Source organism: Equus asinus, chromosome 4, assembly GCF_041296235.1.
Source record: "Equus asinus isolate D_3611 breed Donkey chromosome 4, EquAss-T2T_v2, whole genome shotgun sequence".
NCBI lineage: Eukaryota > Metazoa > Chordata > Mammalia > Perissodactyla > Equidae > Equus > Equus asinus.
Genome location: NC_091793.1, coordinates 45327105 through 45615462, shown reverse-complemented (window position 1 = coordinate 45615462; position 288358 = coordinate 45327105). Strand labels below are relative to the sequence as shown.

Here is a 288358-nt window from a genome sequence, read left to right as displayed (position 1 = left end):
CGTTTCAAAGGTCAGGAGGGATGTGGACACGGGCCTGCAGTGCCGTTGGCCAATGCCTTCTCACACCCCCACGGCAGGCCACAGATGCCGGATGTCTGGGGTGAGCCTGCAGCCCTGGTCATTCTGATCTAAAGGATTCCTGGTACTTGTTTGAAATCTGTACTGAGCGACCTTTCCACTCACAGTTCAATTCCAGGCTACCTCTCTGCTTAAAAAGTTCTTTAAACTGGTTCTGTTGAAATAGTTATTGCTGAAAATGGCCTGAGAATTAGCACTCTCCCAGCGTTCCAGTCATAAGGAGGCACAACATGGACCCAGGTGGTCAGGGTGAAGGTGAAGGAGAGGTGTGGGAGTCAGGCCGGCCAGAGTTGGATCTCACTTCCTGTGCGATGTTGGGTAACTAGCTTTCTAGACATGTCTCTAATATGAGATGTGATGAGGTTACACGACAGAACACACATAAAAAGCCCAGTGCATAGAAAGCACTAACCAGATGTTAGTTCTCTTCCCATTTGAACAATGAGGTCACTCATTCTCTGCCTGCAAATTTTCTCTTCAAAAACACAGCTTAGTGCCCAGCGCAGGGAAACTCAAAATGAAACAGAACTCACTGAAAGTAGAAGAGCACAGCTACTTAAACAGGACCGTCCAGTCACTCTGCATAAAGCTGGCGAGATGGTATTTCACTAAACATGTCTTCATTTAGGCAAGCTGACACTCATGCCAAAGCTATTTGATTGTAGAGATTATAAAAATACTTTAAAAATGCATTTATAGAATGAAGTAATAAAAATACTTAAATTCTTTTTTTCTAAACTTTTTTCACATAATCTAAAATTATGAAGCCAAGTTTCATTTCAGTTACTGTTAAGACATGGGTCACCCACAACTACTCCAACTATTTTGGATGAAAATCCTAAAATGTATTCTTCCTAGCCCTTTATAGAACATTCTGGATTAATTTATCTTTTTAGAGAAACTAAGAGTCATCATTATGAGAATTAGTCTATGGGCCATACTGTTATACAGATACTTTCTGGGTCAACTAGAGTGTCCTTTGGGAAACAGATCGTCCCAGATTTGTGATGTCTTGAGTAATTTTTTCATTCTTCTGCCTTTCTATGCGGTTTTCAGTTGGCCTTTGTTGCTTTCAGAAGGCCTGCCCTCTATCTAGCGGCCTCCTCCTTTGCCATTTTTTTTTTTTTGGTGGGCTTGAAAGCCAGATAAGAAAACATGTTAGAAATGTATGCAAATTTTAGTAAAGAGGCAAAAAGGGAGATGCTTTAGGAGCTCTCCTATCAGGAAATTGTAAGAAACTTTGACATCTCTTTTGGCAGCTCGAAGGCCTTTAACACTCAATTCCTGATCTGTTGTTTTGCCAGAAGTGACTTCTGGATAAATGGCATTTTCAGGAATACTCTCTGTACTTTACCTATCCTTAGAAAGGCTATTATGGTAAGTGAGATAATGGATGTAAAAGCACTTTAAAAAAGCATAAACGGTGAAATAGTATTGTTTGCCCCATGTATCTATAAAGAAACACACACAGATGGCTAAATTGAATCAACCCCAATGTTTTATTTAATTTAAAGTTTTAAAAGGCAGTGGTTAAGCACATTATTTATGTGTATATATATGTATGTATACATACATACATACATATACATAAAAGGAAACCAACCCCTTTTCAACTTTAGCCACTGATTAACTAGGCCCACTGTCTACTGCATGATTCAGTTTCTACTTCATAAGACCAATTCTAAAAGTAAAAATAAACAGCCTTAATCAGTTTAACAGTAACTATTTGTGTTTCTTTTTTTTTAAATAAATAAAGTTACCATTAAACTGATCACATATGGTAGAAAGGGAGAACTCACACACACAAGCACACACACAGTCCCCAAGTTAAAACATGTGACGTATGAATGACCTATATGTACAAATGGGTGCTGCCGACTCCCCCACCCCCAGCAGAGGCCACCAAAGAACCCCAGTACTCAGGGAGTCCCCATTCCCTCTGCTGGGTTGGGGGACATGTGTTCCTGGCACCCCGAGTTAGACCTCAGAATGCATGCTCCCCATGCAACGATACAGATGGGGGCTCAGTTCTACGGTACTAGTGTTCAGGTACATGAGGGAATAAATAGGCATTTGTAGCTGCCTCAGAACTAAACCATCATTTATAACTCTTTATAGGGAGAAATGTATTCTGAAGTTCTAGATAAGTGATATACAAACTTTTAGAGTGTAGTCAGTTTGCAAGTCTGGGGCTGTGTGTATGTGTGTGTTTGTGTGTGCATTTCTATCTATTTATACAAAATTGAAATGAAGTGAAGAGTGGGGCTAGGTTTAAGGAGCAGCTGCTTGGCTTCCATTTAGTCAGTCTTGATCTCACAAGTCGCTTGCCTCAGCCCTTATTTAGCAGCTCATCCTGCTTCTCACATGCTTCTGTCTGCTGGAGAGATTCAGACGGGGCAGCTCACACAAGTGAGAGGAGGGACACGGCCAAATCTTCTGCTAAGAATCTTGGCAAACAGAATGAAAGATTCAGCCAGGGCTGCTTTATAGAATGAAGTCCTTCAGTTCCATACTGATGAAATGGAATTCTTTTTTTTCTGCTTCTAGCCCCTGCAACTCCGTCTAACTGCAGCTCGGTATGAATGCCTCAATATCGCAAAAACACAGGATCACCTCTTAAATATACTGGATTCTCAATGAGTAAACCAGTTAATGTGTTTCTAGCCAAAGCAAGGGCATAAATGTTTTAGAGAAAAGATTCCCCTGGAGCTACAGAGAAAAGATGCTGATAAAAGCAATATTGAGAGTTGAGCAGGTGATGCTTTCAGTCTGTGTCGGAGCTGGTCTCTTCGATGACAGAGTACTGGTTGAGTGCTTCCTCCAAAGGCGTTATTGTCCCATCAGGTTTTAGTCCCATTGGTTTAAGCAACTCCTCTCTGGAAAAAGAGAGAAAAGAGGAAAAAAAGTATTCACCAGCGTCACACATACACCCCTCCTCCCACCCAAACCCACATCCTTTTAAAAAGAAAAGTCTTTAAAAACCAAAGTATTTTTCCTCAAGCTCTCTCTGTGTGTTTGTAACAGGAAAGATGAAAGGGGCATGGAAAGAAAAAGAGGGAGATAAAAGACTTCATTCACACAGGCCAAACCTACTAAGCCAATTAAAAGTATGAAAAGTCAAGGTCTAAACGGGCTCAGGACAAGGAGCAGGTCCTTCTGTTTTTAATGATTAACCTTTTTTTCCCTTCCTTTTGTGGATTCGTTTTGTTTTAGTGAAGCTGAAGCTGCCAAAATTTCATCTGTCCCAGTGGGCCAGGCATCCAATTAAATGGCTGATTTGATATATGTGGATTTCTTCAATGAAATAAATCTGTCAGATTTGATTTTGCCTCTCCAATCTCTAGTGATACATAAGTACTTATTGATTCATTTCAAATCAGTTGGCCTTCCCCAACTTTCTCCCTCCCTTTTCTTTCCTCCTCCTTTTTTTAAAAAAATACCATTGCTTTTGTTTGTGGCAGTTTAATTATGGGATTGACAGCCATTTTAATCTCTTCAAAGCTCCCCAACTGCCTCTTTTCAGCTAATCCAATTATATCTACTCCACAAGTTACAGCCTCATCTAAAGATGATTAATTATTGATTAAGCCAATCAAAAAGCATTAGGAAAGATTTATTTAATCTTTTCATAGGCTCTTATTTATTACAGGGAGATTATGGCAAATGTACCTGTTGAGCTGCTAACTCCAGTCCTCCTCCCACCCCGAGAAGGTTAGCAGTGTACTTTAGGAGTAGCCTTAAAGAGGCCCATGAGCTGCTTAAGATGCGTTTCTCATGGAAATGGGCATCACTCCCTGGAAACGTCTATAATCAAGAACCTACATGGCAGCAGCTGTGATACTGCTGGGATTCGGAGTGAAGGGGAATTATAAAAACTCTCCCTCTGCCTCCATGCTGTTGTCCCTTAGGCCGGCGCAAAGAAGGAGTCCCTCTTGGGAAAGGCTGGCCACACAGCAGTGTGACCGTGTTAGAGGCGCAGTGAAATATCCTGGGGAGGGGTAAGAACAGCTCAGTGGTCACTGGATAAGCCAGGAGGAGCCTAATCAAGCAGCTCTCACTGGCACCAGAAGACGGCTGCTGACAGTTTGAAAAATCTATTTGAGTAATGTGGATGGCTGACTGGCTAAGTTGAGGCTCCTGAATGTTATAAAGTAGGAAACGTGTTTCCTGATCTAAGAAAAGGGGTCAGAATCATCGAGCTTAAAGTTGAAGGGGCCTTAGAGATCATTTAGTCCAACCCCCTCATTTAATAAAGGAGACTGAGTGACTTACCCAAGGTCACATATCTAGTGGCAAAGGTGAACCTGGGACCCAGGTCTCCTGAATCCCAGTCCTGTGCTCTTTGTAGCGCACCACATCTGGATTAATAGCTCTAATTGCACTGGAGGAGCAAACTCTGAGTTCAACTGTTCCACATCTGCTCAATAACTATGTGTGCCAGGAACTAGGTAATATACTGGGGAGAAAAGGAAGACTGGGCACAGTAGCTGCCCTTGAGCAGTGGGTGAAACGTATATATGAAAAATAACTTAGAACAAATGGGGTAAATGCTGTAACAGAATCACGAACAAAGAACTGTGACAGCTCCCGAGATGAAGCACAGACCAAACTGCCGGGGGAAGGTAGGGACAGTACCACCAGTGAGGTGTCCCATGCCAGGCAAAGAAGGCACAGAGCATCCAGGCAAAGGAGACTGTGTAAAGGGCTCTGTATGGTTCCATCTACTTGTGTGATTTGGTAGACTTTTGGATTGTGTCAATTTCTTTTCATGAAGCTGTGAAAAAGGTCCCAGTGTTTAGAGAGTGGTGAGGGTCAATGAAGGTGCGGCAGGAGATATGGCTGCAAGGGTAGTTTGGGGTCTAGTAGTCAAGTGTCTTAAATGCCAAAGTAAGGGGCTAGGGTCTTACCCTGCAAGGAATGCCCGATCAGGTCTGTTTTAGAGGGAGGCATCTCTGGCAGCAGTGTGGTAGACACACTGGAATAGGAGGAAACTGGTGGCAGAGAGACAAGTCATTAGGATGTCATTGTAACAGTGTGTGTCAGAGGAGACAGAAAGCTGGATTATGGCTGTGGTTGTGGAAAGAAAAGGCAACATTTCTGAGGTAGATCTCTGACCCACTGGAAGGGCAGGGGGTTGGTGAAGGAGAGTAAGGAGTAGAGTGCCCTTTTGTCTTCTAGCTCAGATGACCAAGTGGATGGTGATACCATTCACTGGAGCAAGAACACAGCAGATGGAGTGGATTTGTTGGGGAGATGCTAACATCTTTTAGGACATGAAGAGTTTGAGGTCCTTGCATGACAACCAGGTAGAAATGTTTAGTTGGAGTCAGAAATAATCTGTTCCCATTAAAACTTCTCTCTAGCTCTGATATGCACTACATATCTATATTTTTATAACACAGTTTCCCAACTGATTGTGCAGGACTTTGTGATATTGGACACTATTTACTAATAATTGATGCAAAAGGAGAAGGGGACAATCTTCTGGGAATGAAACATTAAGAGATAAGAAAGTTCAAAGGTCTACCAGGATTGGTGGACTGAGGGACAGTAAGGTGGGGTAGGCTGAGGGTAGGGTTAGGTCGAAGTAGGATCAGCAGATGGGACTAAAGTAATTCTATCAAGATAGTGATGAATTGCTGGGTGGATATACCATCACCCTAACATTACTACCACGACTGCGTTTCCTTGATAACAGGATGATACTGGGGCTAGCTACCAACTTATACAAAGTAGCTAGCACTTTCTCATCCAAACCCAGGAAGAATATTTTCAAATCAAGTCCATTGGTTTCATCTCTACTCCCTAATCCAATTTTACAATGGAAATAATTAAGAACATGACAAAAATTTTATGGCCAAATTATGGGTATTCACCTACGGAATAAAGGGCCCCATATTTTAATTCTCACTTGTGAACTATCCTTCGTCAAGCATTTATTTTTTGGGTCCTTTGTATCACCCCTCTGCTAACAGGGAAGGTCCTCTGAAGGTATGAATTTTCTTTTTCACGTGGCTCCATGTTATGCTTAGATCTACTGACATTTCTGTGGGAGGAGGTGTCAGTGATAACTGGCCACATAATCATGCATTCAGGCAAATGAATTAAGGCAGTACTGTGATGCAGTGGAAAGAACAAAACGATCTGGAGTCAGGAAGTCTGTTTGAAGTCCTGGCTTATCCACTTACCAGTTGTGTGATCTTGGGCAAGCCTCTGAGTCTCAGTTTCCCCATCTGTGAAATGGGGGTAATGATAATACTAGCTCTACCCACTTCCTAATGATGATATAAAAAGTAATAGTACTAGTAGTGGTAGTAGTAATAGTAATAGTAGTAATGTAGATAAAGAGTTCTATGAACTGTGAAGGAGTACTAAATACTAGCTGTTATTACTGTGACAGTGAAAGGCACATCTAGGTTTTGGAATCAGACAGACCTAGCTTGTAATCCTGGATTCATCACTCATAACAGTATGACCTTGAACTCTCTGAACTTCAATTGCCTTATCTCTAGAATTGGATGGGAATACCCACGTCACTGAGCTGTCATGAGGGCAAAAGGTCATTGTACATATAAAGTGTGCAGTGTAATGGCTGGAATGTAGCTGGACCCCACGAATTGCATTTCCTGTCCTTTATGTGCTTATGGAAGGTTTCCCCAAGCTTATTAAGGCACTCTTTGGGAATAAGTGGGGGAAGAATATGCAGAAGCAAATAAAAGACATGGTCCCTGTCCTCAAGAAGCTTTTAGTCAGTTCAGAAGATAAAACACACACACATTACACAATATTAAAAGAATTACAGAACAGCAGATCAACAAGCTTGAGATGATTAACAGGCAGCCCTGCTTTCCCTAGCTTGACAGTTCACCCATATAGCCCTACTGTAATTGAAATTTGTTTAAAGGAGATTTCTTGTCCTGTTTGGGAGTGGAAGGAGAGAAGATCACTTATAGATATGTGACTGTCTTTTCCTTATGGGCCCCCCAGCTTACTTTTCAAATCCCCATCTTAATGTTTCTGATCTTCTTTCTCTCTATCATACAACTAGCAGCCCACAAATACTAAAATGAAATCTTTGATATAGAGACTCACACCTAAAAGGTCTGATAAAGGACCTGGTTATACTAGACTGTTTCATTTAATAAGATTTGTTGTATCTAGATCAGCAAGATGTGGACAGAGAATGGGCCGCATTAATGAATACCACAGAAATGTTACTCCACCAGTCATATGGGCTATGTACATGTGGGAGGGACACGGAAGAGATGCGGATGCTGATCACAGGCTCCTTGCAGGAGGTGGACTCAGGGCCAGACTGTAATGACAGTGATGGACATGGATTCATGGGGAGAAAGGCATCCCAGAAGCAGAAGAATCAGTCAAGCAAAGGCACAGAAGCAAGAGTTAGTTGTGTGCAGGGATCGGCAAGCAGGTTGGCTTGGCTGAGGTAAAGGAAAAAGAAAGCTCAAAACAGATATGGGGTACGAAAGAGGAATTGAATGGAGACTCTGAAATCCTAGGCTGACAAGTCTGGATTATAGTACAAAGGTATTTTTGTCTTCTATTATAAGGGCCCCACATTTAAGAATACTGATTAAAAATAATTCTCATTACAAAGTTTGAAAGCTATGAAACAATATTGCTCTGACATATTCAAAATAAAATGTTCTATGCTTTAATCATTCAATTTTCATATCCCTATGTGTCTAGCACAGTGCCTTGCAGATAGCAGATCCTCAATGAGTGTTTATTAACTAAATTTAGTTGCAGTTGATATTATCTTGCACTTTCACAGAAAGGAAAGGTATGGTGTTTTATGGGACTCCTAATAATAAACCACAACCAAGAGAAAAGCTGCATCTTTGGGTATAAGATTCACTTTCATCATCAAGATTTACAGAGTTAGGAAGGGTATTAGCATTATACAGGAAATTCTGCATAATGCTTTCCAGGATTTCTCGTTCTCTACTAGACTGTGAGCAACTTGAGGGCAGAGTCCATGTCTTACCTGGCTGTAATTTGCAGTATCTAGTACAGGATGGGGCACACAGTAGATGCTCAGTAAATGTTTATGGAAAGAATATAATACATGGGTCACAGCATAAATGGAGAATGGTAGAGAACCATTTGTCAGGAATCATTCTCATATTATTTTAATTGAAATTATTTCCCTGATGAGTCAATGTCATCAGACATTCTGACCGTCCAGCAGAAGTCAGGCCCTCTTTGTACCATACAGCCTGGATTCCCAACCACCAACTGGTATAACTCAGCTTTTTATATATGGGGCATCAGGAGGTCTACATTCTTGTCTCAGACCTTCTACTAACTTGCTGGGTGTCCTTGGGCAAGTCATTTCCTTCTCTGGGCTTGAGTCTCCTCAATATAAAATAAAGGGTTGGACAAGATGATCCCCAAGATTCTATTATAATTCTAAGAGTCTAAACATTAGGCTACTAAATAATTCTAATCTATTTAAAAAGCTGCTAGGTTTTTAAGACACTAAAACTCAATACTGCTAAGCCTTTAGTTTCTAATCAAGATATTCTAAGGCTGAGTCAAACAAAGCATCCTACCTAATTGTCACTGACATACACCAAGACCAGAAATCCTTTCTGCAAAACTACCAGCAGATGATTAGAATGATTACAAAAGTAAATCAAAGCAATGGCAAATGTTACAAGGAAGGATCTAAATTCAATCATGGCCCTCAATAAATAGGCCATTTCATGAAGAGTTACTGGTCCTAAATTATGAAGGTCCCACCTAAAAAGGATGGCTAGGTGTCAGATATATGTACATCATGGTTAAATGGAGATACTATATTGAAATGTGCATCAGGATTAAGATATTCACATAGCAACAACTCCTTCATACTTACCTTCAATGCTATATACAGGCCTTAACATAAGTTAAGACTGCCCTCGTTATCATCAAAAAGTACAGTGATGTCTACTGGATAAAGAGCCCATTCTAGGCACTGTGACAGTATCATGGCGGGCTTCTCATCTGATCAGGCATCTGGCCAGGGAAGAGATAAGCCTCCAAGAATGTTCAACTGGAACGAAACATCATTTAGAAATTTGATCTTACTAAACGATAAGGAATCATAATCTATAAGGGCTTGGCCAGGCACGAGGACACAGATAAAGCACGTCCAAGAAAGGAAATCCTATTTTGCCCCAGCCTAACCCTTAGGACTGCTAATGGAAACCAAAAAGTACTTTAAGATTCAGGGGTGGGAGATTATGGGATTTATACCATATTTTAAATTTTCTGGTCTGTTTTTTTTTGTTTTCCACATACATTTTAACATTTTCCTGAGCCACCATTTCCCTGTTAAGTATGGTCCTCTGGGATGCCTGGGCTTATATAACTTTTCAGAACCTTAGTGAAGAAGGTTCCACTTTTTAGGGCTTCTGGTTCCTATGTAACTCTTCCCCCCAGAAATGACAGTGCAATATTGGGGCTCAGATAGCAACATACCCAATCGCACATCATAGAATAGGCCAGATATGTATGTGTATAAAACACGTTACTTGACCTGGAAGCAAGAGAATACTCTTGCCCACAGCACATGTTTTTGTGCACTACAAACAAAGCATTCAATTCAAGGGTACTTGTTGAAAAACAGGACATAATTAAGCAGTTGGTAAAATGCATTCTTGTTTCCCACTTGCAGATCTCCCAAGAGTCCCTTCGAATTTACCTATACGAGTTTCAGCTTCCCGCTTGCCACTTAGCTTGATAACGACTCAAAAATCATTCCCTGTTTTCAAGGGCTCTTCTTTCTTGTCTGCTCTGTGTACTACAGGGCAGTATTGACACATGGAATTAATGACAGGGTCTGTAATGAAACAACAGTCATGCAAACACCAGTCTGCTCTTTTGATAAAACAGCATGTTAGAGACCTATTCACCTCCCTCTAATTGAGTACTGCATAATAGTTCCGAGCCTTTTCTGTAACATATTTTGTTCTATGATTAGAAAAGAAGAAAAGGGGGGAACCTATGAGACACTGCTTCCTTCAGTCACCCCTTGCTTCATTCTCTGTTTTTAATGAGGGTGGCTGCTATTTAGGCAGGCTCTGTTACATACTTGTTTTGTTGACTTCTGTACAATGTATAACAAAACCCAAGACGGGATAATTGGGAACCATTTCTTTGGCACAGGGATTCCTGCTCTTAATGTAGGGTTGGCTTGGAAAAAAGAACCCTGACATATTAAATTAGCCATTTCATATTTAATTCCTTTTCACATTTGAAAGATAGGATGAGAAATTGGTATATAAAGCATTTTAATTAACACAGAGCTTTTCCAAAAATGCCTGCTAGAATGGAGCCTGTGATAGTTCAGAGAAAGAAGCTCTGTAATCTTTGCTATAATTCCAAATCTGACAGTGCATCTTATTTCAAGATTTCAGCATCACTGGAACAGTCCATAATCCACTGAAGTACAATGGATTTGCCAATAACTTGTTATATTCTGTAAGTGTTTTGAACCCTTTATTCTTATAGAAATAATATGATAACCTTTGGCACTGGTTAACATGTTCAGTTACATACTGTGAAAGAGCGTTTTTTGGGCTTGAACCCTGATTCTTCATCTTTCATTATATCTTTCATCTAATGGCTTCTTAGTGCTGACTGGTTATACCGATCTTGCACTAAGCCACTAACCCAGTATGTAGAAGGGGTATAGTGGCTTATCTGTAGCAAATTTGAGGTTGTCAGGCTGCAACTTTCAAAAAATAATTCTGAGATTCTTCCTTCAGTCTCATCATTGTGCTTTAGGATTGGGTACAATTGGGAAGGTAAAGTATGTGGCTAAAGACATCGTTCCCAAGACAAATTGATATGGCATATTGTCCACACCATGTCCTTCCACTTTGTAAGGGTAATTGGGAGTTATTTACATAGTCCCATAGGGAAGCCTTTTTAAAGCTGGGCTTTCTTAATGTGATCACATTCCATGTAAGAATTTTTTAGAATACCTACAACCGTTCTCTTGTCAAAATAATTAAAAGACCTTATTATTAACATCAAATCATAGCAGTTTTACTGGTTTCCTTCATATAAAGCTGTTTTTGTTTTTGATGTAAGCTATTTATTTAGCACCTGACCTGATATTTGAGAAGGGCTCAATTATGGAATAAAAAAGCAGGAATGCATATCCTCCAAATCTTAATTCTCTCATTAGGTAAATATGCTTCCTGTCTTTGTGCTTTGCATTTATTTAAAATTTAGAATGTCTTATTAAAAATTATCAGACTGACACATTTTTGAGAGCTGTTAGTAATTTTCCAAGATAACAAAAGATCTGGAGTCTTGAAGACAGAGAACCGAGTCCTGGCTATGTCATTAACCAGATGCATAATCTTGGGTCAGTCACTTAATCATTGGTCCCATTTCCTCCTCAGTAAAATACCTCTTGCCCTATCTAATTAATTCACAGGGCTGTTTTAATGTTCAATGGAGATAATATATATGGGAGCACTTTTTAAACTTTAAAGCACTATATAAATATTAGTTTTTTATTATTGTTCTCATTTCTGTTAGAAGATCACATGCAAAGCTTCTAAAAGTATGCTACCCACCTCACATTAAAGAGCATGGTTAAGAAAATAATAGAGAAAGGGGTTAGGGATAGTGCTAGAAGAATAAAATTCAGTTTTATCCTTAGGCGAAGGTGTTCTTCAATATTTCTTGGTAATTCCTCTATAGAACTTTTCTATCCTGTTGTCCAAATTAGCAAAGTAAATACTAATAAGAGGTCAGCATGCCAAATGACACTGTTGAATAAGGCAGTAGAAACAGAAGTTCTTACATGCTCTTCCCAATTGGAAAGATTCAAAAGTTAAGGGAGGAGGCTAACTAAGAAAGCAAATAGCCAGTGGAGATTATTCTTACTTGATGTTTCTCTAACAGACAGAAGCCATTTCAGCTAGTGCTCAAACCAGGAGCTCAAAGTAGTCGTTCCTACTACAGAGTTAAAGGACAATGACTACCAATAGGCAATACAAAGGTAGTGTGACAACCTTCTTAGAGGTGTCTAGCCAGTGGAAGGGCCCTCTACAACATAAAGATATACACTATCAACTTTCTCAAATTAATCCTCTCTGGCCACTTTACGGGTATAATAATATAACTGGATCCAAGTTCCCTTAATTGAACTTCCAAGCAACCTTACAGTGTACTTTAATGATGTAGAACAGTGCTGTCTAATAAAAATACAATGTATGCTACAAAAGTAAGCCATATATGTAATCTGAAATGTTCTAGTAGCCACACTGAAAAAGTAAGAGAAGACAGGGAAAAGTAATTTTAACGTATTTTGTTTAACCCAATATATCAAAAATATTATTTTAACGTAAAATCCATATTAAACATTTGAGATATTTTACATTCTCTTTTTGTACTCAGTCTTTGAAAGTGTGAGTATTTAACACTTTTAGAACATCCTAATTCAGGCTAACCACATTTCAAGGGCTCAAGAGTCACATATGGCTGGTGGTTACCATACTGCACAGCACGTATCCAAAGGATTTTCTGATGTAAACAACATCTTTTTACTTTCATACCTACAATAGTTCTCACAATGCTTTAAAAATTGGATCATGTTTCTGAAATGTACCTGAAAAGCATTTCCTTGACTGATAATAAACATGAGTGTAATCACAGTTGGCAACATTTTTGTAAGCAGAGTAACTTATTTATGAGGAAAAAATTATGTATTTGTTACTTTTGAATCATAAATCATCTGTCCCAGCTTTAGTAAATTTAAAAACAATCTTTGGATTAAAGGGAACTATTCCTATATTTGGTACCTGCATTTATTAAGAAAGCCATGTCCCAAATACTACACAATGGCTGGCAAAAATAATAATAATAATAATTGGATAAGGAGTAGATAAGAAATAGGAAGACAACTATTATTTATTTAGTTACATAAATGTCAATTTTAGAAGATTCTGATAGTAGAATATATAAGCAAAAAGGCAATGCACCTTGTTAAACAGAGACAGGGTCAGGGTTGGGTAGAAGATTAATCAGTCTTGGTTCTAATTAAGGAACTAAAGGGAATTAGAAAAGTCAAAACAAAGCTGAAACTTGAAATATTATTTCCCTTGGTTAGTTTAAGCTTAGGTCAATTAATTCTGTCTTCCCTGTTCTAGAGGAGGCTGCATTATACTATATATGAGTTGTCTGCTGCAGCTCAGGTGAATGCAGTTGCATTAGCCACACTGGACTTGCTCAACCACACACAATCCCCATCCTAATCTCCCCCTTAAACTGCAGGGACTTACTTTTTTTCCAGTTCAGAGAAGGAAAGAGGAGGCGGAAAGGCAGGCAAATTTCATCCCCTTTACTACCTCTGCTTGCACATTAAAAATGTCAAAGGAAGCTTTCTATGATCTCATGCCTCAGGCCTTAATGCTTATGTTTGATAAATGTAATTATTATACTATATTAAAGGAATTATGCACCCCAATATTTAAATTAGCCAGTCATGGGCCAAAGTAGCTTTATGGAGTTCCTTTCTAGCCCTGAATTTTATGACATCTGGTCAAGAAAAAGAACTGACAAAAGTATATTTTAAAGTCTTAAACCATGTAGGCCATTTTATGGAGCAAAAAATTGATCTTCAGATTTGGGGATCAGCTGTGTTCATTATTTCATCATCACACACTGGGGAAACCAGAGGGTAACAAGGCACTGTACTAGCTAGACATGATGGGATGTATAGGGTTCAGATTATTCTTAAGAGAGACTTCCAAATCCACTGCCAATCTCCTTATCTACATCTGTCACAAATACAATCCTTATACGAAAAAAAATCACTTAGAATACTACTAAGTCAGTTGGTATTCAATGGGAAGAAAATGTTTGAGCACCAATCTCTCCAGTGTCCTTGGGAATCTAGCTGAGATACAGCTGCTAAGGTGGTGAGCTCCTTGAGGCAGTGCCTATGTCCAGCATGGAGGCAAAATGGAAATGTAATTTTAATTTTTGCATTGGTGGTTTTACAGTTTATGGTAGTGAATAACATCTATACCCTACACCAGGCTCAGTAACAGTACTCGGCATGACCAACCTTAGTCATCACTTTGGTAAGTGCTTTGGCACGGGCCACTGTTGCTAACCACCATCCTGGTACAGGTCCTTCACATCTGCTCTCCTATGGATGGAAAAAAGGAAGTGTCTAGTGTCCATTCACTGGCCACGTCACCTCCAACCCTATCCTTTACTCACATGCCTTTCAATTCAGGCCCAGGAGAAAATAATTTCATTCTTGAAAAGGAAAGTTTAATCAGACAAAGCTACAGTACACTCTTAACACAATAGAGACTTGGTGGGATGTAGAACGTCCTCAGAGTGACAGCTGAGGGAACTAACCAGTAGCACAATGCTGAAGAGGATGATTAGGAAGTGTTCTGGCAAACACTGACCCAGACAGACACAGTAGCACAGTGGACAGAGCAAAAGTCTTGAGGTCTGGAAAATGAAGTTCCTAGTCTCACTTTATTATGAAGCTAGAAAGAGAATGTATGTGAAAGTGTTCTGTAAACTGTTAAAGGAATGGATTATCACCAGTTATTAGCTTGGAAATGTTCAGGGCAAATCTTTGGGCCTTGCTCCAATGATAAATCTCATAACATTGTATTAATCAAATAATGATAAAACAACCTGAGCTCTTTGGAAGAAAGATGTAGTATGTGAATGCCAAAAATTTATCTTAATAAAGTAAATTTCCCTCTACCTGGAATGAATGGTCATTTTTCCATTTGTCTATTAAATACCTCTTAAACTTCAAGGATCAGCATAAATGCCACCTTCCCTATGAAACAGTCCCTGATTCATCCAGACAGAATGAACTGCTCCTTTTCCTGGGTGCTTACAGTTCAACATAGACCTTATTTTGTCATTATTTCCTTCTACCTTATATTCTAGAATAGATTACAGCCACTCCTCCACTAGAATGTGAGTTTTCCAAAAGCAGACTGTCACATTGACCTCTGAATTTCCTTTATCTTCCTAGCCTAGTGCCTTGCACAGAATAGCTGCTTAATAAATGTTCCCTGAATTGTACTGAATTTAGTTTACTTTGGTTTTATGGCACTTTTTTACCTCAAAAAAACAAAAACCAAAAACCAAAAAACAACAGTGAAAAGAGAGAAGAAACTTAAGACAAACATGTAAGATGCATAAAGAATGGCTTCATTCTTTGCATTCCTGCTTTGGAATGCCCACTGCTGATCTTCATAGAGTTTTGTCATTGTTATTAGTGAGAGCAAATGTTAGAAAGCATACAAAGGCAGACCATGTAAAAAACCCACCACACCATGCAAAAAGTCTATGTGATTTAGGACTGCTATCAAAGTTGTCTTTAGCTTCAATTTTAATAGCAAAATTGGTACCATCAAAGTTACCACAAGACATATTTGCTCTGCTTTATACATGTAAAAATCAGTATCACCTTCTTGATTGAGTTGGACATTTGTTGGGTAAGTACATATCTTCTTTGAGGCATAGATTAAATCAATTGGAAGCTTGGGTAGTTCCCACTTGACGCTTGTGTATTTATTTGTTGGCAGCTTTGAGAATATGTGGATTCCCCAGAGATTAAGAGGAGAAGGAGTGAGCACCGTTTTCTGACCCTGTTACATGGATGCCTTATGAAGTGGTCTTGTCTCTTTCAGTAAGTCAAGTACCTAGATTATGCCACATTACCGTAGGCAGTTCTTTCCCCCATCTCCTACTTTCCTGTCTTGGAGTTTATTTATCCAGGGTATATGAGCCAGTTGAATAGCATCTGTGGTATCTTCTAAGAACTCATATTATTGAAATGAAATTTATGAAAATGAAATTTATGCAACTGAACTGTTTTACTGTCCTAACACACTAATATGCTCCACTCAGGTCCTTGTTAACACTCCCTTTCCAGCTTCTACCAGCTTCTGTTGGTTCTCATCCTGTTATACTTATACCTGTTATACTTATACTGTGTTGTATTAGTTACATCAGATCCTTTTGGAAGTAGCCAAGCACAGATCTTATTTTTATATATTCATTCAGAACTTGCTATTTTGCCTCCTATAGGTTTGCCCTATCAGTATTTTCTCTTTTTGCAACTTCCTTCAGGGAAGGAACATGTCTGTTCTATACAAAGGTATGGAGAACGTCATTTGCAAACAGATAACAAATGTCTTTAGCATAATTAGTTAGCTGTAAATTCTAACCTTCTTGGGAAAGGATGAAAAGTTAAAAAGACTAGCTGGAAGTCATAAATTCTAGTCATACTAGCTTTGTAGATGATGAAGCTACTTACTTCTATATAACTTCTACCACATTACCAGCATCATTTGAAAAAAGTTCAGACTCTGCAAAGTGTCTAAATACCCATACTTGTCACACTGCCCATGTCAGCCTCTTGTTTTTGAACATTTCTACTCTAAGCTTCTTGCTGTGCTCTTAGCCTCTGCTTGTTTCTTTGTCACATCTTTCCCCTCAAGGGTTGGTTTCCTGGCTTTCCCATTCCAGTTGCTACTTCTCTTGACTGAGGGATGCTAGCCTATACATAGCTGTGAAAAAAGAGATGACCAGAAGAAATTCATCTTTAAGTGGCAGCTGCCACCAACACACAGAAGCACTCACTCAAGATGGCTTAAAGGAGATAGTGACTCAATGTATGACTGGAAAATAGAGCACTTCAGGCAAGTGTGAAAGGAATTAATATTTTCTAGTAACTCCTCCAAGATGACTAGTTGCTGATTAGTATATATTTAATTATTTTCAAAACTGGCTATTTTTGGAGGGGAAGGAAGTGTGAAATAAGAAGGGGAGGGGAAATTGTTTTTAGAACCCCTAATTAATACAAGCGCCTGCTTTCGGGAAATCCTTCATTTGAGCTATTCCTCTTCACTTTTTCCTGTTGGGTGCATGACATTTTAGAATTCTTGTTTTCAGCAGCAAACCAAAAAGACAGAATTGCAAACTTGCACACCAAAAATGAAGGGAAAAAAAGCATCATGATTTGGAACAAAAACCAAAACAGACTAAAACAAAAAATACAAGCAGCAGCAAAATCATTGAACCTAGCTCACAGCATCTTTTTGAAGACAGGGAGGTTAGTTGGTTAAATGTCACAGTGATCTAGTAGTTACTATCCTAGCCTTGAGAGTTTAAATGTTTAGGAATGCACATCCAGAAGCGGCACATCTAGAAAACCATGGGAGCCAACAGAGATCGGAACTACCGCTGCCTGAGCCACCCTGTTCCGAGCAACATGGATTTCCAGAGTTGCTGTTCTATGGTAACTCTCAGTGAGAGAGACAAAGAAATAGAACATTTTTGAAACCAAGCAAAAAATGGATGGGAATACAATACCTGGAAAGTTTATCAAGCATGTTGACAAGTTTCATGGCTTCATATTCTTTTTGTTCTTCTGTCATTTCATCTATGGGGTTTGGCATTGGTTCCTCTAAATGACCAGTGATAAGATTAATGCTACAAAAAGAAAAAAAAGTTATGCTGTATGTTTTAAAATTATGCTCTTTCTATACTTTTCTGGTCCAAGTTGTAAATTATAATAAGAAAGAGTATAATAGCCAAAAAATTGGCAATAATAGCAATTTTATGGTATAGAACTGCTATAGGAATTCTTTAAAAATTGACTTTTCCTATTAATTTGCTTTGGAAAATGAGTGATAGCTATTGTTTTTAAAAAAGTAAAACTAACTTGCCAACTTTTTTTTTAAATAAAAAAGGTGCTGCTTTTTAAAAATGTGAAATTTGATTGGTGCCGTTAGGATAAATATCCGTGGATGCACAGCTTATTCATTAATTAGAAGGGGGCAAATGATTTCAGAGAAGGAGAAATCCATTTTGTGATACAGCATAAAGCAAATATGTCAAAAAAATTGAAAAATGATGACAGAGAGGCTGGAGTCTGAAAATGAAAGCATGCCAATTTATAATTTCAGGAAATTAGTCCATTAGTGAGACCACAGAAGGCAATGAGTGTTTAAATAATAAAAGATAAAGCAGAGGAACAATTTTAATTTGATTTGATCTGACCTAGATAAAAGGAGGAATGAAATCTAGCCTACCAAGTGACAGGTGTATCATCTGGCTTTTTGGAAATAGATTTAATAAAGTACTTAAAATGAATACATTCCATAAACTTTGTATGAAGTTCTAATACCAAACAAGCTATCCCCTTAGAAAAAAAGCCACACTAATTTTTTTTTTTGAGGACGTGAAATAAAAGATAATTCTTTCAATAGCTGCTAAATATCTATAGTTAAACATCTTTCTGGAGAAGCAGACAGGAGGTTATAGCATTTTGTACCAGCCAAGTACAGACAGTTGGGTTTTCTTTTTTGCTTGGAACTAACATCTACTGCCAATCTTCCCTTTTTTTTTTTTTTTGCTGGAGGAGGATTAGCCCTGAGCTAATATCTGTGCCAATCTTCCTTTATTTTGTATGTGGGTCACCACCACAGCATGGCTGACGAGTGGAGTGGGTCCATGCCTGGGATCTGAACCTGTGATCCTGGGCTGCCAAAGTGGAGTACGCCAGACTTAACCACTACACCATGGGGCCGGCCCCTTGAAGTACAGTCAGTTTGTTTTTAATGATCAAATGAAATATCCCTGAAAACAGCAAATTGCTAATAAATTGCTTTCTAGGGTCTACAAACACAAATGCTTTCAGGGGCCAAGACTTCAGGATAAGCAAATGAATGAATTGGTCAAGTATAAACAATGAGGAGTGTTGGGGACTAGGGTAAACTGGAGAACAGTGCTAGAGAAAAATATCATGCCAGCCAAAACAAAGACAATGTGACCAATTAGGTCCTCTGGCAGCTAGCTTACAAGCCCTCCCTGCTTTAGACTTTTACTTGGGCAAGTTAACTTTCTTTAATGACCAGGGCTTTTCTCATTTGGAGTAAGAGCTTTGTCACTAGGTACTATTATCTATTATTAAAAGATTTCCTTTTCTTTTTTTACATTCCTCAGAGGCTACATGGCATATGGATTGTTGTGGAAGGACTCAGTGCTCACCATCCTCAAAAACCAGATCTAAAACATCTGTTTTCCCATTCTTGCGTTAAGACCTATGTCTAGAGCCATGGTTAAAAAACTTTTTTAAAGCAGAAGGACTCCCTTCCCCACTTTTTAAACAAATGAAATCTACACAGAAAGCTGATATATAAAATAGACAAAAGTGGAACTGCTTAGGCAGAAGAGGGGATAGGGATGGCCAAGGAGAGTTGGGGCCTAAACCCCTTCGATTTGTCCACACTCATTTGTTTCCTCTTAAGGTGGCCCTGAAGGCACTTTCAGGAACTCCGGGCAACAGCCTGAAAACCCTCAGGCTATCAGTGATTGTTAGCCTTGGCTGTACATTAGAAATACTTAGGAAACTTTAAAGAAAAGGCTTGGGCCTCACCTGAGGCCAACTAAATCTGTAAGTATTTTTTTGTTTTCCTGGTGATTCTGATACACCATGAGGTTAAAACCACTGGGCTAGAGTGCCTACTTCAGACACTCATTATGTGCTACTATTCCTTCTCCTTTTTTTCAGTACTCATAAAAAAAGAGAAAAGGCCTCTAGTTAGTGGCCATTAACAAAAATGCTGAATTGGGGTCATCATATTTCCCAAAAGTCACAAAAGAGGACCCAGACAAGGCTTCTGAGAACTACGGAGTTTTAAGATGTATCCAGATGCCATACTGAAAATGTAAGTCCACCGCTCATCTATTATTTGTTTAGGCATGTAACAATGGGACATGTTTTTACTAGTTTCTCTTCTGCCTGCTAAATTGGAAAAACAACTAGTCTTATAAATAAGTAAAGGTACTTATATTACAGGCACATACCACTCCCCAAGCAGACAAAGGAAATCAGGCCTCAGAGGAAAATATAAGGAAGGTAGATGTATTAATTATGTAGATCATGCTCATTTGCCTCTTGAGAAAAAACTGCTCTCTTCAAGTTCAATGAAGGGGTGATTTAAAAAATCAGATCCACAGACTGTTTTAGAATATAATGACACTAGCACAAGCCATCATGTGCCTTAAGGAAAGAAAAAAATGTGTCAGGAGGACACACTGGTGAGCTCTGTGATATTATGGATACCGCAGCATACAAAGTCAGGACATGAATTCCTGAATCAGGGCACATTTAATTCTTTTCTTGGTTCTTTATAAGGGCTTGGTGTAAATGATGTCCATCTTCCATAACTGACCTCAAGTCCTCTGCTACTAAAAATGACTTAACAGCTTGCTCTGAAATTAGCTATTAAAGTCACAAAATCCTTTGCTTACTGAGCATAAAAGCAGCAGCCAGAAATTCATTCGTACAGAGTAAGAACTTACCATCCATTGCCCATACAGGAAAACATTCCACCCCCCCAGTGTCACTCCAGGGATTCAGGTTTCATTTTTTTTTTTTCCTTTAAAAAGTCATCTCTCCCTCCCCCTGTACTCAGAATGTAAACACCACCACAGAAAACACAAATTGGGGCACTGAACTATGCCACTCTCTTATGGGAAAACGTTAATATGCTGGGGGCAGGAAGCAGACCTAGATGCTCTCTCCCCTCCTACTCCCCACTTCAAACCAGTCTCATGCAGTTTACTACTCAGAGAGGAAGAGAAAACAAATGATAGTCACCCTAACAAAATGATGTGAGGTTTCATAAAATTATTTTTGGTTGAACAAACACTTGCCACTTTTATAACCTCAAAAGGTATAGTCTGAGACTTAACCTTCCAGGTTTCATGGTCTTAACACTGAAATTCTGGGGTCAGTTTTATTTTTTCCAAGACTCTGAGTCTTAAGATGCTTTAAGTACACTAATTATGGTGGATATTTTATTGGGTAATTTTATATTTACTATGATTTTTCCTACCTTGTCTCTGTTCCCTTCCCACATCTTCCCCGCACTCCAATCTTGTCTTCCAATTAGGTGACAAGAAGTACCTAAACTCCTATCTGTGGTATTGCATCGAGAATTCTGTATTGCATAAGGCCATTATATGATCTGACAGCAGCTATGAGCCTGGAGATGAAGACATTGAGACATACTAAAAAGGTAGGAGCAAATGAATGCATAAAAGCTGAGAGAAATTTCCAGACTTTTGCTCTTTCTTCAAATTGTTACATCAGGCCAATGTCAACAGCACTAGGTCACTTAACAAAAAAGAGCCCTGAGCTATATGAAAGTTAACTTCAATCTCTAAAAGTGTAGATTAAATTTTACCCAAAGCATTCTGGTTAAAGAAGGCGCTACCGAGTCAAAGCCTGCAGGGGCGAGGCAGTAAGAAGAACGAAAAGGACATGCTGTCAAACCCAAGGAGCTTAGGCCTGGTATGAGGGGAACTATGACCACTCAACTCCATCCACTGGCTGCCATGTGAGACCGCAGGCCTAATGTTACCAGAACTTCCACTGTCTCAAAAGAAGTTAGAAATCCAAATTTTCTTTTGCGATAGCTGAATTCTAAATTTTGACAAGTAATTAAATTATTTTAAGCACTATGTAAAACAAAAAATAAAAACATAAAACCAAACAACCCAATGTAACATCAGGCAAGTCAAGCAGAACCTACTTGTGGGCTAAATCTAGCCTGTGGCTGACAATTTGCAACCTCTAGGAAAGGCATCAGGGTTTTCAGGACACGGTATTTGGTATTCCTGAGTCCAGACCAGGGAAGAAGAGGGCAGGTGAGGTGGGAAAGGAGACATTATATGTTAATGAAGCTAGAAATGTCTCTCCAGGAAAAACTCCCGAGAATATTTGCCCCCCAACAAAACAATAAAAAGAACAGAGTGGAAATTGGCCATATCCTGATGTTCTTGAACTCCATTCCCTGGCTCCCACTCCCCAACTAGATATAGAGCGTGATAAGGGCAGGAACCTCAATCGCCTTGGAAGCCTAACACTCAGAAAGGGCTGACTGACTCAAATTTATTCAACAACTCAAAAAATTAATTTATTCAACCAAAATTTACTGAGTGCCTACTGTGTGCCAGGCACTATTCTGGGGACATCTCAATGAATGAAAACACACAAAAATTTCTTGCCTTATGAAGCTTATCTTCTAGTGGGGAAAACAGACTAAATGAATTAGTAAATTATAGGGTATGTTAGAAGGCGATAAGTGCTAAGAAGAAAAGCAATATAAGGAAGTGCAAGGTGAAGGGGTGAAGGTAGGAGCACTGCTATTTTTAATAAGGGGACAGAACAGGCTTCCCTAAGAAGATGATATTCAACTTGAAGGAGGTGAGGGAGTAAGATGTAGCTGTTTGGAGAACAGGCATTCCAGGCAGAAGGAAGAGTCAATGCAAAGGCCCCAGGCAGGAGTGTGTTTGGAGCATGACAACCAGTGAAGAGACCAGTGTGATGAGAGCACAAGGAGAAAGGGTGCAAGTACATTCCTGTGAGGACTTGGTTTTTAGCCATTGCAGAGCTCCGAGCAGTGATATTGTCTGACTTATATTTTATAAGGATCATGCTGGCTGCTGTGTTGAGAACAGACTGAAGAGGGACAAAGGTAGAAGTAACAAGACCAGTTAGAAGGCTATTTAAAATGATCCTGGTGAGAGACAAAATTTTAGATTGGACTAGACTGGTAGCAGTGATGGCAGTAAGGAGTGACTAGATTCTGAATGTATTATGAAGGTAGAGACAGAATTACCTGACAGATTTATGTGAATTAAAATGAACTGAATAGAACTTTCATGCTTTCAGGGATGTTAGGGTTTATAAAAATACATTTTCTTTCTCTTATTTTCTATTTTGGTTACATGAAAGAAAGATAACAGATGCTCTAAGAACAGAGAAAACTACTTAAAGGGCATACATCTCTCCCTTTGACTGGCTTTGAGGAACAATATAGTAGCAGTCAAAACATAAGTGCTGACTTCACATCTGCTAGGATGGCTATTATATTAAAAAAAAAACACAGAAAATAAGTATTGACAAGGCTGTGGAGAAACTGAAACCTTGTGCAATGCTGGTGGCAATGTAAAATGGGATGGAGTTCCTAAAAAAATTAAACAAACTACCATATGATCCAGCAATTCCAATTCTGATTATATACCCAAAAGAAGTGAAAACAGAGACTTGAATAGATATTTGTATACCTATGTTCACAGCAGCATTATTCACAACTGCCAAAAGGTGGAAATAAACCTAAGTGTCAGTTGAGGAATGAGTGGATACACAAAATGTGGTATATACATACAAGGGAATATTATTCAGCCTTAAAAAGGAAGGCAATTTTGACATATGCTATAATATGGATGAATCTTAAAGACATTCTCCGTGAAATTAGCCAGGCACAAAAGAATACTGTATATGATTTTACTTATAGGAGGTACTTAAATTCCATTTATATGAGGTTCCTAGTCAAATTCATAGAGACACAAAGTAGAATGGTGGTTACCAAGGGCTGTGGGGAGAGGGGAATGAATACAGTTTCAGTGGGGGAAGATGAAAAAGTTCTGGAGAGGAATGGTGTGATGGTTGCTCAACAATGTAAATATATGTAATGCCACAGATCTGTACACTTAAAATTGTCTATTTTACGTTATAAATATTTTACCCCCAAAATAATAAGGCAAGGGAAAACCACAATAAAATTTGTTTTAGGCAAAGCAACAACAAAATTCTCAAAAAAAACAGGCTCTGGAGTCAGGCCACCTGACCGCTCATGAACTGTGTGCCCTGGACAAGTTACTTGATGTCACTGAGCTTTGGTTTCCTCGTCTGTAAGATGGGGATAACCCTATCCCAAAGGGTTGCCGTGAAGATTAAATGAGATAATATCAGGAAAGTTCTTAGAACAAGTACCTGGCACATATTAGACACTCAATAAATAGCAGCTATTATTATTTTTTTTTTCTGCTTTATCTCCCCAAACCCCCCCTGTACACAGTTGTATATCTTAGTTGCCAGTCCTTCTAGTTGTGGGATGTGGGACGCTGCCTCAACGTGGCCTGATGAGCGGTGCCATGTCCGCGCCCAGGATCCAAACCCTGGGCCGCCGCAGCGGAGCGCGCGAACTTAACCACTCGGCCCCAATAGCAGCTATTATTATTGGCATAAGTGAGCCACTTGCTAAGAAATAAGCCAGAAGGCCTTGGATGATTCAGTTAAATCATCGCTATGGAGCTGCATGTGTAATCTTCATTAACTAAAGAAGCCATGCAACAACTAGGTGTTTTCTGGAGTTTGCTATAGGTAAATTCAGATATAAGACGTTTTGAAGAGACACCAGTTAATGGAGACCGAGGCTGAAAATGCCTCAAGTAATTTGAGAATTATCATGTAAATGTAACACTGATTCTACATTAAAGAAAGAGGGTAAATTATGAAACATCTTAATCCAAGTTTTTACATTCTATTAGCAATGTAAAGAACTAGGATAATGTTGTAGTCATTTGTTTATTCATTTATCAAATCAAATATTTATTAAGTGTCTATCATGTATCAGCCATACAAATATACATACTGAATACACATACATACATGAATACCAAGTTGCACTTAGGCAATTTAAAAAGTTCCAAAATGCCTTTTTAAAATTATATTGCTTTTTAAATGTTTCCTGTTTCCTGTGTTAGGCTGTTGGATTAAGAGTGATATTCTTGACATAAATGATATAGAAAACTATGTTGTGAATCTATAGGAAGTGAAACCTGGAGAAAAGCTCAACACAGTAGATCAGCTAACAGATCTGGCCTTTTGCTAGCCGTTTACTCAAATTGTAATACAAAAGAAAAATTAGGAGACTCAGTTTTGAAAGGGCAAAACTGGTATGACTGCAAATATCACAAAGGCTGGTTAACTTTTGGAACCAGTGTACATGGCAGAAGTGGCAATGATTTCATGTTCGATTCTGGTCTTTGCAAGATCTGAATTTAGATTGTGTTTTATGACTGCTTATAGTAAATAAATTCCAGTTCCCAGTTGCTAGTTAAATCCTATTATACATAAATATAACAACAAAGCTCAAACTAGGCAAAGAGAAAAATCTTCAAGTTCTGGTTTCTGGTTCATTTACTTCAAGCAATATTAAAAACAAAGCTATCTTTTCATTTGTATAGCCCTGATATGTAAAGACAATTATAATGGGACTTAAAGCAGCATAACAAAACCTTGATAAAAGACAAAGTCCCTTGCCTTGTGCTAAAGCAACTATCTATACAGCTGCTGCCACAGCTACTGCTGAGAGAAATATAGTCCAGAAGGAAACTCCCCTGAGTTGCTTGGTACAAAGGTTTAAAGCTTCTGGATGTGATTATGAACTAGTGTGGGGTATTAGGAATCTAAGGAGGTATCCTAGAGTTCTGCCCACTTTGGCCATCCCCTCCTCTGCCCCTCTATACAGCAGCCCTTTACAGACACCTCTTTGGACCAGTAGGCTCCTATATATCCAGCGTAATGCTACTGATCTAAAAGGAGACAAATGTCATTAGGTACACATCTTTCAATTGATGTTTGGAATGATGTACAAATCGTATTAGTCAGTTGTATTATACCACCTAAACAGTCAAGGGGTCTCCGTGCTCAGAAGCATAAAACAAACGGGTATAAAATTTAGAATTTAGAGATTTGGTTTCTTTTTGATACAGGACCAAAGTTTATCTGAAAACTTTTAACAAACATGGCTAGATGTACACCAAAAACCTGTGTGGCATGTAATTCTATGAGTGTAGTTTGTCTAAGTTTGCTAATTGCAGAAAGCCATTTCCAGTCCATTAAATAAATTTATTTTGACACAAAAAGCATTGTTGTGATATTAACTGTCTCTCATAGCCCACGTGTAAGCTCCATACAATTCTTGGTTTCAGATTCCACTAAAGGATTACAGGTTACCTTGGTGCGTTATTCAAAGTCCACTTACATTTTTGACAATGGGACTAGGGCCAACTGGATCAAGGGCAATTTCTCTGCTTCTGCCAACACTAGCAACTGTTGTAAATAAATGCATCACAAAAAAAGCGGACTGTGATCTTGGGAACACTGATTGGTGAGGTAAGCAATCCTTTCAGAGGCTGACTTCACAAGCTTGACCAGATTGGTAAAAAGTTTTCATAACAATTTTTAGGGAAAAAGTTGTTCGAGCTCTGTGGATCACTCCCCAGAGCACAAAGGATTGTCTCGCTTCCAAAGTACTTTATTCACCACCACTTCTACAGGGACCATTTGAATCAGCATTTTAAATTAACAAATTAAACATCCCACTACACTGTTTCACTTGAAAGAGGGAAGATGTAAGAAAAAAAGATGCTAATCTATCTGAACGGGGAAAGTGTGATGCTACGTGAAGAACGCATGCTTATACCTGTAATGAGCAATGTTTAAGAAATACAACAAGATCTCATAATGGTCACTGTTCTGACCACACTCACACACCATTCCTATGAACAGTATAGGCCAGGTCCAAAGGCTGAAGAAGATTCCAGTTAGGAATGTTAAGGCCTCCATATAGAATCTTCCTATGACAGAGAGCCAAGACAATAACAATATCAACATCATAGTCCTTGATTTAAACAAAAGGTGCTCTCCTGAAATCTAACATCATTGCCATAATGTAACACATTTCTATTTCCCAAACTATTGAGAGAGGCTCAATGTTCTTGCATTTTCTCTGAGCTCTTTCTTGATATAGTAACATACTGGTGTTTGCTAGATAAGTGACTGTTACCTTTATAGAAGTCATCTACCAAAGAAAATCAACAATACACATTGGGATGCAACAATATCAACCATCCTCGAGTACCTAAGAGTTTTCTATCTTAGTTGACTGTGTCTACATACTCTGGGACACAATGAATGCCTAATATTATTTCTACCTTCATTTAAAAATAAGACTTCTCAAGTGGCATATTTTCAAGTCTCAAATGGAGAGATATAAAATATTAAACTGATATGGAAATATAGTTTATGGAATGGAAAAATCAAGAGCTAGCAAGACTAAGAATGATGATTTCTATAATTAGGGAAAGATTAAAGTATGAGTCCTCTAACTTAGCTTCAAATACTTGATAGAGATGCCCAATTTATAACATCTAAATGGTGACAGTCTTAAGAATTTACTGCTTAGAGTCACTGCTAGCTTTTTTCCCCAAAAGTCTTTTTTTCTAGGACATACTCTATAAAATCCTGCTGAGGCTGTAACACTGGGGATGCTGTAAGTAACACTACCTACTCGGACCTGATTTACCAAGAATACAGGCCATATAAGTCCTGTCTGATTACGGAATGATCTTTTCTTTTACTTTCTGACAAATCATTACTTCCATGTCCACAAGACACAATCTACACATAAAAAAAGAGGCCTAATTTTGCAGATAATGATTTTATTTTTTTGATCAACTACTACATGATTCACATCACACTCAGAAGACTGCCAGTAGGAGACAGCATGTCAACATCATTGATAAGCCACAAGGAAAGGGCGTGCTCTTTTAACATTCAGAAAACTGAGTTCAAATAACTCCTAATAAGTGGAAACTAAAAAATTTACTTAAAATGAGGGTTGAGAGGGGGACAAAAAGGATGGGGAGGGAATAGAAAGAAGTAGAGGTGGTTTGTTTTGGGATAAGAGAAGAATTAGTGTCTTTGATTTGTAAGCACTGACTCAGGGAAGACTTGCTAGAGTTTCTGGTTTGCCTGTTCAGTGCACTAATGCATCTGGGAAAAGATGATTCCCTAAGTGTCTGATTAAAATTTACTGTGGAGCCAGACTTCCTTCCTTTCGCTAGTGATGTGCCTCGCTGCTTTATTCTATTGAGTCCTCAGGGTTTCTGTGTAAGAGGGAAGATCAGAATGTATGGAACCTACATTTAGATTTCTGAGAAAGATATTTAAACACTTGGTCCTGTTATACCTTACAAATTTCAACCTATGGAAAAGAAAGCAAAAAGTAAGCAACAATACTTTTAAAGTATATGACAGTAGATCTCTAAAAACACCCTCTCTCTTAATGCTTGGGAGAGGATAATGAGCATGTTGAAAATATCACGCAGCAGAACACTTCTTGCGGTATTATCCTTCCTCAATCACTTGAAGTCACTCTCTAAGCCCACTAGCTATGAAACTGCCTCTAAAAACACTATTAAATGGAAAGCTTCCAAATCCACAAAAGAAAAGAAATGCTTGGAAGTGAAAGACAAACGAAGTGAAAGGGCAAATAACCAACTCAAAGGCAAAGACATAGTTAGGTGAAAAGAAACTTGATACTATACTTTGGTTTTGCATTTTTGTATTCTTCAGTGTCTGTGTCCTCGTCCTCTGAGTACCAATTATCTCCTCTTCCTCCAGCCAAGAGGCCCCTGGCCGCCAACAGTCCTGCAGCATTCCCATAGCCAGTGTATTTCAGCAGGCTATCCACTGCAAAAACAGAATAGGTTTTTAGACAGGAATCCTTGGGTGCGCAGTATTGTCACCAACTACTCACCAACACAGGGAGGTTGGAGATATACGCTGCGGCAGTAAATCATAAAACTTGAGAGGTTTCCAAAGCGTGGTAGTGGTTACACTGAATTACCTACAAATTCTCCTACATGCTTTGAGGGCCAAAAACCTTTTTTCAGGTATCAGAAATTCAAATGGAGCTGTTTTGAATATACTGTGTGGGAGGAGTGGGGCCTCTAACCACTGGGCCCTGGAAAGGGTGATGCTGTAAGTTTCTGTTCACAAATCTTATCTCTTTATCCAGTTTTAGAGAAATGATGATTAGAAGCTGGTGTTAATGAAAGCCAAATTGGGTTTTTACCAATATAGCACATAACATAAAATCTTTTTCATACCCTTTATAGGAATTGGAGAGAAAGAGTATAGGAAATAAGAAAACTTGAAGATATTAGCAAATAGGATAGGCTAAGTTACTGCTTTTTCAAAAAAGTCAGCAACAATATGTAAGTACATGACACCCACCGAGAAGGCAGGCCCAGGAATTAGACTGGCTGGAGGCTCTACCAATGCCTAGATGGTTGGCCTTGGGTAAGTTAGTTTTTAGGTCTGTACCCCAATTTTCTAATCTGGAGAATTGGAATAGTAATATCTACCTCACAGATAAATACATGCAAAGTGCTTAGAAAAGTATCTGGCACGAAGTAAACACTCATTCTTTTTTTTCCTTGGTAAAATGATCATTTTAGACTTATCTTAGTCAACCAAAAAAAAAAAAAAAAGCCCAGTGCAGAATTTGGTGCAGGTCCTCGGTAGGTATTACCTTGTCATCAGTGTAAGGTGATATCTCTAAGGTGAGCAGACACATAAACTTTTGCAGGGAAGCCCTGAATTGTAGAAATTATTTTTTTGTGATGATTTCTAAGCAACTTTAAGGAAGATACTAAGCAATTATTAGCAGCTTTATTTAGGAGCACTCTCTTTTCTTCAGGTACAATTTCAAAGTGAACACTAGAATATTCAATCAAAAGGTAAAAATTGGTAAAATTTATTTAAGGCTTTCAATAAAATGTCATCCTAAAGACAACTGTAGGAAACAAAACATAACACTGTCTCATCCATGTATAAAGCCCTAGTAAAATCTACATCTGAATTATAATTGTAATTCAGATCACTTACTCAAAGAAGACAAAATAAAGCTAGAGAAGTTTCAGAGGAGGGCAATTAAAATAACTTTGGGGAGCTGACAGGGGCAGTGGATAGGGAAATGCGTGGGTAAGGAAAAGGGAGATATAGGGTCAGAATCTGCTCCTGAAGGGCATGGAGAGGACAAACAGTCCAGGACAGAGTTGTCCATTAAATTTTCAAATACTTCAACAAGAGGGTACCTCCTCTGACATTGAAAATAGGTAGTTTGGGGACAAATAAAATGTAGTCTTGCTTTCAAAGGATACAGCACACTGGTGAAATTTGTGCAAAAGGAAACATGGATTAATAATATAAGTAGATTAAATAAAGTTTATACTTGTCGCTTTCAACCATTTTCTACCTTAAAACCTATTGGTAACTGTAGCCTCTTTGGTATTAATTCTAAGTGGATACTGGATAGAACCATATTAGAATTTAATGAGGGATGATGGTGGAATAATTTGAAAGCCCTCTGAATAAATCTGATATGCTCCCTCTTGCCATCAGTGCCTCTGCAAGATGCAGTGGTTTAGAGAAATAATGAATTCTTAATGGGTAGGAAGTGAATATCCAGTGTATACAGGTATCATTAATATTCATCGAATTCAGACATGACTTTAATGACATGGTCAGACACAAAGTCACTGAGGCTGAAGGATCTTCCCACATGGCACTGATACTCTCATTGTAAGCATTTTTGATGAGGTTTATTTTTTAACAAATAAGGATGTTTGGTGGTTCCAGAAAAGAAATATTCATTGAAATTGTTAAAATCTAAATTGAGATGATATGAATAAATGGTTTAAAAGAATATACTTAAAAACAAAAAATAATAAAAAAAGACATAAAATGTAAATAACCTACAATGGCTAAAGATTAAAACAGCTTAACAATGGAGAGTTTGGGGCTGGCCCAGTGGCATAGTGGTTAAGTTTGCATGCTCTGCTTTGGCAGCCCGGGGTTCACGGTTCGGATCCCAGATGCAAACCTATACACTGCTCATCAAGCCATGCTGTGGAGGTGTCCCACAAACAAAATAGAGGAAGACTGGCAACAGATGTTAGCTCAGGGCCAATCTTTCTCACAAAAAAAAAATTAAAAGAAAAAAGAATGCAGAATTCATGAAAGATCAAAACAGGTTAGAAAGAAGTAAATGGAACACTAAATAACCTGCTTTCTTATGCAGAAAATCCTCCTTGAAGCTAGTTAATAGCAAAATCCCTAACATTTTTATAAAAATAAAGTTTACTGGGGTTGGCCGGTGGCCGAGTGGTTAAGTTCGTGTGCTCCGCTTTGGCAGCCCAGAGTTTCGCTGGGTCGGATCCTGGGCGTAGACATGGAACCACACATCAGGCCATGCTGAGGCGGCATCCCACACAGCACAATCAGCAGGGTCACAACTGTAATATACAACTATGTACTGGGGGGCTTCGGTGAGAAGCAGAAGAAAAAAACCAAAGAAGATTGGCAACAGATGTTAGCTTAGGTGTGCCAAGCTAACATCTGTTGCCAATCTTTAAAATAAATAAGTAAATAAAGCTTACTGTTCATTTACTGGAAGAAACATTGTGTCAACTCTGTGACAGTTTGGGTTACAAAGATTAAGACACACCTTACCTTCTATAAGGCTATATAACCAGTAGTTCTAAAGTCAAATGAACTTCTATTAACACTAAAATACTTAAAATTGGGGCTTGGGGGAGCAGAGACAAACGGATTACAAAATTCTCACAGTGAGAAGCATTTTCTTTGTAAAGTTCTGATTGACATTACAGTAGTCCCTCAGTATCCCCAGGGGATTGGTTCCAGGAATGCGTGTGGATACCAAAATCCTATATAAGCTCAAGTCCCTTATATAAAATGGTGTAGTATTTGCATATAACCTATGTACATCCTCCCATATACTTTAAATCATCTCTAGATTACTAATACAATGCAAATGCTATGTACATAGTTGCTATATAGTTTAGGGAATAATGACAAGAAAAACAAGTCTGTATGTGCTCAAAACCATGACGCAACCATGTAGGCCTTTCACTCTGCAGTTGGTTGAATCTGCAGATGCAGAACCCAGGGATACCAGAGTGCACTGTATTTGGTAGAGTGTTTCTAGATCCTTTTTAGTTTATTTTCAAATACACCGTTTAACATCCTATTTGAATTGGGAAAGTAGTAAAAGAAAAATGGATTCGACTTGGATGTTAAGGTGAGCTGCAAAGATTCTTCAGTTGGTCCTCGGGGAAAAAAAAAGAGACAAATATATCTGTTTTTTGGTCATAGTAATCATCCATACAGTTAGGTGAAACTGCTGTAGAAATGAAACAAATCAGCATTCAGTCAGAAAGTTGCAAGAAATATTTTATTGCTGTTTTACCAAGATGCTAGAGGGCGCTATCAACAGAGGAACGCAGCCACCGCCGCACACCACGTGAGAACTGCACTAGGAGTAATGGTATTAACTGCTGACACAAATGGGGGTTTATCACACTCTACCATGAGAACAAAAAAGAGGTTTTGCTCTTTTACCAAAGAGAGAGAACAGCAGAGCCAGGTCTACCCAGAGACCATTCCCCCTTCTCTGTTACACAGAGAAGGATTTATAATTCTTTTCCTTCTAGTCAAATACTATTTAGAAATCCTATACTAGTAGCTTCTTCTAACTAGTCTCTCTATTTCCATTCTCACACTCCTTCATTCCTTGTTCCACACAACTGCCTATCTTTGAAAAGCAAAAATATGTTATCACCTTCCTGGATAAAACCTTTACTATCTCCCCTATAGGCTAAAGCTCAAGTTCTAAAGTAGGGCGTAAAGTGTTCTTCATTTTGTGGCCTCTGCCTTCTTTTCCAAAGTCATCTCCTATTACTCCTGCACACTGGGGATTCCTCATACCTTGAACTAGTTTCTTTTCTGTACATACCAAGGCTGTTTCCCATTTCTCTGTGAAGACTTTTTCTGACCTTTTCCACACCACCCAATCCTTCCCTCTTCCAGGTCACCAGACTACCTGGCACATTCCTCTCTTATGGTGTTACAACAGTGTACTGATATTATTACTTGATATGGAGAAATCCACAAGACAGTGTATTTACCACAGTGAACTCATAGCACAAATATTTGCTCTTTCATTAAACATTTATGGGGGCATCTACTATCTATAAGGTTCTTCGTTAAACACTGGGGATCCAAAGATGAAGAAGACACAATCTCTGATTTAATGAAAACTCAATGTCTATAATGCAAGTTTGACAAATAAAGAGTTACAACATAGCAAATGTCAGAAGTATTAAAAACAGAAATAAGTAAAAATGGTACAAGGCAGATAATGATTAACTCTGCCTTGGATGATCAGAGAAATCTTCACAGAGATGATGCTAAAGCTGATCTTCAAGGATAAATAAAGCTCACCATGCTAACAAAGATGGAGAAAGGCATTCTATGTAAGAGGAACAGCATCTGCCAAGCCATGGATATATGCCAAGAAACAGTAGAGTATAATCAGGCAAGAATAAAAAATTTAGTATGATTAAGTAGAGAGTGTATAGTGGATTTAGAATATACTACAGAGATAGGCCATGGAGGTAAATTTGGATTTTACCAAGCAGGTGACAGGGAGTCATATAAGGGAGAATGACAAGATTATATTTGTATTGTAGAGCAATCCTTCTGCTAGCCACGTGGAAGACAGAAGAAAACCTGGCCAGAAGCAGAGAGCTATAACTATTTTAATAGTTTGAGACATACACAGATTTGGGAAACCCCAGCAAACAGGCTGAAGCAGAAGCCAAGGAATAAGATGAGATCACCCAGGGAGCAATGTAAAGTGAGAACAGGGGCCAGAAGAGAGCTCTAGGGAACACCAGCAATTAAATGTGGACAAAGAGAGTAATTAGCAAAGGAGACTGAAAAGAACAGCTTAAAGGAAATCTAGGAGTGTGTGGAAGCACAGAAACAAAGAGAGTGCTCAACGGTGTCAACTGTTATGAGAAACATAGTAAGATAAAGGTTAAAAATATCCATTGCTTTTGAAAATTAATTTGTGACCTTACTGAGAGCATTTTCAGTGGAGTCTGAGGGGCAGGGAATGGTGTTAGAAAGCCTGACTTGCAGCAAGCTGAAGCCTGAGTGGGTAGTAAGGAGACTAAAGAGAAAAACATGTTAGTCTTTCAAGATGCTAAGATGTGAAGGACAGTGACATTAAGATGTATATAGGTTAAGGGAACCACATAGGGAGAGCTAAAAAACAAAGGAATAGAAGGTAACAAGGCTTCCTGAGAAGACAGGAAGAGAAAAGATCAACAGGAAAGGGAGACTTCAGCTCTGAGCTAAACAAACACCTATTCCTCTGAGACTGAAATAAAGGAGACAAAAGTAAGTTTATAGGTGTGGGGCTGGGGCTACGTGCTGAAGAAGTTCAAGCCTTATTTATCTCTGCAATTCAGTCCTTGTCATAATGCCTAGCATGTACTGGAAATTAATGAATGTGTTAAAAGGGGGGAAACCCCTCACAAAGGCAGCGGGTTGTTGTTTTTTTTTTTTTCCTTTTTTTTTTTAATTGAGTTATTGATAGGTTACAATCTTGTGAAATTTCAATTGTACATTAATGTTGTCAGTCATGTTGTAGGTGCACCACTTCACCCTTTGTGCCCACCCCCCACCCCACCTTTCCCCTGGTATCCACTAAACTGTTCTTGGTCCATAGTATTAAATTCCTCATATGAGTGGAGTCATACACAGATTATCTTTCTCTCGCTGGCTTATTTCACTTAACATAATTCTCTCAAGGTCCATCCATGTTATTGCAAATGGAATGATTTTGTTCTGTTTTGCAGCTGAGTAGTATTCCATTGTATATATGTACCACATCTTCTTTATCCATTCGTCTGTTGATGGGCACTTAGGTTGCTTCCACGTCTTGGCTATTGTAAACAGTGCTGGAATAAACATTGGGGTGCACAGGACTTTTGGGATTGCTAACTTCAGGCTCTTTGGATAAATACCCAGTAGTGGGATGGCTGGATCGTATGGTAGTTCTATTTTTAGTTTTTTGAGGAATCTCCATACTGTTTTCCATAGTGGCTGCACCAGTTTGCATTCCCACCAGCAGTGTATTAGGGTTCCTTTTTCTCCACAACCTCTCCAACATTTGTTGCTATTAGTTTTAGATATTTTTGTAATTCTAATGGGTGTAAGGTGATATCTTAGTGTAGTTTTGATTTGCATTTCCCTGATGATCAGCGATGATGAGCATCTTTTCATGTGCCTATTGGCCATCAGTATATCTTCTTTGGAGAAATGTCTGTCCATCTCTCCAGCCCATTTTTGACTGGGTTGTTTGATGTTTTGTGGTTGAGTTGCGAGAGTTCTTTATATATTAAGGATATTAAGCCTTTGTCAGATATATGACTTGCAAGTATTTTTTCCCAGTTAGTGGGTTGTTTTTTTGTTTCAATCCTGTTTTCATTTGCCTTGAAGAAGCTCTTTAATCTGATGAAGTCCCATTTGTTTATTCTTTCTGTTGTTTCCCTTCTCTGAGAAGAGATGGTGTCCGAAAAGATCCTTTTAATACTGATGTCAAAGAGTGTACTGCCTACGTTTTCTTCCAGAAGCCTTATGGTTTCAGGACTCACCTTTAGGTCTTTAATCCATTTTGAGTTTATTTTGGTGAATGGTGAAAAAGAATGGTCAATTTTCATTCTTTTACATGTGGCTTTCCAGTTTTCCCAGCACCATTTGTTGAAAAGACTTTCTTTTCTCCATTGTATGCCCTCAGCTCCTTTGTCAAAGATAAGCTGTCCATAGATGTGTGGTTTTATTTCTGGGCTTTCAATTTTGTTCCATTGATCTGTGCACCTGTTTTTGTACCAGTACCATGCTGTTTTGATTACTGTAGCTTTGTAGTATGTTTTGAAGTCAGGGATTGTGATGCCTCCCGTTTTGTTCTTTTTTCTCAGGATTGCTTTAGCAATTCGGGGTCTTTTGTTGTCCCATATGAATTTTAGGATTCTTTGTTCTAATTCTGTAAAGAATGTCATTGGGATTCTGATTGGGATGGCGTTGAATCTGTAGATTGCTTTAGGTAGAATGGACATTTTAACTATGTTTATTCTTCCAATCCACGTACATGGAATGTCTTTCCATCTCCTTATGTCGTCATCCAATTCTCTCAGAAAGGCCTTGTAATTTTCATTATCTAGGTCCTTCACTTCCTTAGTTAAGTTTACCCCAAGGTATTTTATTCTTTTTGTTGCGATTGTGAATGGTATTGTATTCTTGAGTTCTTTTTCTGTTGGCTCATTACTGGAGTATAGAAATGCTACTGATTTATGCAAATTGATTTTATACCCTGGCAGCGGGTTGTTTTACAAATTATTTTCTTTTATTAAACTATGTAAGGCCTATCTTTGGGCCCCCTGTAGAATGTACACAATTTGCAGAGCAGATAATAAGTTTAGTTTTGTCAGAGCTCAACAAAACAAGTTGGTGGCACAAGTTAACTTGTGAGGCACTATCAGCTGGAGATACCGTTTAGCCTGGCACAGATGGGTATTTAAGACACTTGGATGGCTCTTTCTGTGCCAAGTATTCCATAAAATTTTGCCCTTTGTATCTCGCCCCATTTTTAATTTTCCTTCTTAATCTAGTCTCTGTGGTCCTAACCCAAATTGATTGCTGCTTGCTGTCTCTACTTAGTGGTCTGACCTTTGATCAGGTACATTCAAACCTAGCTTTGAACATCCTTAAGAGAAAAGTTCAGCCACTCTGATAAATTATTTGAAATTTATTTGATTTTGATATAGTCTGCCTCGAAATCCAACCCAAACTCCAAAAATTGACTTACAAGTTGAATGTGGACTACAAATACTTTTTTTCTGCCAGAAGGTTTTAAATTAGAATTCGTTGACAGCGTTTAAAAACTGGGAGATTTTATGTGAAAATCCAGAGTCCTGGCTTTTCCTAAAAAATATGAAAGATTTGCTAACAGTGGCCACATATGCCTTTATAGTAACAATCAGCTAGAGCTAGATAGCAGCAATGTCCTCTTTCCAGTCCCCTTGCTCCTCCATTCCCAACCCACTGTCTCCCCAACAATGAGCCAAGTCTCAGTTTTCATTTATCATCTTATGTCCAGTGCATTTGACTTACTTTCATTACCTTCTTGGCACTTGTAGGCATTTGAGTTTGTGACCCCTGATAAGAAAGCAAATAATATGAGGGCAGAGATCTTGTTTATCTTGTATACCTCTGTATTCCTAGGGTCTAGCTCAAAAAGTATTTGATGAATGAGTAAATTTTTATCCAGAAGAATACATCTACTAAACTTAACATCAAATTGGAAGGAAAAGCAGATGAGTACATATAGAATTGTTACAGGTCAAATGAAAAAGATACAATTTTGTTAACATGAGTTGGCTTTGGGCTCAAAGTTAGGACTATGAAACCTCAAATAATGGGTCCAATAGAGATAAAGCTAACCGTTTCAAATGAAAAACAATTAACAAATTCATTTATAAATGTATATACCATATTTGCTATGACACTCACTAAACTTATTAGTAAGGTGGTTATATTTAGATACGTTAACTTATATACTTAGATATGAAATTATAGAAGAAATAAACTTTATTTTTCCTCTTTTAAACACTTTTTACAAAATACCCAAGAAATGCATACTCAGTGCAGAAAAATTATAAAATACAGAGAAACTAAAAACAAAATCACCAGTCATCCTACTACTCAGAGGTAACTGGATAATATTTTGGTAAATCTTTTTTAATGAATAGATACACATATGTGTGGTTTAGATTTATGTATATACATACATAATTACACTTTAAAAAAACAGCTAATTTCTGATTTCAGAAAAATTGATTCAATTCAGCCAGTATTTACAGATTACTATATACAAGACACTATACCAGTCACTTAATTCCAAGATGCTAAATCAATCTTTTTTAAAAGTCATGAAAGAATTGAAGTGTTTAAAAGAGCGGATGTTAAATAAACTAGTCTATGATAGTAGTCGAGATTATTATGAGAGGAAATCTGGCAGAATGGACAGACAGGCCTCAAATTTGGGCTTCAGCCTTAAGCAACAGTGCGACCTTGGATAAATTACTGAAAGGCTCTCAAGTGCCAGGTTGCCACATTTATGATACTAAAATAATAACAATAATATTTAGCTTACAGAGTCCTTATGAGAATTAAATGAAATTATGCATAAATGTCTGGCACATGATATCTCAATACATAATAGCTATGTTTATTATCATTGTTATGATATTGATCAAATTATGTTGCTAATATACCATCTTAGAAACTGAAGTGGTTAGATTAATCAGTCAGAAATGAAGTTTAAGAATTCAATGGATACAACTCAAGAGCAAAAAAGCAAATAATTCAATTAAAAAATGGGCAAAGGACCTGAATAGACATTTTTTCACAGAAGACATACAAATGGCTAGCAGATATAGGAAAAGGTGTCCAACACCACTAATCATCAGGGACATGCAAATCAAAACTACAATGAGAGATCACCTCACTCCTGTTAGGATGGCAAAAAGACAAGACATAATAAGTGTTAGCAAGGATGTGGTTAAAAGGGAAGCTTGGTACACTGTGGATGGGAATGTAAATTGGTGTAGCCACTACGGAAAACAGTTATGGAGGTTCCTCAAAAATTAAAAATAGAACTACCATATGATCCAGTAATCCCACTTCTGGGTATATCCCAAGGAAAAGAGATCAGTACCCCCAAAAGATGCTTGCACTCCCATGTTCATTGCAGCATTATTCACAATAGCCAAGATATGGAAACAAGCTAACTGTCCACTGACAGATGAAGGGATAAAGGAGATGTGGTATATAATGGAATATTATATATATATTTTATAATTTCAGCCATGACAAGAAGGAAATCCTGCTTTGCGACAACATGAATAAGCCAGACAAAGGCAAATACTGTATGATCTCACTTCTATGTGGAAGCCTCCCAAAAATTCAAATGCATAGAAACAGAGGGTAGAATGGTGCTTACCAGGGGTTAGGGGGTGGGGGAAATGGGGAGATGCTGGTCAAAGGATATAAGCCTTCAGCTATGAGATGACTAAGTTTTGGGGATCTAATGTACAGCATGGTGACTATAGTTAATAATACTGTAGTGTACACTTGAAATTTGCTGAGAGTAGATCTTAAGTATTCTCACTACAAAAAAAAGGGTAACTATGTGAGGTGGTGGATCTATTAATTAACCTGATTGTAGTAATCATTTCACAATGTATATGTATACAAAATCATCATTTTGTATACTTTAAATATATACAATTTTATTCATCAATTACACCTAAATAAAGCTGGGGGGAAAAAAGAATTCAACTGACTTAAGATTTTGAGGAAGTGAGTGAAGTTTTCTACCTCCAAATTATCTATTTCACAAAACTGGGGCACTTTAAAAAAGTAGAATATAAAATCTGCTTAGATGGGACTTTTATACTAGCACATTTATAAAGTAGGAGATGAAGAAAGAAATAGGTAGGAATATCTGAATAACTTAGTAAAAGTTCGTTGTTTGGAGAACTTGCCTTTTGCCAAGCAAAAATAACCCATACAATTTTAGGAAATATTTTTAATTGTTGGACGTATCTCAGAAGACAATCACTTTATATACTTACAGAGTATTATTTATTATATTGTAGTAGTTACTTTTTAATTTGTCACTATCTCTATCTTACCCTTATCTCAAGGGTAAGGGGTATTTCTTAGATATTTTTGTACTTCCATCCAATATATTATATAGCTCACATTCAATAACAATTGATTAAAGAACTTAATGAAAAAACCAAAACTCCTATAGCTTTAATTCTGAGAGGAATTAAAGGGGAACTAACCCGGGTCTTTGCATGGTTATCAAAATAGTAGCACTTGAATTACTTAGAGAGGTTTTTCATAATGGCTCCAGGTCCTGACTCATCAAGATTAAGAAGTCTGGGTTAAGGAAACAGAGGCAAAGTTTAAATGTGAGTGTGTTTGGTAATATTTCTGTCCCCATGTCTCAATGAATTCAGAAGCGTACAGAAAGCGTTTTTAAATTATTAATTTTTAATATCTCCTCAAGCCCTCTAATAGAACAGATAAAGAGAAAACTCTCTGAAAAGAGTAGAATGAGATGGGCACTACTAACAAAAAGATTTCTCAAATTCCCCCAGAAAGATAAAAAATTAGAGGGCAAAGAGAGTTTAACCTACCTCTCTCTTTGCAAAGGACAAAAAGGAATTCAGCAGCAATTTGCTTGACTCCAAGGTCAACATGTGTCATGAGGCGCACCAGCTTATTTCGCACAGTTGAGCCAACTTCAGGTCGATTTGTCACATCCCTCAATGGTGGTAAAACCTAATGGCACAAATGCAGAAACCATCATAAGTCATAAGTACTAGAGAAAGCAAGAGTGGTACCACACAACTGGTCAGTCTTGAATGTCAACTGAGCTCAGTTTTATGAGTGGAAAAAACATTTAAAAAAATAAATAGGTTTGCTTCCAAATAAAATAAAACTAACAACAAAAAACAAACCTCAAATAATTTCATGACTGTAATGAAATTTCATTTGAAGAGAAACATCTCTTCACTATACCACCATGATATATTCAAATCCATTTCTGAGTTTTCCCTCATCTCAGCAACCGGAATGCCTCCGCTTGCCTCTAGCAAAATTCATTTTAAAGTCTGGGTGAAGTTTCTCTTTCTTCCATGGAGACTTCCTTAATACCCTGACTCATATTGATTTTCTCCCTCTTTTAATTCCTGCAGCACTTTCAGTATTTACTAAAAAAATCTGTACTTATGTTGTCTAGTTGTTTTATTTTACAATAAAAAAATGGCTATTAATTATTGAGTACTTCCTATGCGCTAGCTGCTGTATACATACATTCTCTATAATCAGTCCTCACAGTGACCTTGCAAAGGAGGTAGTAACATCACCATCATCCCTATTTTATACATTGATCCTCAGAGGGCTTGGTTCTTCTGTTTGTTTGCTCACTTACTCACCCATCTATCGACCTAGACCCCTTCTCGTCTGGTTCTCCTCCTACCTCATGGGTTGCTTCATCTCAGCCTCTTTTGCCAATTCTCTTTTCTCTTCTTGTTTTCTAAGTGTTGGAATATTCAAAGGTTGAGCTCTTGCGCAACATTTCTTCACTATTTTCACTCATTCTATTGGTGATCTCATCCAGTTTTATGGCTTTATATGTTCTCTATCTACTGATAATGCCCTGAATTATATCTCCATCTTGATTTCTTCCCTGAGCTCAAGACTTTCATAGGCCTCTCAAATTTAGCATGTCCTAAATGGAACTCTTGATGCTCCCACCAAAGTTGTTCCTTCTGCAGTTTTCCATCTCACTAAATGGAAAGTCCATTCTTCCAACTGTTTAGTACAATAACCTTGGAAATATCTTTGACTCCTCTCTTTCATACCCCACATCCAATCCATCAGCAAATTACTTTGGCTCTACTTTTGAAATATATTCATAATCTAACGACTTCTCACTACCTCCTCTAGTATTACCAAAACCAAACTACAATATTTATCGCCTGGATTATTACCACAGCCTCCCAAGTGCTCCCTGATTCCATACTGGTCCTTCTATGATTTATTCTCTACATAGAAGCTAGGATAATCTTTTGACAGTCAGATGATGTCATTCCTGTTCTCAAAGTCCTCCAGTTCCCATGGCTTCTCAGCTTACTGACAGTAAAAGATGAAGTTCTTACAATTCCCTTAGGTTTCACATAATCCAGCTTCCTTCTACTTTTCTGACTTCATTTCTACTATACTCCTTGCTTACATCGCTACAGCCACACAGATCTCCATGGAGCTCCTTAAACACACCAAACACTTTCCTGCCTCACAGTCTTTGCATTTACTATTACTTCTGCCCAGAAACTTTTTCTAGAAACTGGCATGGCTCATTCCCTTACTTCCTTCAGGATTCTGTTCAAATGTCATTTATAGCAGGACATTTCCTGACCACTCTATATAACTAGCCTTTAGCATTCTCTTTCTTATCCCTCTTCCAACTCTGCTTTAATTTTCCTCAAAGCACTTATCACCACCTGACACAGTATATATTGATTTCTTTACTGTCTTTCTTCTTCCACAAGAGTCAGTTCCATGGGTGCAGGGATTTCTTTCTGTTTTGTTCATTGCTCTCACTGCCTGTCATAGTACAGGTGTTCAATAAACATTTGCTGATTAAAGAAGAATGAATTAATTCAAGTCACTTTTTTAAAGTGCTTTCTATAAGCTAGGCACTATGCTAGGAAATGAGGATAGACACAAAGTCAAATAATAATTTACAGTGCCAGGCCCTTTACATGTATACTATTTTATTGAATCCATTCAACTGACTTTCTTTCTTGCCTCTCTTTCTAGACTGAGTGCCTACCATGTATCAGGAGGTCCTGGAGGCACTGGAGACATGCTGTGAACAAAAGTGGAAACTAAATCTCAGAAAACTGAGGAGTCTAGCCGAGTGTTTACAGAATCCATATTTCAACACCTCTGGTGGGGAGAGTACAATGCTCTTTGTGCTCTATAGGCAAAGACTCATTATATGATAAATTCTGATTATTTGATTCAGCCAACCAGACTGAGTTTATCTCCTATTTTTAGAAGAATGAGGCATGTAACAAGTGACTTCATGTAGTATGTGCCTAAGTTCCAGAGTCAATAATCTATTAACCAAGGGTATCACACAAAAACTTTGTTAGCTATGTTTGGGATTCCTTAAAACAAGTTTTTTAAAGTGAAATTTTGTTGTTTTTATTGATATATATCACTCCCCGACAAACTGCATATGTACAGACCCTTTCTATTTCCCCCTAAATACTACCTTCCAACTAATTTCTTTTCTTTGACAAATCTTGTCCAGTTCCTCTTTCAAACCCACAGAATCCTCATCTCTTCTATAAGCCTCTCCAGACTAATCCAACCTGGGTCAGTAATTTCTACCATCTGTTCTCTTTCTACCTGCCCAAATATAGAATAGTCAAAACCAATTTTCTTTGGCATGCATGAATTGGATTTAATCAGGTATCAACTACAGGACATAATTAATTAGCCACGATTCCCTTTACATTATTATCAAAGCTAATCATTTGTTACTTTAAGTCCTGCTTTTCTTTTTTTTTTTTGAGGAAGATTAGCCCTGAGCTAACATCTGCTGCCAATCCTCCTCTTTTTGCTGAGGAAGACTGGCCCTGAGCTAAGATCTGTGCCCATCTTTGTCTACTTTATATGTGGGACACCTGCCACAGCATGGCTTGATAAGTGGTGCATAGATCTGCACCCAAGATCTGAACTGGTGAACCCTGGGCCACCAAAGTGGAATGTGCAAACTTAACCGCTGCACCACCGGGCTGGCCCCATAAGCTCTGCTTTTCTTGATCATCATGGTCTACAGCGCATCCTTCTCAGAAGGAAAGTTGATTTTTGAATTGTGTCTTGTATCTTTAGTTATGTTTTACTTGTTACGTCTCATCTCTTTATCTATACTATAGTGTTTCTTTGAGGATAAGGAGTGGGTCTCATAATCTTTTGAATATACATAATGAGTAGCCCAACGTCTTCATATAAAGAAGCTGTTTAACAAGTAAGTTTTTTTGGCTCTCCAGGTTAGAGATAGCAAAATCTAAACAGTTTAGTCGAAACTGGATCTTCTATGTGAAAAAGCTAAAATACAGAAAACAAAGTATTTTCATTTATTATTCTTCACCAAGTCTTCCTAGTCATGGTAGAATGTCTTAAAATAATCAAACTTGGAAATGACATTAATTCATTAATTAACTAGTTTATTTTGCTTAAATGATTGCTTATGCTTTCATGGTGCTTCTCTCTTCTTCCAATAGACTGTAAACTCCTCAAAGATAGAGTCCCTACTTTCTAATGTCCCCTTATCAGCATTATCTATTAATGTGCTCTACACATAGTGAAGTGCTTACTAAAGCTTGACCACAGAGGGGAAAAAAGAACCTGGTTCATTTATTAGAGGAAATTCTATATGGCAGTAAATAAACAACAGGGTCAATGGTAGTACCATGTATTGAAATGTGGAAAGAAGAGGAAGAAAGAGGGTGGGGGATGGGAAATCAAGAGATTAGTTTGAGATATGTTAAACTTAAGATACCTCCTACATCCCAGGAGAAGAGATGAGTATGCAGTTTGTTATGTGTCTGAAGCTTAGGGGACAGATCAGGGCTGGAGATAGAAATTTGGGAGTCATGTGCCTACAGATGATTTTCCAAACCATGACCGCTGAATGAGATCACCAAGGGAGTGGAAATGGAGACAAAGACAATATTGCCTTGGGGCACTGCAAAGAAGAGGTTCCCTATTGTGTCCTAGAAACCAAGTAAAGAAAATATTTCAAAAAGGAGGGAGTACTCAATTACATCAAAATGCTATTGGAGAATTAAAAAGAAAGATTTGAGAACTATTAGATTGGGCAATATTGGGTTGATGACTTTTGATAAACACCTTTGCAATGGGGTAGAAAGCATGAAAGCCTCATTTCAGTGGGTTCAGGAGAGAATCAAAGATGAGTAAAAAGAACAGAGAGGGTGAGTATAGGAAATTCTTCTGAGGAACAGTGCATAAAGAAGAGCAGAGAAATGGGGAGGCAGATTAAGAAGTGGGATTAAGGGAAGGTTTTTTTGTTTTTAAGATGGAAGATGTGTTTGGGTGTGGACAGAAATGATCCAATACGTTAAAAAAAAAAAAAAAGATTAACCTAAGAAGAAAGAGAGGAAATAAATGCAGGAGCAAAGTTCTTGGTGAGAGGGAAAGGGATCCAGGATACGAGTGCAGAGGCTGGCCACAGAAGGAAGCAGCAGGGACAATTCATCCATTGTGATAGAAAGGAGACAAAGCATATGGCGGTACGGATGCAGACGGACACTAGATGCAGTGGTGGAAAAATGATTTCTTACCATGAATTCTGTTACCATCCTGCTCCAAACTTCATCACCAGCTCTCTTTTGGGCTGGTCTCCTCACGTCTCCTCACACTCCTCTAGTCTATCCTACAAACAGCAGCCAGAGTATCTTTAAATATAGATGAGGTCCCATCTCTTCTCTTCTCAAAACTGTCCAATGCTTTCCAATCTCATTTAGAAGAGAATCAAAAGTCCGACACAACCTTCTGTTATTTGGTTCTAGCTTACATCTTTTACTCCATCCACCTCTCTGCCCTCTTGTGTATTGTTGTCTAGCCTTCTTGTTTTTCCTTAAGCATACCAAAGCATCCTCTCATCTCAGGGACTTTGAACTTATTCTCTCTGGTATTTTCCTGTTCCAGAATATTCTAAGAGAATATCCTCTTCCAGACATTCTCAGAGATCCTTTTTGTATTTATCCAAGTTTCTGCTCAAATGTCACTTCCTCAGAGAGGCCTTCCCGTATCACCCTAAGTCTCCTCTTCTTCTCCTGTATCTTTCTTCAGAACACTTACCACCACTTGCCATTACATCATATATTTGTTTACTTTTTGTCCCCCAACTATAAGGTAAACTCCACAAGGCAAAGACTTCATCTGCCTTTCAAAGCTTAGAACAATGCTTACAACACAGAACATCGTAGATCTCAATAAGCATTTGCTGAATTAATGAATGAATAACAAAAAAGTATACAGGATCCACTTATTTCTGGACTAGGAAGATTTCAAAGATTAAAACTAACTTTTCTGAGTTTCTGACAGAAAACCCTATGAAAGAATTCAACTGATTAATTCTATGTTAAAAAAACACATAAGAAGATTAACTTTAAGATGTAATAGACATTAAGCAGTTACCTGATCTTTGAGAAATTTTCTGATGTTTCGATGGGCTCGAGAACATTCTGTTAATAAGCTGAGAACTGGAGTTAGACCTTCTCTATAGCTGCTTCCCTATAAAGAAAATCATACATGCTACATTAGTTTAATTTCTAACAGTATTACTTTGTTCCATATAACTGAGCATAACTCCTTTTTTTAAGGGGGAGACAATATTTTGTTACCAAAACTTTACAAACTATTTTAAAAATTATTTCCCCAACAATAGTTCCATTTCATCAGTGAACTTTTCATGTTTACTAATGCCCATTTTTATCCTTCCTGGATTTTCCTAGATTTTGTAGGGTCCTCACTGGCTCAGCCAATGGGCTCAAATGAGGCAAAGGTTTTGATGACCCACCCATACTACCTTGCTGCCTTTTAATATAGTTATCTGACAAAGGAAGTGACAGATGAGAGAAGATAAGCATCTCACGACAAATGGAGAGTTGATGATTTTTTTTTAAAAAGATGTCTTTTAGGCATTATAGAATGTATTTATCATCAAGCTTTTTTAGGGGCATAATTTTTACTCCTAGGACTTAGAAAATACCTATGTGGAAAACTAATTAATTTTTCCTTGGCACCAGTCAGAATTTTGGTGTTGCATCAACACAATTTTCAGCTTTAAAAAATAAACTCACTTGGTTTCAGTAATTTATCATATATTGTAATAAAATGCATTCCAGAGAACAATTATGTAAGATGTCAGCTATAAAAAAAGCTTAGATTTAAAAATTATGTCCTGTGATGTCTGCATGTATGGCACATTTACGTTCTTTAGAAGCATTTTCCCAAGACCTCCATTTTATCAGCCTTACCTTGTCTATTCTCTTCTCCATAAAATTGAGTAAAACATGAATGGCCTCCATATTCATACCACTGTATACCATGGTATTGTTTTTCAAAACTGTTTCTTTCTCAGCTGTTTTATCACTGGGCAGTTCATCTAAAGTTGTTGCCTCTTGGGCTGTTTCTTCATGGGTTAATGGACAAATGAGAACATCCAAACAAGAGACTGGAACATTGCTTAAAAGGTTGACTGCATTGCTGAAAAGCAATTTAAAAATACAATATTTTAATTTGACTGAATAGTCCTTTAAAATGCGAACATAATTGTAAGTTGAGAAGTGACTTTTAGGAGTCAATTAAAATTTTTCTTTTTCAAAATGAGCCTTTAATATTACTTAGCATTTATTGACTAAGAAACAGAAAATAAAGAGAACTGTTTCAAATACATATATGATAAATTAGAAAGAACAGATGTTAAATGGACACACAATCACATGATGTCATGTCACTCTCTGAAATGCTAAAATAGGAATTAGTAAGCTTTAACATGAGCTCTTTAATTTTATTATGACACAATGCTAGCTTTGCATTTTTTCCTTGGGGTTTTAAATCCTTTTGTGAAGCCACTGGTGTTTTATTATTCCTTAGATTACAACATAAAGCATTTGAGAAGCTGTATATAAGCAGCTTATCACAGAGGCAACAATATTAAAAACCAAATATTGTAGGATTAAGTTTTGTTCTTTTTAGATGTAGAAAATACAATTTTTAGATCATCCCATTTTTTGTAAGACATTTGTAGAAAATGGGTAATGTGCTTTTTCTCCCTCTCTCATCATCAAGTATTTTTAAAAGAGGCCAACGTAGCAATTTCGAATCTCTATTCCCAAGGCCTTCTTGCTATGTATTAATGAATACACGAGCCGGGGATGCACACCAGCAGGGGGAACCCAAACCTTGTATTTCTGGTATTCTCTAAAAATCTGGTTCTGTTGCTCAGTGTATAAGAGATTAAAATGACACTAATCATTTAAAAATTAGACATGTTCTCAATTAATATATTTTCCTTCATGCATTATTTCATATTATTTCACCTAAAAGGAGAGGGGTGTTCTCTGCTAACTGGATCTTACAAGCCTGTGCCTCAGAACTTCCTGATAAACAACAATGGAAAGACAGGCATTACATTTCCTAGTGACAGAGAAGCAGATCTAAAAATAACCACATCCTGACTAAAAATAAACTCGTCCAAATGCAATTTAAAAGTCTAACCACTTGGGAACCAAGTTCAGGGCTTAATCTATCTGATGCTGTCTTAATTTAGACCATAGTAGTTCATTTTATTTTAGATTATAATGACACCCTAAAAGATAAAACAAAATAAACAACAACAAAACAGAAATAAAATACAAAATTTTTTCTTCCCTTTACCGTGAAGTATGGTTCCATTTCCCCAAGAATGAACATTTCCTTTCTTTCTTTTCATATTATGGGGAAAAAAATTCATAAGAAATCAGTGTAAAAATGAGACAGTGCAGAACGAGTGGTACTGTAAAGGGTATCAAAAAATCTGAACCAAGAACAAAAGTAATTTAACAAGTCCTATAAATGAATGGTTCCTCGTAAAATACAAGCTATCTGGTTGTCCCCACTAAAAATCTACTACTGCTACTGCTGCTGCTGTAACTACTATTACTGTTGAACAAGCTTCCTAATTTTGGTTATTTGTAAATAGTCACAATTGGTCCAAATATAATGCTTTTCCCACAAACTTTCGTTTTAAAATTTTTGCAAACATCTGTAGTTCCTTATCCAGAGTTAAAAATGTTCTGCTTCTGACTTAAGCATTTGGAAACTTTTATCAAATATCATAGATTCACTGGGGTTAAAAGAAAAAAAAACTAAAGAATTCTACCTTAGAATTACTTTCTAAAACTGTATAAGCCATTGTGAAACGTTAGGACTTTTTTTCAACACACAGGGCAATAGGCTCTGGAGTCCATTGATAGTCTGATTCTCAGAATCTACCAGAGAGACCACACTGAAAAGTTTAAGACAATGCATTTCATTACAAAGGAATGTTTCCCTTTAAATTCATTTAAAATAAGCAGTTTCAAGGAATTCAGTAAATTTAAGAAACCAAATGTAGAGTTTGATTCAACAAATATTTGGAGGTTTTAGGCTTTTCAGGAAAAGTTCCCATTTTCTCGTTTCTTATTAAACAACTGGGTTCCCAAACAACTACAAAATTAATTTTCTGGCTCACTGTGTTTGAGCTATTCTTTTTAAGTAAGGAAGGCCAGCTTTTTGAGCTCTGTCACTTCTCTGACAGTTTTATTTGTGGTAGAAGAGTGTATGAAATTCTCCAGCTACCAGGAAGTCAGTGACTATGCACAGATCCGCACAATGGTGTTTGCATTCCTACTCCAGGGGGTAGAAATACTGTGTATATTACTCTCCCCTTTTCAGCTTCCTAGAGATCATTAATCACTGGGACATGACATCCTCCTACTCATGCTCCCAGCCCCCTCCTGATATGCAGATTCAAAAACAAGGCCTATTTAGAGCTCCTTAATGCCCTGATTAAAGCCTTGTTGGTTGTGGGAGAGGGAAGGCAATCTAAAACCCACTCCTGTATCAATCACTGGACTAAACATAATTTAATACCAAATGACATTGAGGAGCATGATAATAGTACATGCAGACCTACAACTGTTAACAAATCTTCCAGGTCAAATGTATTTTCTGTATATTTGGGGTTCACATATCTTTTTTCATGGCTGGAAAATCTACTTAAATGAACCTTTACACCTCCAAAAGATTTTCAGATGTAAATACCTAACTTTAACTCAGTTCAGTAATTATTTATTAATTACTTATCCCAGGCATTGTTTTAGGAAGGTATTATGAAGAAAACAGAGACAAATCCCTGCCTTTATAGAGCTTATTTTCCAGCATGGAGAGAACAGTCAGTGAAAAGTAAACAAAACAAAAAGTTAATTGAATAGCATGCTAGAAGGTGATAAGGAGTCTGGAGGGAAAACCCAGGAGGGTAAGATAGTACATTTGGCTTGGGATTTTGAATAGGGAGGTTAGGGCAGACCTCACTGAGATGCTGTCATTTAAGCAAAAACTCGAAGGAAGTTAGAGTGAACCATGTGACTATCTGGGGAAAGAGCATTCCAGGAAGAAGAGCAAAGGCCCCAGGGCAGGAGCAGTGGCATGTTTGAAGACATGCAAAGAGGCTGGTGTGGCTGAACCACCATACACAGGGAGAGGAGTAGGATAGGAGATCATACAGGTATGGGGAGGCCAGAGTAGTCTTGCAGGCTATTACAGCTTTAGTTTTGTTCTGAGTGAAATGGGGAGCCATTGCAGAATTTTGCATGGTGATAAATACTCTATCTTAAAAGGGTCACTCTGGCTACTGCAGTGAGAACAGTTGTTAGCACAACAAAGGAGGAGGATGAGTTAGGGTGTTACTATAATAATTCAGGTGAGGTGAACAGGGTGCTAACAGTGAACTGGTTAGATTTTGAAGGACTTCCTTACATGCTAATTGTAGAGTGTGAGAATCCAAGGTTCTAGCCTTAGCAAGTGGAAAGCTGGAGTTGCCATCAACTGAAATGGGAAACACAGCAGGTGAAGTAGCTTTTTAGAGGAAGATAAAGAGTTTAATTTTGGATATGTTAAGTTTGGGACGTCTATTAGATGTTAGTAGGACGTTAGTAAGAGTGTGGAGTTCAGGGAGGGAGATCTGGATTAGAGATATAAACTGAGGAGTCAGCAGCATGTAGGTGGTATTCAAAGACAGAAAACTGAATTAGATCAGTAAGAGAATGAGTGTGAACTGAAAGACTACGAGGGCTGAGCCTGGAGCACTCCATTGTCCAGAGGCCGCGGAGTAGAGGAAGAAATTATAACTAGTGAGGTGGGAGGAAAATTAAGATAGTATGGTATCTTTGAAGAAAATATATAAGTAAGAATGGAGTGATCGCTTTGTCAAATGAAGTGGACAGATCAAGTAAGATGACAACTGAGGATGTCCACTGGATTTAGCAACACAGAAGTCACTAGTGACCTTAATAATTGCCATTCTGGTGGAGTAGTGAGACTAAAACCTTAGTAGAGAGAATAGGAGAAGAATCAGTCAACACTGAGAGGAGTTTTGCTGCAAAAGGCGAGAGAGATTGGAGTAGAAGCAGGTAGGGAAGTGTCAAGAAAACTCTGGATAAGTTATGGATGGAAAGACCCCTGAATGCTACGCTCAGCAAAGTCTATCTTTTTAATCCACAGTGATCTGGTCATTGTTCTCTAAATGTGCCAGAGACATATTCTCATGTCTGTATTTGTCCATGTTTTTTCTTGCTTAGAACATTCTCATCAAGACTACCTCAAGGGGCCAGCCTGGTGGCACAGCAGTTAAGTGCGCACGTTTCGCTTTGATGGCCCAGGGTTCACCAGTTTGGATCCCAGGTGTGGACACCGCACCACTTGGCAAGCCATGCTGTGGTAGGCGTCCCACATAGAAAGCAGAGGAAGATGGGCACGGATGTTAGCTCAGGGCCAGCTTCCTCAGCAAAAAGAGGAGGACTGGCAGCAGTTAGCTCAGAGCTAATCTTCCTCAAAAAAAAAAAAAAAAAAACCTACCTCAAACCTCACTTCACTCTCAACAGATATTTACTATGCCCTCTGCTAGGCATTAAGTATACAAAAATAAATAAAATATACTCCTCAGGGCTGGCCTGATGGCACAGTGGTTAAGTTTGTGCACTCTACTTCGGTGACCTGGGGTTCGTGGGTTCAGATCCTGGGCCTGGACCTACACACTGCTCATCAAGCCATGCTGTGGTGGTGTCCCACATACAAAACAGAGGAAGACTGGCACAGATGTTAGCACGGGGACAATCTTCCTCAAGCAAAAGGAGGAAGATTGGCAACACATGTTAGCTCAGGGACAATCTTCCTCACCAAAAAAAATAAGTAAATAATAATAATACACACACACACACACACACACACACACTTCTTTTCCTAAGAGAAGGCAGCATAACATAACTTGTAGAGCAATGGTTTGAATTCTAGATTCTCTCAGTAAAAGAGTGCCATGGGCAAATTACAGGACCTCTTCTAGGCCCTGGTGTCCTTATCTCTAAAGTAAAGGGAAATAAATTTATCCCACTAGGTTGATGTGAGGATTAAAAGAAAAAACGCATGCAAAGTACTCTGCCCAGTACATAGTAAATGGCAACTATTAAGGAGCTTTTGAACAGTAGACATATTGCACTATAGGAGGGAATGGGAAAAATTTGGAGGAAGGAGAGAATATGCTATCTGTGGGGAACTGAAAACAGGTCCCTAAGTCTAAAGCAAAGGACAAGGCCTCTAAAGGAGGGGACTTAGTAGGCAACAAGACCAGAAAGGTGTGTGTATGTGTGTGTGGAGTCGAGTGGGGGAGATCGTAAGGGGACTGTCACAGTGAGATGGACATTATGGCCAGATAGGTTACTGATGACCTGAAACCAGAGTTGTCCTGGAAAAAGAGTAGGTGCAGAAGCCAGGGAAATATAGATTTCTCAGATGAAGCTGCAGATCATTAATAAATGCAGAGTGACAAAAGAAGATTGCTCTTAATCATAAAGACAGAGGGGAGCCATGGGAAGATTCTAAGCAGAGATTTGCTTACTGAGAAACGATTGCATGCAGTGGAGAGGATGGGCCAATCTGTCAAGTTAGGTAAAACTTTCCCACAGGACTGAGCAGCCTGAGTTTAGAAGTGGAGAAGGAAAGTGGTCTGACAGATCTGGGGTCAGGTGTTTGAAGACTGGCAGGACGTGACAATGAGGGTGTGGAGAGAGGCTGAAATGATGAATCAGTGCTTTAGAATAGAGAGGGAAGAAAGTAAACCTATAATGGGGCTTATCGATAGGAGAAAAAGGAATCGGGAGGGGACCAGAGGTCTGGACGAGGATGAAGAACAGGTATAGTATAAGTGAGGAAGACTTTCCTCGTCATGCTAGACCACAGTGAGCTTGTCCTTCAGATTCTATTAGCAATTAGTATTTGGATAATTAATTCACTGGGAAACTATTAAAAAACTATCTTGTGATATCTCTTCTATTCTTATCTTGAATTGTTATTTAACTTTTCATAATATTTATGTCTTGTCTCTCCAGTTAGACTCTATCTTCCTCCAGAGTATGTACCGTGGAGTCCTTCGTGGACTTAGCATGGTGCTTAGCTATACAAATCTTCCTTAACTTACGATAGGGTTATATCCCAAAGAAAGATGATGAAAATATTGTAGGTCAAAAATGCATTTAATACACCTAACCTACTGAACATCACAGCTTACCCTAGCCTGCCTTAAATGTGCTCAGAACAGTTACATCAACCTACAGTTGGGTAAAACCATCTAACAGAAAGCTCATTTTCTAATAAAGTATTGAATATCTTGTGTAGTTTATTGAATACTGTACTGAAAGTGAAAAACAGAATGGTTGTAAGTGTATCGGTTGTTCACCCTCATGATGGTGTGGCTGTGGCTCGCTGCCGCTGCCCAGCATCACCAGAGAATATCCCACCACAGATCGCTAGCTAGGAAAAGATCAAAATTCAAATTTCAAAGGATGGTTTCTAATGAGTGATTAGTGCTTTCCCACCATTGTAAAGTTGAAAAATCATAAGTTGAACCATCATAAATTGGGGACTATCTATAGTTCAGAAAATATCTGTTCACCTAGATAACTGCTATTCACAGTGAGAATCAGGTTAAAGAGCTAAGAGCTTTAATAATAACACAACAAAAAATAAACCCACCTTTCCCCAATCTCTCCAAAGTGAACTCTCCTTTTTCTGTCCACTATGTAAACTTGTTCATGTCTGACACAACACTCACTGAAACAACTGCACTTACTTACTTAGAAGTCTGTTTTATCCCCTAGTTGGTGAGCCCAGGAGAACACAGATCACATTGTATTCATCTTTGTTGCCTTATAGCTCAACACAGTGCCTAACACATAGTAAGTGCTCAGTTAACAGAAACCAAAATGAAATCATCCAATTTTCAAACATTAAGTCTGCCACATGTAAGACATTATGCTTAGCTAACACTATGGTGGTAATCATTTTTCAATGTGTAAGTGTATCAAATCAGCACGGTGTACACCTTAAACTTAAACAATGTTATATGTCAATTATGTCTCAATAAAGCTGAAAAAAAAGGCATTATGCTTAGAATTGTAATGAGGTATCATTAGATACTAAACTGTCCCCTTCAATATGTAAGAAAATGAATTGGTCTAAATAAAGAAACATCAACCAAAAAAATCAGAGAGGTAAGTACTTTTTAAAGACTCACTGGCTCTTTTGGATGCCAAAAAAAGGGGGGGAAGAGAAAAAAAAAAAGCTTTATAGATGCCAATGTGCTAAGTGAAAGAAATGAGATTGAGAGACTACAAGAAATTAAATAAGATTTATTCCTGCCCTCTCCTCTCCAGCGTATAGGCCATCCCCATCTTCACCCTTCTCCAAAATAAAACAAAGCCACAACCACATCCAGATGCAACTTTTGGCTAAGTGTTTACGCATAAGATTATTGATTATGGACAAGAGGGCTGAAAATACTTTCAGGCAGATAATAGAGACAAACAGAATTAGGATGTCCTTTACTGTAGCAAAAAAGGTGGATCATGCCAACAATTTACTTGTTACCATAAGAATAGACAAAAGGAAATGAAAGAGAACAAATAAATTTTTAAAACTATCTAAGATACTGATTAGTGGAAATAAAGGTCAAGGTCAGCTGTCTTTGTGAGCTAACTCATTTTATCTTTATGTCCATATCCGCTTGATTTCTCTGGGGGGGCAAAAAAAAGGCACTGTCTTACGGAGACAACATATGAGAAAAAGCTGCTGCCGGGCCAGTCTTATACTCACATGTCTCCTACAGCACTTTAATAGGCTCTCGACAAGCATGTATCCTAGAATCCATCTGGCTTGAGAAAAACTCAGATTAACAGAAAACAGATTTTGCTACACAATCATAGGATATACATAGAAATAAGTTCCTAAACAAATATCAAAATCAAGAAACAACTTTTAAAGAGAGATTTGGAACTAAATATTGGATCTAAAAGCCAATATGCTTATTATAATAGTAACAGAAGTAGCAGTGAGTGGCAGCTCCCCTGTTTACTGAGAGCTCACTCTGTGCCAGAGACAGAGTGCTGTATTCATTTTTCATTTAATCATGATTATAACCCTTTGAGTTTGATGATAATGCAAAACTGTACACTATACTATCTAGGTTCACCTATTTCATTACATTTTTCCTTAAAACAAATCAAAGTGTCCAAAAAAAAGGGCAAAAAAACAAACTTAGAAAACAACTTAAAAAAAATGGAATGGGATGTTACTATGAAACACTCTGCTTTTTTTTTAAACTTATACTTTAAACACACACACACAAACTGCTCAAGGTCACTACAAATGAGCAGAAATTAGTAGTTATTACAATTCTAGTAAGGTTCCTAAAATAGCCCTTTGAGGTTGGGGCAGTTTTCTCTGTATTTAAATGGATTAGCCTAGAGTCATGATTGCTCAAATGATACTAATCACTTTAATTCTGATTAAAGGGACATGCAAGGCCATTCCGGATAAACTGTCAAGTCAGCAGCAACCTCAATCTCCCAGGAAAGCCTTTGCGAAATACTCGTAAATCCTGGCTGGGGCACTAGGGATAGTCCTTATTTATGGTGTAGCTAACAGATATTTTATCAAAGTAACTTTTAAGATAAAAGCAAATTTAAAGAAAAATATCTTTAAAATTTATTTAAGAAAAATGAATATTTAAAGCAAATATCATCAGAAAGGAAAATAAATCTGATGACTTTTAAAAAAATCTTCTTTTTAAGGGGCCGGCTCAGTAGTGCAGCGGTTAAGTTCGCACAGGACACGGCACCGCTCAGCAAGCCATGCTGTGGTAGGCATCCGAGATAGAAAGTAGAGGAGGATGGGCACGGATGTTAGCTCAGGGCCAGCCTTCCTCAGCAAAAAGAGGAGGATTGGCACCAGATGTTAGCTCAGGGCTAATCTCCCTAAAAAAAAAAAAATCTTATTTTTAAAACATCTATATAGTTTTGCTCTCTTTTGACAAATGCTGGCTTAAAATATTACATTCATTCTTCACAGAAATCCTTAACAATGTTTTTGTGACTAGTGTAACAATTCCTGTCAAAACGCTTTCTCCTCACATTCTTATATGAATGCTATTTAACTTGTGATATCTGATTTCCAAAAAAAAAATATATGAATTTACTCCTAGGCTTATAAACCCATTTTCTTTTAGTTTTAGTACCTAGATTTCTACTGTCTCTTGATTATGAGAGAAATTACAGTACATCAAAATGCTTAATAAAATCTTTTTAGAGCATATGATTTATTGCAGTTACTCTGATTATTTTTTAAAGGCACAGTCTCAAGAAAATGAAAGGAACTTTTGATCTGTAGCTGCAGAAAAAAATCATACATTTTAATTGTGAAGAAAACAATCTTTTGAAGGCTTGTAGGTGAGAATACATAAAGGCAACCTACCAACAAACTCAGTGCAATATCAAATAATAAATAGCTGATCATAACTAAAATAACATGGATTTGATGGAAAAATAACAATTAAGGGTAAGTTTCATTTTACACTCTGTTTGTGCTTCTATAAAGTTTTATTTAAGCCATATTTTGGAAAACAGAATACTGTAAATGTCCTAAAGGTAATTTCTACTATTAAGAGAACCCAATTTTAAATTTATTTGTAAAGCAAAGTTAATGCCAGAGTTCTTTGCAGATTTGAACTGTTTAAAATACCATTTGTATTCTTACAGACTCAAGCACCCTAAGCAGTCTCATATTAAAGTCAAAAGTGTTGTTACTGCAAATCCGACACAGAATAAAAGTAAGAGAACTAGAAAAATGCATTAATACTTACTCAGTTCTCAGAGAATAGTAAATTTTAACAGCAGTCCATCAATAGCTCTAACAGGCAAGTCACAAAACTTGAACCATTTTTCATACGGTAATACTTGAGACTGTGACCCAACTCTTATAACTTAAAAAAATTTAATTTATAGTGCTTAAGATACACTTTTTGAGGGCTGGCCCAGTGGTGTAGTGGTTAGGTTCATTCGCTCTGTTTCGGCAGCCCAGAGTTTGCTGGGGATCCTGGGCGTGGACCTACACACCACTTATAAGGCCTTGTTGTGGCGGCATCCCACATACAAAACAGAGGAAGACTGGCACAGATGTTAGCTCAGCAACAATCATCCTCAAGCAAAAAGAGGAAGATTGGTAACAGATATTAGCTCAGGGACAATCTTCCTCACCAAAAAAAAAAAAAGAAAAAGATACACTTTTTGGTAAATACTCTTACAACGAAATTAGTGAGAGTATTAGTTTAAGTGTAGTAATTAAAAGCAGGGTTCAAATCCAAGCTCTTTCACTTATTAGGCCTATGTGACCTCTGAGAAATTGCTTGATCTTTCTATGCCTCAGTTTCATCATCTACTGAAAGGGAAAAATAGCGGTATTTACCTCCTAAGGTTGGTGTGATGATTAAAAGAAGTTAATCTTTATAAAGCACTTAGCATAATGTTACACACAGTATTTAATAACTGAGTGCTATTATTATTATTGTGTTCTGGGCTTTACTGCTGAATACAACAAATGCCAAATTTACTTGTCTTGTTGGGGCTCAATATAACAAAGTCAAGGGGACAGAATGAAAATTTCTCTTCAGGGTATAGTAATGATTTCTGATTTATCTGATTTACTGTAATACTTTCACTTTCTTACGCTTGTAACAATTAAAGTCAGATGCATAAAAACAATAAGAACTGATGATATCCTTCACTGAGATATCAATACAGAAGTTACCTACCTGTGCAGCTCCTCTGTTTTGTCTTCGGTTGGACCTACGATTAGTAAACAATGGCGAAGGACAGCTGCCATGACACGGAACTGATGAGAATCACTCTACGGCAAATAAAAAAGAGGAGAGGAAAAATTGGGGATTGAATACCTCAGTGAAGGAGTCTGGTGCATTACCACTTCCTGGGAGTCATCTCATGGCCCTTCTGCCTCCCCAAACAGTCATTCTTATCCCATGCATGGTAGAAGTCAGGATATTCTAGCAAGAATTCCCAAGGCAGTATTAAGCAACAGTCATTCTCTCATATGTACAGCTACGACCACCTCCGGAAACGGCTGAAACCAGACGTTGTGGATCCAGCCACTCCCTTACGGCACATCAGGCAAAGAGAGGCAGGATCAGCAGCCATGTGTCTAGACTCTGCTTCACCTTAAGCTGCGACTCAAACAGGGATCTTCTCCACTTTTACAAAGTCTAGACTCTTGTGTTTGATAGTATACTGTTCCAGTTTACTAACCACTATAAAAGTTCCAACAGATGTAATATTATCAGATATTTTAAGAGTGGGTTGCACATCCATAATAAAAATGCCTCATCTCTTAACTTTCAAAAGTAATGGATTAAAATCTATAATCTATCAACTTCATTTTAACCAATCTTCTTAATCTCCTAGTTCCCCCAGAGCTACCAGCAAGTGATAAAAACAACTGATCTGAGTTTAACCTCCTGTGTTTCCAGTGTTTACTCATTGGCAGTGGTATTAAAGACACAGAGAGAGTCAGAGTGGAAGAAGGCAAACAGTTGGAAATAAACTAAGCTCTGAACAATCATTTGCTTTGCCTCCTCATTTTTAGTGAGATCTTGGGCCACTACAATTTCTTTAATCATTTGCCTCAATAGCATCTCTCCTTCTAGATTTTTAGTAATTAAGAAGACATATGAAATTAGTGATAATTATGAGACCGTGGATATGCTACACTTGAGGAAGGCTCTATTTACTTCAAAAGCTAATAAAAATTTTAAAACTTTACTATATACACCATTTATTTCAAGTTGATATAAAGTGAAATATATTCACATATTATACATAGCCTATATTCATATATATAACTCAACCTTCTAGAAGATGTCTCTTATAAAATCTAACATAAAATCTAACAATAGGACACACTTTCATTACTCATAATGCAGATGACAATATTTTAAACATAACACCATCATGTGTAGATTTGGAAGAGATGAAGGCCTCAGTGGCATAATGGAAAAAGCACTGCTCTTGAAGTCAGGAGTCTAGGTTGTGACCTTAGACAAGTCATATAGCTTCTCTGAGCCAAAGTTTCCCCACATACATCTCCACAAACATGAAACTGTTAGGGTTATAAAAAGATTAAATTAAAGAAGAGGATACACATGAAAGTGTACTTTCAATGAAACATTTGAAGGTGAGGGAGAAGAATGAGGGAGGAAGAAATAAAAGGTAAGACTAATAGAGGTGAAATGAGTGATAAGGAAGTAACTGGGTGTTGGGGGGTCGGGGGAGAGGCAATGAAGAAGAGGGACCAGTGGAATGCCACAGACACTTAGAATGCTGTCCCACTTGCCATCCATCTTCAAATGGCTGAATCAAACTTCTCTAATATGTAAATGTGTTTTTCCTTACCTCAAATTACATGAAGCACACTGAAATGCATGTCTATCATGCGTTCTTAAGTAACCCTATCCATTACTCAACTCTTAATAAGATCATATTTTCCTTGGTTTTGAAAATTAACTGGGAATGCACTTCCTTTTAAACTAGATTTTCCTTTATTCTAGATATACAATCATTCTCTTCTCATGCTGATGTTGACAAGCCTCTTGCAAAACTATCCATTTTGGTCTTTCTATTACTTGCAACTGTAAACCAAAATCCTACTTCTTTACATCCATTTCCTCCTGTCCCAATTTTCATACCAATTCCCATGTTGGACTCCATGACTGCAATGCCCTCTTTCTACCGTAAATCCACTAAATTCTTTTTCTCTACCAAAGCAACTACTGAACTCCCTGGATTGTTTGTCTCCACTCTTGGCATCACTTATTCCTTTTCATCCTCCAGGTCTCAGCTAAAATATCTTCTCAGAGAAGCCCCTTCCTTGATCACCTTATCTAAGTAGATTCCTTCCTTCCTTATTCTCTATCACTGTATTTTATTATGATTTCTTTTATGAAATCATACTTTAGAATTCCACATTTCTTTACATACTTGCATATACATTGCTTTCTCCACTAATCTATATCCTTTACGAATTTAGAAGGCATGTGTTTAATAGGTGCTCAATAATTTTTAATGTAAATGGTAAGTAAAATATACATAAACAAAAAAGTGCCCAAATCATAGGTGTACAGCTAGATAAATTTTCATGGAACGAGCACATCCATATATAACCAACATGAAAATGATGCAATGCCAAGATTAAGAACCCCAGAATTCCAGGGCCAGCCTGGTTGCATAGTGGTTAAGTTCACACACTCCACTTCAGTGGCCCAGGGTTTCAAGGTTCAGATCCCAGGTGTACACCTACATACCACTCGTCAAACCATGCTGTGGCAGTGTCTCACATACAAAACAGAGGAAGATTGGCACAATTGTTAGCTCAGTCACAATCTTCCTCAAGCAAAAAGAGGAAGATTGGCAATGGATGTTAGCTCAGGGCCAATCTTCCTCACCAAAAAAACAAAAAGAAGCCCAGAATTCCCCTCATAGCCCTTTCGAATGACAACTTTCCACTCCTCAAGGGTAATCCTCATATCTAACATCACAGTTTAGTGATTTTTTTGCTGTCACTGGACTTTATATGAATGGAATAATAAAATATAGACCCTTTTGTGTCTACTTGTGAGATTCATCCATGTTGTTGTGTGTAGTTGCGGTTTGTTCATTTTCATTGCTTGAGAGCAGTGCTATTTGAAGTGCAGTTTGCGGACTACTGCTGGCCCACACCCTATTTGCCACTGATTCCCAATGCGATGATCACAGAAGGTGTGATTTAGAAACTTTTAGAGCAGTTTGACATTCTGTGTAATATTGTTATACAAGAGTTTCATTCTGACAGCTAGGGAAAAGAATCTGGTCCTTCACCACAGTTGGGTTAAGAAAGCACTGCTGAACACAATGAATACATTACAGTTTACTTATCCACCCTGCGCTTGATGGACACTTGGATTCTTTCCAGTTTGGGGCTATACTGAAGAGTGCTGCTATGAACATACTTTTTTACATGTCATTTGGCATGCTGGGTCACAGGGCATATAGATAAGTCAAGTTTTAGAAGGTACTACCAAACAGTTTCAAAGTATTTATATCAATTTATACTCCCATCAGTTGCTCTACATCCGTGCAAACACTTGATATTCAGCCTTTTTAATTTTAGTCATTCTGTGGGTGTGTGGTGGTCTGGTTTTATTATGAGTTTTCCTGACAACTAATAAAGTTGAACCCCTTTTCATATATCTATTGGTCATTTGGATAGCTCTTTTGTGAAGTGCTTGTTCAAGCCTTCTGCCTATTTTCCTATTGGGTTGACTGACTTTTTTTTTTTTTTGAGGAAGATTAGCCCTGAGCTAACTACTGCCAATCCTCCTCTTTTTTGCTGAGGAAGACTGGCCCTGAGCTAACATCCAAACTCATCTTCCTTTACTTTCTATGTGGGACGCCTACCACAGCATGGCTTGCCAAGTGGTGCCATGTCTGCACCCGGGATCCGAACCGGCGAACCCTGGGCCGCCGAGAAGCGAAGCATGTGAACTTAACTGCTGCGCCACCGGGCCGGCCCCGTGACTGACTTTATCTGTATGGATTTGTAGGATTTTTTAATGTATTCTGGATGGAGTCCTTTATTATATATATGCATTGCAAATATCTTCTCCCATTTGGTGGCCTACCTTTTTACTTTCTTCTCTCGATGAACTCATTTCAATGAAGACCAATTCGTCAATTTTTCCTTTATGGTTTGACCTTTATTTTGTCTTGTTTTAGAAATCTTTGCCTATTTAAGAAATATCTGATTTGTTTAAGATACGGTCATGAACCATATGTTGGGAAACAAGGCAAGCCTCTACAAATTTAAAAAAATTGAAATAATAACAAGCATCTTCTCAGATCATAGTGCTACAAGGCTAGAAATTAATTACAAGAAAAAAGCTGAGAAAGGCACAAAGATGTGGAGACTAAACAACACACTACTGAACAAGCAATGGATCATTGAAGAAATTAAAGAAGAAATAAAAAAATACCTGGAAACAAATGAAAATGATAGCATGCCATACCAACTCATATGGGATACAGCAAAAGCTGTATTAAGAGGAAAATTCATCGCAATACAGGCACATCTTAACAAACAAGAAAAATCCCAAATAAGCAACCTTAAAGCACACCTAACTGAACTAGAGAAAAAAGAACAAATGAAGCCCAAAGTCAGCAGAAGGAGAGAAATAATAAAAATCAGAGCAGAAATAAATACTATTGAAATGAAAAAGGCAGTAGAAAGGATCAATGAGACAAAGAGCTGGTTTTTTGAGAAGATAGATAAAATTGACAAACCACTAGCCAGACTTACAAAGAAAAAAAGGGAGAAAGCTCAAATAAACAAAATCAGAAATGAGCGAGGAGAAATAACAACAGACTCTGCAGAAATACAACAGATTATAAGAGAATACTACAAAAAACTATATGCCAACAGAATGGATAACCTAGAGGAAATGGATAAATTCTTGGACTCCTACAATCTCCCAAAGCTCACTCAAGAAGAGGCAGACAATTTGAACAGACCAATCACAAGGAAAGAGATTGAAATAGCAATCAAAAACATCCCAAAGAATAAAACCCCAGGACCAGATGGCTTTCCTGGAGAATTCTACCAAACTTTCAGAGAGGATTTAATACCTATCCTTTTCAAGCTATTCCAAAAAATTAGGGAAGATGGAACACTTCCTAACACATTCTATGAGGTTAACATCATGCTGATACCAAAACCTGACAAGGACACCACGAAAAAAGAGAACTACAGGCCAATATCACTGATGAACATAGATGCAAAAATTCTAAACAAAATTTTGGCAACCAGAATTCAGCAATTCATCAAAAGAATCATACATCAGGATCAGGTGGGATTCATACCAGGTACACAGGGATGGTTCAACATCCGCAAATCAATCAACGTGATACACCACATCAACAAACTGAGGAATAAAAACCACATGATCATCTCAATAGATGCAGAGAAGGCATTTGACAAGATCCAACAGCCATTTATGATAAAAACTCCGAACAAAATGGGCATAGAAGGAAACTACCTCAACATAATAAAGGCCATATACGACAAACCCATAGCCAACATCATACTCAATGGGCAAAAACTGAATCCCATCCCCCTGAAAACAGGAAGGAGACAAGGATGCTCTCTATCACCACTCTTATTTAACATAGTACTGGAGGTCCTGGCCAGAGCAATCAGGCAAGAAAAAGGAATAAAAGGAATCCAAATAGGGAGGGAAGAAGTGAAACTCTCGCTGTTTGCAGACGACATGTTCTTATATATAGAAAACCCCAAAGAATCCATTGGAAAACTGTTAGAAGTAATCAAAAACTACAGCAAAGTTGCAGGGTATAAAATCAATTTGCATAAATCAGTAGCATTTCTACACTCCACTAATGAACCAACAGAAAAAGAACTCAAGAATACAATACCATTCACAATCGCAACAAAAAGAATAAAATACCTTGGGGTAAATTTAACTAAGGAAGTGAAGGACCTAGATAATGAAAATTACAAGGCCTTTCTGAGAGAATTGGATGACGACATAAGGAGATGGAAAGACATTCCATGTACATGAATTGGAAGAATAAACATAGTTAAAATGTCCATTCTACCTAAAGCAATCTACAGATTCAATGCCATCCCAATCAGAATCCCAATGACATTCTTTACAGAATTAGAACAAAGAATCCTAAAATTCATATGGGGCAACAAAAGACCCCGAATTGCTAAAGCAATCCTGAGAAAAAAGAACAAAATGGGAGGCATCACAATCCCTGACTTCAAAACATACCACAAAGCTACAGTAATCAAAACAGCATGGTACTGGTACAAAAACAGGTGCACAGATCAATGGAACAGAATTGAAAGCCCAGAAATAAAACCACACATCTATGGACAGCTTATCTTTGACAAAGGAGCTGAGGGCATACAATGGAGAAAACAAAGTCTTTTCAACAAATGGTGCTGGGAAAACTGGAAAGCCACATGTAAAAGAATGAAAATTGACCATTCTTTTTCACCATTCACCAAAATAAACTCAAAATGGATTAAAGACCTAAAGGTGAGACCTGAAACCATAAGGCTTCTGGAAGAAAACGTAGGCAGTACACTCTTTGACATCAGTATTAAAAGGATCTTTTCGGACACCATGCCTTCTCAGAGAAGGGAAACAATAGAAAGAATAAACAAATGGGACTTCATCAGATTAAAGAGCTTCTTCAAGGCAAATGAAAACAGGATTGAAACAAAAAAACAAACCACTAACTGGGAAAAAATATTTGCAAGTCATATATCTGACAAAGGCTTAATATCCATAATATATAAAGAACTCTTGCAACTCAACCACAAAACATTAAACAACCCAATCAAAAAATGGGCTGGAGACATGAACAGACATTTCTCCAAAGAAGATATACTGATGGCCAATAGGCACATGAAAAGATGCTCATCATCGCTGATCATCAGGGAAATGCAAATCAAAACTACACTAAGATATCACCTTACACCCGTTAGAATGACAAAAATATCTAAAACTGATAGCAACAAATGTTGGAGAGGTTGCGGAGAAAAAGGAACCCTAATACACTGCTGGTGGGAATGCAAACTGGTGCAGCCACTATGGAAAACAGTATGGAGATTCCTCAAAAAACTAAAAATAGAACTACCATACGATCCAGCCATCCCACTACTGGGTATTTATCCAAAGAGCTTGAAGTCAGCAATCCCAAAAGTCCTGTGCACCCCAATGTTTATTGCAGCACTGTTTACAATAGCCAAGACATGGAAGCAACCTAAGTGCCCATCAACAGACGAATGGATAAAGAAGATGTGGTACATATATACAATGGAATACTACTCAGCTGCAAAACAGAACAAAATCATTCCATTTGCAATAACATGGATGGACCTTGAGAGAATTATGTTAAGTGAAATAAGCCAGCGAGAGAAGGATAATCTGTGTATGACTCCACTCATATGAGGAATTTAAAATTATGGACCAAGAACAGTTTAGTGGATACCAGGGGAAAGGTGGGGTGGGGGGTGGGCACAAAGGGTGAAGTGGTGCACCTACAACATGACTGACAACATTAATGTACAATTGAAATTTCACAAGATTGTAACCTATCTATAACTCAATAAAAAAAAAAGATACGGTCATGAAGATAACCTTCTGCTGTCGTCTAAAAGCTTTGTATTTTACCTTTTATGTTTAGGTCTCTTATCCATCTCAAATTAATTTTCTGTGTATGGTACAAGGTAGGGATTCAAATTCATTTTTTCCATACAGTCATACAATTGATCCTGAGTAATTTATTTAAAAAGCCCATCTTTCCCCCACTGCATGTCCATTTTACCTGTATCATAAATCATTTGACTGTGTATGTGTAGATTTATTTCTAGATTCTTTATTCTATTCCATTAGTCTAGGTCTCAATAAATATTTGCTGAATGAGCGGTATCATGTAAGAAGTCTTCACAAAGGTGAGAGTGGACACTACTTCCTAGTGTTGGTTATTCTGCTGGGTGATTTTCCATAAATAATTAAACTCTCTGAGCTTTAGAGTCCTTACTTGCCAATGGGTCAATGCTCCTGTCTCACAAGGATGCTGGAAGGATTAAACATAACTACTCTTTATAAAACATACAAACACGGTTTATACAACTGTCACTGACTTGCTTCATGATCTTAGTTTTGACATCTTTAGAGCATCAATATCCTCTCCTCTGATATCATACTATCTCCAAAAGGTGAGAAGGAAAAAAGTCCCTAAGGGCAAAGGGAGGAAGAAGAGAGAGAAAGCAGGCAGGCTTGTTGTGATAAAGGAAATCAAAATGAGATAACGCTAAGAGAGATAAAAACTTGGGAAATTCTTTGGGATCTCTTTATACTTCTTAATTACACGCCTTCACTTCTTAATTACAGATTCTACTACTGTACTGTTGCTTTTTCTTTTCCTGTGCAAACTGTGGAAGATTTCACTTTTGTTTGGTAGAGGTATCAATTTTCTCACACCTGTTCATTCAAAGCTTTAACTGATCTAATCAATGCCAGAGAGAGAGTCTGAAGGGAGAATACTTCACACCATTGAGTCCTAATATGGTTTTGTTATCCCAGCGTAGTCCTAATTACTTCAAGAAGGTTTAGGAAACTTGTCCTATGAAAATTCAATTTCAATTCTATAAAAAGTGAAACCTACACACAGACACCCATACACACACAAACGCATGCACGCTTACCTAGAAATACAGCTATACCTCACGTAGTATTTCACGCTGTTTTACCCGAGCCCTTTTGCTCACCTTTGCCATAGTTATTTGTCCTACTAAACTGCATATATTAAAAAATATCTGTCTCCTTACAGGCAAAGATTATGTGTTTAACCTCCAGATCTTTGCATCTAACATGGCAATGGGCATAAATAAATGCTTTTCTGAATTAATTTACGAAAGGAGATATAAATGTCATAAAACAGAGTGCTATAACTCCAAAAAGGCTAGAAATCTGCTGCTCTAACAATGTTGTTACATATTTTAGACTTCTAGAGAATTTTTTAATAGCTTTGAAAATTCAAAAGGTATCATAAACTTTCCTTCCTCCCTGTCAACTTTGGGCTATTTCTCCTATATGTTTCTGCTATAGAGATATCAAACTATATCACATTTTATTTTTCACTAAAAAAATATTTACTGAATGCCTACTCTGTGCTAGGTATGTTGCTTAGCAGAAAGACTATGCCATTGAGGTCAGACATACCCCCAAAGATCTAGAATATATGGCACTTGAAGCATCTGTGCATTGGTGAGGTATTCTTTTTTATTTTCAAACATATAGAAAATATTGTGAAGAACAGTAAATAATGTAACAAAGTTGTATATTCACCTGTGTTTATATGTCTGATACTCCTACTAGTCTGTTAGATGATGATGCTTTATCTTGCATCTTGTGTGCCTAACATGGAAGTTGGCAGATATTGGGTACTCAATAAACATTTGTTGAAAAAATGATTCAGCAAAAAAATATGGTACAGCTTGAAGCTTTATTTTTATTTAATTAATACCATGTACTTTTTTCACATTTCCTTCAGTCGCTAAAATAATCATGGAAGTAACTTCTGTTACAATGTGACATTCACAGTTAACTTCTATGGACACTCACTGTTCTATCTCATTCAAATAGCATTCTCTCACTACTTAGATATTGTACTACTTCTCTGTTTGAACTTAGTTTTCTGGCTCTAACATGTCTGTTGATCCTTGTATTTTCTCATTACACTGCGTTGATACCCAGGAAACACTGCAGAAGGGAATATGTGCTAAGCAAGGGATCTCTAGAATAACATGATTGCTCCATCAACAGAAAGATTTAGCAAAGTGTTAAAGCAGGAGAAAGACAAGCCCATTTCAATTAACTTTTCTAGAATTGACTTCAGATCCTGCTAAAGGAATCATCTGACCTTCTTAAACATTACTACCTTTAGGAAAGAGAGAGAAAGAAAGTGGGAGCGAGAGAGCAAGACAGACTGACAACACCTGTGGAAATAAGACCAGTTACATTTCCTACTGAATGGAAAGGAATCTCCAAATTAACCTCTCATGGCATCAGCAGGCAGGCAGGAATCTAACTCGAGGCACGGACCTAAAATGAGCAAATGGCACTAATTTGCTAAACCTCAAGAAAAACCTAGACATTAGTTTTCTGTTTTTAGTGAATTATAAATGAACAGTCATGAAAATACCTACTAAAACAGTTAAAACCAAAACCAAAGATCTGTATTTTCTGTAACGGTTGAACTGTGAAATAGGTAAAGATTTTAAAAGCAAAATGCCCAGGGTTTGAAAAGGTATAAACCAGCACTATTCTTCTGAAGGTCAATTTAACAATACATATCAAAAACCCTCAAGTTTTGAAAAACTTTTTGGCCCACCAATGATTTTACAAAGAGAAAATTCGCTGTATTACTATTTAAAATAGCAAACAACGGCAAACAATCTGAATGCCTACACACAGGGGATTTGTTAAAGACTGATAAATCCTTATTGAAGGAATACTCATAAGTATAAAAATACTTGAGAGGATTCCGTTATAAGGATTTATCAGTCTTTAACAAATAGAAGAAAGTGGTTGTCAAAATTTTCTTTGGGTTGCAGAACTTTTTTTATTCCCAAATCAAATCTAGTTATAACCTAAATTTAAAGAGAAGCAACAACAGTCAAAGGTGCTCTTTTTAAAGTGAGGGTGGGGAACCTGGAACACCGCCAACTCAGCCCCAGAGGCTACTCCTAGGAACTTCACGGCTTCAAGGAACACATTTTGAAAACCACTACTCTTCAAGAACAGTTATTGTGAAAAAAATATCAAGATTATAAAACCACTGCTTTTTTGTAAAAAAAAAAAAAATTATACATATGTTTATATTTATATATTATATAGTGAAGAACTGTTAGAAAGATATACGTCAAAATGTAATAGTGCTTATCTTTGAGTGATGGGTTTATAGGTAATTTGTATTGTTGCTTGTATGCCTTTTTCCCCTTGGATCTTCTACAATGAGCACGTATTATGTTCATAAGGAAAATAATATTATTTTTAAATTATATTTTAAAGTTAGATTCTTCTGTATGGTAAGTTTTCCATATTCCTTTCTTTCAGTTGGTATTTTAAAGTATAACAATTCTTTAAGTGCTTGCTTAATTGGAGAAAGACGTCTTTCGTCTGACAATCAAGGAGATACTAAATTCCAAGTAAATGGACTCTTAGTGGCAAGTTTCTCTGCACCCTTATTACAGATTTTCTTTATGCTAAGTTGTGAGTACCTCATTAAAAAGTACTCCATGCTCTAACTTCCATGCCTTTCACATGCTGCTCAATTTCCGGGACATGCTCATCCTCCCCTTCTTCAAATGGCTGAATCATTCTGTCTTCAGATCTCAGAAGGGACCATTAGAAGTCTTCTCTGACTATATTAAGTATTCTCAATCATTGCACTGTTTCTCATAGCACTTAACACAATTTGAATTACATAATTTGTTTACTGATTTATTCTTGTCTTACCAAAAAAACTGAAATTTCATGAAGACAGGGATTATGCCTATTATTTGCTAATATATTACACAACACCCAACATAATACCTAGCAGTTGTCCATAAATATTTGTTGACTGAATGAATAAATGTTTGCTAAAATTTGAATTTGGAGACTCATGGAAATTCAAGTGGTTTGAAATAACTTTTCCCACACTCTTGCCTAAATGGGTTGGCAAGATGCTGTTTTTAATACTGTTTAAATTTCTGACAACTTCAATAATAGCCCAGAGCCACATTAACTGGCCACATTTTATAAAGGCTGTATCAACTGATCCGTGATTGACAAGAGGCACTAGGTCTGTTAAGATGCCTACTTCAGGACTACTGATCCTTTCTCACATATCTTTTGGAGAATAAACATGCTAACACAGAATGAGTATTTGCCACTTTAACATTTTCTAAAGCTTCTTACAGCCCCACTATTACTTATAACTGAAGCACACTAATAAGGGCTCATTTCAATTTACTGATATTTATTACATGTCTTCTCATACATAAACTGATGTGCAGCCACTGAATTATAAACCCTTTTGTCAGGAATCTGAACAGTGTGAGCTACTATTTTGGACACAGTTTAAATAACAGGGGCTCCAACAATGGCAAACCAACAGTCTCAGAAGAGCTCTTGCAACTAAATGGAGAACTTAAAAACACCAAAACAAACAGTGTAAGAAAAATAACCATAGAAGGCACCAAATAAGCATAGAGACATAACATTTTAAATACTTCCAAATATTTGGTTTCAGAGCATAAATGGAGCATGTGGGCTTTCCACATCTTCTCCTGCCAAGTCCCAGGAAAAACTGACCATACTACAGTCATCTGAAACAGCTGTTAGGACTGATCTTCAAATATTTGGTTTCAAAATATAGACCTATTTGCACTTTAAAACTCAGATGCCTGCATACTCCCACTATAGCACTACACTGAGATAATCCTTTCAAAGTAGGCTGCTGGCAAAAACAGATCTTTATTCGTGGTAAGAACTGCTTCAAATGGACACAGCAAAATGTTAGCATAACTCGTAAAGTCAATTGTCAGAAAAGATAATTTGCTCTGGCACCAAAATACTTCTTTTCTTCCTTTTTTCTTTTTTAAAGCAGAAGCTGAATTTCACCAGCTATTTAAGGTTAAAGAGAGAGGGTAAATGTGAAATGTTAGGATTCTAGAAGCAAGGAAAACAGTTTACGTCCACTTCACTTAAAATTGTTGACTTCCTTAAACTAAATTTCTTGCTTAGCATATTGTTCTTGTGGGTACTTAAATATAAACTATCAAATCTGCCTCACTTTGGGTTGCTGGAAGGTCCAAGCCACAGAAAAGGATCTTGGTCTAGAAATAAGTCAAGTTGTTTAAATTACTCTTTTCCATACTCTGATGTAATTATGCTTATTTTCTAGGATTGTGTACAAGCATGGACATCTAGTTGTAGTCCAACACTTCTGATAATTATCTAACAATATACAGTAATACACTAGGAGGCTGGGATCATAGGTGACACACACAGCATGTTTTACTCTTCTGGGTAGACATCAACTCTGACTGATCAACTTCAACTGGCCTGATTTATCTTTTCTTTAAGATGGCAACCATTGAAAATGCCTATACCTTTATGAACCACATTGTTTTGTTTCCCTTCAAATCTTATCATTTAAACATTGTTCCTGAAAGAGGCACTCTTAAAAAAAAAGACACGGGATAGTACAACTCAGAAAAGGAATTCTATTTGACATCTTATAAAACAGTATTCCATCTTCACCCTATTCTTCTGATAAGTATTACACAAATGGAAAGAATAAGACTTACAATGGTTAAAGAAATGTATCTTGAGTCATACAACTGATTAATGGGGGAACTGGAAACTTAGCACTCCTTCCTCGCAGGCAGCTCTTGGGATGCCCCAGACCAATTAAATTCCAGGTAGATAAGAATACCTTCTCAGCCTTACCTCCTTATGCACCTTCCAACTGTCTACCGTCACATTGAAGAGAGCTTTGAGGGCCTCAATGGCACAGTCTGTCTCCTGAGGTGAGAGAGGAGGTCCATTATGGTCTATGGCCGATTCATACTCATCGGTCCACTTGATGCTAAAGGCACTTTCCAAGATCTGGGTTAGCAGCGGTAGTCCCTGGAGCTCATAGCGCAATTGTGACCTGATGTCGGTGTGCAAAAGTGACAAGAGGAAGAGCAAGCGCAAGTCAAAGCACTTAATGTCATTGATAAATTTTCGGTCCTTGCACTTTCTCAGGAGGTTACAGAGCTTTGCAGCAAGGTTAAGTTCCAGGCTGAGCTGCTGTGCCATCTGACTGTTGAACACTATGTTACACAGACATTTTAATGACTCCACAATAACTGGGAACTCTGACACCTTCTCCAAAGAATCATCCGACTCATTTAGCTTGGCTAGTCTCAGCAGTATCTGCATATTTTCCTTGGTTGTTACAGGAACTAAAACCTTTTTGTCTCTGGAGAGAATGCGGAGAACTTCCAGGCAGGACACTTGACATGTTGTTGGGATGTCCTTTACAAGGACTTTAAATATGCCTTCACAGAGTTTCTGAAAAATAAGAACGAGTATGCAAAAATCATTATTTGGCCTAAATGATTTAAAACAGAATGTTTCTCTACCAATGTATTTAATAGCAGTTCAGGATCTGGTTAGAAAAGATTTTTATTTTTTTAAAATCACAGAATGTTAGAACTGAAAGAGACCTTATATTTTGTGCACTGCTTTCACTTTACAGATAGGGAAATTGAGGTTAAGTTACTTGTCCTGGGCCAGAGCGAATTAGTGAGGTAGCAGGAGCTGCAGTATGGGTTTCCTAACTTCCAGCCCAACAGTCTTTCCATAAAATCACTTACTCTCTTTTAAATTGACTAGTTTCAAATATCTTATATAACTTCATTCTCAATGGTTTTTAACATCAGACTACACATAATATCAGGATGGAGGGCAATCAGTCTGAATCATAGCTGTTCCCTTCCCGGAAGTAAAGATTAAGGCCTCAAGAATTGGTTCACAATTGCCCACAAGTACAGGCTCTTGTAAAAAGACAAAGAAGTATGCACTTCTGCCGAGTTATAGCTGTGCTATATCTTCTGGATTTATAGTTCTATGGCAGTAGTCTCATATTTTATAAAGCTTAGAACTCTCTTTAGCTAACATGTAATAAGATTCAATCATCAAATGACCCCAGAGAATATCTTCTTTTGACAAAACTGCTAAAAATTATTTCAAGTGTAGGGTTCCAAAGAGGGCTCAGCTAGCATATATGATGCCTTTGAGCCAATCACAAGAAGTTACCCCTCTCTAGGCCTACTAACCGCAAAAAAGTGTTCCTACTGGGTGAACAAATGACAAAAAAGTACCATTTCCTCTGGGCAGCCCTATGCCAGGACACACGGCTTGGGAAGCTCAGAGTGTGGGCAGGATCTTATTAGTTCCTCTTTGTTCTCTTGGTGTAGGGCACAGATGATACAAATACATGTAGTAGTCCTGTTTCCAAATCTTGCTACCACTATCTCAGAAACAATTCTTTTAGGATGAACCCAAAGTGTACTCTATCTTGTATTTTTTGAATAAAACTTCTTTCTTTCTTTTTTTTTTTAAAGATTGGCACCTGAACTAACAACTGTTGCCAATCTTCTTTTTTTTTTCTGCTTTTTCTCCCCAAATCCCCCCAGTACATAGTTGTATATTTTAGTTGTGGGTCCTTCTAGTTGTGGTATGTAGGACACCGCCTTAACGTGGCCTAATGAGCAGTGCCATGTCCGCGCCCAGGATCCAAGCCGGCGAAACCCTGGGCCGTTGAAGCGGAGTGCGAGAACTTAACCACTCAGCCACAGGGCCGGCCCCCAAAACTTATTTCTATCATTGCCAAACTTAAGAACCACTGTTCATTCTCTCAAAATGCAATGTCCAGCTTTCTTCTCCATAAACTGCAGGTCTGGGTCCCTCAAGCTCACGCCTGAAATGTGGAGTAAGCCAGTATAACCGTTCCACTGCTGACCATTTCTGTACCTGTTATACTTTAGAAAAACAACAGCAACAACAACTATGACCAATAAGATTTTACGAAGTTTCTATTAACCTATCATCAGACTTTAACTCTTTAAAAAGAGGGCTGTGGGTCAAGCATTATGATCTTGGCAGGAATCCCAGGCTGTGTCTAGCTTCTCAGTACATCCTAGTTGTATGGCTATGGAAATGCCAATTTTAAATGTACTACGTTCTCTAGATGGAGGTGGGAAGGATTACCCTGACAAGCTAAAAAAATTTCATAATAATATCAACTCTATCCCTGCCATACCTGATAAGTGGAAGGGACTTTGATTTAATGTTTTAATATCATTGTTAAAGCATTTTTTTTAAATGAATGAAGTTTGGGGTAGGGGGAAAGTACAATGTGCCCAGAGGGAAAATTTTCTCCGGTTTCAGATCTTTCACATTCCAGACAAAAAAAAATACATTCTACATACTCCTATGTGGTATATTCCCAGGGATGGAGTCAGATAACCTTGCTCTCATATAATTTTGCTCAAGAGAGAAGTCATCTACATTTCTATTTAAATTAAGAAATATGTAACAAGGTATTATAAAATATTGTATGTGAATTTGGAGTTCTACATATCTAATAAAACAAAGACATCTTTAACTCCTTCCTCTCTAAGCCAAAAACAACAGCAACAACAAATTCCAAAAAAAATCCATGGGCAATATGGCTTCTTTCTTCCTCTACCTTCAGACTCAAGAAAGGAAATGAGCAAAGCATGAATGCAAATTGGAATAGCCAAGACTATAAACCAAATGGACTGTGAAACTTTGAGACATAAGAAGCCTACATGAAAGAGATTAGAGGTGCCCATAAAATTTATAGTTAAAAACTGCCTCATCTAAAGGCTTGGAGGAGATCCACTAGCAACCAAAGACAAGAGTTCTAGTTTTAAAGCACAGTTTTCAATCATAGCTGTCTTAAACATGCCATTTCTCATTACACAGTTGCCTCACATAATGAGTGTTAAGTAGCTTTTTGCCATAATGTCTCTTGAAAAGTAATACCACTTTTTGGACAATGACTCCTCCTTCCCCTTTTTCTGTATTACAACTTAAAAAGAAATTAAAGACATACTCAACACATAACAAAATAAGTGATATTTAATAGACATACTCATTGCTGTACTCAATACAATAATTTCTATTCAGAGAATATTATAAAGAACAAATTAATAAATCGTGTACCACATTTGGATGAATGAGAATAGTTTCGCTTTGCATACGTACACCAAGCAAGAGGACTGAAGATGCAGCATTCTTTATGATTCCTCCATCTGTTGAGTGTGTACATTGCTTCTATGTTTCAAAGGTGCTCTTGTATTTCATCTTTATTTTGTCCTAACAATATCTTTCTGTGCTATGACTATTTTTGCAGCTGATTTTACTCTAAAACATGCCCCGCTCATTTCCAACTCTTTCCATAGCTCCCTGTTGCCCACAGAATGTAGGTGAAAACAGCCCAATGTCCCCTTTCCTACTGCTGTCTCTGTCACAGATCCCCTCCTCTTTCTTTTCCAAGTGCTCCAAACTGAGTCCCAGTACCCTGACCCTAAGTTCTGAGCCTTTCCCCCACTGCTCCTTCAGAATGGCTTGGCCTGCCACCATATCCGACAGTCAGGACCTCACTCTTTTTCTAAGGTTTAGTTCAAGCACTGAGGGGTCTATAAGCCTCCCCAGCCAATCCCTCCTTTTCTCTCTTTCTGTCTGTGCCTTCAATAAGCACTTAGTTTTTGCCTTTTTATAATCCCAGTGGCTGGCCCAGGAGTGCTATAACTATTTTTAAGTTCAAGATAACCATGAACTCCCAAAGATTACCTGCCTTAAAATCTACCGCCTAACTCTCCAGCACCTTCCAAAGAATGACTCCGTTGTATTCCTCCTCCACCAGCCACTACCCACTATCAAGTGTACTCTTCCTTTTTTTTTTTTTTTTTGAGGAAGATTAGCCCTGAGCTAACTACTGCCAATCCTCTTCTTTTTTGCTGAGGAAGACTGGCCCTGAGCTAACATCTGTGCCCATCTTCCTCTACTTTATATGTGGGACGCCCACCACAGCATGGCTTTTGCCAAGCGGTGCCATGTCTGCACCTGGGATCTGAACTGGTGAATGCCAGGCCGCTGAGAAGCGGAACGTGCAAACTTAACCGCTGTGCCACCGGGCCGGCCCCTTCTCTTCCTCTTTTTACAAGTACAATAAACCATCCTTATATTACATTTACAAAGTGTTTTTATTTACTTTCAGAGTATTTATTTATACAAACTTGTTTTCATTGTTCAACTGACACATTTTTTAATCTGAAAATTATTTTGGTATCATAGATAATCACGGAATATATAATTTTTTCCATTAAGATTAATGGAAATATTTTCTGACTTACTAACTTTTTACTTAGAGGTCAGGTTTTCAGGGACAGTAAAGTCATAAAGCAAAGGTTAGGTATGCTTACAAAGTATAATTACAAGAATCAAAGAGTCTAAGAAAAAGCCCTTTTAAAATGCTCATTAGCTTAGTAAGCCATGGCTACTTCTATAAAGTTAGACTGCAAGACTCAGCAGCAGAGACTCAAGAGTAAGATCCCAATTGGTTCTCCAATGCTAATACCAGGTACTGCTAAAAAGTTTTTCAGTAGTTTGTTCCTATATTGAAACCCTAGGGTATTCTACAGCAGTGGTTCTCAAACTTCAGCATGCATCATAATCATGTAAAGGGATCGCTAAAACACAGATTGTTGCACCTCCCCTCCCCACCCAGAGTTTCTCATTCAGTGGGTCTGGAGTGAGGGTCCATAATTGGGACTTCTAACAAGTTCCCAGTTGATGCTGCTGCTGCTGGTTCAGGAGTCATACTCTGAGAACCACTGAACTATGGTTAACATTGAACTGACACAACTTGGATGTTAGGGTGTAGGGGTTAACTGAGAGTAATTGACCAGATGAGCATAGAAAAGCAGGCAGAGTTGAAAGCTATTAGTACAAATACCTTAACTTCTCCTTGACTGTCCTGAAGATGTATAAGGTGCCAGGCATAGGGATGGGATGTCATGGTCTGGTCACATTACCTTTCTTAACTTAAATGTTAAAAACGTCTAGAGGTACGAAGCATATTACTTGTTTAAGCTCAGTGGTCCTGAGCTTGAAACTTGTTCAACTTACCATAGACTCTAGAACCAGAACAGTGTTGTGATTAAGAGCAGGAGTTCTGGATTTAAATTACTTGTGTTCAAACCCTTGGCTCTTGTACCATCTTCTAATGGTGTGCCTTGGCAAGTTACTCAGCCTCTCTGGGCCTCATTTACTCTAAGAGTTAAATGACATCACACATGTATGGTACTTAGAACAGTGCCTAGTATGTGCACTAGTAAGTGTTCAGTATAGGTTATCTTTGATATATTATTATAAGACCATATCTCAAAGTCCTCCAGTTAGCATTTAACATCCTCCAACCTGCTTTTGAATCTTTTCTTTCCTACTATTCCCCTATCGAACTCTTCTCTCTAGATATATGCCTTTCCAAATTATCTCACATTGAGCTCTTCTGCTTTCTTACCACCTCCTCTCTACAAGCATCAGTCCTTTTCCCTCTTTGACTATTTAAGTTTTGAACAGTCTCCACAGCTAAGCTTAAAATTTACTTTTGATGTAAAGTTTTCTCCTTAACCACTTCAGTCCCCAACATTCTTTCTCTCCAAGGAATACCCAAAGTACAATTTGTAGCAATCATTTAGTGCTCAGCACGTTCTTCCTGTTAGTTTTCTTTTTATGAGTTTGCCTCAACTACTAAAAGCTCTCTGAAGGCAGAAAGGACATCTGTTTTTATGAGAGAAGAAAATGTACTGTAGTGGGTTTTGAATCAGAAGGACCTAGGTTCAATACCCGGCTTTGCTACTGTGTGATTCAGACATGTTATTTAACCTCTCTGAGCCTCACTTTCCCATTTGTAAAATGTGAATAATATCACCTATATCTCACAGACTCTGGAACATAATAAACACTTGTGAATGATGATGATGATTATATTGTATTTCTTCATAATCTTGTAGCCCTCAGCAGAGCAACTAGCACACAGTAAACACCCAAAATATAAATTGACTGGATTGAGAAGTTCCCCAAATCTAAAGCATTAGTAGAGGTCTATTAGTGTTGTCTTAACACTTCTCCTTTCTAAGAAGGAAAAAGAGAAGTAGTAAAGGCTATTCTTGTGATTATACTGGTTGGATGGTTTGCCCTATTGGGTAAAAGTCTTTTCATATGAGCAGCAGAAAGTATGTCTCTTCACTTAAAGTTCTTTTTCCTGAAGAGTTTAAATTACTTAAATATATATGTTTTTTAAAATGTAAAATGACTCAAACTATTAAAGAAAATAGCAAAAACATTCATAATTATACTAGCTAGTATATTTTATATGCCGTGGACAGAAGGGTTTATCCTTAGTCAATCTACTTGGTTATCAGTAACATACATATTACTTTTATATACAGAATTACAATCATCATGTGTATATAATTTTGTTTCCTGACTTTTAAATTTAATTTTTAATTTAATTATAAGCATTTTTCCACATTGCTACAGAGTCCTAATAAATACAATTTTAAATGAATTCAGTATTAAATATGACTCCGGTTCTCAACAAGTCTCCACCATGAAATACAGCAGAGTCCAGAAAGAGCATTGGACTTAGCATCAGAAGGGATGGCTTCATAATTTTAATAATTACAGTAATATTGTTTGCTTATGTGCTTTACAGTTTGCAAACACTTTCATATATGTTCCTCAATCCAAGAAATGCTTATTGAACCAACACTCACCATATGATTCTTTAAACGACTGCCTAAGGACACTTAACTAAGAAGCAGAAGGCCAGGATTCAATTCAGATGATCTGACTTCAATGTGATTTCCACTGTAAGTCAAGGATCATACCATAGCTGCCTCTCATTTATTAACTGTGATCTTGAGCATGTACTTTATTAGGCCCCTTTCTTCATCTATACCATGCATTAAGACTCTCTAAGGCAACCTTCTTCCAGCTCCAGAATGGTAGGCTTTTCACTATGAATGTGTAAAACTAGGATCAGCTTTGGCTTTAGCTATGAAACAAGTGAAACATGCTATGAGGTTTATGTGAGCAGTCAAATGATCTATCATGATTTATATACTGTCTTAAAAGGTGATTTCTAAAAACATTAAAAAATTAGAAGTCAGGTTTTATACATAAAGGAAATGTATTTGCTTAAAAGACAGACATCACAGTTAGGCTACTATATTCTGGCAACCCAAAAGAGGTTGCTAGAAAACACTTTTGAGACAAGTGTTACTCAAAAATGTCTGTGGACAGGTGCCAGTTCATGAACTGTTTGTTACAAGACCACATTGCAATAGGTACGTAAGTTGAGATAGGTATAAAAAATTGATAGTATGCATTTAGAAACCTTTGTAAGAATTTGAGTTTGCGATGATATACAAAGATGTAATCATTTCTTTTAAGGATTCATTTTTATTGTATTTTACAAAAGTACTGGCCTACCGCAAATTAGGGAAAAATTAACAAACAAAAACTTTGGTTGTTCAATCAAAAATAATTTGAGAAGCACTGTTCTAGAGAATGCATTTTATCCTGTATAAGTTTCCTTCAACTATACAACCCAAGGCGGTAAAACTAACTCAGATCCCAGGGTAATGAGGAAATAATATAAAGCCTCATAAATATGCTTATTTAAGACTTAGTTTAATTGTTAAGCATTGTGGTGAAAACTGAATAGTTGTCCACCAAAATCCATTCTCCCCTTCTTTATAGTAACAGAACTGTGGCAAGGCTGATGGCTACCTAGCTACATCACATTCCTCAGCTTTTCTTCATGGCCATATGACTGAGCTCTTGCCAATGGAATGCGTGTGGACACACTGTGTGCCATTTTCAGATTTGGGTCTTCAAGACAGTGGGCATGCCTTCCCCACTTTCTTGTGCCCTTCTGCAGCTCAGAACTTAGAAGTGGCAGCTCAGTATAAGCTAGGACAATGATCAGATGGTGAAGCATGAATTGATAACTTACAAAGAAACTGGGCCACTGAATAAATTTATAGAGCAGGGCCACCCACCAGCCTGGTTGATCATCTCAGAACTGTTACTTGAAAAGGTAATAAACACTTATATTCCTTAAATCACTTCTATCTTGGGGTCTCTCTGTTGCAACAACTTAGCTTTAAATTTAAATAGAATGCACCTTTGAAATATGGTGTCCAATCAATGCCCCATACAGACCCTCTTGTACTATCACTCCAAAAGTAACAGAAGCTACATTTCACCTCAATGACTAAGTAACTACTCTTTACATGTAATATCAAGAGTTAGACCAATATGGCCTGGTTGTGCCATGGATGGTTTGTATATTCATTTGTTCATCTATTCATCTATTTACCAAGAATTCATCAAGTATCTATTTCATAAATGGAAGGCAATGTCCTTGGTACTGGGGAGACAATGGTGAACTTTCAAGGAACTTAAAATTGAGTGGCAGAGAATTACAAAGAAACACAAATTATAGATTAACATGATAAATGCTCTAATAGATCTACGCCAGAGTTTCTCAGCCTTGGCACTGTTGACATTTTGGACCGGATAATTCTTTGTTGTAAGAGGTTATTCTGTGTACTACAGGATATTTAATAGCATCTCAAGCCCCCTCCACCCACTAAATGCCAGTAATACCCTCCCACCACCACCACCCAGTCATGGAAATAAAAAATGTCTCCAAAAATTTTCAAATGTCTCCTGGGGAGCAAAACTGCCCCTCCACCCCAAGAACAACTGATTTAAGTGTAAAAAACTACAACAATACAAATCTAAGGCACCTAATCCAATCTTACGGGAGGAAAATGGGCCAATTCAAGGAAAAAACTTCCTAAGGAAGTGGCATCTAAGATGACACTTGAAACATATGTTCAATTTCCATTCAGTCATTTAACAAATATTTGAGCGCCTACTATATTCAAGGCATTGTGCTATGTGGTAAGTGTACAGTGGTGAACAAAACAGACACATTTCTGTTATGTGTTACAGGGATCATAGTCTAGTGGGGAAGATAGATAATAAATAAAAAATAACTAAAATGTTATAAGGGAAATGAATAGGTTGCTATGACAGGAAATAACTGGAGAAAGAATCAATTTTAGGTAGAGTGACATTTACACCAAGTTTTGATGGTGAGAAGCTGCTAACTGTGTAAAGAGAAGAAAGAGCATCACAGGCAGAGCCTGGTGTGTTTAAGGTCCTGAAAACCAGTGTGGGTGATGTTAGTGGCAGAGTGCTGTGAGATGCAACTGGAGTAAGCTGGGACCAGACCATGTGGAGTGTTAAAGGCCATGATAGGAGATTAGGCTTTAAATGCTATGAAAAGTCACCAAAGGAGTTTAAGCAAAGGAGAAATACGACCCAATTAAGTTTTAAAAAATCACATTGGAAAATGTGGAAAATCACAGTGGAAAATGGATTGGAGGGGAACAAATGCAGCTTCAACTGAAGTATAAGCAGTGGAGAGGGAGAGAAGTAGATGGATTTGATATGCATTTTTGAGGAAAAATTGACAGGACTTGCTGTTTGTGGGGGAAAGGAAGGTTTCTGGCTTAAGCAACGTAGTGCCATTTATTTTTTATAAGAAAGTGAGAAATGATGGAGGTCTGACCTAAGGCAGAGAAGTGGAAAGCTAGAGATTTTAAGGAAGTGGAACTGACTGAATGAGTGGTGGAATGACTGGTTATCATGGGTGGAAAAGAAAGAGGAGGCAAGGAGCCTCTCAGGTTTCTGACTTGGACAACTTGGTTGATGGTGGTATCATTCATTCATGAGATAGGAGACTCATTTCCAAAAGTTGGCAGCAAAAAGAAAATGTTATGCCTGGTAGACATTTCTCTTTACCTGTCCCACAGTGGACACCTCAAATAAAATGCATCCAAACTCATCAACTAGGAAGGGGTCAGATTCTCCATAACTCACCTTTCCAAAACTCATACTCCACTTGTTGTCACAATAGCCTTGATCCAGGCCGAAAAACCTACTCTCTACTACCTAGGTGAACCTATGTGCCTTTTCTCATGTTATTTCCCATACTTAGAATGTCTTCTCAAAACACCCTGACCTTCCCAAATCATTTCTGTCTTCAAAGCCAGTGTCATCTCCTTTGCCATCTCCCAGGAGGAAGTAACCTTTTCCACCTCTAAATTCAGAGTACTTAATCTCTACCACTTTTATACACTTAACATCTCTGACCTTGAATTATATGTATGGCAACTTATCTCTCTCATCAGCTTTTAGGACGGGGAGCAGGATTTGTCTATTTCTTTTTCTTCCACAGGTACAAAGATGCTGTCAAATACACTGAATAAATACTTACACGCATATATACTAAGTATGACATCTTCAAAGCACCTTCTGCTATAAAGTACTATGGCCAGACATTCAACAGGTCATTAAAGCTCTGGGCTTAATTGCCAGGTGCCACATATTTGAATAACTTGGTCAACTTTTAAATTTCCTTATCTATAAAATGGGTATAACTGTACCTACTTCATAGGGTTGTTGGGGGAATTCAATGAGATAATGTGTATGTACTATCCTAGAATAAAATAAATACTCCATAAATGTTATTTAACATTATAACTATAATGCATGTACCACATTTGTATTACCACACATCTGAGTAAGAGGCTACACGGTATAATAGAGAATATGAGTAGCAGAGTCAGAGAGACTTCACTTTGCTATTTATTACCTGTGAGATCTGGGCAAGTTTTTCTGAGCTTTAGTTTCATTATGTGTAAAATGGGGATAATACTCTCTGTATTACAGTGTTGTTTCATTAAATTAGATGACAGTATATACTAAGAGCTAAAATTGTACATTTCCAAGAACAAGACTTATAATTAAAGATCTCAGTCAATAGCAGTATCTTGAAGGAGGCTTGTTTTTCTGATTGAAATAATAAGACCACATATAGATTTGACATCTAATTTTCTCTCCAACATCAGTGCTTATCAAAAGGATTTAATGAGCTGAGGTTTTCAAAAATCTTTACTATTAGTTGGTGAAATTCAGGTAAAGATTCACAGATTAATTTAGAATAAAAATGGAGCCAATGACTGAATAACCAAATCAAAATGAAACAACACTGAATAGAGAAAGTGATCACTGCAAAAGACAAGGACTAATGTCTGTTTTATTTATAAGAAACATGAAAATGCAATAACTTCCCAGTTCATCTGGAAAGAGGGGCAGGCTATAGACACAGCACAGGCACTGAGGTCAACTTGGCAGTAACTCTATGATAACTACAGACCAGAAAAGAGGTGAAGAGCCAAACAAAATGAGTGTAATTTCCAGAATCAGAATGTTACGAGTTAGAAGAGGCTTTAGTGACTTAATATTAACAAACAACAGTGCAAAGGTTCTATAAAAAAAGGGTTTTGTGGGAGAGTAAGTCTAGGAAACTTATAAGGCTTATTAAGATTCTCAGATGTACCATGGAAAAGAAACTTAATATTTTAAAACTGATATTTCCTTTATTTATTTGACCACAGAATCCTTTTAAAAAATAATACCTAATAACATACTCAGGACTAAGGAATATTTCTTTCATTTTAGATATGAAAACCGACTCCCAGAGAGGCTAAATGATTTGCTTACGGTGGCACAGAAAACAACAGTGGGAAAGGGGACTCAGATCCTTATTTGACTCTCAGTCCTACTCTCTCGTCATTCTACTGGTACCTGGTGATATATAAGAAATAAAGCAAAACTGGGTGTCCCAACATTAAAAGCAATTCTAGGTTAAGCTAGGCATGTAAAACAAATTACTGAGGATTTTCTTCCTCCTTAAATAAACAGACTAAGTCTGTAAACACGGTTGCACTTATTATTATTCTTCAATGTTTCTGTTCTTCTATTGTAGTGGTAGTGAAATACCTATCCTTGCAGTCTGCCATTTTCTCTTTAATAAGAATGGACTTCCCCTCCCCCCAACTTTTTTGCCCATTATGTCTACAACGTCAGCTGCATGACTGATTTATGCTCTCATTCCAATCAACCAGTACTCCTATAGTGATGCGATAGAACCCTGATCTTAAAATAAGCTATGCACATTCATCTGGGAGATGTGGCAGAGTGCCAGGGATACTTAAAGTCACAGGACAATCCTGGTACATCCTCTTTTTTTAAAAATTTTTTTTCCTCCTTCTCCCCAAAGCCCCCCCCTCCCCAGTACAGAGTTGTATATTTTAGTTGTAGGTCCTTCTAGTTGTGGGCGCACGTGGGACACTGCCTCAGTACGGCTTGATAAGTGGTGCTAGGTCCACGCCTAGGATCAGAACTAGTGAAACCCTGGGCTGCCAAAGCAGAGCATGCAAACAACCATTCGGCCACGGGGCCTGCTCCCTGGTGCATCCTCTTTAACCACTGTTTTACTAAACGATTTATTGGGGGTAGGGGTGGGGAAGAATTATTACATGAAAACAAATACATTATAAATCACAATACAAAAAGTCACAGGAATTTTTTTTTTTTTTTTGGTGAGGAAGATTGTCCCTGAACTAACATCTGCGCCAATCTTCTTCAATTCTGTATGTGGGACACTGCCACAGCATGGCTCGCTAAGTGGTATGTAAGTCTGTGCCTGGGATCCAAACCCACAAACCCTAGGCTGCCGAAGTAGAGCGCACAAACTTAACCACTATGCCACCAGGCCAGCCTCCAAAAGAATCACATGAATTTTTAAGATAGAAAATTTTTCAGACATCAAAGGAATTTCACAGTTAAGACAGGATCCCTTGAATGATGGTCCCAGGCCTCTCAAGGTTATGCCTACACACTCTTCTGATGGACGTCATTGGATATATATTCCACAGGGATCTAATTTTAGTTCTTAACTACAGCTGAAGGTCAGCCACCTAAATCTGATAGTTCTAAACTTTTGCCCTCTGTATACAGCACATGTGAGTGTGTGAGCATGTGTGTTTGCATGCAGGACAGAGACAGAGAGGTCTTAAATTCTAAAATAAGCTTACTATAATTAATAGTTGGAACAATGTTGTCAATTCCACTATTAAAAAATGGTATTTTACAAAATATTAAACAGTTAATGACTTACTGCCAGAATTCTAAAATGTGCTTTTCATAAAAGAGAGAGAGGATTCTGGAGGTCAAATTTGGAATTTCTTTATAAAAAACTAAAGAGATTTTCTAAATGAATATTCATGCAGCTGGGTCCATTTATTTAGCTTAATATTATGTCTATACACTTTAGGGTTTTTTCCTACTTGTAGTATGGCAGGCAATGGTAATTCTCACCTTTTATTTAACGGATACTGTCCTTGTGAATGAGCTTTTACCTCACTTCCTAAATTTCTCCTCTACTTCCCTTCTTGCACATGTACATTTTTCAGTAATGCAATCTTTCTGGCTATGTTCTATATCATGGTGATCCTGCCAGGAAGACTGAAAAGAGAGTTCAGAGTAACAACAATTATGTGAGTTTGGCTCAAGTTTCTTTCTAATTAGCAATCCTGAGAAAGACATGTTGCATCATGAAGAGTTCATTAACAGATGGGAAAGACAGCTTAGGTGTAAATGAAAGCTTACAAAACCAATCAACTGCCCTTCCTTTCTTGACTGAGGGCAGAAATTGGCATGCCAAAACTTTTTATTTCTCTTCAAATACAGTACCAGCCAACTCTGCTTCTCTTACTACTTAAGTAGGAGTCCTTATTTTTCAGAAAACCTTTCTCTCCACTATGTATATAGACCATATTTTAGTATTTTAATATACTGGCAAATACAGAAGTATCATCATTTGTCACATATTAGAATTTAGCAAATAAGGGATCATTACCTCATTTAATCTTTAGTGAGTTCTTAGCACAACTATAGTTTGATTATGTGGTATACTAGCAAAGCTGGAAGATGGATGCTCTGTCATAATGTACACCTCATATCTTGGTGGCTGACAGATAGATCCTGGTCCCATTGATCTCTATAGCCCCTTTGCCTTTTTCACTGTATCAAAGTCTTTCCTATACACAGTCTCTGTGGAATTTATTTTGTCTCCAATGTGATCTATCCCACATCACTCAACTATTTAGTCTGAACTAGTTATTCTCTTTCTGAATCCCAAGTTCTCAGCACTAGTAGCCCAGGAACGTATAGAGAATACTTAGGGGCTCTGATGATAAGCTGACCTTATGGACTGAATGTCTGTGTCCCCCTTAAATTCATATGTTGAAGCCCTAACCCACAATGTGATGATATCTGGAGAAGGGGCTTTGGGGAGGTAATTAGGGTTAGATGAGGTCATGAGGTTGGGGCCCTGGTCAGATGGGATTAGTGCCCTTATAAGAAGACATGCCACAGAGCTAACTCACTCACACTCTCCCCTCTCCTTTCTCTGCACAAAGAGGTCATGCGAGCACACAGTGAGATGGCATCCACCTACAAGCCAAGAGAAGAGGCCTCAGAATGAAAGCTACCTTGCCAACACCTTGATTTTGACTTTCCAGCCTCCAACCCTGTGAGGAACAAATTTCTGTTGTTTAAGCCACCCACTCTATGGTATTTCGTTCCGGAAGCCTGAGCAGACTAAGATAGCCAAGAACAGGGACAAGAAGAAATTCTCTCAATGAGACAGTTGTGAGATTTTAGAGGTCTTCACAAGAACAGGAACACACTACTGGTATAGCAGATAAAGCACAGAAACACACTATTTTGGGTCTTTCTAGTCCCTAGTTCTACTATTTTCTGAACTTGGATCTGGAGCAATTTTTAATCTATCTGAGGCTATATTTCCTCATGTGTAAGGCAGAAATATATGTATTTCACAGAGTTATTGTATTTATTTAATTTAGATAGCATCTGAGCAAACACATTGTAAGGTGTAAGACATCTTATATGTTACCTATTGGGAAACAGTACAATTGAAATAAAGAAAGCACCTGGGTTCTGGGGCAGGCCCGGTGGCGGAGTGGTTAAGTTCACACCTTCCGCTTCTCGGTGGCCTGGGGTTTGCTGGTTCAGATCCTGGGTGTGAACATGGCACCGCTGGCATGTCATGCTGTGGTAGGCGTCCCACATATAAAGTAGAGGACGATGGGCACAGATGTTAGCTCAGGGCCAGGCTTCCTCAGCAAAAAAGAGGAGGACTGGCAGCAGTTAGCTCAGGGCTAATCTTCCTCAAAAAAAAAAAAAAGAAGCACGCACCTGGGTTCAAACACTAGCTTTGTCCCTTGTGGCTATGTGATCTTGGGCAAATTTCTTACAATCACTTGTGGCTCATCTCCTCATCTCTAAAAATAGGGATAACATCTAGGGCTTATAAATATTAAATGAGATGATATATTTAAAAATCCCTACCATAGCGGTTGGGGTAGGATAGAGGCTAATGTACATTACATCATAAAGATGGCCAGATGAACAAACAGATCAAAAAACATTAACAGGCACACTCTACATAGGCACAATAGGGCTAGGAAGTTTTTATCTGTACAATATTTGCCTTCAATGGCAAAGCCACCTGAGAAAGGAAAGTACTGATATTATAACACTGCAATTTTGTATTAAATTTATAGATTCTATAGTGTCCATTCGGAATCTACAGAGTTCATAACTGAGTACTTGTGTACACAATCCTGATACAAGCACAAAACTCAAAATGCTCCAAATTTAAAATTCAAGTACATGCAAATTATTCAAGAGACATAAATTCCAACCAAGTGAAAAGAAGTCTATTTTGGGTTGGGGAGCTATAAAAGCACATGACTCAAGTTATTAATAATATTAGAGAGACTGAACATATGTAAAATAAATAAGGAATGTAAATATATAGCAATTTAGACCAAGTATGGAAAGACTGAAGGAAATTTAGCCAGAGAAAGCTTCTTGATAAATGTGAGTCTTGGGTACTAAGCGGGGAAAAAAAAATGAAAGAGACAGAGTGACAGAAAGGAGGTAGGAAGACAAGCCAAATGGTGGACAAAGGCAAAGGCAGAGAGGGATATGGGTAAGGTAGGAGGATCAACCAAAGCAGATTTGGAATTCATATAAGTAAAAGCTTTCTAACAATTAAAGTTATCCAACAGCAGAGTGGCTGCTGTGAGCTTCCCATTACTCAAAGTATTCAGTCAGTGTGATGACCCCTGGTGTGAGATAGCTTAGAAGAAACCACGGCACTGGAAGATATTGTGGGTCCCTTTCTACACTGGGAGTTCCCTGAGGAGGAGCCCTGCAAAGACGATCACTGAAGGCAGACAAGGAGACAGAGGCTGGTTTGAGTCCCAGCTCTTCCACTCATCCGTTGTAACCTTAGGCAAGTCAACCTCTCTAAACTTCTCTAACTTCTCTAAAGAAGTTTTTCTTCTATAAATGGGGAAGTTGGAAACACTGGAAATGTCTGGTTAGACATGAACTCTTTTAGGTGCCTAAGAGTTTTTAATTAGTCGAAGATGCACAAGTTCTCCACTTTCCTTAGTACATGATCAAACTTTTTAAGGAAGAAAAGAGGTAACTGCTGAGAAGAAGAAACCTTACATTTTCAGCAAAAAAATAAACTGAGGAATCTGAAAAAAAAAATCTGCAGCATGCCTAACTCCTATAGGTCAAGTACTATACTGCTTATGGGGAGAGCTGACACTAGATATCCTCCCGAGTTATTCTATCCAGTCATTTACACTGCAAAGCATGCTCTTCTGTTTCCTGTCAATGCCAATAATTAGTTCAATGTCAAAGCTTTGTTTATGCTCTGCATCAAACCTCAAATTTTGGATGCCTAAAATCAGAAAATGAATAGAATCGATTCATAAGCTATACAACAAGTCAATTCAATTATTAATGAGTAGCAATACAGTGTCGCAGATGGGCTGTGTAGCCAGAATGCCGAAGCTTGTATCATGGCATCCCACTTCATTAATTTAGGTAAGCAATTTCTCTGAGTGCCTTAGTTTCCTCATCTCTAAAATAAGCCAAATAATAGTACCTACTTTATAGCCTTGTTGTAAGGATTGAATGTGTTAATATTCATACAGTGCTTGAAAAGATGATGGCCATGTAGTGTATGTTATCTACTAGTATTTAATAACAGCTTTATGAAGATATAATTCACATATCATAAAGTTAACCCCTAAAGTATACAATTCATTTGTTTTTAGTATATTCACATTTGTGCAACCATTATCACTATCTAATTTTAAAACATTCTCATCACCCCAAAAAGAAACCCAATACCCATTAGCAGTAACTCCCTATTCCCCACTCCCCCTAGCTACTGGGCAACATTAATTTAATTTCTGCCACTACAGATCTGCCCATTTATAGACATTTCATATAAATGGAATCATAGACTATACAGCCTTTTGTGCCTGGCTTCTTTCACCTTGCATAATGTTTTCAAGATTCATCCATGTTGTAGCACTTATCAGTTACTTTTTTCTTTTTTATAGCCAAATAATATTCCATTGTATGGAGATAACACATTTTGTTTATCCTTACACAAGCTGATGGAAATTTGGGTTCTACCTTTTTGCTATTATGAATAATGCTGCTGTGAACATTCATGTACAAGTTTTTGTGTGAACATATATCTTCATTTCTTTGGGGTAGATACCTAGGAGTATAATTGCTGGGTCACATGGTAACTTTGTTTAACCTTGTGAGGAACTGCCAGACTGTTTTCTAAAGTGGCTGCACCATTTTACATTCCCACCAGTAACGTATGAGCGTTCTGATTTCTCCACATCCTTGCCAACACTTGTCATTATCTGACTTTTTTATTCTAGCCATACCAGTGAGTGTGAACTGATGTCTCATTGTGATTTTGATTTGTATTTCCCTGATGATTAATGATATTGAATACCTCTTCATGTGTTTATTGGCCATTTGTATATCTTCTTTGGAAAAATGTCTATTCAGATCTTTTATCCATTTTAAAACTGGGTTGCTTTTTATTACTGACCTCTTTATATGTTCTAGATACAAGTCTCTTATAAGATATATGATTTGCAAATATGTCTCCCATTCTGTCGGTTGTTTTTTTCACTTTCTTGATAGTGTGCTTTGAAGCACAAATGTTAACTTTGATGGAATCCAATTTATATATTTTTGTTGTTGTTGCTTGTGCTTTGGTTTCATATCTAAGAATCCACTGCTAAATCCTAGGTCACGAAAATTCATTCTTATGTTTTCTTCTAAGAGTTTTATGGTCTTAGCTCTTACATTTGGGTCTGATCCATTTTGAGTTAATTTTTGTATATGGTGTGAGGTAAAGGTTTAACTGCATTCTTTCATATGCGGTTATCCAGTTGTCGCAGCACCATTTGTTAAAAGACTATTCTTTCCCCATTGAATGGTCTTGGCACCCTTGTCAAAACTTTGTTGACCATGGACACATGGGTTTATTTCTGGACTATTCCACTGATCTACATCTATATACAGTCATGTGCCACGTAATGATGTATTGGTAAACAACAGACCACATATACAATGGTGATTCCATAAGATTAGCACCATTTAGCCTAGGTATATAGTAGGCTTAACTGTCTAGGTTTGTGTAAGTACACCCTATGATGTTTGCACAACAATGAAATCACCTAAGGATGCATTTCTCAGAATGTATCCCCATTGTTAAGCGATGACTGTATATATATTTATATTTACCTATCCTCATGCTTGTACTACACTGTTTTGATTATTGTTGCTTGGAAGTAAGTTTTGAAATCAGGAATTGTGAGTCCTCCAAGTTTGTTCTTTCCAAGATTGTTTGGCTATTCTGTATCTCATGCAATTCCATATGAATCTTAGAACTGCCTTGTCAATTTCTACAAAGAAGCTACCTGGGATTCTAAAAGGTATTGCATTAAATATGTAGATCATTGTGGGAATTACTGCCATCTTAGCAATAGTTACATCTTCCAATCCATGAATGTGAGCTATTGGCCCATTCATTTAAATTTTCTTTAACTTCTTTCAACGTCTTGTAGTTTTCTATAAAACTGAGTTATTTTCTGAGTCTGATGTATTTCCTTAGTTGTTGCTCTAGGGCTTACTTAGCATATACATCTTAACTTATCAGAATCAGCTCTAAATTTATATTAACTTCAGTGAAATATAAAAAACATTACTTTTATGATACTATTCCTTTCCCCTCTGTGGCATGATTGTTATATACATTATATCTATAAATGTTAAATCCAAGAATACATTATTACTTTATATAATTTTGTCTTTTAAAATGCTGAAAGAGAAAGGAGGGCAAGTATAGACTTACAGCTTTTGTTATATTAGCGTTCTTATCTATCATTTCTGGTTCTCTTGATTTGTTCTTGAGGATTCCAGTTACTATCTGGAGTCACTTCTTTAGTCCAATACAGCTTTCTTCTCATCCACCTTTGCGCTGTTTTTGGCATATATTACATTTCTATACGTTATTGGCTCAACAACACATTATATATATTGTTTTATACAAATGCTTTTAAGATCAGTTAAGAGAAGAAATATGTACTTATACTGTCTTTTGCACTTACATAATTACCTTTACCAGTGCTCTTTATTTCTTTGTGTGGATTCAAACTGCTGTTTTGTCATTTGCTTTCAGTCTGAAGAACATTTACTATTTCTTGTAAGGTGGTTCTGGAACAAATTCTTTTAGTTTTTCATTTATCTGGAACTGTCTTTGTTAAAAGATAGCTCTGCTGGATACAGGATTCTTGGTTGAGGTTTTTTCTTGAACTCTTTGAATATGTTGTCCCACTGTCTCTGACTTACAATTCTGATGAGAAGTCAGCTGCGTATTTTATTGAAGTTGCCTTGTAAGTGAGAAGTCATTTTTCTCTAGCTGCTTTCAAAATTTTCTCCTCATCTCTGCATTTTTACTATGACGTATCTATTTATGAATCTCTTTGAGTGTATCCTACTTGGATACTATCAGGCTTCCTGAATGTGTAGGCTGTTTTCCAAAAAATACGGGAAGTTTTTAGTATTCAATTTTTCAAATATTTTTTCTTCTTTCTCTCACTCCTCTCCTTTTGATATTCCCATTATGTATATGCTGGTACATTAATTTTGTCTCACATTTCTCTGATGCTTTCATTTTTGTTCCTTTTTCTGTCTGTTCTTCACCTTGTATACTCTCTACTGATTTATCTTCAAGTTTACTTATTCTTTCTTTTGCTAGTTCAAACCTAATGTTAAACCTTATTAGTACATTTTTATTTCAGTTACTGTAATTTTCAACTCCAAAATTTCCTTTGGTTCCTCTTCTTTTTCTTTTTAATAATCTCTGTCTTTGTATTGATATTCTTCATTTGGTGTGACATTGTCATCAAACCTTGAATTACTTCTTTAATCATGGTTTCTTTTAGTTCTCTGATTATATTTATAATGGCTACTTTGAGGTCTTTATCTGTTAAAACCAACATCTGGTCATTCTCACAGGCAGTTCCTGTTGCCTGATTTTTCCCCAGTGTATAGGTCATTCTCTCATGTTGCTTTGCATGTCTCATAATTTTCTTTGGAAATTGGGCATTCTAGAGAATATATTGTAGCAACACTGGATACTGCCCCTACCCTCTAAGACCTGCTATTGCTATTTACTTGTTTATTTGCTCAATGACCGGCTGAATTATTTTTAGTGAAGTATATTCTCTCCCTCCCTCCCTGCAGATGTTGCTCCTCAGGTGGCTCACCCATGGGTATGCCACAATCATCCAGAAGTAACAGTGGTTTTGGCAGGCCTCTCTTTCACTTTCTCTTTTCCTGAACACACCCAGCTGTTAAGCTCCACTAACTGCTAGCTGATTCATCTATTGTCTTTAACAATGTCCTGGGGTACAACTTCCTCCACAAACTAAACCAATCTATTAGAGCTTCTTGGAAGAGATAGTTCCTGAGGTCAGTATTTAACATTTGTTCTAATCACAGGAGGGTTCCTCCCAGCTGTCTTTTTCCCCCTTTCTCTCTAACAAGCTCACCAACTTTCTGGTTAGCCTTTATTTCCAACTCCAACTCTTTATTTCCAATCTTCTCCCAACTGCCTTTCACCACAACCTGCATCCTCAGGCATGAACTTTACACTCTGTGGCAAATGTAGTCAGTTCCTTTGGGGAGAGATTCAGAGCTCTCTGTTACAAAGTCTGCTTGTCCCTCTGGGCAAAATTTCTGAGCCCTGGTTATGATGCTGGGGTCAGAGACAATAGCAGGCTTCTCTCTGGTGACACCTCCAATTGAGAGCTCAATTGGAGAGCTCCTTGGAGCTCGAGCTGATCTCTTCAGCTTGCCTCTCCAGGTGGAACCTGTGTCCCACCAGCTGGGGAAAGGACAACTGGGGCCCCACTATTCTCAATGGTGCCATACCCAAGGGAGAGCCTCTTCTGTCCCATGAGCCGGGGGTAGGTGAAAGGAGGGAGACCTCACCTCTCAGCTGCACTCACCCAGAATTTAGTCAAAGCAATAGGTAGCGGGGCAGGATGAGAAATGCTGACCTCCCCCTGCACCTACTGGGAAGACAGCCTTCCACCTGAGAGCTGAGGGAAGAGGGAGTTCTGTGTTCTTGGCTCCATCAGTTTGGAGGAGAGTTTCCATCTCACTCAGCTGAGGAGGGGAGGTAGGGAGCAGGTCTCAGTTCGAATACTATACACTTTCACTTTTTTTTTTGAGTTTTAATAGATTTTTTTGAACAAGTGTTTCTCCATTGACTATATGCTCTTAGGATTATCTACAGAGACTTTAAATAGTTGTTTTTTAAAAAATAATTTTCATGAGTTTCATTGGGGAGCAGGTCCATAGAGCTCCTCACACTGTCATGGCTGGAAGTGGAACTTCTTGATGAGTTTTTTGTGTGAGAAAATGGATCTGAAATTCCAAAAGTACAAAACAGATACTATTCTCATCATTCCAAGGCAGAAATCCTAAAAAGTGATGCAAAGGGCATGTATGGGCTGCCACATCTGTGGCTTTCTAAGTCAGGAGAGCCGTTCTGTTCTTTCTCCCTCATTTCATCCTTCAATGCCTTGGCAAAGCAGCTAAAATAAAAAATGGAGTCTGACATAAAGTTTAAATTGTTTTATTTTGAACTACTATGAGGCATTCATCCTGGCCTACAATATACCTGAACCCTTCTAGTCATGTTTTATGCCAGATCCCTGCTGGACAGGAACTTTAAAAAGGAAGAGGTTTAGGTTGCTTTTGGTAGTATGTGTGTGTATATGTATGTATGTGTATGTGTGTTAAAGAAATTGACATATTGAAAATGATTATCTTTAAAAGTTATTGGTTTCTAAATGAGAACTGTACTTGTACCACGTATCAAAGTATTCACTAAGGTAAAGACATCAAATAAAATTTGAGTCAAATTTGCAAGGCACAAAAAAATCACTTTGCTTTAGTGAAAATTGGAGTTTAACAATTTCAAATGACTAAAATAAATGTAAAGGGCTTTCAGAACAAGCATCCATGCCTCAAGCTATTCCTAAGCATGGATTCATAGTGTAGGACTGGTGGTTCTATCTTGGCACATTTTCCTTCGGGGAATCTAATAAGGAAATTTACCCATTCATTTTCTACAGTTCACAATGGCAATCCTCAGTATGCATCTGTAGCTGAGAAAGTGCCAACCCCAACACCATAGGCAAATAGCCAACTTAGGAACCAAAGCCTAACACAAGATCTGGCACACAGAATTACTGAAAAAATATCTGTGGACTATAGAGATATCTACAAATATGCCAAGTACATCCAAGTCTGGGGGTAAAAAGTAAAAAGAAGAAATATTTCACATGGTAGAATGGCCTTTTGTGTTCATATAAATTTATTTCACTCCATAAACTGGCTCCACAAGTAATACTACCTCCAAACCTAATAATATTTTTTATGCTCCCCTAAAAGGAATATGTAGGATAATCAAGAATGCTCAATTTTAGAGAAAATTAATGATTTTTTTAAAAAGTATTGGTTTTTCTTATGCCTCCAATGACACTGTTATAAAAGTGTATAAAAATATATTTTTATATTATAAAAATATTTTATATTTATATTATAAAAATATATATTTATAAAATATATAAATATGCATAACATATATATTTATAACATATATATATTCTTATATCATTATAATCTACTATAATATAAAAGTTTAAAATATCAAAAAGGGGAAGAAAAATATCATCCACAGTAATAATATTCAGACAGCCATCATTTAGTGAATTTCCTTGTAGTCACTTTTATTTCTATAATTTTTATTAGTTGTACATTGTTGTGATCACACGGTATAAATACTTTTGTATCCTGTTTTTTCAGTAAACAACATATATGATGTGCTTGAGATTCTGCTGAATAGTTAAGAGAATATCAAACTCAAAACTAAATAACATGTACAAGTCATAGAAATTCTGGCTTCTACTCAATCTCCAAGTTTCCTTCATTCATTTAACAGATGTTTATTGTAGGTGCCTATTTTGTGCCACATGCAGTGCTGGGGGCTGAAAATACAAAGAAAAGTAAGCCAGAGTTCTTGTCCTCAAAAACTTCTCGACTCAGCAATTACCTTCTGCCTTCACAGAAATATGGGCTTACCTATGTGAGTTTGAAGGTAATGAAATAAATGCGTGAAATTTGGCTATTTTTAACTTCACTCTTTTGAGGAAAATTACTATATACACAAAGATTTATCTCAGACAACAACTGAAGTTTTCCACATTTGATATGGTTGTATTCTTATCTTCCAGGCAAAAGAGCTCCAATTCTTTTACTCATTTTATGATATGTACTTTTCAACATTTATTGCAATTAGTACTCTTTATTGGTCTTGAGATCAGATGTGTTTTAGAAGCCAATATAAGAGCTTTTATTTCCTCAAGATGTAAATTTTCAGATTAGTCATCGTATCTCTCCTCATCCTACATATTTGCATGATATATTTGTTTATGTGGTGGTAGATAATCGCAGTCTACCAATTTAGGTAGAGGATGTAAAGCAAATGTTTCAAAAAGCACAGGTGCTCATATCCAAATATCAATGACCCACATGTACTTGGAAGTATTTGCATTATATGTACAAACAGCAGTTGTATCTGACTTCAAACTTCTCTGGAAAAATTTAAGCACTCCTAGTTGGTAATTTCTTTCACTATCTTCTGATTTAAGTCTAGTTGACTAAATGGTCTTTCAAGGTATGAAATAAGAGGTAAAACATGATACTGCATCATAATAGCAAATCTTCTGAAATATACCTCAAGTGGTAATGAGTAGGGGCTATGGAGCACTGAGCAGTGAAGGAGCCACACATAATAGAAAATCTCTTCTCTATCTGAGGCTCCACCACTTACTAGTGGTCAGCAAGCTGTCATTACTGTGAGCCTCAGGTTTCTTATCCATAAAATAGGGATGGTGATATTCTCACCATATTCGCAACATTACTGCATTACTGTTGCAAAGCAAATCTTTGTAAAAATGCAAAACACTGCGTAATTGTTAGGAATTAGGTCTAAGGATCATTAATTTATAATCATTTCCTAAAAAGCTCAGTATCATCAAGTTTTATTTTTTTTAAGTTGTCACAAAAGTTTTAGATAAGAAAGGTGTTTTTTTCAGAGACAGCATCTGTGGTTTATTGAAAGGGGCACTGCAGTTACCAAGAAGCTGCTGGGAGAAGGCTCCAGAGACATGTTTAGGAAAGAGAAAAAGAGAACTAGAGCAGCAAAACAAATTGGACAGTAATCTGAGTTCCTCTTATTTTCCGATTGGGTTTAATGTGGAGACATGCCTACTACATTCTATGTCTCTCTACATTGAGAAGTTAAAAAGCTGTTAGGATGTAGATACTTCAGAGCAGTCCAATAGCTTTGATTTCAGTCGTTTTAGGGCCTTGGGCATAAAAAAGTCACTAATGGTTTTAACCCTTGGAGACTGATATGGTTTTGTTTGCCAATGTTTTCCCATTAACGAAGATTACCTAGCTAGGTCCCTAATGACATTTGTTTCTATCAGACCTCCCAGGGAGCAGAAATCTATACACTATACTGAAAATAACACCAGTGCTGAAGTTACTATCTCCAAAGATCTAAAAGGCAGTAAAAGATTACTTTAAAAATATTAGGTTTTGTTACTATCCTACAGGAAATAAACATGCTTTATTAATAACTGTATGGGAAATTTTTCTCTCTCAACTGAAACTTAAAAGGAGTGGGGGAATCTCTGTCTGAATGTACTTATTTTGACCAGTAAAAGCACTAGCAAAATTTCTAGTGTCAGATTCCCAAGGCACCATGAATCTACAGACGTGGTAGGGATTCTCCCAACTAAACTAAACAAACAGCAGCTGCCCTGCTAGTCTGAATACTTATCACGAGTATGTAAAAAATAATCTTCTTTTTCACATCTTTTTTTCCATTTAACTGTCTCCCATTTGCAAATAACAGTCTCTCTCCTTCTCCCTCTCCCTCTCTCTTTACCATAGTATTCCATTAGGTAGATGTACCATAGTTTCTTCAAAAACACCTTAATTGCTGGACACATGTTTGTTTCCAATCTCTTGCTATTATGTACAGTGCTTCAGTGAATAACTGTTTACTTGGGTTCAATCTATCTACAAGATAGGTTTCTAAAAGTGACACTGCTTGGTCAAAGGGCAAAATGCATCTGTAATTTTGGTAGATACTGCCAGTTTCTGTTCCATAGGGATTGTGTCATTTTGCACTCCCACCAATTGTGTGAGTACTTATTTCCTGAAGACCATTTATAAAAATACACATGTCTGGATTCCACGCCCCAAATTCTGACTCAGTAAATAAGAAGTTGGGCCTGAGCAGGCCTATCTTGAAAAAGCTCCCCAAACAGCACATTCCTGGTTGAGAATCCCTGTCTTAAAAGTATTCTAGTCTTGTTTACATTGTTCAAATCCAAAATAAAAGCAGAGTTAAATCTTCAACCTCCAAAGTTTATACTCCATGTCACTCATTTAGTAAATAATTTTTGAGTGCCTATTATGTGCTAGGTACTCTAGATGTCAAGGATATAAAGATACATAACAGTATCTGTCATCAGGGAGTTCCCAGGGTCTAACAATGAGACATAGATTTATAATTAAGAGACAATGTATAAGCATGGTGTTAGACATTTACATAGAATTTAGGGAATATTGAAGAGGGGTACTTCACCCTAACAGGAATGCCAGAGGAAGCTTCCTGAAGGAAGTGCTCCTGGAGCTGAGTAGGAATTAACCAGGTGAAAAGGAGAAGAGGTATATAAGAGGGAGAGGGCACTCTAGGTAGAAAACAATATATGCAAGGGTAGGACGTAAGAAAAAGAAGGGATGTATATGTGTATGTAACTGGAAACATTTCACATTGCTAGAGCATAAAGTACAAAGGAGAGAAATAAGTGATAGACTGCAAATGCAGGCAGAGATCAGATCACTGAGCATCTAGAATGTCATGTTAAGAAGCCTGAACTTTATTCTATAGGCAAAGAAAGTCACTCAAGGGTTTTAAGGCTGGGAGTGACACAATCAGATTGTTGTTTCAGATTTATGGACAATGGAGGCGAAGAGCACATGATCAGATTGTAGTTTTAGATTTATGGACAATGGATTGGAAGGGCACATAAGCAGAAAAAGAAAGAACAGTTAGGGAACTGGTACAGTAATCCAGATGAAGGCTTGAATTAGAAGGCTTGAACTGGAGCAAGGGTTAAGGAGAGAATGGACTGAAGAAATCTTAAGAGGTAAAATAAGCAGGACGTAGACATGAGATGGTCGGGGGAGGTGGAGGTGAATAGAGGGATGATTTGAAGCTATTCTCAAGCCACTACCAGCAAAGCACTAGATTTAAGCTATTTTTCCAGCAGCAGTGATAGTTTACACTGATTCAGTCATGCTCTCTTACCTGGTCTTGGCATTAGTGAGGCCAGGGATAGATGTACAGGGCCCAGCAAAATACTCAGGCAGAGCTGGTGAGCTTCTCCTTTAGCATCATGCTCTACTCAACTAAGTAAAGCAACCACAGGCAACCCCAACAGGCAAACATAACATCATGGTCGTATCTCTGATGCACCCTCTCTTACAGTAACTCCTCTCTTGGTGAGTCTCTTGACTCCATTTCCTCTATGCCTGTGAAGCCAGTCACAACTGCTGACAAGATAACTAACTGCCAGTATAGGGAATGATATGTGGTTGAGAGGCAGCAACATAAACAGCTACTTTCCTAAAACTTAACCCAAAGCCAAGCGTTATTGTAAAGCCAAGCTTTACAATATTAGCAATACATTTTGGGCAGCCTGCAGTCCTGCCACCAAACAAAGTCAACCTCTGGAAGTGAGAAGATATGGAGAGACAGTCCTCTCTGAACTCTTCCCATTCCCTTGATTTATACAAGTGTAATGGTCCTGTGAAGACAGAACAGGAGGGAGGTATGTGTAATCCATACTAAACCTGGCACTTGTCTCTCTCCTCAGAATTCTTAAAAAACAAACTGAAGGTAAACTGAAAACTTAACAATCTTCAGATGAAAACAAGCCCACTGCTTAGAAAGTCCATCAAAGAAATACACACACACAGATGCTCACACATACACATACCAAGGCTTACCTTTCTTTTATCTTCATCTGTTGATTCAAATTTGAAAGTAGCCCTATGCTGAAGGGGAAAAAAAGGGAAATAATGTCATTTTAAACACACAGATTTTTAATTTTGACTATGTTTAAATACACAAAATGTCTCAGTAAAAACGCTGCTTTCCCATATCACATCTCAGTATTCTTATTAAAGTAAGAGAGAGAGGCATATAAGCAAATAATTATAAAGCACTGTGAAAAGACTACAGCAGAAATATACACAAAGGAGCAGAGTACCAAGCCACTAACTCTGCCCAGGGAAATCTAGAACACTGTGCATAGAGTATAGAGCATCTGAGCTGGACCTTGAGGGATGAATAGGAGTTTGCCAGGAGGCAAAATGGAAAGCATTCTAGGGACAGAATCAAAGGCTCGTATGTGTGAAACGGTATGAGACATTTGTGAAATAAGGAGCTCTGTCAGAGTAAAACATAGGACACATGTTAGGGGATAAGGGGAGTGGAGAAAGATGAGACTGGAGAGAGATTCGGAAGGGTCTTCCAATGTTGCTGAGGAGTTTGTATTTTCTTTTTCATATGCAATAAAGAAATCATCAGAGAATTGTAGATAGGGAAGAGAGGTGATAGATTGGTATTTCAGAAAAGTAATTCTGTAAGAAAGAGGGTTTAAATCATGGCTTCTCCACTTACTACTTGAGCAAGTAACAAACTCTTTATAACTGGATTTCTCATGGGAAAAGAGAAGGCACCTACTTAGAGCTGCTGTGAGGGTTAAAACAGCTAAGGCATATAACGCACCATCTCAGTGCCTGGCAAATAGTAAACACTCAGTAACTAATAGGGTTATAATGATGATGATACCAATGATATTGAGGAAAAAATAACTGGAAGAGAAGACAGTGTCATGACTCTCCTGAAATGATTAGCAACACTATGTTTTCCACTCTGTAGCTGAAATAGAGGATGCAGTAAGTTGACTTACCCACTGTCATAGAGAGAGCAAAGGTACCCCCAAAATAGAGCACACAATTCCTCACTCTCTTCTCAAGTTTTATTCAGGAGAACCAAGTTCTCTTATGAATCCTAAGCTTTCCTTTAAAAAAGTCTCCAATGAACATCTCTCTGCCTTTCCTTTGTATTTCTCTCATGGCTACACTGACAAACATTTATTGGCAACATACCAGGAGTTAAGTACACTAAGTTCTAAAGCTATCATCATTACAGGTGGTTCTGCATTGACAGCTTGGTAGAAGAAGCAATTTTTGAAATAAAATGAGATGGAGAAATGTTGACCGAGAAGTAGTTCTGAATGTAAGAGATCGTCAGAGGGAAGACTTAGAGGTCAGACAGAAGGGTCATTTGAGGAAACCTAGGAGAGGCTGCCTCACATATGGCTTGTAAAAAAAATTAAAATGGATGATGTCAGGTGGTAAGGGCCTGGATTTAAAAATTTATACCTGAACCGGCAGATAGGTGACAAGAACCAGGGGAAGACTCTGAGGGAGGTGTGAAGAGGAGAGCATTCTGGAAGAATATTTTGAGCAGTAGTTTACAGGCCAGATCCAAGGAGAGCAAGACTGAGGACCTTAAGCCCTCTGAGAAACAGGCATCAGTAATCCAGGCATGATATTGCTGGCAGCAGTATAAATTGACACAAACTTTTAAAAGGGAAAGTGATTTGGCATTACATATTAAAAACCATGAAAATATACATCCGCTTTGACCCAGAACTTCTACTCCCAGGAATTTATCCTAATGAAATCATCCAGAAGGAGAGAAAAATTGTAGTACATGTAAGCATATTCACTGCAGTGTTATCTAACATTATGGGAGAAAAACAGAGACAACCTGAATATCCAACAACAGGAGACTGATGAAATAAATTGCTGCGTATCCACCTGATAGACTATTTATATTGCAATTTTTAAAAAAGATGGCTAAATAGCTCTGTAACTACATGGAAAATTACTTATGATGGCATCAAGTGGAAAAATAGTAAAACTTCAAATTATACGTCTTTGATGACAATACCTATATAAATGTAGGGATGCATTCGAACAAAGGCTCGAGTGTTACAACGCAAAAATAAAAGTAATTGCACAGAGTGGTGGAATTTCTGGTGATCTTTGATAAAATTCATTGTTAGTATATTATTTTTATAATTAATAGGGAAATTTTAAAAATAAAATACAAATGAATGAACAAGGAAAGAAAGAAAGAAGAAAAGGAAGGAAGAAAAAAGTTGTAAATCTGAAGGTTATAACTTAGGAATTTATAGACCTGAGGTTTAGTAAAAACCCTAGATAAAAGATAAAGAAGAACCAGACACCAGGCTAAGGTTGTAAACTGAGGCTTAAGAAAGGCCCCATACGAATGAAAATGAATAACTGCACTTAGAAACCAAGAAAGCTTATTTTTTGCCATTATATGTGAAATATTAATTCCATAAATTATCTGGAATAAATGTACCTAGTTGCCGATATAACAGTTCTCCTAAACTTTTTTTGGCATTTATGGTAAGGGAGCAGAAAAGAAATCACCTTTTGAAGAGACCCCCATTAAGTTATAAAAATATCTTTTAAACAGCTTCTATGGAGAATTAACCTTTTAAAGTGCTAATTTAGAATAGTACCAAGGAATAACTTTTCTGCTTTTTAAATGCAAGGCTGATGCTGTCAGAAAACCACAACATAAAAGAAAACAAGCAAGCAAGCAAGAAAAGCTGTCAAAAGCTCCATCTAACTAGCATGAGGGCCTAATTTAATTAGGACATATACTGGTATGTGAGGGAATACAAACTGAATTTTGAATGTGCCAATCTATTCAGAAGCTCAGCCCTCTAAGACTGTTTGCATCCAAAGATGCTGGCTTCTCTAAGGCTGGCTTCTTGTATCCAACTTAGATCATACCTAACCTATTCAGTTACTTTAACCCTTAATTCTCTCCCCTTTCTAAGGCTGATAGGGAGGGGAAGGGGAACTAGCATTTCTGGCTATAAATATCTTTCTAGAACTGCTAACCAACAGTCAACCATCTCACTTTCTTTAATTGCTTATTTCCAGATGAACAGGAGCAACAAATCAAATATAAAATAAAGAGTAAAACCACTGTTCAATTTAGAGACCACAGCTCAGTGACACACCACACTCATTATGAAGATTCCCTCCTGTATCCTATGTTTCTGTATCTTATGAATAGACTCTAAAAAGCTCAGGCTCAGGAGTCAGACAACATAAGGTTTGAGTTCAGTCCCGCTGCTTACTAAAAATGTGACCTTGGTTAAGTTACTCAACTGACCTACCTGTCAGAGTTTCCTTATCTTTATGTTTAGCACCCTGCACATAGCAGGTGTTCAAGAAGTGGCCACTGTTGTTATTACTGCATGGCCTATGATGTAGCATCTGGCCAAATACTGACCTACTAGAGAACTAGGAGTTATTTCATCAATTTCTAAAGATATACTCAAACAGTACCAATACAAAGGAATTAACCTAACTACAGTGATCTGTGTCTGTGTGTTGGGCTATGTCTCATAAATAGAGATCACTTCTAGAACTAAAAGCCAGTATCTGAGATTATATAACCCAATCTGGAAATTAGTAAAAGGTATAACAAAGGAACAGTTCACTAAACATGCTCCTCTGAAAAATCTGTGGAATGAACTCAGAGTCAGAACTCAACCTCAAAGTGGAAAGGAAAAAGTCCTCTTACATGGTCCGGGATATTTACATACCCTATTCAAATACGGAGGCTGTATTTCCAGAACTGTCCCAGTATCAGGTCCCTATCAATCAGGTCCTTCTAGCAGCACATAAATGAAGACCTCACTGCTAACAGTGTGGTTTTTCTCTCTTATGATGACTACCTTTGGAGACCTACCTACCTGCCTGTATCTTAACTAACTTTTACCTTTCATATGGCCATAAACACGACACACTTCCAAAAGGGAATCCTGTTGGAGCTTGCTATGGGGTAATCATATGCCCAGGTGGCCTCTATGACCACCAAGCCACCTCTCTGGTTATCATAGTTGACGACGCTAGGCCTCAGTTTCTGCACCTATTAACTGAGAGGATTGGACCCAATTATCTTTGAGGTTCCTTCTAGTCTAAATATCCTGTGATTCAAAGAACTAAGATACTACTGTGCACCTCGGAGCCCTTGATCACTGTTTATTGTTGATGATCATGATGAAGGCAACCAATCTCTCTACTAAATCTGTTATCAGAACAGGCCCTGAAGGAAGAGAAGGAGATTGTACAGCCTAGACTAGAACAATACATATTTTCCATAATTAATAGCTCATTCTATTACTGGAGTGAGGGTGATTAGGGCCCCAGTAGACCAGCCAACAGAACTGGTCCTGAAAAACCTTTCTCTTCTGTGCTCAAAAACACAGAATAGACAAAGAAAAGGCAACATGGCCTTGCAAAAAGAGCCCTGGATATGGAATCTGAAGATGAGGCTTGCCATTTCTAGCTATGTGCCCTTGAGCCCATAGATAGTCACTTTATCTTTCTGAACCCCAATTTCCTATTCCCTCAAAAAAAAGAATACTTCCATCTTCATCATAACTTTTAACATAAGAAGATCATATATGATGACGTGAAACCATTCAGGATAACAGATAGTACATAGCAGGCACTCAATAAACATTAGGTAAATTGAGAGGTAAATTGAGAGGAGTGAAAAAGAATTACACTCTTCCTATTTTTTTTTTTAATACTTTCCTATGCTGAGTCAACTTGCATTATGCCCTTGAGAAACAGACAAGTTTTGTTTTTTCTGGGATAAATAGGTCTTCCTTCTCCTCAAGATAACAAGGGTCAGTGAATGAAGCAAGAAGGCTTGGAAATGAGAGTCTCCGTAACAAAGTAGAAATTAAATGTTACCTGGAGCTAGACAGGTAACAGTTGCTCCAAACTTGGTACAAGGTATTTTGCTACTGATTAGAAAGTGCAAGGGTCAAGAAAAAAGAGAAAGAATGGTGCGTATTCTCCAATTTTTTTATCAGGCTATGTCAACTCAGTGTCATGTTTAGTAACTGCCTTTTTTGTTCAAAACTAACAGTTATGGGTTCTTCCTCAGTGCCAGGAACTGTTCTAAATGCTTTACACATATAACTTATTTAATCCTGACAACAAATCTAGGATGTGGGTACTATTATTATCCTTGTTTGGCAGATGAGGAAACTGAGGCACAGTGAATTTAAGTAACTTGCCCTAGGCCACACGGATGGTAAGTTAAGGATCAAAGGCTGGGCAGTCTGGCTCCAGAGCCTTGCTCTGGCCACAGGACCTTTTGAGTACCTTGATCGTTCAAACCAGAACTCAACTGAGTAAATGCCTCTTAGGTGCATTGTGCTCAGTGTGTGGCATTATATTTCAGTTAATTTAAGCCTAATAAAAACTTAGGTGATATTATCCCTATTTTACAGACAAGGAAACTGAGACTCAGGCTTAAAATAATTTATCCATAGTCATGAAGTTAATAAATAGCAGATTTTAACCAAGGTTTATCTGACTCAGAATTCCACCTTCTTTCCACTGTACTTGACTGCCTCCTTTTGAGGAATGGCTTTATTAGAGAAATAAGGTTCCCCAAACAATGAACCGATCATTCTCTCTCTACATCATTCATTTCCCTTCTTGGTTAGACTCCTCAATGCCCCATAATCACCTCTTATTCTAAACATGTCTCAAATCCATTTTTCCAAATAAGGAAAATGAAGCCAGGGTATCTAGCTACTTTTTCAAGGTTTCAGACTCCACATCCCATAGAGCTGGGCAATTTAATTTCACCTCCCCATTCTTATTGCCAGACCACTGCCATCATACTTCTTCTTCCTATTAATCTACCTCCAAGATCTCTCGCCTTGAGGGGCAAAGCCCCACTGCCAACAGGAAATTCAGCTATTTTCTTTGTACTCTGGCCCTGCTATAACCAGCATTAAACACGAGAGCTCTTCTCGGAAGGAGCTGACTGACCAAGTTCGCATTAAGTCAGAGCATTCTCACACTTGGCCAAAAAAGTGCAAGAGTTTGGGAGGATTCCCAAACACTTCAGGAACCACCTTAAACAACATACTTCGGGCATTATAACTTTAAAAACATTCCCAATGTGAAGGGGAGCTGGAGATGTCCAGAACTGAAGCTTTGACAGCACTTGGCCAGGAGTGGTAAGTGGAAACCAACCTGGAGGGAGATCAAGGAGAGGAAGAGATAAATTGGAGGAAGCAAATCTGGAGTTCTAATTAGTTTAGCTATGAAGGGAAGGAGAAATACTGAAGGAGGTGACAAGATCCAGTTGGAGGTTTTCCCTCCCTAGAGAAGAAAGTTCCTATTTATTGCTGGATATCTGGCATATCCAGATAAAGTGCTAAATACATACTAGTTGATTCAGCACAATGGGTAAGTTTTCTGTTGTGTTTCTTTTGAAAATCAGTTTCTGGCTTTCTCAAATCTTTTTGGAAAGTAGTTATAAATTAAGTTAAATGAATATAATCTCCACAATATGTATACCTATGCATTAAACTTCTCCTAAATTAGGCAAATACGCAACAGTAAAGCATATCAGAAAGAGAAGGAGCTGAGACAATAGTAGAATTGAATCCATGCATCCTCCCAAAGAAAGCAGCACAGTGCTGTAGAAAGAGCAGTCAGACAACCTAGATTCAGATCTCAGCCCCATCTCTCAATGGCTTTGTGAACTTGGGGCAACATTATCCTAAGTTTTATGATTTGTGAAGTGGGGCGTAGCACCATTTTCCTCACAGGGTTTTTGGGAAGATTAAAGGGGAATAAAAGTGTCTTATTTTGGAAACTTCTCCACCCAGGGCAGAAATGGCATCCTGGAAGCTCAATAATGCAAAGTGTATGAAAGTACAGTGGTGGGCATGTAGCAAACACAGAAGGGGAAATTATGAATGGAGGCAAGTGAAAGGAAGACAGATGTTGTATCTAGGGTGTGACTTGGGAGTTGGGTGTGTTTTCACAGGAGAGAGTAGTCGGTCATTCCCATAAAGTAGTCTTCCAAATGGAAGAATAAAGGTGTGGTATGCTACCTTTTGAAGTGAGCATGTAAAATTCCTGGAAGGAAAAGTAATGGAGAGCTAACGGTTCTTAAAGAGACACTCAGAGAAGTAACCAGGATTTACAACAAGATACCTTTTTACTGCAGTTATAAAGCGGAAAGAGCAATGAATGGTTTTAAGACCTAGGATGGAACTCCAGCTCAGAAGTATGACCTTGGGCAAGTTACTTAACCGATCTAGAATCTCAATCGCAAAACGCAGATAAAACCTCCCAGGATCGCTGTCAAGATTAAACGAGATGGGAAAGCTGTTAATGAGATATAAATAACAGGCATTACTAGGAATTAGTCTCCCCCCCTCCCCCCACTTACAACATAGCATGTCCATGACCTTGGCATGATTTCAGTTCTTAGCGCCTCGGTTTTCTCATCTATTAAATGGGGAGAATGATACCATCTACCCTATAAACACTCTGAGAATCAAGTTAGAGCATATATGAGACATCACGCCTTGAAAACGGTACAGTGCTGTAGGTATATAAAGAACTGCCATCGTGGCTGATAACGTTTTATGCATGTCAAGGGCCGTGTTTACGCACAGAAACACAGATTTTTATGCTACACAGGTGAGGAAGCTTCGCGTGCATTTATGCATCCAAGAGCGGGGCACAGGACGCAGGGGCACATCTAGGGATTCCGGGGGTGTGACTTGCACGCTTGGGAGGAGGACCGTAGGACAGGCTGCTGGGCCGGAATCGGAGGAGTGGGCGCCAGAGTGGGGGCGGGGGGATGCAGGATGCAGGGATGGGAAAGGCTGGGGGCACAAACACGCATGCCCGAGCCGGAAACGTTTTCGGGGGAGAGCAGTGCGCATCCCCGGAATGAGGGGGGTTGGGAGGGATGCGATGTGCAAGCCCGGAGGGCGGCCCGGGGGGTGCTCTACCGCACGCCGGGGGCCAGGGCTCTTTACCTTATCGCTGTAATCCCTCAGGACCCGCTCGATAGCCCCTGCCTCGCCGGCCCGGACGATGTAGAGGGCGCGCTCCTCATCCATGGCCGCAGGTGCGGGGGAGCCGCGGCCGCTCTGCGCGCCCAAGCCGCTGCCTCCAGGTAAACGCCTCGCGCCCCCGCTCGCTCGCTCCTTCCCAGCTTCCTTCCTTCCCTCCTTCCCTCCCTCCCTCCTGCCTCCAACCCGCCAGCCTCCGCCCGGGCAGGCCCGACGTCACCGCCCCTCAACTTTCACCCCGCTACGTCACCGGTCCCCCAGCAACCGGCGCCTCGCGGCCGCCCCCGACAAGGCCCAGGACTCGAGAGAGGCCTGGCGAGCGGCCTGAGGCGGGGTCAGGCCAGAAGTCCTGCTTGCTCTCCTGCCTCGCCCTCCCTCCGCGAGGAGTCCAGCCTTTTAAGTGGGCTTTCACAGACAGAATTGTTCTTCTCTCCTGACCCTCCTCTATGAATCATTCTCCTCAGCTGACGAGAGCGACCCGACTCTTCCCCGCCCCTCTAAGAGCTAGCAGCTATGTGGACTACAATTCCCTGCGTGCAATGGGGTCATTCCACGCTTCCATCTAATTTATTGGAGTGCCGAGTGGCATGCCGGGATTAGTAGTCATCCCGCGGGAAAGACTTCCCGCCAAAGGCATGCTGGGAACTGTGGTCCTCCGAGGGCCGGAAACCGGAGTCCGGCGGCTGCCGGAGGACAGCGGCCAAGAGACCGTTAAGGGGAGGGTCCAAGCATGGGCTCTGCCTCTTTTTTTGTTCCTTTCGGAGCTGACGGTCCTGCTGGAGCCTTGGCTGGTTGGACTGGTTGACAGTCGCGGAAACTGGCACCCCTTGGTGGGAACTGCCAAGCATCGGTTTAATTCTCTCTTTTCTCGTTTAGCGGTTTCGGTGTCTTTGAAATTCTTTCCTTCCTCCCTTGTTTGCGGTCATGCTGTGTATCCAGCCACAGTAGTGTGGGAACTTGCAGGCAGTTATCTAGATAAAAGGGGACTCGGTGACTTTGTGCCTTAATAATAATCGCTGCCCTGGATCCCGTGCCGCGGGGGCTCCAGACTCAGCGTTAGGGGGTTTCCATATAGATTCTCACGACACAGATTTTTGTGGAACCAAAGGAACTCGAATAGCTTAAATAATTTGTCTTAAGCCACGTAGCTAGTAAATGAGGAATTTGAGATTTGAATCCGGGTCTTTCCTCAAAGGCGGCTGCTCCACGACTGCCAGTAATGTAATAATACTAATATACAAGTAATAGTAGTGACGAGGGTGGAAGCTCGCGTTTCCTAGGTGTTTACCACGTGCATGCATTCTGTTACATACTTTACGTGTGTTATCTCAGTTTCTCACAAATTCAGTCTACAAATATTTGGAAACCTATGCCGTGCCAGGCACTGCTGAATGCAGTTCAGTACTGTTCAGCGTAGATACAATGGGCCCCAAATAAGTCCCTGCCCTTATGGAGCTTCCGTTCTGGTGCATGACCCGGTTAGGGAGGCACTATTCTCATTTTAAGAGGAGGAAACTGAGTCTTGGAGAGGTTAATAGATTCATTTATCAAGATTGCAGAATTTGGAAACTGAATTTGAACTCAGAGCCTATGCTCTTTCTGCTCTCCCAAGCTATTTGTTAGAGGGTGGGTAAATTCTCCAAGTAATTTCCAGTTTTCCGTTCCAAGCAACCTTTACCACAAATCATCTTTGATGCCTTCCCTGCTGGCCTCTTCCTCTTGAACTGTGCTGAAGAGGAACTAGAGGGGGCAAAAATGGATTCATCTAATAATTATTAGGTTTCCTTTGTGTGTCAGATACTGTGCTAGGCTCTGGGAATTTGGAGATAAAAACAAATATGGAATCTGACCTCGTAGAGCTTTTGGTCTTTCTGTGGATTGTGCTTTTCATGCAGCAAACATTTATTGAACATATGAACATATTTGTTGAGCCAGGCATTGGGGTACATGCTCTGTCCATAATAAATTAAGTCAGAAAGATACTAATCTATCTCTTGAAAAAGCACACTTCTTAGAAAGGTCATGGTATAGTAAGCTACATTCCTTAGGTAATAGTAATATCTTGCAATTGCTTTTAATATGTTCACAAAACATTTTGATATACACTATCTCAGTGGATCATTGAGGAAAGCATTGTTCCCATTTATAGATAAGAAAACAGGTTCAGATGAGTTAATTAACACCAACTGGGACTCAAACTGAGAGCTGTAATATAACAGTATTTGGTTGCCTTACTCTGTGTCCAGTACTGTATTATGTGCTTTTTGGGTAACAATATGTTTATTGTTGGAGCAAGGGCTCCTGGACAGAATACCAATAAGCATAAAGTATCTGAGTGGAGACGTTTCTTTTAAAGAAGGTCTTCCACATGTGTTTGAAATGTCTGTTTACCAGTAATAGGCTTATGCTTTTAGGCTCCAACCCTGTACTTCTAAAAAGAGATTTAAAAAATGTGAAACCGCATGAATTAATGGCTTGGGAGATTGCACTTTAGTAATTTTAATTAAGCACTAATATTCTGATTTTATAAATCAAAAGGATCTTTGACTCTAATTCAAGTCATCCTTTGACCACTGACGAGACTCTGGTCCCAGAAAAATTAAGTGACTTATCCAAAGTCAATAGTTAAAAAGCAGACTCTGGGACTAGAGCCTAGACTAGCTAAATCTTGGGTCACTACATCACTTTACCTCCCTCAATATTTAGTTATGTGATACTTTCAGTGACTAGGGTTTCTAGTCCAGCACTAACTCCAATTCCTGTTTATTCTTGGTACCAGGGAATTAGGATTTAGAGCCTGAGTAATCAATAAATATTTATTCACAAGTCATTGCTTTTAGAGATAGTAATATAATAATTCTGTACATATATATAGATAGATAGATAGTGCTTTACTATTCTGAAAGTATCCCCACATAGATCATCTGATTTAATCCTTATAATAGCTGAAAAATGCAAGGTCAATAGGACAGGCACTGTCTTCCTTTTTATAGAGAAAAGGGAAGTTCAGGGTGCTGATTAGCTTGCTCATATGTAATAAGTCTGCTACTAAGTGGTATAGTTAAGGGCCAGAAGTGCTCTGGGCTCTGATAACATAAAATGTTATGGACTTACATGTCAGGGCCAATGAAAAAGCCTGCAAATAGATGCTAGTCATTTATTTTGGACTTTGATATATCCTGCTGTGGCATTTCCTCTGCCACGGCAATGGGCTAGTTGGAACGTGCCAAACTGAAGATCTTTAAGGAGCACCTGGTGCTTTTAAAATCCAAATTTTCACATGCAATAATTTTTATACATTTTCTTTAGAAGAAAGCAGAAATTTAAAAACTAAAAGCTTGGTCTCGTTTCTACAGCTCCAGAGCTGGAGTTCAGAGAATTCCACCAACTCAGCTACTACCTGTCACTCAATAACCACCACACCACTGGGTGAGGCTACTCTCTCAATCTCTCTTAAACCACAGTGTCCTCAGCCATGAAATAAAGGGATTGATTCAGATATTATCTTAGTTCTCTCTCAGTTCTAAAATTTTGTGATTCTAAGAATAACTACAAAACCATATTTGAACATGCTCACTCTTTAGAAAAATCTATTAATGGGAGTGAGGTTGTACAAATCAATATGTACAAATCAAATATCAACATGATATTGCAAATTATTGCTTGGGCATACCTGCAAAGATTCTGATTCAGTTGATCTGTGGTGAGGCTTGGGTATTGGTAGTTTTAAAAGCTTCCCGGTTGATTTGAATGAGCAGCCAGGATTGAGAACCACTGGATGAATGTTTTGATAGAGTATCAACCCCTGAACTAATTTTTTGATAGACTACCAAACTCACGTGCATGTGATTCATTAGTCTTTGAGAAATAAAAATAACCTAGCAAAATAAGTTATTTTAATTTCATTTTTTACCAAGAATGAAGTCTCTCTTTTGTAGTAAGGTTAATTAACATGATTTGTGCCTTTAACAAATATTTGGTGCTTATTGGAGCATGGTATTGTCTTCGCACCATAAAAAATAAAAACAGATAGAAACAATTAATCTTGCCCTTGAGGATATAAGAAACATCCAGGCAATAAGCAAATCTTTTCTACCGATAGGAAGGGACAAATTGAACATAGGTATCATGCAAAGCAAAGGAACATAATTAACATTAATGGGAAGAAGAGTAATCAGAGAAGTCTTCTTGGAGGAGATGAACTATAGAGAATGGTAGACAGCTTGGAGGGCTAGCAGATTGGGGGAAATGTCATGAGAAAAGTTCAGAAGGCCAAAATTAACAAGACGCAAATTGAGAAATGATAGCAACTTCGTTGAACTGGAAGCCAGCAATGGAGATTTCTTAGAGCTCACTTGGTCAGTGGGATAAGGAAAGTTAAATCTGAGAGACATTTCATAATCAATGATGACTCTATAACCAGCCAATCCAACTTCAGCTTACAACATGGTACATTCTTGGAAACCTTCTCTCACAATGCCATATGACATAAAGTTAAATGGAACTGGGAGACAGGAGAGGGTCTGTTGTCGCCTGGCGTCAGATCCTTATGCATATTATTTTAACTTCTCAGGATTTCATTTATAAAATTAGAGTTGGACTAGACGACTTCAAAGTTTTTTTTTTTAAACTTTTAAAAATGTATGACTACGTGATCCAAACTTTCAGCACCTTTATGAGGTTCCTCAGTAATATTCCCAGTATTCTAATTGCTAAAATTGAGCCTATGCTATTAGTCCTTGGCAAATGCACCTATAGTTGTTTAATATTGATTGACTGTCCACCGTGGGACTTTCAAATTAAGCACACAAAATGGGCTCTGCCCTTTAGGAGTTTTTATTTATCCAAGAGCTGGAATGTGGGTCAGACCTATTTGCATCTCACTGGTTTGGAAGCCCATCCAAACACCTCTTGGGAAAACCCAGCGCTCTGGGTGGCAATGCTGTAATGTGGCGAAAGAACCTGGCCTGGGAATTGGAAAACCTGGTTTTTAGTCCCAGCTCACTATGTGAGTCTCAGAAGCAGATCATTTGTCAAATTCCTTAAAACTCTTCTGGCAACCTTTTTTTTTTTTTTTTGTATCTAGCAGGAAAACTTGAAAGCCAAAAGACTCTACTTTGAATTTTAACTCTATCTCTGGATGTTCAGGGCTGTCACTTGCCCTCTTTGAGCACTGATTTTTCTCAGCTGTAATGAGCATAATAATAATGATGTTGTAGGATGTTGTGAGGGGTAAAAGAGATGGCTGTCAGAGTGGCCAGCACAGCAGAACTGGCATGGAGTAGCCACTCAAATGTTAGCTGAACTGGAATGAAAAATGCAACCACCTTCACAATGATGTTGTGAAGATTTGGGGCTAAAGGTCCTGTTATTCCTATTGATGCACAAATGCATGAGTTTTGTTGTTACTGATGCTGTTTTTAACAACAGAAAATTGTTTTGGGATAGTGACTGTCATATATATGTGTGTGTAAATAAGGAGTCTAAAACACTCAACACACACACACACACACACACACACCATATCATCTCTTTGCAATTAAGCTTTTGAGATTCCCATGTCAGAGGGAATATATTCTCACAACCCTTCTTCCCACCACTTCCTTCTTAACTCTTTATGCAGTAAAGCATTAATTTACTTACCAACATTTGATTAAACTCTTAAGGTTCAACCCTAGGAGGAGGTGGCAGTGGACAAAGGATTATTGTCATTCATCATCAACACATTTTAGCCTACCCTCGAGTTGCCTATGAAGGATTAGCATTTCCCTGAAAAGAGGAGGACAGAATAAATTGCATCTACCGCCAAAGAACTGCCAGCTCCTTTCAGCTGGGGGCACATACCGGGAGCTTTTCCCATATTAGTCAGCTTTATCTCAACTTTTGGGCAGTGCCTACATCTGAATTTCATGGGTTTCAGGGTCAGTCAAAACAGAATTGTAGGGTTGTTGAGGTCAGAGGCCACCGCTGTCAAAGGGTAGTGACCTGAACAGCAAGAGGTAGCCAGTCCCCCCCTCCACCCCCCTCAAGTGACTTCATTCTAGTGAATACTTGGCTCATTGCACCTCCCCTGCAGAGCTTTTTTTCGACCTGGTAATAAAAATCCTCCTGTGACCTGGTATTTTTTTTTTTTTTTACATTATTATTGATTTTCTTTTGTTCCTGTTTCTCTATAGAATGACCAAATCTTGGTCCTTGATAATATATTGGTTTGTATGTACCCTGGGAAATGATAGAGGAAAAGCTAGTCTGCTGTTAGCTTACAGTGAATGGAATGCCACCTCGGGGGTGGGGTAAAGATCTGGTGCCCAGCTTAGAAACTGCCTTCATTTAGCGCACACAGAAATTTCCCAGAACTTCTGAAACTCTCTTCAACCCCAGTAGGTTCTTTTACCACGGTCAAGGTTGATTTAAAAACTGCAAAGCCGCTTAGGAGAGAGGAATGGGGGTGGGGTGAGGTGGAAACAAAAGTAGGAAGGAAGAAGAAGGCAGTTTCATAGTAAAAAGAGCACAGACTCCGTGGTAAGGCAGTTTTGTTTCAAATCCCAGCTCTGCCACTTACTGCGTGGGACTTTGGGCAAGGCACTAAATGGCTCACAGCCTTCGTTTCTTCACCTGTAAACAGAAGTGATTATACTACTGACATTGCAAGGAGGTTGTGAGAGTGGAGACGATGCCTCTGATGTGCCTGGTACTAGCAGACCCCAAGAAATGGGAACCTCTATAGATTAAGGCAGATCCGTTTCAGAAATGTGCCACATATCCCTCAGTGCGAGGTGAGGAAAGCGTGTTGCAGGCTCCTCCCTTAAAGATTCTCCTTCTTCCTTGACTACATTTCAGTTCTTAAGAAGACATTTTGCAGCTTACCGTTTCTGAGACTTGTGGCACGGGGCGGGGCATTTTGGATGCCATCTCTGGTTGGGGCACAGTTTGGCAGTTCCTTGAGAATTCACTGTTCTAAACTTCTCTGAGTGGCTTTTCCGTTCTCTCAGGAGACTATTATAAAAACCAAGTATCAGCACTGCACCTGATTCTGATTCTGATTCTCTCACCCCTGTTGTCATGGTCAGACCTCATTATTTTTTCATAATAGTTCTTAAACTGCTGGTTTTAGCTCTTGAGGCATTTTTTATTTCAAAAGGAGGAATAAAACTGGGGAGCCCTATTTCGCCCGCCCACCATCTCTCTTCACCCACACTCCTTTCCTAGCAACAGCTCTTTTCTCAACTCTTGGGACCCACGTCTTCCGTTCCACCTACACCAGTAGCAGCAAAATATGGGGGTGAGAAGGCTGGGGGCACGCGGGTTGAGGTGCAGGAGGAGGAATGGGGGAAGAGCTTCGGGGAGGAGGCTGATGAAGCACAAAAGGTCCTGACCTCCTTGGAAGAAGAGGAAGCCACAAGGGCTGTGTCCCAGCTGGCTTAGCCTGGGAGGCTGCCAAGGAACTGAAGCAGAGAAGGTCCGGGTTAGGGGCCGGCGGCAAAGTGGCAGGGAGCGGGCTGGACTGATGGGCAAACAGAACAGTGCGGTTAGGGAAAGGTGTGTCAGCTGCAGGGAAACTGTAACCAGCGTAGATTCTTGGGGGGTGCCACTCTTCTCCACTCTGGACAGACTGGAACCCTATAAAAAGGAAACTAAGGCTGCATGTTCAGGGAATAGCAGTCCCCGATCTTAGAACTCCAAAGTGGAAGGGGTCGGGTTTCTCAACTTTAGCTGCATATGACAATCACTTGGGGAGCTTAAAAAACTACTACTGATGCCCTAGTCACATTCCAGGTTAATTAATTACTGTGAGTGGGACCTATACATCAGTATTTTTTAAAAGTTGACAGGGTAACTCTAATGGGCACCAGGATTGAGAACCATTGAATTCCAGTCCTACCTAGAGCGAGAATGTCCCTTCTACAACATCTTTGGTGGAACCAAGATTGAATCTCAGTTCTACCTCAGTTTGAAGCCAGTAAGTATAGCCATTTTTTTCTTTTAAGCTTCCAGTGATGATGATTTGCATACTTCAGACTCTTGACTAAGTCTGAACTCTGTGCCTCAGGTCAGCTACAGCAACCCCTCCTCACATCCTTTCCCCTGTAATAAAGACAGTATTTATGCTATCCCTTCCCAGGATTTAATTTTTTAAAAATCTTGTGGTTTTGCCTTTAAGAGGTACAAGAAGTTGGGACAAACAGCCTGTTTGTTTTAGCTCTTTCCTTCTCCAGATTCACTTCAGACATTTTGATTGATGTTGCTTTAGAGCAAATATTGAGGACAAACCTGGAGGGAGGGGAAAGTAGCAGAAGATGACTACCTGGACTCGTGGCAGAGCGGGTGGGGTCGTGTATGAGGCAGGGGGTGGACGTTGCTTGGTGATGGTGGTGCAGGTAAATGGGCCGAGCTCACGGCATGAACCTCAGGCTGTTTTTGTAGCACCAGCTGGTGGAGCCATCGCCTCCTTTCTTGTGGCTGCCACCCTGAATCACTGCCCAGCTGCCAGTCCATTCTTTGTTTTCCCTGAGCTGTCCACCCTCCTCACCCAGAGCTGCCGGCCCTGGTCCATCAGCACACAGACTATAATTTGGGATGTCATAGTCATATAACATGCCTGCTTGAGGTCCAGAGTGGGGATGTGACCCCTCAAGGTCACATGGTGGTGAAGCTAAGGCTCCCTTTCAATTCTCTTTCCATGATTGCAATCCCCCTCCCCATTTAGGTTGGGCTTACTCAGTGGCAAACATTTTTGATTGGTCTGAGACTGGGTTGCAGTCTCAGAGGGGCCACAGATTCCCTTTCTTTCCAGACCTGGGATATACGAGAGGCCTGACAAAGGACACAGCAGGATGGATGCCGAGGACACCACAGGCCTGCGACGTGGGTGAGCCATCCTGGCTGCTGTTCATGACTTCAGCCAGTTTCAAGCTGGCAGAGTCCTTTTCAGAAAGAGTCCTAAAGAGGGGAGTGTCCCTTTATTGCCAAGACTCCTCTGTTCTTCCTCTGACAAGTGACTGGCCCCACTCCCAGCTGCCAACCTTGCCCGTTCCCATTCTGGTGACTGGCTAGGAACCATCAGAGAGAGAGAAGGTGCATTTGAGTCATGAGCTCACAGCATCTGTTGTCTTTTCCTAATCAGATCCTTCTCAGTTCTGAAGTTGAAGGTTTATTAGAACAATTGGGAACGTACGCAGTACTCTCAGCTCCCAAGAGATTGGTGCCTTGTGCTCTGGAGAGAATGCCCAGTGACCACTTGCCCTCATCTAAAGCTGCCTTCTTCCTGTGGCACTGATGACTCCCAGTTCCTGGCTGTGCTGTGAGAAGGCGGCACACATTCTCTCCTCTGCAAAGTTCTTGGAGTGACCACCCTATTCTCTGGGACTCAGGCCCTTGTTGATTGTGACTGTTTTTACCTCAAGATCTGTGCATTTAATGAGCTTGGCTGTTACTTGTACACGGTTGTTATGTGCTGCTGCTCCCTGGCTAGAAAATTTGACAATTGCTTAATTTTTTGTGCTTAGTAAGTAAAAAATCAGACTTTCTACACCCTTTCATTTATGGAGCACTAGCTTTGAACTGTAAGAGAGCGACAGGTCTGGTTATCCTCAGGTTTATTTTATACAGTGACTAAATCTGAAATTTCATTCTTCCTCTTCCCTTGCTTTCCTCATATAAAGCCAGCTAACGGATTGTGGCCGAAAGATCAAATTAATTGACTTTCAGAGAGTGAAATCCAACATCTAGTACTTTCCTTTGGTAGAACAACATAGCTAAATTTTTTTAGGGGGATGCTATGTAAAATATATCATTTTAATCTTAAAATCATTTTCAGGTATAAATAGGTTATATAATAGCAAGTAAGAGCTTGGCTTTAAAATTAAATCTTTCAAAATGCAAGTTGAGTTGTCTAATTCTCATGCCTTTTAGTTAAAATAGTCACTACTGCCATTTCTGGAAATCTGTGGCCCTGAATTTCTCATAAATCCTAGACTCTTAGCATTTGGACAAAACATTTAATCATTTTCCTTCTATATCCTCACTCCTCAGCCCTAGAATCAAAATGCAGTGCTGGAGAAGAATTTGTTGATACTTATTAAGTATTCAGTAATGTTACTGTTCTGTTCCAGGAGTTTATTAGCATTTAAAGCACTGCACTTGAAATATCTTTACACCTAGTGATCATTAAAGCATAATGAAGTACCAGGGGAACCTCTTAGTGATGCTGGTCCTGAAGAAGACTATTCCCTGTAAGAGCCGAAAGGCTCCTGCCCTTTGCTGATGCCAGCCATCATGCAACCTTAAGACAAATCCTCGTATGTGGAACTGGTCCGCTACAAACCTCAGTCAGGCCACAGGTACTAAATTGTTGTTTAAGGACTTCATGTGTGGCCTATCCAAATTTTAATGATTATGTTATGACAAGATGATGGGGAACTGAAGAAACACAACCGTACAAGACCACTTAGTTTTGTTTTGCCTACACACACACACACACACACACACACACACACACACACAGGTCATATCAAATGCAAAATGAAAATGAATAAAGCAGGTCATTTCAATACTTTTTATTTGAGTGTGAAACCATATCTTGCACAACTGTACAGATAAAACTATTTCCATTTTAGCTGTAGACATGATTATCACACTGAATGGTGTGATCAAAGATTTTATTTACAGAACAATTGCTAAAACATCCGATGTCATATTTCCATTTATTTCTTACCCATAGGGTAATAGGTCCACCATAATTGCTTGGTGCTTTTTATAATACAGAAAGAAAACCTATGTTAATCTCTAACAAACCTCACAAATTGCTACAAATCTGACAGAAAAATGCCTACGAAAAAATTTTCCGAAAGTACAATACATTTTTATTTCCACACATACACAGTATAGTATAGGCTCAAAGGCACAGCTTTGAATTTTTTTTTTTTCTATCAAAGTGTCGGAAATTGTTATAGTCTTATGGAGGAACTGCAAAAGTCATTTTCACACTTGGTGCTTGGTAAGCTAATGTTTGGTCCATCCAGTTTCACAAAGGTAATACAGCAGAGCTGAGTGTGATACTCAGTGCCATAAATCCACATTCTTACAGAACTTAAACCCCCCCCCCTGCCTTTTGCTGACACTAGCCATTGTGCAAACTTAGGACAAATACTTGTGTGTAGGAGAACCAGTCCCCTACAAACCTCAATCAACTTAAGGCATACAGAACCAGCCTCTTCCTTCCCTCTAGACAGTGCTTACATTCCAAGACAATGCAGATACTGTGACTGACATGAGTGTAACGGGGAATCTAGAGTTTCCAGAAACCTCCTTTTAGCCCTGGTGCTCCAGGAACCAGTAATGACACCACCAGGAAGAAAGGATGTGTAGAACATATCTGAGGGCTGTTCATTGTACAGTAAAATGACAGATAGATGGAAAGGTGAATGCTCTTGGTAAATTATGTGCCCATCCAAGAACACAAACCAGATCTGTCTCCAGTATCTATCCTTCAAGACTAAAGAGCTTTTGTCAACAGGAAAATAAGTAGCTTACTGGGAGTGGTTGCCAACACAAAGCAAAATCATGGAACAAAGGGAAAAGGCACAGATTGGCCTGCCCGAGATAGTGCTCTATAGAAACAGTCAGGTCTGGCTTGGCTACAGGAACCCAATCTCACTGACTTTTAGTGAGTCCTGTTTCTGAACTAAAGTTTATTTATCCCACACTGAATCCCAGTCTCACGCTCATTAGGAAAATGGACGCCTAGGAATAGTCCATGAGTTATGATGTATAGAGAGAAAGTCTTCTGGGGGTGGGTATGGGTTTATTATTATTATTATTAATTATTATTAATATTAAATATGAATTCCTATGATAGCAGTCATTTAGCCCATCCTGTGGAGGCCTCTCCGTTGATGTAAGCAAAACCAGGAAAGTGTTGCATGTGCTCATACTCAGAATTCCTGCGCGTGGTCAGGGGTGTGTACATGTCACTAGAGTTTCCATACCTCGTGGAATGCACAGACGGGCTTGTGTAGCAGGTGTTGGCTGTGGGCACCTCTGGCCATCGGGGGGTGACTGGGGTAGGATGCAGTCTGGGAGTACTGCTCATCAAACACGGTTCCATCCGGGAAGTGGGGCTATTAAAAGGGTACTTGTTGAGGGGAAAGAAATTCCACAAAGTTAAAATTAGCTTGAAGTTGCATATACACAATATCAGTCATGTTCACAGTTTGTTTTAAGTTAAGATGCTGTTAATGAAAGTTGGTGGGAAGGAATGAATGAACTTCTGAAAGACTGAACCTTGGTCTAGGAAGTATCCAATAGGAGAAATGAAAAGGATTTCATAGCCAGAGTTGGGCTGGTATTCAACCAGTAATACTGACTTCATGCTCCTAATCTGGAATGTCTTGGGAAGTTAAACCCAAAAGAAGGAATAGCCCCACTGGGAATACAGGAGAGAGGGAGAGGGAGGGAGAGAGAGAGAGTGTGTGTGTGTGTGTGTGTACACGAATAACAGCATGTCCAAATAGATATGGATGGTTAGGAGTTTTATCATTAGTTTGGGAGATGTGATAGTTCCCACTCCATCAACCAAGAGAACAATACTGCCAAGTAAAACACAATGACATTATTAAAAATAGCATTTTACAGTTGAATTCAATTATGAACTGCAGCCTAGAAGCAGGCTTTTGAAGAGGAAGCAAGTCAACAGCTTCGAAGGTTATTATTAGTGCCTATCATTTAGAGAACATCTCTCTTTTTGGTTCACATTCACTGAAGTCCTGGAAGATACACAAGCAGGAAATGGTAAATTATTGGGCTTGGTGTGAATGTGAAGGAAGAAGTGAAGATAAGCCAACTGAGAGGGGAGGAAAGGGGAGCTTTTGTGCTGGTCAGAACAGGTGTTAGTAGCTCCAGGAAGAGGGGAAGCAGTTGTAGAAAGAATTAGGAATAAGAGAAGCGCCTCTGAAGTGCTGCTTCTTTTACATTCTTTTCAGTTTCCAAGACAGCTATGCAAATAAGCCCCTTTTAGTACAATCAGAGGGAAGGAAGGGGAGGAGCTCTGGGCTCCCTTTGAGAGCTCTCAGTTTGCAGGCCAGTCAACACAAAAATTTCCTTGCTGTGCTAAAGGCCACCCCAACAAGGACAGGAGCCAGTCAACAAGGATGGCAAGGGCAGCGAGTAGGGAGAGAGTGTGCGTGTGAATGTACAAATTCTTCTGCTCCCCATCTGTCTTCCCTGACAGTTGGAGAGTGGAGCCCTGAGGGATTAGGTGGGAGGCTGCCTCCTGTGAGGGAGACAGACAGGCTGAAGCCTAGACAGCCGGGAGAAGGGGTTATGACAACAGTGGCTGCTCCCTGTAGTCAAGGGGGCCAAAGGAAGCCATTTTGCCTCTGAGTTGGGAGCATGAGGGGAGCAGGGGAAGGCAGTTAGGCCCAAAGCATGCGAAGAGAACCAGCTATCTGTAGGTCAAGAAAGAGGGCTCCAACTTCCCTTAGTAAGATTTTGTCCTGCATAGGACAGCATGCCTTACATAGCAACGTGTGATCACTTCACAGCCAAAAGAACAGGTAGGAAAGAAGAAGAAGGGCATAGCTCAAGGGAGAAGGCACCAAGGGCTCTTGCCAAGGAGACTATAGACAGCATACCAAGGCTTTCATAATCCCAAATCAGATCAGAAACACTTAAGTATACCCATGTACCCAGTATGGGAATCTCCAGGATGCTGTTTGTATGGCAGCCATGGTGGACTCTCAGCAGTGGGATTCCAGCCCAGGACCCAATCTAAATCCCAAAGAGACCATAGTAAGATTGGGCCCTGCCCAAGAAAACAAGATCCCAGATATTGAACAGGTAATATTGAAAAATATTACAGGGGCCGGCCCCACGGCCGAGTGGTTAAGTTTGCACACTCCACTTCAGCGGCCCAGGGTTTCACCAGTTCGAATCCTAGGCATGGACATGGCACCGCTCCTCAGGCCATACTGAGGCAGTGTCCCACATGCCACAACTAGAAGGACCCACAACACAAAAATACACAACTATGTACCGGGGCTCTTGAGGAGAAAAAGAAAAAATAAAATCTTAAAAAAAAAAGATGGTATTAAAGAAAAAAAGAAAAATATTACAAAATGGTCTTTAATTTTTTCCAAAAATTTGGATCCCTCTCCTGATATCCTCTCAAGTAAGCCTAAATGCATGAGGCCTCACCTCATGGTAGCCTCCCTGGCACAGAGGCCTCCTCTCAGGTCCTATGGCATGCCAAGCTGGTTCCCATCTCAGGGAATTTTGTCCTACCTGTTCCTTCGGTCTAGAACACTTCTTTAGCACCCCTACCCCCAAGCTCTTTGCATGGCTGCCTTTTTATCATTCTTCAGATCTCAGTTCAGATGTCACCTCTTCAGAGAGACTTTTCTGGCTATCTTATGTCAAGAAGCTACATGCTCCCCCCTCCGCCTCTCAGGTCAGGTCATGATCCTCAGGTCAGGATCTTACCATCCTGCTTCGAGCTGTCTCCACTGGCTTATATTCATAAGCTCCTGGAAGGGCTTTGTCATGTTCACTACCATATTCCAGACATCTGAAATGATGCCTGGCACCTAGCAGGTGCTAAGTAACTATTTGGTGAATGAACACTGGGATGTTACCACTGGAAAGAACCTTAGGGATCATATAATCCAACCCTGTGTTGTACACATGAGAAAACTAGGACCCATGAGGAGAAGCACCCTGCCCAAAGTCACATGGAAAGGTTGTGTAATAGCTGGCATAAAAACCCAGTCCTGGGGTAGAGCTTTTTCTCCACATCAATCTGACTGGCCCAAACAAGGCATGACCTACCACAACTGAATTCCGCAGGAGAGGAAGACACTCCTTTTTTGGAATGTAGCCCATTAAACTTTAATCTCTGTCACTCTTCCTTTAAGCTCCCTCCTCTCCTACAGACAACAAGGTCTTCCGATTCTGACCAGGCCTCAACTTGAAGACAGAGCCTTCACTTGCTTTGGCTTGTGTAGGTAAAATGTCACAGTATGGACTTGGAGCCTCCTTCCCACAGAACCCAAGAGAGTGTGGCTTTTGTGCCTAATCAAAGACCCTAGATGCAGCTGTGCCCAGGGGTTGTGTCATAGACTCAAAAGAGTAATTGCCTGGAAATGAGACTGGCTCAAAATATCTCCAAAGTGACAATAAAATTCTGTTACCACAGAATCCGGCATGGAAAATTCTGTCCTGTTAGGTCAGCTAATTGCAAATGAGTCAGTGACTCGCTTTCCCCGTGGTGAAGAGACCATTGAAAGATGAGAGGCTGAAGTGCCCACTGCCTCGGCTTGGTGATTAACGCCACCAATGAAGCTTCTATTTAGTCTGGCAGGAGTGGCCAAGGCTGGCCCGTGGCACCCGCCTCACCTTTCACACTTTACATCCGGTTTCATGCAGGGTCCTTAAGCATGCTGGGCACAAACCCTGGGGTCCGGAGAGCTCTTGCCCAGAATAAAGGCGCTTTTTGTTGAGGGCCCATAACAGGAAGTTACCATTTTCTAGGTCAAATCACACGCTGTCGCTACTGGTGTTAAAATGGAGATAAGTCACCAGTTCTCAGCCTTTGAGAGAGGTGTGTGAGGGGTGCTTGTGGGCACATATGTGTGTGAGAGTGTGTGTGTGTGTGTGTGTGTATGCATATATAGTCAAAGATTCCGTCAAATGGCTATGGTGTAAGTCTATCTCAGCTGTCATTGACTCTGGGCCTCTTTGGAACCATATTAGGAAGTTCTATTTTGAGAAACAACTCCCCACACCAAGGGCTGACTTTCCTGCACATGGAGAGGGAAGAATGAGCCCTTTATCCCTGACCCTTACCAAATGGGCTGCTACTTGAGCAAGGGGTGAAAGGTGGCCCAGTCAGGAGCACAAACTGTTTTCCTATGAAAGGCAGCTCTCACTGCTCCACAGTTCTGCCAGTGGGCCCACCCCAGGCAGGCTTCCTCTTAGCCTCTTCTGGAAGAGGACATAGCTCCCCAAAAATCTTTGCCAGACAGTCCACATATGCTGAGCTTTTAGGGTCAGGATTAATTGAGTGAATAAATGTGAAACAGAACTCCCATGTACTAAGTCTTCAAAACGGGTTAGCTAATATTAATATTCTTCTTCTTCAAATCAGGGGATCATCATCTATTAATGACAGGAAGAGACTTAGACTAACCATCTGGTCCTACCTCTCATTTTAAGGATGAAGGAATTGAAGTCAAGAGAGGGGAAATGATCTGTTTGAGGTCACACAGCAACGTAGTACCAGAATAAGGATCCATTCATTCATTCATTTCATTGACAAGTATTTACTGAGTACCCACTAAGGGCCAAGTCTGTTCTGGGTCCTGGGAATATAATGGTCAGAAAACAAAAGGACCTGGTCCCTGCCTTCACAGAGCTAGTATAGTGAGGGAAGCAGATGGTAATTCTATAATTACACAAAATATAATAACTCTGGTATTACAAAGGATAATAATAATAATAAACAAATAGTGTTAACTATGAGCCAGGCCCTATTCTAACCTTTATTAACTCACTTAACCCTCGCAACAATCGTATGAAATAGGTACTGTAATTATCTTGATTTTTCAAATGAGGAAATTGAGGCACAGAGTTAATCAGAGGCAGAGCTGAGACTGGAACCCAGGAAGCCTGCCTCTCCAGTCAGAGAGCTTACACCACTATGACGGACTGATTTTTATTCCTTTTGGCCCAGGATGCTATCCCAAAGTGGAGCACCCTAAGCAAACTTTGTAGCAGTCACTGGGCTCTGAGATGGAGGACCCACCGGCCCTGGGGCTGGGCTGCTGGAGATTCTGTGAGAGACGTGTGCTTGGCTGGCAAGGCTGGGCCTTGGCCATACAAATGAGAAATAAAGAACAGCTTTCTAGTTGACTCTGTGTATTTCTAGCCATACAGCTTCTGGTTGATCACGGGGCTTTTGAGCTCAAGGGCCCAGTTCACATTCATGGCTGCTAACAGGGTAGAAGTTCCAGGAATGGCTGTTGAACGAGGCTCAGAAATATTTTGTAGCCATGCATTTGGTCTCATTTGTTTTCTCTTTTGGCCAGGCATGAGAAAGAAGAACCTAGGAAGGGGCAGCCGACACCATCCCTTGTTCACTTACTTTGATGTGAACAAGTGCAGCATAGTTGCCAGAACGGTGTTTTTCTGAAATAATTCAAACCTTACACTGTGAAACCTCATTCATCTGGACTCACTAATTCAGAAATTATGAGGATTCAAGCAGGGCTGGAGGTTTACCCTTGTATTACCCAGGCAGAAAGCATGTGCCATGCAAATAAGTAGTATAAACAAGGGCACATACATACTCTATTTCAAGAAACAAATGACTTCACATTATTTTGAGCACATAAATGCTGGGATGCATGCAATTACTGCACTTGACAGATGTGTTGTATCAGTTCTTTAGGGCAAGCCTGGCAGGCATTTATTTGCAGAAGTTAGTTTCAGTTACTCTTGTGCTGATGACCAGTTCCATTCTTTAACCATATTCTACGATTGCGGTCTTTCTTTAGTTCAGACTGCTCTTTCCCGCAGTGAGTCTGATGTAATGAAGTGTGATATTCAGTACTCGGGATTGGAACAGCTTGAACTCTGCTCTGGAAAGCTAAAACTGATTAGCCCTGCAGTGGATTTTCCCCTAAATGCTCAACCTTAAATCAAAGTCCCAGGAAAGGAAAGAAAGAAAGAATCTTGGGAGTGTGATTCTTCTCTTTGGTAACTGAGAGTAGCTGCGGTAACCTCTTGAAATTTCCTCCACCCTCCCAAACACACCCAGTGTGTCGCGTTCAGCACCCTGGCTTGGGGCCGGAGGTGGAGAATTTGCATTTGAGTCTGCTTTGTCACTTGCTGGACACATGACCTGAGGCAAATGACCTCCTGAGGCTCTTTCCTCATCTTTAATAACTGGAGAAAAAGGCCTTCTTGCCAAGGTTACTATGAGAATTAAGTGATTCTGTGTATGTGCATGTGTCTAAAACAGTGCTTGATGCATACATGTTAATAAAAAACAAAACAAAGGATTCTTTGTCTTTGACAGTACCTTCCTCAGGAGAAGCGCTGACCTCACCCATCCACCTGGGCAGAGAAGTGATATCATTAACTTCTCCCCACCCCACCGTACAAATCGAGACTCAGGCTTAACCATAAAGTGCAGAGTGTGACTGTGCGGTGGGGGTCAGAGGGTGTCAAAAGGCCTTGTCTAAGAGCCACAGGGCACAGTGTGAAGAGTCTGCCGGGACCCTGTCACCTCTCACACCTGCTCTGGATTCAAAGGGCTCCAACGTGGGTTTTCATTTAGTGCTTGGCCCTTCGATTAAGACTAGCTATTCAATGACAGTGCTGCAGAGGGGGCCTGTTGTTTCCAGAGTAGATGCTGCAGACCTATCTTTGATCGCCAGGACCACATGGGCCTTTAGGAGACCTTGGCTTCTTTTTATGGCCATGGCTTTAAAAATATCACCCCAGAAAAACCAGCTCCAGAAATATCATGAGGAGGGGTGAGGGAGTGAAGAAAGAAGGAAGATAATGTTGGGAGTTGTGGCTTGGGATTTTGATTTATCTTGCCAGTGTTGCCTAGGCTAGTGTCTCCTACTGGAGCGTGAGCTCTCCAACAGCAGGCACCTTCTGTCCCATTCGCCACTGCATTTATTCTCAAAGGCTAGAGCAGTGCTTGCCACATAGTAGGCACCCAACAATCGTTTGTGGAATGAATGAATGAATGAATGAATGAGCTGCTTAGACTATGTTAAGTGTGACCCAGTCTATGGCAGCAGCTAGGCAGTCATTTAATGGATCACGGTGAGGAGCACAGACTCTGCTCCCAAGAGAAGCAGTACCTCAGGAGCTGGCATCTCTGTGTGACGCAGTTGGAGACCTATAATGAATGCCCCAGGTGATGATTTAGTGGAATCAACTCCTTGGCTTGTCTGGGGATTATACCAGGGCTCCCCTTGGTACTGCAGATGGAAATCAAAACAGACGCCTGTTTGCCCTGAGTGCCCGTGTATTGTGGATACATTCTCCTCAGTGCCCTCCCTCAGAGGCAAGTCTGTGTGCTGACAGCTGATGTAATTGCGGCCTCCACCCTAGCTCAAGTCCTGCCATTTCTGTTTCAGACTCCTGCAAGTGCTTCATAGCAGAGCTCCCTGCCTCTCCCAGTCCGCTTTCTAGTTCAGCCTAGGAGTGCTTCGAGAGCTCTCTTTCTAAAGCATAGCTTTCATCTTGCCTCTCCCTGGCTCCTACACCTACTGTGGCTCCCACACCTGCAGAATGGAGTGAGCGTCCTCGGGACACCACACTTGTTTATGCTGACCTCACCTCCTGTTTACTTATCTGTTCAATACACACTGAGTGAATGCTGACATATGAGAGGTGACAGAGGCTGGTGCTTGAGAGCTGGCCAGCCGGGGTCACACTGCCTGGGTTCAAATCCTCAGGCAAGTTACTCTCACTTCCTTTTCTGCGAGGGTCACCATGAGGCTGTGTAAAGTGCTCAGCACAGTGCCAGTATTCAGTAAAAGTCAACTCTTCTTTTTGATAGGTGCCATGGCCTATGACCTGAGGATAGTAGACTTAATTTTGGCCTTTCGGGAGCTTTGGGGTCCCCTGCAGGAGTCAGGGAAGTCAGTGATGATAACAAGGTGTGATCAGTGTTACCAATAGAGGAAATCCCAGGGTGCTATGCGAATACAGAGGAGTGGCACCTAATAAGGTCCTGGAGGAAGGAAGGGGGTAGTGTCAGGAAATGCCACAAAGACAGTGAGATGCTTGTCTTGAACAAGAAGCAGAAGAGGTTGGGGAAGAGAATCCTCAGCCTGAGGGAACAGTATCTGCAAAGACATAGGGGAATGCGTGCAGGTTGGCATGGCTGGAGCAAAGATGGGGGGCAGGGGCTGGCAGGCCAGAAAGGCAGGCAAAGGCCAGATGGTAATGAGTCTTGAGAGACGTGCTAAGGAATTGAACTTGACTCTGAAAGCAATGACATGTGAAAGAGGGAGAGTGTTATGGCCAGTTGGGTTTTTTCCAAAAGATTCCTCTAGCTTCAGTGTAGGGAATGGACCAGAGTTGTTTAGTGACACAGAGACAGATAGAAAGGCTTCTGTCATCATCTAGGTTAGAGAAAGACCTGAACCAAGGCAAGGACAGGCATTGAGGATGCAGACTTGAATGGAATTGATGACCAGTTATGTCAAGGCCAGTGCACAGGAAGGTGTCTAAGACAAGGAGAGTGCCTGACACTGATGTTATATGTGCAACCACAATTTCCATTCACCACTGGCCACAGAGGGTCAATTTGGTTTGTTAGACAGTGAAGAGCTAAAGGAAATGTGTGGCCTGAGAACGATCTGACAAAGGGTCCACTTCAGGAAGATTCTTCTGGTAAGCTTACATGTGTGGGCTGGACTGAAAGGGAAGAGACAAGGAAGATCGAGAGACCAGTTGGAATGATGCCGAGTTAATAGTCCTGATAGGACTTCATGAGGGTTTGCACCAGGAGAAGGGTGATGCGAAAGGAGACAAAAGGTCCAATCTGAGCCTGAAAAAGGGCAGCAGACGTTGCAGCTGATTGGATCCTGGGATTGGAGAGGTCAAAGAGAAGACGGAACTAAAGACAATGGGTCAGCACCCACACGTGTCAGAGAAAGTGGAGCATGAATGCTGGTTGAACACCCACTGTGGGCAGCCACCAGAGGGTAGAAATGGCACTCAGGAAAAGACCATCCTTTCCCTGGTAACACACAAGTGCATGCACAGTATACAGAAGGTACTTACTAATTGTGTTAAATTGACTAGACCTGCCACCAAGCATACCAAGGCCTGGGCAAGCAAGCAGGACCACCAACTCACCTGCGCAGAGCTCCTGTGGTAAGGGGAGTAGTGGAGTGGGCCAGAGATGGCTGTGTCGTGAGGGAGGGCCGGGTACTGGCTCTGCATCGGGGGAGGATGCTGGTTGCCATAGCTCCCGTAGTTATAGCTTCCCGTGTATCTGAAACGCATTAAGCACAGTGAATATTGTGAATAATAGCAGGGAGAACCAATCAGGTTGACACCTTTAAAAATCAACCTCACCTCTCCTTTTTCCTTTTTGTTCTTTTCTTTCTTTTTTTCCCACTTTTCTTCTTTTGGATTCTTACCATTTCCACTCTGTGGCTCTGTTGTACTAAGTTTAAACTCCCAGGTTGATTTTTCTTCTCCCCTCAGCACACCTCCCTTACCACCCAGTGAGCGCTCAGGGAACGAAGGCCAGCCCTGAGCAAAACGTAATTAGTGATGGAAATCTCTACTCCTGTTGTGTTAAAAAGCCTCATATTAGAGCCTGAAGTCAAACAGGAAAAAAGAAGAAACTACTTTGCAATTTATGTTTTTATATTTTTCAGACCTCTGCTTCCCCATGACGGGGAAGGATGTGGCATGTTTCTGGGAGCTCTCTCCTGGGGGAAAACACCATGGCACAGTCAACCAGGCATCAGAGACCCAGGTTCTAAGCCTGGCTCCACCACTTTCTAGCTGTGGGATCATGGGCTACTCACAAGCTCATTTCTCCCATCGGTAAAAGTGCTGCACGCGGTTATTCTGAGGGTCAGATATGTGAGGACGCTCTATGAAAGACAAAGTCCTCTGAAGACATAGGATATTATTATCACTGTTCTTAATAACATCCTTACAGCGAAGCTGCTGACACGAGACCATGTGGGTGTCTATTCTGCTGTTCCTGCAGAATCAAAAAACTCTCAAACAGTTTTCACAGTCTATTCCAAAAGTGTGAAATAATAGTCTAGGAGGCCCCCTGAGGAAATAATGGCTGCCCCATTGACTGGTCGGGGCACCTGAACCTATGAAAATAACGCCAAGTAAACCAGCAGCTGGGCCTGCGCACACCCTCAGGGGCGCCGCCTGGCTGCGTTACCCTGGGCCACTGCGTGGAGGGGACTTTGGAAGCCCTCTTCCTCCCCCATAGCTGGCCTGATGAAACCTGGCCTGGGGGCTCACTGCACCCACACAGCAGTCTCTCGCCTTCTGGGGAATAAAGGCCCCTTTTAACATCATCAGTGTTTTTCAGATCACTGCACATTAAATAATATGAGATTAGTTTCTTTCGATAAAGACAAAGCATAATGGCAAAAAGCTACTATGATTCAGGTAACGCTTTTAAATGGATTAGTAGTTTATTCGTCACAGCAACATCACTATATAGATTTGAAAAAATATGGGCAAAATGAATGATTTCTTTATTCAGGGTCCAAAGCACCACTGGAACCCACCGGGATTCCCTGGACCCCGTTAATAACTGCTGCCCTCCAGCGACCTCCCACCCTCAGGTGGGGAAGTGCTCCTCTAATCGAGTCATAAAAGACGCAGCCCTACCATGAAGCTTTATAAGGCGACAAAGGGCACAAAGAGCCACCTGGGGCACTGCTGAATGGGAGGGAAGAACAGGCCTCTGAGGCAGAAAGATGCTCAGTCTGGGCCCCATGTTTACCAGCTGTGTGACCTTGGGGGGTTGCTAGCACCTACCTCACCTGGTTGTTGTGGGGACATGAGACAGTTATACACGGTGCAGTGCTGAGCACACTGCGAGGACTCAACAAAGAGTGGTGCTCTGCCTGTTCTTTGAGAAAACAACCGCTAAGTAAACCCTGCTTTTTAAAATCAAACGTAAAAGTAAGGCAACATCCCAGAAAAGTCACCTACCCGTGCTCCTCTCTGTGGGGATAAACTGGTATCCTGTGTGTGACGGAGGAAGAAGGCACATGAGTACTCCTCATACAGGGCAGCTGTTGGGAGTTGTCAGCTGGGGACCCTGCCGTTGTCACTGTGTATGTAAGAGACCATGTATATGACTGCATCGCTCCTGCAGAGACAAATTAAGATGCATCAGTCACTAACACAGTTCTTGCATCTGCTTTTCTCCCTTAGAGCACTTTAGTGGCTTCTCATTGCTCTCAAGCTGAAAGCCAAAATCTTTTACAAAGCATGTGTCTCTGTCCCTGCCGACCTCACCAGAAGTAGCCTCTGCCCACTGCTGTTCTATCTGATCCAATCACAGTATCTTTCTTTCATTTTTTCCAGAGTACCCATGATTCCTAGCACCACAGGGCCTTTGCACATGCAGTTTCTACTGCCTAGAACCGTCACTTTTCCCTGAGTACTCACTCTTTCTTCATATCTCAATACAGAGAAGCTGTCTCGTAACCCCTGACTAAGTCAGATCCCATGCTGCACTACAGTCCTTCATGGTGCCTACCACAATTTGTGATCTTATACTCATTAATGAATGTGATTTAGTTAATGCCTACTCCCCCCAACACCACCACCAGACTGTAAGCTCCATGAGGGTAGGGGCCTTGTCATTTTGCCCACTATTAGATCCTGGTGCTTAGCACAGAGCCCGGTGGCCACAAGACTTTCAATACAAATTTTAAAAGGGAGAAAAGGGAAAGGAAAGATGGGAAGAAGGAGAAAGAGGGAAGGAAGGAGAGAGGACAAAAGAAAGCTCAGGGTAATGTGGCTCAGACAGGTCCAGCAAAATAACTTTTCCACGCTCAGCTCAACAGGTGTTAAGGATCCAACAAACTGCTTTAAGCAAACATAAGTAGATTATTGGGCTCTGCCTGCCCAGGTCTTTTTGAAGATTATTAGACAGTGACCTTAACAGTGACCTATTCCATACATATTATTAATTCCCTTAATTTACTTTTTAATTGGATACCTTGAAAGTGCTGGGACTTTCAAGAGGACTGGGAAAAGAAACTGACAAAATTTAAAAGCTTCAAGATGCTTAAGAATTTTATGAGATGGTTAGAATTTTTTAAAAATGGTAATTTAAGAAATCTCTAATAGTGCTAATTAAATTACCAACTTAATTTCTGGTAAGTTTGAGAATATTGACATAGTGGAGATAATTAAACTATTTTAGAAGGCAGAGGAAATAGGACTCAACACCCCCCTGTAGGCACATGGAAAACTGAAGAATTGGTTAAGGGAGGCCATTTTTAAGGTGCAGTAAAAGAGAAAACTTGGTTCTCCATTCCTCTATTTTCTGCAGCAGACCGTTTTTATCTTAAAATTCTGCTGGGAAGATAAAGATATTCATCTAAAAAATTCAGTCCATTCCATCCCAAGGACTTTGCAAATAGCACACAAGTAGCTGCATTGATATGGAGTAGCAGGGGGAAGTGAAAAGTTGGTGGATCAGCACTGTGCCAATGATCTGACAGAGACTCGGTGAGGAATACCCTTAAAGGGAGGTGACAGTGGAATCCTATTTTAAATACCTTTGCTTATTATTCAAAGAACTCTGTATTGAACCCTTTTGTAAACTGGAGAATCTTTTGGAATGCAAATAATGTCCTTTTTTTTTAATAAAGTGCCAGCGATTCATTCCAAGAGCATGAAAGGAGACACTATTTACCGAGCATCTAATATAGGCCAGGCACCATGCTAAGTGCTTTACAGCTACTCTTAAAAGAAATATTATCCCCACTTCATAGATGAGGAAGCCAAGAGTTAAATCTAATAGAATTTAAGGGAGTGGTTAGGAATACAGAAGATTCAAGAAGATAATGTGACAGTGGGAGTGAAAGAAGAAATTACCATAAAATTGGAGCAAAAAGTGCAATCAGGAATGAGGCAAATACTCTGAAGGTCCAAATTCTTCCTACTGGTGGGCCTTAAACTTGGCTCAGAGTTTTCCAGGAGCCAATGCTAAAAGGGAAACCTGACAAGTTAGGAGCCATAAGATAGTAAACAAATTGCTCAGGGGTATACTGTCCTTGGAATTAAGATCAAACAGGAATTTCTTTCAGATGTCCTCACAGAGAGGCAACTGTGGATATTCACCAGTGTCCTCAACAACACCGTTACAATGGCCTCTGCGTCTGGATTCTTAGGACTGTTCCTTATGTCACACTAATCGCAGGCTAGTGGCGTCACATAAAAGTCCAGTTCAGGAAAACTTAGAATGTTAAATAACTTGCCCAGGGTCCCACAGTGAGTGGGTGGCCCAGTGGGGCTCTGAACCCCAGTCTGCCACACACCTTCCACTCTGTCTACCATAATGTCTCTTTGCTCTGGGTTCCAGTTCTGCCATGTCCTGGCTGTAAGATCTTGGGCAAGCCTCTTAAACTTTATGAGCCTTTCTTTCATATTTGTAAAGTAGGGATACTAGTGTCTGTCCTGCAGGACTATTGTGAGGATTAACTGAGATAACATATGTCAAAGAGCCTGGCACGTGGTAGGCTTTCAATGATATTCAGGCACGCTTCATTATGAATTCAGGTGTTCTTAAAGTAGAAATTTCAGTAGAAAATTCATGCTTTCTTTCTTTTTTTTAAAGAGTTTACTTTTTTCCTTTTTCTCCCCAAAGCCCCCAGGTACATAGTTGTATATTCTTCGTTGTGGGTCCTTCTAGTTGTGGCATGTAGGATGCCACCTCAGCGTGGCTTGATGAGCAGTGCCATGTCGGCGCCCAGGATTCAAACCGATGAAACCCTGGGCTGCCGCAGCGGAGCGCGCAAACTTAACCACTCGGCCACGGGGCCAGCCCCAGAAAATTCATGCTTTCTTAAAGTAGAAGTTTCTATACTTCCCCTTTCAGAGTCCAAGGAAGACAAGTTTCTTGGGTCAGATTCTGTTACCAGGATTGAAACGTTTGAATAGCAACAGTAATTTGACTAATTACAGCAAACTACTACATATGTTTTTCTGTAAAATCACAGGTCTCCTTATCCACCAGTACGGCTTAAAAGTACCTTTCTGGTTTGCACATCGACACCTTGTTTTCCTCCCCAAAGATAATGACTTTAGCAGGCTGTGTGTAGGCATCATTTATAATAACTGCAAGAAGACTGGAAGGAAAAACCCCCAAAATGACCATGTTCCAGATGATGGGATTATGTGTGATTTCCCTCCTCTATATTTTGAACTTCATATGAAATTATATTACTGTTATAATTTTTAAAAATACCCTTTTTATTAAACAAGTTATCTCTCTTGGTGGTGGGATTGAGTGTGGTTTAAAAATTTTTTTCTTTGTTTTGCTTATCTGTATTTTTCTATAATGAATGTGTATTGCCTCTGTGAAAAGAAAAACGTTATTAAAATATATTAAACAAATTTTACAATTGGAAATGGAATTGGAGGCGGGGGTGGGAAGTTTGGGAGAACAATAAACCAGCCACAGCAAGCAAGTAATTAACCCTTGAAGCCCCTGGGACCTCAGGAGAGCACAGTGAGGTCAGTGGGTTTTTAAAAGGGGCAGCTAAGGAAGCCAAAGGATTTTCTTTTTTTTTTTTTCTTCCCAAGCAGTAGGAAGACACAGTGATAATAGCCATCACCTGAGAGAATGCAGCAGAAGTTACTTTTGTGTGAGCTCCTGGAGCACAGCAACTGTTCCTTATTCATCTCTGTATCCCCAACAGAGGGTCTGCCAAATAGTAGGTGTTCAGTAAATTTTTGTTCCATTGAATTTGTTGTTGAAGGAGTAAATGCTGCTAGAAATAGACGTTATCAAACAAAAAGCTAGTGAAACTCTTGGAAAAATGGGCTCCTGTGGTCTGGGAAACAAAACCCCTAAATGGCCATGTGCCAGCAATCTAACAGATCCACTCAGGCAGGCTTAAGCAGATTAACACCTACTGGCTTGGGTGAGAAACCCTTTTTGCCTGGGGAGCAGAAAAGAACACCCCTTGCATACCCTTTCCTACCAGTGGGACCTCCAGTGAGAACTGCTGCTGCTTTTTTTTTTAAGGAAACTAATAAAAGAAAATCTGTGCAGTTAACAGTTTGTGCTTAATTTTTAAGACAGCTCTAATGCTTTTTATTTGTTGGTAAAACAATAACTAACTTTCCCTTTTTGTCTAGTTCCCATATCTTTCTCTTATTCTCCCCTCCCCATTCCCTTATCCCTAATTAAAAGTCTGAGGATAGTGGTGAAACCGCCTGATCTTTGAGAATCCTGTAAAGATCCTACAGGATTTGAGAATCCTATAAAGATAAGTTGTTGTTCACATTATAGTACTGAATCCTCTAGAAAGGAACATTTTCTTTCTTTCGCATCCCCAACAAAACATTCTTCTTCCCCAGGTTGTTTTTTTTTTTCCTTTTTCTTTTAAGGGGTTTTAAACACAGGACAGGGAGGGTGCTTGAAATATTATAGGCAATGAATAATGATTTGTTGAATGAATGAATGAATGATCTTCTGCCATAACCCAGACTTCGTGCTAGTTTTTCTTATACATTGATTCATTGAATCTTCACAACAACCTTTAGAGTTAGGTAGTTATTACCTCCTTTTTCAGGTGAGAAAATTGAGGCCCAAGACTTGGTCAGGTTAAGTGGCAGAGTTCAGATTTGCACCCACATCTGCCCACCAGCAAAGCCGTTCCACAACAATTGCTTCTTACACTTGAATGTGCATTTGAATCACTGGAGATCTTGTTAAAAGGAAGATTCTGATTCAGTAGGTTGGGAGTTGAGCCAGAGATTCTGCATTTACAACAAGCTTCTAAATGATGATGATGCTGTTGGTCCATGAACCACACTTTTGAGTAGCAAGGCTCTATGATACGCTGTCTCCCGTCATGCATCCTGCATGTTGAGGGCCATTGAAAATCAGTAGTTGTGAGATTCTGGTACAGACTTGTGAACATTTGGACTGCTTCCTAGTCTGCCTGGCCATACCTTCCTTCAGATCTTGGACTAAATCACTTGAACCTCTTTCCCACTAGGATTCTATGAACCGTGACAGATGTTGCTTAGGTTTTGAGCTAACCTAAGTCTTTGTTAGTACCTTCCTGATAAATAGGCTCCTTTAAATACGTCTAGATTCTAGAGCTGCCCTGCCCATGTGATAGCCAGTATAAATTTAAAATAAGTAAAACTAAATACAATTAAAAATTCAATTCCTTAGTTGTACTTAGCCACATTTCAAGTGCTCAGTATCCACAAGTGACTATTTCTACCATTTTGGGCAGCTCACATTAAAAACAAGAACAAAAATGTTTCCATTATTGCAGAAAGTTCTATTTGAACAGTGTTGCTTGACAGTGTTTGATATTAAACAAACATTTCCAGTAACTTTCAAGCCTGAGATAGGGAAAGGTTTCATATATGTATACATCCCCCACTGGCTATCATCTATCCTCAAGGTAGTTGTGCTTAAGGAGATACCTGAAGTTGAAAACCTCTTGACCAATAGTTTACCCAAGTTACACTTTACCAATACTTCCATGGCCAAAATCTGATTGACAGAACTCACCAGGGGCAGCAAAAGACTCAGTTCCCAGAGAGAGATATTGATTCCTGATCTGGCCCCTGCCTACCTCTGCAACATCCTCTCCTGCCACCCTCCCCGTCATTTGTATACGCTGGTCAGTCCTCACTCTGCCAGGCTCTTCTCTGCCTCAGGCCTGTGCACGCGCTGTTGCCCACTACCTAAAATGTTCTTTTCCGCTTCCCAACACTTATGTGGCTGGTTCCTTATGGTACTTCAGGTCACAGATAAACATCACCTCCTCAGAGAGGCCTTCTCTGACCACCATCTAAGGTGGGTCCCCCTTTTACACTATTGCATAGCACACTGTTATTTTCACTCATAGCACTTAGAACTATTTGAAATTCTATATTTACATGGTGGTTTCCTTCTTTATTGACTCCTTTACCCACCAGAATGTAAGTATCATGAGGGTAGCAACTATGCCTATTTTTTTCACTTTTGTACCCCTAGGACATGGCACAGACTAGACACAGTATACATATTTACTGAATGAATGAACGAACAAATGAAGGAATGAGCGAATCCAAAGGTCCCAACACCAAGCCAAGACCTTGATGGTATGAAGACAAGAGCAGATTCAACAATTTATTTTCAATCCCAGTTTATATTTCCTAATGCCATTCCTTTAAAGAAAAGGAAGCAGCAGGGGTGGAGGAGGAGGAATTCACTGGCAGTGACAACTCTGAGATTCTGTCCATGAGTCATCACAGGCTCTGTGGAAGGGCCGCAGTGTCCACCATATCCCACTCACTTTAGCTGCCCTCGGGATAACTGAGCTTTTGTTACTTGGGAAGACTAGGGGCCAGTTATCTTTGTTACATCCTCAACTCATGTAGAGAAAACGCAGCTGGGCAGGCCAGATGTTCTACAGTTAGGGCCATTTATGAGGAATTTGCCTTTATTTCTTTAGGCATCCTAGCATCTCAGTGATTTAATTTGCTAGTTTTGTGTTGCAGGGAACCCATGGTGGGAAGTTGAAAACATGAGTTTAATAGTTAACTTTTATTGTCATTGCTGAAGGAGGGGATACTTAAAATGACATCATAAATGAGGTCTTAGAACCTTTCCATGGCCTGACCCAGAGAGAGTGGGAACTTAACATTTTGCTTTAAATGACATTAAAGAATTGTGGCCCAATGTCATGTTAAGTGGGCTGCTCAGTTTGGTACCACCTCCCATGCTCCTGAGGAGGAAAAGAGCCAGCTTTCCTAAAGGCTTCTGAACTTTGCTGGGCCATCAGGGAGGTGGCAAGCCCACAAAGTTAGCGAAAAGTGGATAATTGGGCTAGATTTTACCTTGTGGAAACCTGTTGAGATGAAATCCTTTAACCAGTCTCTTATCATGGTGTTGCCATAGACTTTAACAAACCCAATCAGAATTGGCCATGCATTGGGTTCAATTTTGGGTGCCTGATATTCCTTTCCTTTCACTTTCTTTTACCCCCCTTTTTAAAAACAACTAAATACAGTCTTAAGAAAATATATTTAGAAATACATATAGGTATGGACACAGGACTACATATAGACGTAGACAAGAAGAGTGGCTGTTTTCCTAGTGAGTCATAACTCATTATCTATACTACTTTGTATTCACTAGTCCTTGTATCAAAGGATGCCAGAAGGTTATGCGCAACAAACTAATTTTCTCTCTGTGCTCACCAAGCAGACATAATACTGTTCTATTTTTCACGGCTGAAAAATGGGGAAGTGTCCATCAAAAGTGAGACACTGATATGTGGATCAGTGTCAGATACCTGATTGGCCTTTACTCTCAATAAGTCAAACTTGATAATATGTTCATCATCTGAGCAGTGATATTCAGAGCATGCTAGAAACCCAACAAAATAACTAGATAATGTAAAATTTTATTTAAGGTGTTCATAAACTGTTTTAGCCAAGAGGTGTTTTGTTTCATTTAATTTTCCCCCAATTCTTTATTTCTTGCTTCCTGGTTTGGGTTTGGTTTTGCTTTTTGTCTTTTTAATTGTTAACCACTTCAGAGACCTTTTTGGAAAGTAATGGTGTATAAATCAAGCAGTAATTTTAAGACAGAAATAAAAATTAAGTGGGCATGAGAAACATATGCTAACTTTTTTAAAAAAGAAACATGGCAAATGCATTTTATAAGATTTACAGTAATTGCTTTGCAATTTACAGAAGTGTTCAATGAAAAATTGCACAAATCCCAAAATTCAAGAAGCCTACCTTAATAGATTTCCTAATATTTAGGTGTATATCATAGATAAATAATTTGTCCTTTATAGTGTAATATCTATAAAACCATATATGTTGTTAGGAAATTATCTTTATGTTTCCTCCAAGACCATGGCCCACAATACATGCCAAGATTCAGTCTAATTTAGCAATGGAGTATTTCAAAAGTGGTACTTGAGAAAAATATTACACATAGTTTTATATAGGATGACATTTTTAATGCCCTCTGGAGATATCTGAGAACAAAGCTGGAATGTGCCAAAATCTTCAAAGGTTACAATCATCTGAAAAGAACCTGTTTCACATTTGTATTTCTACGAAGCTACTTTTATGACTCTTGAACACATTGCGCAGAAATCTGAACACATTTATGATATTCCTGTGGCTTTGACTATCACACCCGCCATACCTTGAGGCCTCCAAATTGCTCCGAAGAAAGCCAGGCATACTCACTAGCTGGATGATAGTCGTGAAGAGATCCTAGACACCTTTCCTTCACATTCTTCCTGTATCCTTATTTCCTTAGTCTCCTTGTTTGATATGTTGCTACACTACAAGAAAGGTTCCACTCAAATTGTTTCTGCTTCATAATGCAGAACTGTTTTATTTACATAATTTCTCTGTTTGTTTTAGAAGTAAGCATATTATCACTAACTGACTTGCGTGTGTGTCTCCCGGGACGGTGGTGGGGGTATGCAGGCAGCTATATGGCTCCTGGCTGCCCTTACTGCCCTCATTCCTTCCTGAGTGAGGCAGGGCACTCGGGATGGCTGCCCCCTAATTCCAGCCTTGAAAGGACCCCTGAGCAGCTGAAGAGCTGTGAACAGTGTTCAAGTTCTCTTCCCTGTTTATTTTCAGTGAATAAAGTTGTTCTTTTCTCTACAACTCCTCTTCCCAAGCCTTCAAAGCAGGAACTACAACAACTCACTAGGGAAGGAAAATGGGAGGGAGATGGGAGGAAGTCATGGTCTTCCTCCTTAAAGTAGAAAACAAAACATGATTCGAGGTGCATCTCTGTAAACAAATAGAGTGATGCTCAAATCTAAACTTCCACTGAGGAGGAGGACCCTCTCTAGCTATGTACCCAAAGTGAAATCAAAGTTTCATCTGCTGCCAGTTACTGACAACCCTATTTCTCAGTATTCTGAAGAATCCAGTCTCCCTGACTAAGGGCCACTGAGTTTGTTGGCAAGTGTCCGCCCCTGGCAAAGTTCAAAAGAGGGCAGGCACCTTACAGGCTCTTAAGCGTCTGCTCATTCCCTCTCTGAGTAGCTCTAGTTCTGGAGAAAGAGGAAACTTTGGGGAAGGAATTGATAAAAAGACTCCTAGGATATATACTTTAAGTTCCCTGAAAATGGCATGCTTTCTCTTGCCTCCAGGCCTTTGTACTACTTACTTCCTCTGCCTGGATTACATTTTCTCTCATTATTCAGTCTGCTCAGACTCTTCAGATATAGGTTGGAGGTCCCTTTTTGTGCTCCCCTAACATCCTGGCCCTTCTCCTAATAGCACTCATACATTATCCTGTAACTACTGCTTGTTCATCAGAACCCTAGCCTCTAAACCATAAACTCCCAAGGGGCAGGGCCCATGATTCTCTTGTTCATAACACCAGCTGTCAGAAGGTTTAGCACAGAGAAGTCACTTGAGAAATATTTATTGGATAAATGGATAAATGGATGGACGTGTGAGTGAGTGAATGGATGAAAGACAACATCCTAAATAGGACAATCTCATCCTATTTGGTCTTTAAAGAGTATAATTTAGTTCCCGGTCTATTCTGAAAATAGTCCTATTCTAAGTAGAGCTGGGATATAAGCCCACGCTATGAGGGTCTGGGGGATGACTCCAACCTGGAGGGTGAGGAAAATGTCAAAGAAGACGAGCAGGATTTTATGAGAGGGTAGAAGGAGGATAGTCCTGGAGGTGGAAGAGAACAAGAAGCGGTTTGGAGAAGAGTGCTTTAAGGCTGTAGTGTGAGGCAGTGGGCTCTCTGCCCCAGCACTTTGAGGAGGCACAAGCTTCGGGACAGTTAGCCCAATGGGCAGTGTGAAAGTGGACAGACAAGAGTCTGGAGGCAGGTAACCAGCTGGAGAGTCACTGTAGATGTCTACGAGGGGTGGGGAAGAAGGCCTGAACCACAAGGCAGTAGTGGGACGGGAAGGAGTGGGTCAGCCAAGATTTGTGTTAGAACAACTAGACTTGGGAGGTGTGGTAGAGAATGCTAGCTGTCTCCCCAAAATCTGTTCCCCATTCCCTACCTGGGGACATGCCATCCTACATTTCCCAGCCTCTCTTTGCAGTTACTTGAAGCCATGTGACTAAGTCCTCGTTGATGGAATATAGGTAGAAGTGGCGTGTGCCATTTCAGGCCAGCTTTTAAGAGAGTGGAGTCCCCTCCTCCATACCCACTTTCCATTTCGGTCAGCTGGTTGCAGACTTGACAGAGCCCTGAGGCAGTTGTCCTCAAACAAGTGAGTGTCAGGATCACCTGAAGGCTTGTCAAGCAAATCACTGGGCCCACCCCTAGAGTTTCTGATTCAGTAGGTCTGTGATGGGACCTGATACTGAGCATTTCTAACAAGTTCCCAGGAGAAGCTGATACTGCTGGTCCATGGACCACACTTTGAGAACCACTGCCCTTGGGTATGGTGAAGGCCAGTATTGAAAGAACACGTGTTTCCAAATAGTTGCATTAAAGAGAGCCTCCTCTCGGACCTAAACACCCTGCCAGGGCTGTTTGCAAGAATGAAATAGATTTCTACTGTGTTAACTCCATACATCTTTGGATCTATTTGTTACAGCAGCTTAGCCTATCTTAACTAATACAGGAGTTGAGGGAGAGGAAGGATTTGAGGCTGACTCCCAGGTTTGATGCTTGGGTAATTGGGAGGATAGTAGAGCAGGTTTAGATGGAAAGATTATGAATTACTTATCACAGCCCTCCACACCACAAAGACTGGTCTTTTCACCTGCCCCACCCCACTCAGGGCCCACCCAGCAGAAGGTTGTCTCAGCCTGTGGTTCCTCGTGCCCACTCCTCTCCTGTGAGCTGAGTCCTTCTCATCTTTTAAGGCTGCCTTTGAGTCTCACCTCTCTCCTGCAGGCTTCCCTCCTGCCTGCCAGAGTCCAGGCGGGAAGGAAAGTGACTGCTTCTCTCTCCAAACTCCTGTGGTGCTCTTGGCTGTAGTCCTCATTTTATAGGCATTAATAAGAGCAACCCTTTCCATCTAGATAGCACTTCACTGTTACCAAAGCACTTTGGCCTTTCCTATGTCATCTGATCCCCACAGCAAACATGTGAGATCCTGGATACACACACACACACACACACACACACACACTCACTCACACCCCTTCTCTATTATTATATGTTAGCTAACACATTTTGAATATTATATATACAATGTATCATTTCCACGCATCTTGTGAGCAAGGACATTTGTGGAATGTCTGAGTGAATGAATTTGTTTATGTCTACTATTGACTATGGTACCCAGGACAAGAAATTTAACCTTCTCACCCTTTTAGTTTTCCTCCATAAAATGGAACAATATCTGCCTTGCAGTGTTATTGTGAATATCAAGTGAGACAATTATGCAAAGGTCCTTTTCATATCATAAAGTAACATTTCGATATTAGCATCTAGCTATTACTATCCTTGTAACATCTCTTTTTTTCCATTTCCAAAATTTATCTTGGCATTCAAGATCCTCAGAGATGTGTCTTCAACTTACCTTTCCAATCTTCTAAGACTCCTTCATGGACCTCTGACATTTTAGCCAAAGTTTACCATTCCCTGAAAAGGCCCCACACTTCCCTACTGCTGTGCATTTGCTCATGCTGTCCTCTGTCCAGAAGGCCCTTCTGCTATAGCTTTGTCAGTTAAAATTAAGTTCCGGCTCAGATCCCCCTCTGCTGTGAGGTATTCCTTGATACCTCCAACCAGATGCACTCTCTCTTTCCTTGGGGAACCCACAGCATCAGTTTGTACCTCACTTATTTCCCCTGCCTCAATTGTGGGTACCGTGGCTTAGCATTTGGTTTCCTGTCTACCCCACTTTCCAGAGATATGGCTCAGTTTCTGGTTCATAGAGAGCTCCCTTTTCTGTTTTCAAAGATGGCCATGTATTAATTTATGTTTTATATCATTTTAATCATTTCAGTGGCTTAGTTTTTGGGGAGTAGAGATTTTATTATGTACTTAATCAGCCAACTTGAAAACAGAAGCATAAGCAATATGTACAGACAAATAAATGAATAACTGCAAGTCATCCGTAAATCCAGGAAGATACTCAGGTTTGGGCATTGTTTTTGAGGGGTTGGAGGGAAGAATATTTTTCCAGAAAGCTCTTGCTTTAAATGTTAACTCCCCACACAAAGCCTTTGAGGCAGCTTTCATTACCTGTAGTGCTGAGGCCAGTGTACTCAGGGGATGGGTTGCTGACAGGGGAAGAGGGAGGTGGCACTTCCACAGATGTGGCAGATTTTGCTGGAGAAAATGATGGCACTGGTGAAGGGGTTGGCGGGGCAGCCTCCGTCAAAATAATCTCTTCTCGGACTTCTGCTGTGGGTAGACAAAGGGTAAGTTCTTGGAGCCAAAGGTCAAGGCAAGTTGTCTTTAAGGGACTTTAAAAAATGAAATATTCTTTCTGTGTCATGTCACTCCTCTGCTTAAAACCCTTCAATGGTTTCTCATCACCATCATGGCATGCAAGGCAACTCCCATATACACACATGCCCATCCTAAAGAAGAAAAAGACATTATTGGTTCCACACCACTTGCTCACGATAATTAAATTCTTGGGGATACAGAGCTAAAGAAACACAGAGCACAGAAGTAAGGAGACAAATCAAATTAACAAGTAGGGCAATTCCCAGTGAAATGCTGGCTTACCGGTGCTTCCTTCTCCCTTCATGGCTCGCATGAGCTCATTGGCCCTCTCCTGACAGTGCAGGGATTCTAATAGGTAGAGCACGTAGTCATCAAACATCAAATGAATTAGGTGGAAAGACCCTGGTGAGAGAAGATACAAACAGAAAGGTAAGTCACGTCAGCTCATGTATGCCCCCTCTGCCTGGTCAACAGCATATGTTACACTGTGCTCTAATGCTCCGTTCAAGACACTCATTCCCCACTCAGTGATCTCCTCATGGTCAGATCTTTTCTTTGCTGTATCCTCAGCCTAATGCTTAACGTAAGCTAAGTGTCATTAACACTTTGTGGCAAGTGAATCTTTTCCTTGTTCAATCTATTAATATGACACCACCAAAAGTGGCACCCATTCAGCCATCTGTCCAAATACTTCTGAGCTCTCATATACATACTAGCCTCAGCCTCGTGTGAACACCCACTTTGTTCAGCTTCTGTTGACTTAGTGTCTTTCATTTTTATCTCTTCCACAAGTGTGTCTTATTTCTCCAATTGGACTTTAAGGATGTCCATGGCAGGGTCTTTGCCTTCTAGGTCATTGGTATCTACCAGTTACCTGACATAATTCTAGAAGCACAATTGAAGTCTTAAATTTGCAACTGAATTATTTCTTTAAATGTTTCTGAGACCTCCGTTTAGCACATGGTTCTTAGAAAAGGTAGTAAATTGAAAAGATTTGGCATTCTCAAGTAATACTCTTCATTTTTAATCTAGAGTAGATTATTTCATAAAAAGGGATGTGAACAATCATTTTAAAAAATTTTTCCAGGGGCTGGCCCTGTGGCCCAGAGGTTAAGTTCGCGCACTCTGCTCCAGGCGGCCCAGTGTTTCGTTGGTTCGAATCCTGGGCGCGGACATGGCACTGCTCATCAAACCATGCTGAGGCAGCGTCCTACATGCCACAACTAGAAGGACCCACAACGAAGAATATACAACTATGTACCGGGGGGCTTTGGGGAGAAAAAGGAAAATAATAAAATCTTAAAAAAAAAAAAAAACACTAAAAGATTTTTCCAATGTGCCAGTCTCTGTGCTCAAAGTCTTAATATTCACTAACTTAATCTCTAAACAACCCTGTAAGGTAGGTACTTCTATTCCTATTATGCAAGTCAAGTACTTGTGCAAGATGATACAATTAATAGATAACACATTATTTCAAACCTTCTTTTCTTGCATGTCATGCTGCTACCATGGACAGTGGAATGATCCACATATGAAGGGGCTCAATTCAGGTCTGCTGTAATCAAGACTTCATGGATACCAGAGTCAGAGAGAGGGGCCAAGTCTTCATCTCCAGTCTCATGTTTCTAACTCCCAAGAGGACATCCCCATGTGGATATCCTGCAGTTCTATGAAATGATCAAAACTTCTTTCCCGCCTAGCTACAAACTGACCTTCTCTTTCTATTTCTCTCTAGTTTTTTAGAGGGAAGGCTTTTTTAGAGGCCTTATGAGACTCTCTGACATTATTTACCTTGTGATTCTATCATCATCATCACCACTACTATTATTATAATTGTTGTCACTGTCATAATCATCATTATCCATCATCATCATCATTGTCTTCACACCTACCATTTACTGAATGCTTACTATGTGCCAAGAACTCTGCTAAGCATTTCACACAGCTCTCATCCTTACAACAAGCTGTGAGATAGGCAGTCTTATTCTTTCTTACAGATGAGGAAATGAGTCTCGCCATCAGAATTAAGTAGGGATTTGCCTCAGTTTGATCTGGCTCCAAACTCTGTTCCCATTCCCTATAGATCATCTAGTCCAGCCTCCTCAGAGCACAGGGTAAATAAAGGACTTGGTGCCTAGAAGGGCCTTGTGAATTGGGAACTATGCCTTTTCCAATCTCAGAAATAAGGTGATGGGGGCCAGTGAGGGCTTTTGGATGACTCTTCCTTGGTGGGATTTATCAATTTTCTCCTTTTTAATTGCACCTGACTTCTGCACACACACACACATACACACACCCTTCATTTCCAAGAGACTGATTCTTTTGGTCTAGAAAGGCTACAGAAAAAAATCCCTGGCTTAACACTGAAGCCTCCGGATGCCCAGCAGGCCATGCACAACTAGTCCTATACCCCCTGTCTCTTTGGAGCCTGCCGCAACCTCTGATCCTCACATCTACAGAGCTCAAGGCCAAGGTCCCCTGTCCTGCACTTTCTCCACATTCTTCCTCTCCCATGAGTGCTGTGTCTGTTTTTCAACCCCACTTGGGATTCAGCAAGGTTCAGGTTTTGCTGAGTCACTGTGAGATGCAGTCTCAAAAACTAAAATTTCAATCCACTTCCCCAAAATAGGTCCTGTGAACTGCTGAGGAGGTATACCATTGTGCATAACTGCATGGATGCTGGACCAAACTGCCCAGGTTGAGATCCAGCTCTGCCACTTGGCAACTGAGACCTTGCATAAGTTACTCCTTGTAAATGTTAAAAACGAAATCAGCCATTTAGCCCTCACTCTGTGGCAGCCAGTATGTCAACCATTGTAGATTTACTATTGCATTTAATCCTCATCACAACCATTTGAGCTGAGTGATACTCTCCTTTTGCAAAGGAGGAAAATGAGGCTTACAGAGGTAATGTAACTGTCCAATGTCACACAATTATTAAGTGGCAGAACCAGGACTTGAACCCAAGACTGTCTGATTCTGAAGTTGTTCATCAGTCGTGCAATACGGCTGTCTAAAAGGGGGACCATAAAACCTGTTACAAAGTACCATAATGAGGAAAAGTATACAGTAGTTGCTTAATAAATAGTAACTATTGTTATTATCTCTAAGGTCCCTTTTGCTACTAATGTTATAAGATCCTACAATATGACTGTTTTGTGCATAGAGTCAAAGAAGTCAAAAGATAGCATCAAATACTTAAAATGGTCTCCAAAATGAAGAAATATTTGCTGAGATGTTTCTCCAAGTCATCAAGGATAGAAAGAAAGAAAGAAAGACACTGTGAAACAATGAATTAGAATGGAAAACCCTAGACTTTAAAAATGGGTTTAGTACTGGGAGCACGGGCAGCGACCTTAGAAATCATCTATACAACCCCCTATTTTACAGAAAAGGAAACAAAGATCTGATGAGGTGAAGAAACTAGCCTAAGACCACACTGTTGGAAAACATCAGAGCTGGGCTTGGAGGCCAGCACTCCAGGGGAAGTGTTGATCTGGGGCTGCAAGCTCTCTTCGTGAATGGCTCCGATCAGTTACCCAGTTGCTCTGATAATTTTCTATCATCTTTCAACCAAGAGTCAGTAGAGCTGCCGCTACCTGCCTACACTCGTGCTAAGTGCTCTGAGCACAAAGGAAACTTAAAGCTCAGTCACCGACTCCACAAAAGCCACAGTGTCCTTAGCCAGCAGAAAGCAATCATTAAGATGAGTGGGCAACAAACGATTCAGTGCCAGGACATCATGGGCACAGGAGCAGTGCAAATAGAAGAAGAGAGGAAAGTGAAAAAGCAGACACAGAAAGACTGATGGGGGAAGCGGAGGAAGGAGGGCTGGCAGTGGGAAGGGGGAAAGGGAGAGAGACAGACAGGAGAGAAGCAATTACAGCTGACATTCCCTGCTTTATTTCTCTCCTTAGCCCTTAACACCATCTGCTCGACTATATGTTTAACTTATTTATCTTCATCACGTGCCTCCCTACACTAGACTGTAAGCTCCATAAACACAGGGACTTTATTTCGTTTTTTTTTTCCCCCACTGCTCTATCCCTAGTGTCTAGAACAGTGCCAGGCACACAGTAGAGGCCCAATGAACACTTGTTAGACGAGGGAATGAAATGAGCAAGCCCTGACAGCTTACCATATGCACTGGTGCTGAGCTCTTTCAACTTCCCAACAAGACCGTGAAGAAGGTGTCATATTTATCTTCAATTAATACATGAGGAAATGAAGGCTCAAAGGGTTTAAACAAGTCCCCTAAAGTCACAGAGCCAGTGAGCATCAGAGCCTGTTATGGCAAAAGGTATTAGGATGGAGCCAAGAGGAGATTTTTGTTGTTACATGGTAACATAGTCAAATGCATTTTATAGAATCAAAGCATTTCTTTTCTCTTAGGAAAATTTTCAAACAAATAGGAAAGCATGTGAATGGACTCACCACCCAGCTGTATATTTTACCATTCTAATATTTTAACTATATTCGAATCAGATTTTTTTAATTGAAGATAGAGATGAAGCCCCTGTGTTCCCTTCCTGAACCCCATTTCTCTGCTTCCTCGTGCTCATCCTCTGATGTAATTACTGTCTTGAATTTGGTACTTATTGTTCACACGCATTTTTATACTCTTACTGCATATTTCATGTATCCATAAATAATATATGGTATTGAATTCTGTCTCCAAACTTGATATAAATGGATCACACTTTACAGAGCATTCTACAACTCGCTTTTGACAATCTACCCCCACTGATGCCTGGAGCTCTAGTTTGATGGCCATTGTTTGAACACACCACGATTTATTTATCCATTCTCCTGTTGAGGGAATTTAGGCTGTTTACCATTTTTCACTATTGGAAATTGGCTTTAATGAATATTTTTTTTTTTAAGATTTTATTTTTTTTCTTTTTTCTCCCCAAAGCCCCCTGGTACATAGTTGTATATTCTTCGTTGTGAGTCCTTCTAGTTGTGGCATGTGGGACGCTGCCTCAGCGTGGTTTGATGAGCAGTGCCACGTCCGCGCCCAGGATTCGAACCAACGAAACACTGGGTCGCCTGCAGTGGAGTGCGCGAACTTAACCACTCAGCCACGGGGCCAGCCCCTAATGAATATTTTTTTTGTGTGTGCCTGTTTTCTTGTATGTAGGCCCAGAAGTGGATTCGCTGGGTCCAAGAACACCTGCATATTCAGTCTTACGAGATAATGCCAGATTGCTCACCAAAATTTTTTACATTCCTACTGAGAGTACATGAAATATAATGTTTGGCAGTCTGAAAGGTGTGAAATGTTATCTTACATTCTTTATAATTGCGTTACTCTAATTACTAGAAAGGTGCCCATCTTTTCATATGATTGTTGTCCATTTGAATGTCCTCTTCTGTGAATTGCCTATTCATAGTCTTTGCCCATTTTTCTGTTGGGGTATTTGGAGAATATTGAGGTATCTGAATTTATATTGGACTATTTAAAACATTTATTTAGAGGGGTTATTAATCTTTTGTTATATGGATTGCAAAATATTTTCTCCTTTTCTATGTCTTTTATCTTTTAACTTTGTGTATGCTGTGCTTATTAAATAGAAGTTTAAAATCCAAATGTAGTGAATTTTGGTAATTTCTTTTATGATTTGTCCTTTTCTGTGCCTTTTTAAAGAAATAATGTTCTATTCCAAGGTCATAAAGATATCGTTCCATATTTTCCTCCAAAAGATTTAAGGGCTTTTTTTTTTTATTTAGATTTTTCTTTTCAGAAGTTATAGGGAAATGGTCTAATTTTGTTTTATTTACCCTAAAATGCTTGTCCCAGAACCTTTATCCACTGATTTTTAATGCCATCTCTGTCACATAAATCATCCATACAATCCTCTCATTTTACAGACAAGGGAACAAGGATCTGATGAGGCGAAGACAAGTTTCATGGCATTCTCTCTTGGGCATCTCTGTTCTGTTTCATTATTCAATTTGTTTAACTATGTTAGAACACCACATCGTCTAACTCTGTACTAAACCTAATATCAGGCAAGCAAATCCCTATAATTTGTTCTTCTTTACCCTTGGAAATGTCTTTACTATTCATGGCCTTTTGCTTTTCCATATGAATTTTAATATCAGATTGTCAAAATCAAAGGAAAAAAGTTAAGAATTGGACTGGAATTCCATTGAATTTATATATTAATAGGATGAGAAGATCTTCTTGATGTTGAACATTTTCAAACATGAACAGAGTATATTTCAATAATATTTTAAAAATTTCTCCTTGAAGGTCTTCAAACAATTTTTGTTAGAATTATTTTGTAGGTACCTTTTAGTTTCTGTTGCTATTGTGAGTGGGAGAAAGAGATATATATACTTAACTATATTTTCTACTTAGTGCTAAGAATGTCAATGATTTTTTAAAAAACTCAATTTAGTAACCTGGATGAATTCTTATTTGTTCTATTAGTTTGTAGATTCTCTTTTCATTGTCAGCCATCATGACATCTATAAATAAAGACAATTTTGTGTTTTCCTTTTCAATTCTTGTATTTCCTTTCTTTTTCTTATGGCATTGGCTAGGACTTCCAGTTCATATTTATTTGAAATAGTGTAAGAAGGCATTCTTGTCTTATCCATGACTTGAATGGGAAAACTTCTAAAGTTTCACCATTTAGAATAATGTTTGCTGCAGATTTTTGGGTGCCCTTTAACATATTAAGTAAATTCCTCTCTATTCCTAGTTTGCTAAGAGTCTTTTTAAATCATACTTGAGAGCTGGATTGTATCAAATGTTTTTTTCTCTATATCTATATAAATGATCATATGATTTTTCTTTTAATTTGTTAATAGAGTATGTTAATTAGTAATCTTTCTGACTTTGAATCATACTTGAATTCTTGGCATAAGCCTTATTAATCATGATTTTAAACAATTTGCTGCTGGATTTGATCTGCTAGTGTTTTATTTAGAGTTTTTAATCTATATTTATGTGTGGTTGAGTCATAATCTTCTTTTCCTCTACTATTCTTCCAAAATTTTGAAATTAAGATTATATTAGCTTCATAAAATGAGTTGTATAGCTTTCCTTCTTTTATTTTTATTCTCTGAAACATCACTTTTCATGTTCATTTTCATAAACTAAAAGTTTTACGTTTCTTAAAAGTTTAGTAAAAGTTGGCTGTAAAAACATTTGTCTGATGTTTTTTAAAGGAAGACACTTTTTCATTTACTGTGATGATTATTTGATCTTATTTCTAGCATCCTATTTTGTGGTTTTTGTTTGCCATCATTTATCTATGCTTCTTTATCCTGCCATCTCTAAGTTGTCATAGTTTTTCATTTTTCCTCAGTAAATTATGATTCTGTTCTTTTATTGATGATCACTTAATTTATTAACATATATCCTACACATTTATTAAATCCAAACTATACATTTTTTCAACAAAGTCTAAAGTTATTTAGTATTTTGAGACAAAGACCTTGTAAGATTTAGCTATTCTTTGAAGATTCCCTTCCCACAACCTTATGTTGTACTGTTTTCTAGAATTTGGTTTTATTTTTTTAACACATAAATTTAATTTTTAAATTATAATCAATAGTTAATTAAATTTGTTTACATATTTAAAAATTTCTCTCATCTTAAAACAGGGCCCCCAAATACTTTCCCTTGAGAATTGGGGGTCAGTGTACTCCCTTCAATGTTGGTAGGTTTGTGACTGCTTTGACCAACAGAGTATGGGGGAAGTGACACTTTAACTTCTGAGATTGGGTCATAAAAAGCAATGTGGCTTCCCCCTCCGAACACTTACATGTGGGGCCCTGAGCCACCATGTGAGAGGTTTAACTGTTCAGAGGCCTCCATGCTGTGAGGAAACTGAACCGCATGGAGAGGCCACTTGAAGGCACCCTGATCGGCAGTCTGAGTCTTCGAGTCATCCCAGCCCAGGCACCAGACAAGTGAGTCAAGAGCCTCCAGACGATTCCAGCCTCCAGCTGTCAATTCGCTACCAGCCTTTGAATCTTCCCATCTGAAGTCCCAGACATCTTAGAGCAGAGACAAGCCACCCCTGCTGTGCCCTGTCCAAATTCCCGACCACGGACTCCAGGAGCATAATCAAACGATTATTTTAAGCCAGTAAGCTTTGGGGTAATTTGCTACACAGCCACAATAACTAGATCATTTTGTTTTTTGCATCCCAGACCTTAGCTATGGCTTTATTTTTCTTCTTGCTGAAATGCATCCTTTAATAGCTTTTTTTTTTAAAGTATAGTAGATTCTATGGGTGCCAAATTCTCTTAGTCTTTGTATAACTACATATGTCTTTACTGTGCCCTCCCTCTTGAATAATGGTTGACAGTTCTTTGTTCTCAACACTTAAAAGATGTTATTCCATTGTCTCCTGGCATCTCTTATTACTCATGATAATCTAGTTATTGTTCTTTTCTCTCATAGCTTTAAATTTTTTTAATCCATCAATAGGGATTTCTTAAAAAACCATCAATGAGGACTGAACACATTTATCTAGCCTTTTTGTCCCATGCATCTGAGCCCAGGGTATTTGTCTTAATTGTGGTAGTTGAAAAAGCATAGGTTTCGTGGTCAGGCAGATTTGATTTTGAAACAGAGCTCTGCCACTTGCCATATTGATCTTGAGCAAGAAAATTCTCCAAGCTCCCTTTTCCTCTCTATAAAAAGGCACCTATTATAATCTGCCTTGCAGAATTAGTGTGAGAATTAAATGGTAGTGTGTGCTTCCTAAATATTTGTTAAAATGATTATTATCCTGCTTTCACTTCATATTCTGCCTTGGCTTCCTCCTCTGTTGTAGTGAGGGCAGGAGTAGCAGGTTTCACATGTTGTGGTGAGAATTAAATGAGAAAGTGCCTAATATTATGTCTAGTGCATACTAGGCCCTCAATAAATGTTACTTTGTTTTTTATTAGTAGTATTAAACCAAAGAGAGTTAGAAGAGGGGGTGGCAGTGTGGCATAGCAGAAAGGACACGAACTCTGACATGGGACAGATTCTGAGGGGAGCTCAGCTTAATTTGCCATGCGTCCATAGGCAAATCCCCTCTCCTCTCTGGGTCTCTGCTTCCTCTCCTGAATACAGGGAAAGAAAGTCCTGCCTCCTAGTGCTTGGCGGGAGCCTGGGTGACATTTCAAATGTCAAGATCCTGCAGTGCAGCAGGTTCTGGATAAAAGAGTGCCAGGCCAAGACATCTAAGCATAGAGTAGTCTGGAAGGCTCCATCATGGGCACTTGCTCTGGGAGCCTGTCCCTGACAGAATTGCTCCCATGTGGCCTCCAGGCCCTGCCCAAGTCTGTGAGCTTTGATGCTAGGTCAGAAAACAGGCGTGAGAAAGTGGAAATGTGGGGAATGATGTGTAATCCTGTCCCCTTAGCCATCAAACCCAGGACTCCTTTTCAATCTGTTTTATGCCGAACTACTTTCAGAAACTATTGTTGCCTTCTAGAAGTTCCTAACAGGGAAATAAGGGGCATTTGGTGAAAACCCTGAGTGAAAGGGTAAAGGCACCTGCACTGACTTGGGATCCAGGTATCCTGTGAACTGAAATCAGAGCAGTCAACTGAAAATATGTTTTTGTTTAAAAAAAAAAAATAGAAACTCTAATTTGCTTAGCTCTATTAAGACTAAAAAGTTCATTGCCTGTTAGCCCACCTTTGCTGACTAATTTTGCTAGAAACCACTGCTTGCAGCAAAGAAAGTCTGGCTACTTTAGTTCACAGCATAGGTTCTTTCAGTGAAAAGGAATTAGGGAGAAGAGAGTGAAAAGGAATTAAGGAGAAGAAAGGAGTCAACTACCTTTGAAAGAGGCTGCTCTGGGAAGAGGTGATGGAGTCCCCCACAGGATCACTGCGATATTCCACTCGATCATTGTAATGGTCAGCCTGCTATGCTGACACACAAACCCCGCACCATTCACCGCGACAAGGATCGTGTGGGAGTTATAAGATATAGAGCTGGCCCCCGCGGCTGGGGGAGGGGGCCAGGGAACAGAGGGCTCTTTTTCCTAATTAGCTGTTTTTATACAGGGAACACATGACCCAAACACAACCACCAACTGTGTCTTTGACATATACAGGCGGAAAGGGGGAGCTGGGCTTTTGTCTGCTGCAGATTCTTTCAACTTGCCTGTCACCCCAAGCTGCAAAACTTAACAATGAGTCGGATGAGCAGGACCCTTTCAGACAGTTTGCTAAATGCACTTGGAAACAGGTATTATTTCAACCTGCCTAGCGTTGAAAAATACTGTAAAAGTGAAATTGGGTTAATATCTCTTTATTTCCATTTCTAAAAGACTTGTGACCACTTTTGCCATTTGTCTGAGGTTCCAGTATATCCTAAAATAGTGTGTGGTTCAAAAAGAAATAAACACATTTTAAGGAACAATATTTCTTAGTAATAAATTCAATCCGTTCATAGAACCCTAATTGTGCTACTGTCCAAACTTCCTTTATCACACTGACTGTTAACTTAGTAAAAACAAGTGAATTGCAAAGAATACTGCAAAGGAATTGCTTTCTCTGTCTAATGAAGGGTACTTGGTAGTACACATAATTCGTTTAAAAATCGGCAAATTGAAGAATAAGAGATAAAACAAGGAAAGGATGCTTCCTTTGTGGATGTGTAATGTGTATTAAAGCGTGTGATATTGTTGATTCTTTGATTTTGAAGCAATGAAAAAATCTCAAATATTTTTCAACCATCCGCTTAAGTGAAAGCAGTTATGCACGAATGATTTTCCCAGAGCCAGAGGTAACATGTGCTAACACTAACTATGCTGAACTGGAAGTCATCAAAATGCCATGCCTGATGGCACTGCCCAGGTAGCAGTCACCAGAGCATTTCCATATACGGCTCAAAGAGAATTTCCATCTGTAGCCATGGTGCAGGCAGGTTCAGAGAACTTCCCAAAGCTGAGATTAAAGAAATCCACAACAAAACACTTCTCCAATTGGGTAAACACAGTCTTTCATGGACAGAGCTGTTTAGAAAAAATAGTGCCTTCTTTGTTTCACCACATATTCACTTCATTGTATAGCACAACTGGAAAATGGTGACAAGACCATAAAAAGCTAGATGGAAAAGTGTCAAATTAAACCCAGGGCAAAATCCAGAGCTGATTGGCTTAATTGGAGATAATGAGAAACAAAACCACATCTCTACTTGCAAAGTAAAATAGAGAACTGAAGCAATTACCCAGAAAATTTATCCACAGCCCTTTGCTGAAATGCCTAGAAACTTGAGGCCACAGTGTTTCGAGATTTCAAATGTCTGGATAACGCCCTGAAGTCCCACCTCACTTTGCTAATGATGACCTGGACTCAATGCATACGCCATTCTTTCCAATGAAAAATAGAAAACTGTGTCCCACAATGTAGCATAGCGTTCACCCCAAGTCGGCGATTAGGTTCCTGCCCACAGAGCCTGTTATAAGCACCTCTGGGCAGAGATTTCAAGTCTTGTTACACTGGAAAACAGTAGACGAGGACTTGGGGTAGGGCTGTCTCCTGGAGGTGATGAAAACCCAAGGGGTCAGTAAAACAAAAGGGAAAGTGAATGTAAAATTCTCTTCTAGGGATCAGACTGGGACACGTTTTTAAAGAAAACTTTAGACAGTCTACCCACTGCCGGAGTGTTAATCAAGACACTTGCAAATGTTTGACCTCGGAGCTTCTTCACGTGCCCCGTCTTGGGAAGTCCGCACTATGAAATTCTGCAAAATAGTCCTGTGGAAGCAGCATTCACTGGGGACACCTGGCAGAACGGGATACAGCCACTGCTGTTTCTTCCTCTTTAAACTCAAATAATGCTATCTGTGTGTGAACCTCTCTTTTTCAGATTTGTATACTTTAGCATGCAATTCCACCGTTCTCCCTGAAAGTCCTAACAATGTTGTGTTCTTTCAGAATGGATACATTTCAGGGTGATGTCCATGTGGCCCCAGAGATAGCAAGTGAGATCGTGGGTGACTCTGGAGTGGTGGACTTGATGCATGAAGCCCAGAGGAAAGGGGTTTGTATGTGGATAGGGCTGAGGTGGCCTTACCGAAGCTCGGGGCACTATGCAAGGTCATGTCCCGTATCACCCTTGTGCCGAAACACGACCACATCAAGAGGAACTGCTGGGCCACTTTCTTCAGGGACCCTTGTCTCTTGGCAGCCACCTATAAGAGAGTGCATGGCTTAAACAGTGATCAACTTAACTTTCACTTATTACTGTCTCTTAGAAAAATGACAGGAAGGTTTATGGTCTCCAAGTTCAATGCTATGGAGCAATGGTTTTTGACTTTTTGTTTTTAGCAGCAAAAATATATTTTAAAAAATGAGACCTTATGTCAAGACCCAGTGTACACAGCAGATAAAATTGACGCTGACCTGGTTGAATTTGGGGAGGGACACTCAGAGTCCTGTCACCTGCACCCCCCACCTCCTGAGGGGGGCCCAGGCCTCTGCTTAGAACCCTAGGGCTCCGTGGCTGCTCAGATAGCTCACTGGATTGCCCAAGTGTCACAAGGGGAGTGATGGGCTGCAGGACCCAGGGCTGCACCTTCTACTCCAGCTTACCAACCTTCACAACACATCGGTCCACCATGGTGTCCAGCCACTCAATGTAGGACTCGATGGGAGACTGCTCCTCCAGGAGGTGGTCAAACTCCTGATACACTGTCAAACAATAAGAGAAGCCCCCCCACATCACTGCAGTTGTGTTTAAATTGAGATGCCTCTTAGAAGAAGAGAGGAACGAAACTGAATAAACTATAACTCCAAAGTCTTAGCAGCGCATTCAAGGCTTTAGAAAATATGCCCCAACTTACCTTTCCAGGCTCATCTTCCAAGCCTGGGAACACTTTAAACCCTGGCCACCCCATGTCGCTTGCTTTTCTCCCAACAAGCTCTGCTTTTCTCAGGCAGTTGCCTCTGCTTGGGCTGTTTGGTTCTTTGTGGCCCAGCTGAAATGACCCTTCTGTGAAATCCTTTTTACCTCCCCATGCCCCTTGCCAGTGGAATTGGTCACTCCTCCCCTCTACTTTCATAGCACTTCATTATCTGTATTCTACCTCCCTTCCACCACTAGTAACACTGTCATAGTTAGGGGTGCGTGTGTGTGTGCGTCTCCCCTGCTAGTTCTTTATCTAATGTCTTGATTAGCTGGTGCATTACCTTGATAGAGCTGTTATCCAGTACTTGCTTGCTTGCATGAATGGGTAGAGGCATTGTTGCTCTCCTGCCCTCTGCCCCATGGTAGGGCACATTTGATAAATTACATGTTTCTGAACCACAACTATGCTGGGCAAGTAGCCTAACCAGCTCAGCATGCAATAGATGCTTAATAAATATTTGTGGAATGAAGGAGACAATCTCTGTGCCCTCCGTTTCTGCATTAGTGAAAGGAAGATAATCGTTCCACTTTACTACCTGTCTTCAGCTGCAAGTCAAGTAACTGAATCTGGAAGGACTTGCCATCAGTGAAGCGCTATAGAAAAGAGGAAGTTAGAGCGAGCTGTGGTGCGCTCCACTTTGAAACATCTCTTCTCTCTACATTTTTTTGTGTTTTTGTGTGCAGAGCTCAATAAATCAAACCATAATTCAAAATCCTCACATTTCTATAGTTTTCATTTGTCTGAGCAGTTTTCATTCTCCCACTTCACAGGACTGGCCAATCCGCTCTATTTTACTTAGTTGATGACCGCTACAAGAGGTCGGCTTCCGGGACCAGAAGGTCATAAAACTGTAGAGTGAGAAGGGGCTTTAAAAGTCCATTTAGTTGATCTGTCTCAGTTTCTAGATGAGGAAGCTGTGTCTTAATGAGATTAAATGACTCACTCAAAGTCAGAGCGTGAGTGAGTGACAGAGGAGGGCCTGGAACCCAGGTCTCTGAATTTCTCTTTGGTGTTCTTTCACTCTTCATAACACTGTCTGTGTATCTGATGATGATGACGGTGGTGGCAATGAAAGTGCTAACTGCTGGCATCTATTGAGTGCTTGCCATGTGCTGGGCACTCTTCTAAATGCTGTACATGGACATGCTCATTTAACCTCAGACACCCCTGAGAATGTGCATGTCATGAGGCCAGCACCTGGAACAGTGCCTGGTACACACAGTAGGTGCTCAAATGTTTGTTGAATGAATGGAAGAACAACCCAAGGAGGTAGGCATTGTTACCCCATTTTACAAACGAGGAAACAAAGGCACTCAGGGATGAATAACTTTCCAAAGGTTTCACAGCTAGTGAATGGCAGAGGCAAGTTTCAAACACAGCCTGACTTGAGTGCTCACCTCCTAACCATTTCACTATATTAGCAGCACACCATGTACCAGGCATGTGGCACACAGTGTCCTATTTAACCCCTTGCGTCATCCCCATGTTACAGATTTGGAAGCTAGGGTCACAGTGCATAAAAGCCAGGGTTTGAATCAAGGTCTGTTGGCCATCCCAACTCCATGCTCATACCATAGCACCATTAACACTCAGTCTAAGCAGCATGCTCAAGTCCCAGCATGCACTTTTTAATTTAAGGTGAGCCAAGCATTCCTAGCTGGGATCTACATCATGGATGTGATGCAAGAATTTGCAGATTTGTCAACTGGTTGTAAGGAAAGGAGAGTGCAGCACACAGTTGCCCCTAGCCCTGCTCAAAGTGACCTTTGGTCTGGCTCACTGTGTCAGGGACTTACTTCCCAGCTGTCTGGCTGGGAGGTGCAGGGATGACACCTATGTGCCAGGCCACTGCCTTCAGGCTTGGTGCCCTTCCTCATCCCCCTCTTCCTGGCACTGCATCACAAAGCATGTCCTCTTTGGTAAGACGCAACCATTTGTAAATTACTTGTTTAACTTCTGATTTACCGTTAGCTCTAAGCTTCATGGGGGAAGGGTAGTGCCCATATTATTCACTGCTTTTTGCTCAGCATCTAAGAGTGCCTGACCCAAGACAGGCATTCAGTAAATACCACCCAGTTTGAACTGAACCGCATCACTCCCTTCCTCTAGGAGAATACAATCACAGCCCTAAAGGGCGACACTCTGTCCCCAGCCTGAGAGAGCTTGAAGAGAAAGCCCCAACAGGGTCTTTGCTGGAGAGGCAGCAGTGACCCCGTGGTGCCCCAGCAAAGGCTCAGAGCCTGATCCCTAAAGCAAGTGACGGTGACTGTGTTTTTCCCCTTGAGTCTGGGTCACACTTTCCTCCCCACAAAAGGCGCTGAGAGGAGGAGAAAGCTGAGCCTAATGCTGCTAGCAGTGGTTGGCAGAACTAGAAGTCAGATCATCCTGGGTTTCCATTCACTATTTGGTCCCACACAGACATCAGTGGCACCCCCTCCATGCTTGGCCCGGCATGAGACCCTGGGGACACAACCATCAGAGGTACGGCTTGTGGTGTTAGAGTGCTCACAGCCACACTTCCACTGGCCTTCTAGCAGGGAAAAAGAACAGGAAGCATGACTGTAAGAACTTGGAAAGATTCTAAAACCTCTGAAACTTGCCCATGTCTCATCATTTTTGTCTCCTCTGCTCCTCCACAAAGTGAGCGGCACTAATGCATGGTAGTGGAGCTGAGACTAGACTTGGGTTCAAGGTCCAGCTCGGCTACCTTGGGGAAGGTTCGCCAACCCTGTGAGGCTGAGTTTTCTTATCTCCAAAAGGGTGGGAGGGCAATAAGAGAATCTTCTTCCTGACGTTGATGTGGAGATTAAATGAGATCATGCATGTGGTGGGTTTGACACAGGATCTAGCATGGACTAGGCACTCTGTAAGCTGATTTATTTTAGTGACAATCTCTAAAATTCTTCACAGGGGGAAAGCGGGCTGGGGGCTGCTGCAGAGGAAGAAATAAGAGCCTGAGAGGAGCTCTGGGGTCAACCAAGAAAGAAGCCCCAGTGAAGGTCGACGTAGTCCAATGTTTCAGCTGCTCCATTTGCTTTTGGAAAGGTCTCAGTGGGAAAGAGGTCTCTAAGAGGAACATCTTAGGGAACTTTATTTGTTTATAAACATAACATGCTTAGGCTGGCTGAAGAAAGTTTTCCCTCAAGACAACAGTGTGAGAGGCATACAGTGGATGGAAATCTAAGGGGCCAGGGGCTTCTTCTGGGAGGACAGCCACTCTGTAGCTTCCTGAATGACATGACTTTTAGGATCTTGGGTCCACCTCCCGACACTCTTGGCAACAACCTTTCTGAGAGCTGATAGGAGGAGTGTGGACTCACCCTTCCCACCCCCATGTCCACTTTCCCCCAGAGGTATGAGAATGGAAGGCTGAGCAAAGTAAGGAAGTAGTCAACAGAGCCTGATCCAGGGTCCCTGGGCTGGGGGATGCCCTGGGCAGCAGGCTATGATGGGCGTTTGAGGAATGGCAGAGATATACTAAGAATAGTGGTGTTCTCTGCCACTCTCATGTCCTCTTCTACTAAGAACAACCAACCTGATCACATCAGGATAATATTTGGAGCAGTATTCCTGCAGTCTTTGTCCACAGGGACACGAACATCCCCTCCTCAAACATTTGATTAAAGGGTCACCTGCCAAGAGGTGGGCCGACTCACATGGCCCTCCACTGAAAACAGGCAGCATATCCAGCTGCCTCCAGGCTGACACACACTGACAGAGGCAACAAGCTCTTGCTCTGTTTTTTATGCCACCCATGGAACTACATCTGGCATTGAGGGTCACGTATGGAGCCTTTTGCATGACACTGTGTGCTGCCCAATGCACCAGAACCCCCATTTCCCCCAGCAATGTTGACATATGTCCTCTTAAATCAATTAACCCTCCCATCTGGGCTGACCCATTTAACAGGAATGATAAGAGGGACGGGATCCTAGGGAGAGGGACAGGGTGGGAATTCCACTTAGATATCCACCAAGATACTTTTTTTTTTCTTTTTAAAACAAACAGAAAGACACGATCCCTGGTGGAACACCTTACACTGGATGATGAGTTTGCGGTGCTCATCTCGAGAGTCTTCCATGGTGTAAAGGGTTTGCTTGGTGATGCTGTTGAGGTCCACGTTCCTCCAGTCTTCCAGCATTTGGAATGTGATGTCTGCACTGTGGATCACTGTTCGAGATGCCTGTAATCCAATGCAATCAATTCATTAGCTCACGGGTTGTTAGGTTAAAACCCCTTCACTTTATTTCCTTTTAGGCCATTTTAATGAATCCGCTTATGGTATTTTGCAAACCACTTTGAAATTTAGGAAAACTCAGTATCAGGAAGTCAGCAGATGACTCCATAACTCAGAAGATCCGTACACTGCTTTCCCTGGTGACTCTCTCCTCACATCTCTTTTTATAAGAAACTACCCCAAGGTGTCCTATGCTAGACCAAACCCTGGTGTTCCCAGCCCCTTTGGTCTTGACCCCATGGAACAATGGGATGAAGCCCAGAGATCTGTCAGCCTTCTGATATAAGCTTGTGGGACAGGAGCTCTGTGCTTAATAACCCGTGTGCCTCTAGCGCCTGAGAAGCAACAGGCCCAGATCTAAGAATGGTCCTGCTACTCCTGGGCCTATGAAAGCCTTAACTTCAGAAATTTTACAGTGTATATTTTTCATACAAATACATTCTGAAGAAGTTTATGGCCTAGTTTTCTGACATTGTGGGGTTTTGTGTTTTTTTGGGGGGTGAGGAAGATTAGCCCTGAGCTAACATCTGTTGCCAATCTTCTTCTTTTTGCTTGAGGAAGATTGTCCCTGAGCTAATATCTGTGCCAGTCCTCCTCTGTTTTGTATGTGGGATGCCTCCACAGCATGGCTTGATAAGCGATGTGTAGGTCCGTGCCCAGGATCCAAACCAGTGGACCTCAGGCCACCAAAGCAAAGCATGTGAACTTAACCACTATGCCACCGGGCCAGCCCCCTGATTTTGCTTTTTGTTTTTTATGTAACTATAATGACTAAAACAAATATGAATAATTGAGATATAAGAAAAGGGAAAGCACACTTTAAGACTCAGTTGTTTATTAATGTAAATACGTGTGTGTATGTATGTGTTTAACCTGTGGCTTCCTCAGCAACCCTCATTAGAACTTAAACTTGGAAGTTGGCACAATACTTGGAACTACCAAGTTGGAACAATACCGATAAAAGCAAAGAAAAACATCTCCAGAATCACTTCCTTCACTTACATATTTTCAAAAATGTCTTTCATGAAATGAAAAACGGGATTTCAAATATACATAGACATTCTAAGTCCCCTAATGCTTGTGAATTTCGAGGCAAACATAACTACTGACAACCCCTTTTACACCCAGACTGTCTGAGCGCAAGGAAATCTCACTTAAATCCTTGTAGAACTCTTTGAAGGTCACAGAGGCTTAGAATATATGAATGTGAATTGGGTCAGTCTCTAATGATAATGGAAACAAGCAAATGTAAAGGGCCTGGGTTCTGGATTCAAATATACTTAGTTCAAATCCTGGCCTTGCTGCTCACCTGCGCATTGATTTGGGGCAGACAAGTAGATTAACCTCGGTTTCCTGATCTATAAAATGCAGATGTAACAGTACCTACCTGTGAAGGAGGGCTGCTGTTGCGGATTCCTTGAGATAATGTTTGAAAAGTGCGTAGTTCAGGGAGTAAGAGCTCAGTAAAGGAGGCTACTGTTATTCAGGTCGGTTCTCTTCGTAGTGATTGCATTGACACCTCAGGGCCTTGGCACATGGTGTTCCTGCCTGCTGAAACATTCTATTCTCTCACCCTGCCCTGGCAACCTTGCCATCATGTATGCTCCAACTCAAATGTCACACCCACAGAGAGACCTTCTCTAACCACTTTATCGAAATAGAACCTAAGTGCCCCATTATTCTCTACTTCCATTCTGTTTCCTTCATAACCTTTATCACTTTTAATTATTTCTTGGTTTACTTTTTTTTTTTTTCCACTTAGTAGCAGGTACCACTAAGCACAGTGTCTGGCACACAGTAGGCACACCAAAGATTTTTGTGGGATAAACGACTGAGATGTGAACGCCAAGCTGCTTGCTTAGTATATCTAAAAGGGCCTTGATATTCAGATCTTGGTTTAAGCATTTGGGGTAAGTTTTCGGCTAGATGTTGTTTAGTCTGACTTGCCTCGTATGTGTTTAGGAAAGCTCACTGGGCTATTAGCTAAGAGGGGTCCATGGTGTTTCATTCCCAACACAAACCCCAGTCCTCTGGCTGATCCTGGAATGTGTCTGATAGCCGGCCAGCGAAGATGGAAAGGTAGCATTTGCTGATTAAATTATACACTACCTGTGTGGGGAGTGGAGAGAGAAGGCGTGTGTGTGTGTGTGTGTGTGTGTATGCATTGGTTATATGCATGGACGTGGATGCTTTTACCTATACGTGCACCAACAGGTCAAAGGCTTTCCTAAACTGTCTGAGCCCCAGACAGAGGCACCCAAACAACATCTCGCGCCCTGATATGACCCAGGACCAGCTCTTCCAAGCTGAGGAAAAAACCCAGAAGGTACGTGCTTTCGGAAATATGGCAGTGTTTCTTTGTTTCGCCAGTATTTGTTTGCTTCCCTGAGTCTGTCAGGCTCTGCCCATTCCCAGAACAATGCCCAGGTGTGGTCTCTATACTGGCTTGCCCGAATGTGGAAGGGTTTCCTTGTGGTCTCCAAACCACCCCCTGTGCCATTTATGCCAAGGGCAGGGCAGGAGCAGTGAGGTGTGTGTACACGTAGTTTTACACTTTCTGGCTCCTGGTCCGGAGGCTTCCTTCAGGCCACTCGAACCAGAAATCCCTCCCTCCCACCTTGACCTCGAATAACCGGCACCAACCAAGAACCAACAGGAGAAGGGAGAGGCTGCAAACCTAAACATGGAAAGAAGGCAGGCAGGTGACATACATGAGCGAGGTGGGCCATGTGTAAGAGAAAGTGGGAGCCATGAGGAGGACAGTGCCTGCGGGACAGAAGCTCAGCCCAGCCAGCTGATTACTGCCCTGGGGGAATGTAGCTCCGGGGTTGCCAGCTCTTAAAATTTTTCTACAGAAAATTTGGGTGTTTAACTGTCATCTCCCAGTTTCAACTGTTAGCAACTAAGTGAAAAAATTTTTTGAACATATGCAAATCAAACAAAAATAACCCCACACATCTGAGGGCCAGATTTGATCTGTAGCCACCAGTCTGCCCCTTCTGCTTTAAGATCATTAATATTTTAACGAATGTTAACGGACTGCCCAACAGACTTAGATTCCCTTCCTTAAGGTGCAAAATTAATAGAAATGCAACACTTTATGCAGTCAAGTTATCACTATGGAGTTACAGTGGGATCTTCCACTTTTTACTATATACACTTTTGTTATCTTAAACGTTTTTTATAGCAAGCATATGTCACCTTTGTGCTAAAAAGAACAGAAATCTGAAAAAATAAACAAAACTGGGTGTATAATATACTACGTGGCTTTAACTCTTCTGGATGACACAAACACAACAAACAAATCATCCTCTTCATCTGCTTGAATCATTAATCTCGGTGTTTCACAGCCAGGGGTGACCTTGCACCCCCTAGGCTACATTTGGCAGTGTCTGGAGACATTCTTGATTGTCACAACCAAGGTGGTACCCTACTAAACATCTACAAGGCCCAACACGACTCCTCACAACAAAGAACTACCCAGCCCCAAATGCCAATAGTGGCTGAGAAACCCCGACTGACTTAAGGGAAAACAGCCACTGGTGGGACCTAGAATGTATGGGAAAGGTTAAGGGGCAACTGACGTCGGAAAACATTCTGTATGTCAGTGGAAAGTATCTAGTGATGGGCTAATGTTTCTATTCCTTATCTGTAGAAACTGAATAGTGAGAGAGTGCTGTTAAACACCCGACACGTCCTCTAGGGAGTTGTCTGTGGATTCGCCCTTCCTGTGCAATGACCTAGCAGGAGTTAGAACACACAACACAGGATGGCTACCTGGCAAAGATGATTTAGTGATGTCTGCCGTCTCAGAATTTGGGAAAACCTCCTCGACACTGGAAGAAGAAAAAAAGAGTTAGTTTGAAATATTTGCATGCTTTATGGTCCTCCCTTGGATTTGCCATGGGCAGATTTCAAAAAGTAGCTTCCTTATTTGCCTAGATTTGTCTCACTGTCCAACCCCATTTTATGCACCCACTGGCAAAACCCTGCGTTTAATTCTTCGTTCTCCCATTTGGGCTTCGACAACTATTTCCGAACAGTGATATTTGGGGTACATATTTCAAAGTCACACACACGCCACACTGGCAGGTGTGAGAAATTGTGGCGTCAATCAACCGTGAGTAAAAGCAATTATTTACTTGTCTTTCATTTCACTAATTGCGAGCTCAATCGCTTCTCCTCATAAATAATTGCAGGAATCAAGTGGAAGCTTTGAAGAAGGCCCTTAAAAAAGTAGTTTATCTAATAGGAAACCCTGATTGAACCTCAGCAGCGTGTGGTGCTAGGGGTTGCCTTTAGGCAACCCTGGGCTGAACCTTCAATGTGACTTTGCATTCCTCATCCGTCATTTTATCAAATGATCTCCATGACCTATTTGCATGTTTTGAGGATCCTGTTGCCTATGCTGCCATAATAGGCTGGTGATTTGAAGCCGGGTGATCTGTAGATTTCGCAGCAGACAGGCCATGTGCCTGCCCAGGTCTTCATTCTTACAGTCATTTGGAGTGGTGTGTGTTTCCACTCCTTGCACGTTCTTGAAGGGCGCTCCAAGGCACCCACAGGTGGAAGGGCCAGCAGACCTCAACAGGTTTGTTTTGTCAGCATAATTAAAACAGGTGCAGGGCATTCTTCTCATTAATTTCTGAACTGGTCAAGGAGCAGAAGTTTCCCTGGGATTATTCTAATTTGTGCTCAGAGCCAGCTTGGTTTGAAAAATAGGGCGTGGGACGGAGAAATGGGGGGTGGGGGGCACAGATGAACTTCTAATTTTCCGGGCCGATCAATCGTTAATCCTTCTCCTTAATTACTTTTTCTTTAACTTTGTGATGTGGAATTTAGTGCTCGGGAAAAGAAAAGAACTGAGAGCCATGAAATAAAGCGGGCTTTATCAATAGGTGATGGACACTGCAGGCGGCCTCAAAGCACGTCTGAAAGGCCCGCTTTGCCTGTGGAGAGAGGGTAATTTGATCTCCTTCATTTTCCTCGCTGGCACTTATTTCGGGCACGAATGGCAAGCTGTATTCAAATAGGGCTTTCAGAAACATATATCTTAAAACTGTGTTTTGCTTAAAATCATTTCACCTTTGTGTAACAGCACGTGAGTCTTCCTACAAGTACAAGACGCATCGAGACAGAAATAGGACCAGTTTTCTCAGGCAAGACTGATGCTGGGGAATGAGTGGTGATGCTCAGCAGAGAAGACATGCACAGTCCCAATCCCCTTATGAGAAATATTAATTTGGCTTTCTCATTAGGCAGAGAAGTAAATATGTGAAGCCCTGAAGCTGTTTCCTGTCTCCTGTTTCCAGCATTTTGTAGGCAGGAACTTCAGGGAAATCTGAGTTCTGGGGTCAGACGGACTTGAGTTTGACTCCTGGTCCCTAGTTCCCAGCTGTGTGGCTTTGGGGAATTTTCTTTGCCTCTCGGAGCCTCATCTGTAGAATGGGGATATTGTTTCCTACATTGCAGAGGTGGCGTGAGAATTAAATGAGATGAGCAGAAACGTTGGTGTCAACAGGGAGACCTGGGAGCAAATCCTGCCTCTGCTACTTACTACCTCTAAGCCTGTTTCCTTTTCTATAAAAGAAGTGTGCCACCCGTAATAAACATTTTGTGAGAATTAAATAAGTTAATGCATGGAAAGCACTAAGCATAATACTTGGTGCTTTGTAGGCAAACAGTAAATGGTAGCCTTTATTATTATTATAGTTATTAACAATGTATGTGAAATGTTTGGTGCTAAAATGTTCTCCCTTCCCCTCTGCTCCCAAACTCGCACTTACGTTCAAACTTGATGTTTCGCAAATTTTCTGGGAGGTCATGGAGGGCCACTTTTAGCCACTCATCCAGCTGCTTGGCAAACTTTCGGATCACCTGAGTCAAGCTGGAAAGAGAAATGATACGCTTTAAGTGCCTAGAGTGTGGCTCAGTCCTCCCAATATGTCCCGATGGGGTTTCATTTTCCCTAATCGTGTTTTGGCTGCAACCAGCAGGTGCCACTCACTGCAGCAACCTCAGAGACAGGGCAGGCAGCACAAGCCCTGCAGAGAGCTGGTGGGTCTGAGAAGAGCATGACGAGAATGTGCTCTGGTGCCAACACTGGTCGACGAGGGAGACACAGCTTGCGCAAGTGTGGGGAAAAGCCCACTGCAAGGCTTGGTGGCAGCTACAACTCTTGCCGCAAGCGAAACGCCATCCTTCATGTTTTTGAAGAGCCTCGTGTGAGGGGTGAAGACAGTGGGTAGTGGGCCTAAGAGAGCCGTTTTGCAATTGGCCTCTCCACCTCATGCTGCCCAGTCTTGTCTGAGGCCCCCAACTGGGGAGAAACCCTGTCTGCCTCATACCACCGTGCCTGCCCACGCAGCTTGGGCTCAGGCTCACCAAACTTCTTGCTGTTTGGCAGGAACTGGGAAGCAACAGCATGTTTTTTAACTGGCAACCAACCCTGACGTGGACCTTGAAACCATATCAGATTTGGAGAGTCAAGGACTACTTTGAAACAGGAGGTGGGGGGCAGGGCCAAGGAGTGAGGCGTTAGGGGGCAGCAGCTTGTCATATGAGGTCAGAATTTGGAGTTGGGAAGACATTGAGCACCATTTTCAAGCTCTCACCATCAAAATCATCTGCTCATAGCCAAGGTGCAATATCCTCCATGATGTCCCCTTTGATCAAGTTGGCCACAGGGACCTCTTCCCAATGCTGACATCCACACCATCTTTGCCTTCCACCAACACCACCTACCCTGACCTGGCTCCGTCTCCCACCAACACTCCTGTCAGACCATGATCACCAACCTCCACCCCGCTTGGCAATCCTCCCATGTTTTGCTGCTCACATACTCTTCCTTTTCTATGACTAATTCCAACCTTCTCCAGGACCCTAACCTCTCCAATCCCCCAACTCCCTCCTCCCCACCAGCAGGTGGCATCACCTCGTACTTCTTGGGGGAAAACAAACCTCAAAGGAAGAACATCGGCATTCTGCTACCCACATGGATCATCTCCCATGACTTCCTAACAGAATTAAGGAGCCATCCCTCCTCCTGTCCCAAGGCTCAACTCCCCAACTCATCTCCTCCTGCCCTCTCAGGAACCTTACATTACTGACCGTCCTTCCTCCACCTTTTCCTTTCTCTAGATCGTTCCTCTCATCATTTTAATGTGTTCAAGAATGTCTCACCTTAAAAACAAAAATCCCTCTTATTTCCTCACTCTGTCCCCTTAAGCTACCACCCTCTTTCTTCCTCTTCACAGACATACTTCTTCAAAGAGTTGTCTAGACTCTCTGTCTCCTTTTCTTCACCTCCCATTCATGCCTCACCTCACTCCCATCCCTTGACTTAAGCAGCCTCACACAGGGAGCAATGTCCATCCATGACACAAACCCAATGGACTCATTTTAATCTTCAGCTTGCTTGACATCTTGGCAGCATTCGGCTCTGTTACCCCTTCTTCCTTTTGGAAACATTTGCTTCCCTTGGCGTTTGTGACCCTTCAGACTTCTGGCTAGTCCTCCTTAGTCACAAAGCTCATGCTTCTATCCCTGAACACTATGTTTTCCAGTTCTTCCAAGTCTACTCCCGGGCCCTCTCTTATCTTGCTGTATTCCTTCCTTTGACAGTTTTCCATCCCTGCAGCTCCAGTCACCATCTACACTCACTTTTATATCTCAGAAGCAGAGATCTTCAGAAGGCCCGACCTGCTGCATCCAGGACACCTCCATTTAGAAGTCCAAAGGCACGTCAAACTTAACGTGTCCACTGAACCCATCATTTCCCCCTCAGACCTGGTTCTTTTCTTGTGTTCCCTATTTCAGTGTGAACTCTACTTTCCATGAAGTTTTGTTTTTAACTTTTTTATTATGCAAAATTTCAAATGTACCCCATGATAGAGAGAATAGTATAATAAACCTCCAAGTATCCATGACCCAGCTTCAAGAATTAGCAACATTTTGCCAGTTTAATTTATCGCATGCCACTCTTTCTTTTCTGGAGTGTTTTAAGCAAATTCAAGAGGTCATATCATTTCAAAAACTTAGTATGCATTTCCAATATTCATTTAAATATGTATGTAAGTGTACCCACGCACACATTTAAAACCACCATCCCATCAGTATACATAGCAGAATGAGCAGTAATTCCTTAATATTATTTAAAACCAAGTCTGTACTCAAAATTCTCTATTTCTCACAAAGACGTCTTTTAGTTTGTTGAATCAGGATCCAAACAAGGTCCGCACACGGCATAAAACATATAATATTGTCTTCTATTTCTTAAGTCTTTTTTATGTTCTATTTCATGCCATTGGTTTACTGGCAACATCATGTTATTTGTTCCCTGGAATGTCCCACATTCTGATTTGGTTAATTTCTTCCTTGTAGTGCCGTTTAACCTATTCATCTATCCTGTGTGCTTCCTACAAACTGGCAGTTAGGTCTAAAGGCTTGCTTAAATTCAGTTATAATTTTTTAGGCAAGAAAACATTGTAGGTGGCCCTTGTGCTGCCCACTGCCTCCCATCATGAAGTTTATAATGTCTGCTTGTTCCTCCTTTTGTGTAGGAGTGTTTCTCTTCTCTAATTTTGAGACTCAAATAGTCTCTCTTCCCATTACCAGGTATTACAGATTTTATCTCCAAGTCACCTCTCAATCTCATCTAGTTTTCTCCTTTTCTCCCTACTTCAAGTTATCATCGTCCTCTTTTACCTGCACCACTGCAACAGCTTCTGAAGAGTCCACCCCACCCTGCTTGCCTTCCCACCTCAACTCCATCTTCCATGTTGTAAGGGGGATTTTTTCCAAAACATTTGCAATTCTGATCTATTTCACCTTCTGATCAAAACTCCTCAATGCTTTTACATGATTCTTAGGATAAAACCCCAAATCTTCACCATGACACCCAAGGTTCATACTCCAGCCTTGCTTTCCTCTCCAGCCTCAGCTTGCATTTTCTCCCTTCATCCACATGCCAGTCCCACTGGCCTCCGTCCACTTCTTTCCCATCCCAGGGCCTTTGCCCTTGGCATCCTTTCATCCAAGAGCATCCCACCCCTCTTCACCCACTCAACTCCTCATCATTGATATGATCTCAGACCAGATGTTACTTCCACAGGAAAACCTTCCTGGAAGCCCCCTAGACTAGGTCAGAGCCCCCTGTTATTCTTCTTGAAGGGTGCTGTGGTTGTGACAGTTGGTAACCATACACTAACTTGTGTGATTATCTGATTAATGCCCATCTCTCCCACTAGACTGTATGCTCCATGTAGAGGGCAGGGCCAACGTCTATTTTGCTTATCACTGTATCCTTAGTACCTACCATAGTGCCAGACACCTAGCAGCCACATAAGAAACGTTTGTAAAATGAAATGAATGAATGAATGGCTCCCAGCTCCAAATGGACAGACCTCAGATATATTCCCCACAAGACCGTACCCAAACTGTCCCTCCGTATCTCTCAGACTTCAGCTCCTCCCACTCTCCCCGGGCTTACTCCATTCCCGCAGCACCAGCCTCCTTTCTGTTTCTCCAGGCCCTTGCTCACCTCACCAGGGCTTTTGCATTTGCTGTTCCCTCTGTCTAGAAAGCTCCTGCCCCAGATAGCAGCCTAGCTCCCTTCCTTACCAACTTCAAAGGTTTGTTCAAGCCTTGACTACAGTATTTGAAATTGCTGGTCTCTCCACTCTTGCAGCTCTCCCACTATCTCAACACTCTTGCGCCTGCCATATGTTTTAAAAAGATTTCTTTGGTTTCTGTGATGAAAATTGACTGTAGGAGGGCAAGGACAGAGCAGGAAGATCTGTGTGGAGGTTACTGCAATATTCCAGACAAGAGGGTGCTAACAGTAGAAATAATGCGATAATGGTCAGATTAAAATATCCTGAAGGCAGAGGCAACAGGACTTCCTGGTGAGTGGGTGTGGGTGTATGAGGAAAGAATGGAGTCGAGTAAGTCTTCCCGAAAGAAAAGGGATTATCTACACCCTCTGTGCCTAGTAGAGCACCTGATATACAGGAGGTGCTTAATAATGTTGAACACCAAGTGAACTCAAACTACTGCACGTGTAATAAAGCCAAAGTTCAAAAATGGTATCACTTATTAGCACACTGAACCCAGTTTCTAAGTGAGAAGACTTCTCAGAATATTTGGCCTCTTTTGACAGAGGTCAAAATTCAGAGAAGTGCCAAGAGTGACCATCCTTGGCTGTTGGACCAACAGGGAGGGTGGGCTTGCCTTTCTCCACCCATGACACACTGCCCAGAAGATGTTACTCGCAGCTGGAATGGGGGAGCTGGCCTTAGTCCGGGAGCAGGAAGTAGGCAGGACTGCTGATGGGGCCTTTTGCTTCATGCAATTGTTTGATTTTATTAAGCTGCAGAAAAGTGGGGAGGGGTTCAGCTCAGAAAGGATTCTATTTTGGGACTCAGACTTGAGCTGCCGGACTTTTAGGAGTAACCTAAACATTCGAGCTGCTCTGCTCTGGTGTCGAATGAGCAGGTGAAGAGCCGGCCTCCCGATCACCTAATCTAAGAGCTACCTTCTGGCCCACCCCACCTTCCTGCAGCATCAGATGATGCTGACCATCACCCCTCTTCTTGACATACTCTTCTCTGATGGTGTACACCCTGCAGCCTGACCTCCTTCCCTGCTGACTTGCCCTCGTCTCCTCCCTGGGCTCTCCCTCCTCCATCTCACTCCCCAGGCTGGCACTCCCAGGGGCTGCCCTGCCCTGCTAGTGACACACTTTCTCCCCACTTTTGTGCAGAGGGTTCCCACATCTCTAGCTACAGCTTCAGCCCTTCTCCTGTATCTTAATTCCATACGGGTAGCTCCCTGAATGACCTCCAACAGTGATGCTGGTATAACAGGAACAGTGGTGATAACAACAGGCACCTTTTAATGAGTGCAATGTGCCAAGCACTAAACACTTCACATGTATTTTCTTATTTAATGCTCACATCAACCCTTTGAAGTAGGTACTATTGTTAGTCCCCACAGAGAGTGAAAAACAGGCTCAGAGAAGTTATTTTATTTGTCCAAGGACATGCAGCAAGTAAGAGGAAGAGCCAGGTTTCAAGCCCACATCTGTCTAGCTTCAGAGCCTGGACTCACAGCCTTATCTCATTGCCGTCTCAGATGATGAAAACACCCACACTGTGCACCTGTAGATGCCGCATGACTCCCCATCTCCAGACCAGAGCCTTTTCCTGCTTCCCCAGCAGGGCATCGCTATTGCTTTACTATCTCAGTCTCAGGCCTCAGTCTTCTCTGTGCTTCTTTGATGTCTTGTCCTCCCTGCCTAATCACCATCCCTACACACATAAGTGCCCGCGCACACACATACACACACATGCTTTCTTACTTCTGCTTAACCAATCATTATTAACAACCATGGTGCCAGGATCACTTAGGAGATCACAAGAGGTGAAAAGCCCAAATTTGAGAATAATCTACCTTTCTTATAAATAAGAGTGTGTGATTCATGGTTATCTCTATAATATTGTCATTTATTCACCTGAAAGCATATTTCAATATGCTTTACTGCCCTTGGAAAGGGAGAGGTGTGTCTGAGCTGGTGAGTGGGGAGCTGTGCTCCAGCCTGGGCCTGCCAGGGGTGTAAGTGAGGACTTCTAGAGCCCATTCTCATTTCCACCCTTGACCAGGCACAGGGCCAGGCACAGAGACGGTACTCAAACAAGTTTGAGGGATGAATGCCTATATAAAACTGTGAAAAGTCAGCTGTCAGATGAAGCCTGGCCTTTGGAATAATTTTGTCTTCCTGATTTAATGGAAAGGCAGTGTATTTGTAAGCCAAAGATGGCTTTGGTATTTAATTAACTATGTCATTTAAAAAACAATGTCTTCTCTGGCAGACTATAAACTCAAAGAGAGCAGACAGCATGTTTATCTTCCTTAATGCTGGATTCCAGGACCTAGCTCAGTGCCTAGCACATTGTGGTGATCAGTAAACATTTGTTTAATGAATATTTGAATCCTGGCTGTTTCATTTATTTGAAGCTGAAAGTGAACAAGTTATTTCAGCTCTTAAGCTTCAAGTTGCACATCTGTAAAAAGAAGCCAATTATAGAGAAGAAGGCAGGGGTTAGCATTTCATTTTTACCCCAGACGCTGCTTTATAGTAAACTATAAATGCCTTGTATGTGTGTGTAATACCTATAAAGCATGTGAAGAAATATGTAAAGCAATCTTATAAAGGTGTGCACACTTTTACCAATGCCTCAGGAGGTACCTTCTCAGTACAAAATGAGGGTAGAGTTTTAGCCATTATCTAGTTCACTTGATCATTGCACAAGAAAGAATTTAATAACTCAAAGCCTAAAGGGGTCGTTTTATATATATATAATTATGTATAATGTAATAATACAATGTAATATATTTCATATGTAATAATTATATTTCTTTAATATATTATAGTAAAATTAATGTTATAATATAATTAAATATTACTAAATATGTCATATTAACTATATAATATATAAATATACTATTTTTATAATCCTATGTATATTTTAAGATCATACATATATATGCATAGACATAGAGTTATAAAAATAATTCAGTCATCGTGTAGAACCCTTGAAAAGTGCAGAAAACCATGAGACTAAACTTTAACCATAATCCCACCTGGAGGTAAACCTCATTAGCCTATTTAGTTGTGCTTCTGTTCCACCTAGAATGTGAAAAATTGGAAAGGCAGATAATCTATAAAACCAGAACTTCTCTTTAACCCATCAGAGAGCTGAGGTCCCAACCACCTAGCCTAGAATTTATGGAAAGACAGGCACCTTCAAAGAGAGAAAGACTTTGGACTAGCTCATCTCTGCTTGAGGGAGGAAAGCAGGACATCCTCATAACTAGGTAAAAGAATTCAGCTCAAATTTTTTTAAACAAATTGCTAAACACCAAGTGTGAACAATCATGAGCGTATAGAACTCCGGGAGCCACAGATCAAAGAAAGTTTACAGGTATTCACAAGATCTTCTCCACAGACCTCACCAGGTGCTCATGAGAAAGACTAGGGGAAGGACGAGAGAACAAAGAAAGCCTATGTCTGAGTGCAAACTCAGAGGAGGGGAGCAGCCACTGCTGTGGAAAAAGCATGAAGCCCGACCCGGACCTTTCTCCCTTGGGACAAAAGCCTCAAGCGGCTAGGGGAAGGGCAGGAAACACTGTTGACTCCAGGGCACAGGGAGAGATCCACTGCAGGTGGGTGAAGGATAAAAACCTTGGTAGAAACCATCATGGGCTTAGACTATTGGAGATTTATCTCAGTGGTGGGACAGGATCACTGAGATGCCCAACTCTGAGATCCAAAAACCACAGGGCTTGCTTAAGACTGAGCCAGAACAACAGAGAAACTCCCCCACCTCTTGCCCCAGCCCCAAACAGGCTAACAAGCGTAGTAGAGGTACACAGGGAAGGCCTAAAGCTGACGCAGAGCAGCAACACTGAGAAAACCCCCTCAACAAACAAGCTTCCAACCTAAGCACAAGGTACCCCAGAAGAATTTGAATTTGGTGATGCAGTGAAGGTAACCATAGCAACAATAAAGCCCAAACCCAGTGAACTCCTGAATAGCTGATTAAACTTCTCATATTAAGAGCCTAGGAGAAAAAGAGGTATACCCATTTCCAGGCATAAATACTATTTACCTCAGTCTCCACCGTTCTACACACTGTTCATCAGTCATTCAAAAATTATGACACACACAAAAAATTAAGAAAAAGCACCCATTCTCAAGAGATGAAGCAATCAACAGAACCAGACTATCAAACAGGGAATTTAAAATAACCATGATTAATACATTAAAGGATCTGATGGAAAAGGTGAACAAGCAGCATGAACAGATGAGGAATTCTAGCAGAAACATAGAACCTATAAAAAAAAAGAATTAGATGAAATGTTAGAAATGAAAATAAAAACAAAGTATGGTAACAGATGAAGAATGCCTTCAACAGTCTCATTAGGAGAGTTGACATACACAGAAAAGGAGCAGTGAACCCAAAGATAGGTCAATAAAAATTACCCAAACAAAAACACAAAACGAGTGAAAAGAGTGAAACAGTGCATCCAAGAATTGTGGGACAGTATCAAATGGTCTAACATACATGTAACTGAAATTCCAGAAGGAGAAAGGAGAGAGAAAACAGAGCAGAAGATAATGGCTGGGAATTTTCCAAAAATATATACATCAAAGCACAGATCCAGCAAGCTCAGAAAACCTCAAGCAGGATTCAAAACAAACAAACACCTAGACACATAATATTTAAACAGCTGAAAACCAAAGATAGGAAATCTCGAAGGCAGCCAGAGGAAAAAAGGCACAGTCCATACAGAGGAGGAAAGATGTGCACAGACAAACATGCAAACCAGAAAACAATGGAGTGAAACCTTGAAAGCGCTGAAAAGAAAACAAAAAACTTGTCAATCCCCAATTCTATACCCAGTAGAAGTGTATTTCAGAAATGAAAGAGACTGTTTTAGACAAACAAAACTGAAATAATTCATTACCACCATACCTACAATACAATAAATGTTAAAGAAAATTCTTTAGGAAGCAGAATAAAATATTACACAAAATCTTGGATTTACATGAAGAAATAAAGATAAGGAATCATTAGAATAAAACTAGATTTAAAATATTGTTTTCCAAGTCTCTAATCACTCTAAAAGATACCTATCTAAAGCAAAAATATAAACTGTGAGTTTATAGCATATGCAAAACCAAAATGTATGACAATGATAGCAGGAAAAATGAGAGGCCAAATTGAGAGTATACTGTCGTAAAGTTCTTACACTACCTGAGAAGTAGTATAATATTACGAAGGTAAACTGTAATTAATCAAAGATAATATAAACCCAGAGGCAACCACTAAAAAAAACTTTAAAAAGAGGTATAAGAAACAAGCCAATTGTAGAGAGGAAATGGAATGATAAAAAATAATTATCTCAGGGGCCAGCCTGGTGGTGCAGCAGTTAAGTTCACACAGTCTGCTTTGGTAGCCTGGGGTTCACAGGTTCGGATCCCACGTGTGGACATATGCACTGCTTGCCAAGCCATGCTGTGGTAGGCATCCCACATATAAAACTAGAGGAAGATGGGCACAGATGTTAGCTCAGGGCCAGTCTTCCTCAGCAAAAAGAGGAGGATTGGTGGTGGATGTTAGCTCATGGCTAATCTTCCTCCAAAAAAAAAAATAATAATAATAATTAACCCACAGCTAGCCACAAAAAGAGGAAAAAAGGAGCAAAAACTGAAGGAACTAATAGAAAACAACTTGCAAGATGGAAAATTTTAATCCAACCATGTTATTAATTACATTAAATATAAAGGTCTAGACATGGCAACTAAAAATGAAAATTGTCAGATTGGATAAAAAAGCAAAGCCTCACTATATGTTGGCTACATGAAATCTACTTTAAATATGAAGACATAGAGTAACAGGGTGGAAAAAGATATACTACACAAATACTAATGTAAGAAAAAAAAGCTAGAGTAGCTATACTATTATCAGACAAAGTAAACTCCTGAACAAGAAATGTTAACAGGGATAATTAAAGACATTACATTATGAAAATCAATCAATTCATCAAGAAGACGTAACAATCCTAAGGTGTATGTACTTAACAAGAGAGCTTCAAAATACATAAAGCAAAAACTGATATAACTAAAAAAATAAATAGACAAATCCACAATTGTAGTTGGAGACATCTACACTCCTCTCTTGGTAATCAATAGAACAAATGAACAGAAAATCAGTAAAGACATAGAAAACCTAAACAATGCTATCAACTAAATTGACTTATTTGACATTTTAGAACACTCCACCAAATGAGAGTAGAATATACATTCTTTTCAAGGACACATGGAACATTCACCAACATAGGCCATATTGTGGCCATAAAATAAGTCTCAACAAATTTAAAAGAACTGACGTAATACAATGTATGTAATCTGACTATAAGAGAAATTAATAACAGAAAAATATGTTTAAAATTCTCAAATATTTGGAGATTAAACAACTTACTTCTAAACAACCCATAGGTCAAAGAGGAAGTCACAGGGAAAATATTTTTAATTGAATTAAAATGAAAATACAACATATTAAAATTGGTGGGATGCAGCTGAGCAGTGATTAGAGAAAAATTTATAGCGTTAAATGCTTTGTTAGGGGGCTGGCCTGGTGGCACAGCAGTTAAGTTCCCATGTTCCACTTTGGTGACCAAGGACTCACAAGTTCGGATCCCAGATATGGACATGGCACTACTTGGCAAGCCATGCTGTGGTAGGCGTCCTACATATAAAGTAGAGGAAGACGGGCACGGATGTTAGCTCAGGGCCAGTCTTCCTCAGCAAAAAGAGGAGGATTGGCAGCAGATGTTAGCTCAGGGCTAATCTTCCTCAAATAATTAAATAAATAAATAAATAAATAAATAAATAAAATAAATGCTTTGTTAGGAAAGTAGAAAGATTTATAATCAATGACTTAATCTTTCAGTTAAAGAAACTAAAAACAGAAGAGCAAATTAAACTCAAAGCAAGAACAAAGGGTAATAAAGATAAAAGCAGAAATCAATAAAACTGAAAACAGAAAAACAATAAGAAACCAGAAAAATCAGAGATACCAAAAACTGATTTTTGTGAGAAGAGCAATAACATTGATAAACCTCTTGGCACAGTGACCAAGAAAAAGGAAAGAAGACACAAATTACCCACATCTGGAATGAGAAAGGGGACATCACTACAGATCCTACAGATATTAAAAGGGTGATAAGGAAATACTACGAACAGCTTTAAGCTCATGAATTCAAAAAGTTTAGATAAAATTCTATATAAACTCTTCCAGGAAATAGAAGATACAGTCTTATTTTATGAAGTCAGGATTACCCTGCTACCTAAACCAGAGAAAGACATTACAGGAAAGGAAAACTAAAGATCAATAACTCTCACGAACCCAGACATAAAATCCTCAACAAAACATTAGCAATTCAGATCTAGCAATCATATATATATATATATATATATATATATATATATATATATGAAACCATCATGACCAAGGGGGTTTACCATGGAAACAAAAGGCTGGTTTCAATATTTGAACATAAAACATCATCATCCACCATATTAATAGACTGAAGAAGAAAAAAAATATGATAATCTCAATACAAAAAAGCCTCTGTCAAAATTAAAAATACTTTCATGATGAAAATTCTCAGCAAAGTTGAAATGGAAGGGAACTTCCTCAACTTGATAAGTGGTATCTACAAAAAAACCTACATCCAGCATATTTTACAATGAATGCTGAATGCTTTCCCCTTAAGATCAGGGAAAATGCAAAGATGGCCACCCTCACTTAGGCTGGGACAAAATTCTACAGGTCCTAGCTGGTGCATTAAGACAGGAGAAAAAAGGATATATAGGTTGGAAGTCAAGAAATAAAAGTGCCTCTACTCCTAGATTACGTGATTATACCCAAAGAAAATCTCAAAAATTCTACAAAAAATCTATTAGAACCAATAAGTGAGTTTAATAGGATCTCATGATACAAGACCAATAAACAAAAATCAGTCATATTTCTGTAAACCAGCAATGAAAAATTGGAAATTAAACTTAAAAAAAATAGTATCATTTACAACAGCACCAAAACACATGAAATACTTAAGATATAAATCTAGAAAAATATGTGCAAGATCTATATGCCAAAAACTACAAAACACTGAAGAAAATCAAAGTTGGCCTAAATAGAGAGTTACAGTATACCATACTCATGGATTGGAAGACAATGTTGTTAAGATGTCAATTATTTCAAAATTTATCTATAGAGTCAGCGATATCCCAATGAAAATCCCATAGGACTTTTTATAGATTCTACAAAATTAATAGACAAGAGCAAAGGAACAATTTTGAAAAAGAAGAACAAAGTTGGAGGACTCACACTGCCAGACTTTAAGACTTGCTATAAAGGTACAGTAATCAGGAGAGTATGGTATTGGTGAAAGAAGGGACACTTAGAGGAATGCATCAGAATTGAAAGTCCGGAAATATACCCACACATACACGGCCAATTAATTTTCCACAAAACTTCAAAGCAATTCAATAGAGAATGGTTAGTTTTTTTAACAAACGGTGGTGGGATATTTAGACCTCCATATGCAGAAAGCAAAAATGAACTTTGATCTCTATGTAGACCTTGCACCATCTACAAAACTCAAATGAATCAACATAAAGTAAAATTTAAAGTCTAGAAAACTGTAAAATGCAAAAAATGTAAAACCTAAAACTTCCAGAATGAAATATAGAAAAATTTTTGTGACCTTTCTTGGGAAAGAATTATTTGATATAACACCAAAAGCAAAATCCATAAAATAAAATATTGAGAGGTTAGACTTGATCAAACTTAAAAAGTTCTGCTCTTCAAATGATACTGCTTATAAAATGAAAAACCAAGCCAGAGAGCGAAAGAAAATATTTTCAAAACACGTGTCTGATAAAGAACTTGTTTCTAGAATATAAAAATAATTTTCAAAACTCGATAATAAAACAACCCAACAAAAAAAGTAGGCAAAATATTTGAACAGCTACTCCACCAAAAAATATATGTAAACGGAAATAAGCACCTGAAAAGACGCTCAACATCATTAGTCATTTGGAAAATGAAAATTAAAACCACAGTGAGATATCACTACACAACTACACAACTGGCTAAAACAAACAAACAAAATCATGACAATACCAAGTGCTGTTGAAGGCACAGAGCAACAGGAACTCCCAACATCATCTGTAGGAATGCACTTTGGATTCCTACAGTTTGAACAGGTTGGTAGTTTCTTATAGTGTTAAATATATCCTCACTATATTACTCAGCAATCACAACCTAGGGATTCACAGGAGGGAAATGAAAACTTACACACAAACCTGTATGCAAATGTTGATACTAGGTATATTCATAATAGCCAAAAACTGAAAACTCAAATGCCCTTCAAGTGGTGAATGGAAAAACAAACTGTGATATATCCATACCATGGAATACCACACTCAGCCATTAAAAAGAACAAATTACTGATAGATGCCATAAGACAGAGTATGCTAAGTGAAAGAAAAACTCAAGAGGCTACATACTCTGTGATTCCATTTATGTAAGATTTTGGAAAGTGGGAAGAGGAACTGACTAAATAGGGGCATGAGGAAATTTTCTGAAGTGATGGAACTATTCTATATTTTGACTGTATACACTAAAAATGGTGAATGTTAATGAATAATCAATAAATCTGAATGAAAAATAAAAAGCTGTAAAAATATAAATAATAACAAAATAAATTGATAGAACTAACAACAAAAGTACTATTGTATCAATAAACGTAAATGGAGTGGACTTATCTAGTAAGAGAAAAAATCAGATTGGATTATAAAACAAATTCTAATGGTTCTATATACAAGTGAGTTATAAAAGTAACAAAAGGATGGCCAAATGTATTCAGACAAATGAAAACAAAAAGAAAACAAAGGTCATGATATTAATATCAGACAAGTTAAATTCTGGGCCAAAAAAACAAAATACTAAATGAGATTTGATAACGCTAAGAGTGCAATTCACAATGAAGATGTTGCAATTCATAATGAAAGTATTACAACTCTCATTGAAGATAAAGCAGTTAGAAATATCAAAACACCAAATAACATAGCATCAACATTCAAAAACAAAAATTATAGGAAATACAAGTTGCAATAGGTTAGCACAAATCAGCAGTAAATTTTTATCTTTCCTTTCTTGGTCCATAGCAGTCTAAGTGGACAGCACCAAGACAACAGAAGAACTAAGTAACAATAACGTGGGTCCAGATATGTGCATGTCAAAGACACACACTTGTGTATTTGTACTTTGTAGCATAAATAACCAGAAAACAATAACTCCTAACAATTGGAAATTTAAAAATGTTCTTTTAAAATTCTTAGGACAAAGAGGAACTCCAAATCTGCAAAATCTCCAGAAAACAATCATATTAAAATATTATATATGGAAACCTACGGAATATAGCTAAAATAATGCTCAAAGAAAAATCCAAGCCTGAAATACTCATGTTATTAAACAAGAATTAAGGAAAGTAAATAAGCATCTAATTTTTGGTAAAATTTTTTTTCACTGATGTAACACAAGCACCTAGAATGGGCCAGACACATATTGGGCACTCAATAAATATTTGTTGAATAAATGAGTAACAGAGTAAACTTCAGAAAGGAAAAAGAATGAGTTAATAAAATAAAAGCAGAAATTAACGTAGTAGAAAAAAGAAATAATAATAACAGCGCCAAGAGCTTGTTTCTGAAAAAATAAAAGAAAATAGGTAACTTAAGCACCAAGCAATGGAAGAAAGCACAACTACACAAACTAAATGTAGTAAAGCAGAAATAATCATGGACACAGAGGAAATCCAATGAGTCTACAAACCCACTTTGCTCAACCCTAAGCAAATAAATTAAATTAAAGATCTGGAAGAAATGAATAATTTTCTAGGAAAATATAATTTACCAAAATTTACCTCAGAGAAGATAGAAAATCTAAACTGACCAATTACTATAGGAAAAAAAGAAGAAAAATTTTAAAGATTTACCCTCATAAACCACTAGGTCCAGATGCCTTCAAAGGGAAATTAATTCTATGTAATCTTCCAGAGTAAATAATTTTTTTTTGGTGAGGAAGATTGGCCCTGAGCTAACATTTGTTGCCAATCTTCCTCTATTTTGTATGTGGGACATTGCCACAGCATGGCTTGATGAGCAGTGTCTACGTCTGTGCCCAGGATCCAAACCTGCGAACCCTGGGCCGCCAAAGGAGAGCAGCACTGTACCAGCCCCTAAGAGCAAATAATTTTAATGCTACTTAAACTGTTTCAGAGTTTAGAAAAAAATGTGGAGGAAGGCTTCCAGATTCCTTTAGGAAGCAAGAATAACATTGATACGAACAGCTGCAAAGATTAAACACAAAAGGAAAATTACAGTCCAATCTCACTGTGACCTTTGATGTAGAAATCCTAAATAAAACGTTGACAAATAAAGTCCTGCAGCACATTAAAGAAAACAGTATACTATCAGTGGGTGGGAGGTTATCCTAGGAATGCAAGAATGGTTCAATGTTAGAAGATGGATAATGTGATCATTTCTTTAGACAATAAAAAACATTGGATAATACTCAAGAACCTTTCTTCATAAAACATTCAATGAATTAAGGAAAGATGGACATTTCATAATATGATAAAATATATCAATCTTAACCCAAAAGCCAGTATCATGTTTAATGGAAAAACACTGGATTTGCATTAAAACATTAAAAAACACTGCATTTGCATTAAAGTCAAGAACTTTAACATGTTCTTGAGACATAAGCCAATGTAATTCAACAAGAGAAATAAATGAGAGGTATAAAAATTAGAAATACCAAGGTAAAATTATCTGTATTTGTAGATAATATGATTGTAAACCTGGAAAATCTAAGAGAATCTCAAAAAAGGAATACAACAATAAGATAATTAAATTTAACATGCTCAGGTCCAAATATAACACACAGATATCAACAGCTTTCATATATATAAACAACCACCAGTCAAGAGATATGGAGGAAAAGTCTTCATTTATAACAGCAACAAAAGTAAATAAATATCTAAGAATAAATTTAATTTAAAAATGTATAGGATTTATATGAGAAAAACATTTAAACATTCCTGAAGGCCACAAAATTAAAGATAAAAATAAATGGCAAGGCAAACAGTGTTCTTTGTGAGGAATTCTCAAGATCATAAAGATATAATTGTCCCTAAACTTAGCTATAAGTGTAAAGTAACCCCAATAAAAATACATATATATGTTAAATATGTACATATTTATTTAAATAGGCAACCTAATGCTAAAGTATTTCATATGGAAAAATAAGTGACAATAACAGGAAAAGTCTAAAAAAAAAAGGAAAGTAAGTATGAGGAGTTAGTCCTACAAAATATTATTGTATGTTTAAAAGCACAAAACTTACAACAGAGGGACCCTGGAACATGAATATATAGAAATATCAATGGTATAGGATAAGAAGTTCAGAAATAGCCCCAAGTAAATACATATAAAATTTACTATACAAAAAGGAGGCATCTCAAATCTGTGAAGAAAAGATAGAATAATTAATGTGGTGTTGGGACAATGAGAGAACTGCTAGGGAAAAAAATGAAGCCATATTTTACATCTTACACAAGGATGAATTCCAAATTGAACAAAAATTCAAAAGTACAAAATTAATCCATAAGTTTAGTGGGATAAACCATGGTAAAATTATTTTATAACTGGAGTGGGGGAGATTTTTTAAACTATGATACAAAAATCCAGAACCCATAAAAACAAAGACTGAGAAACTCAACTACACAAATATGTCTTCTGTATGGTGAAGACAAAAGAACAACAAAATGAGAAAATATTTGCAACTCTTATTACAGATAAATCGTTAATATCCCTAATAAATAAAGAGATCCTAAAAATCAATGGGAAAAACATCAACTACCAAATAGCAAAACAGTCAATGGGTAAGCACAGAGAGTTCACGGAAAAGAAAATAGAAATCATTCTTAAAGATATGAAGAGATATTCAACTTCATCCTAATAAGAGAAATGCAAATGAAAACTTCACTGAGAAAAGTGTAAGTTACATATCCTTTGGTCCAGGAATTCAGCCCTCTAGAAATTTATCTCGCACATATACTCCATGTAGTAGGATGAGTGGTGGTTCCCCCCAAAAACATGTCCACCCGGAACCCGTGCAGATGACCTTATTTGGAATAGGGCTTTTGCAGATGTGACTAAGTTAATAATCTCGAGATAAGATCTTGGATTGACTGGGTGGGCCTTAATCTGATGAGAAGTACCCCTATAAGAGACAGCAAGACACACAGAGTGGGAGTCAACGTGAAGATGGAAGCAGAGACTGGAACGAGGCATCTACAAGCCAAGGAACACCAAGGACTGGAGGCAACCACCAGAAGCTGGGAGAGAAGCAGAGAACAGATCCAGCCTCAAAGTCTCTGGAAGGCAACAATCCTGCCAAAACCTTGATTTCAGACTTCTGGACTCCAGAACTGCAAGGGAACAAATTTCCATTGTTTGAAGCCACCCAGTTTGTGGTACTTTGTCATTGCAGTCCTAGGAAACGAACATACTCCACCCTGTAAAAGGATGTGCTTTAAACATCACTCATCACAGCACTGTTTGTATTAGGACAAGACTGGAAACAGCAAGACAACGGATTAAATTTAATACAGTGGAATATTATGCAGGTGAAAAAAAGCTCTTTATAAACTGATGTGGAATGCTCTCTGTAACAGGCCCAATAGGAAACAGATGCTACTCAAAATAGGAGAGTTTATTTACAAGGGACAAGAAATAAAGGTGTATACAGGCATAGAGGAACCCATAAGGGAAAACGCTGCACCCTGGGGTTAGGGGCAGTGGGCTCTCACCACCGCCATGCCCAAAGGACAATCTGGAAGGAGAGAGACTGCCTGAAAGGCAGCAGAGCCGTGTAGAGGGACATGGCCAGCCCAAGGCAACTTCACAGGGAGGGAGGCAGAGAATCAATCTCCTAACTTCACTCTCCTCCCTCCCTCTCTTTGATGTCCCTCGTGACCCTCCCCATTGGCTGATCCCAGCCGGAAGCCAGAGGGAAAGGGAGCCCTGTGAGGTCCTCCATGCGGTCCACCCCGCAGGGCAGAGGTCAGCAAGGAGCCCGGTGGAGAGTGCCTCTGGAGGGGCATGGAAGCTATCCAACTCAATCTCCAAGATGGTTTTTTTAAAGCAAGGTACAGAGTAGTATATACAGTGTGTCATCATTTCAGTAAGAAAGAGAAGAAGTATTGTATATGCATTGGCTACATGTTCATAGGAGATCTGGACAGACCCCCAAGAAAATGATCATATTTGATGCTCTGGGGAGGGGACCTGGGTGTCTGGGGAACAAGAGTTGGGGGAGACTTTCCATTGTGTGCCATATTATACCTTTTGAATTCTGAACCATACAAATGGTTCAAAATATTAAAATTTTTATTTATGTTCAAAAATGTAAACAAAATTTAACTTTTACAAGTCCAATATTAATGGTCTTTACCAGAAAGGCCCCTAGATAGTACATGATTATATTCAATAAAAGAAGAAGCAGGAACAATAAAAGCTGGGGACCAGCCATGGGGGAGACGAGAAGCATGCCCACCTGTCAGGTAACGCCTGCAGCACGGTGGGCATCAGCACTCCGGAGATAGCTTTGTAGAGGATGGAGTCACACACGCCGACGATGTTCACCACCGTGGAGGAGCCCAGCACAGGCAGCATGTGGGGCGGCATTCCTTGCCAAAAGTGCAGAAGGAAACTTTGAACCTGTATCGACCCACAGAGAGGAGAAGAACCACGAGGTTACACAGGGCCCTCCCAACAGAGCCCAGGGACTTGGCCAAGGCCAACCCAGTCGGCAGTGCTGTCACCCACTTCCCCCGCAGCGGCAGAGGCCGCCCCAGCCTGGTGCAGCTTCGGAGGACCTGCAAGGTCCTCCTGTCCCAAGTCTTCCCCCTGCCCACCCGTGTGGCATGCCCCCTGCCAGAGAACCAGTTGGTCTGGCAGTCTGGGGTCTCCTCTGCCCTGGGAGAGGGGAGTAGCATGTTAATCCATCGGCCCCTTCATGTCCACTTGGTCTGGGAAAAGTTTAAGGAAGGGAAGGCGGGATATCGCTCTTAAAAAGCTCAGAGCACTAGTACCCACTATTCTTTGGGCCCATTGGTGCCTCGGGGGTCCCTGGGCGTTCTGGAAGGAAGGGAACAATGTGGGAGTTGTAGGTAAGAGGAATGTGTCTGAAGGGAGAAGAATCTGAAGAGTAGGGGCCGTAAAGGAAAGTCTCTTGATTCAAATTTGCGTGCCCAAAACTGGATAAAGTGCAAGCGCCTCTTCACGTACAAATTCTTCCATTGTCCCAAAGAGCACTGGCCACTTGTTGCCATTTTGGGGTGCTACATGGTGATATCTAGGTGGTGAGCTATGTGGACACTCCAACCCCAACCACTAGCACAGAACAGAAATATAACAGGCACTCAAAAATAGTTATTATTGTTAATATGATGATAGCAGGAACTCAAGCTGTGTTGCTGATGAATGAATGGCAGCGCGAATATCCAAAGCAGAGAACTCCTCGATGCCCCTACAGTTATATCTTGTAGTGTGTGAGCTGGAGGTCACGGAGAGAGCAGGTAGGGAGTGGAGGGTGGGACAAGATAAAGGAAGTGAAGGGAAATAGTAGAAGGTGGTGAACTGGTGAATATAACAACATTCAAAAATATCTAGACTTCAGCTAACATTGAGGACTGGTTCATCTGGAAGATAGGAGGGAACAAATAACCGAATTTTTGTGAATTCTCATAGGCTCAACTTGGTTCCTGGACTGTGTATCCTTCTTTCCCCCACAGATGGGCAGTCTTGAGCCTATACTAAGATTCCACATATAGCATTACCACATCCCTGGTTCCCCAAATGAATCCTGATCCCATGTAGGAGATAATTTAGTACCCTAGTCTAATACTTTGGAGGTGGTATTATTATTTATTGAGTGCCTACTATATGCCAGGTACTCGGCATAGGATCTCTCATTTAATACTCACAATACTGCTACAGCTGAGAATCATTACTCTCATTTTGCAGACATTATTTGTCCAAAGCTGGACAGCAAGTCAGGGAACGGATGAAGTGGGGCCCATGTCTGCCTATCTGTCCACCTGTCAGTCTCATGGCTAGTTTGTTCTTTACGTAGTACGTGGGCTTCAACCCTATTCCTGAGACCCATGTCTCTCCTTGGACCACTGCCTGCTTCCCAGCTTTCTTTGCTCCCCACTTCTGGTGACCTGCAGTGTCTCTCAGGTCCCTCTTAGGAGGAAGGTCTTGCTTTCCTTTGACCAGGCTACCTGTGACCCCCGCCTGGTGACCTTAGCTCAGCCTTGGGCAGACTGACTCCCCTGATGTCCACAGTCAGCCTGGACTTCCCAGCGTCAACACTGGATGGGAGGCTTGGCAGAGGAGGAATGGGGAGAAAAGCATGCCCCCTGACTTCCTGGGGGGGAGTGGTAAAAACATGATCAAAATGGTGCATGAAGACAGGTCTATAATTTGTGAAACTCAAATCACAGTTAATGTGTTAATCCCATGACAGTGAAAATATTGCAAAGTTTTCATCCAGATTGAAAATTAAAACAAAGAAAATTCAGATGAGTTAAGATTGCCTTCTAGGGTTCCAATCCTGGCCCCACTACCAACTAGGGGTGTAATATCTCTATGCCTCAGTTTCCTTACCTGTGAAACAGGAATAAAAGTAGTATTTACTGCACAGGTTTCAGTAAAGGTTTCTAAAAAGTACTTATTATAGTCCTTGGCATAGTAGATGCTTAATAAATTAGCTATTATTATCATATCATGGAGGCACTACCACTACTAGGTCCAAGAAACCAGTGTGCTGCCCGAAGCATTTGAGACACACTTGCCTAAGTTTCTGAGTGTCACGCAGCCAGGATCCTCATTGTGGCTCTGCGCACCTGTCAAGGTTCTTTTTCTGTCATTTGGACACCTTGGTGGCTGAGAGTTGGCCTGGCCTCGGCCTGGAGATAGCCACATCTCCAGGATAAGGTGCTTGCCCTCCAGAGACCCTCTGCTGTCCCCTGATCCCAGCTTGTCCCTGGACACTGGCCTCAGGCTGGGGCTTAGACCTCCCTGCCTTCCCTTCCAACTCTGAGTAAGAAGTTCTGCCCAGTTGATTCCTAAGATTTGGTAGATTCTGAATTCATTTGCATCTCTAAGCTCTCCTTGCATGCAGCTCTACTCTGTTTTTTTTATATGAGCAGTCAATTTCTAGCAGAAATTGTGGAAAAGATCAGCAGCTGTGTACGTTAAAACAAATCTGTGGGAAATCAGTGTCTTTAGCAGGCATCTGTTTCAAGCCTGTTCATGTAGCACAGGGAGCCCTGATGAGTCCCTGGTCTCCTGGGCAGCCCTTGTAGAGGGCATATTATCCAGTTTTGACTTCCCTTGATACCCTCTGCATTTTAGACTATTTAGTGTCCAGTGGTACCAGTTCCTCAGAGCGAGAGGAAAAAAGGAGGTAGAACAGCGTAAAGCTCAAGCTCTGACACTTGGAAGTCAGGTGTGAAATGGACAGACACAGTATTTACACCAGGAGGCAGAGCCGACAGGACCTCCCAACAGACTGCATATGAAGGTTGAGGGAAAGAGAAGAATTAAGGCTTGTGGCTTGAGAATTGGGTGGGTGGTCGTGGCAATCTAAGACTCGGGAAAACAGATTCGGAGTGGAAAATTAGAGCTCTGATTTGGCCATGTTAGGTTAGATGTCAAGTCAATTGAATCTGGAGCTCAGGACTAAATATATAAAAATGAAAATTACCAGCTTTTATACAATGGAGATGATGTCTACCTATTATTAGGATGAAATAAGATAACTTATGTAAAATGTCTGGCACCGTGTAGGCATTTAACAAATGGAAACTCACTATTAGACAGAAGGGAGAAGTTCTCCTTACCCTTTGCAAGCATAAATGGTGAAAGAATCAGAGGCAAATGATTGAAACTGATTATTTAAAGTGAGTTTCCTGGATTATCCCCTGAACTCTCAACCCTTTTTCTCTTGGCTCAGTGAAGTATCAGGAGATGATTTCCTTAAGAATATCTAAGTAAGTTTTCTATTTTTTTTCCACTCCCATGTTTAGTTCATTCCTAACATATTGACACCTTGCGGAAATACATCTGATGACTTTCAATGAGGGTGCTGAATTGCTACAGTGTTGAAAGGATCTCAACAAAACAGTAACTACCAAAATACCTACCATTTCTTATGCTCTGAGTTCGAAATCAGACAGTTTACATACACAATTTCCATGTAATCATCACAATTTAACTAAGAGGTAGATATAATTATCTCCATTTCACAGCAAAAGAAACTGAGGCTCAGAGAGGGTGAGTACCTTGCTCAAGGTCACAGGCTAATGGTGGATTTAGGACTCCAACACAGGACTATCCGACTTTATGCTCTTTGTGCAATGTAGTTTGGGGAAGGCCTTGCAGCAAGTCTCCTACATGCAGACTTGGGCTCTTTGTACTTGCCTGACAATGCTACAAGTCATTTGTCCGTCCATCCATTTATCCATCCGTCCATCTACTCATCCACTCACCCACCCAACAAATATTTACCGAGAGCCTGAGAGTATGGCAGACCTGGATACAGCAGTGAACAAGACAAACGAGATCCCTGGCCTTAAGGGCTTACATTATGATGGTAGGAGACAAACAACGCACAAGCAAACAATCTGAGATTGTGATATTAGCGTAAGTTGTGACCACAACAGATATTAAATATTTTGAAGACTTGAAACAAACTATAATGTCAAGGTATACCAGATGCACCCACCATCCATTTGCCAATGACTTTTCCTAGCGGTGGGAGAAAGCCCATGCCCATCAGAAGTAAAACATCCCCCTTCATTCTTTTGTAGTTGGGTAGAATGAACCATATCTTGATTAGCCATCTTAAAAACAGCCACCAAATATCCCTGCCACAGGCGTGCAAAGAATATTGGACTAGTGGTGTCAGGTGACAAAAGGTCTAGTCATGACTTTGGCCCTAACCAACTATGTGACTTTGGGCAAGTCTCTTAACTCTCTGTTTGCCATATTGGATAAAAGCAAGCATTTGTACTACCTTTTGTGTCTACAAAGAGCTTTTCCAGGCATTGTCTCATCTCCTCCTTCCAGTAATCCTATGAATTACATAAGCAGGGATGATTTTTTTTTTTTTTGAGGAAGATTAGCCCTGAACTAACTACTGCCAATCTTCCTCTTTTTGCTAAGGAAGAGTGGCCCTGAGTCAACATCCATGCCCATCTTCCTCTACTTTATATGTGAGACGCCTACCACAGCATGGCTTTTTGCCAAGCAGTGCCACGTCTGCACCCGGGATCCGAACCAGCGAACCCCAGGCCGCCGAGAAGCAGAAAGTGCGAACTTAACCGCTGCACCACCGGGCCGGCCCCAGGGATGATATTTTTATCTTCATTTCTAGGATGAGGAATTGAGGCTTTCCTAGCACAGCCAGGTCCTGAATCCAAGCCTGGGCTCCAAGTCTGGCACTTTTTGCATAAGAGCACCCTGCCCTTTGCAAGGTTTCTGGACCTCTCACCATATATCTGCCTCCTAATTGCTGGTGTGCCTTCTTCCCCCTCCCCCAACAGGCCGTGTCTTACTTATTGCCCCATTCCTGGGACCTAGAGCAGTGAGTGGCACCATCAGATATCCAGTAAGTGTTGGGATTAATGAATGGCATTAAGTAAAATGAGATGATGAGCTTGGGGATGAATAAAGCTACATATGAACGTAAGGGAGGACTATCACCAGTTTTATTGTTAGTCCTTGTGGCAGAGAGGGAGAGCTGTCCACTAGAGCTCTGAGCTCCTCTTCTGTAGTAGTGTAAGCCGCTGCCCAGTGAGGGGCCACACTTCTGAGCTTCCCCTGCATCAAGGTGGGGCCATGAAACCATCTGTTGCCCACGGGATGTGGAAAAAAGTGATGCGTTTTATTTCTGGACTGACAAGGTTAAGAGCATGTGTTCCCTGAAATCCTTTTCCCCATCCATCAGCTGAACAAAGAGAACTCCAAGGCTCTAGGGCAGAGTGTGGCAGCAAGGGGGAAGGAGCCTGGGTCCCTGAACCACTCCCAGCAACCAGCCTTCCAACCGAGAGCAGCCACATTGGATTGTGACATGAGGGAGAAATAAACTTCTCATGTATTAAGATTTAGGGCATTATTTGTTACAGAAGCCAGTGTTGTCTTAACCAATCATGAATCACTACTTGCCCTGGTCTCAGAGATCTTTGGAATGTTAAGATATAGCCAACTTGAGAGAAACCACAATATGAGAGAAAGAAGCGATTTTTCTTTCCTTAAAAAAAGGGGGCTGGCCCAGTGGTATAGTGGTTAAGTTCACGCTCTATTTGGACAGCCCAGGGTTCACAGATTAGCATCCTGGGTACCGACCTACACACCACTCATCAAGCCATGCTGTGGTGGCATCTCACATACAAAACAGAGGGAGACTGGCATGGATGTTAGCTCAGTGACAATCTTCCTCACCAAAAAAAATAAATGAATCTACTTAAATGGTCACTCAAGGAACTTGGGAGGTTTCAAAACTCTAGTGGATAAAAGTCAAGAGAAGGAAGAATAGCACTTCTCCACCAACACACTGGATCTCTCCTGGAGCTGTGTCCATGAGCCAAGTGACAGCTCACGTTCGACTATGACAACACAGGATTACTGTGGGAACAGTAAATGAGCTGACACAAGTAAGTGCACGTCTTACTACAAGTTCACTGTTGTGAGACACAGTGGTGGAAAGGCAGGAAAATATGGGGGAGAAGAGCATTTTGTATCTTCCATCATTTTTTACCCCTCCATCCCCAGCAGCAACCCCTCCACCTGCCAAAACACACACAAAGGGACTCTCTGGGATCTTTTCTACCACTAACTACTGGTTTTTACAGCCCCTTTAGAGCCTGTATTATCTTCCCTCAAATTGAATGTCCATACGTGATCCCAGGGTGTTTTTTTTTTTTGCCTGAAAGGCATTTTCTTTAAACAGAAAGGCCTCAGGTTTATGGGGTGAGATGTGTAGTTTCTTGCCATCCCTCTGGAAGGCTCTTTTGGATGGCATTTTGGGCAAGAAAATTTTGTTGTCTCTCTTTTATTATGTAATGGTGCCTCAATCCTTTCTTCTCTTTTCTTCTCCATTCTTTAACTGTAATATTTTAAAATAAAAGTGAAATGGACTTCTTATATTGTTTGTATTCAAAGATGGCCCTACAGGATTTGATGGACAATGAATGGACATACCCTTCCTTCTCAAGGTCTGGTCTTGGGAATGGAGGGTAACCAGCTCCAAGTGCACCAAAGTGGATGAGCCTCGGGAAGAGATTAAATACAAAATATAGGAAAACTTTCCTTTAGTTTCTCTGAATCTATAATTCTAGGTGTAATGATACCCTGGCCAAATTGTCTTCCTAGTAGGCCAATCAGGCAGGATGCAGTTCACTAGTTAGATCAAGGAAAAGGCCACGCCAATTGCTGTTCACATATAAGACCTGTAAAATGGGATAACAATAGTGTGGGCTTCATAGGATCCCTGTGAAGACTGAGCTAATGTGCATCCAGGGCTTCCAGATGGTCTGGCCCCCAGGAGGAGCTTGTGAAAGAGGAGCTGGTGTTATTATAATATTTTAATACAGGCTATTCACAGCTCAACACTTATTGACCTACCTCATCAAAGTTGGCTCTTATTACAGTGTCCAGGATTCTCTGACAGTGTGTTCTGTACATCATAATAAAGGTAGAAACCTGTAGGGGGTGGGGAGAGATCAATAATAAAGGCATACATTAATACACATTACTGCTGTGCTTGGAATCTCAATTTTCAAGTCATTTATTCCCTGTTGAGGCGATGGAAATGTGCCTAACATCTACTCATCCAGCGAGACCCAAATGAGACTCATTTTCATTAGGTGATGTTCTCCGACCCTCGGCTTCCTCCTCTGTGCTCACACAGCAGCTGAATGTGTTGCTCCATCAGAGCACTCAGCCTGTGATATGGAAAGCATCAGTTTCTCTCTCTGCGCCCAGACTGTGGGCTCTGGGAAAATAAAAATGGCATGTTATTCATGCTTGTGTATCCAGCATTTAGCACAGTGCCTGGCACATAGTAGAGTTCAGTTGGTATACCGAATTAATTTCTCCTCATCAGCTAACATACCAAAAAGCTAAAACTCAGTGTGTGTTTATAAGAAGAGGTACATTTGCCAAAATCACAAAAAGACATTTGTAAATTCTCTGGCATCTCCTTAGCAAAAGAATTTCATCTCCAGTTCCATTTTTCCAAGAATTTTAAAGCTAGAGCCCAGGAAGTTTGTTGAGGAAAAAAAGCAAATTTGAGCAAAAAAAAAAAAGATTTATCTAGTTCTTAGGTTTAAAGCACTCTTTACAGATATTCTTTTTGTTTCGGAACACAGACGTGTTTTATGTAACGGTAGTTTGCTTATACAAGCGTCTCCCTCCTTGCTTGACTGTAAGCTTCCTGAGAGCAGGACTCATGTCTCATTCACCACTGCATCTCAGCTTCCAGTGTGATATATAGACAGTAGAAGCTCGACACCTGCTAGTGCACTGGGCTGCATCAAGATAGGTGCATTAGAGATGTGATAACCCAGGGGAAAGTCCCCAAATTTGTTTTCCAGTAATTTCCTCGAAATACCCTACGACCCAACTATCTGATTTACTATACCTATAAAGTCTTGTTTGTCTACAGGACTATGACTTCACTACATCCTCAGCAGCACATGGGAAAATAAACTTTTCTTAAAAAAGGTTGTACCACTGTATTTATTTATTTTTTAAAAGATTGGCACCTGAGCTAACATCTATTGCCAATCTTTTTTTCTTCTTCTTCTTCTCCCTAAAGCCTCCCAGTACATAGTTGTATCTTCTAGTTGTAGGTCCTTCTTGCTGTGGCATGTGGGACACCACCTCAGCATGGCCTGATGAGCGGTGCCATGTCCGTGCCCAGGATCGGAACCTGCGAAACTCTGGGCTGCCAAAGCAGAGAGCGTGAACTTAACCATTCAGCCACTGGGCCGGCCCCAGAAAATAAACTTTATCCTATTAAAAAAACAGTCTAGAGGAGAGGGGTCTTTCCCTTGTGAAACGAGACAGTGTAACATCATAGATGGGTAGGTAGGTAGGTTAGATAGATAGATAAATGTTTTATTTTAGGATAGTATTGGGTTTGTAGAAGAGTTTTGAAGATAGTACAGGGAGTTCCCATATACCTGGCACCCAGTTACTCCATTGTTAATATCCTACATTAGTATGGTACATTTGTCATAACTAATGAACCAATACTGATACGTTATTATTAACTAACGTCCATACTTGATTCAGATTTCTGTCTTTAAATTTTTTAACTCACCATTTTGCAATAAAATTGCGTGTGCGTGCACGTGTGTGTGTGTGACAGAGAGAGAGGGAGAGAGAAACCTCGTTCCCAGTAACACTTTAGACGCGGTCACCTTCTCCTCAGGCAGACTGGCTGGCAGGTTTAGATCTTTCACATTTGGAAACTCTGGCAACAACGTTCCAAGTTTGGACCGGGGTGAATATGCCACCGTCTGCTTGCTCACTTCTTTCTTGCCTGTCTCGCTCACCCAGGCGGCTCCTTTCTTGGAATACATCACATCATAATATTGGGAGCTTTCCTTCACCGCGATGCCGTAGTAATGGTACCTGGGCCACAAAGAGAGAGAGACCCACATGCACTGTTATCAGAGAGGGTTTCCTGAGTGGCAGTATCCAAGGCCAAGGAGGGCTGGGCCCATCCTCCCTGGGCTAGAAGAGTTAACTGTCATGTAAGGCTCGGCATCTCTGAAATCTAGAATTAAACCAAAGTTCCATGTCACCAGCCATCAATCAGGCAGGTAAAAATAACCAAAATTGCCTCCTACAGAAAATGTTAAGTCAAATACTTTGCAAAGCAGAAAGGGGGATAAAAAAAATTTCCATTTGTACATAATATCTTATATCTAGCCAAATGTAATCCCAGAGGCACAGTAATTGAGTGCCCACCTCTGTGGGGACCCAAGAAGAATGGCATGTTTACGACTGCTAACTGTCCCGCCAACAAAAATTCATTCGAAATCAATAAATGGTTGTCTTGAGGAAGTATTCCTTTAAAAAGAAATTCAGTTGACACTGAATGTAAAACAAAGACCAGAACTTTGTATTAACTCAAAACGGGTTTAATAATAGCAATGTTTTCAATTAAGACTAATGAGAGGCGGAGGCTTCGTAGTGTGGATTTCAGCTACAATCTATTGATCACTTGCTGCGTGCCTGGCACTTTGTAAAGCGCTTCACACGCATTAATTTGTAAAATAAACCTATGAAATGGGGATTACTAGCCTTTCCACAGATGAGAAAATGGAGGCAAGAAAGCTTCAATAATTTGCTCAAGGTCACACAGCTGTGGAAGGGAAGAACAGGGTCTTGAACACAGGTCTGTCTGACTACAGAGCCACTACGATACACTAACGGAAAGTCCTGCCCAGCAGTATTATAACCGTGGATGTTTATGGCCCCATGATCCTCAATGGTCGGAGAGACTGTCATTATCTCCTATTGTAAACGGTAGACAAAACCCCTGTGAGGCTGGAACTAATTACTACCCCCATTTCACAGACTAGGAAACTAAGGCCCAGAGAATTTGAGTAACACACCCAAGACCACCAAGTAAGTAAGCGGTAAAGGCAGGATTGGAACCTCCACAGTGCTTTTGACCACTAAGCTAGTGACTCTCAAACTTTCCTGCTAACAAGAATCAACTACAAAACATATTAAGATACAGACTCCTGGGCCCCACCCCCAAAGACACTGATTTAGTAGGTCTAGAGTAGATTTTTACACTCACACTACTAATACTCTTGTAAATAACTCATGGACCTCGCTTTCAGAGACACTGTACAACATATTAACTACTCTTTTCTACTCACGGAGGTGTGGCTGGTGATAGTCACAAAATAACACAAATGAGAAACATTTTGAGGTATGGGAGAGGCTTCTGTGGAGGGGAGAGATGAGCTGGCATAACCTCCCGTCTTCCCGCCCCCCTTCACTCCTGATACCATTCTGTGATACTTCTGCTCAGTGGGCATCTCGCCTCTATCTGAATGCCTCCTGGGATGAAGAGCTCAGGCCCTCCGAAGGCGGCCCAGTTCATCTTAGGTCGGTTTCAGAAAGTTCTTCTTTGTGTTGAGCTGATCTCTGTCTTCTGCGCCTTCTACTTCCCAACTGTCATAACTGCCTTTCCATCTCGAAGGGCTTCCTCGGCAGGGGGGAGGGGACGGGTTCCGTTGCTCCAGAAGTGCCCTCCAGGTGGGGAAGCAGTTATGACACGCCTCCCTCACTTCACAAAGTTCCCCTTTATAATTGCTTAAGATCGAGATAGTAAAAACATGTTCAGATCAGACCTCTTTTTGATTATTCTGAGTGCATGTGGCTAAAGTCAGCAACTACGGTGAAGCTACTGCCTTGATCACTTCTCAGTGTTTCTATTTCAGTTCTGTAGGGCACATCGACACCTTCTCGCTAGCCACCCCCCAAATATATTCTGCCAAAGTAAAGCCGCTGAGGGATTGTCTCTATAAGGCCCAGGGGCAGGTTGGAGACTAGAGCTTATTAGCTTTTCGATTGGTTGAAGGTATGACCAACCTTATGGAGGAGATACGATGAAACTGATTATGTTGAATTTTTAAAGAGGATATTGCCAAATTTGCCAACCTCTAGGTTAAAGAAAACAAAAAACAAAAACAGGCTCACACTGGGGCCGGCCCGGTGGAGTAGTGTTTAAGTATATACACACCACTTTGGTGGCCCAGGGTTCGCTGGTTTGGATCCCGGGTGCAGACCTATGCACCGCTTATCAAGCCATGCTGTGGCAGGCATCCCACATACAAAATAGAGGAAGATGGGCACAGACGTTGGCTCAGGGCCAATCTTCCTCAGCAAAAAGAGGAGGATTGGCAGCGGATCTTAGCTCAGGGTCATTCTTCCTCAAAACACAAAAAACAAAACAAAACAAAAGCAGGCTTGCACATGCAGGCAGGAGGAAACTTTCTCCACGTTTATATCAGATGGGAAACGTTTCTGTTCTGTCTTTATTATCTTTACTCCCTGTCTTTACTATCTATTTCTACCCTTCTATCTGAGGAATGGGCGACAATGTATTGGAGCCAATGACTTTTCAAAGACCATGAGCTGGAGAAAAAGAATTCACCTCCTTTCATTTAACATTGTTCCATCCATCCGCTTAGCTGCTCAATCTACATTTTGATTTGCCCGTGTGTGCCAACCACTGTGCTCACCAGCAAATAAGGAAGGAAGAATCTGCCTATTGAACTCCACAATCTTACCAAGGCTGAAACCTCATTTTTAAACAAATACTAGAATTTCTCATTATAAAGGAGATTTGTTTCTTCAGCATTTTATTCTTCAGAAAACTATTAGAAATTGATTCCAAAATGCCCCTTGCTCAAAAGTCTTCTGTAACTCTCCTTGGAAATCGCCCTCAGAACTTCTGCGCCACACACACACAAATGAGTCTCATTATTTTCAGAACTTTACCAAAAAGGGTTTGTCCTAGTTTGACCAACCATTTTCTTACCTAACTTTCTCTACCTAACTCCCACCTTGGAAGGATGGGAACGTGCTGCCCAGGGATGGCAGGAGCGGGGTGGTGGTAAGGGAGTGAGGGGACATTATTGGACACACTCCTTTTGAAACATCCTTAGATCTCTAAGTCTTATAAGTTCTATATGGTGTTTTTTTTTTAAAAAAAAAGTTTCAGTATTTCATAAGTCAGTGTGTGTTCACCTGCTACTCAATAGGATCAAAACGTTTAGAAATCCTTCATGATAAGGCACCCTCTAGTGGAGTCACCATGTACCTTAGCATAATAAAGGCTCTGAGAAGTCCTGCATAGAGGAACCTGTTTAACTCAGTGCTTACCAAACTTACACGGCCATCAGACCTTTTTCATGGAACATCTATTAATGTACAACAATTTCTGAAACACCCTTTGAGGCAAGTCTTATAAATCCAGATTTCAGTGAAGCCTGAGCAGTACAGGCAGAGTCCCTCCCACCGACTCACACCCGGGAGACAGGCATTCACACATCCTTCTCACTCCTCAGGTCACCTCCTCAGAAAGGCCTTCCTGGGCTGTCCTTTCTAAACTAGGCCACTCCTCTTTCCTTATTCTCCAGGACAACCCTCTTTGTCACAATCTGATTATATCTTTTGTCTGTCTTCCCCACCATCATGTGCTCCATGAGGGCAGTGACCCGTTTGCTCCTGCGCTCCCGGCACTCAGCAGCACGTATCTGACACACGGAAAGTGCGAAGCAAACATCGGTTGGTTGGGCAGAAGTGATGGATGGAAGCAGTATGCTCTGTGTACCACGGTGTGGCTGGACCTTTCCCCCGTCTCCCTAGCAGGGATTAGTACAGGCTGCTCCTCCGGCCAACTGGACGAGAGCAGAGCATTTGCTCAGCAAGACAATCCAAGTAACCTGGAGATCAAGAAGCCACAAGGTGTTCTTTTAAATGATGTTCAAGACTATTTACAAAAGTGGCTAAAGGAAAGGTGGCTCACAGCTGGATGCATCTGGGCCAGATGGCCCTGCGCTTTTGGACAGCCTCTCTCTCAGGGTCCTGAGAGAGGCCCCCCACCTCACCCCACCCTGGTTGTCTAAAGTTTGTCCGTGCTCCAGCCAGACACAGACTTCCCACCAGGCCTGTATTCAGAGTTCAGGATGACAGGCCTGGGTTGGGGCCTGACTCGAGGCTCAGAGATGTGCGCTCTGCAGGTGGAATGGGTGACGGTGCTTACTTTGACTGTCCGCGGGTCCCGAGTCTTCTGGTGGTTAACTGAGGAAACTGCTGCCTGATGATCTGTAAGTCAACACAAGAATCAGTTACCCGTCAGGAAAAGGTGGGAGCACAGTGACTGAATTTTACAAACAGCAACCTAAAGAAGGGAGGAAAACATGTCCTTCGTCACAGTGACTTGAGTCCATGGGGACCCTGAGGAAGACTGCCGGTGTGCAGGAGGCAGGAGGGGAGCACTTGGGGGAGCCTGGGGCTCTGCGTCCTGAGGGGTCTCACTTCACCCCTCTGCCCTTCTCCCCTCCTACTCACAACATAGGGAGAGTGCTGGTTGATCCGGAACGCGTCATTCCCCTGCTTAAAGCCCTCCAGTGGCTTCCCTCGCCCCTGGAGCTAAAACCCGCCCTCAGCCTCTGCCAACCTCCTGGCCTTCCTCTGCCAAGACTCTCACCCTTACTCACAGGATCCCAGCCACACTGGCTGGTTTTTTTCCCTACTCCTGAAACACACGAGGCTTGCTTCCCACTGGGGCCTTTGTACTGCAGTTCCCTCGGCCTGGAGTACATTTTACCCAGACCCTCACTAGATCAGCTCCTTCTCTTATAACAGTCCGGCCTCTGGGCAAGATCCAGATCGGCCAATGCACAGTGGCATGAGCAGTCCCCCCGGGTCCCGTGGCCCCGCCTTACGTCTTCTCACTGAGCCCTCTCTAAAGTTATCTCGTCCTCTTACTCTTATTTTGTCTCCTGCAAGTGCAATGTCAGCTCCACGAGAACAGGGACCTGGCACAGGGCTGGCACATGAGAAGAGCTCAGTCCATGTCTGTTGAATGAAAGAAGGAAGCCTGACCCCTGCCTGCCCTCGAGCGTGTCCTTTACTCCTGTGCGGAGTGGAGGGTGGTAACTGCTGTTGCCCAGGACGACCACATGGATTTCCCAGAAAGCTGGGAGGAGGGGCCATCCACCAAGGTGAAAACACAACCAGCGGGGCCTCTCTCCTTGGTGTTCACAGGGATGATGTTTGTGGAGAGGCAGGCTAGTGTCGGGCTCCTGTGCAAGGGCTCTGGAGCTAGACCACGGGGAGGAGACCCAAGCTCAGCCATTTGTTGGTTGGGGGCCCTTGGGCAAGTTATTTAACATTCAGAGTCAGTTCCCTCATTTGTAAAATGGGAATGATAATAACCTCCACCTTAGAGAATTTTTGTGAAAATCTAAAAGGCAAATGTATGTAAATAATTTGCAACAGTGCCTGGTACTTAGCAAGGGCTCAATAAACATAACCCATTATTACCACTGATTGTCTTAATGACTCATTCCCTTTTACTTCCAGGGACTTTTCTCTTAAGTCTAACCACATTCTTCTGGACTCTTCCCTTCTTGGACAGCACTGAGCAGACATGCGTGGCCAGAGAGAGCGAGCCTGCAAGCTGTCCTCCTGAGACAGGACACTGTTGCTGATTTCCCACTGGTAGGACGCGAACGTTAAGCACGTTCTCAGAGGTAGGGACGAAGCTCTATTGATCTGTTCACACCCTCTTCCATCCACACTGATACTCTCCTTGATTGATTTGCTCATTCACTCAACAAACATTTACTGTGACCTTGTTAGTTGTTTGAAGTTGCACATACTATTTAACCTCTCCATGCCTGAGTCAGCGGACTCAGGGCTCACGTGACCCTCCCCTACTCAGAGGGATAGATGACGGTGGCCTCAACGAAAGTGGCATTAGCAGGATGGAGAAAAGTGGACAAATTAGAGAGGAACTGAGACTCTGGAATAGGTAGTGTGAAGGTTGACCCTTCTGTACGTTAGAAAGCTGACCGTCTCCACCGTGGAGAATGGAGGAGGCAGCACTTCCTCATCTGAAAATGGGTGAAAAAACCTGCATTCCTTAAGGGTGGTTAGAAAATCTAATGAGACGACATCACGATACCACTTTTGGAAATAAAAAGGGCTTCTAAAATGTTATCTCGTAGTGATGATCCTGAACAAACTGATGCAGTAATTCTCTGAATTCTTCAAGGGTGTCACTTTGTAGGTGACACACACCTGGTTTCTCTAACCCTAACTCCTTCCTGTAAGCTAAGGACATGTACTTCTCACTTTGTCTATGTCCCTCTCAAACTGTTTTGTGACCCGAGGAAAATGCAGTATTCAGGATGGGGTCTGACGCAGGGGTCAGTGACAGGGCTCTCTAAACGCTCTGTCCCATTATGCAGTCCAAGACCACACCAAGGTCTAGTGGCCTGATCACCGTGGGCCACTTATATTAAACTCTGGCCAAGTACGCCCTCCAGACTTTCATCACGTGACTGGTTTCAGAGCCAAGATGCGAAGCAGCTGTTCACAAAGGTCCACTACTGAACAGATACAGATCTGTCAATGGAAACGGAAGGAAAACATGAGAAGCACAAAGATGGAGCCAGAGGAGTGCTCACATTGGTTAAAGTGGGTTATGATTTGGGTTCTGAATTTCCTACCAACCCAGGAAAATAACACAATAAAGTTACAAGAGTCCCAGTATCCATAAGAGAGATACATACTAGGTGCTTAGAAAAAGCAGAGATTTTTTAATATTTCGGTCTGGGAAATTTCTCCTATGCAATGAGCACAACAGTATGGGACCACGTTTAATGCTCTGAGATTAGCAGACATTTTGAAAACGATAATAATGAGTACTGTCAAGGGTGTGGTAAAACTGAAATACTCACCGATTATTAGTGCAATCCTTCCCCAAAGCATTTTTACAATATATATCAAAAGCCACAAAATATTCATACTTTTTTATTTATTCCAAGGAAATAATTTAAAATAAGAAAAAGCTATGTGCAGGGCTACTAATGAGATTGAAAAATTGGAAACAACATAAATGTCCAATGATAGGGAACTGGCTAAATAAATGATTGTATATACATGCTCAACAGAATATTATGCAGGCATTAAAAATGATGGTAACAAAAACTATGTCACAATGCAGAAAATGCTTACAACGTACCACTAAATGAAATAGCAGACCTCAAACTACACTTATACTAGGATTACAATTTATGTTTGTACAAATATGGGAATGGAAAGGGAATATGGAAAAATAAAATAGATTTTTGTTAGGGTAGTAGGATTGTGGGTAGAACAAAAAGATTTTTGTATAAAATTTGCGTACGAAATCAATTATCTTTCGCAAATAGAAAAGGATTTTCTCACTACAAATATTCTTAATTGGCAAATGAAGTTCAAGATAATCTTGAAAGAAGCACCCAAAATCTACCAGAACGTTCTAGTGGTTGTCTTTCTTTTTCTTTTAAAAAAAAATAAATCATTCTCTATTCCCAGCAAACAACATGTAGACAATTTTTAAAAGCAGCATTTTTTTTTTTGGTTGCTAAGCTTTATTATTACTTGATTTAAGAGAATAGGCAAAGTTCTGAAATCTTTCTAGGTGTTTATCCAAATGGTGTCCCAAATAATGTCCACAGAGGGAAGAGCAGCGTCTGGCCCTCGGCTAAGGTGCCAGGGCCGCAGACTCAGTTCTAGAGACGTGCCAGAGAGCCAGTGGGGACATGGATGGGCCTTCTGGAACAGTTTGTTCTACCTCCACGAGGCAATAAGACATACAGTCAGTGTTTGCAATTCTTTGCACTATGATCTTAAGGAGTTATCAAGCCGTGGAACGGGGCCTGTGAATTCACCAGTCATATAACCTATGATTTCCTCCGTAGCTGATGGGTTTTACTTATTCTTTTTGAATAATGTGTGGATCAATGCCTGCAGTTTTACCATCTTTGTGACCAGCATCCCCTCCACTGAGTCACCCAAGACAGAAGCAGGAGAGACTCCACTCTCTTCCTGATACTACAACCCACGTCCTGTTGATTCTGCCCAAGACAGCCACTGAAGCCAGCCACTTTGCTCTACCCCGCTGCCACTGCCCTAGCCCCCCAGATCTCTCGCCTGGACCACAGACACATCCTCCTAACTGGCTGCCCTGCCTCCAGTCTTGCTGCCCCACCAGCAGGATCTTTCTAAAATCCAAATATGATCATTTCATTTCCTTGTTGAAAACACTGGCTGCCTTCTCGTTACCTACACTGGATAAAAATCCAGCCGCCCCAGTCTGGTCCATGAGGCTCTCTGTGATCTACCCCAGCCCAATGCCCCAGCCTCAAATCCCGCCTCTCCCCTACGTGCTCCCCAAGCTCCAGGCACATGCCGGTCCCTCTGCCTGGAAGGCCAAACCCACGCTGCCCCCACTCACCCCTGAGCAACTCCTCTCTCTTTCTCTGAGCCTCTCTACTGCCCCTATGACCCTTCCCATGAAGCCTTAGATGCCCCCAGCTCTGTTTTCCTAGCGTGTCTGGAAGGAGTTGTGTACAGTGGATAAGCACATGGACTGTGGGGTCAAATCCTGGCTCAGGCACTGTGCAAACCCCTGTACTTGTATGAACTCAGTTCATCATTACAACAAGCCAGGTTCCATTGCTATTCCCTCTGTACAGAAGAGTAAACTGAGGCTTGGAGAAGCTAGGTAACCTGCACAAAGCCACACGGCTCAAGGGAAGTGGACCTGGGATTTGAATGTACCTAGCCTGACTCGGCGCTCATTATTGACCACAACATTATTATTGCTTCTGGATGAATGAAAGTGCCCCAAAGCCCCTCATTCCTTCTTTTAACAGCAATTTTCTTTTTTTATGTCATATTCTTGCATTTACACACATTAGGTGTGTTTGAGGAATGAAATGATTTCTTGTTCCCATCTACTCTTCAGTGAAGATTTCCTTTCAATTCCCCTCGCTTTGACCATCTTGGAAACGTTCTGGTGGCCTCTGCTATGAACAGGATCTGGGAGCCCTGCCCCGATATGTATTAGGGAAAGTAGGAAACAGCTTGACATCAGCAGGCAGCCCAGTGTCTCATCTTAGATTAAATCTATCTGCATCCAGTAAAGTGGAAATCTGGAAATTAAACACTTCTCCTGCTTAATAAAAATACTAAGTAAGTAAAAGTGATTCTGTTCAGATCATTGTGGTCCCCAGGTGGATGTACCAAGGGAATAATCCAGATTATTACCTGTCTACTCAGCGCCCTCTGACAATTCCCCATGCCCAGCTGACCCAGCAGAGGCTCCTGGGCCTGGAGCTCAGACATCACTGTGCAACTCCATGCTTCGCTTCCACCCTTGCTCTCAGAATTTTCTTACGTGAGCCTGAGCCCCATCCACATCAGACTGCTCGGTGCTGGTGAATTCTCTGAATGCTTCCCGGCTTCTGGCTCCAGGCCTCTGCACCTTCTACCTGAAACTCGCTCTGCCTCCTCACCACTTGTGGCCTCAAACCCTACCCAGCCAGCATGCATGCCACTCCTCCATGAAGCCCTTCCTGATTCCCTGACCAGATGAGAGCTCTTCCTTCTCCAAACCATGATTGCACCTGCCACTTCCAATCTGCGACCAAGTTCCAACCTTCCTCCATCTGGAACATATCCTGATTCTACCCACATCTTCCTATCTCCACCAGTCCCACAGTCACGATCTCACGCCTGGATTGCCGCAATGCTCTCTTCATCGCCCCTGTGTCCAGTCATGCCCCACTACAACCACATCTCCACGAAGCCTCTAGACAAAGTCCAAACCCACCAAGTCCTGTCTTCATTCCAGCTCACCTCTCCCCCTCCTCCTCTCCCAAGGCCCAAGTTCCAGCCATACGGAACTTCTCTCGAGTTTCATGAACACACTATGTTCTCTTTTACTCTGGCCTTTCCTATAGGCATTTTCATTTTCTGGAACCCTCTCCCCACGGCCTTTGTCTGCCTGATGTCTACTCATCCCTCAAATCTTAGCTTGTACCTTATTTCCTCCCAGAATCTTCCTTGGGCCACTTTGGTCTAAGTGACCATGGTTACGTTGTCCACAGATTCTTCACATCTAGTCAGCGCTCCACGCAAGTCTACAGAGTCCTTGCCCAGGCCTACGAGACTCTACGTGATCCAGATCTCCAGCCTCATTTTCTACTACTCTTCTTCAGTTTGACAAGCTGCAGCCTCAATAATAGGTTACCTGATGGTACATAGCAGATTCATTCAACAACAAAAATTTATTGAGCTCCTATTATATGCCATACCTTTTGCTAGGCACTTAGGGATATGACCCTGAGCAAATCAGAAACAGCCTTTGTTTAGGAAGCTTACATTCTAGAGGGAGAAGACCAAAAATAAACAAAAAAGTCAATATATCTCATATCAGATCAATGCTACAGAGAGGAACGAAGAAAGCAGGGTAAGGAGAATGGGGAATGTGGAGATAGGGTGTTATTTAATTTAGGGTGATAAGGACTCAGTGATAATGTGGCATTTGATTGGGGTGTGTATCTGGGGGAAAAGTTGCACACAGAGAGAACAGCCAGTGCAAAGGCCCTGGAGTGGGAGCTTGTCTGACGTGTGTCAGGAAGAGTAAGGAGGCCAACGTGGCTGCAGCAGAGCAAGCGCTCAGGAGAGCAGTGGAAGACGAGGTCGGGAGGCCGGGAGGGGTGGATGGAGCACGGTTCATGTAGGGCCTTATAGGCCTTTGTATAGGCCTTTTGCTTTTACTCTGAATGAGATGGGAAGACTTCAGAGGGCTTTCAGCGGGGAAGAGGGGGACAAGATCTGACTTATCTTTCAAAAGGCTCACTCCAGCTGCTGTGTGGAGAACTGAGTGCAGGGGGGAGGGTGGAAGCAGGGAGACCAGTCAGAAGGCCACTGTGGTAGTCCAGGCAGGAGGTACTATAGCTCAGTACATTAACTCATTGATTCAATAAATGAAGGAAAGAATGAATGAATCGTTCCTCTTTTCTTGGCCACTGAAGTTGTTTCCAATGTTGTGTTAATATAAATAATGCTATGAACAACACCTTTTGCATAATGATTTTTATTTTTACTGCTGATATTTTGTTTGGGTTTTTTCCCCCCTCCTAATAGTTTCTCAAGTGTGGAGCTACTTGATCAAAGGGGAGAAACATTTCAAGGTTCTTTTTTTTTTTTGAGGAAGATTAGCCCTGAGCTAACATCTGCCACAAATCCTCCTCTTTTTTGCTGAGGAAGACTGGCCCTGAGCTAACATCCGTGCCCATCTTCGCCTACTTTATAGGTGGGATGCCTGCCACAGCATGGCTTGCCAAGCGGTGCCATGTCCACACCTGGGATTCGAACCGGAGAACCCCTGGCTGCCAAAGCAGAATGTGCGCACTTAACCGCTGTGCCACTGGGCCGGCCCCTCAAGGTTCTTAAAACATAATAGTGTCAAGTTGCTTTTCATGAAGTGTAGAAAGGTATTGTCACTTTTTTTAAAATCTGCTAATCTGAAGAGCCAAAAAAGACCTTTTGCTTTCTTTCTTTCATTTGAGCATCAGCTTTCTTCGTCTATAAAATGGGGATAATAACACTCAGCTTATCCCACAGGCTTGCCACAGGGTCAGAGGAGTCAGGGAGCAAACACTGCGCCAGCCAGGAGGAGAGCAGGAGCTCCAGCTCAGTGGGCCTCCTTTGGCTGGTCTGGAGAAGAGCAACCAGCTGCCAGGGAGGGGATCCACATGTGCTAACATCTCCCTCTGCCTCCCTTATCATGTCTTCCGCTAGTCTTCATTCTTTTCTAGCACATCCTCTTCATGGACAGAGTTAGCACTCCATCTTTCATGCTTTGATGGATTTCCAGAGGATCCTCATCCAACCCAGTTTTCAGGCTTTGTGGTTATTACGGTCTCCCAAGCAAGAGATTTGTGCGGTTAGAATATTTAGTTCTGTTGGTGAAGATACTTTTTATCTAAACATATTTGATGGCCAAATCCTCTCCTCCTCCCCCTAAAAGAGAGGTAGTTTCAAATAAAGAACTAAGGGGAAAGGAAGTTTTAATGTTAAGGGGTGGGGTTGGGGGATGGGTGGAGGCGCAGCGGGCCGCATCACAATCTGCTGAACGGAGGTCAAGACTTTTCCCACTCCCAGCAAAGAAAGGGCCATTGCAGACAGCACCTCCTCCTTCCAGTCGCAACAAAAACCTGTGGGAAGGGGGTTTGCTTTCGTTGCTTTCTTTTCCTTTTAAGTGTTTCTTATGGGCTGCAAATTTACAAATTATTCTCCTCTCCTTTCACCAAACAACCAGCTGGTCCCTGAATCTGAAAGCCTGGCTCAATTTCGTTTGAGTCTCCAAATGTAGGATCGGTTCAGCCCCACTCAGGCCGTGCAGCTTTTAATTTCTGGAGCAAGACTCAGCAAACAGGCAAACACTTTTGTGGAGCTGTGAAAGTGGAGCTTCGCTGTTTGATAAATGAGCAGACGGCAGGCAGCTCCTCTTTCTCTTTTTGTGTGGATTCAATGAAGCCTGCCTAAAGAACACCACACGCTGTTCTAGCTACTGATCTAACATTCCGCAACATCCCAGCCTTCCAAATTCCCTTTAATTACTCGCGGATCCCACCCTTCGCTCTTTCAGCCTGGGTGGACAGGGCTGGGGGCTCCCGGGCTGGGGGTGGGAAGCGGAGGGGCTCTGGAGAGCTACTCTCTCTGGAGCTGCTGGAATTCTTTTTTAGGTGGTGGTGGTCACGTTATTCATCTCCCCCGTCCGTCCTTTCTTCTCCCCATACAACCACACGTCGCTCCAGGGGGAAGGGAACTCAGCATGCAGGCTTCCTGACATAATTTTGTGGGTGCAGTTGTTCAGAAACATGAGTGAGTTCTAGACAAATGTTCCTGAAAATGGCATATTCAAACCACTGCCCTCCTTTAAGACAAGAACGGCAAAGAGTGAGAGGAGGAACCGACACCCACTGAGCATCACTGGGGACCATGCGCTAGATGCGGTGTTTTACACTCGGTATTAAATTTTATCCTAAAAACAACCCTGGAGGAGAGTGTGATGATTCCCATTTCACAGATGAGAAACTGGGATCTACGGCGATTCAAGGCTGCTCAGACTCACAGTGGAAGCAGCAGGAATCCCATTCTACTGTCTCTCCTTTTCCCCACTCTGGCTGATCACCCACAGAAGCCAGCAGAGGGTCCACTAACTGTGCGTGAAACCCTCAACGTCCTCTCTAGCCGTTGCCTCAAGAGACACCCTCAGAGCCACACAGGAAAGCCACTCAGGCTCAGTACTCTACAGATTTGATGTGTGTGTGTGTGTGTGAGGAAGATTGGCCCTGGGCTAACATCTGTTGCCAATCTTCCTCTTTGTGCTTGAGGAAGATCGTCACTGAGCTAACATCCGGGCCAGTCTTCTTCTATTTTCTATGTGGGATGCTGCCACAGCATGGCTTGATGAGCCGTGTGTAGGTCTGCACCCAGGATCGGAACCTGCGAAACCCAAGCACGTGAACTTAACCACTATGCACCAAGTTGGCCACAGATTTGTTTGATTTTTGACCCCAAATCATATGGTCTTGATCCAGCTTGATCTCCAAACTTAGTCATCAGGGACGGCTCTGAAAAAACGCTTTTGGCTGTTTCCAAAAATTCAATCCACCCTCAGTAGGCAAAGATTTGCCACCAACAAGAAGTTCCAATGTAATGGAATAAATACATATCCTCCTACACTCTGAAGGAGACAAACTCATGTGTATATAAAGAGTCAAGTATGCTTAAAACAGTTTAAAAATAAGAGCTGTGGGTCTTTGAGAAGTCATTTGAGTGTGGGCAAAGAAGGGGGTTTTTCAAACAGCAAGAATTAGAAATTCAGTACAACGACAAGTTGCTCTTTTATAAGCATGTATTATAGAAGTCTTGTGCCTTCTCTTAAAAAACCAACAACAATTTTTTGAACAAGGGAGAGAAATAATTAGGAAAGAGGTTGATTAAAAGGATTCTAATTGTCACAACTTTAAGTCTGAATGGAAACTGGGTATTCACCTTCTTTGTTGACAATAGACCTAGCCCCTTTCACAGAGAAGAAAAAACAATCAAGCCTAATGGTATTAATAAGGATTTTTAAACACCCTACCTCAACGCTACCATCTTGAAATGGGCGTTTGCCAGAGTAAATTTATTACGCTGATGTAACTCTCAACAATTATTTTTTGTAGCAACTACTGGGTACCAGGCACTGGGGGTTGCAAGGATAGAATGTTGCAGGTTCCACAGGAAATTCCCCAAGAGAAATTTCAAGAATTTTTCAAGAAATTCATATCGAGTGTAATGAGACAGAAATGGAGTTTCAAATCACGTGTATGGATTGATGAAGGATTCTGTGAAAATCCCTAGGGCTAGAAAGGCAAGAGTTAATCTCTTGCCCTTGAGGGGTACCATGGATGAAAATTCCAAGAAGTCCAAAAATCCATACGTGAGCCCAGATTGTCCTTAGGCTGACTGGATGATGTGTCACGTGTGTGAGTACATGAAAAGACAGTCATCACACACCCATTTAGCTAGAACAAGGTGAGTTACATAAGATACAGGTTAAGTCAAAAATGGAATAATTCTGAAGATGATAATAAGAGAGGGTGAGGGTGGCGACGGCAGCACGGGTGCGATGTAGGAAATTTTTAGAACAATTGTTCTCAAAATTGTTCAGAAGGAAGAACAGCTAGAAGGGTTGAAGCGTTGATATACTAGTGATGATATATTAAAAACATGATGTATTAAAGCCATGAAACGTTGCTAGGGTAAACTGGAATCCTAATTACAGCTAACGTGCACTGAGTGTTTATATTTACCAGGCACCATGCTAGGGAAGTCCTTTTGACAGTCATTGTCTTAACAATTCTCCAGGTGGTTGCTATCATTTTCCCATTTTACAGATGAAGAAACTGAGGCTCAGAGCTATTAAGAAATCGCCTGAGCTCACACAGCTGGGAAATGGTGGAGACGGGATTGAAACCCGAACAATCTGATTTCTGAGCTTTTACACTGCACCACACTCAAGACACCGGAAGTCAAACACGGAATCCGGTGTGAAATCAGACATTCTGACGTGGACACGCCACAGCAGACACTAAAGGTTATGAAAAACACATGCAAGAATTTAAAGTAGAAGGAAACTCTATCTGTGTACTTAATTTTTTCCCTTTGAAAACGGGAAAAAGACCACTTCTTGAAGGATCCTAACGCTGCCTCAAGAGCACATTTTTCTCCCTCTCTGCCCCTCCACGGGTGTGCAAGAGACTCTGTGTCAGGGCAGTGTAAGGACTCTTAAGGAAGAGGAAAGTCATGTCAAACAAGAAGAATCTTTAGCCTTATCTCTGTTCCAGGTAAATGTGGCTGCCAGACACACAGGTCCCAAGAACACACTTGGCATCTTTTGCATTGCTTAAGCATGGCTGGTGGGGAGGAAGGAGTCAAATATTCAGGAAGAGCCATCCACAGCTCAAACTGCCAACTTCTTCAAATCCTCATGGGGAAAAGGGAGGAAATAAATTCAATTCACACAAGTAAATGTGACACCCCAGCTTCCCTTTCTCCAGTCTCCCTCTCTCTTACTGGTGTCCCCGCCCCACAGGGCACCCAGGGCTCTCTCCCACCCCTCCTCAGATCCAGCCCTGCCACTAAATGTGTAGCCTTGGAAAAACCACTCAATCCCCCTGACTCTTAATTTCCTCATCTGGAAAACGAGGGGGTCACACCGGCAGATGTCTAAGCTCCCTTAATGGATTAAACTTATATTGAGGTGTTAGTAACTGATAAGTACTAATGAATTATCCTGCCCTGTTCTAGTTGCATTTTCACAGATTTCAGGGAAAGGCATTGAGGAATCTGAGACATCAGCAAGCGTTTGGGGGAGGGGTATTTGTGAGACTAAATGGGTATTCAAATTACACTACATCATCGCTGTCTAGCGCCTGTCCCTGAATCTGCCTCTTCCTGACAAGTTCAACAAATTGCCAGCCATAACTCACATTATCTTCACACGATCTTCAGTGATCACATTGCATCACCTATGTCACTTCCTGGGGGCTCCTATTATGAGACTATAGTCTGCACTCTCGGGATCCTGGGTTCCATTTCATAGTTGTGAGACATAAAAGGATACATGAGGGTGAAATGAGCAAACGGGGTCAAAAGGTACCAACTTCCAGTTATAAGATAACTGAGTCCTGGGGCTGTAATGTACAGCATGGTGACTGTAGTTAATTCTGTGTTGTATATTTGAAAGTTGCTAAGAGAGTAGATCTTAAAAGTTCTTGTCACAAGAAAAAAAATTATAACTGTGGTGATGGATGTCAACTAGATTTATTGTGGCGATCATTTTGCAATATATACAAATATCAAATCATTACATTGTACATCTAAAACTAATACATTATATGCCAATTATATCCCAATTTTAAAAAAAGGATCATGGGTGTCTGAAATGCCCTGATGTGGATGAAATGGCTAGTCGCCTACCCCTTTCCCTTTGTGATTTTTTTTTCCAGTAAACAATGGAAGTGGAATGGAATACATTTTCCTGTCTGCCTGACAGCCAAGGGCAGCCAGTGAGATGTAGGGGAAATCACTGGGGAGGGCTCTGAGAAAGCTCCTAAAGAGAGCTGGCGCGCGGCTGGAGTTTTGACCTTTCTCTCCTTACTCTCTTCTTTCTACTTCTTGCCTGGAATATAGCCTTTGTTGTCTAGCAGCCACTTTGGACCATGAGGTTACCTAGAAACTGGAAGCTATCTGCTAGGGATGGCAGAGCATAGGGAGAGAAGGAGCCTGGGTCCCTGATACTCTTATAGAATCTGTCATACCAGCGCTGGGTCATCTTCTTTTAGACTTATTTTATGTGAAGAAAAGTAAAACCACTAATTTATTTTAGCCACTGTTTGGGGATGGAGAAGGGCATCTTTTACCCACAGCCCCAACACAATTCCTAACTGATACACCTTCTGATTTCCACCCAGGATTTACTTCATAGAGAAGGTTCCAATGGCCGTGGAATCATATATCACCTTTAAATGGGAACAAAAATGGCATTTGGTTCACAGGACTGTGCAAGGATTAAATGAGATAACAGGTGCAGAGGGCTCGGCCCGGTGTCTGGCACAGAGTCAGCTTTACTGTCATTGCGATTTCTGGTTGAAAAGTATTCCCAGCTAATATGGTAAAGATCCTCATGTTTGTAGACTAACTTCTTTATTTGATAGATGGAGGGACTGAGGTTCGGAGAGGGAAAGGGACCTGTTACGGTCAACAGAGAGTAACGGTGATAGAGCCTGAAGTTCAGGGCTCAGAACCTGGCATTACGGGAAACTCCTGGCCTACAGCACATGGTGGACCCTCAATAAAGGTTTGTTGAAGAAGACATTCTTTGACCTTTAAACCTCTGCTGGCATGCAGGTTACAAATGCTTGGACAGCAATCCATATGTAAGTTAGAGATGTTCTCTTTGCTCAGAAATCTGAGGCCCAGTTTTCCTTCCTGAAAAGACTTAGCTTGTTGCTAAGCACATGATGCTCCATCTTTGTGCAGGTAGTTTTTGTTCTAGAGTTTCCAAAAAGCCAGTGGAAGGCAGGAGGAAGAAGTATCTGGTGAAATTAAAACACTCACCTCAGCTTCCATGGATCGCGCAAGGTTGCGAGTTGGGAGAAAATAATACAGTAGTCTCCCCTTATCCAGGGGGGTTAAGACGCCCCACTGGATGCTGAAACCATGGATAGTACCGAACCCTATATATACTATCTTTTCTCCTATACAGACATACCTATGATAAAGTTTCATTTATAAACTAGGCACAGTAAGAGATTAACGGCAATAACTTCTCTTTGGCATATCTGAATTGTCAGCATCACTACTCTTGTGCTTTGGGGCCATTATTAAGTAAAATAAGAGTTACTTGAGCACAAGCACTGTGATCCATGACAGTTGATCGGATGACGGACAAGGCTACTAAGTAACTAAGGGGCAGGAAGTGTATACAGCGTGGCTACACGGCACAAATGGATAATTCCCGTTCTGGGAGCAGGACGGTGTAATATTTCATCACACTACTCAGAATGGAGTACAATTTAAAACTTATGAATTATTTCTGGAATTTTCCATTTAATATTTTTGGACAGCAGTTGACCGTGGGTAACTGAAACTGTGGAAAGTGAAACTATGGATACGTAGGGACTATTGTCCTGGGGACCTGGGCATTTTCCAAGATTGGCCTGGTTCTCAGGCTGCCCTCACCCCTACCGCTAAGGAGACAGCAGTTTCCTCCTGTGTGTCCCCCCAGTCTTGGGCGTTCCAGCTCGGGAGGCACATCTGCCATCTTGTTTCGCAGTTGTTCATGTGCGCATGCCCCTTTTGCAGCTCCCTCCCCTCGAGGGCAGTCTGTCTTCTTCACTCTGTAGTCCATCTGCCAGCACAGGGCTGGGTCCACAGCAGAACGAGATAAAGGGATATTGAATAAATGAGTGAACCCAAGTGTTGAGGGAGGAGGCAGAATGAGAAATACTGAGGCAGGGGCGGAGTTCACAGTCCCGGGACACCCCGGGGGGAAGATGAGAGGGGGCATTTCTCAACTGCAATGACCAGCACGCTCGACCCCTAAGGGAAAGAGAGGCCGAGACTTCGCTCCCAAATTCCTGTCATCTAAGAGGTTGCAAATGACACCAAAGTCAAAAGGACAACTGTTTTGTCCTCCACACACACCCATTCTATCCCTGAAATAAATTGCTTTGCATAAATGAGACAGTTAAGTGCATGGACCCTGGAGCCAAACTTCCCAGGTTCACATCCTGAATCCACCACTTACTGGCTGTGTGGCCTTGGGGAAATTACCTAAGTTCTCTGGGACTCAGTTTACTCATCTATGAAATGGGGATAATAACAGCTACTACCTCACAGAGTTGTTTGGAGGATTAGACAAGGCTGGTATATGTAAAGTGCTTAGACCAGTGCCAGGTACATAGAGAGTCCTGGGTGTTTGTGACTTTTATTTTTTTTATTTTTTTTAAGATTGGCACCTGAGCTAATATCTGTTGCCAATCTTCTTTTTTTTTCCCTTCTTCTCCCCAAAGCCCCCCAGTACATAGTTGTATATCCTAGATGTAGGTCCTTCTGGTTGTGCTATGTGGGATGCTGCCTCAGTGTGGCCTGACGAGCGGTACCATGTCTGTGCCCAGGATGTGAACTGCTGAAACCCTGGGCCACCGAAGTGGAGCATGCGAACTTAACCACTCGGCCACGTGGTTGGCCCCTGACTTTTATTAATTTTATGAGAAATCTTTGAATGCTGCATTCATGATCAGACATAGCTAGACACTTCTACCATCTGTTTAAAAGACTGTCTATTAATAATCTTGGACGATTTAGCTGGGTATGATGTCATGTGTAGGCCTATTCTGATCCCCATTACCTAGTATTTGTTTCAATTGATGGTTTTGTTTTCTCTAAACATTTATTTTACTGCTTTTGCTAGAGAACTAGGGTTATCATCTTGGAAGTATTTTTCCTCAAGCTGACAAGCCTAGAGGCGCCAGCAGCAGGAGGGAAAGGTCAGGGAAGAGCAGAAGGTCAGACACACTCTCCCCTTCCCCACTGCAGGTCCAGGCCGCACGTGGTGGACCCGAGCTGGGGAGACTGCAGGTTCAACCCGAGCTCTGGATTGGACTTGAATGTCTAAACGAGAGTCTACGTTATTGAAAAGAGCCTCGTTCTTATAATCAGTCACCAAAAAGCCACTGAACCTGCCACGAAACCATCAGGGACCAGGGAAGGGAATTTGGCCATAGCACGTTTGAAGAAATGACAAGAACAGAGCAAGCTATTTTCTGTTTATTGTCATCGAGTTCAGCCCGTTCCAAACACCAGTTATACTTGTGGGGGCTCATCTGGGCATCTCTAAGAATCAGGGCATAACACAAGGTGTGTGGTGAGCTGGTCGAGACCCTCCAACACAAGAAGAGAGCCACAGGGTGAGTCCTTGGTGGAGGAGCAAGAGCAACGTATGGGTGGGTGGTAGGAGGTTGGCTGGAGAGCACGTCCCTTCAGCCAGTGTGGACAGAGACCCATAGGGGCTCCCCCAAAACCCACAACTGGACCGCTTCCTCCAGCGTGTGGATGAGAATCGTACCAGAGGGCACCAACAGTTAGGACGAGCCCTCAAAGGGTACCAGCTGGTCAAAATGACTCTTGCTGCCTTTCTTCTAACTGCCTTCCTCCACTGTCTCCCTCCCCCAACCCTGGAGGAGCCACAGGAAGAGCAAGAAAGAGCCGGCCCCGCTCCTCTTTCACAGAGCAAATTCTGAGCCACAGGGAGAGAGAGGCTCTGGCTCCCATGTGGGGTGGACCAAACTGGGCTTTATCACAGCTGAGAATGAGTTTTCACTATCCAATCAAGACTGATGTGCTGGCTGAACACGGTCAGATGCTGCGGGAATTCCCTGCGGTGGTGTCCAGAGGCCAGGCCGGGAAGGCTGGACAGAGGACTTTGAAGGCAACTCTTCAAAGTAAGTGAAAATACAGCCAGTTGCCATTGGTACCTCCACAAGGGCATCCCTACTCCGCAAACGGGCTAGTGGAAAATGGGCATGATGCCACTTCCGTACAGTGGTTACTGTACCAGTGAAACGAATTCACACAGGTCAAATGATTGCTATGGTCCCTGGCAAGGAGTAATAATATAAATCATTCAATCTTCAACAACTGTCTGAGGGCCTATTATGTGCCAGGCACTACTGTGGGAGCTGGGGTTGCACAGTGATCAAACAGTCCTCATGAGCTTCCGTTCTAGAGAAGGCGGCAGACAAAACACGGGCAACTAAAATATAGATTAGCTGTATCATATATACATATACAGATATATGATAGTTATATGTATTATATAGTTATCTGTAAATATGTATTTATATATTTATTATATATAAATATATTTGTATTTATATTTAAATTTATAATATATTAGTTATATCATATACATATGATAGTTCAGACAGTGGCAAACACTATAAAGAAAAATAAAGCATGGTAAGGAAATAGAGGAGATAGGATAGAGTGGGGCCAATTTTAGATAATGGTGATTTCTTCCATTGGTAGAATACAGTTTTTAAAACTACTCTCATAAGCACTGTCCCATTTTGTCCCTAGAGTAATTTGATGAGAGATCATTTCTGTCTAATGGTAAGAAAATGGGAACTCAGAAAAGTTAAGTAACTCCAAGTTGGGTGACCTTTCATTACCCAAGCCAACAGCAAACACAGGCACAAGACCAGCTCAGCTAGAAGCCTCGGCATTCTCTGCAGCTCCTAAATTAATTCCGGGACCCAAAGTCAATACAACCTTACTGGAAGCCAATGCTTATGAAACTTGGCTACAGTATTGGAAAGAGGATTTCTATTTCAGATCTTACTTGCAGCAAAGCAATTGCTGCCACCTTCTTTATCAAGAACAGTATCCCAGCCAGGCAACATGGTGGGAGAGCTTCGCCACTGAGCTTGTTTCACTTCAGCCCGCTTGCAAACTGGGTGGGGAGACTACCACCGACCTGATTTTCCTTTAAAAACTACGCTGAAATCTTGAACCTCGCCTGCGCTGAGTTAAAAGTTCATAGATGAATCTGAAGTTCGGAAAGATCTCTCAAAGGAAGACTGTCCGCGATTACACCCCAAGGTTTTGTGGAACAACTAGTCCCTTTCTCTCAAGGAGGTGGCAGCTGCAGCATGCTGGGAGCCCTCAGGAAGGGCAAATGTGTCTGGGATTTCAATTCAACAAGCCTTCAGTAGGCACCTTCTGTCCTCTGTGGCTGGGAGGACAGCCCCAATTTCCAGTGCCTCTGAAAATGATGGCAAGGCAGCTACAAAGAGCTTTTGCATTTGTGCTTTTAACACTCTTAGAGTATTTCCTTGCTTTTGGACTGAAGATAAGACAGAGTTTGGATGCTTTTTTTTTTTAATGACTATCTTGGAAGCAGCTGGTACTGTAATTCTGCCTAGAGAGGAAACTTACTATTTGGAAAAATATTTTGAAAAGTCATTTGGGATAACTGAGACCTGTGGGCATAGACGTCAGCAGGAATCAAGGACTGGAGAACAGAGGAAATTCGGTGGAGATTGTCCCAAGAAGGAGGGGGAGAAAGGAGTAAGGGGGAGCAGAAGGAGGTGGTGGCGGAGGAAAGAGGAGGCAGCAGCGGAGTGGAAAGGGCTGGGACTAGTTGTGGGGAACCAGCAGGTGGAGGGCCAGTGAGCCAGTGTCGTGCGGAGGTGGAAGAGCATTTTGAGGTGGGGACATCTGTTCCATAGGACACTGTTTGGGATGTTAACCCCTCCTACAAACTTCAGGAACTAGCATCACAAATGCTTTCTGTGGGCTGTCTTGTGCAAAACAAAGAGGACCTTGAGTTTCATCCCTGGCTCACGATGATTCAGAACAGGGTTGTCCAATAGAACTTTCTGTATAATGGAAATGTTCTAGCTGCACTGTCCAATACGTTAGCTGCTAATTACATGTGGCCATTGAGCATTTGAAATGTGGCTAGCGTGACTGAGGGACTGAATTTTTAATTTTGCTTAACTTTTAAACAAGCACGTGTGGCTAGTGGCTACCATACTGAATAGCACAGGTGTAGAGAGAGGTGGTATATGCAGAAGGAAGGGTCCCAGGTCAACGTGACCCTGAGAAGGCAAGCGCCCTGGGATTTACTGAAATCTTGGGGGCAGACCTGAGATTTAAAGTGGGAATGGAACTGGGGTACTGGGAAGAGGGGCAGAGTTAAGTCAATTTTACCTAGATCATAAGGTCAAGGAAACCCTGATCAGACAACAGGCTTACAAAAGTATTTGAGAAAAAAGGAATGGAAAGTCCTTCAACAGGAAAACTGGAGTTTCTAGAAATGGTGAAGGTTTTTGGTTTTTTTTCCAGAATCTAAACTAACAAACGGCTATTTGTATCTGTGCACAAACATCTTATGGAGAATTCATAACAACAATTGTAATGGGACATGGTAGGTTTTACTAAATATCTGAGCTATTAGATGACTGACTGAACAGTACCTTACAGCATCCACCAGCATCCTCTCACTTGAATCTTGCAACATCCCCCTGCAAAAGGTAGGGGTTAAGTCCCATTTCACAGTTGAGAGGGTTGAGGGTCAGAGATGTTAAGTGGTAACTCCAGGAGAGAGAGGATTTTTGGTCTTTTGGTTAACTGAACCTGTCGCTCCACCTAAGAGGCCTTATCTGGACTCTCCATTGCAGCCACCGGTAGGGAGCATGTGGATGCAAGCGAACGTTCCAGGACCAGAGACACATGAAAAAGCTCCAGTATCGCACACATTCCTGGCATGCTCTTCCTTCTCCCACCAGCCGAGGGGCTGACCCCTCCCTAGACTGCCAGCCCCTGCACAGCAGGACCCATACCAGATTCCCTTCTGGGTCTCTGCCGCCTGCCACAGTGCCTGCCACCCAGCCTGTCAGCCGATACCGATGGACTGAAGAACTGGATGAACCAAACAGCAAAGGTGGCTTCTCCATCGACTTTTTAAAAAATTCTTTTCACTTTGGAGAAACAGCATTAATGCAACACATAAACATTTTCTCCTCCCTAAGTCAGCACAGAGCATCTTCCCATTTATTGAGGGGAGCCAATTCTCAGCCACTCAGTTTTGGACTTTCCAGGGGGGTTGGCTGAGGCCTGACACTGCTCTTTTGTTTGTTTTCTTTCCTGCTAATGATTTATCTGTTGGGGATCTGCAAAGGGAATTCCTGAAACTTGTACGCTGACCTCCTTCTGCCATTTCAGTCCTTGTTATGCCTGCACTTAGAAAAGTGGTGAGGAACAGCGGGGCAGAACAAGCCTGCCTATTTGTCATTAGCAGACGCAGTAAAAATTATACATAGGAAAAAGAAGCTACCAAAAGGAGAAAGAGTTTAGATATATTGACTCAAATTAAATTGAGTATTTTGGAGGTGTAAAAATCTAGATTTTTATCTATCAGTAAACAATCAGTTCTAAGGAGTGCTCCAACAACCTTCCTTGGCCTGTTAAATAGGAATGATGAGTGACAGCGATTTTTTGTAGACATAGCCATAAGCGTGGAATATCTTTTTATCATAAGACGGACAGAGAACAGTCAGGCTGCAGTGATATTACAGATAGTACCACTCCCAGCAGAGGACTCTAGACCTCCAAGCTGATAAGACAAGGCCGTTTCCCAGGTTCCCCCAGCCTTTCACGTTACGAAGCCAAGCAGTTTGCCTGTCCCAGGCTCACTGACATACATATAACACACTTGTGGGTTCCACATTTGCCTCCCAGAGAAGCTACTGTCTGACAATTAAGTACTGAGGAAATTCAAATTAGACATTCACATTTATTTTACAATGTGTCTGAATTCTTTGAAATTTTTAATACTTTGATATTACTTTGTTTTGGTGTTAGTTGTTAACAATTGTTTGAAATTTTTACAGCGAAGAAACCCAAAGTGTTTACTTTGGTTACTGAAGAAAACCAATCATGATGTTTCAAAACATGATTGAGAACTGTACACAAATTACTTCAAAGTGGGTGAAGGAAAGCAGCAAGCCTGGTGAGGCTGGACTCACCTTTCCAAAGCTGGCAGCATTCACAGGCTGGGTGTCGTTCTTCTCGCAGAAATCCAGGTAATGCATGTAAAGGGCGCTGCGAGGGATGCAGACCCCTTCTGCAATCTCATAATTCTCCTCCAGCCTGCAGAGACAAATGCCCAATGAGCAAACCCCAAGCAAGAAGGGTCTGTTCTTTCTAGTCCTCCTCCAGACCTGGGCAGACCTTAGAAATAACTCTTTTCCTACAGATGGGGAAACCAAGGCAGAGGAAGACACAGCAATCTGCCTAAGGTCATGCACGAAGATAGTAGGTTAGTAGGATCAGACTCCTGGCCCCTTGGGTATGACTTCAGGTCACTTTTCCAGTCCCAATTCCCAGTCCCTCCCCTGTGCCGTCAGTGGCCTGGCCACATTCGGAATGGATCAGGTTCCCCAAAACTCCAAAAACAATACAGGAGCATGCAGGTGCCCCACTCCGCCAAGTTTCAAACCACATGCTCACTTGTGTAGCGATTTCTAATAGGTGTCAAAATCTTGGAACTTCTTGGCTAACAAGAGCAGTGTAGTAGGACGGTCAAGGAGAGGCTGGACAGCTGGACAGCCACTAATCTGCTGACTGAGGGAGGTTTCATGACCCCAGCAGGGAGCTGAACCACTTAGTTTTTTAGGATCACCTTCGACTAGGATTATGTGATTCGATACCCATTACCTTCTCGATGAGTATAGGTTAGGGGTTCAGGGTAGGGACCTTCCACCTGGGTTCAAATCCTAGCCTCGTCACTTGCTGGCTTGGCGACCTTGGGCAAGTAGCTTAACCTCGGGCCTCAGTTTCCTTCTGGCGGCCACGACTGTAACGACCCCATAAGGTTGTGGTGACGATCACATGTAATGTGTGACACGCACCAGCACAGTGCCTGGCACATGGTAAGCACTGAGTAGATGTTGGACCTCATCATCGTTCGTTTTTCCTCTCCATAAAACATTTTTGGGCGTCTACATGTCCAGAATTTGTACTAGTTATTGGGGATATAATAGTGAACTAGATACCGTTTACCTTTTTTTCCTCTTTAACCCAAACACCAGAATGCAGGCGTCCAAAAGAATCCTCCCTCCTCTGTCACAGACACGTTGGAGGGTTAAACATTTCCTCCAACGAAACTGCGGAGAGACAGGACAATTTGGGGACTTTGGGGCCTGCTGCCTTCAGAGCCTGGAGCACACACTGTTCAATAAACTCACAACAGAAAATATTTCTCCTTGGATCATGAAGTGGATTTTAGGAAACAACCCAAAGTCCTTTGGAACCAAGTTTCAGGCATAAAGTGACTGGAATAACTCTTTTCTCCCAAACATTTGGGGTGTGGGGCTCAAAAATAAGACATGATGCTAACGCAATGAAATAAATGTCCTTAAGTGGCTTCTAACTTTCTCTGAGGGCACTTGCCAAACAAGTGGTCCAGGGCTGTCGTAACTGAAGTGGAATGAGGACACGGCCTCCCGAGGTGCCCACTTGAAAGGGCAGTGCTCATTTGGCTCATTCTGACACGTGGTTGAAAGAAAATCAGTTCAACCACTTCCCATCCAAACCCCACAGATGAATACAACCCCAGGGACGCTCAGATAAACGAAGAAGTGTAGTGCTGAATGGTCCCAGGTCATCGCATCCACACCCCCCTCTTCTGGGAAGGGGAACACTGAGTAACTCCTGACAATTTTTAGAAGTGTTCCAGGAATTAGTTTATGCAATCTTTTCTAGGCAACCTAATTCCTTGAGGCTGGGATGGTGTCTGATTCACTTCTGCATCCTTGAAGTCCAGCATATTCCGTGTCACACTGCAGGTGCTCAATAAGTGTTTGATGGATAGATTCATATATTCATTCAACAAACATTTATTGATCTCTTATCACGTACCAGGTGCTGGGGATGCCATGGTGAGCAAGAGGGTCTTTGTTTGTATACAGAGAACAGATTAATGGTGGACAGATGGATAAAGACACAGGTAATCTCTAATTCAACAAATTATTATTGAGTGCCAGGCAGTGTTCTAGACATTAAGGAAACAGCAGTGAACAAAACAAAGGCCCTGTCCTGAAAGGCTCACCTCCTCGTATATGTGTCCCCAACATCATAACTCAGAACTCTAAACGTGTTTCCCTTTGGGAAAATGGTTTCACATAGAGATCGGGTTTCTAGGACTGTCCTAAGCTCCAGGTCTGGTGTGAGTAGGAATCAGCCTTCTAGCTTAGCCTGGACTCCTAAATGCCATTCACAGTATTGTTTCTCTAGAAAAGTGGGTTCAGAGGTCCAAATAACCAGCTTACATACAAACTTCAGGAGCCATCTGAATAAGACAAAGCGGGGTCTCACACACATGCTTTGTTTGGCCTGAACACTGTTGGCCCAACTCTTAAAATTCAGGACATTTTACCTAAGAATTTGGATTTCTGGCTTCTTTTGAAAAGGCCGAGGTCTGGCAACACTGGGCCCATATTCCCGCATGACAACAATTGGCCAGAGTTACATGTGCCTCGAGTTGGCCAGAGTCCTCACTCCTCCTTCTTTTTCTTACACCCAATCTATTTTCTGCTGCTTGTCTGGCTCCTGAAGGCCCTGGTGTTGATGTAAGACACGATCTATGCCCTATTTCACTTTGCAGTTTATTTGTGGAGAATAATGCACAGGAATAAGAATATTTAAGTACTACAAACACTCCTGACCACAGGTGCAGTGGGAGGTGGGAAAACAGAGAAATTAGTGTGTAGACAAGAATCGATGTAAGTAGTAAGATGCAAGCAGTAGATGCAAGGAATAAGATTTCATGGATGAATTGGGATTGGAAATTTGTAACAGTTGGAAATTTGTAACAATCAGCATCTGCTGAGCTCTTACTGGGTGCCAGGCACTGGGTGCCCATCCATGACCTCCTCCCATCCTTACAACAACCATGTGAGGCAAGTTTTATACCCAGATTTTAGAGGAGGGAGCTGAGGCTCAGAGAGTGCAGCTCACTTGTCCACGCTCATGCGGCAAGTAAATGGACTCAGAACCCCTGTGGTATTGTGCCACAGTCGATGGAAGAGATTCTAGACAAGAAGAGCAAAGACAAGAGGCCAACATGGCATGTGCTTTGGATGATAGACACACTGGTCTGAGTGGAGTAGGAGGCTTGCAAAGGAGCATCCAAAAGGAAAGACCATTGGCGGGAGGTGTGCAGAATCTTTAAATGCCACGACAGAATGTGGACTGGCATAAGAGTTTAGCAAGCCCTGGCGTTGAAGAGTTACTAGGAAAGAGTTATTTTCAGAAGGCAATGGAGTGGTACTCAGAGAACTGAAAAAATAAGGACTCAGAGGCAGGAGGACCTGAGCGTTTCTGGGATGCTGTAGGAATATTAATAATGTCATCAATAACAACAGTAACTAACATTAGTTTAAAGCTTAGTATGTTCTATTTGCCAGCAATGGATTGAGTATAAAAGGATACTTTTTTTAAAAACCCAAGTTTCAGGGCCCACCCTGTGGCCGAGTGGTTAAGTTCGCATGCTCTGAGAGTCTAAAGAGTTAAGTCAAAGCTTTTTAAGGAAATTGCCTAATGGACCTCAATAGTCTAAGATGAAACCTATGAAACCTGGGTTTTAAAAAAAATTATTCTTTTATACTCAATCCATTGTTGGCAAATAGAACACACACTAAGCTTTAAATTAATGTTAGTTACTGTTGTTATTGATGACATTATTATTATTCCTACAGCATCTTGGAAACACTCAGGTCCTCCTGCCTCTGAGTCTTTATTTTTTCAGTTCTCTGAGTACCACTCCGTTGTCTTGTGGTGTTAAAGTGCACGGCCTCCCAGGTAAACTCCTGGCTCCTCATTCTCTAGTTACTTTACATAAGGCCCCTTACACCTCGGTTTCCAGTTGTTGTTTGTATGGCTTGTTTGCTCACTAAATCTGGCCAAGAGATCAAAATTAAAATACAAGATCAAGGTTAAAATACATCTCATTAAACGATGCCCTGGCAGCAACAAACGGAATTGGATGTGTAAGTCACCGTCCACACAGGCTGAGCTAATTAAGCAGTTACCTGCCAAACGCCTTCTAAATAACTGCACTCTGCCCACGTTTTGTTCCTCTTACTGGAGCTTCTTGGCCTCAAGGTATCTAGGTGGCTTATGACTATGAAGCATTTTAATAAGCTCTATGAGGGAACAGCTGTAATTGGCGTTAAGGGCAACTTTGATGCTTGATGAGTTTCTACAGGAATAGCATCACGACACCTTTCCACAGACCCCCTTACAAAATCCAGAGGGTCCGTGCTGGTACTGAAGTTGCTAATTGGAATGTCCGCTTCTCTGACTAAGACACGGCAGAAGGAAAGGCACTTAATTATTTCTCTTCATATCTGATGAAATTTTCCCTTTTCCTCCTCACTTTTAGAGGCCATCATTAGCCTGACATGGTGAACAATACTCCATTATACCTGGATTTTTTTAATGATCACAAAAACATTCCCCACGTCTTCCATTTTCTGCTCTTCTATTTAACAACTCAATCCTATTTGAATTGAGCCTATCCTATTATGGAGAGATAATGAACCCAGTCTACTAGCCAACATGAGTCATTATCCACAATATACATTTTAAAAAGACCTTCTCATATGGTTTCGGCAGGCAGCATCCTAGGGCATATTGTGGAAGCTTTGTATTAACGCTTTACAATGAAGAGCAAATGGCTCAGCCCCGGCATAATTTTTCCTTCTGTTCTCATTGTCAACCTCCATTTCCCTATATGTACACATGGGCTTTCAGTTGAGTCCCCACTTCTCAAGTCCTTACAGACATGTCTGGGACAGAAACTTTTTTCTTCTATTTTACCAAAAGAAAAGACAACAGGATTTTTTTTTAATTTGCTAAACATCATAACTTATTACTGAGGTTGTAAGAGAGATCTGAGACTGTAAAATATGTGGGGGAAAAAAAAACCTTGCTAAGCAGTCAGAGCCAGATAGTAGTCTAAACCCATCAATGGCTCCCTTTGCCTCTTCATAGAAGTCCAAACTCCTTACCTTGGCAGCCATGGCCCCCACTCTCTGACCCCTGACTACTTCTCCAGGCTTCTCTCGCCCCTCTTCCTACATGTACAGTCTTTTCCAGCCAATTGGACTGTTGACTGTTCCCCAAACACATCCTGCCACATTCCATCCCCCACGCATGTTCCATGGCCTTCCTAGCACGGGAGGTGATCCTCTCTGCTGTGCTCACCCTTCAAAGCTCAGCTCAAATCTCTCTCTTCCACAAAACTATGTTTAATTCTCACCCAGCCCCATCTGCTAATCACTTCTTAATCACCTCTTCCTCGGCAAATTCGCTTATTCATTCATTTGATAACAGGTGGAGCGCTACAAGGGTCTACACAGCAGTACTGAGTTATGTCTAGAGGAGAATATTTTGATAGAGGAGACACATCCCCTGCTCCTAAGGCCATTGCCTCTTCCTGGGGATTTCTGTAGCTCTTCATACCTTCTTACGGCTCTAACAGCCGTCAGTGAGAGACAGCACTGGTTTTACAGTCGGGGGTCACCGAGTTTGAATCCTGCTTCCACCACTTAGAAACACCAGTCTCAGGTATGTCACTTGAACTCTTGGATGCTCACTTCCTTCATCTGTGATGAAGGAAAAAAGACCCAATACCATCTCCCAAGGTTGCTGTGGGGGCTACATAAGAATCCATGCACAACCCTCAGCCCTCTAGCTGGCATATGCAGATCACTCAATAAAGGGTAACTAGGAGTATTTTTCTATATTATTGTGGAATATTCAGGTAATGTTTTATATCTTAGACTGAAAGTCCTTTGAAGGCAGGGAGCAAAAATTCCCATTTATGTTAGCATAGTTCCTAGCACTGTGCCACAAACACAGTAAGTAACACTGCAGAAGGAAGAGGAGAAAGGAGAGAAGGTGGGAAGGAAGGAAGGCAGACTTTGCACAGATCAAAAGACTCTTTTAAAAATCTTAAGACCTGGGTGGTTAAAGGAAAAGCCTAGTTAATATTAACATATCTGATTTATATTTTTAAGTGCCTACTCTGTGCCAGGGATGTTCATATTTGCTGTCACTACCCCCACAAGACAGGTAACATTATCCCCATGACATGGTGGCAGAAAAGGAGGGCGAGGGAAGCAAAGTGACCCGCCCACTGTCACTCGGCTGGGAAAAGCCTGGCTTGGAGTCTGAACTCAGATTGATGCTTCTAAAGCTCTCGCTGTGTGCAAGGGACTGACGTTCATCAGTCAGGGAGTCAGCATATATTCATTGAGTCCTACTATGTGCCAGGCACTGTAAAACACAGCATGAACAAGGAGACATGATCCTCGCCATTGCCTTTGAGAAGCGGACAGTTTCTCAGAAGGAAGATGGGAACCAAGGCGAGATCCCCACCAGATGATAAATAAGTACAAAATAAGTACAAAAATGGTGGCATTTGGCTCATGTGAGCTCTAGTTAGGCCTGAGGCTGATTCTACAAAAGGCCAAAACACACAAACAAATAACCAATCCGTTTTATTAAACAACAACGATTAAGTCCACTCCACGATTTGCTACTGGGGACAAACCAACCAGAAACCCGTGTTCAGGTGCATCTCCTGTGTTTCTCCCAGGAACTCTGCTGGCCCCACCTCCCCTTTGCTAAGGGTCTTCTTAGGATCCGGCATGTCCCCCAATTGGGGGGAGTGAGACTGTGACCCCCTGTGGGATTTAGTCACCTGCCTTGGTTTCCTCCTCTTCAAACAGGGGTAATAGCCCTGCCTGGTCTACAGGTTTTTCATGAGGATCAAATGAGCTCGGCCGGTGACATCCCCCGGTACCAGCCTGACACGCCGCTCATGTCTGCTCAACCTGTAGGTTTGGCCGATGCTGAGCAACGGACCAAATGAGGGATTTATTTCTGCCATTGTAATGACTGAATCTGACCAGAACCTGGAGTAATCCAGTCCACAGCCTGTGTTTGTCCTGAAGGCTACTGAGGTGGTCTTCCAGAAGGGCCTGGGATAAGCCAGGTTCTGGAATCCCTCTGCTCAGTTTTTGTCCAATCAAGGCCTTTTTTCTTCTTTTGGACAGAAACTAGGCAGTATATAATAGCACAGCGTTACAAGTTCCACACTATTGTTGGGATCTAGGCTAGGGGTTGGCAGCCCAGAGCTCTCGTGGCCCTGAATGGCAGCTGAGGTGACTTTGGCATCTTCTCTACCATGACTCATCCCCCTCAATCTTCCCTTCCCATCTATCCCGTCTCTACGTTATAAATAGGGCCGCAAAGAACATCTTCATATGTGCCCCCTCACACACCTGCGGGGGTGTTTCTCATGTTGCTATCAGGAAGTGGAATTGCTGGATGCATATATTAAAATGTTAATGGGATTGCAAAATGGCCCACTCAAATGGCTTTACCATTTTACACCTTCACTGTAGCATAAAAAACTTTTTTTTTTAAGTAGGAACCTGGCTCCACAACACAGCGACTCATTCTCTGAGACATCCACACCCTTCATGTTGTCCTGTTAATTCACCTTCCTCCATCTGCAGCTGAGAGCTGCTACCAGGACACAGTCGCACCTGTTGGTATTATCTAGCACTTCTGGTTACATTCAGAGCTAAAAATGTTCAGCTTCCCTTTCGTATCACGCAAGTAAGTAATATTATGCCACCATCGAATAAAGAATGAAGTCAGAAATGAGTGCAAAAAGTCAGGCATTGGTTACCCTCAATGGGTCTGGTCTAGGAGCCATGACCCGGTCTAAACCTGCAACGTGAATCTTTGGAAGAGTACCCAGCTCAATTTTCTACCTCTGGCTTCCAAGAACATTTTAAAAAGAAACATTAAATTTATTTTGTTTCATATGAATTTGGAATATTGCAAGCCCATCAGTCACCTAAGGCCTCATTTTTATTTCTTCAAAAGAAAGGAAAACGCCCCCCAAGAAAGCGACAATTTGGACTTCTATCCTCGTCCCTTACGGGAGGGTCTCGCTTCCCCTGTAAACTGCAGAAAGGGAGAACTCCTCCACCATGACTGCACACGGCAACTCGAAGTGACAGAGGCGACAAGGGAGGTGTGGGAGAGGGCGGGGAGTGGAGGGGCACACGTGCTGGCGGCGAGTAGCCCACGACGGTGGCACAGGCCACTCCCATTCCGAACTCCTCCGCGTGAACGGAGGTCATTGTGCAGCCAGGACTCGTGCAGCGCTCCGCATCCCCTGCCGGTGGCAGTTACTAATCTTACGACGGAGGATGCTGGAAAGTGTTTGGCAGAAGGCGTTTGACAATATTTGCCTGTTTTCTGCTGGGAGCTGCCTCCAGATCACGTAGCCCCGCTTATTGTAGGCTGCTTGGCTGCTGTATTATTTGTCCCTACAGCAGGGATGGTCTCGAGGGCTGTAGAGAGGGGACTCGTGGCACGGAGGGAGAAGGGGGAGAAGCAAATAGCTCCTAACCCAACTCCAGAAACAAGCCATGTGTCCCAGAAAACCTCGGCACTATTGGGCCGGTGGCTGCTGCCTTGATGGTCAGGCCATGTTCCTTCCTGGGCCTGCCTGCCTCAGGTCCTGAGGGGCTGCACTCTGCCACTGGAGAGAGGGGCCAACATGAAGGATAGAAACGCCTCAAAGAATGAGATGCCATGTGGTGGAGTTGGGTTCCTGTTTTCAGAAGCAGCATTTTGTACTGTGGGTGAAGATATAAAATGGTAAAGCCATTTGAGGGGGTAACTTTGCAATCCTATTAACATTATCTGGGTACCCAGCACTTCCATGTCTCAATATCTATTCAGGAGAAACACTCCAGCAGGTGTGCAAGGGGACATAAGAAGATGTTCTTTGGGGCATTGTTTGTAATGGCAAAGACGAGATCTGGACACAACCTGACAGTCTGTCAAGAGGGCAATGGCGAAATCAATCCCACTGTTGTCTTACATGGAATACTGCATAGCAGTTAAAGTGAAGTTGTTCTTTATGGACTAAGATGAGTATAGCTTCAGGACGTTCTACTGGGAAAGAAAGCAAGGATCAATACGTAACAGGTTGTAGAACAGTATTTTTAGTGTGATAGGTCTATATTCTTTTTATAAGGGAGAAAATACTAAAAAAAAATCACTGTTCAGAAATGTCTATCAGTACGTAAGCATGTAAACACAGAGCAAGGGACAGCACACATAGAAATACACATATGTATGTACACACACATGAATATTTCTCACTGGGAACAAGGTTGTTCTGGAGGGGGAGGCAAGGGACTACATGAAGAATGGACTTTAGCCTTATCTGTAATTTTTCATTTTTTAATAAGGAAATGTATTACTTGTGTAAATAAAATTAAAATTAAAGGTATATTTATCAAATTTATTTCTATCTTGCCTTTTTCTAAAAAGATAAAAGAAAAAGAAGAAAATGAGACAAAGGAAAGAAATTGAAAAGTATATAAGCATCAGATTTAGCTCTGAACTCCCTGGCAGCCAGAGCAAAAAGGGGACATGGTATAAATTACATCATTTTCCCCAAATGGAGGGTGCATCCAGTTCCTTTTGAGACAATTTTCTATACTGAAACTATATTCTAAACAAATTTACTCATGTGGGACTTTATCTGGAGCCCACATGTTGTCCACCACAGTTTCAAGCATGATTCTATTCCTATTTAAGTATAGAGAAACGTCCTGCTTTTTCTTCCCTGATGTTTACAGACACTCTCCCCCACCTCCCTCTCCCACCTCATCTGTACTGCTGTCCTCCTCGCTCACTATGCTCCAATCACACAGGTTGCCTTCTATAGTTCCTTGAACAAGCTCAGCCTACTCTCATCCTGGAGAGAGTAGCGGATGCTGCAGTGTGTGCCCAGGTTACCCTTCAGGACTGGGGCATCCTTCCCCACTGTTGGGAGCTTGGTTGTTGAGGCAGAATCCTTCCCGGGGAGTTGTCCTCAGCAGAACGGGAAGGGAACTACCTCACCCAAAGTCACACCGCCTCCCTGGGGGCAGCCTATCCAATGATGGGCAAGGTGGGGGCATCAAGGCCCTGATCCATTGCCTCAGTTCCAGGCATCTCTGAAGGGCCGTCCCAGCTTCAGAACTCCCTGCAGGGTCGCTGAAGCCTCCGTAGCAGCCTCTTCGCAGCCCGACACCCCCTCTGCCTGCTCCCTCACCCTCATGGTGTCGGCAACACGGCAACACGGGGTGCACTGCTGAAGACGCCGCCCGTACGCACATCTCTGCTCAGGGTCGGCCTGTGGGAGAGCCTGACCCACAACAGTACGTCTTCTGTAGAAGCTGTTCCCTCTGCCCAGAACGTTCCCCGGCCCTTGATTTCAACACTGTCATGGTGGCAGTGAGGACTTCCTGTCACACAAATGTCCACTTAAATGTCACCTCCTCACTGAAGCTTTCCCTCACCGTTCAACCTAAAATAGCCTCTGAGATGCTATCGTATCAGCCAGTTCTAATTCTCTGCCTGGCACTTGTCACCATCCAAAACATGACTTGTTTATTTATCATTAATATGTTAATTTTAAAAATTATTACCCATTTTTTCCCCTCATCAGGCCCTATCCTTGGTCTATCTTATTCACCAATGCATTCCCAGAGCCTAGAACAGGGCGTGGCAAATACACGGTGCTTCGTAAATATTTCTTGAATTGATCAATGACTAAAATTCTATCTTAAAAATGTAATATAAAGGGAATTGGAGGACAATTTGATGTTTGCATGACTTGAGGCTTTTTGATAATAATAAGACCAAAATTTATAAATTTTCAAAGCTGATTCAGCCTTGGAAGAAGATATATCATTTTTAAAAATCCACTGCCTGACTTGGTGAACAGGAGGATGAAATTACTTCTGGAATGATCTATGTGACCCTTTATTTAGAAAAACAGATATTTTGTGTAGAATTAGGCACAGTACTGAAGGAGAACTGACCACATACATCAGGAAGGAGAGAAGCCTTATTCCAGAATGTCCTTGTGGGACTTAGAAGGAAGGGGATGCTGAGTGATCGACAGCTGCTAAGATTTACCCAGCACCCACGCTAGGCCATATGCTGTTCAAGCTCTTTATCGTACTAAGTCATTTCTTCTTCGTGACTCCCCTATGAGGTAGAGATTATTGCCATCCCCATTTTACAGATGAGTAGACTGAGGCACAGAGAGGTTAAGGACCTTGCCCAAGGTTACACAGCTGGAAAGTAGCAGAGCTGGGAGTTAATTCCCGGCAGTCTGACTTAAGAGACCGCACTGTCTGCAGCCTCCCTGTTGCCAGGCAGATGTCAGAGAATCACAAAAACAGACATGAACAAGGTGATTTTTTTCTAGTCTCTTTCAAATTTTCTATTCTGAAATGTACAACATATACAGGTTATTACAGCAAGCGTTTCTGTTGACTCCTTGCTTTCTAGAAACTCCCACTCCCACAGTCCTTTCTGTTGATGCCTCATTTGATGTCCTGGCATTATGGGAATTTCTGTGGCCATAATTTGGGGGTGAAGCGTGCAGGGGAAAATTTGGCCAAGGAAGTAGAACAGAATTTTAAATAAGGCAAAAAGCAGCAAATGTAATGAGAAAAAGAACATAGGGACAAACGGATGGAAACAAGCCAAAAGGCTGGAAATGGAGCTCTTGAAAACAACCTTTGCTATCCTCATAGCAAAACAAGTTGGCTGTTAAAGAAGATTGAGTTACGGCCCTGAATGCTTTCTCCCAATGTTGTTTTCCTCTCACCTGTGGGTGGATTAGACTAGAGAATCTAATATAATTTGCTCCAGAAAGCCCATCGGCTTCCTTTTCTGATCTGTTCTCTCTTCTCCATCCTTCTTGATTTTTCTCTTCCTTTCTTCCAAAGCCTGGGCTTTGCACTTAAAGAGACCCAGCCAGGTTCCTGCCTCTGCCACTTCATGGCTGTTTGCATATTCAGGCAAATGATTTAACTGCCTAAGCTTTATTTTCCTCATCTGTAAAATGGGCATAACAATACTAACTTCATAGAACTGGGAGCAGGAAATGAGGCACGTGTACAAAGTGCCTTGCATGGAGGCCGGCACATAAGAGACTTTAGTTCCTTTCTCTGCCTCACTTCTCTTTCCCTCCCCTTCATTCCTGAATTCTTCAGGTTTGTTGGGCTGTGCTGCTGGGAGACTAATAGTCCTTAATGGACAAGATCCTCTGAGGGGTGAATCTCAGGCATAGAGAGTTCTGGTGTTCAAAGTTACAACATAATTTCTAAGTAAAGCTCTTAGAGCAGAATTCACCTGTAAATATCAAACATGAATGCAATCACTTAACATCATTAAATGTTACATCACGTCCAGGAATTCCAAATATTAAAGAGAAAGCCACTCTAGCAAATTATTATTATTAATGTTATTAATGTTAAAATAATTGTACTGTAGTTGCCATTAATTATTAATTCATTAAGGGTTCATTGGTGGGAGTGAACAGACCTGTGTTTCTATAATTTGCTGCAACATTATTAATTGAAAGAATGTGTTCTATTAAAATCAATTAATCAAATCCATGTGGAATCCAGTCCTTGCCAGTGTCTTGATGATGGAAAAAAAAAATCTCCCCCAAAATAAAATAAACATGAAAAGTCAAATCTCCAGGCTAGATCTAAGTTGAATATTTTACGTATACCTGCAAATAAAGTTGATGGCATGTGGCCTAATGGATATCAGGTTTTCGTGACAATCTCAAAACATCCGGGTGCCATGCTGTACCGTTGGCGGGAAGATCCAGGTACAGGAGCGCCCCCCGGAGAGCGCTGCAGCGGGACTTACCATTGTAGCGTGGCAGGAGTGGAGTGCGGCTTGGACGCGCGGTTATTTTCTTTTTCCTCATCTGTTAAAGAAAAAGGAGCTAACTTCAGTAGGAAAAAGTAAAAGGCCTCTCAGCTCTCCCAAGTTTCAAAAGACTATATTTACCTCAAATATTGATGCTTCGAGAGCAATGATATTTTGGCTTTTCCAACATATTAGACTTATCATACTTTAATAAGAGAAAGAGGGGAAGCTGACTTTGACAGAAAACTCTCCCATCGATTTGTATTTTTATTGGACACAATATGGTTACAGGGTGAGAGCTCTCTTCATCACTGGACAATATAACTGTGTTCCCCCGACTTGCTGTTTACCCAACTGAAGCTGACTTGGTGATTCTGAGCCTAAGACCATGGTGACCTCACCTACCATTTGCTCCTTGTAACCTCAGTGGAACAGATGGTGTAGGGTAAGCAGAGTCTAAGTTCAGAAGAATCAGGTGAGCAATACAATAGAGCAGGGGTTGGCAAACTTTTTCTATAAAGGGCCAGATAGTGAATATTTTAGGGTTTGGGGGCCAAGGGGCAAAATCAAGAATATTATGTAGTATTTATACAACAGGAGAGAAAACAAATTTCCACAAAGCTTTTATTGACAATGTTCAAAATATGATGATAGTAACTGAGTACAATTTTTGTAATATAGGTCTATCAGTGAGAAGAATGAAATTATTTGAGGGGAGTGGGTAACGTTTTTCTTGGGATTCAAAGTTCACAATTCCTATCATCAAACAGATTACCAAATATTTATCTGTAAATACCTTTCTTGCCTACAGCCCTATGAAAACAGGCATCCGGCCAGATGTGGCCGGGGTGGGGGGGCCCTGCGGGGTTCTAGTTTGCTGACATCTGCAATATAGCAATCTGAACAACAGACCAATCTTTGCGTACCTAAGAAGAACTGCTCACAATTTTATCATCGACTGAGAAATACATATAATTAGTCTCATGCAATTCCTAATGAAGATTATTGATAGAGAAATACTCAACATAAAATAAAATTTCTTGATCCACAAAATTTGACCTAGGAAGACTGGTACAAATAATAGCCTCAAAAGAAAAGTAATAATGTAAAAACCTACAAATATAATCAACAAAATTTAACAAGAACATGTAATATGGTCAATGAAAGAAACCTGTGGTGTAAAATTTATATGGAAAATAATTTATACCTATTAATTATTAATTAATTATTAAAATAATGTAAGTAAAACCAAAGCAAAAGTGGGAAAAAGTGAAATATGCTGTACCAAAAAATATTTTAAAATAAATTAGCTTAATGAAGTTGAGAAAATATTTTCTTGATGAAAGTTTATCAATATTGATATAATTCTGGTTAAAATGTCTGCTTATAGAAACTGTGAAGATGTTTGTTGTTGTTCCTTATTCAATTGTACATACTCAGCTTCCTTATTAACAGAATCCCAGTTTAGAGGGGACCATGCGTCAGGGAGGCTGACCCCTCTCAACTCCTAGGGAGGTGAACGTTGATTAACTTAAATCTCTCAAGGTAATTTTATGTCATCCAGCCACTGATGCATTAGGTGGGCATGTGACCTGGTGCTGGCCCATTGGACTTCAGCAGAAGCCCTCTGGATGCTTCTGGGAAAGATATTTTTCCCTATAAAAAGGAATGGGGGCCTTGACTCCAAATTTCTGCCTCCAAAACTATGAAAAAACAAATGTCTATTATTTTATATAAATAAAGAGAAAGAGATAGAAGGCGAGAAGGAGAGAGGGAGGGAGGAAGGAAGGAAGGAAAATGGGGGAATGAGCCTGGCCTGTCCTGCTTTTGAACATGGCTGAGAGGACACAATAACTGGAGCGAGGCAGCAAACTTTGGACTGGGGGAAGGGCAGCCTGAGGACCAAGTCAATGCTGAGGGAGGCAGAGAGGAAAGGGGGAGAGGCTGGGGGTTCTGGATGTCATGTTGTGCTTCTGACTAACCAACCCTAAAAATAGCTGCTGCTTTGTTTTGTGAGATAATACAATTTTCTCAGTTAATATAACCTCTTCTCATCGGATATTCTCTTCTCTGCCACCAAAACCATCCCAACTGATGGATGTTCTGACCCTAAATGTTCTCAGGGACAAAATGTCCCAATACATCATGGGCTCCACACCCGTTCGTGCTGCTTTGTCAACCTGGAGCTCCTTCTAAATGTTTCTCATTCTTGCCAGCTTCCAATAGACACCACCACCTCTCTGAAGCCCTCCCTGATACTCTCCGAGTCAGGCATCATTGATCCTAACTCTGTTCCTCGACACCCCATTTCTTGTCTCTCAGTTGAACAGTGTAGCTGCCGGGATTATCATTTCTGTACATATCCGTGTCCATCTCTCTGACCTGAGTATCCCACGTAAGAGCTCCTACTTAAGAAGGTGGGATGGTATTTCAGTCATCTTTGCATTCCCTCCTACCAGCGCCTTCTCCTTGGCACTTAATTAAACAGTCGAGTCTGCCTTTCACAAATGTCTTCGACAATCTTTTTTAAAAAAATAACACAAGGAGTATGAGCCCATGAGTCTCAGAAAAAGCTAGGTAAATAGACACAAAGAACAATACTCAACCTCAATTGTTCACAAAGAAATAAAAGGAAAATAATAATGAGGCATGACTTTATATCTCTGAGAGTAACAAAAATTTTAAAAAATGATAATCCCCAATGCTGGTGTGTAAATGGTAAAACTGACAGTCTCATACTTCTCTGAAGGTAGTTTTAATCATGTTTTTGGTAAGCAAGTTGGCAATAATTTTGAGAGCCATCTAAAATGTCCAGTCTCTTGGCCCTATAACCCAATTTCTAGAAATTATACTAAGCAAATAATCAAAAAGAAAAAAAAGGCTATATTAAAAAATATGATCAATTTTTTTTTTAAACAAGGAAAAGTACATACAAACCTAAATACACCTCTGCCTAGCTTATGCTGGAACATGACTAACATTTCCGTTCTCCCTAGAACTGGCAGGGTTTTTGGTGGTTTTTTTTCTGATTCTTTAAATTTTAGCATTTCAGCCAAGCTGGACCAGATATCAAAAGACCTATGTTGTAGAAGCAATTCCAAAACTTACTGGCCATGACTGACAAACCACTCAACCTTTGAGCTTCATTTTCTCCATTTGTAAAAAGGTCATTTTACAGGGCTATGGAAAGGATCGCATTAATTAATTCAACAAATATTCATTGAATAGCTTATTTATGCCCTGGATGCTGGGGATAAAGAAATTAAGCCCCTGCCCTTGAGTCTGGTAGGAGAAAGAGAAAGACAAACAGTGGAGAGAGAGGCCACGTTCAGTAAGAAGTGATGAAGGCTGTGATAAGTTAGGCAAAGAAGAGCCCACCAACCCAGGCTGCAAGAAGAAGCAGGTCCAGTCAGAGAAGACTTCCTGGAAGAAGTGGTAAGTGGAGCTGAGACCTGGAATGGGCCAGAGATGGGCACCAGATGGCAGGGAAGATGGGACGAAGTCGAGGGGTAGGGTGGAGAAGGCGGGGGACAGACAAAGACACAGGGACCCAAGAGATCACGCCACCTTCCCAGAAGCAGGTGGCCGGAGCATGCGTCCTTATTGTGTGGTGGAATGAAGCAAGGATGCTGGAGGGAGGCTGTTTGACAATCTACTAATCCTGTTTCAAGTTCAAGACAGTTTCTTGTCTCTAAACTGAGGGTGGTAATATTGCCTTCCTCAAAGGATGGGTGGAAGGATTAAGTGAAATGAACTTAACAAGGGATAAGAGCTCAGAACATGAGCTGCAGAAGCTCCGTGGCAGAGGCTGCCCTGGGCTGCTCCGGCTGGTCAAGAGGCCTTGGGGCAATTCTGTCCAGCTGGGATCGGCTGTGGGAAGCAGGCAAGGAAGGCCACCTCTGTGCTTGGAAAGATTTACAGGAGCAAAGACAACTGTGTCGACAGGGACCCTGCAAGGCAGACACACACCAGGGGACATCACAACTCCAAACAGGAGATGGCGTTTGAGCTGGGTCCTGAAGAGACCATCAGGGTTTTTAAATAAGTGTTTTCTGTTTGCAAAAATAATACATGTTCTTTTTTATTATTATTAATTTGGAAAATATAGAGAAAATAGAAATCTCTAGAAATCCAAGCCCCTCACAACAGAGAGAACTATTGTTAACCTTTTTATCCTATTTCCCTCAGTCTATTCTCAGTGTTCACCCAGGCACACACACCTAACTTAAAACAAGTAAAGATCACACAGTTCATCCTGACTTATAACCTGTCTCTCTCACCTTTACAGGGACAGGTCAGACTTTGCGAGGAGGACACTGAGGGAGAGGGGGCTCCATGAGGAATGGTGTGGAGAACGGCCCAGGGGAAAATGCAAGTGGTCTATTCGGCTGGAGCCAATAGTGCTATGAAGAAGTTTTACGTCCCTATTTGATAAATAAGGAAACCGAGCTTCGGTGAAGCTGAATGACTTGCATGAAGTCATACAGCTGGTGACTGGAGACTGGACCCCACTCAGTGCTTGGCATATGGTGGCTACTAATAGTATTTAGACGAGAACTGGTCTGCCCGGCAGCCAACAGGGACCCCCTGGCTCACTCATCACACAGGTGCCATTCACCTCTGCAGGCCACTTTCTAGACCACTAGTGACTTTGTGCCCAGGGTCTGACCACCCAGCCTCTTTCCCCCAAAGGGGGTGTGTGTCACCCCCAGGCCTGACCCTCCTATCTGATGGCTCTCGATTCTAATTCACCCGAAGTGCTGGTTACTCGTTGACTCGTTCATCAAATATTTATTAAATGTCTACTATATTCCAGCCCTATGCCAGGGGCTAAGGTGAGAAAAAACAGACACGGTCTCTGCTCGCCTGAGCTCAGAGTCAAATTATCAGCAAATAAAATGTAAGTCCTGGGCAAGAGCTGTGAAGGCAGGTCCAGGATGCTAGGGCAGCACCAAACGGGGACGGGAGCCCAGCTGAGGGATCTGAAGGAGGAGCAGGAGCCACCTAGGCGACGAGGACAGGAGAGCACATTTTAGGTGCATGGGGACAGCCACAGTTGATAGAGACTTTAGGAACGGGTCCTGCCAAATGCCTTTTCATTTTAACAGGCAGAAACGCCTCAAGCCAAACAAGATTCAGCCCGTAAGGCGGAAGTTCAGGCCAGCAAGATTCCTGGAGCCATTCACAGCACAGGCCCGCCCTCAATGCCCACCCTGCTCATCCTACCAAAACTGGAGAGCAGCTCCTCCTTCAAAAACCTCCCGGCAAGATGCTGCCCGGCGCCTGGCCTCCTCCTGGCCGCTCTGTTCTGCCGCCACTTTGCAGTTATGGTTCCAGGCATACCCCGGGGAATCTCAGTCCAGCTCCCAGTGGGCAGCAGCTCTGCTCCCTCTCTGGATCCATCTCCCAATGTAAACTCGGGGGCCAAATTTCCAGGCTCAAATCCTGGCTCCACCGCTTGCTAGCTGTGTGACCTTGAACAAGCTTTTAGTGCCTTAGTTTCTTTATCTGTCGAGTAGGGGTAATAACAGCACCAGGCACATACTGTGAGGATTAATTGAACCACTCGTGGCACAAGATACATGCTCTCTAAGTGTTCTCTCTTGCTGTAATAGTTGTCACTCCTCCGGAGGGGCCAGGCGCCTGGACCCTCGTCCTGCCCAGGGGGCTGTGTCTGGCAAGGCCAGCATCCGGGACAGGGTTATCTGCTCCTCCCCTGCGTTCCCACACCGCCTGGGCTGCTCCCTAGCAAAGGCCTCCTCACAGGGAATGGTGGCTGCTTACTGACCAGCGCGACTGCCATGCTCATTTGTAAGCTCTGTGGGGCACAGACCACACTTGCCATTGTGTCTTCAGCACCCACACATGGTAGGGGCTTATGAAGTATTTGTGGAATAAATGAATGAATAAGATAATACCACAATTCAATGCTGAGCCCGCCCATCTGATTTCAGTAAGCATACAAAACAACAATACAACCAGGGGACACTTACTGACAATTTATAGTGTGTCAGGCACTGTGCAATGCTCTTTACGTTGCTGCATTTAATTTTCACAGCTGCCCGAGACAGTGGATGATTTAACGCACGTGAAATATCAAACACGGTGCTTGATGTATACTTAGTGCTTAATCAACGTTAGGTCTAATTATTAGTATTATCCCCTTTGACAGAGGAAGAAACTGAGGCTCAGAGAAGTGAAGTGATCTGTCTGAGGTCACACAGTTAATGGTGGAGCCAGAAGAGGGACCCAGGCTAGCTGACCTCCAAACCTCCCTGAACCCAAACTCTCTCTCTTCAAACCTGTGGCAATGAACTGAAGATTTTAGGGGATATGTCATCAGCCTAATCATTTCTTTCCTGCCTCTATGCTGAATGAATTCACAATACTTGGGAACCTATTCTAGAATATTTCCTACCTGGAGCCAGGGTGGCAGAGTGTAATATTGACGGAGAAAGTTTCTAAATTAATTACTTCTCTTCAAATCCCAGGAAAGGTTCAAATTTACGTGAGTCTCGAGTTGCACTTCAAAGTTTTAATTCTATTTCCTTTCATTATACTAACCTGGCTGCACCTGGCCAGACCTCGCCTGTTGGGAACATGGGGCTGCCAAAGATTTCATTTCCCCTTATCTACCTTCTTCCCAGCCTCTGCAAAGGGCACCAGCTGATGAGGAGGGGGCCCGGACCAGGCCTCTGGCAGTGGGCCTCCACCCCTGGCAGCAAACCCTTCTCCCCGTGGGAACAGGGCTAAGTCCCAAAGAGAACTGCGGTGTTGGCAGCATTGCTCTGGCGGGAGGGGACAGCGGGGGGCTCACACCTGCTTCCTTTCACCTCCTCTGGGCCGATTCCTTCATAACCTCGGGGCAGGAAAGGGCCTTTCTAACTTCGAGACGAACCCCAAAGCCATAAACGGAAATATGGATAAATTTTACTACATAAAAACTCCAAAGCTTCTGTGTGGGGAAAAAAACCCACACCATACGTACAAAGATAAAAACACGCTTGGGAAAATTGCAATCACAGCACAGGCTCACCTCCCCACCACAGAAAGAGCTCCAATAAAACCAGGAGGAAAAAGACCAAGAACTAAGAGAAATAATAGCCAAAGCGCAGGACACACAGTTCCTGGAAAAAATACAAATGTTCCTGAAATGAGAAAAGATGATTAATCTCAATGAGTGGAAATGAAAACGACACTAAATGACCATTTCTCACTTATCAGATTGGCAAAAATCCAAACCGCAACCACACAACTCTGCTGGGAAGTTGTGGGAAACAGGTGCCCTCCTGCCTTGCAGGGGGAGTGCAGAATGGTACCTTCCCGTATGGAAGGTCATTTGGGAGAATCTACTGAAATCCCACATGCCCTTTACCCAGCAGACCCATGTCTGGGAGCGGATCCTTCAGCTACGCCTGGACACACAGGAAATGACCATACACAAGATTATTCGTTCCAACTTGTCTGTAGCAGCAAAAGCTTGCAAACAGCCCAGTGTTAACCAAATTATGATACATGCTCAGAATGGAATACCACACAACTGTGAAAAAAATTAAAAACAAGAAAAGAATGAGGATGCTCTCTCTGTTCTCACTGATAAGGAACACTCCAGGGTTTATTATTAAGTGAAAAAAGCAAGTCACAGCAAAATGCATACAGGGTGCAACTTTTTTGTGCAAGAAAGTGGCAAAAAAAAAAAGAACATATATTTGAATTTTTTATTTGCATAAAGAAATAAAATACTGGAAGAATACACAATTAACAAACAGAAATGCTTACCACCAGGGAGCTGAGGTGGGGAATGGGGTGGAACCAAGACTTCTCAATGAGTACCTTTTAAAGCATTTTGATTTTTGCACCCAAGGGATGTATTATCGATTCAAAAACACTCTAATTAAATTTGAACAAATTGAAAGACCCTCTTGGGGAGGGAGCATCTGAAAGAAGAATGTGTTTGAATGACTAAGTGGTCCCGGAGTGCCAAAAACTGAAAGCAAATTATAAATACTCATAATCTGGCATGGCTTTACACTATTTTGCTTTCCTAATATCCATTTACTTAATGAACACTTACTGAGCACCTACTGTGTACCAGGACCTACTGTGTTAAGTGCTGGTGAGACATAGCCCATCAGACAAGCTCCCATCCTCTTAGGGCGTCAGGGCCCATGGAAGGACTGGGGAAGGCACAGAGGGGCCCTGTCAGTGTGCTCCAAGCCACAGGAGGGACTACTTAGTTCTTCACAAGAGGAGAGGACAGATAGACACTCAGGGGACAGAAAGGCTGAGGAAGGGGAGGAGTCTGGGGGATCGTCTTAAATTGTAACCTGAGCACTGAGCCTTGACAGCCAGCCAGCAGCCTTAGACCTCAGTCCCTAGCCAGGACTAAAACTGCAGCAAACACCACCTGAGGGCAATCCAAGTTTTAAAGGGCATCATGGGATGGCCATCTGTGGGACTCTGACCCCTGAATTCCCACTCTAAGTCACTGCCCTTGCTCTTGGAGCCGTCTGAATGCCCTTCTGCTATTGGTCAGGGGCTTTTGTCCACAACGCAATGGGAATATGAAACAGTTTAACTCCATTTCCTCTTCTCTGGAACCCCGTCTTATGAAGTTCTAAGACCCCAAATTGGGTAATAAACTGACATGCTGAGTGAACTGAGTGGAGAGACAGATTCCTAACTTTCACTTATATAGCCCTGAAATGTGATGAGATTTTAATAGGATAATGATGAGTCATATTAAGTTGTGACCCTCTGTGATCCCTGTTCTGTGTCATTGAATTTCAGCTCTTCCCTTCCCTGTCAGTAACAGCCACGACAAGCGAAGGGCTGGGGAGGGTAAAGGAAGATGGCTACGTTCCTAGCGAGGCAGGCAGGACAGAAGGGTGGCAGTTAGCAAGTGTCAAAGAGCAGAGGGAACAGGGCTCAGTATGGACTGTCTCAGAAGAAACAGAACCCCCTTCCCACATGTCTACCACACACACACACACATGCACACGCACACACACAGAACTGATAAGTCTTGGAGATACAGGGAAGACTCTGGACTCCCACCTAGGATATAGGATAGGGGCTAGAGTCATTTGATCTAGATATTAAGGAAATGGTGACCTGAAGGGTAGAGGACTTGGGTACATCTGGGTTACATTTAACTTGTTCTGCTTCCCAAGAAGGGAAATAGGAATCCCAAGAACTCCCACTGGGTTCCTGCTGTGTGGACCCAGCCTATCACCCTAGTCTCTCCAGTTCTCTCCATCCTGCTAACGCCACCCTGGACTACAGCCTCATCACCTCAAACCTGGACTAGGTAGAAGCCCCTCAAGTGCCCTCCTGGCTCTAATCCACCCTCCACATTCGCCTGAAAATGCCACTTTGATGTCACTCTTCCACGCAGCTCCTTCAAATTCCAAATCTCTTGTTTGGAATTCAAGTCTCTCAACAATAAGGCCTAAACTCCCCTTCTCAACCCTGTTTCCCATGATGCTTCAACCTCTTTGCTCAAGCCAATCTGGAAAACTCTCCAGGCTCAAAACCTGCCTTGTGGCTTTCTGCCTCCCAGCCCTTTACCATCACCACTTAAAGGAACCACACGGATCTTTCAAGGTCCATCGCACATGGCACCTCCTCCAAGAGGACTTCCCCCTGTCGTCACCTTCAACCTTGTGGCCTCTCCCAAACTTTAGCATGCATTCTAATCACCTGGGGGGCTTGTCAAAATGCAGAGCATGTTGGGGCTGGCCCCGTGGCCGAGTGGTTAAGTTCGCGCGCTCCGCTGCAGGCAGTCCAGTGTTTCGTTGGTTAGAATCCTGGGCGAGGACATGGCACTGCTCATCAGACCACGCTGAGGCAGCGTCCCACGTGCCACAACTAGAAGGACCCACAACGAAATATACAACTATGTACCGGGGGGCTTTGGGGAGAAAAAGAAGAAAAATAAAATCTTTAAAAAAAAAAAATGCAGAGCATGTTTCAGTGGGTCTGCAGTGGGCCTGAGATCCTGCATTGTTAACAAGCTTCCAGTGAGGTTGTGCTGGAGTCCAGGAGCATACTTGGTATGGTAAGGTAGAACACCTTGCATCATTCTAACGGAATTTATCACATATGACCTTATATTATTAATGTTCATGCATGTGCCTTAGCTTCCCTTCTAGATTGAAAATCCCTTGAGAGCAGGGACCCCAGGAGACACAGTTTATAGAGTATAAATAGAGCCAGCTGTAAAATCAGCCAGCTCTAAGTTCAAGTCTTAACTCTGCAACTTACTTGCTATGATATTGAATAAGTCATATAACCGCTGAATCTCAGTTTCTTTATCTGTAAAATGGGGATAAATAATATGTCCCTCCCAGAGGATGAAAGGAAATAGTGCCTGTGATTATGCCTAGCATCCTGCCTGATGTTGAACATATTGTGATTTTGGCTCCCTGTCTCTCCTTCCTCATATCACCAGACTTTCCACAGAGTCTTGTATGTGGTAAGTGCTCAGGGAATCTTCTAGGCCCAGTTTCTGCAGGAACTTCTATTTTACCTGTACAACTCTGTTCAATCCACACTGCTAAGCTTTCCTCTCTGGATATGATGCTCTAAGCAGTCACGGACCTGGAAATGTTTCACAAGCACAGCCTTCCTATCTGTTGGTGAGGACGCCACCAGAAACATAAGAATCTACTGACATCTGCCAGGGAGAAAATTCGATTTGTTCAGCTCGGAAATGAGAATTCATGAGACCCGAATGATGATAAACAACCCATCCACTCCTGTTCAGGCTCCCACACATCAGGCATTTAGAGCCTCTCCTCACTGGTCCAGGGTTTTCTTCCCAACTGCATTCCATCAAATGTCCCATGTCCCTTTCCCCATGCTCACTGGAGCTCTGGTAAATCAATGAAATCCATCTTTTCTGGGCTGCTAAAAGGGACAGCAGAGGAAGAGCCCCAGACAGAGATCAGAAGTCCTCGGTAACAGTTCTGATTCCAGTGTTACCTAAGAGTACGATTTTGGGCAAATGAAGTCTGTTTTCTGAGCCTCAGTTTCCTCATCCGTAAAATAGGAGAGTGAGCCAAGGTGATCTATAAATCTCAGAATCTTTGATTGTAGGCTAATAAACTGATTATTCTCCCATTCCATTTCATTTTAACCAGGACTTCCTGGTGCTGATATCCAGCTCTCGCTCAGGCCAGTGGAAGAAATACTTTTCAGTAGGTGGACCTTTTTCCACTTACCCTGGGAAGGTACTTTTACCTGCTTGGCCTGGTTCAAAGATAAACTGTATGTATAAGGGGCTGGCTCTGTGGCTGAGTGGTTAAGTTTGCGCACTCTGCTGCAGCGGCCCAGGGTTTCACAGGTTCAGATCCTGGGCGCGGACCTAGCATCACTCATCAAGCCATGCTGAGCCAGCATCCCACATAGTAGAACTAGAGTGACATACAGCTAGAATATACAACTACGTACTGGGGCACTTTGGGGAGAAGAAGAAAAAAAAAAGATTGTAACAGATGTTAGCTCAGGGCCAATCTTTAAAAAAGAAAAAAAAATGATAAACTGTATGGCAGGCCCTTTAACTGGCCACTCAATAGCAAATCTTCCTTTTTTTCCTGCTTGCTAATCAACCTCAGTTTTAGTCAAGGCAGTAATGTGACAGCTCCCGAGGTAAATCCTCAATTACTGAAGTCAGGGGTCTGAAAGCTCTTTCTGTAAAGAGCCAGATAGTAAATATTTTAGGATTTGCGGGTTGCATATGGTCTCTCTCACATAGTCTTCTTTTTTTTCCTTACTCTTCAAAATTAAAAACAAAACAAAAAGCAAAAGTGTCTTAGATCGTGGCCTGCATAGAAACAGGAGGCAGTTTGGATTTGGTGTGGGGGTGGTCCAACCATCATAATTCTATTTTTTTCTATTCTTTTGACAAACATTCACTGTCCTATCCTCCCTTTCAGCTACAGAGGGTAGAGTTCTGGACACAAAGAAAGTAGGGAAAGTGTACTGGGAGCTTCTGAGAAAGATCTTGTTGTTTTCTGATAAAAGGAAGACACATGAGAGGAAAGCTAACTGTGCCTTCCCTTGCCCCATCCATCTGTCTTGAATGTGGACCTCGTGCCTGGACCTGAAGCAGCTACCTTGTGACCATGAGGCACCAACATGAGGACAAAAAGCCAATAACTTAAGAGGACTTAGCAGAAAGACATACAGAGCCTGGGTCCTGGATGATGCTGAGCTGTTGAATAACCCATGGAACCCCCTCCTTTCCATCTTTTAGTTAAATAAGATGATAAATATCAGGTTTCTGTCTCTTAAAATCCAAAATATTCTTGAAATACTAAATCTGAGGAGTTTTTTTCTCTTAATTTTTAAAACTTCAACTATCCCCTAGCCCCCAACTATGTGCCAGGCCCTGGGGTACAGTGAACCACACAATCCTCCTGCCCTCATGGGGCTTTCAGTCTAGTAGAAGAGACGACAAGGCACAGACAAGTATTGACATACCCATCAGCCCCTGGGAGCAGGTGATGAGCATCCTGAGCTCTACTCTTGGTATTCCTATGGACAAGTTATGAAATTCTCGGTAGCAAGTCTTTGAAGCACTACATTCTGAGAGACAGAATAGTGCGAAGACTAAAATGACTAATGTTCAATGGCAGATATGCAGACCTGGGTTCAAATCCAGCTCCATCACTTCCCAGCTGTGTAACTTTGAGCAAGTTACTTAACCCCTTTGAGCCTCAGTTTTCACAGGTGTAAAATGAAGCTCATAATAATAAGCTACCTCCTAGGACTACTCTGAGAATTAAATGAGATAATGGAACGAAAGCATCTCTTGTTGCTTAATAGATGATAGCCAATATACAGATTAACTACAAATTTTGTTTAGCAATATGTGCTTAGAAAGAAAGACGAAAAGGAAACACAGAAAAACATCAAGACTGGCTACCTCTGGATAGTGGGATTAGAAGCGATTATTTTTCTTCCTCATATTTCTTTCCTTCATTTTCCAAGTATATACACATATGACTCTTATAGCCAGGGGGTATATTTTCTAATGTAATTTTTGTGTTTTGAAAATAAAAATAACAGGTAGACTGAAACTTCTTGGTTCTTTTATCCTGATGGGAGATAGGTGGCCCACATTCTAGATCTAGCACTGGCATTGAACTGCACTTGTGCAATCTTAGGAAGTCACTTCACCAATGTAGGTCTAAATTTCCCTGTCTAAAATTGAAGATAACCAGACTTCCCATTCTCTCCATGATGAGACAGCTTGCACTGGATTAACTCATCCACCAAAAACAATTGTAAAAGCTAGAAGAACGACGTGAAGCCATTGGAGAGCAGTCAATACGACAGGACTGGAGGAGCTGCAAGCCTTGAGAGAAAGGAAGCACAGGCTGTGGGCTCCGCATTCACCCTGGTGTCTCCCCCGAGGACATTTTTAATTGCTGTAACAGGAAACAGAACTCAAGCAGAATGCAGTCCATTGGGCTGGTGAGAAGTCAGAGTTTGGAGGGGACAGAATGGCTAAGATCCAAAGAGCAACATTCTAGAGAGAGAACCATAGAGAAGAAGACAAACGTACCTGCACTAAAATCCCCCTTGAGTGTTTAGCCCGCTCCTCAGCTGCACACACAGAGAGTGAGAAACCAAAAAACCGAGGAGAAGACACCAGCTTGGAGCCTAAAGAGCTGATTAGTTGAGGAGTTAAAAGTTCAAGCCGGGTCAAGGTAGAAGGAACTTGGTAAACACCCAGGGCTTTCAGCTGTACACCCAGAAAGGCTGTGATCTAGGAGTAAAGATCACACCCTAATAGTATGGACAAAACTGAGAGACTGGAATTAACCAAGGCTGGACAGAAGCAAGGAGACTGCTGGTTCTCTATCACCTGCTAGAACAAAATTTAACCCTCTTTGGAGGAAAGAGTGTAACATCATTCACCCAAAGCCTCTCCAACTTTGCATCCATAACATCCAGCATTAAATGAAAAACTAAAGGCACAGTGCTGAAAACAAGACCAAAAACCTGAAATCCAAGAAAAACACAGATAGTCATGCATTGCTTAACAAGGGGATGTGTTCTGAGAAATGCGTCATTAGGCAATTACATTGTTGTGCAGACATCATAGAGTGTACGTACACAAACCTAGATGGTCTAGCCTACTACACACCTACATTATATGGTGCTAATCTTAGGGGACCACCGTCACATATGTAGTCCGTTGCTGATAAACACATCGTTATGTGGCACATGACTGTAATAGAAATGGATCCAGAGATGACTCAGATATTAGAGTTATCAGACAGGGACTTTAAAATAACTACGGTTAATATGGTTAAGGAGACAAAGGAAAAGATGGTCAAAATATAAGAAATGATGAAAAAAATAGATGAAAAAATTGAGAATATCAACTGAGATTTGGAAAAAGGAATCAAATGGGCATTCCCCATAGAAGAAATAATACAATATCTGAAATTAAGACCACTTGGGATGAGCTTAATAGCAGACTAGACATTATAGAAAATGGGAATTGATAACTGAAAGGCAAGTCAATAGAAAACACCAAACTGAGGTACAAAGAGAGAATAACAGACAAGAGAGAAGAGAAATGGACATAGGAAAGCATAAGAAACATATGAGGTATAGTCAAAAGGTCTAATATTCATGTAAGTAGAGTCCCCGAAGGAGGTAAGAGAGAGAATGGGGCAGAAAAAATATTTGAAGAGACAGTGGTCAAGAATTTTACAAATTTGATGAAAAACAGCCCACAGATTCAAGAAGCTCAGTGAACCCCAAGAAGAATAAATATAAGAAAACCATATCTATGCACATCATAGTCAAACTGCTGCAAACTAAAGCCAAAGAAAAAGTCTTAAAGGCAGTGAGAGATGCAAACACACATTGCATTTAAAGGAGTAAAAATAAGTCTGATAACTACCTTGTCAACAGAAATTTAGGAAGCCAGAAGACAATGGAATGACCACTTTAAAGTGTTGGAGGAAAAAAGCAACTTATCAACCTAGAATTCTATATCCAGCAAAAACGTCCTGGATATAAGGGAAATAAAAATGTTTTTCATGCTCTACATTGCACTACTAGAAATATTAAAGAAGTTTCTTTGGGTTGAAGTAAAAATGATCCCAAATGGAAGCATGGACTTTCTGGCAGGAATGAAGAGCCCTGGGAAGGGTAAATATGGGAATAAATATTGACAGTTTAAAACAACAATAATAATGTCTTGCAGGGCTTATAACATACGTAGAAGGAAAATACACTAAAGCAATAGCCCAGAGGGTGGGAAGAGGTAAATGAGGTTACGCCATGAGAATCCTGGGCTTGGGCTTGAAGTGGGAGGAGAAGGAATATGAGGCAGACATGGAAGGAAGGATGCACGCTATAATCCCTGAGATAACCACTCTCAAACAACATGTAATTGGAAAGCTAGCAGAGGAAAACATCCAAAAAATTTAAACTACTTAATCCCTCCCAAAAAAAAGCCAAAAAGGGAAGAATAAAAGAATAAAGACAGAGGGAACAAATCAAAATTCAATAGTAAGTTTGTTGACTTAAGCCCAACAGAGTAAGTAACTACATTAAATTGAAGTGTTCTAAATATTCCAATTAAAGATTATCAGACTGGATCTAAAATCACTATATAAAAACCTTAATATTGAATTCAGAAAGCTTGAAAATAAAAAAGATGAAAAAGATATATTGCAACCCACATGAAAAGAAGACTGGTATAATTATGTTAGTATCAGACAAAACAGACTTTAAGACAGTAAGTATTACTAGATATAAGGAGAAACATTTAACAATGATAAAAAGGATCATTTCAACAAGAGGATATAATAATCTTCAATTTCTAAGAAACTAATACTCCAAAACATGTAAAGCAGAAATTAACAAAACGGAAAATATAGACAACCATAATCAGAGCTTATTAAATCAGATTTAATACACCTCTTTCAGTAACTGAGAGAACAAACAACAACAACACAACCCATAATAATATGGAACATTTGAATAACACAATTAACCAACCTGATCTGATAACTAGAACACTCCATCCAATAACTGTACAATATGCAGTCTTCACAAGGGTGCATGAGCGTTTGCCAAAACAGACCACGTGTCTGGACAAAAAGCAAGTCTCAACAATTTCAGATACTGAAATCATACAGAATACGTTCTCTGACCACAGTGGAATTACAATAGAAATCAATAACAGAAAGACCACTAGGAAATACCCAAATGTTTAGAAATTAAGCAATAGATTTTAAAATAAATCATGGGCAAAGGAAGAAATCACAATTAAAACTAGAAAATAAGTCTAATTGAATGATAATGAAAGTATGACATCAGGAAAATTACAGGATATAGGTAAGCTGTGCTTAGAGGAAAATTTATAACTTTAAATGCCCATCTTGGAAAATATTGAAAGTCAGTGATCTCAGTGTGTACCTCAAAAGCATGAATAAGATAAAAAATTAAACTCAAAGAAAGTGGAAGGAAGGAAACAATAGAGATTTGAGCAGAAATAAATGAAACAGAAAAAAGATGTAAATTGAGAAAAACAACAAAGCTAAAAGTTGGATCTTTGAAAAGACTAGTAAAATTGATAAACTCTGGCAAGACTGAGTAAGAAAAACAGAGAAAACATAAATTGCCAATATCAGAAATGAAAGAGGGACATCACTATAGAAGCTAAAAACATGACAAAAAGTAATAAAAGGAAAGTTTAAACAATGTCACATAAATATATTTGAAAATTTAGGTGAAATTAATTCCTTAAAAATAAAAATTTGCTAAAAGTAACAAAAGAAGAAAGAAAAATATGAATAATCCTATTGCTATTTTACAAATTAAACCCAACATTAAAAACTTTTCCTCAAAGAAAAGTCCAAACCCAGAGGACTTCAGTGTTGAATTCCTCCTAATATTTAAGAAATAAATAATGCTAATCTTACACAAAGTCCTCAGGAGAAAAAAAAAGAAGAAATTTCCCACCTCTTTTTATGAGGCCTGTAGAACCTCAACACCAAAACCTGACAAGGCTATTGTTAGAAAGGAAATCATAGGCCAACAAATCTCATAAACATAGACATCAAAATTCTTAACAAAATAGTAGACGATCTAACCTGGAAATATATAAAAAGATAATACTTCTAACCAAGCACAATTTGTTCCAGCAATGCAAGGTTGGTTTAACATTCAAAATTCAATTAATGTAATTCACAATGTTAACAAAATAAAGGAGAAAAACATATGATCAACTCAATAGATGCAGAAAAAACATGTGATAAAGTTCAACACCCATTCAAGAAAGATATCTCAGCAAACGAGGGATTTGATAAGGAATATCTACAAAAAATCCACAACCAACATCATACTTAATGGTGAAACAGGAAACTCTTTCCCTGCTAGGTTAGAAACAAGGCAAGGATGTCTACTAACACCATTTCAACTCAGCATTGCACTAGAGGTCCAAGCCAGTGCTAAGGTACAGAAGAGAAATAAAAATATAAAGACTATAAAAGAAGACGGAGAATTATCATTATTCTCAGGTGACATGATTGTGTTTATAGAAAATTTTCAAAAGGTAAACTCATAATAAGCAAATTTAGCAAACTGGCTGGACACGAAGTCATTACCTAAAAAATTAATTGTATTTGCATATGCTAGCAACTAACAATTATAAAAAAATTAAAAATACTACTATTTACAATAGCACTGAAAACATAAATTACCTAGGAATAAATCTAAAGGAAGATGCGCAAAACCTCTACACTGAAATACACAAAACACTGCCGAGAAAAATTAAAGGCCATCCAATACATGGAGGTCCAAACTCCCGCACATAGATTAGAAATTCGATGCTGGTAAGATGTCAGTTCTAGCAGATTTTTTGATGCATGTGAAAATGGACAAGTTGATTCTAAAATCCATATGAAAATAGAAAAGAACTTAACCAAAACAATCTTGAAAAAGAGGTCTCAAGCCACCAGATGTCCCAACTTATTATAAAGGTGCAGTAACAAAGACTATGGCACTGGTCCAAAAATAGACAAGGAGACCAATGGTTGGGAATAAAGATGAAGACATAGATCCAGGGGCCGGCCCTGTGGCCAAGTGGTTAAGTTCGCACGCTCCGCTGCGGTGGCCCAGGCTTTCGCCAGTTTGGATCCTGTGCGCAGACCTAGCACCGCTCATCAGGCCATGTTGAGGCGACATCCCACACAGCAGAACTAGAGGCCCTACAACTAGAATATACAGCTGTGTACTGGGAGGCTTTGGGGAGAAGAAAAAGAAGATTGGCAACAGATGTTAGCTCAGGTGCCAATCTTTAAAAAAAAAAAAAAAAGATTCAAATATATATGATCTCCTAATTTATGAACAGTGGGTAAAGTATATTCTTTTTTTAAAAAAGATGCTCTATGCTTCAAAAATTAAAAATAAAAAAGGAACTTTGACTTCTCCTTAACATCATATACAAAAATTCCAGATGGACAGTTGATATAAAAGTAAAACGTAAAATAATAAAATTTATAGACGATAACATGAAAAAATCTTCATGACCTTGAGGTAGGCACAGATTTCTTAGTATGACACAAAATGCACCAACTATAAAAGAAAAACACTGATAAACTGTACTTTATAAGAATTAACAACTTATGTCATTGAAAGATACCACTAAGAGAATGAAAAGGCAGACCACAACCTGAGAGATGTTTGCAATACTTTCATCTGAGAAACATCTCCTATTCAGAATATAAAAACAACTCTTACAAATCAAGAAGGAAAAGACAAATAGCACAATCAAAAAGAAAAAACCAACAGGCAAAAACCTGAACAGGTAATTTACAAAAGAGGATATCCACAAGAATATTCAAAGCACCAATCTTTCTCAAATTCTCCCAAAAAATGGAAGAGGAGAGAACACTTCCAAACTCATTCTACAAGACCAGCTCTATCTTGATGTCAAAGCCAGATGAAGATACTACCAGAAAAGAAAACTATAGATCAATATTCCTTATTAATATTGATGTAAAAATCCTCAAGAAAATGCTAACAGAATTCAACAGTGCATTAAAGAATTATACACCATGACCAAGTGGGATTTATGCCTTGAATGCAAAGATGGTTCAATACATGAAAATCAGTCCATGTAAGATACCACATTAACAAAATAACCACATGATCATCCCAATTCACGCAGAAAAAGTGCTTGACAAAATTCAACACCCTTTCATGATGAAAACACTCAACAAAATAGGAACAGAAGAAAACTAACATTATAAGGCCTATGTGAAAAACCCACAGCAACATCATACTCAATGGTAAAAAACCAAAAGTTTTTCCTTTAAGGTCAGGAGCAAGATAAGGACGCACACTTTTGCCACTTGTATTCAACATAGTACAGAAAGTCGTAGCCAGAGCAATTAGACAAGAAGATTACACACACACAATTGTTAATAAATGAATTCAGCAAAGTTGCAGGATACAAAATCAACACATGAAAATCAGTTGCACCTCTCTGCACTAACAATGAACAATCCAAAAAAAATTAAGAAGACAATTTTACAGTCATGCTTTGCCTAACGACAGGGATATGTTCTGAGAAATGCGTCAGGCAATTTTGTCAACATGCGAATGTCATAGAGTGTACTTACACAAACCTAATGTTCTAGCCTACGACACACCTAGGCTATATGGTACTAATCTTATGGGACGGCCGTTGTATATGTGGTCTGTCGTCGACTGAAACGTTGTCATACAGTGCATGACTGTATTTATAACAGCATTAAAAAGAATAAAATACTTAGGAATAAACTTAATCAACGAAGCAAAAGACTTGTACACTGAAAACTACAAAACATTGTTGAGAGAATTAAAGACTTAAACCAATGGAAAGGCATCCTCTGTTCATGGATTGAAGACTTAATATTGTTAAGATGTCAATACTACTCAGAGACCTATAGATTCAATGCAATCTCTATAAAAAGTCAAACATTTTTTTACATAAATAGAAAAATCCATCCTAAAATTCATATGGAATCTCAAGAGACCCTGAATAGCCAAAACTATCTTTAAAAAGAACAACATCAGAACTGTCACATTTCTTGACTTCAAAACTTACTGCAAAGCAACAGTAATCAGAACAATGTTGTCCTGGCATAAAGGCAGAAATATAGGCAAATAGAACAGAGAGCCCAGGAATAAGCCCTCGCATATATGGTCAAACGATTTTTCACTAGGGTGTCAAGGCCACTCAATGGAGAAAGGACAGTCTTTTCAACAAATGATGCTGGGAAAACTGGAACTCCACATTACAAAAGAATGAATTTGGACCCTTGCTTTATACCATATACAAAAACAACTCAAAATGGGTCAAAAACCTCAACATAAGAGCTAAAAGCACAAAACTTTTGGAAGAAAATGTAGAGGAAAAGCTTCATGACATTGGATTTGGCAATGATTTCTTGAATATGACACCAAAAGCACAGTCAACAAAAGAAAAGACAGATAAATTGCACCACATCAAAAATAAAAACTTCTATGCATCAAAGGACACAATCGACAAAGTAAAAAACAACCCACAGAATGGAAGAAAATATTCGCAAATCATATATCTAACAAGGAATTAATAAGCAGAATATATAAAGAACTCCTACAATTCAACAACAAAAAAATGAACGATCCTATTAAAAAATGGGCAAAGGACATGAATAGATATTTCTCCACAGAAGATATACAAATGGTCAATAAGTACATGAAAAGATGGTCAACATCAAAATCATTAGGGAAATATAAATCAAAACCACAATGAGCTACTACTTCACATCCATTAGGATGGCTATTATAAAAAATCCAGGAAATAACAAGTATCAGCAAGGAAGTGGAGAAATTGGAACTCTTGTGCATTGCTGGTGAGAATGTAAAATGGTGCAGCTGCTATGGAAAATAGTATAGTAGTTCCTCAAAATATTAAACATAGACTTAGCATATGATCCAGCAATTCCACTTCTGGGTATATACCCAAAAGAATTGAAAGCAGGAACTCTAACAGATATTTGTACACTCGTGTTCATAGAAGCATTATTCACAACAGTCAAAAGGTGGAAATAACCCAAATGTCCATCAATGGATGAATGGATAAACAAAATGTGCTATACGCATACAACGTAATGTCATTCAGCCTTGAAAAGGAAGGAAATTCTGACATATGCTACCGCATGGATGAACCTTGAAGATATTATGCTAAGTGAAATAAGCCAGTCACAAAAGGACAAATTCTGTGTGATTCCACTTATACGAGATACTTAGTCCTACTGATAGAGGCAGAAAGTAGAATGGTGGTGCCAGGGGCTGGGGAAAGGGGGAATGAGAAGTTATTGTTTAACGAGCACAGAGTTTCTGTTTGGGAAGATGAAAAAAGTTCTGGAGATGGATGGTGGTGATGGCTGCACAAGGTGAATGTACTTAATGCCACTGAACTATATGCTTAAAATGGTAAATTCTATGTTATGCATGTTTTATAACAATAAAATAAAACTAAAAAAAAAGATGCTCAGAGATGCTTAAGAAATAGTCATTAAATTGATACATAAATTGTGGTATACTTGCATACAATGGAATACTATATAGTAATGAAAAAGAACTACTGCTACAAACAACATGGATGAATCCCACAGACACTATGTTGAGTGAAAAAACTACATACAAAAGAATAGAGAATCTCTAATTTCATTTGTATGAAGTTTCAAAAGCAGGCAAAATCGAACTATAGTGATAAAAGTCAGGACAGTAGTTATTGACAGGGATGAGACATGAGGGAGCCTCCTGGCGTGCTAGAGATGTTCTAGGTCTTTTCTGGGTGGTGGTTACACAGGTGGATACAACATGGCAAAAAAAATTTCATCAAAGTCTTCACAAAAGATTTGTGTACTTTATGTTCAATTTATCTCAATTTTATAAAATGAAGGAAAATAGTAATGATAGAAGGACAATGCAGGAAGGGACTCTAGAAGGAAGCTGGTCAACATGTCTAACAAACGCTTTTGGGGATTATGGAGCGAGTGGTGCTTGGCCCATATTTTGAGAAGATTGAACTAAGGAGACACAATTTACCAACCAAGGGAGAAAGACACTTCTGCCCCTGTTGGGATGACATTTAAATAAGCCGCCCCCACTTTTGTAATACTTAAGGGGCAAATACAAATCCCAAGTAGTCTTCTGCTCTAAATACAAGGTACGCAGAAGCCCCAGTCTCATAACACAGGGAAAGGTATAAACACTGCAATTTATATCGTTCTATAAACTCCAACTGTCTAGTCCAAAATCCAAGAGAAACTTTTACTTTCCAATAGCAAAGACATTTGTGAAGCTACAATCCCATGACACATCAACTTTAAACCCACATCTACAGTGACACAGAAGACTGCCTTTCCCATTCAGGGTCAAACTGGAACATCACTGTAATGGGGTCTTTGGGAACTCAGACAACATGAATCTGTGAACAGCAAGTTTTTGCCGTGACCTCGGTTTCCACATCCCCCTGTCTGGATTACACTCCCCATTGCAGAAAACTACAGGGAGGGCCTGGGGTACTTCATAAATGGCTTGAGTCTCTTGTTCCAGGGGACTTGCCCAGCCTAGCATTCTAGAAGCACCATGCCTCCCATCAGGACACTGGCCGCGTCTAGGACATTGTGGAAGAATGAGTTTCAAGCACTTACTTTCATCATTAGAGACATTCCCCAGAGAGGTGTGGCTGGAATAACGTTTGTTTTCACTTTCGTTGAGACATCTTTCAATCCAGCTCTCTAAAAGAAAGAAAGAAAGAAAATCACGGAATTGCAGAATTGCCGTGGGCGTTTGTGAAGAGACAGGAACATCAGGAACGCAATAGATTTAAATGCCCGTCAACTCTCCCCTGAGATCTGCCCCAACCTGGAGCTGGATGTTCCGTGAAGCTCCACACGCACCATGGCTGAGAAGACTCGGCTGAGTAGTTTGCAGGCAAAATGGTAGTTAAGCCCCACTTGAGTATCTCTTCGTCAAATTCTACTATTTTGGAGTATTCATAACCCAATAGTATACAACTGAGGATCATCTTCCTTTGCAAAGAAGGTATGTTCCAGAGTAGTTTGAAGAACAAAATCTGGTCAGCTGAATCACTGATGGTGGTCTGCGGACTTGTAAACTAGCAGCAGAACCTCTCCTTCGGTTGGAAACAAAAAGAAAAGCAGATAATCCCGAGGGCTCTGGCTGAAGCGGAGAAGGAGGGCAAGGAAACTTGCAACTCCCCTCCCTTTGCCCAGTGACCCCTGAACGGGCTCTTCCAAGACAGACCGAAAGACACTGCAGGAGGAGGTCTCAAAAGCTCTATAATAGCCATGTAGTACTTTTAAAATGCAAAAAACTATGACTTTTTAATCCAATTCCGAAGGCTACAAATGTACTCTGCACAATGTAGCATAATGCTTATTCCGCGGTCTAGACCATTCACTATTCATTCATTCACCGTCAGCTAAGTACAGTCAGCTCTGCTAGGATGCTTGTTTTGAAAATACGAATACGTTCCAATGCAAATCACATATTAGGGAACACTTAGAGCATAGTGCAAGCTTCGTGTTTGCTTATGCTTGATTTCTTCCTTAAAAATTATTAAGTGAACGCAGAAAACCCCACGTAGCTGAACTATTCCCACAGGAACAGGCAAAATGCACGCGTGCTCACACCTCCGACGTCTACTAGCTACTTCAGTTCATCGTGTGTGTTATGAGTCACACCTGCCCAGATAACCCAACTTCTAGCTCTTCACAATAACTCACAAGCTGCAGCCCTTCCAAAGCCCACTTCCAGAAGCAGACTTCAGGTCTTCTCCAAGGTGAAGGGCCATGTTTACTGTATTTGTGTCTCTCTTAACCATTTAACGTGTGCAGAACTGTGCTATCATTTTTATCAGGTTCCAATCTTTTGTGTGTGTGTGTGTCACTGACAAAGTTTTTGAGTGTCGTATCCCTAGCTGATTTTTCCAGTTAACTCTGTGGTTTTTATTGTGCAATTCTGCAGAACAGTGGTGATTTTCAAGACTGCATATGCGGTGTCATAGCAGAACTAACTACACCTGTGGCTGTGTGCTTCTCAACACTGCAGTGTCCTGTTGCCGTCTTTATAACATGGGACTAGTATTTATTTATTTATTTATTTATTTTTTAAAGATTGGCACCTGAGCTAACATCTGTTGCCAATCTTTCATTTTTTTTCCTTCTTCTTCTTCTTCTCTCCAAAGCCCCTCCCCCCCACCCCACCCAGTTGTATATTCTAGTTGTGAGTGCCTCTGGTTGTGCCATGTGGAACACCACCTCAGCATGGCCTGATGGGCGGTGCCATGTCCATGCCCAGGAGCCGAACTGGCGAAACCCTGGGCCGCCCAAGCAGAGCACATGAACTTAACCACTTGGCCACAGGACCGGCCCCTAGACTAGCATTTATTGAACATCTAGTTTGACATCTATTTAAACATGCCCTTTACATATGTTATGTCAGTGAATTCTGACAACTCTAGGAAGTAAAGATTTTAATTTCTATTTTTCCTAGAAAGCAATGATGCTTAGAGATTAAGTAAAGTCACTCCTTGTTATACAAAGAGCCGAGGGAAAGATTGTGAGTTGACACGTTAGGTAGCATATTGTAAGAAGAAGCCACACTGAGGAGGATGCTATGTAGAGACGGGGGAGGCAAACGCAAACAGCAGGGAGAAACGTTGAGTTTGTGTCTCGTATTTTATGTTCCAACAAACTGCTCTTTTAAAAGCAGCTTCCAAAATTGCAAATAAGTAGGGGGAAATATCCAAGGGGAGGAACAGGAGCCAGCTTGTTAAGAGGATATGGAAATCTGGTACTTCTGGGGAAACACTGAGCAGCAGAGAAATCCAAAACATTAAAACGCTACCCCTACCAGCTACCAAAGGCATAATGTAGAAACAAATGGCTTGTAATGTTTTCAAGGCTGCGATGGCACAAGGTGGGTGTTCGTCATCACATCATATCCAAACACATCTGGATACGCATCTCCAGAATTCTCTTTAGGACTCTCCAGAATGTCTCCACTCAGATCTTCTAATCGCTTCGAGTCCTGGCACATTTTCCCTGGCAACAGCCATGGCTGGTTTTGGATGGCATCTACTGAAATTTGCAGCCCCTTCCTCCGCCAAATCATGCCTCCAAAAGCCACTCCTATGTTCCGGGCCAGGCCCTGGTCTTCCTACGTAGGTATTTACATGCAGTTACTCTCACATGCGTGTGGGCGCACACTCACGCATATACCCACCCCCCTTCAGCAGAAACGGGGAACTAAGAGAAACACTCTTCCTCTCACCCATTTGCCTGTGCCAGCATCAGGCCTGTTAAATCTGGAGTTCTTGGAAGGGCCCATTCTTGCAGGTGAGAATTCCCAGTGATTGGTGGGGCACTCTCTGAAGAACTCATGGCAACATTCCAGACAGAAGCCAGCTCTAAACATTAGGTGGGCCCAAAGAGAGCAACACTCGCCCACACGAGTCCAAAGCAAGTAAGAGCTTTCCTGGCGGCTGTGCCTCTCCTCCATACTGCCCAACCCCAACACTGGAGAGAGATGAAAGTAAGGTTACAAGAAGGGAGAGAGGGCTGGGAGTGACACGAAGAAATCTCACCAAATAACCCTTTCCCCCACCCATTGCACCTGCTCCGGTCTCTCTGACCCCATGGCCCATGCCTATAGCCACTCTGCTACCCAGCTCTGCTCCCTGGGGCAACACAGAGTAAGTGTGGTCTCTCTTGCACATGACAGATGTAAGAAGACAGCCATCATTTCTCCATTTTTCTGGTCAAAGTACCCCACCTGTTTCAGCTCTTTCTTGGAAGAAACTGTTCCCACTTCTTTGTCACCCAGTTCACTTGTTTCTGGCTGTCTTCCAGTTAACCAAGGTCCATTGGAACCTGTGGCACCTAGGATGAACTCGGAGGGTCCACACAGTGGTCTGAGCAGTGCCAAGTATGGCAGAACCATCACCTCTGTAGTTCTGGACACTCAGAGCCTTCAAGGGCTTGCATTCCAGACTGCAGGGATGCGACACCTGGAATATCCAAGCAGGCCACGGGCCTTGGATCCACAGGTGTCCTTTGACCTTTGTCTTCCTCCCTAGTGAGGCCCTCTACAGGGACATCTGGAACTCGCGTCTGATAAGTCAGCTTGCTCCATATGATCGGAAGGCCTCTATTTAGGTCACCAGAAGTAAGCTTTATATTCTTTAAAACTATTAACAACAGATTTGGGTGTTGCAAAGATCTAGAATTACTGGACCAGAATGACAGGTATATTGAATTTTATAAAGCACTGTGTTCATCTAACTTATTTATTTGTAGATTATGTGATTTAATAATAATAAAGGCCACCAAATACTGAGCCTTTATGGGCCACTCATTGTGCAATGCGTTACGTACGCCATCATACTTAATCTTCATAACAACCCTATGAGGTGGATGCTGTTAATATGCACATTTTAGAGATGAGAAAACTAAGACTCAGAAAGATTAGGTGACTTGTCCAAAGTCACGCAGCTAGTAAGAGGCAGGACCAGCATTGAAACACGAGTCATACCACAATGCTCTCTCCAAGTGTGAACTGAGCTCTCCTCTGACGTCCCACATAGTCTCCAGGACATGGTGCCAATATTGCAGCACTGATCACAGTCTGCTTTGCATTAGAACTTTTGCTAAAACTCTACTCACATATTACAAATTTTACTAAATTCATTTACTTATTTCTTTGCCAGCCTTTGTTATTCATAACAGGCTCTTCAGTTTAGAACTTAAACATCTTAAGAATGGAGTCTGCTTTATTCTATTTCTTTTTTTGAAGAAGATTAGCCCGGAGCTAACATCTGCCACCAATCCTCCTCTTTTTGCTGAGGAATATTGGCCCTGAGCTAACATCTGTGCCAATCTTCATCTATTTTGTATGTGGGACACCTGCCACAGCATGGCTTGATAAGCAGTGCATAGGTCCGCACCCAGGATCCAATCCGGCAAACCCCTGGCCGCCAAAGGGGAGGGAGAGAAATTTTGTTCTATTTTGCTCCATATTTTGTTCTATTCCTTTTGACTCTCTTATTGCCTGGTATAAAGTTTTTCCTGTAGTCTGGCCTCAATAAATGGTACATTATTGACATATGCGATATCAAAGAATGCACAGCATATAGACAGACACATCCACATATCTATAGAACTTACTAATCATTTTCTTTTTTACCACATAAGGCATAAAAAAGTATACATGCAAGGCGATTTGCCAAATAAAGTAAAATTCAACCAACATTTGTTTTGTGACTTCTAGATAGAAGAAGCTGTAATAAAGAGAAGCTTCTAGACTTGAATAAGGCTGACTTCTGTCCTCTAGCTGTCATCTAGAAAGTGAGGCAGACACTACTCCCCAAACTCATAAGTGCGGGAACCCTGTCATTTTTCTTTACCACCTTGCTCCCAGCAGCTGGCACTCTGCCCCACAGATGTTGCACAATAAATATGTGTTGTTAAATGCATTACTTTTTTTGAAAAACAACATTAAATTCCTACTGTGCACCAGCTACCATGCAAAGTATTTTCACATATATGGTTTAAACTAAACCTCAGAACAATATTACGGGGTATGTTTTCATATCTCTTTTTATAGATATGAAAACTGAGGCTTGAAGCAAAATTCTAATACAAAGCAGACTATGATCAATGCTGTAATATTGGCACTGTGTTTTGGGACATAGGAGGAAAGCTCAGTTCACACTTGAATAACTTCCTGCTCCCAACTGCCTTATTCTTGATCCATAAAACTCATCTGACCTTTCAGCGAGGACCAAGCTTGCTCTAAGTGCCCAAAAGGATTTAGCAAGGGCTGTGAGTGTAGGCTCCTGGGCTGCAAAGCATCACTTCACCCGACTCATCTGAGATCATGGGCAGGAAGGAGGATGCTAATAACGCCTTGTGGATTTTCACTTTATGAGGAGTTTAACTCACACTCCTTAGAGGCAGCTCTTCATGCCTCCCTGCTTTGGATTGGGTTTCTAGAAGGCTTGCTTCCCTTTGCAGCAGCAAAGAACAACCAGGAAGTAGCTGCATCCAGGACATGGCACATCCAAGGCAGTCAAGGCTCAGAGCAGGGCTTCCTGAACGTGTCTTGGTCTGGTAGGAGGAGCCAACTAAGGTGGTTATCCAAAATCAGGTAATCCTTGACGTTTACAGAGCACATTGACAAGGAGAACCTGACCTGACCTTCACAGTCCGCCCCACGATACAGAAATTCATCCCACTTTACAGATAAGGAAACTGGGCTTTAGAACATGGTGGTAGCTCTTTTTGGCAGTGGTTTGGCCAAGGTCACACAGTTAGAAGGATTAAAGTCAGAATTCAAACGCAGATCTTTAATCTCCAAACCCTATGCTTATTCTTCTTGCTTCATCGTACTGAGCACAGACCAGTTGTTCTATCTCAGATTATCCATCCATTCATTTGTTTTGCAAACAATCTTCAAGTGCCTCCAATGTAAAGTTCTAACAGAAGAGATAGACAAATACTATTTAATAGGAAGCCAATATATTACAGCAAGATAGCTCTAATGGGCCAGGGTCTCAGGACCTGAAAAATATCTTGCTTGTGTATGTATCCTTTTTTTTTCTTATTTTCCCCACCTTAAAAATGTAAGTTCTAACAACCTTGTCTATCTTGTTTGATGCTTGGTCCTCAAGAGCCTGGACAGTGTCAAGCACATAGCTGGTGGTGACAGCTGTGATGGAGTAAAGTAGCTTGAAGGAACAGAGAATGGCGGGCGGGGGATCCTCCCCCAGGAAGGCCTCTGAGAAGAAACAGCACCTGAGCAGAGACTGAGTGCAGTGAGGGAGCAACGCCTTCGAAGGATCCGAGATTGGGGACCACAAAGGCAAAGGCCCTGAGGTGGTATCATGGGTGACCTAGCTAAGGAAGGGCAAGAAGGCCCGGCGGCTGATGTGGAGTGACCGAGGGAGAGACGGTACAAGATGAAAGAGAAGCCAGAGAGAGGCCAGAAGGAGGTGGGGTCTGGAGTTAGAACAACTAGATTTCAAATCCCAGCCCTATCACTTACAAGCGATGTACCATCGGGATGGTGCCTGAACTTTCCTAAAGCCGCTCCTCCCATGTTCTCCAAAGATTAACTGAAACGATACATGTGAAGTGCTTAGCATGCTTGGCCTTGGGGGCCACGGAAAGATGAGGAGAGCATGGTCTCCATCCACCAGGAGCTCCCAGCCGAGGGACAGGGACAGACAGTAACGGCCATGCCCAGCATTTAGTGAGTGTCCGCCAGTGTCAGTCCCTCTGCTTCGCATGTCTCATCCTTACTCCTCACAGTGACTGGGAAAAAGAGACTTTAGCAACTCTGATTGTGAAGAGGAAACGGAGTCTTAGAGGAGCCAGGTAAAGTCACCTGAGCTGGGGCAGGGCTGTCTGCCCCAAAAGCTGGTTTGCTCTCACTGTGGCACACTGCCTCCCTAATTCAGCAGGTAGCCAGGAGTACCTTTGTTATTATAACACGGTGCTGGGCGGCACAGAGAAGGGAGCTCCCAGCTGGGCCTGGTTGTTTCACACAGCGGGTGGCATTTCCTTAAAGGACCAGTGGCCGGTCCTTTAAAGGATTCGGCATCTGCCAGACCAAGGAGGAAAGCAGGGCATTTCGGGCAAGAGGGCCGTGGTCAGGAACAAAGGAACAAAGTGGGTTCTGGGAAAGGTGAAGAGTTCACTGACCCATGCCCACAGAGTGGTGGGAGATGGGCTGGAGAGCCAGTGGGAGCAGGTTGCCAAGGCCTAGCCCACCGGGCCGAGCTGCCAGCAGGCAGCTGGGAACCACCTGTGATTCAGAAGCAGTGGGGGAGGACCACCATGAGCTCTGTTCCTAAGGATCTGGGTGAGAACAGGGCATTCCTGACTGATGCAATACCTGAAGGAAATGCCACCTGACTTAGAAAGTGTCACCAGGTTTTAATGGAAGGCGTTATTCAAACTCTTTATCTCAACAGTCGAGTGCTGGGGCCTATTTTAGGAACTCAGAGCTTTAGAAACGCTACACAATGAGTTGACATGCCACACTCACAGCTACCAAGAGAGGACCAGGCCCCAGGTCCCTTGGAAGGTGCCAGAGAACACCGCATCCCCCCCTCCCCTGGGCCCTGTCATTACCAGTGGAATCAGGCCCACGTGGTCTGCTCCCGTCGCCCCCGGCACCAGGCTGTGCTTTCCTCCTGATCATTCCCTCTCGGCCTCTTTTTCTCTCTCCCCTGGACTCCCACGGTGGTGACACACAGGATCGTGTGGAAAGTCTGGGCCCCAGGAGGCTGCAGCTGTGGCCTCCCTGGGATGGCAGGGTGCCCTCAGGTCAGTGGGTTGCCATGGCGACGCCACTGGCCCTGCCCCAAAGTCCACTGGGTTCTAGGAAGGGGCCCCTGTCCTGTCTCCAAGGGGCATCTGCATCCTGCCCCTGCTTTTATTCCTTCCCTCGCTCACCAAATATTGATTTAGCGCCGACTGTTTGCCAGGCTCTGAGGACCTAGTGATGAACATGGCAGGCCAGCTCCCTGCTCTCAGGGAGCTTATAGTCTGTGGTGGAGACAGACAAAACCAAATAAACAGAGCGCAAGGCGTGTTAAGAAGAAAATGAAGCCACGGAATGGGATAGAGATGGGGTGCTGTCTTAGGTAGCAGGAAGCTGAAGGCCTCTCGGAGGAGGTGATGTTGGGGCACGTGCAAAGGCCTGAGGTAGGAGTGGGCCTGGAGTGTGTGAGGCAGCACCAGGAAACCTGTGTGGTGGAGGAGGGGAGGAAAGGGGAGAGCAGTGGGAAATGAGGTCAGAAAGTCAGGAAGGGCCCAATGTTTATAGGGACTTCACATTTATTCCAAGTGTGCTCGGAAGCTATTGGAGAGCACTACCCAGGTGACAGGAACTGCACTGGCTCAGAAAGGGTAGCCTACTAGGGGAGTTACACTCATTCGCCCCACTATTTGTTTATCAACTATTTATGGAGAACTATGTGCGAGGCACTGAGCCATACAGTAGGGACGTCGCAGTGAACCAGACAGATACAGCTTCTGTCTTCATGGAAGGTTAGAGTTTAGTGCAGGAGTCAGCTATTAAATAATCACACAATAGAGAGGTAATTACCAAGAAAGGCACAGGAGAGAAAAAAACGAGGTCTGACCTAATTTGTGAGAGCCAGGGAAGCTTCTCAGAAGAAATTGCATTAAATGGACAGCTAAAAAGTGAGAAGGCATAATGTTACTACCCCAGGTAAAGAGGGAGGGAGAAGTGTTCCTGACAGAAGGAACAGTATGTGCAAAGGCCCTGAGGCTGAGAGAAGACAAAAGCATTGAAGAAATTGACATGCACCCTGAGTGTGAATGCTCACATTCATTCAGGTACTAATTCAACATGTGTTTATTGAGACTCTCCTGTTTACAGAGACTAGGACTCTAGAAGATGCTGTGGGGCATGCCTCTGCACTCAGGGCTGTGTTAAGGAGTCTGGGTTTTATCCTGTCGGTGATTGGGAACCTTTGAGAGTGTTTTAGCAGGATGTGGCATAAGCAAAGCAGTTCTGGGGGCAGCTCCCTCTGGGGCTGCTGAACACAATCTTAGAGGAAAGAGAAAGGGAAACAAGAGGCCTTGTAGTGGAGTGACCATATGACTTATCCAAACCTAGACACTTTTGAGATTGAAGAACAGCATTGATAATAATTTTGTCAGGACTACCCATGTAAACCAGGATTCCCAGGAGAATAGGACGTAATGGTCCTCCTCGGTAGGAGGCCACCGCAATAATCTAAGTCTTGGATGCTTGAGCTAGAACAGATGCAGTGAGAGGAGAAAAGACAAGAACTCTATCCTCTTTCTAGCTAACTGTCTTCACTCATCTAGCCAATCCATGTGGCCAGTGTCCCCATGTCTCTTCCTCATCAGCTGGGGTCTCATCACAGCATGATGCAGGTGAGTCCAAGGTGACACTAATGATATCTGGATTGTGGCCTCTCAATGCAAGCACCATCATTTTCATCAACATCATTATCACAGCAATGACTTGCCCTAGGTCACACAGCCAGTAAGCAGCTGAGCCAGCATTTGAATCTGACTCGAACCGAGCATTAACTTATACCCATAACTATATATTCCTTGCAGTCTGATTGTGAGTACTAAGTTATGTCTAACAGAATATGAGACACACAATATGTGCTCCATAATGTCACTGCCCTTTCTCAATTTAAGAAAACACAATATATAAAACTCTAAAGTGGGTAAAGAGATTAAGTAAGGTATCATTATTTACAATATACAAGGATTAATGAGGAAACCCCAAGGGTGCACCAATGTGGTTAGTTCACAGATCATCAACTCATCAAGGATCCCTGGAGACTAGAGAAAATTAAAGCTAGGTACTCGGTGCCATCTCCTGTCGAAGACAGATTCACTGTAAAAGCACATCTCCACTCTGAAAACATGCCAGGGAATGCAAGAGTTAATGTACACAATCGCACAGCCAGGTTGTAAAGATGTCATTCCCCCTCTACTTTGGGGTGGCGCATAACTATCACACCCAATGTCAGCAGTCTTTTTCTTTGTTCTATTTCTATTATGATGATATTATTAAAACATGTAAGAATCTGAAAAAGGTTACCAGAGCCAAGGCTAATCACTGTGCACAGCATCTGATACTATTTGATTCTTGATCATCACCTTTTTTTTCCCCCACTTCTTCCTCACTTCTTCTCACCCCCTCTCTTAGGGGATGTGATTCCCCCCCAAACCTTAGGAGTCAGGCACTCCTGGCTGCAGGACCCAAACAGTCTTAAAACTAGCCTGAACTTTCGAGATAAATCTCCAAAACTTCCTTCGCTGAGGCAAAATGCTTTTTGCTTTCTGGTGTTAATCTATCATAGAAATCATATTTTTAAATGTTGGAAAGAGAAACACATTCACCCACAATCCCACCCTTTAACTCGTGAATTACGTGTCCTTTCTCCATGTTGCTTCGCCTCACGTCCACATGTGCGTATATGTAAACTGAACCCCAATGAATATATGATTTCTATTCCTCTTCCTCTTAACATTCTATCACGCAGATTTGTCCTCTGTTGCCACAGTCTTCATATTCATCATTGTTTAACAGATGCCCACTGTTCATGGAGCTAGTGTTCCTATTTTTTGTCATGTTTTAAAGACCAATTTGGTGCATATCATCTTTTCTCTCTTTGGAATCATGTCCTGAGGATCACCTAGAGAAGGAAGGCTAAGCATGTGACTTAGTAACTTAGCTACAAATGAATGGACTGAATTCCAGCCTTAGTACTCACTTGTTGAATGACTCTGGGCAAAGCCTCTAAACCTCAGTGTCCCCTTGAGTAAAAGGTGGATAATAACCTGCCTACCTCACCCTAGTGGTGAGATTTCAGTGAACAAATGCACGGAAGGCTCTTAGCATAGTGCCCAGCACAGAGCATGTTCTAGATACGTGGAGCCACTATGATTCCCAGGCACTTGTTTGTGACACAGCACTTTTTTGGTTTGTTTTAATGACAACGGACTGTGGTGCTCAACTGCCAGGTTCAGGTCTGACTTCCTCGCTGCATGACCTTGGGTGAACGGCTCAACCTTCTTGAGTCTCAGCTTTTTGCCTGCAACATGGAGGTGGTAATAACAGCGCCTCAGGGAGTCTGTATGAGAATTAAGTGAATGAGGCACATAAAGTGCCACATGGTAAGCACTGTACGTCTTAGCTATTATAATTTTTATATCACGCCCGCCCCCAAGGCTTTCCACTTTAGTCCCTTTCTGCCATCACTCTTTCTGTTTGATTCTTAGATCTGCTTGGTGCAGTGAAAAGAACATGACCTTGCAAGCCAGGAGGACACTAATTCCAGTCCTCCCCTTACAAGTGACTAAGTAAACTCTGCAACCCTAGGCAATTACTTAAGCTCATGGGTCTCAATTTCCTTCCTATATATAAAAAAAATCTACCCCATGAGGTTATTACGAGGATTAGGAGAAATAACATAAGCTCCTTAAGACCTGACTATACTTTACTCACCCACTACTTCCTGGACTGAGGACAGTGCTTGGCACAGAACAGCAGAGCAATGAGGAGACGGAGAAAAAAGAATGGAGAGGAGAGAGGGAATGAAATGAAAGAATGAAGCACCAACACCATGGCTGGCACCTCGTAGGGGCTTGAAAGAGTGTCAGTTCATCTGTAGTTAATTTTTCAGGTACTTGTTCACATGGAGCCTTAAGCCAGGCTTCCTAGAAAGCAAGCAAAGAGATGCAGCATTCTTCAGAAAATGAATGATGGATTGATTTATATCTTAAGTAAATATTTATTGAGCACTGACTCGTGCAAGACACTCTAGTACATGCTTTGCACTGTGCTAAACACGTAATAATGACACAGGTGGCAATCGTGAGAAACAAAGGAAGAGGCATCAAGTAAACACATAAAATGAGGATGGAAAGCGTATGTGCACTCTAGACCCCGTGGGTAAGTGCACCAGGAGGCAAAGTTAGAGTCAGGACTCTACGTGGGAGGGAAACCAACAGCCCCTTCCTGACGACACTCTGTTTTTAATCGGTATGCAAGTGGCCTGGCTGAAGGAAAGCAGGACCAGCTTTGGTGCCATAACAAACCTCAGTTCAGACATTCTCTCGCTACGCGAACCCATGCATGGATGGAATCCCACTGAGCAGCAGTGTCACCAAGTATAAAATGGGAGTGATCCCATCTAACTCACAGGTTTATGAGGTCATGTATTGAAAAGACTGGACATAGTGGAATTCTTGTATAAAACTTTGTTTTCTTCCCCCATGTGGCCCTGGTGTGTGGGGTGGAGGAGGGGCAGAAGACAGGTCTGGGAAGCTCCTAGGGGAACACAGGAGAAGAAGGAGGCACTCGAAGCATCTTCTATTTATTGAGCTTTTACAACGTGCCAAGGCCCTGTGCTGATCCCTTCCCTGCATGACTTCATTTAATCCTCACAATACCCTATAAAGTGGGTACTATGCATGGTGCCACTTTACTGACAAGCAAGTTGAGGCTCAGAGAGGTTACATAACTTGCTGAGTTCACATATCCAGCCCGTGGCAAAGCCAATTCTCACCAAGCCTGAGGGCTTCCAGAGCCGCAGCTCTTAACGACTGCATCAATGATTGCAATAGCCCGCTATTAATGATCGTATCGCTGGATTGCAAACTGGAACATGCTATGCAAGTGGAAAGTGCTGTTATTTTAACACCGAGGGTTTTTTTTTCTTTTGTTTTTTTTTTGAGAAAGATTAGCCCTGAGCCAACATCTGCCACCAATCCTCCTCTTTTCGCTGAGGAAGACTGGCCCTGAGCTAACATCTGTGCCCATCTTCCTCTACTTTATATGTGGGACGCCTGCCACAGCATGGCTTGCAAGCAGCGCCATGTCTGCACCCAGGACCCGAACCGGCGAACCCCGGGCCACTGAGGCGGAACGTGCGCATTTAACTGCTGCACCACTGGGCGGGCCCCAACCCTGAGGTTTTTATGTAGACAATACTATAAGGAAAATCATGTCTGTAAGTAAATAGATATGAAGGCCTTGAGGATGTGTGTAAGATGTCAAATTTACCAAAGCAACTGGCAAGCGGGGGATACCAAGCCAGCGGCAGGGCCAGGTTGAATTTAGAAGCTCTGAGAATGATTTGGGATGGAAGGCACACACTGCACGAAGGTGCTCTTGCGGGAAGGAGCGCTTGTGGGCGTCCTCAGTCAGCAGCTGCTGCCAATGTCATATCAAGGTGCCTGTGGCAGCCAGACGCCCACTGACACCCGTGGCAGTGCTCCAGAGCACTGCAGTGTGAGCTGCTGTCTCCCACAGGATAGGGATGACTTGACCTCCTGAACTTCTTTCTGTAGCAGAGGAGGTGAGCTAGAATGGATATTCTAGACCTTAGGGTCTTCCTTCTAGCTCCAGGTTTTAGGAGGCAAGGAGGCAGCCTGGCTTCGAAATCAGAATAATCTGTGTTCAAATCCTGGTTTGACACTAGCCATTTGGCCTGGACATGTTACCTAGGCTCTCTGAATCTCAGTTTCTTCATCTGTAAAATGGGAACAATAATACCATAGGTTCAGTATGAGAGTTAAATGAAGTAACAGGCATAAGCATTTAGCACAGTGCCTGGAAAAGATTATAAATTTTATTAATCCACTAGGCAATTTCAGAAAGGGAGTCACTTTATTAAAAAAGTAACTAAAATTTTTGAAAATAAGTCAGCCTGCTGTCAAGGAACGATTTCAGGGTAGTTTCCTCCTTCTCTCCCTTCCTCCATCTGTTTCTCCCTCCCTCCCTCCTTCCCTTCTCCTCTTCCCAATTCCTTCATTTTTTCCTTCTCAAAAGTGATCTATGTATCAACACACAACTTTGGTGCTTTCATTTCTTTTTTTTTTTTTCAGTATCTCTCAATACCAGGAAAAACTCTGAACAAACCACAGACCCTTAGGGAATCCTTTTCTTAGGTCCCTCACCTCTTGGATCCCTCTGGAGCCCTCTACCCTGCACTCTTTTCTGGCTGTGCTCTGGGCTCATCCAGCCTCTGTGCGGCTCGCGCCTGCTGCATGCGAGGCCAAGTCTGGGCGGGCGGCTGTCCCCGCGCCTCCTCGGCTGTGCCCAGTGAGGGAGCCGAGACGGAGAATGCCCTGCAGCCTGGGCACCCTGAGGAAACCCCAACGAAGCAGCGAAATAATTCATTCTTCTAATCACAGCAAAGTTTTCAAACTTTCAAACGGCGTCTTGATTAGAAGAAAAGCTGTTTTTTTTTTTCAAAAAGCCTGGCATTTCTGAAAAGGTCCCCTACCCAAACCACAGCAACCTCAAAAACTCTGCCCACTGAGTTGAAAATAAAAGTTCATGGAGACCAAAGGCCATCTCACAACAACCTCTCAATGCTTTAGAAAGCTGCTTTCCAATGCTTCAAAGTTTTCACGATTTATCTGAGGGCCTCAGGCCCTCTTCCTCATAAACTCGCAGGGTTTTCTCAGCCAGTATTCTTTCTTTCCTATGATGTCAAATAATGCTTTATGGAGAAGCTGTTTTGCTTTTGAAAAAAAGGAGTCATCAAGGAAAAGAAATAAAACTCTTAGAAATGAAAATTTTAGCCTTTTTAGTAATCATATAAGGATGACACAAAATTAGTTGATTTTCTCTTCGGTGGAGCAAAGAATTTGTAGAGGCAACCTAATTCTTCTCTCACTCGACATTTATTAGCAGCAGCGGAACTGAACACCACCAAGAAAACGTGGCAAAATATTTAAAGGAATCAATCGATTCCATCACAAATAGATCTGAGTTTATGCCATGGGCCCAATTCTGGAACTTCATAAAATCTTAATAATTTCAACAGGAAGTTGACCTACCCAAAAGCATTTAGAATCAGTAGACAAATTATAAATACATGGATGAACACCCCCAATTTAGACTAATCGTTCAGAAAAAGATGATGTGGAACTCAAAAAATCACTCGTGCTCGTTTTTTTTAAAGTTTAAATTCTATCATTATAACATTCAAAGAAACATTTCCTGCTTCAAAAGTCTAATATTAGCTTGAAATGATTTCACAGCAGCTACAAGATTCAAAACAAACACGTTGACATAATTTTCTTCGCGAAATGCATTCGTGCCTCGAAAATGAGATGCTGGCGGCATCCTTAGGACTCACTAGTCACTCTGTAGGTTATTCGGTGGCAGTTCAAAGTCTAGTCCAAGAGTAGTTCACTCGGGTTGACTGACAGGGCATTTTCTCCACCATGATGGATTCAGGGGATCAATGCTTATGAAGTGGTAATTCTCCATTCTGATTAAATAAAAATCTGCTATATTCATCTCACTTAGGCTGCGTCTAAACAACGCCGACCTTTAGCACAACTGGTTAGTCAGAAAACACAGAACACAAGGTGCTAACTTTCACTGGGTTGCAGCCTTCTCAAAGGCTTTCTTATTATCCCTTTAAATTAAAAGAAAAAAATCACAATACTACAAACCCAACATGTCCAGGTTCACCTTCTACTAATAATTACTGATTACTCAGAGGCAGATTATACTTTCATGTTTTACTGAGGACTAACCAACCACAAAAGTGGAAACTATTTACCTACTTTAAAGAAATACTGCTGTAAAGATCAGATCTGATGCAACAGAGACTACATAATCTACCGGCACAGGTTAATCCAGCCCTATTTGCCTAAATTCGGACCATATTCAACTGAAAATATAATGGCTGAATTTAATTCTTTCCTGCTTTTTATGATCCTGTCTCTCAAAGAAATCTGTTAACATTTCAAAAACCACAATGCAGGTAAAAATCAAATTATGAAGACAGAAACAGAACCAACGGACATTTTCTCCTCACATTAAAAAAAATATATGCACGAAAGGCAAAAAAACTAAACTCTTGATCTGGATGCTCCTAAAATGAGCTTCAGAGACTGGCTCGTTTGAAACTGAGTTTTCCACTTCCTGAATGAAAAGCAAGTGTAAAATGGTTTAGTCTTTAAAACAGTGATGCCTACAAGTATAAAGGGGGTTGGGGGAGAATGTGGGCCGTCACATTCCAGAACTGCAAGGGTATCAGGCATTACGAAGGGACCTCCATCAGAGGTGTGCAATGTATGTGTGTCTCAGTGCTCCATGGAACTCTCTTCCAGGATTCAAATCCCAGTCAACAGGTGCTGTCTCTACAAAGACGTGTTTTCCATTTTCTCCAACAGACTAGGAAGTGCAAGGATGAATTCACGGCAAACAAGAGCTCACAAAATGCCTTCTTTATGTGAACAGTAGAGAAATGAAAACGAATTAATCCCTCAAACAAAATCCTTTAGAAAAGAATGATTTGTCTTGACATTAGAGCTGAGGCTGTGTCTAACATAGTCCAGAAAACATCTAGATATGCTGAAACAGGCTAAATTTTTTTCAGGATTCTTATCCCCTTTTCTTGGCTATACACCCAGGTTTAAGCATAGGAAGACATAGAATTATTTTTAAATAATAATAATATCTGCCATTTACTGAGCAATGTCTAAGAGCCAGGCTTAATTTAACATGCACAATCTCATTATAATCTCTTAACAACCTTAAGAAGGTAAGGAGTAAATATTTTCACAAAGAAGGAAATTGAGGCTTAGAGAAGTCAGGTCATTTGCCCTGGGTCACACAGCTGGAAAGTGACTGAGCTAGGATTTAAAACTTCTGTCTGTCTGTCTGATGGCAAAGCCCACGTTCTTTTCATTGTCACACTACATTCACCTGAAGTCATAAGTTAACAAATATCTGTGAATTACTTCTAGCTGCAATATATTGTTTGTTAAATTACCTAAAGGCTCCATATATTATCACATAACTTAACAGCTTTTGCCTCATTAGTTTATTCTTACTGAGGGTGTCTGTTTGTGAGCATGAATGAAGCCTTGACATTCTCCGAGACAAAGCAAATGCTAACTAAACTTCAAATGAATCCCAAAGTAGTAAAGACATGAGTGCTTTATGTCCCTACTTTTGCCAACAATAATTTAAAATTTTGTCTCCACAGTTTAAAGAACTATGCTAACACTTTCATATAGGCAAAAAGTAGCATGGTCTTGCTAAAATGATACATGCTTTATGAGACAGCCTTTCCACCACAACCCTCTCCTTCACTAAAACAAAAAAGAAGCGAAAGTCAGTATAGCCTTGTGGCTAAGAGTGTGGATCACTCACGGATTAGGCCACTTACCCCCTCACAGATAGCCTTTCTCTGCCTCAGTTTCCCGTTGCATAATATGAAGTGGATAATAATAGTACTCATAACATATTTTTAAATACAACTAACAATGCAATTAAAGTGCTTAGTACATGCCCGGCACATGTACTTGGTGCCAGTTTAGTACATGAAAGGCATTTAAGAAACATTAGCTTTAAAAATACAAGTAAAAAGCTAGCTATATTACTCGCATTCTGCCTCTGGGAAGTTAGGCACACACAGTTAAGACTGATCCTGCTTTCCATGCAATTAACGTATGTCTTACCAGCCCGACTTCTAGAGCTCAGAAACTCATCAAACATTTCAGCTTCTAGTCTGACTTTTATCTTTAACCTGTTGATTTCCCTACGTAAACTGCGAATGATAACAGTTCCTTCTTTACAGCGTTGTGGTGAGCATTACGCAGATAATGCATTTAAATAAAAATGCTTAGCAAAGTGAAGTCATACAGTAAGTATTGAATACATGTTATCTATTACCACTTCCACAATTCATATTCACAACAGCCCTATTGGATGGTTGTATCAGTTCCATAAGAAGATTGAGGCTCAGCAATATGGACAAAAAGGACACAGCTTTATGTGGCATAAAGGTAACAACCTTTCCATCACCACGCTCTCTATCGTCATTACTCCAGATAGCGTTTTTTTTTTCCATAGTGCTTATCAGTCACTGAAATAATCAATTTTTGTGTTTATCTGTCTAAAATCTCTGCTCCAGAGGAGCAGAGATGGCATTTTTGTTAAGCACAGCATCTAGCAGAGCATCAGGCACACAGAAAACACATAGCACTCTTCAGTGAATGAATGAATGAATGAATGCAGCAAGCAAAAATCTGTCCAAAATCTATACTCAACCACTATGATACACTGCCTCCCAACACTGCCATCATTTAAAACCTCTTCAAATGCAGAATCACATGACTCCTTCAGAGAGGTTTTCTCCGGAGCCCAAAGACGACAACATTCTGGGATTGTTCACTCTCATCCACATGTTTCCCTTCTCACTGAGTGGGATCAAACTCCACCTCAAGGCCAGAGTCACAACCAAACCCTGGCAGTGTAGCACTCTAGCCATGTCCAGATGAAGTGGACCGGGTGGGGTGACAGACTGGGCTTTCCCCAGTCTAGTCTCCAATCGAGCTCTGCTGTGTACAAGTTGTGACCCCAGGTAAGTACCAGACCCTCTTTCATGCTAAAAAGGAATAGTGCAGAACTGTAAAGCTTAAATGGCTAATGTGCAAAAAAGTGCCTGTTACAGGGCTGACATGTGGCAGGCACTGGACAGGAGAGAGCACCCTTTTCTCTAGGCTCAAAGAGGGCACTATCTTTATGTCCCTTGGAGCACTCATCACTTTCAGTGTGTCCACACCTTCTCTCATCAAATACATTCTACAGTCCGACAGCAGGGACTGTGGCCTTGCTCATCCCCAGGGTCTGCCACCCAAGAGGTGCTCAGTGAGTAAGACTGAATAAAACCTCACATAAATTAACCCAAAGTATTTTTTTAACTTTTACCTGACACTTCCAAATCATCTATCCTTGAGTCCATTCCCTCTCCCCTAAAGCTTAGTAAAATTGCAAAGATATATAAAATAGAGCGGAAGGAGTAAAAACGTCTTCAGGGATTTCTCCCACGTTTTCCATCCCACAAACCCTTGGAGCCCTGGAGGGGCAGCTGAAAAGTGTCCCAAGTGACCTGTAGAACATGTAGGGTGGGCTCTCAGGCGCCTATGCAAGTGGAGACCTGCCGTCTGGCATCCCAACTTGTGATGGCACCACTTTACACCTTCTTAGCCTTTTTGGCAAAGACACAAACACGACAACTTGACTTAGAATCACAATCTTACAATGTTGGAAAATGAAGACGCAGGTCACAATAATTTCTCTCTCATGAAACACTTGTGAGCATTGATGACCATAAAACTACTTTGTAAACAAAATACCAGGCCAATTTCACATATATGTCAGAAGACACACACGGACACAGGTATGTCCTTGAGTGGTAGAAGTTTAGATAGACCATAGTGATCTTTACCTCCAACCCATCCACTTCAAGATGAGACAACAGAGTCTCAAGGAAAAGGGAAGGGCTCCTCAGCCCAAATTATCACCAGGCAGGCTGGCTAGGTGTGAGAAGAGCCTTACCTCTTTGTAAAAGCTTGAGCAAGGGAGGATAAAGTTTGATGTTCTTTTGACGGGAACATTTTGCCACATTGGCCAGTGTGTATGCCTCTCCAACATACATGAGGGTCTGTGATGCTGGCTTCATCATCTAGAGGCATTTCAGTGTTTCCCAAACTAACATTGGGTCCAGCTCCATAAAATCTAGTGTCCTAAGGACTGCCTTTAAAAAGTGGCTATCCAATGTTCTTCTTGACTCTTAAAATCCTAAATGACTCATAAGGATATTTCAGTATATTATTAGTTTGGGGAAAGATCCACTAATTGTGCAGTGGATCATAGTTCAGATAGTGGTACCCAGCTCACATATGGGCTTCCTGGATTCTAGAATCCCAGACTGTGAGCTGTCTAACCCTTCATTTCACAAGCAATGAAAATCAATCTTGGAAAGGCTAGAAGATTTACTTAAAGCAACATTACAAGTGGCTGAGTTAGAATTATAACTCAGAGCTTTTCCCACTGTGCAAAGGAGAAGAAAATCAGATAGGATCTCCTTTCTACTCCCTCCCCCCCGCAAGATTTCTGACCAGGCACCTCATCTTCTCTTTCCCTCTTTATCCTAACCCCTCACCCTTTCAGATCCGGTTTGAGAAAGGGGGTGAGAAATTCATCCTGGGCGACCCACGGGTCGTGGGGAAGAAAAGCCAGAACCTTTCACGTTGGTGAGCCTGTGGCTCGTGGGGGAGGCGGGCGCACTGCCCAGCTGGCGCCTAACCTCGGGACGGGTAGGGAGGCTGGAAAAGAACCCGGAGAGGCTGGGGGCGAGTGGGGCGCGCAGGCGGGCTGAGAAAAGGTGTAGCTGCTGGAGAGAAATTAGAGACCTTGGCGCCTCTGGGAAGCAGGATGGTCCAGCTCTCACACAGAGGCGGGGAGGTCCTGTGCAAACTCCTCTCTCCTCCTCGCACTCGGCCCTTTGTTGTCGGTTTCTGCCTCTGGCTCCAGCTCATGCCCTCCGGTCCCCCGCCTCCCTGAAGTCACCCCAACTGCACTCATAATATTTTGCTTTGCGCCGGGTCTGTTTTCCACCACCAACTTCCAGCAGTCTCCATGGCGACGCGCTGGGGAGGGGGGCGGGCCGGGCTATGGAAATCCCAGGGCCTAGCCGCCCGGCGGCCCCTGCAAACTTTTCCGGGTCTCCGGGTCCTGCAGGTCCGGTGGGAAAGCGCGCTGTCCCGGGACACTGCACCGAGAGCGTGCGAAGCTCCCCCAGCCCGGCCTGGGTGCCGCGTCCGCGATGGCTAGGGCTGCAGCCACCCGGCCCGGGGACCCGGGGGCCACGCGGCTCCCACTTGACCCTGCTGCCAGACCCAGATGCCGGTGTTTGGCAGGTGGCGAGGATGGGGGCGTGCATGTCCCCCTCACTTGCCCCCCCCCCCCAAACACACACCCAGGCCCAGGAAGGACCGAGATGGTGTGATTTGGACCAGGGCCAAAGCTGAGACCCCCGACCCCTTGCTCCCGCAAGCCCGCACACCAGGTCCCCCGGCTGGAGAAGGCGGCTCTTTTCCTAAGGCCGCGTCTGGGAGAGGATGGAGAAGGCCGGGGCCCGTTCCCACTCAGGCGCTCTCAGCCCCGTCGGCCCCGCGCCAAGGCCCCTGGATGTCCCCACCTGGGGGCCCACTGAGCCAGGTCGGGCCTTGTCCTGAGCCGGGGCCCTGTAGATCAGCGTGTCTTCCCGCCGTTGCGGCCTGGGGTGCTCAAATCCGGCTCCAGGGATACTCTGGCCGCCCCAGCTCTGGATTCTGGAGATCGGGGCGGAAAGTGGGTAGAGGCAGAAATTTCCAGTTCGGGCTCGGCAGCGCCCCTCTCTAACGCGTCATCCCGTTTTACAAGAAAGAACCCTTCTGTTGCGTAGGCGACCAACCTGGCTGCGGCCCACTGTGCACAAGTTCTCCGTGGCGCAAAATTCTACCGACTTTCTCCCTACGTTCTCGAATTTCCGCGTACCTTGAGCAACTGAGCAACTCTCGCCTGGGAAGGGCAGCCCGGATTGGACCCACAGGCCATAAACAAGCAGCCGCCGCTGGTGGCCCGCGTGGGTAGGGTGAGCCACACGGGGCTCTGCGCTCGCAATGGCGCAGCGTGGGGCTGCGGCGCGGGCCAAGGGAGACGCGCTCCCGCCCCAACTGCGAACTGCCTACTTGCGGGATCGCGCCTCGACGGTCCCACGCGCGCGCCTGCGGCCTTCGCCGCCCGCTGGAGCTCCGCGGCGCAGCCAGTCTCTTGGGAGAGGGGCTCTGATTTATCCCGCCCGGCGGCGAGCTAGCAGAGGACCCGGGAGGCGCGCGCCGGCTCCCCTGCCTCCACCGACCGGGCCATTGTCTTAGCCCCACACTTATTGAGTATTTTGGGAAAACTCAAGGAATATATTACCGGCTCGGTGCGCGGAACAAAGGGGCGCGTTTCCGCAGGTCACGCTGAAGTGGCCCCAAGGCAGACCACTAAAGCCTCGGCCCCTGCAAACCCCTTCTCCCGGGCCCGAGGCACTTTGCGGGGATTTTTCCTTTTAAGAGTAGGGGACGGAGGCCCGGCTCGCCAGCCTCCCTGATCCTGGACGCTCCCGACTTCGCCCCAGCACTTGCTGCGAGTCGATAGCTCGAGCCTTTTCGGGAGGAAATAGTAACAATAATATCCGTGGTTCTGGTCCCGCGCAACCTGCTGTAAAAGGAGCAGAATCGAACTGCTCCACGGAGCGCTGGTCTCAGCTACCCGGGAAGAAAGGACCTTTACATGACAAGGGGAACTCAGAAGAAAAGCTAATTGGATTAAGTTCTCTGGAAGGGAGGTGAGGGGAGGCTCCTGGACCGGACCGCGCCGAGCTGTCCTTGCCTTGTCGTCGGTTTTGCAAGCCCGAGTGAAATGTCACCTGGGGCGCCTCATGTCATTTCTTCACGCTGCCATTTCCCAGAACTTTTTGAGTTCAGGATGGCGATCCAGAGATGTCTCAGATTTTGGAAAATGGGAGAAGGAGTGGATGGGGAAAAGATTTCGGTTTCAGAACCCATTTGCGGTGTTTGCAGTTGAAGTTTAAAGTGACCAGGTGCCTCCACGACCACCAGTGACATCAAGAACAACAAGCAGAACGTTTCCACAGCCTCATAGCTCTACCCAGAACGCACCGAGAAGCTCCAGTCGTGTAGAGGGGGAGGCTAAAACTCCCAGCTGGACCATGGCGGGTGTGGGGTGTGGGGAGACCCCCAAGTCCTTGCCTGGGCCCCTTGCAAATACTTGGCCACACACGAGGCAGACATGGGTTTAATTTTGTTCAAGGATATTCCCCTCTAAAGTTGGGGTGCTCAGGAGATGCGTAGTGGCACAAGCACTTGATAGAAAAATAAGGAGGGGGGCTCTTGTCCCTCTCTGGGTGCCTTCTTCACAGCTAGTGAAGAGGACCCCAGCAGGGCCAGCACCGTACCGCAGCTGGGCCCGCGGCAGGCAACGCCTCTCCTTGCCTTCGTTTGTCATTGCCTATAGTAAGGTGGACTGCGGGGCTCAGGCTTTCCCCACTCCCAGGGGGCCCACACCCACTCGGGGGAGTGCAGTAGGACAGGGACTTGGCTCTTGGAATCAGAGATAGACAACTACTCTGGAAAACTGAAGATCCCCCTGGCCAGAGGAGGTGGGTGTTCCGGCCACTAGGGCCTCGGCAGAAGCCTGGAGGAGCTGGAAGTCTGTCTACGGGGACGGAAGAAAGATCATCTGGGGCGATAGCCGGATGACCCCTACCTCCACCCCAGGTCCATTTCCAGCCTGCTTCGGGGGGAAAAGGAAACGTTCCTTGGGTGGGGAAACATTCGTGTGTTGTTTGTTTATTCGCTCAAAGAAGGGCCGCGTGTGTGTTAGGGAATGGCAGAGGCTGGAAGCACTTGTTGCTCCACGCTGCAAAGCCCAGCAGTGGATGCTCGCAGGCATCCTCCGGAGCATCCGTCAAACCGCTGCCTGGGCCCAGGCTGCGCTCAGCGCCCTCCTTCCGCCTCTCCCAACCTCATCTCGCCGAGAAACCTCGAGCCTGCAGCCGAGCCCAGACAGGAGCGGACTGCTTGGGAGACTGTAGCTGGGGGAGGAGGTGAACTTTCAGAGAACTTCTTCCACCTGGAAGGGACATAGGGAGCAAAACGCAGATCTAGAAGTTTGGCGGTTCTTCAAAGGTGCTAGAAGTGAGAGGTGGCGAAGGCTCTCCTGGAGAAAGAACGGAGACGCCGTGCTTTTTCGTTCTAAGAGATTCCTTGGCTTGCTTCCTTCGTTGTTACGCACAGCCGCGACCCCAAAACCTGACGCCCACAGCCAACAGCCCCCAAAGTGCCGAGCAGTTTACAGACCCTGACGCCGGGCCTGGCCGGCCGGCCGCGCTGCATCCTGCCCTCCCTCCAGCAGAGTTACAGCCCCGGAGCGGAGCGCGTGGTCCGGGGCTCCTTCCGGGCAGGGAGGCTACACCTCGCCTCCGACGGCCCGGGACTCCCACCTCGGACCGGGTGCGGATTCCCCAGGACCACCGGGTTCGCCGCCGCCACTCCCTCCAGCTGCGCGTCTCCACCAGTGGGAGCCTTGGTCCCCACCTCCCAGGCGCTGTGCGAAGCCATCGCCCTCCCCCGCCTCTGGGGCGTTCCGCTCGGCTTCAAGCCCCGGAGCCTAGGCACCAGCCCCGGAGCGGAGCGCACCGCTATTCTGGGGCCCCCAAACCCGGGGGAGGAGCCGGGCCGGGGAGGGGGCGGTCGGCTCGCAAAGTTTCTGCAAGTGGCACCTCGAGCTCGCCTAGAGCCAATGAATCTTTACATAACTTTGTGTCCACGGCAAGAGAAAGCGCGCTTCTCAGTGCGCGCGCGCGCACACACACACATTTACACACACAATCACACGCTTTTACATACACACACTTCCGCGCATCCACTTACACACATCGCGCCAGACTGAAAACTTCTGCACGCTCTGTGTTATTTCCTCGGGTTCCACTGTCAAGTTGACCCTTCTGAACTTTTTGCAACTCCTTCTGAAGTTTCCCTTCTCCCCTTTCTTTCCCTCCCAATGTCTCCCCCCACCCCCCACCAGTAGGACTGACCTGTGGAATCCATGTCGGGTTCCTCCAGTAACCCACAATGCATGCTCTTCCCATGGACAGCACAGGCGCCCCCCAAAAGTCTTGATGTTTGGGGATTCCCTGTGCTAGAGATGCCCAGGGAGGAAGGGAGTGAGGAGGGGAGAAGGGGAGAGAGACGCAGAGAGTGCAAGGGCAGAAGGATAAAAGAGGAAAGGAAAAGAAAGAGAGAGAAGAAAGAAAAGAGAAAGAAGAGAAGAGGAGAGAGAGAGAGGAGAGAGCGCAGAGAAGGGGGAGAGAGAAAGAGCGAGCGAGCGAGGGGACACTCAGTAATCCAGCCGGGCAAAGCCAAACCCGTCAAAATGTTTGCGGATGTTTCATGGGAAAAAGCATCATTTTATAGGAGCCCCGATGGGAGCAATGTCATTGATAGGCCAGCCGGCCTGATGAATGGCCGCTCGTCAGATGGGGCCGTGGCGAGGCGCACTGTGAAGCCCATTGTGGACCTGTTTTGAATAAGAAAAGCCGCCTCCGAAAAGGGGGGCTCAGAGCGACGCAATCCCAGCCCTCCGACTTCCCCCTTCTATTATAGCATTAGCAACGTTTTTCTTATTTAAAGTTCCAGAGGCCTTCTCCAGCCTTCGCCCGGCACTCATTATAGGCGAAATCAAAATTGGCTTAGATGTGGCCCCCTCCCCCCTCCCCGCGCCTTCCCCGATCGGGCCAGGCGCGGCACAGGCATGGGGGGGCAGGGGACTCCGGGGGGCCTGGGGAGTCGCCTACGCGGCCACGAGTGGGCCCCATTCCTTTCCCTCTCCTCTTGTGCCCCCTCCCCCGGTTTGGTCCCGGGTTAGACTTTGAGTCGGGGTCCTGGGAATGCGGGAGGAGGTATGCCTTGACTCCCTTCCACGCGGATCCGCGGACGCGCGTGGAGGAGCGGAGAGGGTCGAGGGGGAAAGTGGGGAGGGGACTTGCAGCCCTCAGACCCCATCCCCCACCTGGGCGGCGAGAAGGCCGCTCGGCAGGGAGAGCGTGAGGGGCTGAATCGTCGCCTCCAGAACTTTCTCGGTCCTGCTCTGGGTCTGTCTCCTTTACCCTGTCTCTCTCTTTTCCCTGTGTCTCTCTCCCTCTCCGCCTGTCTCCCTGTCTCTGTCTCTCACTCTGTCCTTCTCTCGTCCTCTCTGTCCCTCTGTTTCCTCTCTTTTGGCTGCCTTTCTGTCCAGCCCCTGCCCCCACGTCTCTTTGTCTCTCCCTAGGACTCTGCCCCTCTCTGTCTCTATCCCCCTTGGTCTCTCCGATACCCCCCTCCCCGCCTCTTCCCGTAACTCTGTCTGTGAGTCTGTCTGTGTCTCAGTCCCTCCCTCTCTCCTCCCGCCCTCTCCCCCGCCCCCCAGCCAGCCACGAAGTTTGTGAGAAGCCCGGCGTCCAAGAGGGGACGCGGTTTTCCCAGGGACCCCCTCCTCGGCTGAGTTTAAAGTGCAGAAAGAGGGAGCGAGGAGCCGGGGGGCTGGAAGGGGAAGTGGGGGGGCAGGCTGCGTCTCCGCGGGCCCCGATAAAGTGGCCGTTCGCGGGCCGGCCGCGCTGTGATTAGAATATGAATGGGGCTCGGCGGGCGGAAGAGAAAGGCGGATTACCGGGTGCTTTGACCATGGACAGAGGCAGCGCGGCCGCGGAAGGGGCGGGGCGCGGGCGGGGTCCCTAACGCCGGCCGAGGGGGTCTCTAACCCCGGCCCCCAAGCTGGGCGCGGCGTCCCGCGGTCCCTCGGAAAGCCCCCCAGTCTGGCCTCCCCAGACAGAGCTAAGTGGGACAATGTGGGGGCGGACGGGGGGGCGAGGGGCCAGCACGTGCCGAGTTAAGGTCACGGTGCGGGAAGAAGGAGGCGGCGCGGAACGCGGGCTGGACAGAGCCTGGCTGGGCGTCTCTCAGAGCCCCGGGTTCGAATCCCGTCTCTGTCCATTCCTTCATCTTTCTGAGCCTCAGTTTCCTCGTCTGTAAAATGGGGCAAAGACGTCCCCTCTCAAAGTATGGGGGGAGATTAAACAAGGTGGTGAATAGAAAAGGAGCTGAGCATTTGCTGTTCCCTCTACTTGCAACTCTCTTACCATCTACCCCCTCCCAACACGTCCCCGCGTGGCCGGCTCCTTCCCACCACCCTGGTCTCAGCTAAGGGTCGCCTCCTCGGAGTGGCTGTGCCTGACCACTCTGTGTGAGGGTTCCCTCTTGCTCTGGCCGCTGCCCGGCTCACTACTGGTTTGTTTCTGCGGGAACTTTGTTTACAGCTGTAAGCCCAGAGCCGAGGACAGCGCCAGGCACATTCTTTCCGGCTGCCAAGGTTGGCGAAGGGAAAGGGGTGGATGAGAACCTACTTTGGTGGCGATCGCCGCATGTGGTCGCGGCGTGCGTCGTGGCAAAGACTGCGGGATTCGGAGTCAGAAGATCTGAGGAGCTGGCTCCATGTCTCGTAGCCTCAATTTCTACCTCCGCGAAATGGGGCGAATGATAAAAGCCGCCTTCAGCGGGCTACAGGGGCGATAGGAGGGAGGTCGAAGACGCGGCCCAGAGCTTGACCAGGTGCCTTGAAGTGGCAGTGGGGGGCGCGTCCTCACAGTCGAGAGCTGCCACCACCCGGAGTGCTTCGGGTTCCAGGGAGACTCCTTGAGTGATGCCAGGGGCCCAGGTGGTCTCCAGAGGGTAGATGAGACTATTGTTACGGCTATTATTATTATTCTTATTTTAAATATTATACGAGTAAAATGGAGATGGGCTGGGCTGGGCTCGCGGGGGAGGACTGAGGACAAAGATGTCACAGGTGGGCCCCGCAGGGTGGGATGCCTGCCCTGCCCAGCTCAGGACGAGGCTAGGCTGGGTGCAGCGGATCTCTGACCTGCGCTCTCTAACCTGGGAGGGCGCCAGTTCTCAGCCATGACGGTGCCTCAGCACCGGGAGCTTAAAGAAATGAACATAAGCACTTATTCCTTCATTCCTCAGCAAATTTTTATTGCACACCTACCATACGCCCAGTACTATTCTAGGAGCTGGGGATACGGCAGTGAGAAAAAAGAGACCAAAACATTTCCTGTCCTCCTGGAGCTTACACTGGAGTGAGGGGAGACGGGCACTATGTAAAATACATAATTAGGTTATATAGGTTGACTGGTGTAGGGGGTGGACAGGGAGGGCCTCTCTGAGAAGGTAACATTTGAGCTTAAAAATAGTGCTATCTAGTGGCTGATGACAAAGGGTGTTCATTTGTGAAAATTCATTGAGCTGTGTACACTTATGATTTTATGCATTCTTCTGAATGTATTTCAAACTTCAATAAGATGTTTTAGATGTAATGCTAACATGATAATAGTAATAGCTACCATTTACTCTTTATGTGTTGACTAACTGTGCTTCCACTATGATAGGCATTTCCATGCATTATCTCATGTCATCCCCACAATACAACTAACATATAAGTATCATTTTTGTCCTCACTTTTAGAGAAGAGGACACTGGGGTTCAGTGTGGCTCTCTTGCCCTTGGACATAATAATGAACGATCCAGTTCTTATCCTCCAGAAGTTCAAGATCTAAAGCAAATATAGCAGAGGGGGTGATGGGGAAATTGTGGGTGCTGTAGGAACCAAGATGGGGGACAGGAAACTGAGCCCAGAAACCTGGTCTCAAGGCAGGCCTCCTGGAGGAGGTGATGACTAAGCCAGGAGCCGTATTCACCAGGCAAGGGGGTGGGGGGTGTTATAGACAGAGGCAAGAGCAAAGAGGAGAGTGTGTGTGGTGTGTTTGGGGCTGGAGCTTGCCTTGGCTGCACATGGAATGGGAGGAAGGAGTAAAAAACGAGTTCTTTGGGAGGTAGGCATGGATCAGAGCAGGAGGGTCATGCTAAGAAATTTATCTGGGAAGGGTCCTGAGCATGCAGGACTAGATTTGTGTTTTGGAGATACCAGTGTGGTCACAGTGTGACTGCAGCATGGGGGTTGGTACTAGAGATGGAGGTCATTGAGAGAGAGATTATGATGGCCTGAAATAGACATGGCAGTGGGGTCAGGGAGACATGACCAAGTTCAGGAGACACTGAGGAGGCCACATCAGCAGCCTTGGTGTTGAATGGATGTGGCCAGCGAGGGGCAGGGAGGGTTTCTGACTTGGGCTTTGATACCATTCAGAGCTCATCCAACTGGAAGGTGAGGGTGGCAGGAGGAGGGAAGATTTGGTCTCAAGGGAGAGGTGACTTGAAATACTTGTGAAACTTCCTGGTGGCCCAGTGCCAATGGCAGGCAGGCAGTCTCACAAAAGTGTAGCGTTGGCACTGCCTGGGTGGCTGCTGAAGCCCTTGGAATGGGTGGATAAGGCAAAGGCCCAGGGTGGATCCCTCTGAGACCCTCTGGCATGCTCTGCCTCCACAGTGCCCTGTACTTCCAATCCTAACACTCACTTTATTGTAATTATTTACTTGTTTGATGTTTTATTTTCTCTACGGAACTTTCCATCATCTAAAATTGTTTATTTGTTTCCTTGGTCTGTGTATGCATCTCCATACCAGGACACAAGCCTCAGGACTGGGACCTCATGCTTCTTGCTCACTGCTGTCACCTCTGACTCTGGAGAGCATCGACTGACTGCTATGAATGGTCCATCCACTGGCCTGACTCGTGGCAGGTGACACAGCCCCACAAGAGCACAGGATGACAAGTTTCCTTGTGCAGCGAAGTCACTGGGCATGAGTTTTACACTTTGCCTAGTACCGAAGGGTTCTTGGTTATTCTAAGTAAAAACCGGACAGAGCCCTGTTCAACTGATTCTAAAAACGAAATCTAAAGGACAGTATCTCCTCTTTAAAAATCTCCAAAACATGAGCACATTTCTGTTTTAGAGTTGCATTATGTGTGGGTCTAAGCCTGGATCACCTTCAGTAGACAAGCCTCCGCTGAGTAAGACGTTCATTCATTCCTTCATTCTTTCTTTCTTTCTTTCAGCCAACGCGTGAACAACCAGTCATGTGCCAGGCTCTGCTCTAGGCAGAGGTTCAGAGGCGAACAGGATAGACAAGCTTCCCGCCCCCCTCCACCTCCTGGAGTTTACATTCTGTTGGGAGGGCCGACAATAAACAAAGAAACTAACAATAACCAATATTCCTGCCTTCATGGATCTTACCTTCCAGTAAAGCCATGAGCCCCAACCTTACGTTTGTTAGTGATTCATTTGCTAATTGGTTAAATAATTACATTCAACAAACCCTGCCTGAGCACCCTCTACGTACCTCTGTGAGGTGTGGCGATAAACAGACTGTGTTTACGGTAAGTCTGGGTTCAGTGAAGGAGAGTCAAGGAGAACCGTAAGACAGCTGAGTAAGTCCTCGACAAGAGGGATGCCTGGAGTTGCTATGAGAGGAAGGGACCCCCAGCTCACTCTGGAACCACTGGAGGGCTGAACTGATTTCTGCCTACAACTGTTATTTATAGTCAGAAAATGCAAAAACATATACGCAGAGCTTTTAAAAGGATGGCTGTTTGGTTTCTCGCCTTCTAACTCATAGGATACTGTGAAGTCGTTCTTGTGCAGCAGAATCAGCTGGAGAGCTTGTTAACAACACACACTGGTGAGTCCTGTCCTCAGGGATTCTGATTCAGAAGGTCTGCAGTGGGCCCAGTAATATGCACTTTTTAAAAAGTTTTATTATTAAAAAAGTTCAAATAAATGTAAACGAAGAGGGAGTAATACAATGAACCTCCATGGAACCATAAAGTAGCTTCAATGAATATCAACATGTGACCAGTGTTGTTTCATCTATAATTCCACCCTATTACCCGCCCCGCAACCCCATGCACAGGTTAATTTCAAAGCAAATTCCAGACATCACATACTTTCATCCATAAATACTCCTAGTCTATATCTCTAAAATAGATTTTTTTTAAATCACTATCATATTACCATTAGCACAGCTAAACATCAACAACAATTCCATAACCATAAAAAATTTACAGTTCAAATTTGCCTTATTGTCTGATAACTTTTTTAAAAGTTGGTTTGCAGGGGCTGGCCCTGGGGCCGGGTGGTTAAGTTTGCACACTCCGCTTCGGCAGCCTGGGGTTCACTGGTTCGGATCCTGGGCACAGACCTACACACCGCTCATCAAGCCATGCTGTGGCAGTGTCCCACATATAAGAACTAGAATGACTTACAATTAGGATATACCACTATGTACTGGGGCTTTGGGGAGGAAAAAAGAAAAGAAAAAGAGGAAGATTGGCAACAGATGTTAGCTCAGGGCCAATCTTCCTCACCAAAACACATACCTTAAAAAAAAAGAAAGTTAGTTTGTTTGAGTCAAGATCCAAACCAAAAAAAAGATCTAAACCAGATCCACACAATGCATTTGGTTGCTATGTCTCTTAAGTTTCTTTAAACCTGGAGATTTCCCCTCCTTATTTTATTCCTTCTCATTTATTTGTAGACAAAACCAGTTCCATCCTGTTATGTGCCCAACATTCTGCAATTTGCTAACTGCATCCCTGCTGTGTCATTTAACATGGTCCTCTGTCCCCTGTAGTTCCTGTAAATTGTTAGTTGGGTCCAGAGACTTCATCAGATTCACGTTTTTGGCAAGCACAGCACATACTGGTGTTTGCACTTCCTATTGTATCACACTGGGATTCACACAAGGTCTCTCTGGGTTGCTAAGATCAGTGGGTTCAGGTGTTACCAGGCTTCAGGTCCCTCCCACACTTACCCTCTGCTTTCTGCTTGTTCTTGTCCCCTGCTATTAGGACGTGATCACAGTTCATTCCTTCTTCATGATCACAAGATGGCTGTTAGTTGCTAAAGGTTCACAGCCTCCCTCACACACTTCTCAAAGACTGGAAGGAAAAAAATACGTCCCTTCCTCTGTCCTTTCTTAAGAGTAGGAAAACTTTCTCAAAAGCCCCTTGGAAGATTTTTCTTCCTGTCTCATTGGACAATTTATTTACTTGTCCATTCCTTAAGTAATAATAGATAAAGGGCAAATAAATACTATGGTAGGCTAAGATGAACCAAAATTCTTCCCTGGGGCTGCAAAGGGGTCTATCTTCCTCTAAAACACACAGACATCAGGTACATGAACCCAATCTGTGTTCAGTTACCAGGGAAGAAGGAGAGGTGTGGGTAGGCAGCCAGTAGTGTCTGCCACACCATTTAACAGAGGATCAGCCTTGCATAACTTCATGCTGTGTAGTGGGAAGAGCCCTCTGGTCAACTAACAAAACATACATCTTGTCCATGAATACCTTCACTCCAGGTCCTTGCCTTGCTGGGGCACGTGACCTCCAATACTCTCCTGTTTGATTCTCAGCAATAGTTCACTTGTGAGAAATAATATCCACCGAGGATGGCACAAAACTTTGCGGTTCACTCATTTCTCAAGATGGAATCTTCAAAACTCGGTTCCTTGGTTTGGTTTGACAGGTGCAAAGAAGAGCCATGTCCCCAGACCAACAAATATCTCTCTCCCCCTTCTTGTTCACAAGAAGAACTGATTTACCAGCGTGAAAGGCTTTACTCTTAGTAGCCAGTGCTCTTGCACATAGTAAACAGGTCACACTCAGGAACTACACATTGACTGAATGAATGAATGTGCGCTTTTAAAATGCATAAGTAACTGGGAGAAAATATTTTAAACACTTAATGCAGTTCCAAGAGAAATTCCAATGTGATTTTAATTCATCTGGAAGTGTAAACTGATGAGACTTGGTTGAGAAAATTTTCACCTTTTTAAAAACTTATTTTTGCCTTTGTTAAATAACAAAGTAACATGTTTGCTATAAAATTCAAATTATATGAAAGTGTAGTAAAAATTAATCATCTCCCTTCCCCCCATCAGCCTATTGTGGCAACATATATTAATAGTTGGGTGTATGTGATTCCATACCTCTCTCTATGCTCCAACATAGATTAGTAATTGGATATGAATATAGTTTGGTTGTACCATAATTTCTCCAATCTTTCCCTTATTTAAGTTCATATGGGTTGTTTCCAGGTTTTTTTTCTTTGTTTGCCTTGTTTTTTGCCATCATGGATAATGTTACGGTGGCCCATCCTTGCACATAAGTTCTTAAGTGCTGGTGCTTCTATTTCTGTCAAACTGCTTGCTGTGAAGCGGGGTGCTAGGTATTTAACATTTCAATGACCTTGATGGATTGCTTTCTCCAAAAGTTTAACAGTTCACACTTCCACCACCAGTATATGAAAGTGCCAGTTTCTGCAAGCCCTTCCATGCACTAAATGTGATTACTTAAACATTTTTTTAGCCAAATGTGGAGTAAAAATGATGAATAATTGCTACTTTAATTTGTACTAGAGAGGTTCAGCACCTTTTCTTGTATTGATTGGATTTTTGCATTTTGTCCTTTGTGAATTGCTTATTTCTACCCTTGTTAAGCAACCTTTAAAATGGGCTCCCTGTGACCCCCACTTTGATATTCATTCAATTGTGTAATTCTCTCTCCTTGAGTGTAAGCTGGACCTTGTGATTCACTTCCAATGAATAGAATTTGGCAAAAGTAATGGGACGTCACTTCCAATTTTTTTTCTACTCTATGGTTTGTGCTTTGAGGCTCTTATTTAAGAAATCTTCCTTTCTCCCAGATTACAAAGAAAGTTTCCATTTTTCTTTCATGAGCTTAATCTTTTTGCCATTCCATCTCTAGACACTTAATCCGTCTATAGTTGATCTTTGTATACATTTTCTTCAATATAGTTAACCTTTTTCTTCACCAAAACTATCGTCTTAGTCACTCAGGCTGCCAGACTGGGTGGTTTAAACAACAGAATTTTATTTTCTCACATTTCTGGAGGCTAGGAGTCCAAGAACAAGGTTCTGGTCGATTTGGTTTCTTGGGACGGTTGTCTTTCTGGCTTGCAGACGGCTGCCTTCTCTCTGTGCCTTCACTTGGCCTTTCCTTGGTGTGTGCGCCTAGAGAGATGGAGAGATCTTTCTCTCCTCTTCTATAAGGCCACCAATCCTACAGGATTAGGCCCCCACACTTAGGACCTCGTTGAACCTTAATGACCTCCTTAAAAACCCTACCTCCAAATACAGTCACATTGAGGGTTAGAGCTGTGACATATGAATTTGAGGGGGACACAACTCCATCCACAGCAACTATCTGCTAAATAATCCATGCTTTCCCCACCAGTTTGTGGTTCCACCACAATCATGTTCTACTTTCCCACACACGTGCTCCTTAGTCTTTTCTTTCATCTGTTTGCCTGTTCCCGACCTGCTGCCACTCCATTTTGGTCACTATGGCTTTGTAACATTTCTTTCCATCTGGTAGCTAAGTTCTCCATTCTCTTCTTTTTCAAAATTGGTTTCGCTCCTCATGGAACTAATTTCTTCATATACATATTTTAGAATAAATTTTTCAGATTTATTAAAAATCCTTGAGGAATTTTAATTGGACTTAAGTTAAAATTAAAATTGTTTTGAGTTGAATCAGCATTTTTTACATGTTATTCCATATATGAATATAGCATAATCTCTCCATTTATTAAAAAAAAAAAGTGTGCCCTTTAATCGAGTATCTTCGTAAAAGTCTTTGCCCTGGTTTGCTTTATTCCAGGAGACTTTATAGTGGGCTGCTATCATGCATGATATCTTTGATACATTTATATGTGGTTACTGCTGGTGTAGAGGGACACTACTGGATGATTTTCTCATAACTTCATCTAGGCATGTGACAATCATGGGAGATGTGCTGCTCAGATCTCCTTCCAGAGAACCTGCTGCAGGGAGCGTGGCTGACTGACACGCCCTTGCTGCTACCATTCTGAATCCACCATTGCCTTCTGGCCCGCTGAGGCCACACTACAATGATGGGGCACAGGAAGGGTAATAGGAGTCGTTCATTCTTGCAGGATGCAGACTTTGGCTTGAGGTCTCCCTCTTGGTCTAGCTGAAACATTCTTAGAAGCACGTTGAGTGTTGAGTCTGAGAGTCTTCCTACCCAATCTGCCTTCCCCCTCTCCCTCCACAGGTGTCAGACGTGCACTGCAGGGGAGATTCCCCCATCCTTTCCCGCTCTGTTCCCTTTACTCTTTATGGGCATTTCTCCCCAATAATTTTCTTGTGTGTCTCATCTTGTTTTGGCTCCTGCTTCTTGGAGGACTTGAACTGAGAAAGGAATAATTTACAGAGTAAAATGCACAGATCTTGTTTACTGTTCCATGAGTACGACAGATGCTTATACCCAAGTATCTCATACTACCAACTATACTTGCTGGTTTAGTTATTTCTTTCAATGGTCATCTAAATATATATATATTTCAAAGAATTCTTAGGTGAATATATGTGTATGATCACTGTATCTATTGAAATATGTTTTACAAATATATAGCATGCTTTTTAATCATATATCTATTTGTTCTAATAAAATTGCTACATTAAAAAAAATCATATTTCTCTGGTTTATCTTTCTCCATCCCTATATTTTTAATCTTTTTGTATCCTTTTGCTTTAAGTGTTTCTCTTGTAGATACACATTAATCCTCTCTGAGTCTTTATATTTTTATACTGAGTTTTTTTTGTTTTTTGTTTTTTGTTTTTGAGGAAGATTAGCCCTGAGCTAACTGCTGCCAATCCTCCTCTTTTTGCTGAGAAGACTGGCCCTGAGCCAACATCCATGCCCATCTTCCTCTACTTTATATGTGGGACGCCTACCACAGCATGGCCTGCCAAGCGGTGCCATGTCCGCACCCGGGATCTGAACCGGCAAACCCTGGGCTGCCAAAGTAGAACGTGGGCACTTAACCACTGTGCTACCCGGCTGGCCCCTATTCTGAGTTTTATCTATTTCTACTTATTATAATTACTCATTTAAATTCTTAAAAAATCCTATCAACCTTATTTTCATGTATTCTACTCATCACACTTTCTTTTTGTTTTTTCCTCCCTTGTTACTCACCATTACAAAGGCTAAAATTAAGCCAAGTTTGTGTTTTAGTAGTTATGAGTAACCCAGAAGAATAAAACTGAATGTACAATTTCCAGCAAAAGAAATCTCAATCTATCTGATCAATTTCTGTTGCTGATTGCCATGCATGTAAAGTTCTGTTTGCTTATTTTGTTATAATGGTTGCTGAATTTATGGCAGTGAACGTTACCAAGCGTTCAATTTATCCGTCCATTTTTGGTCACATCCCACTGGTGGTTTTTTCTTCTTGCTAGAGCACTTCTTCTAAGATGGTTTTCAAAGAGGGTCTTTGTATGGTAAACGTTAATTCTGACATCAGATTTAAATGATAGTTTAGCTGGATATGGAATTCTAGGTCCCAAGTTCTTTTATTTCAACACTGAAAATATTGCTCTGTGGCCTCCTTGCAGATGTTGCTGTTGAGAAATATGATGTTGGTCTGATTCTTGTTCCTTTGTAGACAATTTGCTGTGTATTCAGAAATGTTCAGACTTTTCTCTTCATCTTTGATGCATTTAAATGATACAAAAATGTACCTAGGTATGTTTTTCCTCATCTATTGTATTTCTTTAAGTACTTATATTTGTACTTTGAGGCTCTAAAACTTTCTCTAACCCAAGAAATCTTCATTATTATTTCTTTAAATATTCCACTCTATATTTTTCCTCTTCTTCTGCGACTTCTATTATTTAAATGTTTATGCTTCTATTTCTATTTTCCATGTCTTTTAACTTTTCTGTTTTACATTTTGACTATATAAGCCATCCTGAGGCTTTCTGGAACTAATCCTCTACTTCCTTGATTTAGTCTATATTTATTGTACTATTCAATATACTATTCAGTAGTCAACCTACTGAGTTTTTTGTTTCCATCTTTTTCATACTCAGAAATTCTTGGGGCTCCTTGAGGC

General features: G+C 41.6%; 2 protein-coding genes across 10 annotated transcripts; both read right to left on the bottom strand.

Moving 5' to 3' along the window:
• Positions 1–1558: 1558 nt before the first annotated feature.
• Positions 1559–106837, bottom strand: RIC8B (RIC8 guanine nucleotide exchange factor B). Of its 8 annotated transcripts, XR_011502686.1 has the most exons (13): positions 106313–106828; positions 98325–98372; positions 70614–71222; positions 57291–57385; positions 46390–46618; positions 45548–45643; positions 39946–40090; positions 28348–28492; positions 17467–17586; positions 14174–14257; positions 9788–9925; positions 8960–9136; positions 1559–2954 (listed from the first exon to the last, which is right to left on the bottom strand). XR_011502686.1 is itself a non-coding variant. In XM_044747106.2 (11 exons), the coding sequence occupies exons 1-10, from the start codon at positions 106394–106396 to the stop codon at positions 14218–14220; spliced, it is 1611 nt and encodes a 536-aa protein (XP_044603041.1). In that variant the 5' UTR covers positions 106397–106828; the 3' UTR covers positions 1559–2954; positions 14174–14217. The 8 variants fall into 8 exon arrangements, 5 of the variants coding, with proteins under 5 accessions (XP_044603041.1, XP_014721325.1, XP_014721326.1 ...); XR_011502687.1 differs by lacking the exon at positions 14174–14257; XR_011502688.1 differs by lacking the exon at positions 17467–17586 and having other exon boundaries at positions 106313–106563.
• Positions 106838–116890: 10053 nt separating this feature from the next.
• On the bottom strand, positions 116891–277642 carry RFX4 (regulatory factor X4). Of its 2 annotated transcripts, none has more exons than XM_014865835.3 (18): positions 276521–277642; positions 252156–252242; positions 229426–229486; positions 216630–216753; positions 196175–196236; positions 191802–192015; positions 190000–190077; positions 182861–183024; positions 164390–164490; positions 162381–162439; positions 158405–158549; positions 154054–154148; positions 153532–153649; positions 141771–141890; positions 141279–141440; positions 129077–129236; positions 127232–127370; positions 116891–118481 (listed from the first exon to the last, which is right to left on the bottom strand). In XM_014865835.3, the coding sequence occupies exons 1-18, from the start codon at positions 276561–276563 to the stop codon at positions 118209–118211; spliced, it is 2205 nt and encodes a 734-aa protein (XP_014721321.1). In that variant the 5' UTR covers positions 276564–277642; the 3' UTR covers positions 116891–118208. The 2 variants fall into 2 exon arrangements, with proteins under 2 accessions (XP_014721321.1, XP_070363298.1); XM_070507197.1 differs by having other exon boundaries at positions 141279–141437.
• Positions 277643–288358: the final 10716 nt, after the last annotated feature.

What these genes read in the sequence shown, in the direction of transcription:
- RFX4 (XM_014865835.3), bottom strand. Translation starts at nt 276,563, where the DNA reads ATGCATTGTGGGTTACTGGAGGAACCCGACATGGATTCCACAG. An exon ending in ACTCCTGCCACGCTACAATG is followed by an intron (nt 216,754 to 229,425) that starts GTAAGTCCCGCT and finishes TTGTCTCTGCAG; the next exon opens with GCTGGAGGAGAATTATGAGA. An exon ending in CACTAAATCATCTTTGCCAG is followed by an intron (nt 158,550 to 162,380) that starts GTAGCCATCCTG and finishes ATTGGATTACAG; the next exon opens with GCATCTCGAACAGTGATCCA.
- RIC8B (XM_014865839.3), bottom strand. Translation starts at nt 106,396, where the DNA reads ATGGATGAGGAGCGCGCCCTCTACATCGTCCGGGCCGGCGAGGCAGGG. An exon ending in GAAAATTTCTCAAAGATCAG is followed by an intron (nt 40,091 to 45,547) that starts GTAACTGCTTAA and finishes TTGTGCCATTAG; the next exon opens with GTTTTACCACCATTGAGGGA. An exon ending in TACAAAAATGCAAAACCAAA is followed by an intron (nt 17,587 to 28,347) that starts GTATAGTATCAA and finishes TTCTTTTTGTAG; the next exon opens with CATTAATCTTATCACTGGTC.